Source organism: Ciconia boyciana, chromosome 7, assembly GCF_034638445.1.
Source record: "Ciconia boyciana chromosome 7, ASM3463844v1, whole genome shotgun sequence".
Lineage (NCBI taxonomy): Eukaryota > Metazoa > Chordata > Aves > Ciconiiformes > Ciconiidae > Ciconia > Ciconia boyciana.
In genome coordinates, this window is record NC_132940.1 from 6,864,551 (window position 1) to 7,107,344 (window position 242,794).

Below are 242,794 nucleotides of genomic sequence, written 5' to 3' on the forward strand. Positions count from 1 at the left end.
TTTGACTTTATGTTATAACTGACAAAGCAGAAAGCTCTACAGAACAGTTTTGCAAAATATTGGCAGTAAGGAAATACTGAGGAGCAGATCTCCCTTCCTTTTTGCCTCTTTTTCTGCTCTATTTTCTTGGCCTCTTCCCTTCTTCCTTGAGGCACATTTTCATCTCGTATGTTGTTGCTCATGTTACAAAGCTCCATGTTGCATGTCAGTTATACAGGTAGATCTTACAGAGTGAACCCAGTGACTTGGAGATAAAGGGATTTTCTTTACCTGTGCAGTAGCTGCTTTCTTTTCCTTTGGCATTGATCAAAACACGTGATTGATCATGGTAGTATGTTCGATCTCCTGTATATAGGTCAGCTGCTGGCATGTGTGGTCAGTGCTTTTGTGGTGGTTCTCTTCCTTAGTGCTGACACTGTTACCAGAGCTTTGCTGAGAGGTTCAGCCCTCTACTAAATGGCCATTTTAAGCAAATTCCATTTCTCAGTAAAATATCTCTGTGATTTCAGATGTGACTTCTGGAGTAGGACTTGTGATGACAACTGTTTCCTGATCTTGGACTGTATATGGTGATTCACTCCCCCAAATAAAGTCTGCCAACTCCAGATACAGACATACTCAGTTGTCTATACGTTGCTCTATCTACCTCCAGACATCTGATATCTGCTGATATCCCAAAGGGACCCTTGTGAGACTGAAACTAAGCAGTGGTCTTATTGGCGGAGGAAGAGGAAAAAAAGATGATCTTCTACTGGCTAGTTTCAAGATGATACAGTAGAAAATTTGAGGTTTTGTCAGTGTTTAAAAGTGGAAGGAGCTGGAGACAGAATGGAACTTCACCTTTTGATAGCTTATGTTCTGCAGATGGGTATCTTGGAAAAGGCTAATCTTATATTTTAATACTGGACTATGTTCCAGATGGAGATAATAAATTGAGTTGGAAGAGGATATGAGCTGTACTTTGTTTCTATAACTAACTTACTGGCCTGAAATGAAGGGTGGAAGGGCTGGCATGTGTATACTGCCAACCTGAGCCTCCAGCAATCTGGGGACATCTACTTCCCCGCAATGACTATTAAAGTTGTATGTGCCACGCAGGCAGGGCATGCTGAACTGCCCCTTTGTTAGATGTCTGCAGCAGATGAAGAGGTTTCCACCTCAAAAAGACAGGCTGTAGTCACAGCACCTGGAAGAGTTCAGAAAGTAAAAATGTTGGAAATGTTTTCTTTTCCCATTCCTTTTTCACTTAGGCTGCTGTTCATGAGGGCTTGATCCATGCCCGCTGTTTTCCTCTCATTCCTGGCAGCTTGAAGCTCTTCATGTTTCTGAAATATTTGGCCATCTTCTTGCATCTCAGATTTTTTTTCCTCCCTTCTTATTCCTTGAATAGTTTGTTTGCAATTTTGATAACCAAACTGTTTTATAGCTAGTATATTTTCTTTACTTAGCTTCTCACTCACAATATTCAAAAAGCAAGTAAGAATCTTGCAAGAAGTTTGGTATAGTCTGGTGACCTGTAGTCCATCCTGGACTGCAGGACTTGCATTGTCATTGTGTTTTTCTGTCCTGAGCTCATTTACACTTTCAAATGGTTTCTTGCTGTCAGCTTCCCTATTTATCTCCTCTATTTCTCCTGGTTGCTTCTGCCAGCATTCTTGCCTGCCACCTATCGTAAGTTTGGAGGTGTCATCACTTTTCCCTAAGCCATGTTTGCACTGAGCACATATATTTAAATATGGATGAGCCTGGATAGATTCCACTTTGTCTTTTGCCTGGCACTGTTATAAGCTTGTCATAAACACTTCCTAAAGGATTGCCACATTGAAATATTTAAGAAGCTGTTTAATCTAGTCACACTGATTAAAATGATTTAGTTCTTTAATGCACCTCTCTTGCTTACTTATATTTGTTATATTTACTGTGCTAGTTTGCAAATTTGCTGAGAAAAAAGACCAACAAATAATGATACTAATCTTAGCAACTTGCATGCTTTTGTCGTGAAAGGCTCATCTTTTGCCACTTTCTGCAAAGGAGGAGTTGGCAGGAAAGAAATACACAAAAGAAATATAAATATGAAATATTTATAAAATATAAAAGAAATATAGTGGTGGGGGTGTTCAATAATTGCTTAGGCAGGAAAAAAGCTATAATTGAAAAGACTTTCAAATCATTTGCTTCCAGGACTTCAAGCCTGAATTATAGTATCAGTGGCAGTTATGCCACATCTGTCATTAGGGAAAACTTTTTACTGCCCTTCAATGTCTGGCAAAATCAACAGTCATTTGAGAAATGTCAAATTATTAGTGACTTTGGTTGTGAATGCAGTAAGCTCCTGCTTTATGTGTCATTAGTTCAAAGCCAGTAAGGACGACCAGGTTTTGCCTGTTCTTTGTCTTTTATTCCCCTGGATAGCTTGCCATATCTAATTAATATTTTGTCATCCATCACTATATAGGTCCTCAATGCTGTCTTCCATATGAAATGTTTTAATCTATTTTGCTCTTTGTACCATGTGTTGTATAACAGGGTCTAGCCAGTAGACAATAGAAGCAGCTGCCTCTGGTGCTAAAATGTGTGGCAAACATGTCCTGTTCCTTGCTGCACTGCTTTGAAGCTCAGACCTCATGATAAGGCTCAAAACTCAGAAGCATGAAATAAAAATTAGTCTAGAGAGACAAAAATCTCCTATTATCACCAGAAAGTAGCAAGAACCCATGTTACCTTGTTCATTGTTCTGAGTCAAATTAATTATGTATGTGATGTTGGTGGTGAAAAAATAAATAATATAAAATAATAATAAGTTTAAAGTATTTTCATGATACATACTTGTAAAAAGACATAGCTCTAGGTTTGTGGAAGGCTTTATGAGTTTGGAGATAACCATTGAAGCTTTTTGGGCCTTGAAGAATTGGTCCAGGAGTCTCTCAAGGAAGAAGCTGCTCGGAAAAATTTTAATATTGGTTTTTCCTGACTTTTTTCAGAGGTTTATCTACTTGCTGCATATTGGCACTTCTCTTTCTGGTATAGTATGTGACGGGGCTACACAAAACATTACCTTGAATTATGGGAAGAAGAAAAGAGCTAACCTTGATCAAGGTTATTGAAAGGTACCTCTACTCATTTTTTTCCACTTTGGTTAAATTTGGCAGCTCCCTGCTCATTCAGAATGGTTCCAAAAATCTCTCCAAATGTCTTCCAAATGCCTTGTGAGATTAAGCTGGCTGCATGAAATGCAAGTCTGCAAAAGTCATATGATTTAGCAAAGCACTGAGTGACCACCCTTTAAAATTTTTTTAAGGTGTCATAAATTAGTCTTTTTTTTTTTATATTCTAACATGATGGCTATAACTATTCTAAAATTATTGCTAATTTTGCAAAATCTTGACTGACATTACTTTGACCTAATTCATTTCTAATTCTTTAAATCTGTTACAATGTTTACATGAATATTCCTCATCTACTTCACAAGTTTTAACGATACTGAGCTTGTTACCCTGGTATTTATCTCAGCACTTCCATGTAAATGACATTTTTGGAGCCAAATCCTCTATTTCAGTTGAGAACGGGAAGGCAGAATGATTGGAAACAACTTACAGAGTATTTCTGCATTGCTGGGAAGCCTCAATATGCTGTAAAGCATCTCAGAAGTGTCTGTGTGCCAGCGCTCACTCTCTGCCTCTGTCATTGCATGGGTGATGGTGCACAGACAGGCTGTACTGACCTCTTAGAATAAGATCATTTATCTTTTTATTTATGTTGCCTACTTTGTGCCTTCTCTTGTAGCACTTTACAGGTGGAGATATAGAAACTTAACTGACAGTGAATTGTCCTTTCCCTGTCTCTTATGCGGGTTTCCACAAGACGTTTGTGATTTAGCAGGAACCTGAATCCGGATATTCCACAGCAAGCTCAGTGCTTTTTTCTTTATCCTTTTTTTTGAATCTTACAGCAGAGGATAAGCCAGACTGGCATTTAGGCTGATGTTGCCTCCAGGGAGGCAACTTTGCTTAGGAGGGCACAGCACAGATGAGTGCCAGTGCACCTGCAGCTGTTTTTCCCGAGACTTACTTCCATGCATCCAACTCCCTGACTCCTGAGTCCCACGAAGATGCCAGCATGCATAGGCTGCCCTCCTTCCTGTCCCCTTTCACAGGTGAGTCCTGGGCCGTGGAGCTCCCTGGGAGCTGCTCAGCAGGCAGAGGAGCCAGAGGGAGCCTTCCCTGCCTGTTTCTTGCCTACCAGGCATTTGTGCAGCTGCTTCTGTGGCTGGCTCCAGTAGGAGTGCTCTGGCCCCACTGCAGCAGAATTTGGCGCTGAGCTGAGGGAAGTGCGGCAAACCAAATCTTAACTTAACCTGTGCAGTACTACATAGGGTGTGGGCGTGATCTAACCAATCCTGTGTGCAACTCAGCAGTCATTTCCTCATTTGGACTGAAGGAATTTTTTGTATTTTAGTTTTCCTTGGGAGAAAACTCCTTCAGAACTGAAATCTTGGAATATACTGTTTTGCAGTCAATACAAATGTGCTTATTGGTAGCCTTGGGCTTGAGAGGCACACAGACTGGAGCAGTACCTATCTATTGACTCTAATATATTATCTGACTAAAGTACTTTCCAAGAAAATAGCAGCAGCAGTTTGACTTCTAAGTAATGCTGCACTCCCATGTGTCCTGTGAACTAGGCATCTTTGTTCCTGTTGCTCAGAGAAGCAGATGCTGGAGCATGCAAAAGCAGGGAGATGGGAATTTCACCCTGCTCATTCAGTCATCAACATTTTTCCTTATGGGTCTGATAAGGAAAATGGGAAAGGAAAAAGATGGGGCTGAGATGGGTCTCTCCAGCCCCATCTCAGCCTGGTGTACATCTTCTGTGTAACTGATAAACAGAACTGGAAATTGGTGAAAATAACTGGGTTGTTACAGTAGGAAAGCCTTTCCCTTTTTAGTTGAGGTGTAAGAACTGCAGCCCTTGCTTGCCTGAAGAGCTTTTATTTGGGGAAAGCCACAGTGGCAATAAATTCCAGTCTGAGCTTTGGCCTAAAGGGGGCTAGAATACCAAATCTCCTGCAAAAGGTGGCCACACGGCCAGCTGCTCTGGTGACCCCAGACTGCTGCTGGTTGAGGGACAGAAGCCAAAAACCATCAGGAAGTTTTGTGTGTGTGTTCTTTGAGGTTCAGATAATGGTTTCCTGTGATTCCTTGGGCCTGAATTCTATTTGAAGCTATTTATTTTTTAGGAATCTGTGTAGCAATTTTTTAGGAATCTGTGTAGCAATACAGTGACCTGTATTGTTATTGTATCACAAAAGCTATCCATTGACAATGGGGCTATAACGTGGGTCCTACCATATTTACTGATAGTTGGTGGGTAGGTTAAGCATCAATGACACTTTACAGCAATCTTTAGCTTTCAAAAGGCTTGGATGTCCATGAGATTTAAGAGGGATTTAAACTTTTAATGAAGCTAGAAGGGAGTGGCAAAACCATTTAAACAAACTGGATAATAACATAAAGGTGAATTGAGCAGGGTAAGGATGTCAGGCTGTTGCACTGGATGAACTAGTGGCATTAAACCCTTTCAGTTCTTATACTGAAAAATATAACTGATCTCTTGGTTCTCTATGTTAGAAGCCGGGGTCCTGCTAGTGCTGCTACATTAATTTTCTGGAATGAATATAGGGGTCTTTTTCTGAGCATAAAGAACCTTTCTTTTGAAGCCCTTCCTTGCTTGGCAGAGAAGGGCATTTGTTTATGCTTATAAAGCTAGATTTTACCATGTGCACTACATAAGAAGTCCCACTGAAATCAGTTAAATAATATATGTCATAAGTGACCATTCAGTATGAGTAAGGATGGCAAAATCTGGTCTTTAGATAAACCACAGGAGGAGAAAAGTCTGTCTTAATACTTTATTTTTATAAATCCTGAAGAAAACACAAGACAGATTGGTACAAACATGTTGCAGAAATTGAGGTGAGCAGGATTTCTTCTAAATAGCCTGATAGCTGGGTTGCACCCTACAAGACTGATCTGGCGATGAATACAGACATAAACTAATTAGCAGAAATTTCTGTGAGAGACTAATATCCTGCTGTATTAGCCCAAAGTACTGGGAACTAAAGAAAAAAGAGACAGATGAAATGATCGAAAAGAAAGGCCTTTAAAGGAAAAGACAAAAGGAAAAAAACCATTTCTGCCTCTGAACAGATTCCAAATGGATGATTGACACAAAGGATCCTGGTATTGTCTCCCACCTTCTGTCTTATGGCTTGAACTGAGGAAATCTTAATTTTCTAGACTGGTATAAAAGCAAAAGCATCTTGAATTCCCTGGCCCAATGCCCTATTGAAGCATCAATTCATATGCTGTTTCAGAATGGGCCTGGCTAACAAGTGCTTCTGTTTGAATCCTGAGAAGCTTTCAAGGATATGCAGTGGCTGTTGCCTGGCAAACGGAGAGGAGCTGTCTGTTGATACCAATAGCTGGTGTACATCTAAAGAGCTGGACCAACTGAAAATCATACCTGCTCTACTTATATGTATGAAGAGATCAGCAGGTTGGTGTGGAAGGATGCAATACTAAGACAGAATTTGTGTAGTGTATGTAGTTATGGTTAGTAACAGCAAAAGACTGCCGAAGGGATGTGCTCACTTGTCAGGTAACAGCTAAAGCCAGAAAAATGTAACTAACTAATTTATTTCTGATTTAAATTTCTTAAAAATGAATGCTGTGATTATTGTACATCTGGATGACTTTTAAACAAAAGTACATGGGTGTAATTAAAATTATTATATTTAAAAGAACAGTTGTTCTTTTAAGAATATTCCAAGAAATCTAGAGAATGCACATGCCATACTAGGAAGAGAAACAAAGGAGAAAATGAAGAAGAAGAAGAAGAAGAAGAAGATAGGGAGGAGTTTAGTCATGGTCCTGAAGACAAACATGAAGGAAATTGTGTAATCTCCAGGGCATATGCAGCCCTCATCCAACTGGTGGTGACGAGCAATTGCAATTGTGGTAGATGATGGTGGGCACTGACCAGTGCTAATGTGGGACAAACACCTAAAACCCCAAGAAATCCCAGGCAACCTCAGGCTTTGTATTTTTTAAAGTGAGACAGCAGAGGGGACTGTGACATCCTAGTGTGTACCATGATGAGGTTACCAGTTATGGCTGTGTAAGGGACAGGATGTGGAAATGCTGAATGAACTGCTTTGCTCTGCTGGGTTTCTGTACTCTAGCAGGGGTACCCGCACTTGGGTCATGGTTTATACACGCAGAAGGGTGTATTGAGATGTAAAGATACCATTTTGTTAAAACTATAGGTGGCTAAATGTAATGAACTGCTAGTAGTGCTCTGTTCTAATGACAATGCCTTTCACGTTCAAAAGGATCTTTCTTCCAAGAATTTTTAAGTATTTCAAATTAATCAAGGGCAACCTTAAATCTGTGCAGTTTTCTGTGATGCTACTTATGCAGCCTTCCATGTCTCCCCTGTTGAAGCCATGTCTGGTTGCTCCCTGATGATTCCCTCAGATTTTATTGATCAGGCCATGGCAGAGAACAATTCTCTAGCTACTTTGCTGTATAGGCCACTTGAAAATTCAGGCTGCTCTCAGCTCCTGCAGCCACACTGACAGATGACCAGGGCAAGGAAGCTAGTAGTTCTGAATGGAAAAATGAGTTCTCTCCTTTATTCAGGGAAGTGGTGGGGAGGAGAGGGAGGAAGAGGGATAAATTTCCAATTTACTGGACTCGCAGATGTAGTCATTTCTTTGTAGTTTGTCAGCTTTTCTGAGATGTCTTTCTATAAATTCATAGGAAATAGACTGCAGCAATTTTTTGCATGATTGGTAATGGTGCATACTTCATCCACTTTTAAACTCTACAACCTTATGTCCTGAGCAGTTTTTCCATATCACTTTTCATAGGACAGATAAAAATTATCTTGAAGTCTCCTTTGTGTGTTTTATTAGCATTATTAATATATTTTGTTTCCAGCTCAGTCCCATTAAAGTCATAACTTCAAGCACATTCACTGCTGAATATCTCATCAGAGCGAGCTGTATATTTATAATCCGTTAAGAGCTTGCCAGTCATACAGTCTCATGCTTTTCCTCCTTCAGAACAATTTCATTTTTCAGTTTATCAATAGCTCTGACAGTAGAAGCAATGGGTGCTCTATTCTGGACTGTTCGTTTTTACATGATTGCTCCTTAATGTGTTATACGGTAGTTTCATCTTTCTATCTTCTCCATTCCTTTGCTTATGGCATCACTGTAAATTTATGTTCTAGAACCTCCTGTTTTGTACAAGTCTGGGAAAAACAGGAGCAATAAAAGCCCCATTCTTTCCTTTTCAGGGGGACATGCAGGCAAACTGTAGTGGTTATTAGTACAGAGGACAAAAAGAGATTTTAAATCTAAGTAGCTGGGTGAAAAGAATGGATACTTTATTATTCCATTAGGTAATTTGTGTGATAGTCACATTGCTTTATCATCCCACTCCTTTATCACTTCTATTAATAATCATGTTTATTTTCTATTAAATTGTTCCTGGAACTTAAATCCCTGGAGCCATAAATTGTGCTGAAATATGTTGAGATTGTGTACTTGTTAATGCAGTTTTGCTAAAGCCAAATTGGATAACAATGGCTGAAAGTGATGCTCAGGATTTAATTCCATTGAATACTTTATAAAAAACATAAAATAATAGATAGTAATTAAATGGTGCAAGCAACTGATTAATGCTTTGTGAAGCTGCATATGTAGTCTGCCCTATTGCTGCTGTTTTCAAACAAAGGGCTATGACAGTCACTCTATGCTTCATTGACTTGTGTGAAAAAAATAAAACTTGTTGTACAGCAAGGCCACTTGCATGGTCATTTCGCTGCTGACATCTTGATACAAACCCCTTAGGGGTCTAACAGAGATCAGTTTATCAGTACAGTAATAACCTCATTAAGTGCCAGGGAAATCATAAAGCATTAATGCTATAATGCATTCAGATTTTGGTCATTATTATGTTAGGAAAACATTATTAATACTACTTTAGGCCTGTTTATTCTTATAAGCAATTTGAGATACTAAATGGTAGGTGGGTCAGTCATGCTCTCTTTAGTCAATGAGCTTTTGGACAAAAAGACAAGGACTCTTAACTTCCACTCTCCTATTACTGCAGACTTCCTGTGGGACTAGCGGCTTAAGCCAGTGCAGCGGCACAGACGCTGCCTTACCTCACAAGTCTCTTCATACACACATTGAGCATTCCTATCTGTCCAAGACAATGTTGAGAACTTCAGCTTTAGTCCTTTAAATATAACTGTTAAAGACATGCATAGCTGAACAGTATTGTCTTGTGATTCACGCATAGCTAAATTGGACCATAGGGAAGCTGACTCATCCAGGTTTTCATAGATAAGGTCCTCATCCATTTCCATAATTGTTTTAATTCCCTCTAAAGCAGTGTGACAGGTGAGCTGAGTCTAATGCCAGGTATCTTAGCTGCAAGTGTGAGGGGCAGCTGTGTGCTTGCATCCCCTTAGGAGTTGTTATAGCTGGTATTGCTTCCTATGGCCTTAGTTAACATCTGATGCCAGCTGGCATCTAGGGAAATGGTGATCAGTATCAGATTCTTCAACTCTTCAGGAAAATAGCATATTATTTTATATGCAGCGGCTCTTTTCGCAATGTTCGTGGGTGATGGTGATTTGCTCTTAAAAGGCACTGGAATGTGTTGCTAATTCTGTGGAAGATACTTTCTGGGGATTAACAGTGTCATGTCATTTTACTAATGAAACTATAAAGCACACCAAAGGCATTTCCAACTCTCCTCCGTAGCATAACGTTAGGAGATGTCAGAACCATGGATACTGACATACTAAACTTTACCTGGACTCCTGACACCCAACCAGGCTTTGTGTTTTAAGGCACACAAATGCATATGATACTCAGAGGTTTAAAGTTAGATGCCCAGGTACCCAGAGGCTAGTCACGCCATCAAAGAAGCTTTTTAGGACAGAATGCAAATTCTGGTTTTTAATCTACTTTTGGCTTTTGGTTTGTTTGTTTCTTGTTTCTTTTCCTTTGGGTTTTTTTTTAATAAAGTGGCTTGGTGCGTAAGGAGGACAGAAGCAGACTCATCTCAGTGGTCCCCAGTGACAGGGAAAGAGACGATGAGCACAAATTGAAATGCAGGAAATTCCATATGAATGTCAGAACTTTTTTTATTATGAGTTGGTTGAACACTGGAACAGGTTACCCAGAGAGGCTTTGGTCTCTCCATCCTTTGAGATACTCAGAACCTGACTGGACACAGCCCAGGGCAACCTGCTTCAGCTGACTCTGCTCTGAGCAGGAAGTTAGAGTAGGTGATCTCCAGAGGTTCCTTCCCACCTCAACTATTCTGTGATTCCTTGGAGAACAAAAATTTGGTGCAGATTACATAATGTTGTGGAAATAAGGAAATATTAAATATAGCCATGGGAATACAGGACAGAAGATAGACTCTCAAAAGGCATAGCAAAGAGAATTTACACACTTATTACCACAGCTGATGTATATTAGCTCCCAGAGAGAATGTAGAGCTTACTGTCACCTCTGAGAGGAAGGCCAGGATGTGAACTAATACTCAAGTCAGTGCTTAATTAACCAAGGAAAAAATATCAATAGAGGTGCATCTGAATGTCACAGATAATATGGAAATACAATTTCTAATTTAATGCAGTAAGGTCTCTAGACATGCCCACCCCATATAAATGAGATCTAGGCCATTATTAAATAGAAAGGATGATAAAGCAGGGAAAGAAAGGCTAATCTAAACCAGCTTGCTGCAACTTTATCAGAGATGTACTGATAGGGATCATCTGTGTTTCTGAACAACTGTACTTTCAGTTTCATAAATAATTGTTTTAAAGGGATTAATTTGTCATTCAGACTTTTGGTTACAAGTCAGTGCTCCACTATGGTTCAAACAAATAAACAAATCTACCATCATTTTTTAACCTGAAGCTATTGGATTGGTAATACAGTGTAGCTTGCAGAGTAGGAGCATCTTTTTCAGAGCTGCAGCAAGGCTTGCCTGCCAAACCCCAGCTGGAGAGGGTACCCAGACCCTCCCTGGTATCTGCAGTATCTGAAGCAAAACAATCCCTTGCCTTTTCACTGCAGATCCTGTGCTGCTCCATTCCTGACAGTGGTGCTGGCGTGTGGATTTGGTCATATGCATTTACTCTGTGTTACTGGAACATTTGGACATAATGTACCTGGAAGTAGAGAAAGGTGTTTTCTCTGCCATGGTATTGGGAAACCCAGTGTGGCAGATAGCTGACATCAGCAAGAGTACCTGCTAACTGTTGAATCATTCAAACTGAGCTAAATCTTGATGTGTGCAATGCAGAGCTTTGTTGCCTTGAACTGAAATAACTTCAATAAATTGTGTACTGCTGTTTCTTAGTAGGTCTGTAACAGCAGGTTATTCGAAGTCAGATATGCTTCAGTGGCATGGATTTACACTGAATTTCTGGGATGCCAACACTGTAGTCTGAAAGGAAATGATTCTAAAGTAATATCCAAGATGTCATGTTTTCCTTTTCTCCTGCTGCCTAAATAATCTATCCTATTTTAGTTGTGTCCTTGTTTTCCTGCACTTGAGTTCTAAGATTTGCATAGCAGCCACAATGCTTTCTGCACAAGCATATCAAATGGGTTGTGTAGTCCATAGCAACACCATCAGTTTCAGTTCTTGCTATAAGCCTCCTGCATTCACCCAACTTCATCCTTCACTGTGACTTTTGGGGACTTTTTTGACAACAAAACAGTAAATCTTCTTTGATTTGATAAATCTCTCTGTAAGCATGTGTTCTGTTCATGAATGGTACTGGGTAGTCCTGGAAACTGTACATCCTTTCCTTATCAAACAAAGGTAGTGTGGACAGGGATGATGGATATTCTTCTCAACCTCTTGCACAGTAGTCCAGAGTCTTCCAAAAATAATGTTAATAGCAACTATAGTTTCTATAGTTCTGGTACTTTTCTAGTATCAGTGGGAACATCCAATTCTGCCATACAAGGCCTTGTTATTATTTAACACTACATAAATTAACAGTTCTCCTTAAAAGTAAATCCACTGGTGGTAGTAATTATAATGGTCTAGAGAAAATGGGTAGACCAGGAATTACCTGAAGTACTGTTTCTCAGAAGCCTACGTTAGAGAAGGATCGCACAGGATATAGTCTTTTCCCAAGCATCTGCTGCTGACCACTGGAAGGAGGATACTGTGCTATGTGGATTCTTGCCTGGCCCAGTGCAGAAGTGATGGCCTCAAATCAGCTGCCTGCTGAGGGTAACTTCTTGTTTCAAGTGATCTAAATTAATTTGAGCCAGCAGTTTAATTTTTAAAGGCTCCTTGTTCCATGACTGTAACAGAGTTCTCTGGTTGTGTTAATGACGACTATATTCAGTTAGATCAAAACAGTAAAAAGAATAGCAAAAGGAAATACCCATGGAGAGTGGAGGCAGCGTGGAAAAAATCAATATCTGTCAGCAAGAAAGCACCAATATGATAGAAAAAAATGTGATTTTTCAGACCCACTAATAAGAAATACAATAACACAGAGAAGCTTTTGCTCTCTTTTGTGAAAAGAGAGGAAATATATAGATGGCTGAATTCATTCAGTTAGGAGAATAAGTAAGCATCATTGAGAAACTCTGTCTTTCACAGCATGTAATTGATTTTTAACTAATTCTACACCTAGATAAACCAATCCTTGTGTGAAAAAAAAATCCTTGGATTTTTCCATCAGTTCTTATTTGAAGAAGGAGGTCAACACCTGTGCAACCAAATACTGTCCCAGGGAAGCATATACTGTAATATCACTCTGGACAGGTATGTTAGTCTCCACAGTGTTTTGAATAAGAAGTCTGATTGTGCACCTCCACTGAAATAATTATAATTTTGCAGTGAGCTCAGTCAGAAAAAAAATCACAAGCACATTGCACACATCCTAGGAGAAGCATGAGCAGCAATTGAAGGATGCCCGGTCCCAGATCTTGCTTTTTGTGCTGCAGTACTTCAAATTCCCTTGTCTGAAGACGTGACAAAGGTTTCTCTTGGCCACGACGGGCTCTGTGCTGTTCAGTCACTGGTCCTGTTGCCCTCAGTCTCCAGGCAGAGCACTGTGAGCAGACTTTCTGGCTCTCACGTTGTTCTCTGAACACTCACTCCTCTGATCTTAAGCAACAACACCAACCTGCCTAATAAGGTGCCCTGCTGCGTGTTCCTTTTTTGTGCTTCATGCCAGCTACTGGCCAGGAATATCGCATCACTGCACAGTAATGTTTCCATTAATATAAGTCCAATTTCCTGGTGCTCCATATCCCTTTATCTTATGCTCATATGCACAACAGTCTGTATCTGTGCTGTGCAGAAGGATGCATCCAGAATTAATTTTCTTTCTCATGTAATATGAAAGTTATTTCTGAAAGAGTAACTAGTGAAGTGATGAGAATCCTCCAGGCTTTGAAGTCTAAGCTTTGCTGGTGTGATTAGTTTAAATGACTCATTTGCCATATAGGGAAGTGGTATTGATGGGTTTGGGTTTCTTCACTCCCCTCTTCTGTTTTGAAATTTGATTATCTCCCAACAAGTGCTATTTGGAGCAGGCTCAAAGCTGCTGTTGTGTTTCCCAACAGGAGCCCTCCGATATATGTGCAAAGAGGAAATTATCTGGCATTTCTAAGCTGTTGTTTTGGTTGCCCATGCGCTACTTTACAATGAAGGTGTTTGAGAAGATGGAGGTAGGTGTATAATACAAGCTTAGTTGGAATCTTTCCTCTCCAGAAGCCTAGGGCACTTCTCAAGATACATGTTTCTGACTCATAGAGTTAGACAGATGCAAACACTTACAAGAGCAGATGCAAGTTGTCTATGCACCCAGCTGGACCTTTCTGTAACAGTTATTCAGCTCCTCAGACAGTCTCCCACAATGAGGATTTATCTTGGTGTTTGTTGCCTCAGTCTCATCTCCTCCTCATTAAAATGAGCTCTCAGCCAACATAACCGAGACACATCTGCCATTTATGCAGTCCAGACTTCCCTGTGGCTGGATATTAAGATGGACTGTATGATGAGAAAACTCACTTATGCTAAAGACTGACTTGATTTACCAACATGCAAAACAATCAATCCTAGAACTCATAATAAAAAACATTTGAGTCTCTCAAACCCTCTTGTTACTCAAATACTCTGTTTCTGCTTTCAGCCCAGGAACAAAGAGGACAGCAGGATCCAGAGACAGCTGTAAGCTGTAGAGGCATTGAGGGACCAGCATATTTCTGTCATCATTTAAAGTCTGGCTGGAGTGTTACTTTTATGTGTTTGAATCTTCCTGTGGATAGTCACCTGCATGCTGACAGCCCAACATCCATGTGGATTGGGTCCAAAAAGGCTTGCCAGAGCATCACTGTTGAAACCTCCTATAACTCTGTGTGCAGTCAGCATGGTCTGCTCTTGCTGAGCAGGGTTTAATTGCAATCATGGGATACTTTAAGTCAGGCTGGGCACTCATCCTCCCCCCTCTTCTTACAGCCCAACAACTGCAAAAGAAGGCTGTCTGACTGAGAGTCTGAAGAGGTAACAGCTGGGTCTACGGTTTGTGCTAAAAAAGAGCATAGAGTTTACATACATATATTTAGAAAACCTATGACAAAGGAGTGTTAAAATAACAAAGTTAAGTTCACAGAAATTGAGCTTTCCTATGTTTCCTTAGCTTTCCTATGCAGTTGAGCTTTCCTATGCAACCTTAATTCACCTATTTTACACACTTGAATTTTGTTAATCTGTAATTATGGGATTCCATGCTATATTTTTTTTTGCTTGGGACCTTTGCTTCATTTAAAAATTAACATAATGAAGTGTGCTCCAGAGATAAATCAATAGTCTGTAGCGAATGAGCACCAAAGCCTTTCCTGTTGGAGAAAGTGAAGAGCACATAGCCAATTATCCGCAAGGATCTGCAGAAGGAAAAATGATGGGTTTGTGATGGCTTTCTCTTGTGGCAAGTGAATAGCAGAGAAATGGATTTTATCTCCACATGCGCCAGAGAACTCTTATCTAATTCTGAGCATCCTTCTTGCATCAAACGAAACTTTTCAAGACTGTTTTCTACTTGTGAGTTTGTCTTTTTTTGTGGTACACAGCTAAGATCCCAGGGTTGTAAACTGGGTAACTGTTGAGCAATCACAGTTCCAGCTGAAGCCACTGGAATCTTAATCTTGAATATATGAAGTAGCGTATAATAGTCTGAAACCACAAATTTTAAACAGCTTATGTTAGGTACCCAAGCTTAGCTGGTACTTCTTACTCAGTTCGTGTTCCATAAAAATGGCAAAAACTATAACCTGAACATCCCAGAAAGTTTATAAAAATGAATGCATTGATGTCTGAAGCATTCATACTATTCTGATAAGCACCACAGAAAAGCCTATGAAGAAATGAATAATTCTGTTTTCAAAGCAGAATCTGAATAGCGTGCAATAAATAATGCCTGGTGAGACTGAATAATGAAGGGAAAATAAACTATTGAAAGCTACACATTAGTTGAACATTGTTCATTCTGCACACTGAATGAGGTAAGGGTCTTATGGAAAAGAGCATATGTGACAGTGTCATTTACAGTGCTATCATGGTGCCTGTGCATGAAGCACATGAATTACTGTTTCACAGGCAACCACACCATTTTATGTGCTTGATTAGCAGCCTTTATAATGTAGGCATAGCATAGTTTTTGTGTGCAATAAATAAGTTACATGGTTTTTAACTCATTTGAAGTCCCTACTTCAAGATCTGAAGGCTCTGAAGCCTTTTCAATTAAACGGTACTAGGGTTATTCTATTCTTTCATGTGGGGGAACAATATATTCTCCCTGCTTTAGTTGTCTGAAATATGTGAACTATTTTGTCTGAAACTAAGTAAGAAAATAAAGAGTCAGCCTGGTGCAGGTATCTCACTGCGCTGGTTTTGGCTGGGATAGAGTTAATTTTCTTCCTAGTAGCTGGTACAGTGCTGTGTTTTGGATTTTAGTATGAGAATAACATTGATAACACGCTGATGTTTTGGCTGTTGCTAAGTGGTGTTTACACTGGTCAAGGACTTTTCAGCTTCCCATGCTCTGCCAGGTGCAGAAGAAGTTGGGAGGGGACACAGCCAAGACAGTTGATTCAACCTGACCAAAGGGCTATTCCATACCATATGGCGTCATGCTCAACATATAAAGCTGGGGGAAGGAGAAGGAAGGGGGGACATTTGGAGTGATGGCATTTGTCTTCCCAAGTAACCGTTACGCATGATGGAGCCCTGCTTTCCTGGAGATGGCTGAACACCTGCCTGCCCATGGGAAGGAGTGAATGAATTCCTTGTTTTGCTTTGCTTGCATGCACGGCTTTTGCTTTACCTATGAAACTGTCTTTATCTCAACCCATGAGTTTTCTTACTTTTGCTCTTCCGATTCTCTCCCCCATCCCACCGGGGAGGGGAGGGTGAGCGAGCGGCTGTGTGGTACTTAATTGCCAACTGGGGCTAAACCACAACACTCACATAAGTATAAATGGATTAATACTGTAAGTGAAAAGAGAATTCCATCACGGAAAGTACTGGGCAGGGGCTAAGACATCTGCTGGTGCCTTCAATGTTTCCTGTTGTACCACTGCTATTTAGGAACATGGTGGTGGTTCATGCACCTCACAACAGTAGTGACTGGAGATGCCAGACTAGTCTTTTCCTTGGCGGAGTCACCAGTCTTGTTTATATTTATGTCCTATGCTGCTATTACTCACAGAAAGAAAAATATGTGTAATTACCCACCTTCAAGGATCCACCTTCAAGGATAGAAGGGCAGTTTGGTCAGCCTCCAGGTGATGAGGATGAATTGCGTGGTCTCCTAAGTGCTTTTTGTAAACAAATACTGGTTAACACTGTTAGGATTTCAAGGATACTCTATGTGGAAGACAGCAATGCAGTATATAGAGATCTGAGCTAGATGGAAGTGAATCATGTGAGGTGTTCAGGTTGCTCAGAAGGTTGTTGTGAGGATGGACTTATATCAAGTTTGCTGCTGCCTAGATAAATATTAGTGCTGATGACACGGGAAGGTGTCACAAGATGGTGGTCAGTCTGACTTCCCATACAGCAGAAGACAGAGAATTTGGGATTTGCTAAAAGCCATGAACAGTCTCAAGGTCACTAAGTAATAAGCTCATCTGCCCACAGCAATAATTAAAGGCTACCATTCAACTTAAATTTTACTTCTCAGCCTTTTCTAGGGGTACTCTTCAGTTTTTGTCCACCAACAAATTCCCATTCTGCTGTGTAGGACTCGGACACTGGCTTATTTCAAGATAAATTCTCTTAAGTACTGGTATCTTTTACATCTGAATCCTTGTGCACTTGGTTAAAAAAAAAACAAACCACCATGTCACACTATGTACATTGTTTACTCTTGCATTTAATCACAGGAACGCTGTCTTGCCCTTTGAGTTTCCTTTGAAGATGGATGAATTCCCAGAGATGTCTAAAGCAAATGAGGGGGCTTTAACTTAACATGAGAACAATGACAATTTAAAAATTTTATAAGGGTGCCAACCATGCTGGTTTAATTTTTGATAAGGGATGATACTACGTTTCTGCATTTTTAATAAAGAGACCGACAAAAGAGTCATTTAAGCTACCTACAGAGACAAACTTTTACAGCAGGACTGTAACCAATTCAAATATTAACGGTAAAGATACCGGGACAGTCTGTCTTAAAAGACTGTCATGAAATACTGACTAGTGTTGCTGCATAGAAGTCAAAAGATTACTTTTGATTAGCAGACATTATACAATGCTTTCAGATTCTTAAAATTGATTTAGAAATCATTTTGATATTGTGAAAAACTGACTTAATAAAATCCATGAAAATACCATCCCACACTGCAGGTAAAACCAGAGAGAACTTAACTCTGCTGGCTTTCTGTTTGTTAAGGGAAGACTTTGATTTTATATTACCAGAATTTTTTATGTTTTTCAGAAAGACAAGTAATTTCAGGTTACTAAACTCTTAAGAATATAATGTAAGAAAAGATTACTGCTGCCATTGGTACAAATTTCATTTCCAAGTGCATGGTATGTGTTATGATCAATAGATCATAACACAAGCATATAAGGCACAGTAATATTTAAATTTTTTTATTTGCACAGTCTAGCCTTACAGATTATTCTTGTGTAAGAAGAGCGATGTTTATCCATGAAACATTTATACTATGAGCAGCACTGCAAGAAACATGACTGGACACTTTTGCTCAAGGTCGGATTTGTGCACTTTGGCTATTTTGGGAGGGAGTTGAGTCGTGAATTGAGACCTATCATCATCCATGCATCAGATGTGCTAGGTGGGTTGCATGGTAAGAAGCAGGGCTCAGTTAATTGGGAATAGGGCTTTTGATAAGGCTTCAGTGCACACAGGGCCCTACTATCTGGTACACTCCCTGGTTGCAAGGCAATGCCATGGCCTATATACCAACTATTACTTCTCCGCAGTGGATCACAGAGCAGTATGACCATCTGCATCCTGCATATGTGACCACAGATGGGGAGAGAGAGGTCACAGTGCAGAGCTGTGCATGGATTTGATATGAGCCTCACTGTGGGGAGTGTGCAACAGGAGATAATTACATTGCTCTCAGCTCTGTAAGATGTAGAATAGAATAGAATAGAATAGAATAGAATAGAATAGAATAGGAGTAGAACAGAATATTTCAGTTGGAAGGGACCTACAATGATCATCTACTCCAACTGCCTACTTGTACAAGGCTGTTGGTTGCCTTTCATGGACCTGTTCAGCCCTGTCTCATTTTTCTTCCCTCTTTAAAATGGGTCCTGCATAAATTTTCCTGGCCTGGCAAATTTTTGAGAGGACGATAATGCTGTTAGACCCTAGATGAACATGAATAATAGCCTGTTTGCACAGTTGATAACTGAGCTGTAAAAACGAATCTGCTCCCAGATGAAACTTGACACGCAAAATTTAAGCTTGGGGAGCAATTCTTTGTACGTATTCTGAAAAAAAAATAAATGGCTTGGACTGCTTAATTTTTATTCATCCTTAAAATAAAAACTCTACAGGAGGGTCAGCAGAGAAAGCTTCTGTGTTTTGACATAGCACTTGAAATTAGCTTTAAACATAAAATACAGCAAATGTTTAATCTGTAATAAAGTTGAATCTGCTCATTTTGGAGAATAACAATGGCTGAGGGTCAAAGCTTTGGGTTCTGCAGTTGCCAGATGGGATCATTTCCAGAAGGGAATTTGGATGGTAATCAGTGTCCGCTGGGATCCATGCCCACCGCTCCAAGTCCGCGTGCCACAAAGGAGAGATTAGGGGCAGAATGAGAATGTGCAGGGCTGGCACGAATCAAAGGGACTCCCTGTAAAACCTATTACATCTGCTCTCTAAAAAATGCATAGAGAAACTGACAGTCAGGAAAATGCAGTTTTGATTGTGCTTTGATGGCTGGAAAGCTAAAATTGTGTGGGTGGGTGGCTAAGTGTAATTCCATGTCCATGCCAGCTTTATTTGACTGAGACAGCCAGAGTCAGGCCAGTTTTCATTGTCCTTTCAGGACTTTCAGAGCAGCAGGATAAATAAAGGAATGAAATGGGGAAATGAATTTATAGACTTTGGTTGTCAAATGATTAACAAAAGGCCCAAACCTTGGTGTTTTGTCCTATTGATTTTGTTTTGGCAAGGCAAAGATAAGATTGCAAACCTATACAAAGGGAGGTGGCCTTTACTTCCCTCTGTGCCTTTGTGAATGGCTGGGTGATTTGCTGAATTGAAGTTTCACTTTTGGACTGAAAGCAGGTGTTACTCTACACTGAATTATGAGCTACAAACACTATGCCATGTTTTTGGGACCCACGGAGTTAGCCAGTATTAAATCAAAACAGACCCCAAATGTTTGGGTGGGAATATCTGAATTTCTCCAATGTCTGCTTTGTAATGTTAAGAGAAACAATCCACTTCCCAAATCAAGTTTCAGGTGCACTACAAGGACTTGTCATGATCTTTGGGAGCCCATGTTAGTCCTTGACACCTGTGCCCTCTAGCAGGTGAGTGTGCCCATGATTTGGGTCCTAGCCCTCTAAACCAGCCAAAGAACATGAGCTGCTTTAACCTGATCTGGCCAGGGAATGTATCATTTTCCAGGGGAAAGGGAACAGCCATTCAGGGCTGTGAGGCTGGCTGCAGCCCTTCAACGCTCTACTCCAGCGCTTTGTGTTGGCCTGGTGTTGCCCTTCTGTCCTCCTGGGGATCATGGGCCTCCTTCGGAAGTACCAAGATCAGCCTTTGATGACTAGCAGACAACAAATATCTGGCAATCCTACCGAGTGGCACAGGTTATATTGAAATAGAAAAGTTATTTAAAAAAATAGTAGCTCTGAGATTAGCTTGGACATGTTTAAGCTTTCTAAAGAGTGAATGAAAGGGAGACAGGGTCTTTCTGAGGCAATAGCAGGAGTGTCATGAGTAAAAATTGAAGTGCTTTAACCAAGTGCTGTGGGAAGTGCTTGTGGAAGTTCAAACTGTATGAGTCTGACAAGATCTGTGCAGACATACAAATGCATAAGTACTGTGCTTTATCAGAGTCATAGGAGAACACAGCACTGAAGCCCAAGAGATGCAGCAAATCAAGGACCAGCTGAATTAGTAGGAATTGGTTTAGGTTGGTTTAGACTACAAGTATCTATCTGCTTGTATTCTTTCAGGCTTGATCCATCTTGATTAGAACTTAACATCTGTGGAACTGAGACACACTTTTGCTTTTGAAGGAAGAACTGGGGATGGGGAAATATTTTGAAGGGTGTAATAGTAATGGTAGGAGGAGAGCTGTTTTGTGCTTCTAGAAACTATGTCTCTAGGACACGTTATTCTGAAGTGCATCTATAACTTGATGCTTTATGTGATATGACAAAATGCCACAGGGATTGATCCATCAACTGCTGTGGTTGCAACATGGTATAATAGGCAGGAAATCTGAAAGGACATGTTTTCTGAAACTGTTTAAAAGAACTGTAGCTCTGGGAGTGCATATAAGCATGGATTCTACACATGGCGTCAGCTCTGTCCGAACATTTGTGAGAAAAGGTTTCTCAGCTTCAAAGAAACAAGTTTTTCACAACTCAGTTACATTGATAACTCTTCTCAAACGTATGGACAAATGTAAACAAAGCTGCATTTGTGTGACTCTCATGTCTCTCTAATGAAGCTGTGCATAGAGACACCCAGAAGAATTTTATCATTGACTAAGCAAAACAATGTGCAAGGTGACAAGATACTTGAACATCAGGCCTACATTTGCAAGATGATAATGGGATTCTTTTTCTCTCCTGGAAAAAAGGTCTCCCAATGTTTCCTTTTTCTTCCCCTCCCCCCATTCATATTTTGAGGGGATTTTAAAAACTAGTTTGATTTTATCCACTTTGAAAAACAAATAATTCCACTCTGACCAAGCTCAAATGTTTTGGTTATGCACAAGACTCCATTCATTCTCTTTTTATTTAGGAATTGAAAGTGATGAGATGGCAATATCTAATGGGATAGCTTTGAAAAAAATTATTAAAGACAAGCTAGTAAATCAAAAGAGAAAGCAAGAAAAAAACATTCAGAATCCAACCTTGAAAAATTTGCTTTTAATGAGCTCTCACTTTAAAAAGGAAAACAACTGTTGAGTTAATATTCCTTCATAAAGACAGCCTTGTCTAGCAGCTATAAGAATTTACAAATTAGATGACTTAGACTCTGCCTGCAGCTTAGCATGAAGGCATAGATTCAGCACTAGTTTGAAAGCAAGACGGGTTTTAAAGTGTTCTGCTGTCATACAAAATCCATACAAATATAATGAGAAACATTCCATGCAGACATCATCCTAAATTCCCATTTGGGTATTATTTTCTCATTGATGTTATAATTAATGCTAAAATAATTTGTCTGTGAGCCTTCAAGATGCTTAGAGCTTTCTAGAGGGCTCCTAGGAGCTGAGGGAATTTTGCACCTCACAGAACCAGACCTTGTCTCCACTTCTGCCATCCACGCACAACTTCAGCATCGGGGCCTAAGCAAATAAGGTGTGGGAGAAAAATGGAGTGAGTCTCTAGCTTATAGAATTTTTAAAAAGGAAAAAAAAATCCAGGCTTGGTGCTGCTACTAGGTTTCACTGTTTGTGTCTAAGCCCTTTGGGAGCCATAGAGCAAACAGCAGCCTGTGGTACTAATCTGCTGCTTTACAGCATTGGTATATGGTCACTGTGGAGTTACACGAGACACTGTCAACTTCAGTTTTGCTCCAATTCATGATTCCTTTGTTAGTAGTAATAGGATAAATAGTTTGAAGTGAAACATCTTGAAAAAATCCCACTGTACTTGTTACTAACTATGGCCTCAAGTCTGCATTTCTGTTAGCTTTCACGGTGATTAGTCACTGTACGACAGCAAAGAGCAGATCAGTCTATAGCAGTGCTCCTCTAGCATGCAAAAGATCTTGCCAGACACCTAATCCTCACTTTTTTTCTTCTCAGTCCCTTCATTCTTATGCTCATTAAAATTAATGGGAAAGGTCCCTATTGTGACTGTAGGTTTGGTTGCATTCAAAGATCTATTGTCTAGGGATACTGCTATGGCAGGGTGTTCAGCCTTGGGATGGGAATGAAGGGCAGAAGCCTTCTGTGTTAACTCCTCTCTAGCTGAATAAAAAACTTCACCAATGGACTGCAAAGCATCTCTTATCTTCCCCCTACTCCCTTGACAGAGCTGCTATAGAGAGGCATGAGTGAGACCATGAAGTGGAAGAAGATGGATTTGAAGCCATACTGGAAAAGTATTGTGAGTAACTCTCCAGGAAGCCACGTTCCCAGGGAGCTGCTCTTCCCAGCTACTTTGGGAACCTTACATGGCCAGAGTACTGCTGAATGGTGCTGGGTAATATTTCAGTTGATTTGCTAAGGAAAACCAGGAAGTGGGCTAACTTGGGTTTGCAGTTATATATATATATAAAAGTTGTAAGTCAGAATTGCTCTGAAGGCAAGAATCCATGAGTGTGAGATACGGACTGATATCTGTGCTTGTGTATATGCAGTTAGTGAATGTGTAATGCAGTGTGTTTTACATTTAGGTGGAAGCTTTGGTCACTAAATGTTGCAGTCTCATACCTGGACAACAAGTACCACTGAGATTTTGTTTGGCCAGCAGTGTGGCAGTGCTGTATCATACTGCTACTTATGCTTGAATAAAGGAGAACTGAGTGACAGTTTTAGGACACAGAAGAATTATGGCTATGGAAGTGAGAGATTCTGGCCTGTAGGAGAGACAATCCTTGGATGATAAACTGATAGGGTTTGTAGTTTGATTTAAGTCTGATTGTGTGATGTCCTCCTTTCTTTACTAGGTCATGAGCTAACTAAAAATAAGGATGTCATTAGAAGACTTTGAGTGTGCTAAGGGGGTTAAATTGACCTTTGCATGAAACAAGCAAAAGGAAAGTCCCAGTGTCTGTGAAAAGTTCCTAGAATGTGAAAGGGGAAGGTGGATCCAATAGACAAAGTAGTACAGAGCATGGATTTAAATAAGAAATATGAAGAGCAGAACAGCAAACAGCTGACTTAGGGGATTGGAGTCCTCTGGAAAGAAGTTGAAGTTGAAAGAGAATAAAATTAAGCTAAGAAAGAAAAGAGATTATAGAAGATATTGAACAAAGCATTTTAAAACAATAAAAGTTGCAAAAATAAGAGCATAGAAAAGGGAGATCAATGTATGGACACCATTTAGTCAGATATAAATAAAAATATGAATTGGAAAAAAACCCTAAAGAATTCAAGTACTAGCTTGCTTTCACACATGCAAAAGAAGATTTGTGCAAATGAAAAGTGCTATCACCTGTCATTAAAAGTGTCCTTACAAAGAGACATACAATGGCCACAATGATGTAATGGGGCTGGAGAGTAAAACGATAATGGAGACTGATGCTACAGTAACAGTGGTCAGATGTATGAATTAGGGGAAATTCCTATAGCCACATGGATAAGAGTGGAAGTATTTAAGGAAGTTAGTAGGGGAAAATTTTTAATTGAGAGCTCTTGGAAATCAGTCTAGGGAAAACTATGAAAAGAGAGGAAGTAGAAGAAACTTTTTTGTGCAGTTTAAAATGGGCAGATTTTGAAGAAATTCATCAAAAGCGAAAGACTAAAGTATCTTAACAGATAAAAACAGTAAGCAGGACATTTTAAAACAGACTATTAAACAAGGTGCAAACAAAAGTAGGTTTGGTAATCCCAAAAGTAGGAAGGAAGCTTGTGTAAAGGGTTAGTCATTTTGAGCACAGTAGGTAAAAACCAGGAGCTATGTAAGAGTCTTAGGGACAAGTCCTGATCAGAAGTGAACCTGTAGTTATACTCCACTGGGTTTGTGGCTTGTTTTGTGCCTCACTTAGGAGAAGCAGCAGACAATGAATTTTAGTTTAAAATGTAATATACAAAACTATGTATAGCTGAAAACTCACAGTAGTTTTGGCAGGAGAACTTTATTTTAAAATTTAAATAATATTGCAGGTACTGACATATAATTTGGCAGTTTAAGGGATGTGGCTGCTAGTGCATTGGTTCAACTAACTTTAATTAAAAGGTTTAATTTAAATATCTGTTTGCAAAACATATTACATTAGCATATCTAAAAGCCATGAGGGGATTGAAGGAATTAGATTTGTCTAGTTGAAAGACAAGCCTGAAAAAGTCAGCCTAACGGACAGGGGATATTTTCAAAGGTTATTATAGAAATAGAGGAGGACAGGTTTTTAAATGTCCATTCGAAAGAAAAAAAAAAGATTGTAGAAGGACATTAAGCTGTTTGGGGAAAAATGAGGCAGGGGGGTGTGTTAGTACAATTAACTTAAGAAACTTAATCTCCACAGCTTGAAGAGTTTCAGCAGATAGACTGGAGACTTTCCAGTGGATGTACACTAGTCCTGTTCTTTCTCTTCCCTGACAGTCTGTCTTTTTTTTTTTTTTTTTTTAACATTTAGCAAAGATATTGCTGACAAAAAAAATGAAGCACCTTCCATTCTTCCATACTTGAGAGAGCTCTCTTTGGCTGGGGCTGTCTCTCTGACAGTGGTCACAGGGCAAGGAAGGTCCACAGCTCGTTGACATTCTTGATTGTGAGTGGCAGTAAATAAGCCAGGGTAAGTCTGATACTGCTCTAACTTGGCACCACCATGCCCAGGTTATCAGTGTTAAACTAGATGGAATCTGTTGCCCATTTCTAAGTCAGTGGGGATGGTGTTGGTCACCTCGTCTTGCACAGCTAGTCTGTGGCCTCTTCAGCTGTGATGTGAACACTAAAATGCTCCTGTGCATCGTACATCAGGTGAAAGTGCTTGTAGCCGTATTGCTCAGGACAGACTTTTGGTCTGAACCTGTGTAGTGTTCTTCTGCAAAACAAGGGAAAGTATGTAGAGTGGACAAAAGCTGGAAACGCCAGATGAACTTGCATTAAAATAAGTCTAGTGCATTGCTTTTTACATGCTCCTGAATGACTTTTCCAATTCAAATAAAATCTGTGTTTGGGAGGGTGTGTATATGCACACCTGTGTGAGTAAACAACAAAAGAACCTGGTATACTAATACAAGCCTGCAGAAAATCCAGTGTGCAGAATACCAGTTATTCATCATGACATTGAATAGACTTCTCTGATGTATAAGCTGTAGCTATCATGAGATACCTATGAATCTAAGTGACCAACTGCTGCAAAATGTATGGAAAAAAGATCTGGGTTCTGTGTTAGGAAAAAAAAGTAATCTAGCTATAAAAATCAGTTTGTGAAATAGATCAAAGAAATGGTGTGGATGATGAAAGACACAGAGCTAGCTGATGGGAAGCTCCATCTGGATGAAATAGCATTTCACTGTTTTGATGTACCTCCTTGCTCTGTTAGTGGCAGGCTGATTTGTGCTAGTTGGTGTTGTTTAATGTGCAGCGGTATGCGACCAGAAGTGGAGGCAAATTAGCAAATTACACATCCGGCAGCTTATTGAACAGTCCCTTCCTTCACAGCACTTTGACATGATCTGAGAGCCTCCTGCTCTCATCTTCTTTGTGCCCTGGGGCTGAGGCTGCCCCATTGCTGGTTGGTCTGCCTGAACTTTTAGGATGACTTTGAATGTTTAGTTAGTAGATAGAGGTAGAACATACCAGTCACTCAGAGAGGAAAAAAGAGTTGACACAGCAGCCTGTGCCTAATTCCTAATAAAAACTATACATAACAGCCAGCAGAGAGACAGTCTGCTACAGCAGGAGCCCTCCACTAGCTTGAGAAGTGTTGAATAAAGTTGGGTCACCCTTACGCTACAGATCAACCAAAAATAAGGAACATGTAGTCCAACTCTGTGCTGGTCTTCTAAAAATCATTAGGATGGCACTGTGTTCCTAAGTTTACTTACATTACTTTGAATCTGAAATATTTCCATGTCTGGCAAGAGCACACGTTCTGTGCTATACACCTGGAGCCAGTAAGGACCAAGCGGGGACAGAGAAATGTGAAGCAGAGGTACTTCACGTAACATGTAGAGCTGGGGAACTCCTTGCTTCAGGATGTGACCCCTGCTAAAACTTTTACTTACATTATGTTTGAAAAGGAACTGATATTCATGAAATATGACATTCAGGACTATTTGAATACAAAGACACTACCATTGTCTCAGGAAGTCCTCAAGACACTAATGGCTGCAAGACAGGAAGCTATTCTGGGCAAGCATTGCTGTATGCTGGCTCTGGTTTTATGTTCACTCTCAGGCATGTGCTATCAGCTGCAGTGTGGGTCAGAATGAGCTAGAGAGACCCTTGGGCTCACCTACTATAACCACTCTTGAGATTAGGAGACAGACTGGTTTATGTGTGTCAAATCTATAAGCAAACTCAGTTGCCAACTAGCAAATGCAGTTAGTTATTACAATGTGTTTTGTATACGATGGTTACTAAATGTTGCATATTAGCTGTTGGAGACTTACTGTTTGGTCAAATATGCCTGTGCTGTTGCTTTACAGATTTCCATACAGTCTGGATAAAAGAAGCGTGAGTTCCTGTTCCAGTTTCTGACTCAAGAGGAGAGCTCCTGGAAGAGATGCACCTTGGGAGGTAAATTAACAGTCTTAATTAACTATTGGAACATAATGGATAAAACTAGATTTAATTTCTCTTACATACCAAATGGTTTCCCTTGCCCAATTTACTTCCCCTTTAGCACCTCCAGTTTCCGTCTTGCCCCTGCAATTCCTTGGAGACACTATGTCCACAAGATGGTACTAGGCTACAAGTAGCCTCTCCAATGGCTGGTCAGGGCAGGCTGTTGAAATTGCTGTTGGTCAGGTGTCATCAGAGCAATTTACTCAAAAAAAGCTTATTAATGTTGTTTTCTGTGAGAGGCATTCAGGCCAAAATACCTGTTGTTTTTTAAATAAAATAGAATTCTGGTAGGAATCGTAGCAAATCATTGCTGTGACTGATGCTCTGCACAGTCGCAACTGTTTCATACTGGATAGCTTCATTATTGCCTTTGGAGCCACTTCCAATTTAAACTAATTTAGGAAAGAGAAGATCGAGGCCAGGAATTACAGTAGCTTTATGAATCTGTGTTTTGGCACCATTAAAAAAGAGAAATTTGACCTAATGTATTATAAATACCTCATTTACTCTAAGCAATTATTGTAATCTATCACATTGATCCAGCCAACACAAACACACGTTACATTTTGCATGCTACAAAATTGTTCAGAAAGGCTTGAATAAATTGTTAATACTCTATAAGCTGCAGGTGAAATAGCTCAATGATTAGCTCTTCTCCTCTTCACAGGATTCAAGCGCATTAGTGACACTACTGACTAATGACTTGCAAAATTTTTGTTAGAGGCACAGGTGCATTTTTAAATGGCGGACCAGTTCTGAAGTCAGTCATTTCAGGGTTTGACATGGAAAAGTTTTATTACATCGGTTTATGTAAAATTAGTGCTTGATTTTTTTTTTAAATAACACTCCACATAAAATCATGTTAATCCTGTTGTGATGTTAAAGTTACTCCTGAAAAATATCTTTTCATAATAAGATTACTGAAATACTCTTAATCCTGACTGTATGAACAACGCTGCAGCGTTAATTAAAGACAGTCAACCGCTTTCTCATCAGCACTGTGCAAATGGAGCGATAAACACGGCCCCTGATAACTCGTAGTCATTTCCTTTGTAGTTACTGATCAAACCGCATATGCTTAAGCAGTAGCAAGGGCGAGCCGCTCCTGCGAAGGGAGGTTGCCACCTTTAGCACGCTTCCTACTTGTTTCACTAATTTGAACACCATTAAGTGGAGATGACCACATCAGTACGGTCATAATGAAATCCCTCAGTGGGAGATCCAAAGTAACGAGGAGAGTACACCATTTACCACTCAAGGCCATTTAAAAGAGTCCACGCGTTTAATTGACTTAATAAAATCAAGATCATGAACGAGGCTGCCATTGTGACCGGGCATATGGAGGGAGGCTCACCACCAGCGGGCCCGACCCCGTGCGCGTGGTTCAGAGCGGCGCAGGCCAGTCTATCCCAGCCAGAGCTCCAGGGTTATCGGAGCGGGGCCTGGGCCTGCCCCGCTCCCCCAGGGCCCCTTCGCTGCTGGCTGCCCGGCACCGCCGGCCCCTCTGCCAGCAGGTGCCGTCACCTCCCGCAGCCGTGGCGGGACTTCGCCCCTCGCGAAGCGGCAGCAGGTGAGCCCGGCCGCCGACGCGGCGAAGGCCACCGGCCTCCGCAGACAGGCCTGCAAGTGCGTGCCCGAGCGCGGCGTGTGCCATCTGCGGGGCTTTCGGTGGCCGCCGCTGCCCGGCCGCGCCGCAGCGCGCCCGGCCGCAGGGGCGTGCCGAGGGAGGCGTCCCGCAGGTGCCCCTCCGGCTGGGGCCCCTCCGGTACGCCGTCCCGGCGGCGGCGCTGGCGGGGCGGGGCGGGGGCCGCTCCCTCCGGGGGCAGCGGCAGGCGGCGGCCGGGGCCCGCCCAGCGGGGCGCGTCACGGCGCGGCGGCGGCGCGCGGCGGGGCGGGGGCGGCGCCGGCCGCAGTCGGCACGGGGCAGCGAGCGGCGCGCCGGCTGCGCGCACCCTGCACACGGCGCGCTGCCACGGAGGGAGCGAGCACCATGTGCCGGCCAGCGCTCGCCCGGCTGCTGCTCCTCCAGCTGCTGCTGCTGAAGCTGCACCTCGGCAAAGGTGGGTCCGGCGCGGCCCGGCGGCTCTCCCTCAGCGCCGGGGCGGCCGCGGCGTGCGGCAAGTGCGCGCCTCGCCTCGGCGCTCGCGGGGAGGGGGCGAGCGTCCTGCCTGCCCGGGCACCCGGGGGTGTGCGGCCGCGGGCACCCACTCGCCGCGGTGCCCCGCGCTAGGGCCGGGCACGCTCGGGGGTTGCGACCTGCGGGGGCCAGGCACGTTCTTTAGCGGGCGAATGCAACCCAACCGCTAGTGACAGGAGCTGCCACCTTTAATCCCTTTCTGAGGAGATTTGTGCCTCATCAAAGCAGCGCTGCACCGAGTCTGCAAAGGAGATTTGCTCCGTCCTCCCCGCCCTCAACTTCAGTTGGGTCAGTTCCCTTCTCCCGGGACGGCGCCGGTGCCCGTTATCCCCCGCGGCCCCGGGTATCTGTGCGTTTTGCCCTGGTAACGGACGCGCAGGAGGTCCCAGCGTCGGTGTGCTTTATAATTTTTCTTTGTCTTTTGCATTTCGGGTTTAACCACCTTCTATTCCCAGGCTCCTTTTCCCCCCGCCTTTAAAACAATGCGGGGAAGCACGGGAATGGTCCCTTTTATTCCCGCACAAAGCACCTTCGGGATCACCGCCGTCTTCCCGCGGAGGCGGCCCTCCGCCAGCCCGCACCGAGCCCCTCTGCCCTGGCGAGCCCAGCCCCAGCCCCCACCCTCGGCCGGCGGCTCCCGGCGCCCTGCCCGGCTTGTGCGCGGCCGGGGCCGAGCGGCGAGGCGGCCCCGGGATACCCCCGCCGCCCCGCCGTGGGAGCGCGCCCCGCTGACCCAGGCGCGGCCCCGTGTCTTGCAGGCGCCGTCAAGGAGTGCGAGGAGGACCAGTTCCAGTGCCGGAACGAGCGGTGCATCCCCGCCATCTGGAAATGCGACGAGGACGACGACTGCTCGGATAACAGCGACGAGGCGGATTGCCGTGAGTGTCCGTCCCCGGGCACGGTGGGGCGGGGAGCCGGGGTTGCGGGCCCTCCCCGCGCCGAGCCTGTGGAAGGGCGCGCTTCCCAGCTGCGCTGCGCCTCTTTTTTATGAATGAATGAATGAAGTCGCGCCGTCCCCGGCTCCCGCGCCCATTGGCTGCCGGGACCAGCAGATCCGTGACGCGGCGGCCGGGCCTGCCGCGGGCTGCGCTCCGCGCCGCGGGGTAGCGGCTCCTCGCTGCCGGCCGCGGCCGGGCTGACTCGGCCAGGGACACCCGGAGGGTGACGCGGCAGCGGGAGCCCGGCGGAAACGCTCACCCGGCAGCTCCTTGCCCTCTCCCTGCTCGCCGTGAGGTTCCGCCCTCGCCTCCAGCAACGTTTCTGCTCAGAGCGTCTGAAGGGAACGGCGCAGTTTGTGTCCTCAGGGGAGTTGGGAGAGGTGTTTAACCCCGGGGGAGTCCGTGCTCAGGGCCAGTGACAGGTGCTCATGTGAAACACTGCTTACTTTTAAGCATCCTACAAGATGTGGGGTTGGTGTGAGTTTTGTGTTTAAATATATGTTTGCAGCCATGGTGAGGAGTAGGGAGATGAACAAGTAGCACTGCTTGGCAAGTGTCAGCCACATAACGCTGACTGATTCCCTGGTAGTGTAAGGGAAGAGAGAGCAAGGAGATCTATACTTTCAATCCTGAGAAGATGGCGGTCTTGCCTTCTGTGGCGTGGCCTTGGTGCATGTGAGTGGCACCCAGTAAACTTTGGGTAGTTTATAGGGTTGCGCTGTTCTTACCTCCCTGTTATTTTGCTTACAGCTTCTGACAGCCTAGGAGAATTTGTCTCAACCATGGAGTGTAAGAAGCATCTGTAAAAGAAGTTACGGAGCCTAAGTCTTAAAGAGAAGTATTTTTAATTTGGAGTTTTAAGGTGCAAATACTGTAGCAAATACCATGTCTCTTGAATTATCTCTGTAGAATAACAGACGTTGAATGTGCATCAGGTTATAATTCACAGAATAAACTCTTGAAAGTTCATAGACCCAGGGGGTATATCAAGAAAAGAAGAGTCACTGGTTATATATTTTTCAGTATGCGACTATCCTGTTAACAGCTTCACCGATAAATCTGTGTCAGGTGATACTCAGAGTGAAGTCTAAGTAGATTAGTTTAAGGAGAGCAGGGATTCCCAAACTCTTGTTCATGGGAAATGTCTTGATGTTATAACATAAAAGGTAACATTTGTTTCTGGTGCTTTTGTATTCAGAGGACTTGATAGGCTTTATATATGCCTAAGGTTATGATCTGGGGAGTTAGCAGCATTCCTTAATTCAGATATAGAAATGGTTTATGCAGGAATTGTGTTGGCACTAGTTAGTGGCAACTTATATTTGGAATGTTTCAAATTACAAAAGACTTGGAAGTCGTGGCTGACTGAGAACTAGCTTGGACTCGTGTGTAGTCGTAACTGGGCAAGTTTTCTCAGAAGCGTATGAGTTGCCAGAGCTGCCACAGTCTCTCTCTGGAAATCTCTGAGCAGGCTGATAATAGTGTTCTTGAAGCCTTCCATTTAAAAGTCCCTCTGTGCACTGTTGTACAAAGGCTTGGTGAGCTGCAGGTGACCTATGGGCTGTGCTTTGGGAACTGCTGTTTCAGAGGCTGGGATCATGGCTGGAGTAGCATCTTGAGGAACAGATTCTGCACCCCGCACTCCTCATTGAAGAGTAGGTTTGTGGCCTGAGCTCCTTGCCTAGCACGAGTGAGTGGGTCAGTATCTGGGCTGCTTTTTTATCTTTCCCTTTTCCTTGTGATCCGCACTCTAAGCATTGTGTCAGAAAGGGGAGTGTAAAAGAAGACCCTGTTGAATATCAGCTCTGTGTGCATTGTGCTGTGTTAGAATGTTTAGATTGCATCTGATTTAGTTTTATTTCAGAGGGTTTTTACAGTTGTTGGGTTTGGGGGTGGTAAAAATATGATGGCTAGATTGTGGTAGAATGGTGACTTTTGAGATGTTAGGAAAAAGAAGTTTTGGATGTGGAGACATCAGGAAGAGTTCTTCACTCTAATCTGAACTTGGCATTTATTATTGATTGGGGCGCATACTACAGAAATTACTCATGGACTGTTAATTTAGTTCATATATATATAGACTTCGCAGTTGCTTCTCCAAGCAGTTTGAAAGACATTTAAATTGCATTTTTCACACACACTTTCTCGCTTATATTGTTCTGAACACTGTTTTCTTTTAAAAATGCATACTGCTTTTCAGCATATGTAATGTTTAGAGTTATACTCACTGGGTGAAAGAATGTTCCATGTGTTTTTGCTTCTAGATATCACCTCTCTTATCACTGCTGTAATAAACAGATATTTCCTTCAAAACTATTTTATGAACATATGCAATAGAAGAAACTGTTCTGGAAAACTCAGCATGCTGGAGTGGCGATGGAGAGGGAAAAGAATATGCAGGCAGCCTGCTGGTAATGAGTACTGATATGGACCCTGATAACCCCTGTAATTACTTGCTGATGCTTTTTTCCAGAGTTGATAACGTATTTGTAATAGCTCATTGCTGCTTGTATATATAGTCCCTTGTTGAAAAGACAGGATGGTCTTCATCTGTGTTAAGAATTGGTTTATGAAACAAGCCTGTCCTTGTGGTAGACGGTCTGTATACACTGGGAAGATTTTGTAACCAGGAGTATCTTAAATAGTTCTGGAAGGATAATTTTTCTGGCAGTGCTCTGTGTGCTTCCTACTAGAAGCCATCTTTGCCCCAGACTGATGTTGTTGGGTGTCGGTTTTTTTTGTTTTGGTTTGGTTGGTTTGTTTGTTTCTCCCCCCACCCGCCCAAGCTTTGCTGGTATAATGTTGGCTTTTTTAAAGGAGTTTTAGACTCTTAAGGAGAACATCTCAGTAATCATCCTGTATCGTCTCCTTGGAATTTGTTTTCCGTTCCGAAATTCTTTTCTGTTGCGCTTGGTAGGTCAAGTTATCTGCCATAGGATTGATGTGTGAGTTAATATGGGAAACATAGGAACTGAGGCATGAAAGAGTAATGATCTCAGCTCTTACATAAATCGGATTACTTAGTACTGGTTTGTGAGGTGTGTTAAGTTTATCCTAGGATGCTCAATAACCTTGTATATCATAGGGCTGAATTATTTCTTGGTATGTGGCAGCTGACTTTAGAGGTTTTACGTGTGGGAAATGAATGAAATGAAAGGAATACAGTTTGGTTTTCTTCTTTAAGAAAAAAAGGGAAAAAAAAAGCTGGTTAACACATTTTCTTAACTTTAACTGATGTTGCTGATGAAGGCAGAATTTATGAGCTCTCTGGCCACATGGTTCACTTGTGATAGCAGGCAGTAGAGACTAGGTGCACATTAGAGAAATGGGATTTGTTGCTCACGCTATTTGGATTATCATGCGTTGGTTGTTTTTGTAAGATACTCACTGCAATACAGACTAGACTGTGTATATCACTTTGGTTCAATTTAAATTATCTTTACAATTTTACTCCAAGAAGCATCATTAGAGTTGAAACTTCATGCTTCTTTGGTCTTTCTCATTTGAGCAAGTATCAGTTCTGCATACGGTGCATATTTCATATTGCATATTTCAATGTTATCAAGTCCTCTTAATAATGTTGATGATTTAAAACAGTCAAGGGGCCACCAGAAAAAATAGATTGCTCTCGCAGTACGAAGACGAAGTGCTGAGGATTTAGGGAAGAGCAGGAAAATAAGGGTTGCAGAAAGTGCCTCGCCTGTTGGGGAAAGGTAAAAAAAGAACCAAATAGATGTAGGTAGCAAGTAAGTATGAATATAGTTACTGCCTTACAAGAATTAAAAGGAAACAAATCCTGGTAGCAAAAGAACTGTAGCAAAGGAGGCTGCCAGGAAGAAAGGAGACAGCGCTCAGTTGTCTGTGGGCATGTGGCTTGTGAAGCATTAACAAGAGAGAAGGAGGAGATACTAATTTGTGTGCATGGTGGAAATATATAAAGCTGTATACAGATTACTTAAATATGAAGATGCCTTTTTCCTGTCATGTTTTCAGAAAGTTATAGCATTTTATGGGAAAGAAAAGAAAGAGTAGAGAAGTTCCTTAAAATGTTCCTGTGTATCTACTAAAAGGACACTAAACTCCCAAGAGAAAAGTAGTGAAGGTTACGGTGTTTAGACTGCTGGGGAAATCGAGTCTTAAGATCTGGAATTAGAAATCTTGGGTAGCTATTACAGAGTTTAAATCTATGTAAGGCTATTGACTCTGCTCTATGCAAAATTATTTGCTTGAGCTCAATCCAGTCTGCGTAGGCCTGACAAGACAAAAACCCAGTCACAATTTACAGCTTGCACTGTCATGATCTGCACTATATGTGGTCCACACAATGAGGACAGGGCTCCAGGGCAGTTTTGAACATGATTTTTTTTCTTAGATGTATTTTACTCCTTCCATGTACAAGCAAGTGATGCTTTTTCCTCTCAGGAAACTCTGGAAAGTCAAGACTGAATTTTATAACCTATTTCAGAGAATGTTTGCAGATACACGGTCATCGAGACTTATCCTTAACGGTATAGCAGCAACATTGTAAAACACCAAAGCTATTTTTATAGTGGGAAAAATGTCCATTTTCTGAGGCACAATGTTTTGGCAAAGGATCACTCCTTACTGAGATACTCAGAATGTGGGATACTGGATTTTGTTCTATGTCTCCCTCAGGATAGGTGGATGCTGCAGGGCCAGGTCAGCCTTGGGGCCTGCAAGCTGTGTGCCCAGGGTGCCGGCTGCTGTGTGACATGTCACCCAGAATGGAAAATCCTAGAGAGCTGCTTTGATGGGGGAGTGTCTGTTGGAGACTTTTTGCCCAGTTTTGCAAATTTCTTCTTGCTTGCCACTGCAGCCAGCAGAAAACAAGGAAGAACTTGCAGATTGCAGCCAGACACAATATATTTGACACAAAATAAGAGCTCTTAGTTTGATGGTTGTGTTTGATAGGATTTTATTTTTCTGCTGCAAGTAGGGTTCTTAACCCAGACCTGGGATTCGGTAAAAGAGACTGGAAGACCTCTGCTTAAAATGTTTCACTGTTGATTAAGCCTTAAATGTGGCAAAGAGTATAGTTGCAAAAAGCAAGCAGTAGCTTAACCTAAAATGAAACACAAGCTGCAGGGCCACTTCAGCTTTGTAATAAGTCCCCTGCAGGGGGACACAGCCAAATGCAGAACTACTATTTCTCTTTTAAAGCTCCATTTTCCGTCTTTGTACTGGGATCTTTTCTGTGGTGCTGCTTTCTGGTGAGTACTGTTCATAGGGGTATTTTATACTGGACAGGATTGAGGCTGCCTCAGGTATGAGATGCAGTCTGAAGCGAGTTACTCTTTCAAAGACTGTTCCTACATGTCCAGAATTCAGGGCAAAAACATGGCATCAGCAAACTTCCCCATACCTCAGCCCTTGCCGTTCTTTGGGGCCACGGTATGTGACTGTATAGCTGAGACAGGCTTCCCTTGCTATCTGGAGTAAGAAAGACTCCTATTCTCCTGCTGGCTTTGTGCACAGAGAATCTGCAAGGAGTTTGACTCTTGCTGCCTATGTGAAAGCCCAGGAGGCAGCCTGATATTCTCCTTGCCTTTCAGTTGAAATTTCACTAGAGCTGGATTTTGGGAATAAAAATATATCAAAAGCCTATTGGAGAACTAAAATCTGGCTCCTGTGAAGAGTTAAATATGGCCTGAGAGGCTTTGAAATGCAGGAGTGCCATGCTTGCAGGTTTTGGGACGTGACAAAGTGTGACAGCAGGCAGTCACAATTGCTACATACATTCTATAACTTTTTTGTCTTCCATTATCTGTTGCTCCAATTTTTCTTAATGTTCAGTGTTGAGACAGAATTCTCTGTGCTGAGTGATAGCTGCATGTTACTCTGGAGATGCTTGTGTGTCTTCAGTATGTGCACAACACCATGATGAGAGTTTTAGGTTTCCTTGACATATGCGTGGTCATATGCTCTTGATTATGTCAGTGACAGTTTAACTGAGTTGTGTGGCCAGCTTGCATGCTCATCCCAAAACTGGAAGCACTGGGAAGAGTGGTGCAGAGAGGCAGGGCTCGTTTTCTTGCCTGTGTGATTGTTGCCTGCCTGTCCTGGTCTGTACTGTGTTCACGTGTGAGCTAGGCTCAAAACCAGTTTACTGATCTCTTGTGTTCCACAGTGAATGTTGTTATTTGCTTATCTTCCTTTTTTTCATTATATTCTTGTTGTCTGTTCTGAGGAAGCTAACTTGCATATTTTTGGGGTTTGAGTTATCTTCCCTGTGCTGCCTCCTTTATGTAGAAAATCAAGCATTAAGTATGTGTGGGAAACATGCCTTTCTCCATTTCCCCATGCACATTCGCTTGAGGAGTTTTATTATCTCTAGATACAAACTGCTTTCCAGGAGGCGGTGTTTTTGTATCACTCCTGCTCACAGTCTGGGAAAGAAAGAGAGAGAGAACCGGAATAGGACCACTGAAAAGACAGAAGAGGGAACTCGGGTGCATGGGATAGCCACTGGGGGCATTATGGCTACAGAGGGAAAAGAACTTGATTTTATGGGGTGCTGCTGTGCTATAGCAAGAAAGCATGTGGGTTGCTCTAGATACAGTAACAGGAACAAGCTGCAATCTGAAAAGCTTTCCTGAGGTCAAGAAGAATGGGAAGATTGAAAACAATGATAAGTTCAAGAAGGAAATGATGAAAGTGCAGTCAAAACCGGCAGTGACTTGGTTTGTTTATCAAAGAGCTCAGAGCTCTCATTTCAGAGGATATAAAAATATTCTACGTTTTGAGCCAAGGTAGGCAAGCTTCATCCAGAACATTTTAATGTATAGAAAGATAAAACAAAAGTCAATGTAGACCAGTTCTCTTTTGTCTGCGGTGTTATAGACCTAGGATTAGCACAGATTTGAGGTGTGATTTCTTATTGGTTGATGTTAGAGTGGAAGATACTTAGGATAATTTAATATTAATCAGAAAATGTTTAGAGGTGAATTCAAATGAACAAATACATTTATGAGACTGGAGGAACCAAGTGTAATATGTTGGTGGATGCATTTATCTGACACACCTAGACTAAGAGATTGCCAGTGCTAGAAATAATGCATTTTCGTGACTCCATTGTCCACGTAAAGGGCCATTAAACACTCTGTAAGGCCTGAAAATGTCTGACAATTATTGATTCTCTTAGCTGTTTCTAATAGAGCAGACACCGAGCTTTTGTTTCTGCTAGCTTTTTTAATGGCACTAGCTTTTTTAATTCACTGTCAAATTTACCATGTCTTTGGTGTGCCTCAGAGACTGTGATGTTGTATTACAGATGCGTTTGTGGTAGATTTGATCTGGTGTGAAGTTCTCCTGGTCCTTGTATTGTTGCTTCCCTGATGGCCTTTTCCTCTCTACAACTTTCCCATTTACCTGCAGCTTTTCCCTCGTAATTCCAAAGATGTTCCCAAAGTGTGTTACTGCTCAGCTCTGCTCTTCTGTGTCATTACATGCCTTATAAAATGCCGCAAGATGTCAATTTTTCTTTCTTTGCTTTGCCCAAGAAAGTAAATCAGTAAGCTGAGTTTGAGTGATGGGGATGAAGATTTGTGTTGCTGCTTGTTTTCTTAAGCAGCGGCATGTCCTTGGTAGAAAAGCAGACTGCCTGCTCCAGTGTGCTCTGCTTCCAGTGCAGACAACTGGTTCTAGCCAAAGGGAAGCCTATGCTATTTTACGGCGTGTATGCGGGAAGTGTTGAAAATGCCGAGTGTAGTTTTTCTAATTCTCTGTTTCCTGTTAAAATTATTAATATATAGATAGCCACAAGGGAAGGGGGTAAAAGGCCCTGTGACAAAATTAATGCAGATTTTCTGCTCTCTGAAAAATTCTGGCAGAAATAAAAGAGATAACAAACTGATTAGACTTTAAAGTTATAATAATGCTGTAAGCTAGTTGAAAAATAAAACTAAACCCATCCAAACTGAAATATTTTCAGAAGCCAGATTTTAACCTAAGAGAAGCCAGAAGATTTTTAAAGCGGGGATGTGAACTCTGTCTCTGATGGTCTCTCAGGGTGAGATATACTCTGTGTCTTGCCCTAATAATGATGCCCTGATAGACTGTGGTTCTGTTCTTGGCAAGGACTGTGACCGTTTCCCCAGAGCTGAGGCTGATCCGGCAGCCCTATGCCTTGCTCCTCATGAAGAGGTGAATAAATGGTGTTACAGCTCTTCTGCAGGTAGAGGCTGTCCCTGAGTTACTCGTGGTTGTACAAGGAGTCAGCAGCAGAGCCAAGAGCAGAAATGAGGTCTCCTACCTACCAGTCCAGTGTTCAATACGCTCAACCATATTGCTTACTGCAGAGATACCTGTCAGACTAGTAGAAGTGTTTCAATTTTCTCTCCAGGTTTCCTGGCTTTTTTTCAGTCTGAGCTAAGGCCTGGCGGTCAGTTTAACCTTACAGTTAATGCCAACAGCAAGTGTTAGAAACTAGGAGAGAACAGGATTTATAGTTGGCTTAGAGTAAGCCTTAGTAGCCTTTGGGCTGCAGCCATGTAAAGTGAGCTTTATTGCCAATTTTTTTTTTAATGTTCTGTTTCTGATACATCAATATTATTTTTGTATTATTAATATTTATTAAATGCTTGAGAGCATGTGTGGCACTGTACCAGGACCAGAGCAGTCAGGGACTCAGTTTCCATGGCAGCAGGAGCACAGTCCTGTACTTGCAGAACCAGAAGGGCTCTTTTTGGCAACTGCTCTCTGTGCTGTGATTACTTTTTCTTTTTAAAGATAGATATATAATTTAAAATCTAATTCATTAGTGCTGCAGAATTTTGACCATCCTGGGTGAGAATTTTGCCTGCTGTAAGTTTCTATATCTTTTCTGGAGTTCTAGCTTGGTTTCTGTAGCTTGTGTGGGTGTGATTTCTTTTACTTGCAAAAGACTGAAAGAGGGGAAAAAGAGTGTGTTTAAAATCCATTGAAATAGATGGAAATTTCCTCTTGATTTTGGTTAAATTTGAAATGTTATGTTGTTGTAGACTTCTCTCCATTCCCAAGTAGCCTATAGCATAGTTTTATCAATTTAAAAAAATAATTGTTGAAGAAACTAGTGTGTACAACTGACAGTAAACTCTTAACTGTACTGTTTTCCTCATTTAGGTAACTGCTCTGATTCCAGGTTTTAACATTGTTTTCTATTTTAACTGGCCTTGTTTCGTACTTTTTTCATGCTTACTTCCTAGAGACGTAATATGTAGTATGATGTACATTGAGGTGACATTGTGCTTCGTTTCAAACGGTGAATTAAAATTTTCTTTTGATCCCAAGTCTTTGTTCAGCTGTGCGTTACCCGGTAGAGGTTTTCTGTCCATCTTTGCTTTCCATGTATAAAGGTAATGTGATTAATTTATTTGGTGGCTCTTCAGGCTTTTTCTGTTTTTGTTGATCTAGATGAGTAAGGTTCTAGGTATCTTTCCAGATGTGTTGCATGGGCCTCCTACAATACCAACTGCTTGGCTTGCTGATTTAGCAGTGATTGTACATCAGTAAATCTTGCTGGATTTGCTGGATCTATTCTGTCCAGATGTGATGCTACTCTGTGTGATCCAGGGAGTAGATAAGAGCATAAAAATCAGCAATAGCAGGAGTAGTGAACATACTTGCACTGGGAATAAGAATTTCGGATGTAAACTTACAACTGTTCCTGTAGACTTCTCATCCTGAATCACAATTGCATCTATGCAGCTACTTAGAAACAGAGAGAAATGCCCCAGTTTCTCTGATAACAAATGTCAGTGTTGACTGATATAGGCCAAGAAATACACCTCCTGTCTCTGTAACTGAGTGGTTCTATTCTTGTTAGTGTAGTTGTGTTACGCTGATTACACATTTGTCATCCAGTGGCTAGTTAGAAGTTTAGCTTTCTATACATCTTCACCATACAAGTGGACTAAATATTATCTTACAGATGTGAAAATTGATGCTTAGGGAAGTTATCCTTTGCCCAAGGCTGCAGAGTGATTCAGCAACTCATTGTGAACATTAGTGACTCATGAAGAATGTTCCCAATTTCTTGTTTTCTGGTCCATTATCGCATTGTTTTTTACACAGATAATCGTGTTCCTTGGATTAAATGACTGCTCAAGGGCTTAGCCTTTGCCTTTGTCATATACAGTTTGTAAAATATTCAGAAAAATCCCAGTGTTGAGATGACCCAACACTAAAATTGTGAAACGGTGAAGTGCAAGAAACATTTTAAATGGCTTGCTTCTTGTATTTAGTATCAGAGATGCAGAAAATACAGGCGTTTGAGGGGGAACATGGTATTTGTTTTGCTTTTCAAAATGGACTTCTTTCTTTTTGTACATTCTAGCATATCCTAAAGAATAATAGAGCACAGCCTGTATATGGGAAGTAATCACTGCAGTCACCTCTTCAGCTGGCCAAAAGTCCCAGTTTTGAGACTGCACACGACAGAATTTTTCATTGCTAAAGAGACTCTTTCCGTTTCATGTGGGGACACTGTCTCTTCAGACCTCCTTTACCTCCATGCCCATACCTTGCTGTTATCTGAGCACTAACTATTGAAGTAATTTATCACTAGTGCACCCTAGCCTCGGTAAATTATTTGTAACGTATCCTTGACTGGCAAGAACCAAGATGACTAGGGAAGTTTAATTTGCTATTATATATTTTATTGCTGCTTCTCTTTTCCTTCTTCCTTCCTTGTGTAAAACAATAAAGATACAATTTAGATTGCACAACTCTTAAGTTTGTGCAACAATATTAATTTCTGCTAGCTTGATAAGTAGGGCTGCATCCTTACCTTGGTGGCAATAAAAGGTAGCATTTACATTAGCTGGGTACTACTGGGTGATCCTGTTGGGCTTGTTACACAATTTAGAAGTGGTAACCTATGGGCACAATTCTTTGGTGGATGATAAATAATGAGTTTCAAAGGGAAGCTCTGGAACAATCTCTGCCAGGATCACACTGGTGTATTGAAATTGCACGCCTTACTTCAAGGAATTGCTCTTTGCTGGGTGATTTCTGTTCCCCTTTACACAAGAGCTCTTTAATACAGAATTTTGTCCTATTTTTAATAAAATAATGTGTTGTGTTTGTTTGCCCAAGGTGCCAGTGCATGTTGATCCCTGAAGTTAAATAAGGATTAAGGAGCTGCGTTGACAGGTGCTGAAAAGAATCTCATCCGTCCAGTTCTTGACTGGAGGGACTCTGATTGTGGCATGGCACTTCAAAGAGTGTGAGTGTGGAGCAGGGGAGAAATCCTGGGGCCCGCAGTATAAATCCAGGCACCCTCCTCTAGAGGGAAATTATAAATAACGTAGTTAATTTTTCTTCATGGTTGTGGATGAGCATGTGCCTGAGCAATGTGGAGCCTTTCCCAGGCTTGCACGCAGCATCTCATTGCCTTGCTAGAATCCTTTTCCTTCAAGTCCTTTCACGTGAGTTTAGCCATTAATTGTCATGACCCCGTTTTGCAGAGTGCCTGTCCTCAACAGCAAAGCGCAAAGCCTTTGTTAACACCTTCTCTCGCTCAGGCATTGAAGGAGACTCTGCAAAGCTTGGCTGAGAGCAGCAGGCATTTCTTCACATTTGGTTATGCACACAATCATGTGAATGCTGCCAGCCTTATTTTGTGCAAATACTTGTAGAAAGGATTAATAGCTCCTGCACAAATGCTGTACTTCAGCTGGCTAGAAGCTGCTAAGTTCACCCTGCCCAGATCTATTTAGTTCATTTACAGTATTTTTAAACTTCAAGACTGAAATCCAGGTTGAGGCTGCTAGGGTGACAGTGCTGGAGAGGCTGGAGCTGATGTGGAGCTTCACACCTGCCTACTGTTGGCTCCAATTCAGTTCAGGGCGGTTGTGCACCAAATTGTTGGGCATACTGTGAAGTGTATTGGCAAACAATAACTCAGAAGATGTGTGTTCACAGAACAAAAGCCATCACCTGTCACTGAGCAGTTCTGATCCTCCAGCTTTCAAGGTCAGGACTAAGATACTCAGCACCATGGGAAATGTTGCATTCCCGCAGCAAGAGTCAGATTTGTGCTGGGATTTATGGGGTCCTCGGCTTACAGGGCTGTTGCCCTGACAGCTTCATCTCTGCCCGCTCAGCACACTGCAGGAGTGTTTTGAGAAAACTTGAAACCAAAATATCCTATTAGGAGACTGTTTCCTTTCCTTCCTTCTCCATGCAAGCTGGATAGCTGTCAGTGGGTTGTCCATAATAGTAAGGGTTGAGCAGTGATCTTTGTTACTAACAGGTTCCTTTTCTGTACTGTGTTGTGCAGGCTTCATTATCATATCACAGGGTTAATTTTAGAGTGCAAAAAAGATGCTTCTCTGGCAGTGAAAACCACAGAGGGGGAGGAAGGCAGCCAAGTACAGGACCTAATTTGCCCCCTTCCCACAAGAATTTTTTTTTTTTTCTTTCTGTGGGGGAGTGCGAGTTTGAAGGTGGCAATAGAAACATGTTCAATGACTGGTTTAGGGGAGAATCTTGCTGTATCGTTTTTGAATAGGGTTTTCTCCCTGCTACTTGTTTTTACTGAAGTCTTGTAGATTAGGTTTCTTGAGGGAAAGAACAAGCCTGATGAGACCTAGAACAACAAACCAAAATTCCCTAAAGCTTTTCTTTAAAAATTATGGCCATCTTTTGTGACTGTGGTACACCTGAAAGCTGGTGTCCTATCTCCTTGAGCTGGTTGGGGGTGAATTTCCTGTAGATGAAGCTTTCTGGTGCATCAGCTTGACCTTTAACATAGGAAAAGGGCATGTGTAAATGTCATTTTTCTACAGTAATCAGTTGGGATTATCTGTTACTGTGTTGGTTTTTTTTCTCTGCTTTTATAATAGCAGAGATTTTTACAGCAGCTTGACATATAAGAATGATGCAGGTTTCACTGTCTTACACTGGATAAATTCTCGTCAGTAGATGGGAAGAAGATTCATACCTGTTAGTACTCTGTGTGTGTGTGAGAGAGAATTATATTTGTCATTGGATATGAATTGGAAGATCGAGGATCTCATTTCATTCCAAAGTGTTGGAAATCAAAATATTAAATGATTAGTATCTTGGGGAAGATATTTGCTGTGCATTCTGCTCTAACTAATTGTGGTGGTTGGTGGGGTTTCCTTATTACTTTAATCTATGGACAGCGCCATTCCCTGATGTTGAAATTTGAAGAAAGAAAACAACTTGTCTGCATGATGTATCAGCCTGATCTTGCTGCTGCAGAAGTCTCTGAGGAAATGCTGATCTGTTATTTCAGATTGCTGACTAACAAATTGGCACAGTAGCTTCATAGCACAGGCCTGACCTTCTCCCTGCTGGCGTAGCTCTGTTGAGATTGACATCTCTTAGCTGCAAAAACTGCTGCTGTGGGCCCAGAAAGGCTGAAAGGAGAGATGGGCTTGTGTGGTCTGTGAGGTTCTGCTGAGAGAAGAGCCCTGGTCGGTCTTGCTGTGCCTGCGGGGCTGTACCCACGTAGCCGTGCCGGCAGGGGCTCCTCCAGTGTACGCAGGGCCACTGTCTCCTGTCCAGGCACGAGTTTCACCTTGGGTACATTTTATCTCCTGACGTGAGCCTTGTGAAATAATGGTGAGGGGAGCAATGTTGTGAGGGAAATATGCTGGATAAAACATCACATTTTTAAGTGATGTTTCAAGGGACCTTTTGTCCTCCACAGTTATAAACAGTCACAGCTGACAATGAGGAACCTCTCCAAACTCAAAAATCAATGGTTTCAGTCCTGTTTTGTTCCCAAAAATGTTTTCTGCAGCAGTTTTCACTAGGGTATTACCCTGTTATCTTTTAGCTTCCAGAAGTGCATGGAGCATCATCGTGGACCTACAAAAAATCAACGTCCAATCCTGGTCCGTGATCCATGCTTTGTAATGGTACAGATTGAAGTGGTTTCTGCAGTACTGCAGACAGGAATAATGGTGTGCAGGAAGAACAGCAGGCTTGCTGGGGAGATACCATGTTTGATGACTACTCCTTGATGACAGCAGAGTTGTCAGTTCCCACCTAGTTATGTGGAGATTAGACTCGACGAGGCAGGCAGCAATTTCTGGGCTTGGACCATTGTTTTGTTCCAAGTGAGGATTAACTCCCTGTAATTCTGTCTTGTAAAAGAAAGTACAGATTCATTCCGTTCCTGATCTCATGCGTCCCCCAGCTACATCGTCGTGTGAGGACTTGCCATAGGGAAGCCATGAAAATTAAAACCATCCATATTTTATTGACTATTCATTCAGTCTGTATCCAGTACTGCTTTTGCTTGTGTTCTCCAGTGTCCTGCTGAAGGGAAGATCGATCATAGCCATACTTTAGTTTGTGATATCTCTAGCTAAAGAATGATCTTGCTTTCAATTTGGGAATTGTAAAATTGCCCCCTTACCTGCTGGTAGGCTGTTTGGTCTGCATTTACAGCTCTGCCCTTTTGTGGAAGGGGCCAAGCTCACTTCAACAGATGGGGTGTTATTCCTACAGCTAAAGCAGCTTTTTCGTGTACTAAACTTTGGTTCTCTCTGCTGTGTGGAGCAGAAAGACCCAGTTCTCAGTGTGGTATAGGTGTAGTGCGTAGGTCTGAACTTAACACAGGAAGGCTAAAAGAGTAGGAAATCACAAGGGTTGACATAGCATTTAAATTGTGGCAGTAAAATCCTCACAGTCGCTTTGACTTGCCAGTGCCTCTGGTGTTCTCCCTGCCCTAGACAATGAACATCATAGCAGCTAAGGTTTCTCCAGGCTTGGTCCACAGTTTGCAGCCTTATCTGTCACAGCAGGGATGGACCCGAGGGAAACGAGCAGTGTTTCTCAGTCCCACAAAGCGGTGTGCAGGCTATGCTCCTACCACTGCTTAGGTTGAGTATCCCCGGTTGAAGGTCCTTATGCTGCCTGACAGTCTTGTATCCTGGCCTGAATATGGCTTGGAAAGCCTCAATAGTATTGCTTTAATCCACTTGCTTATGAAAAAGCTTTAAGCTTATGTTCTGTTTTAGATACTGTGCAATATATTCAACTGACAAAAACCCACAACAACAAAAAACCCCCAACCCTGAACCATTTGGAGAGGCGGTTTCTTCTGCTAAGCTGCAGGCTATTAGATTGCACAGCAGAACTCTTGGTGAGTTCAAAGTCGGTTTCTTGTTGCTGTGTGAGTATTTAGTGAGTCACTGTAAACCTCTCTAATTCTATTACGTCAGTATTGTAACTTACATCCTGCTTTTTCAGTACCCATTCCTCGGCTAATGTTAATAGGATTTTCCTGTAATATATAGATACTAAAACACTTGCAGAGTATTATATTTTTATTTTGACTGCAGAAAATGGCCAGGAAGAATTGCCAAATGTGAATTGCCAATGCACTCTACATTTCTATCCCCGATGTGCACTTGTTTATAAGTGTATGAACTTGATGGAGATTTGTTTTGATGAGCTTTTGCCAGGTTAGACTTTTGTTCAAACAGCATTATGTCTGAATAAGTGAGTTAAACTGCCTTTGCATTTTCCAGCATGCTGTCTCTCCTCCAGATGAAGAGCAGGGAAGCGTGATTCAGTCCTGCCAAATCTATTGTATTACAAAGTTTTTCTAGGAAGGTGGCTATAGAGTAAAATTGTACTGCTCTTGCAAGGATCCTTGCTCATGAAGGCTTCATGCTGCCCCTCTGGGGACAACGTTCAGGGGCTGTGTTCTGGGGGAACATTCAGGTGAGAGCCAGGCCTGCTGAAGGGTGATTTGGGTGCTGTGGACAGTTATGTCTGCAGTTCTCCACTGGAAAAGTGCCTCCCTGTGCAGAGAGCTTATGGTGTAAGCTTGCCTGATTGGGCTCAGGCACTGGAAGACAAGGGAAAACTAAAGAGAAATACAAAGTCACTAGGGCTGAGAAGGAAACCCCTGTGCAAGGTCTGGTGAGCCAGCCGGAAACTCAGCCATGCCTGAACTTTGTGGTTTTAATAAATGGAGCTTGTGTGATGCCTGTTGACAAAATGTGCCCCATGTGGAGAAGAAAGGGCAGAAAGAGGATGTGATGGGAAAGGCAGGCTGAAAGCTTGACAAAACATGTCCCTGTTTCAACAGGCTCTGTGGCTGGCTCTCCCCTCCTCACCCAAAGAAACTGTGTAAACTTAACCTCAAGTGTCATCAGAGGAAGTCCTCATTTGGAAATGAAGAGCTGTTTGTGCTCAGGCCTGTTGGTTCCTTAGCCTCAGACTGCTGACAATAATTGTAATGGTGTGTTCTGTATCACGTAGACCTCACCAGTTCTTTGGGAGTGGATAACTCCCTTCCAGCATCACATGATGCTAGTTTGATCCCAGCTGTCATGCTATAAAGGTGAGTGGCTTTCCCATCTCATGACTGAGACTGATGGGGTGACAGCATGGTTACTGAAACTTGCCAAGCAGCAGGTACACAACAGGAAAGCAGGAGACCTTTGCATTGATTTATTGTTGCTATTTCCTGTGGAACTGGCTTTGCATCCAGAAAACTATCACTGTCAATGGAGAGAACTGGAAGGATGCAACTGCTTGTCAGTAAGGTGTTTCTCTGCTGCAGTAAGGAGTAATGGTAAAATAAAAATGCCTACCTTACCCGTTTGACTGTTAGTGGGGCAGATAGGCCCCAAAAGTAATATTTAGGTTATTCAGTAAATGCTCTATTTTTTAAAATGAAAAGAAGAAGTCTCATTATAGCTGTCAAGAGATGCCGGCTACTTAGCTCTATTAAAATGTGGGCTATTTATTCAGGCAGAGGCAGGGACTTGGTATAAAATACCTTTTTATTATCTGTTGGTGCCTTTCTAAGTTTGCATTGACAAGCCCCTTCAGCTCTCATTTTCCCAGTTTACCTACTGTGAGATGGGGAAATGGTTTGTCTTTATTTTTGTAAAATAGTGCAGTCAATATATGGTCAAAAGAGTGGAATAGGAGCTTGGTATTGCTATTTAGTTAAATGTGTGTGCTTGCAAACAAAATCAGCAAATTGGCATTTGGTCAAGAGAAGCAGCTTTCAAGTTTAGAGGGACGGACTTCTGAATCCAGTAAGAATATTGAATGCAACCCAGATGGCATCCTGGAGGGAAGTTTTGTGGCATCAACTAGCTTGTAGGTGACCATGCTTCTAGCCAACTGTGAGTTATTTGGCAGCTTGCCACTTGACTGTTAGTGAAAATTCAAGAGCAATGAGATGAAATAGAGTTCCTGAGAGACAAAGAGAAAGATGTCTTCACTTGAGAAAAGAGATTTGTGGATACTGTTTCTTAAATGATTTAAGCTGTCTGCTCTTGTACAGACACATATCTCAGCCTCATTTATATACATTACTTTGCCACATTTGTATAAATAAACCCATTTAAAACTTCGCAAATTTCACATGTAATTTGTTGTCGGGAAGGAATCTGCAAATAAAAGGGCCACCAATACCTGGACCAATGCCCTTGTAGCTATTAGAAGGTAAGCTTTTAATTTAACATTTCTTTCTGGAGGTGATGTTCTTATCTAGATTTTAGGACTTGGGTATTTCTCCTGCAGGTTAAGACTAAATGAAGTTGTTGCACTCTGGACGCAAAAGGAGCTGCCAAATCCCTGAAAAACTGGCTGCACTGTAGTAGATTGTAGTACCATAGTTTCACATCATCCCACTGAGAACTGAGTCTAAAGAGCAGTAAGAGTAAACACCCATTATGGGACAGCTGTGGGAATGTGACTTATCTGATATTAGAATGAACTGGGATAGGTTTTGTTGACTTGCAGAATGTGTGTCAGCTTACAGAAATATTTCTGCATGGCTTTTTTTTTTTTTGAAAGTCCATTTTAAAGGGACTTAAAATAATCTCCATGTCTCAGGTGCTAACATTTCAGATGGCTTTTGCATCTGTGCAATGGGGGATAATTAGGTTTGTAGAGCAGATGTTCTGGAAGCCTGCACTGCAGTATGCCTGGCTGTTTCTGGCTACAAAGGTTTACTCCTGGGTGCACTTGTTTTCTTTTTACGTAGGAGAGCAGCAAATTCCTAAACAGTCTTCTGTATCCAGTAAGGACTTCAAGATCTCATACCAGATTTAATCAGTAAATGCTTCAATAAGAGCTTTAGAAAGGAACAGTTTTGCTCCCAAGAATTTATTTCAGCTGCTGAGTACTGAGGTTTTACTGTGCACTGAAATGTCTTGTGGCTTTTTCAAAATGAGCAGAAGTGTTTACAAAGAAGTAATGATGGTGAGATTTTTCACTCTGTTCTCCTGAGGCATAACAATTTAAAAAAAAAAAAAAAAAGCCCCCAGGGAAAGCAGAATTATACCATTATCCCAGAATTGCATTCTGTTGTGTACTACCTTGTGCCGTACTGCATGTTGGAGGAAGAAATGGGATTTTGTAAATAGCCAGATAGGAACAAGGATATGAGTTGTGAATGTGGATGTATGCTAAGAGTGACCTAGGACAAGCTTTATAAAATACAAAATGTTCTTCATGGCACTTTTTGGTCTGGAGATGTGGTTTTGCTCAGTTTTATCACATCACACAAGGCTGCATGCTTCTCCCAGTGTAGCTGTTATGAAAAAGGCAGTGTTTTGCTTTTGAAAAGCATTAAATGTAAAAAGTTATTAAATGGAGGTAGCCTTTTTATCAAAAAGTTACTTCTGACTTTTTATTGAACAGATAATGTTATATGCAGATGTGCTTTCCCTCATCATTTTGTCAGGTATGCCTGTTTTTCATGGACAAGGGCTTAGGCAGCTGATCTTCAGCCCTTCAAAGGCCACCAATGTGCTCCCATTCCAGAGGGGACAGGTCTCTTTCAAAAATTACTTTGCTAGGTCATTCCTTCTGGCATTAGTCCAATACAGCACACACGTTTGTTTTTAGAACTTCAAAAAGATATGGTATGAGAAACAATGGTAGCTTCAAGGAAGGACCTGGAGACACAGCACTAAAAAAATAAAAGCTTTCAAAGCTTCACAGGAGTGCATGTATAGGGAAAAAATACTACCCATTCAAAGCAATACAATGGGTTTTTTTGGGGGGTATGCTTTCAACTGAGAATGAGAAATGGACACTAGTTTCTTGTTTCCATTTTACTGCTACTGAGTTGGGGTCAGTTGCGTTGCAATTCTGAGCAAACTCATCTCCAGTTTGAAATCAATGGAAGTTGCAGGGACTTCCTCGATCTAGTTCCTGTGTTTCATGGTAACTACTGAAGAAAGAAACATGGGCATGCACTCTCAGGCATTTTAAAAGTAAAGCTAAAGCATAACGTTATTTTTAGGTCTGATTTTTTAAAATGCCTGCTGAAAGAGCTTTCTCTCTCTGCTTTGCATAAGAATGAACCTGGCAATCAGATCCTTATGTAAATAAAACTTGCAGCTCACTCAATCAATATTTTGTTCTTTTCTTGGCACGTATAGAATAAAATCACAGAAGAGCTAGTTAATTGTCACAATTAATGCTGATATTGCAACAGCATTCACAATTTTAAGTCACCTGAAATCTAAGTATCTGCAAAATCCTGGTCAGACAATTTTTTTTCTTTCTCCAGAGGTCGCATTGTCATGGCGCTCTTCTGTTCTGAGGATTTTCATTTTCATATCACTTTTGGCAGAATCACATTTGAGAGCTGCATGTTTCTCCTCGTTAAATACTGCAATAATTAGGAAGACATCCTGACAACTGAGTCATCTGAGTGACTTCCCTCTCATCCTCAATGCAGGATGAGTCCTCCTCGTGCCTGATGCACAGGAAGGTTCAATTCCTTCCTCTCAATTACTTCCAGTAGTTCATGCAGGGATCTATCAGCTGCTGTGAGAGAGAGAGGAAGCAATAAATATGGCAGAGGGTTGCTATGCATATAAAATTTCTGTTGCTGGCAAAGTTCAAAGTCTGTTTCAATTTTCCCTTGATTCTTTCCAAAGAATCCCTGCAAAATGTTCTAATATCTTGTCAGGGCTGTGCTCCAAGGATGCTGGATGAACTGTCAAAAACCAAAGTGCTACAGTGCTTCCCGTATGCAATGGCAGCTGCTGCAAGGAGGAGAGGGAACAGTGCACTGTTCCCTTCTGCTAGCAACAGCAGGAAGATCTTGTAAGGGGCACTGTAATATTTTAGTACCTGCTGGGACAGTTTATTTTCTTTTTATCTCTGAGGTGGAAAAGTCTCACCAAGCTGTAAGGCACTTACAGTTTGGAAACTCAGCTACTGATCATCAGCACTGAGAGCTGAACTTTAAATCCAACGGAGCCAAAGGTGTCCGAGGCTAACACAGTGATTTTGAAGGCATTGGGAAGTTTCCAGATACAAGATCATTAATCTTCAGAGTAGACAAGACCTTGATTTAACCTCTGGGCCCTCTACAGTGTCTGTTGTTGTGTCAATGTGTTATTGGTCAGTATAAGAAGTGCAATTTAATCCTCAGTCAGAATTTGAACTTATGTGACTTTCATGTTTTGAAGTCAGCACTGCTGCTCCTGTGGGATCATCTGGTGTGGGTTTATGCAGGAGCTGTGAGGACATTTGTTTTTCCATTAACATGTGGCAAATGCTCGTGCTCTTCTCTCTCTCCCCAAGGTTTTTGGCCTGGTACTGCATTCCTATCAAGTCATTGCTCTTAGGCTCATGACTTTCCTATACTCATGGGACATCTTAAATTTAGTTTTTTCCATTTCATCATGGTGGGTACTACTTGGTGGTTTTGTTGAATGTCTGATCTGAATTTTTTTTAAATGCTTTTCATATTTTGTAGAAATGACAAAAGGAGGACTTGCCTCTTACCCTCTGGTCTAGTGGTGACTCAGCAACCTAGCAGGCTTACACACCTGCCAGGAATTCAGGTCAAGTGGCCCAGTGTGATTTGTGCTGGTAGTCCCAGGTGTAGACAACCCAGAAAAGATAAGGTGTGGCCCGAAGAAGGACAGCTGTGTTCCTGTTCTCTGCTTAATTCTTATGTTTAGGACTGTCTAGCCTTTGTGCTATCTTTGCCTTTATGTCTGCAAACAGAGTGGTGACAAAATCTTCTCTACAGACTTGTTTTGGCAGCACCAAAACCAGAGGAAAAATGTGGCTTGTTTTCTTTGCCTTTAAAATCCTCCTGCAGAAAGGGTGTGAGCATGGTGGCAGAACTTACAAAATAAACAGCTGTTGGGTGAATTCAGACTCTGACCACTTCTCTCCCAAGTAGGAATAATATTTTTTGGTCACTCCTTATGTTGACTTGAGATGAAGCAAGATTTTAAGTGCAAAATATTTCACAGGCAGTTACCAAACCAGAGCTATCCAGCTATCCCTTTTGGGTGTCTTCTCAAGTCTTCAATAGGATCCCCATATTTCCAGTCCAAGTCATGTCACTCACAGCAAGGTTGCTTTTAGGATTTCTAATGGCTTTCTCTTCCATTTGACTTTTTGTATTTTGCAATAAATTATACAAACCTTTGGCTTGGTGCCTTATCTGGTTACCACCTGATTCAGTATTTTTCTGAGATGAGTACCTGAAAAGCACAACCAATCCATGATACTAATGCCACTAATTATGGCTAATGAGTGTTTTTTAAAGCATTCTCACAAGCAAATCCAAACCCAGCCTAGCAATGTTTCAGGCTACTGCTTGTTTTTTATTGTTTTTTTATTAAGTTTTTAAATTTAACATTTAATAGTTTGGCCATAGACAATTGTCAGCTTTTCTTTAGGTCTCTGAGCACCCTGGCCCTGGCTGGAAGCATGAAGTCTTTATGTCACACATCAGCACAGAGTGAATCTTTTCCATTTCACAAAACTAAAAAAATAAATTGTCTGTTTGAGTTTCTGCTGTCATTGTGGGTTTCAAATTCAGTCCTGAATCTTCCATACTCAGTTTATAAGTCTCCCTATTTTTGCTTTATTTGTTTGGTTTGGTCACATACTCTGTTAGCTCATAGTTGTCAAGATCAGTGAGATTAGAGTTTTTCTTGATCAGGGGGCATTTATTAAAGAAAACTGCAGTTGGAGATACAGAACAAGACCTTCCGTAAGCACTCAGTTTAACAAAATCTGAGCCACATACTTTTGTCTTATGTGTCTTACCTGCATTTTCACCCTCCTAGCCCCCAGCAATCAGCCTGATTTCTGTGACCTGCTCTCAAGAGAGCAGAAAAAGCCAGGTACTCTGTGTAAAGCTATGGATACTCTGATTGGGTTGTCAGTGCATCGCTGACTGCCACCAAACAGGATGTGTGCACAGGCTGAGATTTGCTTTCCTTCAGTGAGGATGCTAATTCAGACCTCTCTCACACAGGCTGTCATTTTCTGAATCTTAATAAAGTTCCTACAATCATCTTTGAGACCTACACTTTGTTTTCAGACTTGATTGAAATTAATCAGCTAGTTTGATTAGTGGATATTAACAAGAGGTGTAACAGACAGAAAAACAGCATCATGTAATCATTGTGTCTAAGATACCAGTCTACAAACAGACTAGACTTCTACTTAACTGGAGTTCCAGCTTTGTCTCTGCCAGTACCAGGGGTAAGTTACAGATATATAACACAGACATCTAGTGGCTGAATACCATACTGCGAATAGAGGTGCCACTGGCAGATCCTGGCTCCGTGCAGATGCCATACAGGAAAGATACTTCCAGAGTATGAGACCTATCAATGCTTGCTGCTCCAGAATAATGAAAAATTGGACCTGCTTCATAGGTGCAGCTGGTTGTGCTCTGCAGAGTGGGAACTGATGCAGAAATCCCCTGTAATACCCGTGAAGCTGGCAGATTGCCAATGGGAACAGATTTACTGCGTACATTGTTGGTCTTTCTTATAGAGAAGTAGATGGGTAAGTTCAGGGCTTAAGGTCGCTGTAAGAAATGCAGTTCAGAATAGGAGGAAGGCGATCAGTTCTTGGCATGGGATATGAATTGGTTTACATGGTGCTACAGATACCCCTTTATTGTTAATCTTTCTTTAAACCACAGACATTTTTCTTGTCTGATTTGATTTCATATTGTATTTTATCTTCTTAATAGGTATTTTTAATGTGTGTTTGGATGAAATTTTGCTTATCCCTGAAGTGCAATTGTCCCATATTGGCTCAAGGGACCCTTGTCAGACTGCTCTGAGGTGATCCAGCCTTGACTTTGTTCAAGTTTGGATAGAGCAGCTTTTAGGCAGTTTCTGGCCTTAATCCTGGAACATTTGCCTTGAGGCTCAGACTTTGTGTCCGTGACGCCCCTCTGGCAGTGGAGGCTTTGCCCTGGCTATGAAATTGGTACCATTTCATTGGGACCAAGTCTCAGCCTTGTGACTGCTCCCTTGAACTACCTTATTCCACTGTAAAGATCACGTTTCTTTTCTTTTCTTTGATTCTATCGATCTGGATTTCCTCATGGCAATCTGATTTCTTAAAGCTGTTTTACCTTCTCTTCACTGTGCAAAAAAGAGTCATCATCTGATCTCCCCTATGCTCAGTTTGGTGCATGTTTGCTAGAGGCCTCAGTAATCCACCTTGACTTTGGAGACTGGCTTCCACAGCCCTGGAGGCCTTCAGAAGTGCAGCCTTTGATAATGAGGCCACAGTGGTGGCTAGGGTACGTAAGCTCTAGGTGGAGAGGGTCTCCATGTTTTATATTTTTTTGGTCCTGATAGTGTAAATTCCTGAACGCTTCTTCCTTTCATGTTGGGCTGATGGAGCTCTTAGTTTCAAAAGACTAAGCTCAAGTCCTTGGGCACAAGCCCTTGCATTTTAATCTGTTTTAGCTGTTTAGTTTGGACTGGAAAACTTGTGTGATTTCTTGTGATTTCTTGTGATTAAAGCTGCAAATGGTAATTCCCAAGGATGAGACTGACAGAAGAGTCAAGTGTATTCTTGGAGTTTTTTGTTATTGACCTGCAGATGCAGTCTGGTGTTCATGAAATATTAGAGGTTGGTATTAGGACTAAGCAAGAAGTGTTTGTTTATGTGCTTTCCCTTTTTTCTTTTTTTGTTAATTTAAGTAGATAAGGTAGTTGGAGATTACTGAAGAAAATGATAAAGGCTGTAGTGTGATCACAGTGATGAAAAATGCACTTTGGTGTGTGAATAATGGTGTCATAGGAGAGACATGCAAGGTAACCTTTCCACTAGTGGAGCTTCTTTCCAAGGAAGTACTTTGAGACTAGTACTGAAAATTCAGATTTTTGGTAAAGGAGATTTAGATTAGATGTCTAAAGGGTGGCAACAGTGAAGCTGTGGTATGAACTATTTAGGGGGTATGTCTACCATTGGAACTTTTTAAGAACGAACTTCTGTCAGGAGTGGCTCAGGGCATTTGATCCTGCCTTGGGACAAGAGTTTGAGGTGGAGGACTTTTCAAGATCCCTTCTGCCCTACTTCATGTATTTCCCTTTGCTGGGAAGGAAGGTGCGGCTGCCTAATTTTCCTGCTGCTTCCTTTTTGTGCCCAAATTCAGAGGGGTTGTATTGTTTTGCTCTTGGTTGAGCAACTGTTTATATTAAAAAAGCAGTCACAAGACTGGTCATCTCAGTGTGGGAAGGAGATGCTCTCCTAAAATAATGGGAGTTGTTATTATTTGGAGATTGCAGGTTATTCTGCGACAGCTGCCTAGTAAGCTTGCTTACTTATGGTAAGTGCAACTCTTCTTCACATGCTGCAATTGCTCTGTCTGTTTTAATGAGTTTTGCAATTTGTCAGATCCACACACAGAAAACCACACCAAATCTTAGAGATCCATAAAATACACATTGTTTTCAACTGACATTTATTGCTGCTGTATTTCAGTAAAAAAGAATAATTAAATAGTACAATAAATACAGGATATTTTTCTCTTTCCAAGCTTCAGAGATCCCAGCTGTGAGAACATAGTTCTAGAATCATAGAATGGTTTGGTTCAGAATGAACCTTTAAATATGATCTAGCCCAACCCCTCTGCAGTGGGGAGGGACATCTTTCACTAGATCAGGTTGCTCAAAGCCCTATCCAACCGGATACGCTTGAACGCTTCCAGGGATGAGGCATCCATAACTTCTCTGGGCAACCTGTTCCAGTGTTTCACCACCCTCATAGTAAATAATGTCTTCCTTATATCTAATTTAAATCTACCCTCTTTTAGTTTAAAACCATGACCCCTTGTCCGACGACTACAGGCCCTGATAGAAAGTCTCTCTCCATCTTTCTTATAAGCCCTTTTATATATTGAAAGGCCACAATAAGGTCTCCCGGGAGCCTTATCTTCTTCAGGAATCTGCAGGATGAGTCTGTGTCTCCTGCAGTAAAAGTGATTCAGGGGTATGGGGTGTTGTGACACTTGGATTCTGTGATACAGGTATGTTAGGAATACCTATTCAGCAAGGCAAAGGGGAGAAAAATGCAAGGATGGTAAAATTAAAGTGGTCTTAGAAAATAAGCATGCATGGGACCCTGATTTCACTGCTGGAGGACAAAAAGCAGTAAGAATGTAAAAGTCCAGTCTGCTCATTGAACAGAAAATCCAGTTGTATTTGAATCAGAGACAGAGACCTTGGCAATTCAAGGCTGTAGGCCCTAATTTAGTTTTGAAAAAAGACCAGATTGGTAGTGGTGTTCAGTAGCTTGGGTCTGGGGCTGTGCCTGCCTGCTGCTAGGCTCCATCTAAGGGGGCTGTTAACTCCATGCTGGGATTTTCTGGTGTCTGTCAGTGCTGAAATGTGTTCATTAAAGGAGATGGTGCTGGTGTCAGACGTCCACATGCAGGGTTGTCGCAGTCTGGTTATTCTGCAAAGATTAGTTCTTTTTATTGACTTTTTGCTGAAGATTGGCATGCATTTCCTAAAGAAAATCTGGACACCCGGCCCTAAAAATAGCCGAAGACAACTGGCTTCTGAGTAGTTTGCAGCCAGTCTGTGGCCTTACAGGAAACAAATCTGTTCATGAGCTTCTGGTGAGCCAATCCAATATGTGACTCTGTCCAGTCTTTTTCATGTTCTCTTAGCCCGAAGCTTCAAGTAGTTCACAAAATCACCCAACGTGCAACCTCTCTCATAAATTCAGGTAGGATTTAGCAGGTCAGTGTGGCATTGTACCCTTGTGCTGGATATGGCTGCTCCAGGTAAATCCCACAGTGGGATTTAGGATATGCAACCTATCAAGCAGCAGAAGCTCTGCTGGACCAGGCTGTGTTCACAAAATTGTAATGTGTCCATGTAATCAATGAGAAAAATCAACAGGACTCAGTGTGTGTACGCAAGTGGATAGGATTGATGGTTGTATAACTCACTGTCCTGTTACAGGTCTGCATACCAGCGAAAGCTAATAAGTAGCAGTATGTACAGTGAGACAGAGAGGTGTAAATCATTTCCAATGTCTGTATCTACTAGCTTTTGGAAGAAGTGAGACTCCAACTGAGTGGGAATGGCTGTGATGGCAGAACTTTCAGTGAATCGAGACAAGGTGTCTGTGCTTTGCTGCTTTTCAGAAACTGGTCTGTCCTTGGCTTCAGCTGCATTTTTATGTGACATTGGACAAATCGCTTAACCTCTCTGGGCATCGTTGCTTAAAATGGGAGCGTCAATATTCTTGCCAACCTTTGTGAGCTATCACTGGATTAATGGATAAAAATTGCTGTATAAAGTGTAAGCATCACTTACGATGTATTTTATCTTGTTTACTTGCAAAGCAGCTGGTCTACCTTGAAGTGTCACAACTGCCAAAAGTGTGAGAGGGGACCTACCATGTTTGCCTGAGTCAAGGTAGCCCCAAAACTAAGATTACCTGTAAATTCTTGAGATTGGTTTAAAAACATATTTTCAATAGGGTTTATTTAGTGTTTGAAGTTTGATGTAGTGCAGAACTTCACTTTCTCTAATGGACTCTGAGCTCCATGCTTTCAAAAATTGTTTAGGAAGATGGCAGCAGAGACACTGAAAACCATAGCCATCATGAGCAAACCTGGGTAGGCAGAGGAAGAGAAGACACATGGTTGTACTTCCAAACAACCCATCTTCTGCTTTATTTAATTCCTTGGATCTTTGTCTTTAGCCTGCTATTTTTAAGCAAGCTCTTCCTGTGCATTTTCATTATGATTATACTTACTGTAATTCTAAATATTGTAATATCTAACTACTTTTTAGCTGCCTTTACTGAGAAAAAGAGCCTTAATATGAAAAGTGGCAAATTGTCGCAAAGAAAGGAAAAGTATTTTAAAGGGAAGGTAATTCAGATTACTCCACATAGGAGGAGCAGCATACACGTGGACAGGTACTGAAGATCAGTTGATGCGCTAGCATTTCCATGTGATAAGGTGTTTCTTCCCCCCACCTCCAACATGCAAATTTAAGACAATGTTTAGATTTAGATCCTTAAGAACGGGGGCGAGGGGGGAGTCATCTTGGATTCAGTACAAAATGACATCTTTCTTTATGGACACATGTGCTTAGAATTAGCAGTCCACACTGAACCCTGTCCATCGGACTTGCTTTTGTTTCTGAGGGTGCCCCATACCCTGTTTTCCTGGCATGTAACTCTGTCTTCTTGCTTTGCCGTTGTGGAATCATTGCCCAGTCCGCCAGCTTACAGCTGTGCTGCTTCCATCCCTGAGCTGCTGTTCAGCCCTCGGACAGTTCTTGGATGTGGTAAGTTTTGCTGCCAGGTTGTTTCAAGTCTACAGAATTTGTACCGAAATGGTTGTTTGCTGTGCTGTTCAGACACATCCTCCCATATCGGACAGTCAGTATTTCAGAGTGACTGGAAAATCTTGCAGCATTTTTCTGGGGCACAGTTACACTGGAAAAGTGCATGGCCTGTGATTCTCAGCCGTTCTCAGCCAAAAGAGCCCATGGTAATAAGGAGCCAGTGGGGGAGAGTAGTGAGCATGAGTCAGGGCAACACATCTGAGAAATCTGGCTTGTACGGTACTGCTTGGCAGTTCTGCACGGGACCAGGGCACCACAGTGTTGGGCACTTTACAAACACATAGCAAAGACCTGGTTCTGAGGTTTTTAATTCTCTGCTAGATGCTGGTAGCTGAAAAGTGAGAAGAAGCACAAAGATAGTGTCTTGTACAAGTAGGGTACAATAAGGGCAGAGGAAATGTCTTTGAGTCTCGGTCCATCCCCTTGTCTCCCTGACCCTTTGCTATTTCTTCTTCAAGCCTCTTGGATGTACTGGTAGAACCATGTTTTCTTACTGCTGGAAAAACTTTGTGTGGCAAATGTGGTGTGACTCAAGCTGTGATTGGCAACGACTGTCTGAGATTGTCCGTCAAAAGCTTGTTGAGGTTTGCCTAGGACTCACAGAAGAACAACAGGGAAGGGTTGGGGCAGGAAAGAATCAGTAGCTGGCAGTGTCATGTTAGGCCAAGCACTGTCATCACAAAACCCTTGCACTAAGCTGGGAGGAAGATGTTGGGGTGTTCATTTTGATTCCTTAAGCCACAACGGCTGTCTGCTTTTGTTAGCAGGCTTCCCTGTTATCCCATAATCCCTTCAGACACTTGAATTTGTCTGCTTTTCTGCCTAGATGGTGGGGGGTGTCGGGAGGCTTCTTGTTTCAGGGACAGTTGTGGTCTTTGAATGCAACTTTTTACCCTAATGTGACAAAAAGGAGGCACAAAGCCAGAAATAGCATGCTGTGCTGTTTATTGCTTGATTTATTTGTGGCCATGTCTGTCACACAGATGCCAACATGTTTTATCTTCATTTACAATAGCCCAAAATGTTTCACCTGGACTGATATACAGTCCTAGGCCAGACAGGGAGGTTCCATAGGGAGATTTTTCTTAGCGTGTAGCTTGTTGCTGTGATTTTTTTTTTTTAACCCCTGCTTCCCTCTCTGACCTTCAGTTCTCTTGTAAAGCTGTGCATGTTTTCAGTGTGCAGTTTGGATAATTAAAAATAGCTGCTTGCGGCACTTGGCTTCTGTGCAGTCTTTTATCAATAGTGCCTCTGAGAATACCTTGTGTTTGGATGAATGGTTTTAAATAGAGTGGTGAGAACTGCATGGAAGACAAATCAAACAGGCCCCTCTCACAGCAATCTTTTTTACTTTCCAATGCCTAGAAATGATTTTTAAACTGAAAACAAAACATACCAGTATTTGAAATTTAAGGTATCCTTGTTAATCTTGTTTTCTAATTATTATTATTATTATTTCTTACTGGTGGAAGAGTTGTGCTCACAGAAATTAGTCATCAGTGGGTCATCCTTGGAGTGGTGCAGGACATGCAGGACCTGTCACAGTGAGTCTGCCACAGGGGCCCATCCTCATTATTATGTCCTGTGAAGAACCCAGTATGGTGGGCTTAAAGGGATGGTGCCAGAAGCCAGTTAGAATACCATCAGTGAAAGCTGATACCTAATCTCCTTCAGTGATTATCTTGGGCTCTGAAACGGAAGACATTCTATCCCATTAAAACTAGAATTCCCATTTAAAAAAACCCTATGAATGTACTTATGGTCAAAATAATAATCTAACTTCTTTTCTCCCTTTCCACAGAAGCCACCTCCTTCCTTTCACCCCAGATCTTGGGGATATGTGACCATGATTTCTACTGGAAATCCATATGATGTTTAAAATCTTTCACTGATTTATTTGTGGCTCTTCAGCTTCGTAGTCTGCCATGATCCATCCATTGTAAGAGCCTGCAGAGTTCCTAATTTCCTTTTTTTTTTTTCTGTGCCATTTACTTTATTAAAATACTTTCTCATGCTTTCTCTTCTTCGTCTCCTCTCTACATTAAACAGTTCAGGCTCGCTGGAGGAAATGGGAAGATATGTGATTTGCTGTTGTCTGTAGTGTACTTAGCCTGTGAACTTAAATTTTCAAAGCCTTTGTTCTGGTACATTTCATGAGCAATGCATTCTCTTAAATAAGGGTGTGTACATGTAAAAGAAAAAAGATTTCACCTTTTTGCACACAATTTTTGGAACATATTGATTCTTGTATGTTTTTTCTGAGAAAAAGTTCATGTTCAGTATCTTATTTCTTAAAAAAAAAAAAGCCAGGTGAGGCTCTTCTGAGCATGCAGAACATTGCATGAATTTTTTTTTTTCCCCTAAAAACAGGAATAGTCTCCTAATAGAAGTGGAATAAACCTATATCCCAGTAGTGGTGCATTGTAATCATGACTTGCAAATCTGCATGTGTAACCTTGTCCAGTGCAAAGCTTACTGGCTTTCTAGGTGGTAGGTTTCTTTAAGCATGTACACACACTCGAAAGTAAGGAACAGTGCTAGATGTTTGTGTGTGCCTTTGTATGACAGGTAATTAAGTTATGTGTTACTGCAGTATCGATTTTTCATCATTGACAGACTTGGTGATGTCTGAGCCATTGGTATTTTGAGTCCTGGAGTTATAGATGGGTAACATGATAGGTTTGATACTGTCCTAAGTCATCATGATAATGCTTTAATTTTACCTCCAGTCAATTTCTGATGCTGGCTTTGTTGACTTGTACTTTGGGGGAGAAAAGTAGTGTACGTGGACTGAAAAGTGTTTGTAGAGTACCTGTGAAAGCATTGCTAGGAAAGCATGAAAGGGAAAAAATAATGAAGCCATAGTGTCTTGGTGACATTTTTGCTCCATTTTTCTTCCCTGTCCTCTGTTGTGCAGTCATACTGCAGAGAAGCAAAATGAGAATTTGGTTATGGATGAACAGCTGCAGAAATAAATTCTCAGGGAGGGCAAAGTCTTCATGTGTGTGTACAAATACACGTGAGGATGTGTGTGTACAAATACACGTGAGGATGTGGACCGGGCTATCTCTGAAAGTTTGCTTCGTAGAGATAAGCTCATTGAAGTATATATGTACTCACTGATGGTAGGGCTTCCTTTTAGAAGTATCAGCTTTCCATTACTGCTTACATTCAAGAGCAGACAGTAGAGTTTCAGGATGCCTCTGTGTTGATTCTTATTCTTGTGTTAATTAGCAGATGGTGTCAGTCTGGTGTTTATGTGGTTTTCAGTGTTGGTCTTTCTGGCTTCACTGTTTATCTTGAATTTAAATGGGAATTCAATATATAGTCAAGACCTAAAACCTGCTAAGCGCTGACATAGCAGCGATGCCCAGCTCTTCTCCTGATCTGACCAGCAGCATATAAGAAGCTAAATGAATATTAATGCATTCCTGTCGACTGGCAGCTTTGGTTTACTTGTCTCTTTCATCTTCTGGAATGAAGTATGAGCTTTCTGGCTGGGTCATTAATAAAACAGCTAGTGGGTGATTTATTTCACCCAAAGTACTAGTTGGCCATTGTGTCTCCAATGTCAGCAGTGAATGGCTTTTCTGCTGTTGTCATGGTCTCCCCCTTACTAATCACAAGGATTCAGGAGAATGCGAAGGACTAGTATCGTGGGGACCTTGTTTACCACACGTCTTGCTCCTATTGTTCTCATTGTGCAATTTTCATCTGAACGTGAATCCTCTTTTCCTGGGAGACACCAAGACCTCCTAGGCCTCTCAGTAAGAATGCAGGGACCTTGTCACATCCCTCATGGTGCAGGGCAGATTAGATGCTGTAGTCAGTACAAAAGAACATATATATTTTTTTTTTCCAGACTGCTGAAGATAGATGGTGTCTGTCCTTCTTCCTGCTCTGGAGGCTGTCTTGCCAACCATCTCTGCGTGTCTGATGTCTTCATGGCTCCAAGTCTTGGCTTTGTTTGGGCTGCCATGGAAAAAAGTACTGATTACCTGTCAGTCTTAGGAAAATATATTATTTAGAGTAACAAAGTTGCTCTGTAGTTTCATTTAAGTGTAAACCAAACAATTTTGATGCAGTGAACAGAAGAACTTGATCACCTACTCTGAATGAATGTAAGATCTATTAAGGAGAGGGATCTTCCTCTAGAGAGTGTCAGAAATGGGCTAAGTTAACTGGTCTGGATTTGGACTGCTGTTCATTTAGCAGACCTTAGTTAGCAGAAGAATTTGGTTCAAAGCTAAATGGTTCAAAGCTAAATAGTTCAGCAGTGAACTACGATGTGGCAAAAAGTGTCCTGGCATATCTAGACACATAAACTTCTGAAACTGATCTAAAGACTGTAATGTATCTATGGCTTAGACCAGCAAATTTTATTAGAAAAATGAATGAGCTCCCTTCCCCTGCTGATTTTGGTATATAATAATCTTTACCACTTGTTTGCAGCCACTAAAAAGATCTGGAACAAGTCCTATTTCTAGGACATTCATTCCCTCTCCTGTGGTTTTAGTGGAAGCTGCACATGCATATGCTGGTTACTGCTGAACTAGCCAAAACAGTTGTGCAAATTCTTGCTCATGGAAAAATTCTTGCAAGCAGGTGATTACAGGTCTAAAGAGGCAAGTATATACTCTCAAAGGCTTCTGTACAATGTGCATTTCTATGTATGCAGATTAATTTTTCTGTTTTCTCCTTGTTCTTTCTCCTCTCCTGATTTTTTTTTTCAGGCACATTTTTGGCATCTGCTGTCAAAAAATTTGCCTCTTCACCAACTTTAAAAGACACTGAAAAGCTCAAATAACGATTTCAGCTGGTATAACCAATTACAGACAGCAAAATGACAAATTCAGTGAAGCTTGGACAATTGCTACATAGATGTTAATCAAGAGGGACACAGGCAGATTCCTGAATTATTAAAAATGCAATAATGTTTCTGAAGCCTTGATATGCCCTGGTGAACCATGCTTAGGGAACAGATTTTGCCTATCCTAAGTTCTCTTATCTGGTACAGCAGAGTAGGAACTGAGCAGCCTCCTCTCGTTGCCTTTCATCAGTTGGAACATCTTTTCAGCTTTGAATTTCCGAGGCTGTTTCATTGCTTGTGCTGCCATTCCCCCTCCCACCCTTCTGCTTTGTTTGCTTGACAAGAAGAAAAGGCAGAAAGTGAAGCACGCAGCCACATTTCCATAAGCTTAGACAAACTCTTTCTTTCTTTTTCTTTCTACCCCAGACAGGGTGCTTATAATTAGTCATCCCTGCTGCGGTTGGAGTGGAGTTTTAGAAGAAAGCTTTGGTGGTTTCTTACCAGCAAGAGTGAAAAATAAAACAAATGCAGTTCATCATTGATTTGGGCAATACTTGTTAGCCTCATAATCCAGGCAAATAATTTTCTTCATCCATGTTTGTTAGAAATACGGGAGCAGACACCTAGTGGTACTTTTCCCTGTCATGCTGAGTTCAGACAGTGCTGGCAGCATTTGGTGTCTTGAAGCTGAATGCAGAATTAAAAGCTTCTTAAAAAAGCAGGCTATTAAAGTGTCACTAAGAAAACTCGTTACACTGCTTAATGGTTGGGTGGGATAATCTGAGCTTCTGCTTTTAATTAAAAGTGGTCCCACGTTGCAGAATGCAGGCCTGGGTTGAGAGGGTGTTTTGTGTGTGTATTTTAAGTCCTCCTGAAACTGGCAGTATTGAGCTCTTGGGTTTTGGCCAATGAGCAGTTCTAGTGTTGAAACAGAGAAGAAAGAGAAGTGGTGAAATAAAACTTAAAGGAAATTTTACTTCCTACTAGGGAAGACTAGAGTGTAAATGGTATTGCATACTCTTCCTGGTAAGAATTTTAAAGCAACTCTTTGGTGGTAAGATGTGAAATACATGATTATTAACCTTTTAGTCTAAGTGATCAAGAGAAGTTATTTCTGTCACTGTTCTTAATACTTGCTATGTCATTATCCTGTCTTGTAAGGAGTTAAGATGTGATCTAGCTTCCTCTAACCCTGCAAAGCTTATTCTCTCATCCTTTTTTAGTAGAAAAGGAAAGAAAAAAATACACTGAAAAATATGTACGTAGACCCTGGCTATGAAAGTCATGTTGTGTTGGAGCAGCTAAAGGGACGAGTCCTTGTAAGTAATGCACAAAATTTCCCTTTGATTTCATTTAGACAGTTGAGTGTACAAAGCTTGGGTGTACAAAGCTGAGCTCCAAATACAGCTCAGATGTAGTGTGAATTCAGGACTTGTTTGCACACTGCAGCTATGACTAGTCTATTATAACGTAATCTATTTGTGCAAAAACTGGGCCCTCACTGCTATTTTTCCCATGCAGTAGATTCTTAGAACTGTTGATTCCCATTTAATAGATGGAATATGAACACCAGTTCATTAAATCTGTCTTATTTTGTCTTTTTTGGTGACCAGAGACAAGTTTGGTTATTTCCTGCTGTAAACATGAAATTGCATTTTTAAGTTCTATTTAGTTATTCTGGAAATTTATACCACTGTTGAACTGAGAAATGGTTCAGAATTGCTTGGTCATTCTGGGGGGAGGAACAAAGATATAAAAAAGGATTTGACTTTAAGCAGTAGAGATTCAAAATTTGGAAAGGTAACCAGTGCTATGCCCAGTATTACTTAGTTTTTATTGAAGTAACTGAAATTCTCTTTTAAAGTTAGTCCACTACACAACCGATTTGCCACTTAACTGAGTTTCAATTGACTCTTTTATTATTATAATGATGGGAATAATGCTCTGGCAAATGTATTTTCCAGTTGCTGGTTTTGGTAATAAAAAACAGCCTTAGATTGCAAAAGACAGAGAAACTCAGTTTCATGGAAATAGGATGCCCTTCCATTTTAAAGATAACAGGGTCTTCTTTTAACCTTGGATGGCACTCCCTAACTTGTTTCCTGTCTTTTCTTCATTACGTTGGCTCCTTGCCTTGAAGAGGAGATGGCTTTTTAATACAGCCACTAAATTCCACCAACTCGGAATCTTTCAATCCAATTACTATGGTAGATTAGTTCTTGACTCTCTCTCTCTCTCCAACTATAGCACTTGCAATGAAAAACAAACACTTGATTCACGAGTTTTTTGCTAGAATCAAAAGATTTTATTTTTTTCTTATGACTTAGCTCGCATTGTTAGTACGGCTCTCAAATGTTAATGATAACAGTTTTACATAAAGCATCAGCTAGGCACTGGCTGCTGTGCTTTGTAAGATAAAGCTTGTTGTAAAGTTGTGCTCGGAGGCAAAGCAAAGGTTCACATCCTAGAGCTGCGAACATGGCTGGAAAAGGGGTAATCCTGGCTGGTGTTTAGTGCTGTCCAAAAGAACAACCCCTTCATTTCCCCCCCCAGGAATAGTAGTATTAGTATAGTACAAGATTTTGTAGTGTATTCACTAGTTTGAGGACAAGGCATAGAATGATAAACATAACAATTGTTAACCTTAGTTATGATCTAGGGAATGTGCCATAAACTCTGAGGAAGATAATCTTCTTGTCTGGAAAGGATAACAATCCTTTGTTCTAGAAATGCCAGTTTTAAAATAGTTGAGCTCGGGCTGACATACGTCGTTGATGAGCAAAAGATACTTATTAGAAATTATCATGGGATTTGTTTTTGAATTCTAACCTCTCTGTGTATTCCACTGAGTGCCTCCAGCGCAGGGTGCAGAAGTTGGATTTGACTTCTAGTGCTTTTGTTCAGGCTCTGGGAAGGGAGGGTTTAGCCTTTACGTTGCACTGATCCTCAAGTGGCACCAGAGCCTGGCTGGCTCCTGGCATACCTTTAGGTGAGGGCTGCTCTGCTCTGTGCCATCCAGAACAGTCAATCCAATGGCCAGAAATCACTGTAGTGCTATCTGATGTCATCCTTGCACATCTGTAGTGTACTTGGTCTTCTCCTTTCCTTCCCCAGCTGATCCCCTGCTCCTGAGGGTACTCCACAGCCATTGCCATAGTACACATCAGCCCCAAAATTATTGACCTGTGCTTGGACATGACCAGTTTCGAGATGTAATACTTGTTTTCTGTGACTCATTCTAGTTTAATCTGTAAAGCTTGGCAGAGAAAACTGTCACTATGAAAAATTGTTTACTTACCTAGATACTGCTTTTAGTGCAGAACATGGTTTGGGTTTAAGTGGACAGATTATTGCCCCCAAAGTACCTTGCTTTATGCTAGCTTACAAATGGGAACTTGATTTCTAAGCCAGTTTCTGCTGCAATTTATACTGAAAAGTCTCAGAAGTAGTTGGGGCTTGATGTGCTGTGAATACATTAAAGCAAATCCTGTATTTGTGCTCTGTTCCCTGGTATAGGAATTGAGCATCTGTTTTGACTGGCAAGTATCCCTCAGCTGCATTCACACTTATAACATAACATGGGAATTTGCAGACAAAAGAGACGCATACAGACAAGATCTCTTGTACACTCAAAAATGTGCAAATGTCTTTACTGCTGATAATAGAAAGAAATGAACAAAATATGCCAAAAGAAACAGAATAAATTCCAGGTATGATAGCATTTTTAGCATAAGCAATATATCAAATGTATAGCCTGCTGATGACAAATTGAAAGTTTTGAACACCTCTTTTGTTATAGAAGTTCAGTAAGGATTAAATACTAAATGGAAGGTAAGTAATTTGAATGCAGGCAAAACAGAGCTAGGGTGGTTAGCTGGTAGTGCTACACGCAGTTAATGTAATTTAGCCAAGGATGTTGAGACACTTCATAGACACCCCTTTTAAACTTTACCTCTCCACCCCTGTGAAGTTGTGTGATTCATCATTTACAGGCAGATGATTCCCATCTGGGTACGCAGGTATCTATTGCTGTGCTTCTGCGGGTGGCCTGCTACAATGAAAGCTATCGGAGAGGACTTGGTTCAGAGTGATGGGCCGTTCTGTGCACTGAGGGCAGCCGGTAACTGCTCGATGTCTCTCAGGCCTCACACAACGGCAGTGCTGCAGAACTACTAGAGGCTTCACATTCTTCAAAGTGGAGTTTTGAAATCCTTCATGGATTCTGCAGTGGATTATACCATTAAAAAATGTAATGGGAATAAACACTCTTAATCCTTCAAACCAGTAATACGTATTTGAATCACTAAGCATCAAATAAATATTAAAAACATCTAGAAACATCTTTGGGAAAGTTGTATAAAGTTGATGTTTGTGTTGTAAATGTACTGCAGTAGTTTCAGGAAAATATTTTAAAGTAAAGAATTAATTTAAAACAAAAGAAGTTTAAAAAAAGGATTGTATTTAACAAAATAAATCCGTACTATTTTTTAACAAAGTCTAATCTAATTTAACAAGATTTTTAAAAATCTTGTTATTTTTAACAAAATAAACTTTGAATATAACAAAGTGCAAATTTGAGCGAACTCAACAATGTTATTCCAAGACCTCATGTATAATTTAATTTCCAGTCTTTACACACATTTAATGGATGTAGTATAGCCAGAGGTTTATACACTTCTAGCGTTCACTGTAAGCAGTATGCTGCTGCTGTGTTGGATCAACTAAAGCACGCTTTCTGTTAGCTCACTTGTTATAAGCAACCTGCCCAAGCAGGCCTCCCTGAGTTTCCTTTGAGGCAGATTACAGCTCTGTACTGTATTTAACTCCATGGCTGCATCACGGCTGCAGAAAAGTGTGATTTTTGTAGTCTTTCGGGCTTGTTTTTTTTTTAATGCAACAGGGCACGATTTGTTTTTATAGGAAGGCAAGTTTTATGTATACACTCAATTAATCTAGCTCATGGGAAAACCAAGCCCTTCCAAATTTTACACTGAAATGTCATCTATTAACTGTCTTGCCTTGCAAGGAAAAGATATTCCAACCATCTCACCTTTACTTCAGATTTTTTATTGTATTTATGGTGTGGATTAAATTTCCATTTAAGCTTAACTTTCTGTGTTCCACTGTTTCACTAAAATTAAAAGGTTGTATCACATACTTCAAATCCTGATCTCAAACTCTATCCATTCTCCCTTTATACATATAGATAGTCTTCTCCCTTATATGCATACACATGTATACATATACTAATTACCTAATCAGTCTTTTTTCAGAATGATTTTGAACATGTGCTTTTCCTTGTTTTGCTTTCATTTAGTTTGTGTTTTCTTCTGGATATTCATCTTTACTGTGATTTTCATTATTTTGATGTTCCTAAGAGTGGTTATAAAAGAATGGCAACAGCACACTGATCACTGAATTCTTTTTAGGAAGAACAACTGTGAAAAGAAAGATGAACAAATGAATGTTTGCTCATTAAGTGTGTTTTGCAGATTTTTCCGGGTTTTTAGGACCAGTTCAGCTCCCAGTGAAACTGGGAATTTTGATGTACCTGTTGTTTGTATTATACTACTTAATCTTGTTGCTTGATGCTTAAAATACTAAGAGGGAGCTGGTACACTAAGGCTGTCAACATTACTAATGTGGAATTTTGAACAGTTGTTAGCAGCAAAGAAAACATTGCACAATTTTCCCAGTTTTAGTTGAGACCATGAAGGGAAGTGTGTGTTAAAATAATGGGAAGCAAAGGCAAATATACGTTGGAGAGAAATCTGCTCTTTAGGTAGGATTTTATTACACACCTTGCAGTAAAGAGAAGATTGGAGGGTCTGCAAAATTTCTGAACAAGTGTCTCGCCAGGTTCTCTGTCATGCTCCGATTTCTTTACCTTAGGGCATAAGCTGTCAATGCGTCATGCAGAGAGAACGTACTCTGATTTGAAAGCATCTAAGAAAGAAAAACTTCTGTGGATGCATCACTATGCAGTTGCCTTTATAATTTATGCCTCTTTCTTGCTTCATTTCAAGCTGCCTTCAGCTCTGGTGGTGGTGAGGAGCTGAATCCCATTTTGCTCCTCCTGTCTCGTTTGAGGCTCTGCTTTCAGCATGTGGTGACGGGGTGACCCAGATTCCCAGGGGTGTCTTGTGAATGCAGTGTTGATGCACTGCTTTCAAAGTCCTTGGTTAGCAAGTCTTATCCCAGCTAGATGATGTTATTTTCTTTCCTGCTCATCAGTTTCTGACAGGTGCATCTACCACTAGTGGTATAATATAGTTAGCAGTAACTAGCAGCATGTGTGCCTGGATATTTGTGTGAATACAAAGAGAAATAACAGTTGGATGAAGGGGCAGACAGGTGTGTTTAATAAAATAGATCAGTGGGAGGGGGTGGAGAGAGAGGAAAAAAAGCCCACAGGCATAGGAAGCTTACAGTGGAGCCTGGGAAGCTATGAAGCCAGGTAAGCTGGAGAGGGTTGGAAAAGCCAAATGGAAATAAGATGAGGGGGGTGGCTTCTCCCTGGTTATGAGCAAAAGGAAGAGGGAGCGGGAACAGATGGCTCTAAATTGTATAGCCCCCTGATGCTCTGTGCCTTTCTGGGACCAACTGTGATTGACTTCATATTTGAAGGTGCAACTGAGGCTTTTACAACTGATACATAGAAAATCAGATCCTTAAAAAGCAAACCCACAATTTTGGTAATTCCTGAAAAGGAGAAGGAGCTTGCGGGTGTACATCTTTGTTGCAAGAGAGTGGGGTGTGAACAGTCATGAGCCTTTTCCGATGGGTCATTGTGTTTAAAAGACACCAGTCTGTTCATCTTAGATGGTCTTAGTTTGTCGTGCTTTTTTTTTAGCAACAATAAAAGCAGGGTAGGTTGAGGGATTGTTTTTAGCAGCTTTCTCAGGTTAGACCCTGTGTCTGGGGTTCTTCTACCAGGAATCCTTACTGCTGCCTGTAGGTTCAGGATGTTTAAAGTTGTTTTTTGTTGTTGTGTTGGTTTTTTGTTTTGTTTGTAAGAATATTTGAATCCTACAACACAGCCATGTAATGATGTTGCTCATTAACACAGCAGACTGAGTTTATAGCTTACTAGAGGAATGCCACGTGAGTGGGGCACTGCAGGGATCCCCAGTGAATCTTGAGATCCCAAAACAGTTTTTCTTTTCTGTGACGTAAATGATTGATGCTTTGAGGAAAGCCCACCCTGAACCATGAGAGGGTAAAGGTGCCTCCCAGTCTGTACCTGGCAAGCAACTAGCAGAGCTGGAAAAATAACTTGTATGAGATCTCCAGTGACTGAGATCCTGGGAGGAGAGTCCTTTCTTGGACCCCAATGCACAGTGTATCCTTTGGTCTGTCTCTTCTGTGTGCTGCTTATTTCTGTTAACTGAAAGGACAACTGTTAGCAACTAGATTGTTTCCTGGCTGTCCATCAGGCAGAAAAACTTTTGCTTAAGTTCCAGGAACAGCCTGTATGATGCATTGCTCTCTGTGGACGCTGCAAAACACGCTCCTGTTCTAAAAAGCTTTTAATATGGGAAACTACTAGAAAAAATGAATAGCTTTTAGTAAGAGTCTGGAATCCTCCTAGATTTCATACCACTTCTCAAATATTTTTGCATATTCAGAAGAATGACTTTTCAGTTTCAGGCTTCCCCTCAGCCTCCCTCAGTCTTAGACGTGTAGCTACTCATTTTACTGCATTAATTTAGCAGCTTTGTAGGTCTTGGAAGCAGTGTCTTTTGCTTTGGGATCTCATGGCCTTCTATAAGTGAGTGCTTCAAAACATGCCAGTAACAACTGAATTTGGCTTCAAAAGAATTATTAAAAGGTGCCCAATTTTTTTTTTATTTTCTTCCTTTTTTTTAATCATGCCTTCGCTGGCTAGATCTTCATACCTACATTGTATATTCTGTGCTCGTCTGAAATATATTTAATTCCATTGAGTCATTTTTGATGTGTATTGCTGAGACTGTAGTCAAGCCAAGAGGTTTTGTTTGTTGAGGGAAAAACAAGCCATGGAGTTTTAAACCCTGCTGGTTTCAATGTACTTGGCTGAAGGGCATGAAAGTCTTACTCCTGTGCAAGCAGCCATGTGTTTGCAGCTGTACAGAAATGCGGGTGCACAAGTTACGAACTCTCTGGGATAAGCTGGCATAACTCAACTGAAATGTTGCTTTAGGATGGGCAGAGTTTTTATAGTCTGTGTTGCAGACTGTATTTATAGTCTGTTTGCAGGATTGCTGGTCTCTATTAGATATTCTTTCCCTTGGCTTTCTTACTCTGTTGACCCTTCAGGGAGGGTAAACATACATCTGTCATGATAATCGGAGCCATGAGAAATACTGAGGGAATTTCATGTCCTTGTTCACCAGCTCCTGCTTCTGGAGATAGCAGCAGCTTTCTGGGTATCCCTGGGACTCAGCCTGGGGTTTGACTGTTTTGGCTGAGCCTAGTTAACTGGAATGGGATAGAGATGGTTCTGGAAGAGTAGCATGAGAGGACGTAAAGTGCAGCTTGGTGAAAAGTTAAGAGGACACCTTCGTTTCAGTTCGTGGAGTCCGGCAGATTGGATTGGTGACAGATGGAGTGAATGGAAGTTGGCTGTGTCAGGAGGCTGTTTTGGCAACCAGAAAGAAATCTGAGGAGACAGACACAGCAAGACAGGAGCTGGGGAATGGGCAGAGGGTGTTTCATGTTGGAGAGGAGGGGATGGGTAGAGCACTACGGTGTCTGCAGCTTTAATTATGCATCTTGATGTTCCACCTTCTTATGAAGTTCCTTGAGAATTAGAAAAATTGCATTTGTGGTACTGTGCGTTTGGTACAACTCTTGACCAAAATTTGAAAAAACCCTTGGAAATATCAAGTTAGCTATTAAAGGCCAAAGGGAACCTGCTTGCTGTTACATTTCTAGGGCTGAGTTACTATTTGCTGTCGGATCGCAGCCCACCCTTAGGATTTACTGGAAGGACTTTATTCCAGGAAAAGCCAGACAGGTTAAGGCAGTAGCAGTGACAGTGTGAAACTCCTGATGATTTTGGATTGCCTGGTGTAGTGTCTCTTGAGCTGTGGCCTGCAGAGAGCTGTCTGGTACTGAACTGCAAGAGCAGAGAAGGAGAAACTATCATGGCAGCTGGACAAAAAAGCTGCACAGCATTGCAAGTCTGCTGTGGGGAAAGCCAGCAGTAGTTCCTCTGTTCCAAATACCTAATGCTTTTCAACTCAATTTAAAGGATTCCTGTGGATTGTGGGAAGGGTGCTAATGACCTTTCCCTCTTCCTCTGTTTGTGGCAGGCATTTGAAATCTAACAGGAAGAAAGCCTGCAGACCAAGAAAGTCCAACTATAAAATTCTTTTCAGGTTTTGCTGAGATAAAAATTGTATTTTCCTTTTGTTGGGTTGTTTTATAAGACTAGCAGGATGTTTCTAAAATGCTGGCCTATGTTACTGCCAAAGAAACAAAAACATATGCAAGAATGTCTGTGTGCTTGTGAATACTGCTTGCAATTACATGTTCTCCTATTCTGGCGTTATGTTCTTCAATTATATGATGTGTCTTGATCTGCCCCATAAAATTCCTGTGTTCAATGGTGAATGTGTTGGACACATAAGAGGGCAGAACTAAGATTGTACAACTCTTCTGTGTGCTTGACGCTGCAACATAATTATTTTAAAAAATACATTGTCAAGATAATGCAGTGTGTACTATTTATGGCAACACAAATATTTCAAGATTATGCCTGGAGCAATGCGAGCAGGAAGAGTTATAAGAATTTACAGATTGTAGTATGCAAAGGTAGAAGATAATCATATCTGTTACGCTTGGGGGCAGTCTCATTGCTGGCATAGAGAGCTGAAAATGATAGGGACAAGATAGGGGTGGACCCTGATATCCTTGGAAATTGGCACTTGAAAGCAGTCATGTGCAAAAGGCAAAGGTTACTGCATCCTTGCCAGGAACGACAAAATGGGCAAGCTCTTTACTGGTACTGACAGATCTGGAAGATGCTGGTGGATTATGAGGAAGCCTGTGGTTAGAGGTGAGTAACAGGTACAGGTGTTTTATCTTCTGGTTCAATTCAGTTTTACACGAATTAATAATTAACATCAAGCAACTGCTTCTCTCAATGATGAGGATCTGTCATGTAACTTAATTGGTCTAAGAGAAAGCTGTAGATGGTTCATTTTTGGAGAACAGCTCATCTTTCACTAGTCTTCTCTGGTTGGACAGGAGAAGTTCTGTTTTCTCTGCTGGCATGAAAACTGCATCAAGGAGGCAGAAGGATGTGAATAGGTGTCGTCTTCTCCATCCTCCTGTGCAGGCTTGAGGCAGGGTAAAAGTTACAGCTGGGTAGAAGAAAATGCTGTTGGTTTCCATACTACCGAGTCTTTGGTATATAGTGTTGAACACTATAAAAATAAACTTGAACAAATATATGCTCTTCTAACTGTCAAAAATTGCAAAAACGTGCACTGGGTTTGATGAACAGTTGTCTAGGCGTTGTAAATATATTCCTAAGAAACTGGGTTTGACAGACAGTGGAGGACATGCAAGCTGCAGGATTTCACCATTTTTGAAATCTCGTTTTCATTTCTGGACTCCCAGTCTTCTTTTGTGTGCACATGCACAAATACCCATGAAGGCAGTGTACCCATTGTAAACTAGTTTTGAACTTTGATGCTTTAGAAGTCTAAAATTGTGCTGTTAGCATTTCAAACAATATCAGATTTGCTGTAGCATAGGGGTACCCCAAGCAACAGTAGGCCCAGAGGGATATCTGTTGACTGCTGGCTCTAGAAGAGGCAAATTTTCGAGGTAACCTGGAGTTTGCCCAGCTAAGGGGCAGGTTGTGTTTTAAAAAAATGATTGCAATAATTCTTCTGGAATAAGTATTTTGGGAGAGCTGTTTTGATAAACTTCCAAGTGCAGATTATTTCCAACTATCTTATTTTCCTTCTTCACTAATTGCCTTAGGCTCTTGCTAACAATTGCCCATCCCCTGCATATGGAAGGGCAGTTGGGAGCAGGGTGACGGACAGTGCACAGATCTAGTAGGTATTGTAGGCAGCCTGCCCAGCCGCTGTGCCCCGCAGCCTCCCCGCCATGCAGCTCTGCAGAAGGACGGGGAGGAGACACCACTGGGAAGCTCCATGGGGCACAGGCGGTGCTTTGGTATCCAATTCAGAGGATTAATACCACTTTCTGTTCCTTGGATGCTGCAGCCAGTTGGCCTAGCGTTCATATTCAGTTTGCCCACTTCTTGAGTGCACTTACTTGTGTAAATCTGCTCAAGCGTTTTAAGTCTGAAAGAGCAAACAAACAGGGAAATGAACAGACGGCTCTGCTGGCTCTGGAGGGGTCGCATGCTTCTCTTTCCTTGTTTCCATGAACGTGGCCCCTTGCAGTACATACAATGCCGTCTGTCAGCTCTCCTTTCCCAGATGAGGGCTTTGCTGTGAAGTGTAAAGCGCCGTCTGTGCACCCAGCATCTTTGCTCCTTTAGAAATGCTCGTTGGAAACTGGACACGTACTCATTCCTCTTCCTCAATGCCTGGTTCCTCTGCTGCTGCCTATTTGTGCCCTAGTGCCAGGGGCAGGATGGATTACTGAGCCCTTGGGGGTCTGCCAGGAGGAGCTGCCCCGGTGTGTGGTGGCTGCCTGTAAACACATGCACAGAGAAGCGTACACATGGGAAGAGATTGTGTGCTCTATACAAAATGGCATGTAGGGTTGTACCAAGGGAGGATGGAGGCCTTTGGCCATGCATATTCAAACACCGTGGCTTGTCCCATAACTGATAGACCTCTACTTTATTATGTAGTGTGGTGAGGATTGGACTGCTTCACGTGCTGGCCATACCACAAAGCTATTAATCAAGTCAGGCTCATATAGTCTAATAGGTGTTCTCTCACAAAAGTGCCAGTGCTGTTTTGTTGTAGGTTATGGCTTGGTTTGATACATGCATACACTTACTACTGAAGAAATCTGACGATGTTTGAGACTCTTGAGATTATTTTTCCATTCTTTATTACTTCTGTTAAATTGCAATAGTTTTGTTAATCCCTTGCTGGTCACCCAGTGAATCTTGATTGGTTTGGATGCTTTGGTCTGCCCGGTTATTGCAGGGGATCTTAGAAACACCTTTCTCTTGCAGAGATCCTGTGCTAGATTTTAGCATATACAGTATTGCACTTTGTGCATTTTGGCACAGTGCTTTCTGTATATTACCCTGCGTGCTTTGTCGATCATATCCTCTTAATCTTCATACTTTTCAGTCTTGCACTGAATGCCTAACTCCTGATTTGAGTAAGTTAGACAAAGCAAACTTTCTGACCAAATTCAGGTCAGAGTTTCAGGTTGGATTTCTCATGGGTAATTTATTTTGCCTATTTTAAATTTCTATGCAACCACCTCAGACATGACATTCCAGTCTCTAACTCTTCTATGGCAATGTCTGTACTGCTTTTAAAGGCTGCTGCAGTCCATTGTTGAGTATCTGGTGTTATAAAAGTTAAAGAACTGACTTAGTGCAGAATTGGTCCTGACAATGTATTCTCAATTGAAGGAAAACTGTAATGACTAATTCTGTCATGGAAATTCTGTGTTCTTGTTGTCAAACAAAGGAATGTCATCAGGCAAAAAGGAAAAATATCTAAGATCTGCTGCATATTTTAATAGCAATTTGTAATTAAGCCTATTTTACTCAGTTTAGTGCTATATAATGTATTTTTGGCATTTGGTGACAAGAGTCTCCCAGGAAGAAGGAGGCTCTTGTTCTTTGTTGCCAGCCAGATGTGTTAGGGACCTTCAGACAGCTGTGTAAGAGAGGGAATCAGGCAGGTTCTGGACATTTCTGTATCTAGGGTCCGTTTCCTCTGTCTGCTGGTCCTTTAAGTATCTGGTTTGGTGTGCTATCCGTTTCAACGTGTGCTTCCCTAAGCTGGCTGGTTCATTTAAAATCCAATGCTTTGTTGGGAAGCCAGTTCTCCAGGCTTTTTGCAGCAAACTGTGTTTCAAAAGCTGATGGATTTTGCTTTTTTAATTGAGCTATGATGTTAGTTTTTTTCAGTGGAAGGTTTGTACAAAAGTGGCTCTCAAACTTCTCTGCTTGTATCCCCATTTTCTGTTGCACACTCTTCTACTGCAATTGAATTTCATCCAACTTGCGATCCTACCTGGGATTCTTGCCCCTGTTTGGGGAGCTACTTGCCTGGACGCTCATGAAAGTGTATTGCTTTCTGCAGGCTCCAGCAGGAGCTGCTGCTGCTCAAATCCTGAAAGGCATTCTTTTTCTGATACTTATTCTTGCTTTAGGTGCAGAACATGGGGCCAAAATCATTCCTGGCATATCTGTGTCAAAAGCAGGGTCTTATTTGCTACACTGCTGCTGATTTCAGTGGTATTACAGAGTGTTTGGCTTTAGTTTAAAATGTCAGCCCTAATCACACACACAGATGTTCCCTGTTGATTATATCTAAGGTTTCCTACAAGAGGAGTTTATAAATAATATTTGCAATTCCTGTTCAAGTCCTGTGTGAACTCCAGTGAAGATACCACACCACTGATTCTCTTTACCTCCCCTTTCACCAAGGTAAGATGTTTTCTCTGTTGGTTTTTTTTTTTTTTAAATGCTGTCAGACTCAGCCCTCCATCCAGGGAATGTGCCCTGCTGCTTTGCATTCATCCAGGTTTCTATCCCTTGCTATTAAACAGATGTTTAAAATGTCACAGAACTCACCAGCCCACCTTTTGCACGGTTGATTTATGATTATTTGTTTGCTTCCTGGTGATGACCTGCTGCAAGACTGGAGAGGAAGGGAAGCGGGTGAATTGCATGAGACCTAAGGTCACCTCCCAGATGGAAGGTCACTAGCACTGCAAGAGGGAGTCTTACTGGTGGGAGCTGCTGGAGGACTCTGGTAGTGTGAAGGCTTGTCTGCAGTTCTTTCAGTGAAGGGGAAGACTGTCCCTTGAGGCAGACTGACCCTAAGGACAAAGGCTTGTCCTGTGAAGATTCACCATGGGTAGGACATCCAGGCAGAGGCATATGTTGTGGGACACCAGGGAACCTTGTCACAGAAGCTTTATGGGACAGGATAGGAGGAGAAAGAAGATGGAAGATTTCAGGAACTGCCAGTGTAGTGATGGTTCTGTGCTACAAGAAGTATACTTCTTAAGCCCTTGTAGCTCTCCAGGTGATAACCAGAGTGTAGAGTCCTGGGACAGAGAGATTGATAATTCATTCCAGTCTGACCCTTTATCTCTTCTTGGTTGTCATTGCTGTGTGAAGTCTGGTGACTAATTGCACTAGCAATACCTCCTGTTCCAGATCAGGGAATTCCCTTGTGCTAATACACTGCTTGACTCACAAGTCATGTTCTGTTTTTCTGTTTCAGAGTAGAATTTTGCATCCCCGTTAAATGGGTTGCAAATCCAAACTTGCGGTAAACTGAAGCTGGCTTTCTTTGGCTAAATTCTGCCATCAATCTTGAGTCTTGGATACTTGCAGTATCCTAATCCTAGACTAGGCACTGGGTTCAGTGTGCTGCAGAAGTGGTCTAGATTGCCTGTCCTGCTCATCTTTGAGATATCTGGAACTACATCATTGCTTAACTGGCCCTGAACTGTGTCTTTGGGAGATCTTCCAAGTCACTCTGTACCACTACTTTGACATTTGAGCAGATCTCTTGATCACATGTATGGATCATGGATCTTTGATCTCACTTGTGTTGAAAAGTCCATGTCATTCTGAGCTGGGAGACTTTGGACAAAAGTAAAAAGATGGCAGCATTAGGGCAGCATAATTAATTTGCATTTCATCCTGCCTCATTCAGGCTTCTTTCCATCAGGGGAAGACTGGTTCATTACCCTACTGCAATTCTCTGCATCTCTGCCCACCTCTTAGGTATTTTTTTCTGTGCTGCTCTGGAACAGTGATCAAATGTGTGATCCTCCAGTAGCATGCCAGCACTCTTGAGTCCTTTTTAGTTTTAGTTGGGGTGGGGGGGAAGCGAGATGCAGAGCTGATTCCTGGGAGCCCTTAGGAAAAAAAATATTGTGCCTTGTAAAAATGAGTGATTTTACATATTGCAATTGAGGAGTCAATTAACTGGCTAATTAAAGCAGTTTCTCATTACGTAACTGAATTCTGGTTCATCACCATTTCTACTCTGCAAGACTGCCCCAGAGAGCAGAGCCATTTCTGAGTGCTCTGTATCACAAACAGAAGAACCAATTGCTCTCTCGGTGTTCAGATGCGGCACAGAGCCACTCATGAGTCTGGGAAAGGGAGAGATGGTTGGGTGGGACTTCCCTTGATTGCTCCTGGAAATAAACAATGGGATGTCATCCAGATGGTTAAGAAAAAGGCAGTTTTCTCAGACGCATTTCTAGTGCCAAAGATAAATGAAGAAAGGAGGTGACAAATACTGGAGACCCACCTGTTAGCACAGAAAACATGAGGTTTAGGATGCCCAGGGTTGTGGGACTCAGGGTTACACTCCAGAATATGCAGAATGTCTCAAGCTCAAAGCAGTATGCTGGGTTTGGACATGCCAGTGCTCATCAAATATACTCTTAAACTGGCTGAGAGGAGAGAGAGCTTTTAAATTCTGGCAGCTTCCTCCTGTACAGAAAGGTAGACTGAAGATGGAGTTATTTTTTAATGAAGGATGAGTTAGAAAAGTGTTGATGTACTGAAATGTTGTATGGTAATGGAAGGTACATGGAAAAAATGAATTACAAGAATTTGAAATACTTTAAAATCTACCATATGTGATTTTAGTGGGCATAGTTAAAATGAAGCATGGTGTCAAGCCATGCCATTGAAGAAGAGAAGGGAGGGCCGGTTAATGATATTTGTTGCCGGTGAGCCGTGATTTGACAGTGAGGGATTGTGGCAGAGATATTTTTGAAATTAGGATAGAAGTACTTCAAAGCCCAGAAGAAATTACGTTGGCAGCTGACGTGGACTTTGAAGGCTGAATGAGACACAATTAAAAGAGCTGCATTTAACGTGTTCAGCTTCCCTCACTAGTGTGATACCCAGTGACTCTGAATGCCCTGACCATGTTGTACCTTGGAAATAGGACTCGGGTGGAGCAGAAACCATCTTCTCACTGAAGGAGGAAACTAGTTAAAATTAGTGAATGTTGTGGATTTAGTTAGAATTCAGGTATTTTAGCTGATGTCTCATTAGTGAATACAAAGTGCTTGAGAGAAAATTGTCATGTGATTTTTGTTTCTTTGGCTTTTGTTTGGGTTTTTGGGTGTGTGTGTTTTTGGTGGGGGTTGTTTTTGTTTTTTTTTATTTATTTATTTTTAGTTTGTATTAAACATTCTTTTCAGACTACAGACCTGGGCTCCTTCCTGTGTGTGAGACACCGATCAGGTGCCTTGTTCCCTGAGCCCCAGTTCCTCATTTAGAAACTAAATGCATTGTCTCTATGTCACAGAAGAGCTTTGGGGCACAGTCACTCATGTTTGCGAATCCCTCATACCTTGTTGATAACGACGTCTAATAGAAATAACTAGGCTTCTAAAACTCAATGGGCAATTGTTTCCTGCTCAAAACAGAAAGGTTACTATACTTTGAGAATGCAAAATGTACTGGATAGGGAAGAGTGAGAGCAGAATTTAAAAAAAAATAAATTAGGGCCTATTGGTAGTATTCAGCATCTCCAGAGTATGATGAAGAGAGAAAGAAGGGGGTAATGGTGGTTTTGCGCAGTAGAGTGCTTGTTTCCTGTACTTGAATTTTCAGTCAGAGTACAGAACAGATGAAAGGGAAGCAATGGAGGCAGACTGCAGTATGAAAGCTGGGGGAAGGAAGAGGAAGGTTAGGAGGAGTAGAAAAATGCCTGTGTTAACGTATGTTGTGAGGAGGGAATGAGTGGGTATAGTGCTGTGAAAGGCTACTCCGTAAGTGGGAAAGAGCATTCGATTGTTAATAACTGAGTTATATTTGATAAATATATTGCCAAGAAGAAAAAGAACAGAAGTTGGGAAATAAAATCTATGAGAACAGCATACTTGAAAAATATTCAACCAGAAGCTGGAGTGTAAAAAGCCCTAGGATGTGTTGTAGGGAGCTGCCTAGCGCTGGTGGAAATAGATCACCTGTAGAAACGCATATTTTGTGGGCTTAGTTTAGATGAGTTTTGCTGTGGGTTGACTGTGATGGGGTTTGTTTTTGTTTTATGGGTTGGGGTTTTTTTGTTTGTTTGTTTTCTCTGTGGCTGGAGTAATGTAGGAGGAGACAATCCAGGCAACTTTTTTTTTTTTTAAATACATAATATTTCACTTCTGACTGCCACTGCTTGGTATCATGACTCCAGTGGTTCTCAGTTCCCACCCTTGACCAGTGGCATCAGCCTCCATATGTTCCTGATACCACAGGTGAAATGGGCATTCCTGATTTCGTGCGGTCTGACAGATGCTGGTTTTTACAGTGGCAGTCTTTTTCTCTCTCAGTCAAGTTATTAGTGTCATTGTCGTGAAGCACGCAATATCTTTCAGCCCTTAGGGAAGAGGAGCCCAGTTTGGAACAGAAACCTGTGTATCCTGACAGCACACATTGAAGCACTGCGGAGTTAAAACGTGCTCATGTTCATTGTCCCTTGGGAAGTACTCTAATTCCCGGGCTGGCACTTCTGACATAACTCAATTATGGAATCATAAATAAACTATTGACATAGGCCAGGGAACTTCAAAGCAATCAGTACAGTCATAATAGGTTCTAGCTTGATAAATAAACCATGCTGATACAGTCTAAAGGAGTCTTAATTTTATTTTTTTTTTCCCTTCTGTCTTAGATCAAAGTTTTCTCCTTGAACTGCAGCCTGGCAACTCTCCCTAACCCCTTTCCTCCCCCCACATCCCATGCTGATCTCTTGGTACAAGCATCGTTATCCATGGGACTGGTTTCTTTGCAAGATGTACTCCATCTCCTAAATTAATTAGATCCTGATACACACTTGCATGCAAGGTAGTTCTTAGAGAATGATTCTTGGCCAGCATTTTTTTTTTTTGATTGAATTATCACACATAGCCTGGCTTCTTAGGTAATGAAGATTGCTTTTATTGGCTCATAAGAGTTATGTCCATGTTGTGTGCTCTTTTAGTTGCCTGCGTTGCAGCTTTGTACCCACATAGTGGGGTTTTGTTCCCAACAAGCCCATGATACAGTGAGGTGGTGGCTGAGATGGTGTTGCTTGTGCAGCTTGCGAGGGTTGCTGAGGCCTTTTCCCCAGACCATTTATTATGCTTAGAAGAGTTGGTTGATGCGTCTCACCTTCACTGAGCCCAAGGCTTTCTTTAAGATATCCCGTCCTCCATTACCAGGCTGAAAACATCATGGGACCATCTGAATGTCCTGTGAATTAATAGCAAGCCTTGTGATAAACTTGCTCTGGGTTCAACACCCTATTTTTGTGCTGCCCTCTTTCTTTCTGTGTTGTCTGTGTCAGTAGTGAGCTGACTGTGGGAAGGTATGGAGGGGAGCAGGTCCCTACCGTGCTGCCTCTGCCTGTGCTCTGCAGCCTTTGCAGGGAACATGTGTTTTGTAAAAATGTCCAGTCTAAAATACGGTGAGTCATATGTCTGAATTCATAGTTCCAACTTACTTTGTAAGTGCAAACCCAATCAGTGAATATATTGCTAACAGCTTTTCCCATTCATCCCCAGCAGTGGCATGGCACTGGCTCCAAGGAAAAGGTGCCTTTTGCTTCTGTGTCGCAGTGCTGAATCCAGCAGTGCTGAATCCAGCACTGCCTCTGGAATGTCGAAGGGGAGAGGGGAAAGCAGCAGGCACAAGCAGGCTCCTGCTGTGAGCATTTAAATGCTGACATGCCAGGAGCTGGGAAATTGTGTGATAGACAGTTTTCATGTGACCTGGATCTTGAGAGCTTAAGGAGCTCTGAAACTTTTTTAACAAGCCAATGCATTAGTAAGAAGCCTATACACACACGAGCCTATGTGTGTGTATGTGGGAAGGTGGCAGGTTTTTGCATGAGAAGATCTGACTTTCTGAGAAATCCCATCTGAGGCCTAGGTGTTGATGCACAAGACCACATATTACTGTGCTGCCTCCTGTCCAGAGGAGGAAGTTGCCAGAATTTTCTGAGAAGAAACCAAGCAAAAAACCTGTGGTAACTCCAAATAAACAGGGAAGGAGAAGTCACTGATATTGTTAGCTTCCTAACAGCTTGTCATGTTTTAACCCCAGCTGGCAACTAAGCCCCCCCCAGCTGCTCGCTCACTTCCCCCCCAGTGGGATGGGGGAGAGAATCAGAAGAGTAAAAGTGAGAAAACTCGTGAGTTGATATAAAGACAGTTTCATAGGTAAAGCAAAAGCCATGCACGCAAGCAAAGCAAAACAAGGAATTCATTCACTCCTTCCCCTCGGCAGGCAGGTGTTCAGCCATCTCCAGGAAAGCAGGGCTCCATCATGCATAACGGTTACTTGGGAAGACAAATGCCATCACTCTGAAGGTCCCCCCTTCCTTCTTCCCCCAGCTTTATATGCTGAGCATGATGTCATATGGTATGGAATAGCCCTTTGGTCAGCTGGGGTCAGCTGTCCCAGCTGTGTCCCCTCCCAACTTCTTGTGCACCTGGCAGAGCATGGGAAGCTGAAAAGTCCTTGATTTAGTATAAGCACTAGTTAGCAACAACTAAAACATCTCTGTATTATCAACACTGTTTCCAGCACAAATCCCCAGCATAGCCCCATACCAGCTACTATGAAGAAAATTAACTCTATCTCAGCTGAAACCAGGACACAGCTGTATTTACAATGAATCCTGTCAGCGAGGACAAATTAAATATCTAGTTTTGGATTGAAAAGAAGAGCCCAATTTACAAGGAGCTGATCTTTCCAGAGGTACCGAGAGCTCCCTGGCCTGCCACAAGAGACCCATGTCAAAATAGTACAGAGCCTGTGCCTGGGTCTTTGGCCCAAAATTGCTTGATAAATATTTTAGTGTTTTTCACATCTTGTCGCCAAAAATTCAGAGTCTAAAACTGTCTTCCAGGGAAAGAGATCTTTATGCATGCTCATGTTTGATTCAAGCACTTGTTCTTACTGTGTGTGGTGCAAAAAGGCAAGCTTTAAAATCAATTCTCTACTCCATTAGCATCCTCGAAGGATGTCTCTGGTCACATCACAGGCAGTTTGCTCTCTCTGTCTTTTATATTATTGTTTTTTGTTTTGTTTAAAACTTCATTGTCTGTGAAATAATCTGTTGCCCTCTGCAGAGATCCGTCAGGGCACTGTCTGTGTATCTGCCTCTGCCTGGGAATAACAAAAAAGTTTCACTGTTGCAGGCTGCCTGTCTGCCTCCCCCTCAGCTAAGGGAGAAGTGGCTTGCTGAATTTTTGTGGCCCATTTGGTCCTTGGCCTCTTTGCTCGCACTGCCATTAAGGATGACAATTAGTGTTAATCTGAAGGTATATGCTTCTCTATGGATCCTGGAGTAATGCCATCAGCTAGTTTCACGTGGGTCACCAAGCAGCTGTCAAGCAATAATGCTTATTGCATTTTTACTTCATATCCTTTACTTCGTGATTGATCACTGTGGCTTATATAAAACTAACAAAATTGACAAAATTTTCATTTACTGCCTTTCACAATTGATTAAATGTGGGCATGAGAGCAGAGAGTTTCTAGCCAGCAGCTTTCATACAGTCGTTCAGAATACAGAGGAAGGAGAGACAGTGAAATTAAGTGCAAATAAGGGTGTGTTTTGTTTAGATTTTGATCAGTAACCTTGGAAATTTTCCTTGTCATGTAAGGGCATGATGTTCAGTAGCATGCTTTTAATTCATGTATTTACCTTGTCTTTAATGATGCTATATTTTCCGTCTGCCCTTGCACACTCACCTGGATATGAACAACTCTCAGGATGGTATTTGACTGCCTAGGGAACAGTAAGATACAGTGTGATATTTATGCTGATCCTCGTGGGGTTTATATTTGTTTAACCAGTGAGCTGGACAATTTGGACCCAGTGCTGTTTAATTGCTCCCACATCATAAGTGAAGTTACCTTATTTGTCCTGTAATACTTCTGATAAGGAACTGGATAAGGTGAAGGCAGGATTAGCCTGGTTGATATGGGAGCTTTGCTGTGGGGCTGACAGCCTCTCTGAGCACAGCATGGCTCACTCCAGCAAATCTCTGCAGCATGTGCCTGGCCATAAGTGGGGGTATGGCCCTGACAGTGCCCGCGGAGCCTGCCGTGCTTAAAATGAAGTGCTCTGTTGGACTCGATCCACAGGGCTCATTTTGATTGTTTACAATTGAGTAAATCGGGCCTGTCCCCATGGAAGTTAATGGGATCAATCCTGGTGTGACAGCAGAGTGAAGCCTTGCATGCTTGAATCTTGCATGCTTAATACAGTCCATTTTTTCCTGTTTCGGGTCCTTTACTCATTCTCACGTGTCTTGCTTCATGAATGCATTCCTTTAAATGTGTCATGGATCAAAACTGTAAAATACCATCTGTCGGCATGGGTGAAATCTGTAATCCCTGTGCTGTTCAGGTAACCAGCAAATTGACATTCACTTATTTTGAAATGGGACATTTAGCCATCCTACTAATGTTATGGCTTTGTTGGTTGGTTGTTTTTTCCTCTTTCCAGATTATTACTTACGTAATGTATGGGCTAATAGTTGCTGTATGGTTTACATGTTAAGTTGCTTTCTAGAAGCTATGTGTAGGCAGGGAGCTCAAGATGACATAATGTAGGATTAAATAATTGTGATGTTATGTTGCGGTGCAAAAAGGGGGGTGATTGCAGTATGCGAATGATGTTATCCAGTTAAACCGTATCCAGGCAGAACAGGCAGGAGTGGTGCAGGGTGCAGATGGATGGGTCCTCCTTGACTTGTGTTCTCTGCAACTAAAATTCTTCCTGCTGTCTGTTGGATAGATTTGGGAGGGCAGAGGTTTCCTAGTGATGCCACTGTAAATTGAGACTGAATTTATCCCAGTGTCACTGAGCTCTGAGCCTAGCTCGTTGTACTGGTGTGCCTTGTGATTGTGCATAGCTTAGTTCGGTATCCCTCAGCAGTAAACTTTGCTAGTATTTCACAAATTAAAAATGTTTTGATTCCATTTTCTCCCTAGTCAGCACCAACGTTTTAGATCAACAATTTGTAGCTTTAAATCAGCATCCAGATTTTGGTTTTGTCTTTGTTTGTTTTAATTCTGCTTTGGAACTGTACCTAAACTTGCTGTGACTCAGTGTGGGGTCTTGCTGCCTTTGCTCAGAAATGCATGTTTGCTGAACTTGGCTGGAAAAGATTTTTGTCAGTGGAGAGTGGAAAGGTAGAGAGGTGCTGGAAAAATTCAGTTAACACTTCACTGCAGTATTTATAGCCCAGCTATTAGCATGTCTTACGAATGTGAAAATGAATGGAGAGTAGAAATAACACAACTTTGTAATATCCAGGATGAACCAAAAAGAAGCAAAAAACTAACATGTGGTCAGGTAAGTTACAACCTAAAATCACTTCCCTTACAGATACCCAGAAGTTCCTACTAAACGCAACAAAGAATTTTTTTTCCTCAAGGAATGCTTTTTTATTATTATTATTCATTTATTTAGCCAGAGAAACCCTTAAAGAACGGTGCTATGTTTTTGTTTCCATGAGGACTGCAAGCCTCTGTTATGAGGACTGGGAAAACTCAAGCCCAAGCCTCAATACAAATCTACAAGAAAAAAAATAGATGAGTGGAGACACAGGTGTGCCTTGTCTGTACAAGTGTCTGCAGGCTCTCCCTGTGCTCCAGGACAGTCTCCTGTCATTGTGTGCCATGAAGTAATATGTTCCCTATCAAACTAAAGCGGTCGGAGTGGCAGAGCCTTTGGGCTCATTATGCTTTGTGGACAATGCAGTGTGACAGTGAAATGGCTGATGAAATCTAATGCTGTCTTTTCAGTTAAAAGGCAGTGTGATGATTACAGCCATTCATTTCCTGAAGGCAGCTGAGTGGCAGGGATTAACGAGAGCGAGGCAACTGTACTACATCTAATGACCAAAGGTTGTACTGCAGCATGGAGCCGACTTACCTCCTGAGCAGCCAGACCAGCTCTGGCCTGAGCCCACAGGCTTTGTGGTGGCCAGCATGTTGCTGTGATCAGTTGAGGTCTGAGATAAATTTGAAGGAAAAACAGATAATGTATGCAGAAAACAATTAGGTTAACAGCACAGGATGATGTGTAAATGAATGTGTGTGGTCGGTGTAACTGTTTCTTCAGGCTGGGTGCTACCTTGTGAGCTTCTATGCATGCAAGAGTGGTGAAGTTTCCCTGAGCCTTTGATGCTTGTGTTGTTCTGCAACCCAGAGAATGCTCCTCTTGTATGGTTTGTGTCTACTCTTCCATATGCGGAAGTGTCTTCTGTCTTTTCTTGGGAACTGGGAGGGTTAATCATACACATTAGTGGCCATTAGAAGTCTGAAGACAAGCTGACAGTCTGCAGGAGGGTCTTGCACTTGGTGCTGAGGTTGTGCAGTGGGTGGGGGACATGCTTGATAAGGTGCACCTGGAGGCAAGATTGAATTTCGTTCTGCATTTGGTTGCAGACACGCACCTGTGCTGTTGGAGGCCATTGTTGGAGGGGCTAGATAAATTATATCAGTTTAAGTCATGTTCTTTCTTCAGTGCAGATTTTCCTGTGCATTGATTAATTTGCTTTAGGATGTATTGCCAAACTGCAAATGGTACCATCTATAGAAATGATCAGAACTGGACAGTGCACTGTCATTGGAGACAGGTATGTGAAGCTTTAGTTAGCTAAAGTCCTGAGTTAGAGCTTCTCAGACTTACTGTTGAGCATCCTCTGCTGAGGCCCCCATGGATGTTCCCTGGGATCTGGCTTTGTCACTGGTTCTTTGCGAGATAGTTACAGGCAGCGTCTCTTATGCTTGGAGCAATTCAATCTTTGGTGATTTTTAAGGATACTTGTGCATTCCAGTGGAGATGCATGTTAATTCCCCACCCAGCCTTACCAGGTTGTCCTCTGATGAGCCAGTGCTGACATCTCCAAACAGCTAAGCATTTACCTAGCTGCTGTAGTCACCTGGTGCTGCCATGCTGTCAGTCAAGGGGGTGCTGACTGCTGAAATAAATGCTGTCTGTCTAATTAGTATGTGTAGCAGCAGAAGACTTTAATTATATGGTTAAATACACAGAAATATAGGATTGTCAAATGGGATCAGTCTGTTGGCCCTTTGTGGCTGACATCCTGCCTCCAGCAGTAGCCAGTGCTGGATATATTAGTGCATAACATATTTGTTTTTGCCCTCAGAGTAATATGCATAGGCTGTTACAGAAAAATTTCCCTTCTTGCTTTGTTGAAGGTAGTTTGTGTCCAGAAGAGTAATTTCTCCTCTGTGAACCCTTTCACTCTGCTGTGGTTCAGGTTAACCCAGGGACTTTATATTTTATGTTTTCTAGACAAAGTATGTAAGATGAATGAGCTCTCTTATTTTTTCCCTGGCTTTGACAGGAGACTTGGTCTCTGCAGAATTTCCTGAAGTTTGTGGTTTCTCCAGATCTTTCAGTGCTTTCTTGTGCCTAGTGGAAATTCATTCGATAGGTGACCAAGTGGCAAGCTTCCAGAGTATTTATGCTCCTGTTACTCTTTCCTTTTCACCTTTTTCATGTTAATACTTCTCATGCATATCAGTCTTGCAATTTTTGTTAATAATTTTAGGTTGGTTTAAGTTGTTAGGTTTTTTCTTATTATTTTCACTTTATTTAATTAGTCATTGACTGCTGGCAGCTAATTATACAGCTCTGATCTAGACACACATAAAACAGTAAACTAAAATTGTATTTTGATTCACATGGGATGTGCTGTGTTGTCTCTCTCAGTTTGAGCAGGTGAGTATGAAAAGGATGAAGAGAGTAAAGCATTCTTCCTGGTGGCAATATCCATGCTGGGGGCGCTCCACCATGCGGATGGTGTGTGATGGGGAGAGTTGTTGTTCCTTTAGCATTGTGACTATTCTGCCTTCCTGTTGTACAGGAAGAAGGATGTGAAGCAGCTATTGCCACGTGATGTTGGAGGATCCCAGCCCATTGAATTTTGATTTTCTCCAAGTCCGTCTCCTGTGTGGAAGGCTTGCTCATTCGGCTCTATTGGTGTTAGCAATAATGGTAAACTCACTCACTGAGAGTCAAGAGGTCTCAATTTCATTCATAGAGGTCACTGAGCATGTGAATACCAGTCTGCATAACAAATTTTAATCTGTGGCCATCTGGGAGCCTCAGATGAAGGCTCTGTGGTGTCAGAATGACTCATCAGCCGAGCCCAGGCAACCTTTGGTACAGATGCAGCTGTTGTCAGCAAAGAGTATCGCTTCTGCAATAGTTTCTGATATGTCTCCAAGAGAAATCAGTGACACCCCCAAAAACTACAGTCTTATGCAAGTTTAAGTGGCACAAGGGTTTTTCCAGAATACAAATATTATCATAAAGCCCCCATGGCCCTGGCAGTTTGTGTTTCTCAAGTTACAGACCAGTAACACATTTATCTTGAAGTGGGGGGTGGGTCATACACCAATGGTTGAAATGCACATTATAAAAAGGGTCACTGAAAGTCTCTGGAAACTGTGAGATGCTGCTGCTCCTTTGGATGCTTACACACAAAATTCAGCACAATGAGGGTGCAGGAAGATTCCTGGGAAACTGGGTTCCTGCAAGATGTAAATTCCAGTCAGTGAATGCATATCGGAGTATGTCGTAATCTGGGCTAAACAAGTGTGGGTGTTATTTTATTTTTCATTGTGAATGCTGATAAAGGATTTAGAGATCCCACTGGACTGAGAGATAAGCCTAACAGGAATTTTCCTGATTACTCGTTACTCTTTTGACACTAACTAAATTGGAAGGGGGAGGGTGGAAAGACATGGCTCTAATGGTTTTTAGATTTGATTGGTTTAGATGTGGTTGCGGGGGTTCATTTCCCCTAATCTGGGAGATGTTGTTTAGGACTTGAGGTAATGGATATTCTCTATGTGTGAAATACACTGGAGGCTAATCGATTTCTGGGCAAATTAAATGTTACATTTTCACAGGTGGAAAAAATTACCCTCAGAAGTTCCTGTCCTCCCAGGTTCCCACCCACTGTACAAACCCCATACTTTGGTCCACAGCACCCTCCCTTGGGCCGCTGCATTTACTCTGGGGCAGTGTCCTGAATGGATCATCACAATGACTGTGTGTTTTGGGGTTTTGTGTTTTTTCTTTTTTTTTTTTTTTTTTTCTTTTTAAAGAAACAGCACTGGAGAAAATGTAAGAATGTAATGCCAGACTGTGCCCTTTGCTGCATGAGTTTGAGAGATCTCTGATAACAGTATTTCATGGACTGCAGGTTGTGTAAATGAAATAATCATCCAATACTGCAAAGAACATATTGATGTAATAGGTCAAGGTAAGAGGAGAGGTAGTATTTAGGAGTCATATTTTGCGGTCTGAGAATAAAGGAGTACAAGTGTTTGCTATACTGATACATGTCTGCTTCCCAGGGATAGTGACTTTTCCTAAGTGGTTCATGCTATACATATAAGTATTGTCTAGTTATCCTGGTGGATATTTGCAGAAACTTATGAATACACAGCTGCCTGTATAAGTTTGAGGTTTTATATGCAGTCTGCATACAGCTCTCCTGCATGCCCTCACTAGAAGGGAATGATGAGAATGAGAGTGTAATGAAGGTAGCCGGATACTCTATTCTTATTCACAGCACTTTGCAGCTGTAATTCACAAAAGGTATAGGAACTGTTTACCTTTCAATTTATTCTTTTCTCATAGATTGTTTAACAACGACATATATTCCCCTTCCCTTTTGTGGGGTTTGGCTTGGAGACTGTGCATCACTGCGACAGGAACAATATTGGAGTAAAATAGGTCTAGCAGAAGCACTGGTTGTGATGAACACTGTTCAAAACTTCCCTTTTTAAAACGCTGCTTTCAGTTGTCCTAGTTTAGCTATCTAGACCCAAATATACTCTGCATCTGCTTCAGACAGGTTTTGTTGATAAAGCAAAAGATGAGCTATTTATCAGAGAGACTTAAGGAAAATAGTCTCACTTATGTGTGTGTGTTTGGTCTTCACTGAAGAACTTGAGTCATTAAGGGCTTGAAATCTGTCATGGCTTTGCCTTTGTGTTGAGGATGTGCTTTTAATAGCCCCATTAAAATTCGGCTGGGCATGAACCTTTGTGCAAATCTCTGTAGATGCATGTTTAGCTTCCATCCTGGAATTGTAATCTTTCTGTCTGACTTTTTTCTTTTCTTTCCAAAACCTGAGAATAATCTTCAAGGATTTCTATTAAAAGAATACTGAAGGCATAGTCAAGCACTTAAAAATTAGGTATTGTCAGAATTGACAATAGCAGCTGGTTTTTGCGTCCTCCAATACTATTTTAATCTAACTCTTTATCTGCACATTAAATCTGAACCTGGAGACAGAGTTCTACAATTTCTGGTTCCTTGAAAGGAATTGTACTTTGCTAGAATAGAGAAAGTATGACAGATGATTTGGGGGGGGGGGAAATAGACAGTTAGTTAGAAACTTTTTGTGACATTTACTTAAACTACACTGTAAAAGGAAACATACCTCTAGCTTGTGGTAGCGCATGTTGGGAGCAAGCAAGCAGCTCATGCTTCTGGCCTGGTAATGAGATGAGCTCAGAGTCCAAAATCTTGTGAGTGTGTCCAAGTTGTAAAGAAACTTTAGCAATTCAGTAAATGTCTTTGCTTTTTTAATAATCGATGATGTTATTTAAAGCCTCAAGTAGAGAGTACATTGAACATCACATTCATATAATTTTGACTGGTAATTGTTCATGAAGGATATGTCTAAACAAGGCTATTGTGTTATTTGGCTTTTTTTTTTAAAGTACAATATCTGTTTTCTTTTTGAGAAGCACTGAGACAGCTATTCATAAGACTTTCTGCAGCACCTGCTAGAGGGTATCATTTACTACCAACAGAAGTGATTGTTTGCTGTACCTCCCATTGGAAGTATAGGGACTGTCACAAATCTTGAAGCAAAATAAGACAGAGCAGCACAGCGGATGTTGTTGCCCATTGATTCACAGGTAGTACAAACCTGATTCTGTTATTAACACTTTTTTTTTCTTGCAGTGTGATTACTCTGATTCCACTGTAACTTTTTATATCACTGTAGTTGAGAACAAAATTAGGCCCCCTGTGTTTACTGATTAAATAATAATTCCAGAATACAACTTTTTAGCTCTGTTGGTATCCCCACAGTTATCCATATTCCAATTGTTTAGGAATTCCCATGCTTTAGCATGTGTTTCTGTGCATCCCCTGTTGTTCCCATACTGTGGGACTGGACCGCACCAAGATCCACTTCAGTTGCATCTGCCCCAGGAGCTGCTGAACGCATATGTCACACGATGAGGATTTCTCATCTGCACTCATATTAAAACAGTGACTCTAGCTGTGTATGATGCATGCTTAAATGTCAAATCTGGCTGCCAGCAACAATTGGCTGTGTCTTTTTTAGTTCTAATGTCAGTAACAGGTTAATTTGTATATCCTATCTACTATTATTATTAATAATTTGTTCCACACTATATTTAATTTTCACATGGGATACTAGAAGTAATAAATCTTGCTAAGCGAGGCATTTCCACAGCAGGAGAGCTGAAGCAGTAGGATGGACTCAGACTACAGAGGCATTTTTGTAGCACTTGGATTGTCTAGAAATTCTGCTGTGTTCTGAATTAGTGAGGGAGAAATTTCCTTCAGCAAGTGACGCCTAGTCACAGAACTTGACTTTTAAGGTGGATTGTGTTTGTACTCTGTGGCATGCTTGGTCAGATGATTTGGATTTGGGTTTGGGAAAGCAGCTTAAGTGCTGACTTGAATTGTGAGTCACGGATCACATGTCTGTGGGGCTGATGTGTGTTTGAGCTGCTGGAATTGCGTGGTACGGGAAGGACTTGGGTGAACTTGAGGAGAGGAGAATGCATTTTATGCAAGTGGAAGTGAGCAACTCTGTCAGTACAGGAGTAGTCAAGGAAGTGTTACCAGGAACAGAGTGAATACAGGTTGCATAACCCAAATTTAGTATTATCAAAGATAACACTCTGGAAGGTGAGGAGGAGAGAAGGGATTGAGATTTTTGCACATCTCCATCAAGCAGGATTGTAGAGGGCTAGAGAGCTGGGATGGAGCAATAAGAAAGATGGGGACATGGGGCGAAATTGTATCACTGTGATTTGCAGGAAGGCAGAGGGATATGTTGTGGAGATCGAGGAGCTGTGTGAAAGAGCAGGAAGAAAAAAAACTTGAAAAGGAAAGGTAATCTTTTGAACACTGAATTTAATCTGAAACCAGCCTTCCAGACTTTGAGGCTCACTTCTTATGATCCTTTGGCTTTAGACTGAATATAATCAATCCTCTCTTCCTCAGAGAAACCACCATGTTTTGCGTTGTGTCATGGAAAGCTGGCCCCTGTGCCCACTGCAGAGTCCCAGCATTATTTGGGCTGTAATGCCTGATCAGTCACATCATTAGCCATGTACTTTGGAGGGTCTCCTGTCACATTATGTCTCCCTTATGCTGTCCTGCAGGTTTGTCAGCTGGTTCTTGCTTTTGCTGCTTTGCACTGCCTTTGGGGGGCTGGAAAGAAATGGAGAGTGATTTTCTTGCTTGGCTCTTGAGACAACATTATCCTGTTTTATTGTCTTGTTTGTTATATGGAGAATAAAGCAGATGATTTCCACTTTCCTTTCTTTGCCTCTCAGAGCAGAGGACAGCTGGACTTGCCTTTCTCCAGTGGCTGGGCTTTGAAATGTGCACCTTTCATGCTACTTTAAGTGACTTGATGACAACAAAACCCAGGTACTACAATGAAGGATGTGAGCATCCCTCCTCTCCTCAAAGCGGGGACTTGTGTGGCTGAATTGCAGTTCCTGTTGCTGCTTTAGGTGCCATCCAGACTTCATGAAATCATGTCATGGGAGTGTTTATAAGTAGAAATTGTCAGCTTGCTGTGAAGTTTCACTGAAAGTAGAAATAATAGGGTAAAAATGTATTATTAATACTGAGATTCCTGGATACAAATGGAAACCATTTGACAGATTTCAAGTGTGCTGTGAGTTTCAGGTAGAGGAAAAGAGCAGAAAACTGCCAGGGAGGGAAATGGGGAGAGACATACATGAATCAAGGAGACATCACAGGTTGTGGTGGTTACTGTGAGACAGAATTAAAGATGTGCTCTTTGCTTCAGGTGACAATGTGGAAGAATTGTGTTAATGCATTACAGGCTCTTGTGCCATGGGCAGTGACCCCTTCCTTCTTCCAACTGCCCCGTTCCTGCCAAGGAGGTGACAGCAAAATGCACACAGCAGGCTGACCCCACTGAAAGGGACACAGCAGACCTGCAGGCAAGTGAGATGGAAGGGCAGCACTGCAACATACACGCTGGGAGAGGAGGACGTGAGCCCACTAAAGATAACAAGTCTTCCATATAAAGAACAAATCTAGACTGCACCGTAAAGTGTTGGTTGCCTCCCCAGCACCCTCCATTTGGAATCCGTCCTTTGGTGATGCCCATGAAATATATAAATGACTAGCTATTACCAATGCTGTCTGTGTGCAGAAAGGAGGGCAGTGGTTTTAACTGGGGCGGTGAATACAGTCATTGTCCCATAGAACCAGCAGCAAGTACCCTCCACCCAAGCTGGTAAAGCCCTGCCTCATAGATGTATCTTTCTCTTTCATTGTCATGGCAACTCTTTATCCTTTTAATGTCTTTAAGACTCCACTAACAGTTCAGAGATCCCAGTGAAAGTTTATTGCTGTGTTCCTGGTAAGTGGAAGTTCATTGCTGTGTTGCTGGTATGCTAACGGCTCTTGTGAGGTCCCCTTCAGCCAGTTCACATGCTCTGCTCTTAGCTTTTGCTTTAATGTAGATCAAGGTTGTGTGGCTTTTGTTGCTGTACATTTTGACCTGATAATATCCAATATGAATGGAAGACCAACCTCTTGGATGGATGTGTTGAGTTTTCATTGTAACATTTCAATTGGCACTAGTGAATGCTGAGCACCCTTAGAAACTGAGAGCTGGATTTCTCTTTCGTTGGGGTATCATGATTGTCTTCACTAGAGCTTGTTCTTGATTTACCCTGCAGCAAGTGAGAATTGCCCCCAGCCCAGGAAAGCAAGCTGAGCGAAAACTACAGCAAGAGAAAGAAACCCTGAGAGAAAAATGCCAATTAGATATTTTGACCTTGTTGCATTAGAGATGGCATCACCCACATTAGCCACTATTCATGATCGTTCCCCAGGGGCCGAATTGCTTCTGGACAAGGAGAGAAGTCTGGGGCTTTTATTGTGGCTGCCTAGTTGAAGTTACAGAATGAAATATATACCATGTAATGCTTTTGGACAAATTCAGTGGTTCTTAGCTGCTTTTGCCTGCCATTTGTCTTCTGTAGCTGTAAGTAACTTCTGTAGCAGACAACAATTACCAGACCAAAATAAAATCCTGGGCAGCAGATGGGAGTGAGCTGCCCAAAGAGGGCAGGGGTGGAGCACAGCGTTCCCTTTGTGGAGGAGGAGGGAAGTTGGTCAGTAAATTTACAAATAAATTTGTTCTATTCATTTGCTTTAAATGTTGGCGGGTGGCTCAGTTGTCTGTGTGCATGACTGAGAGCCAGAATTTGTGTTGCAATGTTGTCCTGCTCAGTGATCCTTTTTAAAACATTCTTGAGTCCTCAGCTCTTACTCTTTGGTTCCTCGTACAGGCAAGATTTCTCCCAAATGAGAGTTGGTAACAGATCGAATTAAGACTGCTCGTGCTCTAGGGGTAGGAAGGGAGTAGGCAGAGACAAGTGGGAAAAGAGGCACTCTGAAGAAAGGCGAGAACAAGTTATTTTCTGCAAACCTTCTTAGATTAAATCAGTGCTGTATTTGAGAGGGGTAAAAGAACTTAGTGCCTAGACATGAACATAGCTGGCATCCTCTGACTCAATATACACTACAGCTTCCCTTCTTGGGAGAATTGGTCTATCTACTATGAACCTGGTTAGAATTAGGTCCAGTTTGTCACAAGATCTGTTCAGCTGCCTAACCTCGTTTTCCTGTAAAAACAAGACTTGCATACCCTCACTCTTGGTATATAGGTGTCTGGCTTCTTTTATTAATGAACTGATTTTAATGGCATTTGAATGAGGGATGGAGGTCTCAAAGCTGTAAGGAAGTAGGTCTCCTGCCTCTGTCTTTTGAGTTTCTTGGGTTTTTAGGGGGTTGGAGAAAGGGTCTTATGTACCTGTATAAGTCATCGCAGAATCTGCACAGAAGAGTCCTGTTCTGGTCTCAAAAAACACTTCATCTCTTGAACATCTTCTACACCAAATCCATTGAAGGCTGAGCTTCAAGAAGTGCAGGAAATTAATTTGCTTTCCATGACTGAAACCAAAGTTCTTGTTCCTGAGCAATGATCCATGTCCCAGTGGTGAGCAGTCAGCTTTACCCGAGACAGACACCGGCTCATTTTGCAGTAAGGAATGAAAAGATTCACCGTGGTGGTCAGTCCTTCAGCTCTGCTTTCACAAATTACAAACTGAATGAGCAAAACAGGTAGTAACATACAGGGTGGGATGCTGGGCTTCCTTCTTTGGAATTGCCTGTTTGAGCTTCCCAGACTTTGGAAAACAAACGCACGTACAATATAAATTTTAATTAAAAGTAAAACTGTAGCTGTATGGATTAGATCTGCCTTTATATTTTAGGTGTTACCCTTCCCTGCGACAAGCCTGTTTAATTTTCCTACGTTAAGCGCGCATTGTCCATCTTGGCATCCCAGCGGTGTCATGGTCTGGTCTTTTGTAAAGGTACTGATGCTGTCTTTCCTGTGTGTAGAACAAGTTGCCTTGCAGAGTGTGCCCTCATCTAATTTGTCATAAGTTCATCTCATTTTCAAAGACTATATTTTATATTCTGTTGTTTTCAAACCTGGACAAAGCACAGACACAATCTAAACTAATGTCTCATTTTTATTTATTTAAGTCCCATGCTGCTAACTTGACCCATTTTTTCCATTCTACCGACTGTTCAGATCTTGCAGATTAATTAGTCGAGGAAGGCACAGCTGATCCTGGAGCGAAATCCATACCCACACATTCTGCCTCTCTGTGATCCAACCCTCTTGGTTTTTTTTCCCCATTCTGGGTTGTAGGCTGTCAGTATTACACTGCGCTGTAATAGACCGGACTAGCCATTATCATTAGCAGTGGGTACCAGCTTAAAAACCCAGTCATCAAAGAACAAAAATGCTGGCAGCTAAATTGAGAAATCCAGCCAGGAGGAAAACAACCCAGAGCATCAGCCAGACGGCTGCTACTCCCTGTACAGAAGAGGAGGACTATGCAAGACAAGTCAGCTAAATGTTGTCTGACATTTAAAAACAACTGTTCTGTTGTATTTGAGAATGTTGTTAAGAAACCCCAGCCCAATGCAAATTGCTGTCAGCATGCCTCAAAATGACCACAAACAGGCTGCATTCCCCTTTCCTCTGTGTGTGTGTGTATATGTATAGGCAGCCAATTCTTTCATGTATTGTGTGGGGGCCATGTGCCTTATTTATTAGAGCTCTAGGATGTCTTTAAGCTTGCTTTCTCAAACCTTGGCAAATCCTGTTACACCTGAGAGCCATTGTACTTGCCATTTTTTTTCACATACTACTGAATTTAGTTTTTTCTCCCCCCCCCCCCCCCCTTTTTTTATTTGAAAATGTTATTAACTAGAGCATTAAATGCTGGCCTGCAGCAGGGCCTCTCCATATGTTTACAACAAATGTTTCCTCCATAGAGGGAGGATGTATGTGTGTGAAAGAGTATGCAGATATAATGGGGCAGCTCCCAGATCCAGCCTCCCTGGGAGGCAAAACTTGGGCACTTGAAAATGCTTATCAGTTCAAGTAATTCACATGGAAACAGATTGTACCATCTCCTGATGCACCTTTCACCCGTGGCAAGGAGAGGACTGCAAGCATGACGACTGGATTTTTTTCCCTTGTGATGCATGAAGATTGGCCTATCTCCTGGGGGAGCGCAGACCCTTATTTGGTGTGGCAGAAACTGCTTTTTCAGGCAGGTCGGACTTAAAAGCCGGTCGGACTGACTTACTCCTCTCTGCTCTTCTTTCAATCCAAGGTCTGTGCATAAAATGTTTCTTATGAAGCCATGACTTGTTCCCCCTGTGAGCAGCGGGGAGGATGTAGAGCATCTGCCCTCAGTGTTCCTGAACATCTTTCTTAGCTGCTGGCCTGTGCAGCGTGGAGGGCTGTGAGATTACATGGCTGCTGCTAGCCCTGAGCTGCAGCGTTCCCAGAAAATATCCCTTTCGTGTAGGAGGCAGGGTTAGAGACGCTGTCAGAAGTGACTCTTGTAATGCAATTCCCATGGTTATCAGTTGGAACTGGGCATCACTGCATTGTTCCCTAGCGTCAGTACTTTGTAGATTAACTGTTCAGGTAACAGCAAAGGCAGAGTTAATTGCAGCTGTTTTGAACTGGAAATAGCAAATAATATTCATCAGTCATATCCCCCTTTTTGGCTTGTAAATAATTCATAAGCTGACCCTTATTTTATACAAATATGTGGTGTCCACAGTTATGTACTTTGAAGATCCTGTTTCTATTTGGTGTACGCTCATCAGCTCCTTCACCTTCATAATTTGTTCTACTGTGGCTGTCACCCAACAGTGAAGGTTTTGTTTCTGCTTCCTGCTCAGCAATTGAAATTTAAATGGGGAGAAGCAAATAGAGTAACAAATAATATGCTTTGAGTATATATTTTCATGAGGAATAATTGTTTGAACTAAAAGCTTTCAGGATTCATTAACTACTGGGCGTTTGTGGGAATGCTATCAGAGCATTTATGAATAATGGAACATGAGTGACTATTGCACACTGAACTCTGCCCTTTTAGATTATGCAAATATTTGTGACACAATGGTGTATATTGTAACATCTCTTGAAATGGCTCCTCGCTATTGCAAGGAGAGGAGTGGAAGCAAGAAAACCTGGTTTTCCTCCTTAGTTGGTTCATACGTAGCTGTAAAAACACAGAAAACAGTTGTTAAAACTGAATGTGAAATGTTAAAATTAACTTTTTTTTTTAAATTGGGAGAACCACACTTCTGACTTTACAGACTGGTAAATTTGTGATGTCTGACTTCAAGGTGGGGGAATAAAATATGCAGCCTGTGCTATAGACCATATGTAGGACACTTCAGTTGAAATTATCTGTTTGGCAAAGTTGTAAATGATGGAAAGCCCAGACCACAATACATACGCTGCACATGATGAAACATCAAGGTTTTGTCGACATGCCTTTGAGGAAGCTACAATAGTTAATACATTAGCTGTAAGTTATGTAGGCCATTTCAAACAAGTTCAAGTAAAAATAACTCTATACTGTGAGATACCCGCTTGTGTTCACAGGTTTTTATATACGTTACAGAGAAACTGCCTTAATGTTCCAAACACATTGAAGGATGAGGCAAAATGTAACCCAAAGCTAGCAAAGCTTCAAACATGCCTTTGGCTGTATTTCTGTTTATCTGGGCACTATTGATACCTATAGGTAGTTTTATTTCATCTTTCCCCAGAAATTCTTCAATGTTACCTGGTTAGTAGTTTACAGAGGCTGTCCAGTCTTTGTTCTGGAGCCACGTGGCCTGGTTCTGCCAAAAAACCCCTGAATTCTGCTAGGATTGGTGTCTGAGGACATTTTGCAGCATACCTGGTGCATAGGCAAATATTCTGGAGGGATTCAAGTAGATTGAAGCTGAAAGAGGGGCAGTGGAGCAGTTGAGAGGTGGTATAGAGATGATGCCTTTTGCTTGTGTCCAACCCAAAGACATGCTGTTGTCATCTTTGTAAGTAGGCAGAAGTCCTGTAATACTCACCAATAGTGACTGTGAGCCTTTCCCCACTGAAATCAATGGCAAATACTCAGTGGAGGGAAAAATGGGCCAGTCCTTTGGAAACTTGTGTTCTTTTAAGGGTAATCTGGAAAGTGTAACTAAACTAACTGCATAATCTCTTGAATTACTGTGAGATGTTAACAATTAAGTATTTTATTTATATTAACAGTGTCTTCCATTTGTTTTCCCAAAATGGTCTCAGCCCCCTCTCCCTCAGCCTGTCACTCTTGCCGTGTTGCTCCCTTTTCATTGGCCTGCAAGTATCTTAAGAGATTCCATTTCACTCAGGATGCCATGGTTTTTGAGCCTGATTCGCTCAGTTGGGTTTATGGTTTATGGTCTGCTGCAGGGGCTTTCTGTCTTCTGCCCAGCCTAGCATAACACCAGCTCTGTTGCTTCTGCCTTTCTAAACATCATAGGCTTACCTTATCAAGCAGTGCTGCTCTGCTTGATAATGTTTGATGGAAAGTACCGCAGTTACAACTGTTGTGTGCGATGCCTGTGGAGATGTGTTTTCACCTATTTATTTTCTAGCTTATGTTTCCTGGGCATTTTGATGTGATAGACGGTGATTTTTGCTTGACTAGGTCAAGGCTAGCTGGTCCCCGCTTTGCGTAATCGGGGCCTGGGCTAAACAGTTGCTTAGTTTATTTTCCAGTGATTGTTTCCTGACTACTTTGATAGCTACCTTGTCACGTCTCAGTATTTAATGGTTTATGAAGCACGTGAAATTTTGTAATAACTTCAGGACTCATTTTCATAACATCAATTTGCAGTAGCTAGGTAACTATTCATTTTCATTTTATTGCTTTAATAAATGTTCTAGAAGGTTAATACCAGTAGTCTGGCAGCACTAGTGGTGCATTAGCATCTGTTTCTCATTGAAGTGCGTGTCCTTCTGTCTGTGGGGGCCTGTTCTTGCCCCAAGTCAGGGCGTGAGCAGCCTACAGAGGAGGCACATGTGGAAGTGTAAATCTTTCTTGAACATGAATTCTTATGCTTTGAAATGGGTTTGGGTACAGGTGAGAGCAGAGCTGTCATCTGTGTGATTGCCTGGGATTTGCTCTTTGCTTCATGGACAGGTAACTCCCCTTTTTCTTTTTTCCTTCATCCCTTCAAAAATCCAAATTTCATTTAACAGCTTATTGCTGCAGAACCGGCAGTGGACTCTGCAACACTGTTCTGAGATTTATTAGCTCCTAGAAATGATGTTACACTTCCAGTCTGAACTTACCTTCAACCTAAAGTCACTGGAGCACGGTAGACTTGCCTGCTAGGCTAAATGAACCTTCTAACACCCCATTTTTGTTTGCCAGGTAGGTGCTCCCAGTCAGTAGTCAAATTGCTCTTCACATCTTCTTTGATAAGCTACAAAAACTGTTATTTCTGTAAGGCTCGTAGCCCGCTAAGGAAAACAACTGGTTAATTTGACAGTATCTTGTTTCTATAAACTTACGTTGATTGTCTTAAAATTAAAGACTAATGTAAATCACTTCCTTAGATTAGCTAGAACTGATATTAGGTTGACAGGTCGATAAGCACTCATTCATTGTATTTAAATTCTGACGTAACATTAGCTTTCTTTGAGTCTCCTGGAATGACACAAGTATTCTAAGATTTAATGAAAACAAACAGTATTTTTTATTGCCTACCCTCAGCCAGTGCTCTTAAACTCCTGAGTGCAGGTTACTTGCTTTAAAAAGCCTGAGTTTAATAAGTGCTATTTAACAGCCTTATGTTACTTGTTAAAATTGAAGTATTTTGTTATCATCTGCTGTGGAATGGAAACTGTTTTGGAGCACTTTCTACATTATTACTGTCACTTTTAGCGTATTATTTTAAAATGTCTTTAGTCTTTAACTTTGCTGCCTGGAGAATTTCTTCTTGTACCATCTTGTTTGAATGTTGCTTTCAAGAGTTCCTGCCCTGTATTTATGGCTATCAATTTGCTTTTCGGTTTTCCTCTCTTCTTATAGGTTGGGGTTTTTCTTTAAAAACTCAGTCTGCATTTTTATTGACTATGGAATGAACATCAGATAAAATGTTCTAGCTTTTAAGTGTGAGGCAAAGGTTTCAGTTCATCTTTGGTTTCTAAGTAGTTTTCAAGCAAAGTGTCCTGTGTATTCTGAAGCAAGTGAATATGCATTTACTGACTTAGCTGGTACAGGGCTAAGGACCACTTTATTACCAAAAACATGCTGAGGATGGCATATATGTCCAAGGGATGCTAATAACTATTTCATTATTAATTTTCCAGTGAAGTGATTTAGTAACGGACTTTTACCACAAAGATAATTTAGCTGCTAAATTATATCTAAATTACATGTGCACTTCCACTCTGTTACACAGCCTATTAGCACTTCTGTTGAAAACAGATGAAGTCGGAACACATTTTGTAAAGGAAAGCATATTAGAGAATAGAAATTACTTTAGTTCTGCTTGTCATTGGGGGGAAAAAAACCCACCAACCTTTTGAATATTTTATGTGCTTTATTTTCATTGTCTGACTGTATGTGGCTTCCATTCCCATGTCACCTGAACTAGTAGGGCTGTGGTGGGTTCATCTTCTCTTTGTGGGAGGGTTTCTTTGTGTGATCCATGGGTTACAGATTAAGAGCTTTCAGTACATTACTGACAGAGCAACATTGCTGAATATTTGGCCACAAGCTTTTTCTCTCAAATGTTTTTAATGAAACAGAAGTTTTCTGCTGCCATCTAATAGGTTTAAATACTATTAAAAAGAAATCCCCCCCATTTCAGTTAATCAGATTTTGTTTGCTACCTGTGATAACAAAAGCTTGCTAGTTCTGACATGTTCAGAGGGAGATGAGACCTGAATGTTTAATTTTAAAAGAAAGGCAGAAAAAAAATGGTTTTTGTGCGAGAACTTCCTTTGCAGTTTATAAAACCAAGAGGGAGTAAAACAGTGCAGTAATAAATTTTTTCCTTTTATAGCTTGTCTTAAAGCAGAATGCATGAAAAATTCTTGCAAATTTATACACAGTAATGTGATTATATTTTCAAAATGGTATAGTTTTGCTTCAGACTTTATTACAAAAATTTGCTTTCTGTTTTGTTGGTTTTTTTGGGGTTTTGTTTTGTTTTTAAGACCTATAGCAAGAATACTGTTTGCCAAACACTAGGTTTTTTAACTTCTTCCCTAAAGAGCAGCTTGGTAACTCTCCAAGGATTACCATACTGCTGACTTCAGAAAAAAATAGAAAGCACAGAAAGACATTTATTTGCAACCCAGGCAGTAAGAGAAGAATGAATCCCAAGTGGTGGTGGGAACTGCTGACACTGTATTGCCTGGAAACAACATGCTGGTTGGTGCATTTTGGGTTTCGGCCGTTGTGTGACACTGAGAGCCTCTTGGGTTTGAGGGCAGAGTGAGAGCCCCTCAGCATCCCCAGTGGCAGGGGGGCACAGCCGTCTCAGCCAGGCAAGGGATGCCCAGGAGGCATCTGCAGCCAAAGTTGAAATTGCCTCTGCCTTGAATGATTAATAGCTCAACTCTCACAGGTCATAATTTTTTAAAATTACACAGAGTTGGTAGTAGTTTTATAGCAAGGGCTTCTCTGACACTTCCGATTTATATGACAAGCTTTCCTGTGTTTTTAACATTTGACAAACTGTGACCTTTTAGTCTGACCTTTTCTGTGTGGAGTTGATGTGTTTTTCAAGCATTTTATTATTTATTTATTACATATAGATTTTGGGTTAAAGGGAGTTAGATGCTGTTGGGAGAGCGCTATAAAATGTCACAGGGGAATTGCCAGCTCTGCATTCAGTAGAGAGGCTGGATAATGTTTACTGAAGATCAAATAACCGTGTATAAAATTAAAATGGTGAAGAGAAATATTCAGTAACTCCCTGCTCTGTAAATGAGGTGTAGCTGGTAGGGAAAGAAAATAGCCTAGGAATATATAAGTCTGTATTATACTGTAAATGCACAAGGGAGCTCAATTAAGGTTGTTCAGGAACTCTTGCTTGACAGTTTGCTTTGAATGTGTGATTTTTATAAACTTAATGCTCTTTTAGAACAGTAGTTTCTAAACTACTATGTGTTTTCTAAAGAAATGTGTAATATACTTGCTTCAGGGGGAACCTGCAAGCAAGAATTGAGATACATTCAGCTCACATGAGGACTGTTCTCACAAGATGCTGATCTTGCTAATAGAGAAGTCTGAGTAGTGCTGGTGGCCAGTATGTCCAAAGTCAACACTGATGTATGTAGGTGTCTGGCTGTTGGGAGAGGACCCGTTGTGTGCTCCTTGATTGTACCTGGTTCCTGCTGAGCAGAGAAATCTCAGTGCTGAATTTATTTAGGCAGGTCATTGTTCTTATGAGCCTGTGTTTTGTAGGCAGTATTGGAAGTGGGTGTGAAAGGGACTTGCTGTGTAGACCTTTGGTGGCAGCAATCAGGTGGTTAGCATAGTCCAGCCACTGCTGCTTCTACCGCTGCTCCATCTGGGGGATGTTTAAAAACCTTGTGTGGATGAAAGATGGAGGTCTGGATCATCCCTACCTGCATGAAGGCAGCAGTTTAAGGCACGCTTAATGTCGCAGCCATGGCAAGACATGGCAGGGCAGAGCCGAGAGGATCTGTACACACAGCAGTTGGCTCCAGCTCCCCGGTAGGAATGTCTCTAGACAGTGAATGAGGACTCTGGCTGGTTTGTTTCTGAGGCTCTGCAGTGACAGGTATGTTGGGCTATGTCTATGATAGTTGCAACTGTGTGGGTTGTTTTAAAGGCAACCCTGTCCTCCCTTTATGGGTTTCCTTCACCTGTTAGCTGGAAAGGTAGTGATGGGTGATACCCTTCAAATCGTTAATAACACAGAGTTCTGTTATCGTAGAATAATACATAATACCAAAAAAGTATTGCACCACCAAGTATTGTGCTGTGGTGTGTTTTGGACGCAGAATTAGTGAGTTGTCCAGATTTGACTTTCGTACTCAGTCCCTGAGGTCACATAGATCTTGGCCATGATGGGGAAGTACATACACATGTAGATACTTACATGTTTATACACATGTGATTTGAAAAAGTAGGTGGCTGCTTCCCTTAACTACAGTAGAGTTTTTCTCCTCTCGTATTCCTGCAGAGAAAAGTAATTTGCTTGACCCAGTTATGTGCAATGTAGCCTTTTCAAATGGTTTACTTCTTTAGTCTTATTTTGGTTTGTTTTTTTTTAAACTGGCATTTTTGAAACTGGGTGCCAGTTGGCTTCTGCATAGGGGAACAGAATCATCTGCTTTGTCAATATTTTCCCCGGATGTATCTTGTTCGATGTAAGTTGAAATTAATTGCCTTTTTCTTTCCTCCACAAAACCAATTACAATTCTGTCATCTATTTAGGATTAATTCTACTAAATGTATCCCTTTTTCCAGATAAATATTCCACTTAGTACACAGGTATTCTGCTTACCATAGGCTTATGCATAAGCAGAAGTTGCATCAATTTCAGTTAAATCCCTCTAGCCAATTGTTATAGAATTTTGTTTTTATGTCCTTAATTTGAGTTAAATGTGGCTTATATTGATGGATTTTAAATAATTTCCTCACTGAACATAATTAAAATACTGCAAAATCAAGATTACAAATGTCTGGTCAAGTGTTCCCCCCGCCCGAGTTTTATACTGAGATATTGATACTAGCTTCATTTAAACTTTTTAAATGTGTTAAGATAGCAAAAGGCTGAGAACCTTTGCTGAAGCTGAAGATGATGGGGATGGGGGGAGGAGGGATCAGGAATCTACTCATGCAAAGAAAGATGCTCCTACGTGGGTTTTGAATACCGGGTACTATTTGAATGCTTTGGGTATTTCGAGTGGACTGACTTTACCCATGATGGGAAGGACAGGTTGACTATGTACTTCCCCCCTGCCACTTCCCCCCAGGCTTTCTGTTTGGTTATATTTTAGGGTAAAATCTGGGGACAAATGGAGTGATAAGAAAGTAAAGCTAAACAATGGCCATTGAAACCAGACAGGGATTTCAAATGTCGCTCAAGTCTGACGATGCTTGGCTTTTCTTAATAATACGTTATTTATATGCAGGTCCCAGGATTTATCACTTCCAGAGGTATCACAGCTTGTCAGAACTGCTACTAATTATTGTCCTCTTGTACCATTGCCTGCTGTACTGTCTCGCCCCAGGACCTCTCCTGGCCCTGAGAGACACATGGAGTGTTAAGCAGGAATTTGTCCTGATTATGCAGTATTGATTCATACAAGCAGGTGAAAAGGAAAATGCTGAAGGCTTTTGCAAGGGCTCATGTCTGTCAAACTCTGTGGGGTTCTGGGATTCATTCTGTTTTCATTTTGACTGAGTTTAACTCCTTGATAGGTTACCTTTTTGTTTTGAGTTCACTAAGTACAAGATTTGGCCCTCAGCCTTGAGTACTGTCCATTCAAGTGGAATGTGGATTTTACAAGGCTGTGATGTGAACTCCCTGGTAATTGGTCTCCATTACCAATATGGAAGACTTCCCCCTCCCACCCCCCATGCTATGGAATGTCAGTCCTGGAGATTTTCCTTTTGTTTTTAGTGTGGTCAAACAAGATGCGGGTAAAGTTTGCATGAAAATAGCTATATATAAATTAGCTACCTGCTCCTGAAGTGATGAAAAGTTATTTAAATACTGCTGTGGAAAATAAAAGTATTCTCTAATCTGTGTACACATTGGAGAATACTTTTGTTTGGCTCAGGAAAGCACTCAGCATGAACTCTATCCTACCCAAATACTCCAAGAGCTGATGTTACACTGAACCATTCATGTGGCAAATTAAAAAGTCTGGTGGACGGATGATATGGTTCCAAGAACTCAATAAAACTTATTACCTACGAGACTGATCTTTCTATTCCAGTGACATATGTGCTGGTAGTTTTGCAACAGCAGGAATAATTAAGAAAAAAAATTACAATTTTAGTATTTTGAGGTTTCATTTTAATGGAGCAAAAGAACTGATTTCTGCCTCAATATATGCAGGATTAAGTGGAAATCTCCCCTCCGTTGCCTTCCCAAAAAGATGTGAGCTTCCTAATTGAAGTCATACTTTTTAAGCTAAAATGGTGATGGAGGCCTGAATATATTAAGGTAAAACCTTGAGAGGGCTGAAGTAAACAGGAGTGATTTGACTTGCATTGCCAGGGATATGAATTTATCAGTTTAATCTGCAAAACAGCCTCATTTCATTTAGATGTAATGGCAGCTGAGAAACATGCAGTGGTCTTCCCTGTGGGTTAGCTGATCTTACAAAAATTCTCTATAAGGTGGTTTAAAAACAGAGCAAGTGCTATCATGCATCTATTGTCCATGAACTCATTGGTGTTTGCTAGTGATTCTCCAGGATAGGAAACAATAAGGAAAACCTTCAAATCCTGACATCCAAAGTAAGACAGATCCCTGAATAAGAGTTATTTTGAACACTGAGGTAAGTATAAAGAGCAGCAATGTAGTAAATCACAATTACTCCTTGAGAGCGCTTGTCTGCGTCTCCTGACAACCTGTCTTCCATGTGGCCCAGAGGTACCAGTGAGAGCTGAAGAGGTGATGCTCTTTCTCTTCCATTTTGAGGGTGTATTTGGACATTCAGTCTGGAATAGGAGCACTGACTTAAGCACTAAAAACAGGCTAGGGTGTCTGCTTGGTCAGCTACTGTCTGAGCAGTAAGAAGCATCTGTAAGGTTAGTAACTAAAACCACTATATCTCTTTCTATACTTTTTCCACAAGTGAATGTCAGATAACTCCTTGAAGTTGAACTTGCAGGCTGTCTGTAGTGGAAACCTGCAGAGGCCAGCTGGCAGCCTTACAAGTATTATAAGCATCCTCCTGTTTCTGGGATAGTATTAAATCATTTTAGCTCCATCTTTTTTTAATTTGAGCGCGGCGAGGGGTAGATCATCAGTGCTCTGAACCAGAAATCTTATTGGATAGTCCTATGATTGTGTATGAGAATTGCAGTATGCTTTTAGATCCTAGAAAAAAACCCTATTTTTTGTCACATTAATATAGGTTTAAGCCCATGCTGGAGCATATGCTTCTGCACAAGTCAATTCAAAGCAATTGCAATTATTCAGTAGAGGCCTTAATATTAATAGGTAATTCAAACTCTAGGCACAATTATTTCTATTTCCATTTCCACTTGCAGCAGTGTTGTGTATACCAAGAGAAATTCTTGTTACACATTACTTCTATTTCAGCATTTTGATGCTGGTAGGACAATTATGTGTGTCCTTGATCATCTTTTTCTTCCCTCTGAGCCAAGTAACTTCAAGAAACATTTTGAGCTAATGAGGACCGTGCAGTAGTAGTGATCTACAGTTCTGGTAGCTCTCAATTACACACATAAAATCACAAAGTGGACTGTAACAAGTATTTTGGGATGTCCCTTTCGCTCTGTTCCCTTAGCTTTCCCCCTTCATTTGCTTATATTGTCTTTGTAAGGATGTATTTCCTTCATTTGACTAGCAGGGAGGGCCTTCATTGCTGGATGTGATTCTTTTTATAGTCAATTCTGCTCTTCAACAGAATTTGCAGATGGAGTAATTGACGTGCACGTGGCACCAGCTTCCTTTGTTACTGCCCTGACAGGTTGCTTTTTGGTTGACTTGACTTTGAAGTTCTGAGTTATCATTTCTAAGAAATTTGTTGTGGGTTTTTGGCATTATTTCTTGTATGTTTACGAAGCTTTCCATTCATATTCACTTCTTGTCACTGCCTTTGCACTGGCTGGTTACAAGAGAGATTTGGGGTGTTATAAATAATAGAACGAGACAGATCTATTCCCTGTTCAGTTCAGCTAAGCTCTTGGGAAGCAGAATTCTTATTAATTCTCATCTTTCTGCCGGTGACACGAGAGGGGGGATGGACATGCATGGTTAAGGGGATGGCATTGTTGTGTTTTCATCGTTTTTGTCTCGGTGTGTGTTTGTGTTGGGCAGAGATTGGCGTGAGTTTTCCAGCTCTTACACAGGATCATTGTGGAAGCAGTTCATGTCTGTTAGTTGTGAACAGATGGTAATGCATTATTTTTGGCATGGGGAAGGAAAAGGAGACCTCACGTTGCATATGAATAGACATCTCTGGGGACTGTCCTACCAAAAGGAGGATGCAAAAGTAAAAGCAGAACGAAACTTAATTGGGCTTTCATGCCCCACTGTATGGGACTGCAGTCAGTCCTGGCTTTATCTGTTGCTTCTAGAAGGCCTTTAAACTTATGGTGGATGCAAACATAGTAAGGCTGACATGCATATTTATTTTAGCTAGTCAAAAAGATACTACTTCCAATTTTTGGAGTAGTATTAGAAATGGATAGGTAGATGGGCCAGCAGGTTGGCTGAGACACATAAGGACTAGCTTAACTATAGTACCATAATTTATGTCACTTGGGTTTTTATTATTAGTGTGGTTGGGACCGTGTTGTATTTGCTGTCATGTTACTGCAGAACAAAAAGACCGCTTCTGAAGTCCACGCATGGGGAAGCATAAGGAGATGCTACTGTGCTGAGGTCAGTGTAATAACTGCTCGAAAGAACATGTCACAAACTTACCTGTATTTAGTTTTTTTAGGTGGTGTAGCAAGTGGCATCTTCAAGGAAGTACTTGAAAGCAGTAATGTGGTTCCTTATGATTATGACAGTTCCTCTGAAACATTAGTGACCGTGTGAGAGAAAGCAAAAGAAGGACTGCTTTGAAAATAGGCTGGAGAAAAGGTGAAAGTTGTCCCTTGCTGCAATATGAGAGGAGTGTGAGTTCATCAGCGGAGAGATGCACAGAGAGGGTTGATGTGCCAAAGTACTGGTCAGTTTTTCTTGTTGTTTGTACCAGTCCTTGGGGGGGAGGTAGATAGCCAAAAAGGCAGTATGCATCTATTCAAGGATAGAGAAAAGGATCCTGCAATGACTGGGACTGATGAGACTCCAGACAAGACCTGTACCTGTAAGTAGAGAGGAGCCCAGGGTGTGCGAGGTGCTATTTGGATGGGGAAAAATAGAGAAAGGTATCAGTCAAAAAATGAGGCACGGACTACAGGTGAGTAGTATAATGTGAGGGTAGTTGCTGACTGACTGATAAATTAGGTTGTGGGGAGTTTGGAGTAAAGATCAGAGTTTTGTTTTAGACATACAGACTCTAGTGAAACCCCAAACATCTGCAAGGAGCAACCGAGAAGCAATCTGATTCTTCTTCACCATAAGAAGCTTTGTGATTCCTCCATCCCCACGCACACACCTCCCTTGCTCCATTTCCCACCCTGTTCACTCACTGTTCAGCGTTCAGTCTAGCTCTCAGGCTGCATGAGACTGTAATACAGGTGCCTAATGAACTCCAAAATAAACTGCACAAAGCTCTGTGGTGAGGAGCAAACCTAGGGAGGGAAAGAACAAGACCAGGGGATTTGAAATTGGGGTTGTTGAGTATTTAGGATGAGTACTTGAAGGGTCACATCTTAAGAGGTGAGTGCAGTCAGCTGATGGAGGAAAATCTGAGGAGCTGGGGAATTTCAAGAGATGATACATCATGGGTGAGATGTGGCATTATAGGTTCATGCCATCCAATACTGGACTCTGAGTACAAGGTACTGGTATCTGCTGATATCTATGCATGCTAGTTTTGGCTGGGGCAGAATTAATTTTCTTCATAGTAGCTAGTATGGGGTTATGTTTTGGATTTGTGCTGGAAACAGTGTTGATAACACAGAGATGTTTCTGTTACTGCTGAGCAGTGCTTACACAGACCAAGGCCTTTTCTACTCCTCACCCCACCCCACCAGCGAGGCGGCTGGGGGTGTACAAGAAGCTGGGAGGGGACACATCTGGGACAGCTGACCCCAACTGACCAAAGGGATATCCCACACCATATGAACTCATGCTCAGTATATGAAGCTGGGGGAAGAAGGAAGGGGGGACATTTGGAGTGATGGCGTTTGTCTTCCCAAGTCACCGTTATGCATGATGGAGCCCTGCTTTCCTGGAGATGGCTGAACACCTGCCTGCTGAGGGGAAGGAGTGAATGAATTCCTTGTTTTGCTTTGCTTGCGTGTGCAGCCTTTGCTTTACCTATGAAACTGTCTTTATCTCAGCCCATGAGTTTTCTCACTTTTACTCTTCCAATTCTCTCCCCTATCCTGCTGGGGGGGAGTGAGTGAGCGGCTGTGTGGGGCTGAGTTGCCGGCTGGGGTTAAACCATGACACTGTGGAAGCAAAGTATGAACTAAGACAGAAAACCAAGTATTAGAAACTTTTTTTTTCTTTGTGTTTAATAAATGATTGGCATTTGAAGCCAAATGTAAGCTAAGCTCCCAACAGCATTCTCAGATTGAGGAGTTAAGGATTTGTGGGGGAAGTGGAAAGCTCTTTGTACTCTCGTGGAGACTCCAGCCTGGGCATTTAGGGCTGAGTGATTGCTCTCCAGCACAAAGCCTCAGAGATTCCGAGATGCATGTGGTGCCTGGTTCCCTGTAGTTTCTTAGTTGTCTGGCTTTTAGTTTGTTTAAATAAAACTTGACTTGCAGCATGAGAAAATTGTTTCTTGGATGCATTTTTAATGAGCTCTTTTACAGTTGGTGGGACCCAGAGATAGTTCACTGTGCTATATGATGGGTAGTTCAGTGCTGCTGATCCTTGTCAGAGATGAATATTTGACAACGCTTAGTGATTTTAAAAACCATTGAAACACTGATTATATCTTTAATTCTATTTTACAGGGGTAGGTTGGGTTTGTTTTGAGTCACTGCCACTTTGGCTTTGCACTGCACATTCCTTCACAGAGCTGATGTGATAGCAAATGTTTTCAGGTCAGATCAGACTAATTAAATGCTAAGATACAATTGTATGTGAGTGTCTGAGAAGGTCAGCTCTGAGGCTTGCCTTTAGCTTTCTCCTGAGAGAGTAATTATATCGTATCTCACTCTTCCGGCTAAAGAGTGCTGCTCTGTTACCAAGCCCGGTCAAGTTAATCATGCTGCTCTGAGCAGACATGTAAACAAGGGTTGTACTGTGTATAAAGAAGATTTGGCTCTTCTTGTGAAGACCACTTAAATATAACAGCACTTAGTACGTGCAGATGTCTGTATTAGCTTTTGACACAAGTGTGCTATTGCCTTTTAATTCTCTTGGTCTTAATGTAATGTACCAGATCATCATAAGACATCGATATGCTGAGATGGTAAAAAATGGAGGTTTTGTATTTTTATTACAGTGCGAGTAATAAAAAAAGCTATAAACCCATAACTTTTGTTTTAAGATATTTTTATAAATGACAAAAACTGTGCACTCTAAAAATAATAAAAATTACAGCAATGCAAGTTTACAGCGACGAGAGCTAGGCACATGTTTTAACTCTTTGATGGATGCACCTTGCAGTTTAGTTTGGGTCCAAGTGATTTAAAAGCTGAAATAGAGATTTGATTTTGCTAGATTTCTTTGTAGCAGGTATAACTTGATTTGATCTTAAAGATAGAGGGGTGGGGGGAGAGTTCATTTGGAACCACAGGCAAAATTGTTTTGGACCGAAAAGACTTATTTGAGATCAAAGTGGAGGGCTAGCAGCTGGGGAAGGGGCTGGGGTCGAGAGCTGCAATGTCACCCTGAAAGCTTTCAGTGATAGAGCCTATCCCAGAGCTGGGAAGCTGGGAAGGCCCCACAGGCTCTTCCGGAGGCAGGTGAGACCCACATGGGCAGCGTATCCTTTTCCCACACCAGGGACAGCTGTGTGAGATGACCTTTAAAGTTCCCTTCCAGCTGAAACCATTCTATGATTTTATAGTATTTGAGGAACTGAGAGAAGAGCTTCCTTTGGTTTCAGCATGTCTTAACTTATGAAGACTTGCTGGCAGTCAGATGTGCTGAAGACCACTGAGCTTTCTAACCAGCCATTTAAAGTACTTTTTGCACATCCAAATGGGCATATCTTTAATTACTTGCTGTTGCTTATGGCAAGCTTGTTTCTTTCCTCCCTTCTAAGTAATGCACGATCAAGAGGGAGGGACTGCATGGTGATAGTTCCCAGTGATTTTAGTGCTCTGTGAGAAATCTGGAAATCTCTGGGATGCTGCAGTGTAAACAAACACTGCCCCTCACATCTCCTCAAAGTTTGAGGGCTCTGTGCCTAATTGCTAATGTGCAAGGTGGATTTGTGCTGACATATACTGCTTTCAGAAAACATTTAAATTTTCAAAGCAGTACTACTTCCGTGCATATTTTGTTCACCTATTTTAGGTCTGCATTTGGCCTAGGTCTGAATTTTGTACAAAATTTGGCTGACACTTTACGTGTTGAATTAAATGCATGTGGTTCTATGGCTGTCACTGATGCTGCCCGGACGGAGGTATGTGTTTATAACTTGTCCCTTTTTTCTGTGATAATTGTGACAAATACCAGGTTTTTTTGGGCAGAGTTGGTTGTTTTTAAGCACAAATTCAGCTTATTTGGCCACCTAGAAATATCAGGAGATCCAAGGTGCACAAATCTCTGTCTCACAGGCTCGGGAACAGAAGCTGTGCTTTTGTCTTTCCATTAGGCAAAGAAAGAGTCAAATTCTCACCTGGTGTATGTTGACACAGACTCTGAAGTCAGTGAACCTTTCCAGTGATCTCTGGTTCATACAGTGTAACTCTGTAATAACCATAGGCAAACACAGATGGTTGTCATTACTTCCAGGGGCCACAATATTTAAGCTCATCAAAGAGTGGAATGATAAAGCTGGTTCTTGGTCTCTCGATCCTAAAGATCAACAGGAGTAATGAGTGCATCCAGACCCCTGTGACAGTGGAGAGCTGTATGGCATTGAAAAAATCTCCTGGATGCATGTGCCTATGACTTTGTGCTTGCATTAGCAGAATTGGGCGCTATTATTTGTTTCTGTAGCAAAAAAGACATTGAGGTCTTTGTTGTGAAGATCTTGGATTCTAGGAATGCAAAGCAAATGAAATAAATAAGAAAATAAAAATGATGCAAATATAAACTAACATGATGGGAATTGACCTTAAGCAGATCAAAACCCCTTTTTATTTACGTGAAAATACAGAGACCAGTCACTGAGAGCGTTTGTCATGACTGATGCCATACTTATTTCAGAAGGCGATATGACTTATTGTTATGAATGCCTCACACAAATCTCTGTTGTTGCCAAGTTTGGCTTCAGTGTCAGTAGTTTGCTGATCACAACGAAAACTCTTGCTTGGAGTGGCCTCTACCAGGTTTCTCTTTAGTGCTGTGATAGAGCTGGGGCTCTTGAAGAGATTTGAATGAAAGTACTATAGCAGGCAGCCACTCGAGAGGCTTTCTGGGAATGGGGAAACACAGAATATAGTACCCGTGATCCTTAGACTTGTTGGCAGATAGGAGCAGAGAAGAGAGATCAGGAGACTCCAGTAAACAGTCTGATAGCTAAGCATTAAAGGAAGGACAGAAAACTTCTGCTTGGTGCAAAAACACAGTGAAAGGAGGATATGGTCAAGCAAGACTTGCGGAGGCATTGGTGCCTGCATTCAACATGGATCAGAGGTGATGGCAGTGTCGGGGAGGGCAGAGGGAAGGAGACTGTGCATCGCTTGGGGTGAAATACAACATGATCTAGTGTATTCACTCTAGAGAAAACCCTCACAAGGAACCAGGAGGTTTTATATTGCCCACAGGCGGTAGTTTCAGCTGCCATCCAGAGGAAATCCTTTGGAAGTTTCCTCTCCAAAACTGGAAGAAGCAGTTTTGTGTGCCTTGCCTGCCTGTAGACCAGCTGTGGCTGTGTTGTGGCTTGCAGGGTGGTTTGTTTATCCTGTAGAGATGACTCTGTAGGAGACGTTAATGGAAAAATACTTGAAGGAATAGTTGTGCTTGGGGTTTGCAGGAATTTTTAAGCTTTTATTGGTCTGAAGTGACCAACTGTATTGCAGGGGTGACTTTCTGAAGGCAGGTGGAGAAACACAAGTCAGTTAGTAGTGGCTGCCCTGGAGTAGATGCAGTTCTGCTCTCGTCGGTGGTCTCAGCTGTGGGTGCAAGGATGTGAGGCAACATTTTGCAAAAATCCCTGCAGTACATCACTTGGCAGTTTCACGTGCTTCCTCTGAGTAGTTCTGTTCTCACTGAGCCCAGACTGACAGTTCGAGCTATTATTTTAATGCTGTGCAAATAGTCTTTGTATTTCAAAGCGAGTTTTAGATTTTAACAACAGTTCTTTCTGCAAGAGCTGATATTTCTCAGTGTTCTCACAGCATCCAAAATGTTAAGCCCCTTGGGAAACAGCAAGCCTAATGTACAGTGGTCAGTGCTAATTAAACTTCTAAATATTTCCCCTTGTGTCAGGACATTGAAAATTCTTTGCTTTTGTTTAACTTGCTTTGTGATTTCCATGCTCTGATTTCTCCCCCGCCCCGGTTGCTTAATGCATGCCATAACCAGAATACTTGTTTCTCTGTGTAGGAAACATACTATTTCTGGGGGGGAAATGCGGAACTTGTAACCAAAGTGCTTGCCTCTTCTTAATTATACTTGGTTTTTATTTTAACTATTGTTGTCTCTGCTGATAATTTCAGGTGGTCTCAACACTTTCAGCTTAAATAGTGAGTTTTTTTCAGTGTTGTTGGAGAGGGTTGATTAACACAAGAAGAAAACTAATTCTTTGTAATCCAGTGTTAGCTTTGGAGTCAGTTTGTGGTTGTGGAACTGGCAGACTGACTTACCCCTTTCTATTGCTGCTTTTTGGCATTTTGGCAAAGAATGTCTCTGACACACTGGGGACCCTGTCCTTCCTGTACAGGAGGCTGATCTTCCTGAGAAATAGACCTTTTTCTATTCTTCTCTACAGCTGCTCTCAGCCTGACTTGCTCTTAAACTTGTGGAGATTCTTTCAAAGACCCAGTCACATTATTCAGAGCGAGCGGCCTGGGGGGTAAAGTCATCCTGGGCAGCTGTGAGAGGTAGCCACCTCCGTGTGTCTCAGCTTGGGAGTGCTGCTGCTTTTCCATGCCTGGGATTCCTGTGAGGGTCTGGGGGATCTACAGATTTCCTTGTTACTCTGTAAGGATGCAAGTACTAGAGCCTGGCTGTGTTTGTGTCTCCCGTTGGAGACTTTGAGGATTCAAGGGCACAAGTGTGTCACTGGTATTGTGCATCTGTGTGTCAGTGCTGTGGGATGGTTCCTAGTGCGTGCATACCTACTCTGCAACAAATGTGAAATAAAACATTGGCTTAAGGGTCAGCAAAGGAGCCCTAAGTACCCACAGTGAATTTTAGTATTAAGACAGCTGCTGTATCTGCTAGCTGGAGCTATGTATATGATGGGTAATTTTAACGAGGATCTTTGAATGGTTTTCAAAGGCCTATTATATAGCCTCAAGCAGCCTTTACTGAAGTTGTGTTTCTTCACCCAACTTTATTTCAAACAAGAGGATTACTCCTTTTAGGGTGATGGCAGCTAGCACTCATGGGAAACTCCTGCCCTGTTGCAGTATAGGATCTTCCTCTAGGCCTTTACATTTTGTTCCTGAGAGGTCTTGTAATATAAGCTGGCACTGAAGAGAAGGGGGGAACAGTGAGTGCAGATTGCTGCTGTAAAGCCTGCCCATCCCAAGCGTGAAGGTTGGCAGAAAGGGCACTGAAAGAGGAAGCTAGAGAGTGATTGGGTATCCAGAAGTGGTGTTCATGGAGATTAGGTAGAAATAATGAAGGTCTTTTAGGATCACAGTGAAACAAGGTGAAGTTACACTGGCTAAACAGGCTGTCGCAAATCTGATGAGCGGACATGGCATCTCTGTGCTAATTTGGCCCGTCAAGCTAGGTAGAGAAATGTTCTAGCATAAAATGCAATGAAAAGAGCCTTTGTCTCAGCTTGTGAGACCGCAGTGTCTGAGCAGTTATCAATATTATTGTTCTTTATTTCTGACCTTTTAAACCTCTAGAAGGCATGACTTAATTTATAGGCTCTCTCTCCCATTTGCTTGTATCTGATGTGTAAACATGTATGTATTTGGAGTGAAAAGGAAAGGTGGAAGTGCAGGAGGAGAAACAAATGATCCTGAGTTTTGAAATTGGGAAGTTCAGCCTCATGAAGGATGTCTGACTGTCAGCAGCAAGCTCTATCGTGACCCAGCACAAACAGCAACCACGTTGGCCTTGTCATGGCTTCTTTAGTACTTTTTTGAATTAGTCCTCAAAACTCTTGAATCTATGATTGCTAAACGAAAATTTTCTGGGCCCTTTATGCATGTCACTTAATCTCCATCTGTTTCAGTTCAAAAGTATGGAAATCCATTCCAAATACACAAATGGTATGGGGGTCTACAAAATCTTTTTAGGGAAAGGGATATATTTGACTGTGGAAGCTTAACTGCTATTTTAAGTCCCTGAATAACTGCTAGAAAATTTGTCACTGCCACTTCTTTGAATTGGAAGAGAACAATCTGTATTTTCTGAGATTCAGCAAATCCAGAAGATCAGCAATCTTCCTTCTCTTTATCAGGGAAATGATGCAACATTATTCCAAACAAGATGAGCACTGCAAGCAAAGCATAATCAGGATGCCAGTGAAAGCCAGTCATTAAAATCCTTTTGCATCTCAGGATCTCCTTTATCATTGTATATTTGCACAGAGCTTATTCCTTTATGCTGAAAGACAGCAAGGAGGAAAACCCCTCTGGTCCAGGACTGAGAGTCTGCAGGCAGCACCACTCTAGTTAGTAGATGTTTCTGTCCTCATTCCTTCCCATCTCACTGTTTTGTATATGACCCTTTGACATTTGCATATGGCAGGAGTCAGAGAAAAGATGGTGAAGGATTTAGCCTGAAGGAAAATAGGCTCTGGTAAGAAAATGAGACTTTCAACCTGGGATATGTGCATACAGTCTGATAGGGGGAGACTGGCTGGCTCTAGTTATTATTCACTGTGGATATGCATGACACAGAAGTGATGGTCCCTGTCTCGTGGCAGTGACAATGTAGATGGTCCCTGAAAGACTGGGAGATCCCTGGCAAAGGAAAGAGTTTGCAGAGAAGCAAATTCTACTGTGTGAAAATGAAGCATTTGAGACAGTAAACAGCATAATTCCCATTGCAGTTGCCAGCTGTCATTTCCTAGAAAGTAGGATTTCCCCCCTCCTGCTTCCTTCAGGGGATGAGAAGATATCCTGGGTGTTAGACTTGTTCAGATAAAGACTCCGTGCCTCCGTACTGCTAGTTTCCAACTGTTTTCCTTCAGATAATTCAGAGAGCATCCCTGTTAGTGTTACTCTGTTGAGGTCCCCTCAGGCTTGCTGAAGCCTCAGGAACCATTTTCTGGGCTTTGAGTCAGTAGTGCAGTTCTCTATCTTTTGATCTTCAGCACATCCTTCCTAAATTCTATGATTTAGACTTTATTTTAACATTTTCTGCAAGAAAAACTCCATGACGTTGCACGTAGTTCACGTAGGTGCAAAATGACGCTATATATTAGAAGAAAGAATTGGGAAAAGGATTAAAACTAAGAAGAGTTGGCATGTTTGCATTACTTGATCTTTTGTCTTAAGTGCTGCCCAAACAGAAATGTCTCCAGTGGCTATGTCTCAGCAAAGAACAAAATCAGGAGATGTTTTTCTTAGTCTTTCTTTCTGATGTACGCATGCAAGTGTGTGCCCATACACATGGGATCTAGGAACCTAATAGATTTGTTGGTGATTAATAACTGTTAATTTTTATGGAGGCAGCCCCCAAGGGAACTGTCATGAAGAATTAGGACCTTGTAGTTCAGGATGTCATGCAGGCATGTGATAAGAGTAATCTTTGTCCCAGAGCTGTGACCATGCTGGGGTGAGACAGGGTACAGGGACTGAAGGACTTGGGCAAGTGAGGGCTTTGGGGGGGTGTGGAACAGAAGAGAACAGAGAATGAGAGGCTCACATTAAATCTGAGTTATCTCCTAATCCCTGTGTATTGTTGGTATTATTGGTATTACAGAGGGCTTTAAAGATAATGTAGACATTGATAATTTTGAGCCTTTTCATGTAAAGGAGACAGCCAGGGAGGTGAACCCAGTGGCCCTTATCCTTGCTTTGAATCCCCAGCTAGATTGTTCCTTCTTATAACCCATGATGACTTTTCCTTCTAAGATCAGCTCTTCCTCTTCGCTTCTAGATTCAGCAATGAGGCTGGTTTTTTGAAGACCTTATGCACTGCTGTATTGTGCTAATGCAAGGTGGTTTCTCCTCCTCCATAATATCCCTGTTAGATAATATCACCATCCATCAAAGTGGTGGTGAAAGGAAGCAGAATTGTGTTATGTTTCCATGTTTGGTGCAGAAGCCTAATTTAACTTGAACAGATTTAGCCAATGTATTTTTTTCTTTAAATTGTCTATTACTAGTCAACTTAATACCTTATACAAATAATCATTAAAGCAAAACCACAGGATAAACTCTTTGTGTAGGCAAATAATGGAAAGTATTCCAACCATTCAATGAATTAACCTGTTCAAGGAATGATTTCCAGAACCTTACAGTATATTAGGAAAGGCTTTGAAGTGAGTAATAGTTAGTGCTGCCTATTTGCAAAAATGTATCTCCCTTGCATCAGGGCTGCATGCCTGATGGGATTTCTTGACGTGGGTATGAACACTGGACTGCTATAAGGGAGCATAGCTCCACTTAGATTTGCGGAACTGCACCTGCCACAGTGGATTTGATCCATTACATCTGCACAAATGTGCTTTTCATTTTGTTTCTCACCCAAACCTTTCTTGTGAGTGGCATTCAGGGCTCCACCAGGTACCTTGTTATTGTACTAGAAGCATGTCTAGTTCTCAAAAGCATTTTTTAGTGCTGGAAGGGACCCTGGCATCTAGACTGAAGTTCACTTGTATTTGCTTGCTGTTCTGTTCTAAAGAGGCATGGATTTTGCTTGGGATTTTCCTTTCTCAACCAGCCCAAACAGCACTTTCTGGATTAGGGGAGACTCCACAGCATTAGAAGAGGAGGAATCCCTTCTTCCTGAGATAAGAGCTGTGACTTATGTTCTCTTTGCTTCTTAATGGTTTTAGGGATAAAAGAGTTGGATCCTAAAATAACAGTATCTGCCTAGAGATATTCCATAGCTCCTTTGCACTTTGAGAGTGAGTTAAATCCTTGTTCTGATGCTTGGTACCTTGTCCCAGCCTTAGATGCAGCACTGCCGTGATTGTGCAGGGAAGGTCAAACTGGAGGAGATATGTGGAAGGGGGAAGAATTCGAGCCTTTGTTTCTACTGTCTCATTTCTCACATATTTCATTTAAACATGAAAAATAGGTTCCTTTTTGCTTTAAAGGTCTTCCTACAGAGCTGTGAGTCCATGAATACGCTCAAGCACTTTCACTAATTTTTCAGTGAATCTCTCACAAACTCGAGATGGAGCATGAGACACAAGAACTAACAGGGAGAGGTGACCAGGCGGGTTATGCATGAAATACGCAGGTACCTGCCTGTATCTTAGATAGCCAGGAACTGGCATGTTAAAAGAAGCTCTCGAAGTAACACAGTTCAAGTCAGAGGCTGAAATGGCTGTTGTGATAGAGGAAAAATGCTTTGGGGAAAAAAGGAAAGAGCGTTAGGGGCAAGAAGACTACTGAAGGAGAATTATCACCCTGTGAGATGTGAGAGCAAGTCAGATTACTGGGTATGAAGTGGGCTTCTCTGGTAAACTTGCCCTGGTGTGACTTCTACCATTGCTGAGCTGTGGGCGATTTTACAAATATTCCTAGTAACAGCATATACAATACATGTGCTCATTATTTATAAGCTGGCAAAGTTCACATACTGCTTTTGTGTGAATGGTGTTGGTTGATGATTGTATTGGAAGCTTTTATGATGACTATTTTAAAGCTTGTACAGTAATAAACACAAATCCTGTAGTGCTGTATGTTTTAAAATCTCTGTTCTCAAACTGATATGATGTTAAAGGACTGAATCCTTAGCAGAAGTGAATGTAAACAGCTGTGTTGATTTCCGTAAAGCTATGCAGGCTTATGCTGACTAGGGTTGTGGCCTAAAATACTTAGGTATGTTTAGCACGGTGCATTTGTCCAAAAAGATGATGATGAGTCTCTTTCTAGCACCAAGAAAATTGTCCCACAAGCAGTGGAGCGCACTCAGTACATCATGCCAGTTCGGTCAAGGCTGAATAGCAAACGACAAGCCCCAGAACTGGGTAAATGTCTCTGTAATTTGTCTTCTGACATTGTACTGCTTGCAGCTCTGCCAAGGAAATGGAAAAAATGTAGAGAGAGCCCTGAGCAACCCGTCACAACACAATGAATCCAGCTTCCAAAACTATTGTAACTGGGATGCTGCTCTCCTCACACATGCCAGCAGCGACAACAAATTAAACAAAACGAAAGCAACCCCCCTCTTTGAAAGAACAGAAGGGGGGGGGGGGGAAATCACATGATGTCATATTTTGTGTAAGTAGCATAAACTTGGCAGTTCATGCAGCAGGATTGGGTCAGTTTGTGGAAACACCAGGCATGTCTAGATCCATGTAGCCTCCTTGCTTCAGGGCCCAGCTGTCATATGCCTCTGACCAGCAAGAAGTCAAGGAAGCACGTAAGGTGTTCCTTTTTGTCACGTTCTGCAACATGCACTTTATTACGGCAATATGTACTGCCGCAGCTTTGAAGTGGAACCCACTTAAGGAGCAAGAACTGCTAATCCAGACAGAAAATCTCTATTGACACCAGTAGGTGAGGTTCTGACTTCACAGGGGAGGTCATCTACACTATTAACTTAAGTATGAAGTGAGGGGGACTAAGCAAAAGGCAAGGTTTTCTTGAAGCGTAGGACCCTCAGAGTTTTGATACAATACAGTTGCCTGCTCCGGCTTGTGTCATGGACACGTAGGATCACTCCAGGGATCCCCTAAATCTCCAGGGTGCTTTGGAGAGACAATGTAGCTTTCTGATCCTGCCAGTGTTTAATGTCCAGGATCTTTTCCTGTTGTGCTATGTTTCCTCTCTTTTTTTTTTAGACATGTTATTAAATACAATACTTCCTATTCATATAAAGTAGATTTTTCTCCAGATAAACACATTCTTCAAACAGAACTCAATGGCAGAAATTTCCTGAGTAAAAATAAACTACATCTCTCTGTTGAAGCTGTGCTAGTGACAAAAAATAGCCTTTTTCATCTTCAAAGCATTGTGCAAACTTTAAATAATGGATTTTTTTTTTTTTAAATCAGGGCTGTGAAGTATGTATTAATGTTCCAGATGAAAGATGGGAAACCAAGAAGAGAGGTTAAGTGGTTCAGTTAAAGTTGTTGGGATCGGAGCCAGCTTAGAGTGGAGACTCTGGGCTGCCTGGACCTAGAACACGAGATTCATGCTTGTTCATTCTTCTGCTAGTCTGATATCTAGATATAATAAAATTTAGTGAAGTCAGTGGAGATTCACTAGGAATAAGTTTGTTTAGTCCTATTCATGTGCTGAGATGCTGCACCATTGAGAAAATAGTCTTAATTATTCAAGAGTCAGTAATAAAATGAAGCTTTTTACCTGTTAGAAATAAGGTAAAACACAAAGCTTCCTGTGTGCTTCACGCTACAAGCTGAGACAATCTGCACACTCACCTTGACAGACCCAGAATTTCATTGTGCTTTATTTGTATAGATTCTTGTGGTTGTATTTTGAAGTCAGCTGCTCATTGCAGTGTACAGTATCATAAAGTTCTCAGTGCACAAGCATGTGCTCTACGTGCTGTGTGGCAAGGGTGTAGGAGAGAGAGGTGAGTGTCTCCAAACTGGAGCTAATATGCATCAATAAGGCTAGATCATGGGGCGGTCTGATCTTTTCTGTGGAATGTGTTTATTTGCTTGATTTCATTGGGGAATGATTTTTACTGCTTTGATATGAGCTGCTGTGCTGTCCTTTTCTACAGTAAAGATACAATTGTGGCCTTGGTGCTACATTAATGATCAATTTATGGATTTACAAGTGCGGGCCAGTGAACATGGTACATTGTAAGTGTACAAGAACTTGTAATTGATATTAATACGTAGTAGAACATGGAAGTCTAAATATCATTCATTTCTGCTGGCAGCAGCCATCTCTGGCAATGTGTGTCCATCATGGTGTTACTCAGAATGTCCTGTGAGTTAGAGGGAGCAGTTCAATCAATGTTTTCAATTAATGTCTTAAAGTGGAGAACGTTCTTAGGAGTGGAATTAAACCTGTTTGGCTTTGCCATTGGTATTGGCTGTTCATAGGAAGGTTTTCCAGGACAATGACATCTCAAGTGATGCTAAGAAATAAAGTGTATTTGGAGTTTTCAGGCTTTAGAGAAACCTCAGCCTGTACCCTTAGGAATGGATGTGTGATACTGCAGTGTGGTGAGTTTATGATGTCCTGACCGCTGTTAGGGTGGCTCAGCATGTTGTGATGATAAGGTCTGTTTATTCCAAGCAGAGTATATAAGCAGCATTGTAACTTAACAGATTTATTTCGTGATTCATTCTTACAATTGTTACAAGGCGAATGAGAAGGAAATATAACATTAGGATAAGACCTGGGATATCTGAAGTGAGAGATTTTTAGTCCAAAATACTGTGCAGATGCCAGGTAAATATGAAAGCATTTGAACCAAATGAAAAAGATGTTGATTTGTATAAGTGACTGTTGTTTATACACAGGTCACCAAAGGAGCACATTATGGAAATAAGCAATAAATTAAGATGAACTGAAAGCAGGAGATGGGTTGAAAGGGTGAGCCTACCAGAATAATTCAAGTGCAGCCCAGTCAAAAGGTCAGATTACTGAGTGGTAGCTACTATTCCCATGAGATTAGGATGGGGGAAGGCAGACCAGATGCTTCCCAGTTCCTCATTGTTGTCAGATTTTTCTTAATAAGGAACAGGAGTCCCATCTGCAATTTCAAGTGGATGAGAGGGTGGTCAAAATGCAGCACATGGTCTGAAACCAGCTTCAGATATTACTTGTTTTCATAAAGCTCAGCCTACAGCTACAGCTGTAGGCGGTCCTTGCCCTTGGTGCTGTACCAGTGTACGTCCATTGACGGGAGCAAGGGAGGAGGAAGCACTAACCTCAGGTCTCCCTGAATTCCCCAGATTTCTAGTGAAATCTGATTTCTTTCGTGCTCAGATACGTGCTGCAGTAGGCTGAGGCTTCTGGCAGCTCTTTAAAAAGTAAGTTTTAAACATGTAATGTGTCACTTGGGTTCATTTATATTGTTAAAAATCAGGCCATTCACTGCCTTTGGTTCTGCAGACGGAATGGCCTGCTAGCATGGCTCATAAGACCCCAGCAAAATTTCTAATGGGGTGTCACAAAGACTGAATGTTCCTGCATGCTCAGTCCTGACTTTTGTGTGCAGCTGTTTGAGTTCCAAAAACTCAAAGTGGAGCACAGGTTTCCATTCTTCAGAGAATGACATTGCAGAAGTGGCTAGGAGGGTCTTCCAAGGTGTGGGGTCCACGGGGTAGCCGGGAGGTTCTCTGCATATCATATATGCATCCTTTGGTCATAAGGTTGCACTTCTTGTCCACTCAGTCTTTGAATAAGTAAGGAGTAACAGGCACTTGAGCATTATAAACAGTGAGCACGTATGTGTTTTTTGGCTCATAAGTACATCTTATCTCCTGGAAAACAAGGAACTATAATCACATAAGTAATATTTCTGAGTTTGAGGATGCTTGGAAAGGTATATTTCTGCTAGATAGGTGAGTGTAGCAGTTGAAGAGTTGCATACTTTCCGAATAACTGAGGATGGATAGTTAAGGTCATAGCAAGTATGCGTGTGTATGAGTGTGTGTATGCAGATGTGCTGTGTGCAAGCACACGCATGCTAGAAGATTGATTTCCAGCAAGCAGGTTAAAACTTTTCAGGACATAGTATGTTTTCTGCTAATGAGTTGTTTGCCTTTTAAGGTGTAGGCAGCGCTGTCACACAAAATGGTGACCAACCTCAATGCTAAAGTTTGCAACATCTTGTATCTGTTAGCAGCTGTATAATGCTATTTGGATAAGACATTGCCTGAAAAGTTTTTGGTTAAACTCAACATCTGATTTGCCATGCTGCCTTCTGCTGTGTTTTGAATTAAATCTTTCAAACTAATCAGGAATGAACTAGTTACTAATCCTCAAAGGGAGTCTTCAAGGAAAAAAAAAAAAAAAAACCTGCTTTAGGAAATGCTGTTAAACATTGTTTATGTGTCTCTCTTTTTCTTGTCCTTTCCTCTGGGCAAAAATCAATATTCCTTTGTACTGGCAAAAGAGTATAAAGCTATGGCAGGTGTTGGCTCTCCAGTACATACAGCTGGAGGAGGAAAGAGAACTGGCTATTTGGGATCGATCTTTTCTCAGAGTTTCAGATGAATGCTGTATTATTCCGTCTCCATAGGCCGTTTGGTGCTTTGGCCTCTCATAAATAGATTAGAAGCAGCTGAAATTTTTGTGTAGGTAGATTGATTTCTTGCTTGCTCCTTACAATTCATGTGGGAAGATTTCTAGAGCATCTTAATACTTTTGGATAAAGGGCTGTATGTGTTCAAATGAGAGATTCCAATGTTAGTTGTATAATGCACAAAAATTTAAATAAAAACGATGATTTTAGAGCTAACTTAGAAATATTAAGACATTACCTTATTTAGCATCTTTCTCTTCTGTGCTTGACTTTGAATTGTTGTCCTTGACATGGAATATATAATAATTCCCTAGCTAGCATGCCCTTGCTGCCCAGCCCTGTGAGAGGGCCTGGAGCAAGTGGGTGATTCCTAAAAGGTTTTAATAATGTATGAATAGCATTAAAGTAAATGCAGGTAAAGTTTTGACCTTTTGAATCTGTAAAATTACAGATGCACACATTCTGGAAGGGGGGTTGTGATTTATAGGTGCCCTGGGGCCAGGTAGGGAGCATTATCAGCGTTTGAATGTGGTGTAACGATGGTCTTGATTTACTATCTTGTCATAATATAGATTGCAAAGTGCCTACAGTGTGGGAATGGCACCTCACCCTGCTTCTGTCCAGCAGCATACAGCATTCAGCTAGGACATGAGAGCTGCTGAGTGTGGCTGTGGCTGTTGACAGAGTGGTCAGCTTGGGAACATCTGGGATGTAGCTGCCGCAGAGGAGGTTTGTCCCTGCAGGGAGCAGATTTTATAGCTGACAGGTTACGTGTGAATCCTGGCAAGGAAAGGTGGGGGAATGTGGAGAGTGGCTTGAGTCCTTTTCTTTTCCACCTCTCCCAGCTTATTTTGGAGCTGTGGCAACACGTTGCTCTGGAAGAGCAGAGGTTGTGGGCTGGTGTGTGTGTACTCATGTGCTTGTTCCACCTTGTGTTGGGATTTCTTCCTGGGGACACCTGGGGTCCAGAGAAGGAAGGAAACCATGGGGCAATGCAGCCACAGAATGGGGCTTTGGCCAAATGCTATGTACCTCGGGTGTCACTGATTTAGGACTCTGCTGTGTCCTTGCAAGGTTAGAGGGAAGTTTTCATTTTTTGTTTCTTTTTCACTTTCGTTGTTATAAAATATTTTATTGATTTATAAAAGATGATCACAAAAAAGTAGACTAATAATAAAAGGACTAAGTTACAAACTAAAGCTTCACCCTGGCAGCCTCTTTGCTACATGAATAAAAAAAGATTCTGCAGTGTGGCAAGTTGTACAGTAAAATCGCACTGAGAAACAGCAGTGAAAACAACTAATAAAAACTGACATAAACATCCAGTTTTAAGAATGAATTCAAATAAAGCAGAAAACAATACATACTTTTCAAGGTGGTGATTGGGAAGGGGATGGAAATATTGCTGCAGGCTGTACATTTTCCACAATTTTATGTTTACATAAATCAAATTTAAGTAGTCTCTTATTGCTGACTATGGAAAAATATTTCAAATTGTAATTTTGTTGTGTGTGTTTGTTCTGAATGTTTTTATTAGTTTTTAGATAATATGGAATCTCTAAGGACAGGCCTGAAGCTGAAATAATTGCAGATTTTCTATTGCTCTGCTATTTAAAAACTTGTCAACCATTCTGGTCTCGAAGCAGAAAAGCTGGTCCAGAGAAAACTGGACTGTGACTGTCAAGGGCAACAACAGGTGTCTATGGCTTTCCACTTTTCTTCTTTTTTACTGCAGCTAAAACACAGAAGACCAGATTTTGTTTTCCATTTGAGTTTATGTAAATTCAGATTAACCCATTAGGAGAGCTCTTCCAGACTATGTTTGGAAGCACAGCCTGACTTGGGGAAGCAGGAGGTTTTTGTCTTCTGACTTGGATTTTGATCAGTGAGGATTTCTTAAGAGGATATAATTTTGAACAGTGTCCTCTAAGAGTGGCCAGTAGCCATCATCAATTATGTTTTAAATATTAGTGACTGGTCTCCATTTGGCCTTGGATGACTTGTGGAGAGGACAGTGAAGGGTTTGATCTAAATCTTGAGCCTGTGTTTGAATTGAGTTAGCAAAGGACTTGGTGTTTTCACAGAAAACTGGCATGAGCCTGAAGACTTCTAAGCAACTATTTATAAATTCATCTGTCTCCAAAATAACTTTGTACCCTTGTACGTAGTGCATCTGGCTTTAGGGGAGAGTCAAATTTAGTCTTCAGGAGACTGCCAGCAAACCAGTAAATCTTTGCTATGCAGGACAGCTCACTGTTAGTCCTTAATTTGGATGTGGGCACTTCTGTGTGTTGTAGCTTTAGGCCGGTGGCTGGTCTTTGCTCACTATGCAGCAGCCTTGCAGGGGCCGTGAGAGGCCCCTGTCCTGCATATGCAAGGAGCACAACCCCTGTGGGTGCAGGACCCAGAGGTTGTGATTCTTACAGCTTGAGAGTCCTACAGTGTTTCCAGGCATTATATGCATTTACCAAGTTTACCCCTTGATAAACAGCTGTTCCCCTGTTAGCAAACCTTGACTTAGTTGCTTCCATGGAAAAAGAAAAAAAAAATCAGTGTAAGGCAGCTCCATTACATAATAAAGGTTACCTGGAGACACAGATACTCTGAAAGTCCCCTCTGTTCTTTTCTATTCCCAGGGACAATCAGCTTATTTTCATTTTAACAGCTTACTATCAGTTCTGACCCGTTTAAAATTCACCTGCCAATTGAATTGTATGACAGGACCTAGCTGACCCAGGAACAAAGTGAAACATTCATATCTTCATAATGAACTACCACGGACCAAGAGCTGAGAAGAAAAAAGAAAAAGAACGGAGCCAGCTCTATGAGAAAACTTTTTTCACAAGGCAGGGAACAGAAGCTTTCTTACTAAAATATTGTAAGTGGTTTTGCTCTGCTATCTGTTGACAGCTTCACATCCTTGAATCGTTTATTCTTTCACAAGAAAGGAAGTTTGCAAGTTGGTGTACATTCATGCATAGGCCCCTTCCCTTCTCTGATCATTATTCTGCCAACCCACTCCTCCTTTCCACCTCTCTCCCAATAAAGAGCCAAAGGCAGAGGAGGGAGGATGGGTCAATCTGTGTGTTACCTGCTTCTGTGGGACATGTGAATGACACTGTCCATCAGAAGGGAAACGCCTGCTTGCCAGTGGCTGTAGTTTCAAGGAACAGGACTGTTAAATGTACGGCCATTTGGAGAAACTTCTGCCTTCTAAGTTTTCCAGCTGCATTTGCTCCTTATTTGATGTCAGCTGGGACTTGGGGTTTTTGTTAGCTTTTTGAGGGGAGGGGTGTGTGGTTGTTTTTAGACTTCTGTCCTCATTAATAATTCATTTCATGATAAATTGCCACATGCATGTCCAGGGATACCTGTTAGGTGATCACCTGGACCGGGATCGAGCTGCTATTCACTTGGCAATGGGTTTAACTACGTATTCATTATTTTGCATATTTTTTGCCCATAACAGCCAAAGAAATGTGTGAGAAGTGAAGAGCACCAAAGCCAGTGTGCAGTTATTTTCCCCCTATGCAGATGGACCCTTCACTCTGTGTTCCTTTCCAGTTCCCTTTCCTTTCCCAGAGGCAACTAATGGAGAAATGTGCACATAAGCTGGAAACAGAGAAGTCACCCACTGATTAATCATACTGGGATTGAACTTCCCAACGCTGAGTACTGTAGGACAGAGTCATTAGAACAAAATTATTTCTAACAGTAGTAACTTGCAGTTCTTGACTTCTTTAGGCTTTCTGAGGGATTTGTTTTTCTTTATTCCCATCTTCTGCTTTTGGGAAAACAAGCAATTGGTAATGGAGAGATGAACCACATCACACAGCTTCTCTTTAACAGCTGGTCCTTGTAGCTGTCACATAGTAGGGGATCGTGAAGATCTTTTTATGCCCTTTTTGTTTTTCTTTTCAAAATTAAGATTCTAATTGATTTGGTTAAGTCTCGCCTTTATTTGTCAGTTTGCAGGAAACCCTTGGTACTTTTGTACATCAATTTCAGCTGGTACTAAAGTTAGTCACATTATTGCCGCTGGCTTACGAGCAGGGCCAGGTTAATTTATTACACCACGTCATAGCCCCGTTCGACTCCCAGCAAGTTACAAGTGTCCTTGGTTTGCACATGTGAAGGAACAGCATCTTCTTCCCATGGTGTGAAGTAGGATCTCTAGGAAAAATCCTTACCTCTCCCCTCTCAAAACAATCAGAGGGGGCTGTGGCCTTCAGGGAATGGCCGGTGAGCAGGGAAGTTACGGCTGAGCATAGTGCTCTTTCATCTTCCTGCTTAGCTTTGATTAATGTAGTTTTCAAGGCCTGACACAGAAGTGAGGGACTCCGTATTGTTTTCATGTACTGACTTGCAGAGGAAATGTGCAACAGAGGTGCCTCCTGCCTCCATCATGCCTCCATTCTGAGAATGAAGGACTTGCCACCACAGGGAGAAGAGATGATTCTTCTGTTTAGACTTCTTCCATGTCCCTGTATTGCGCACCACTGAGCGTTTAATTACTGCATTGCTGTGACTTCAGTACCAGCTGCCAGTGCACACTTGGCCACCTGGAATATGACGAGTACTCTGAAAGCAGATTTTATTTTATTCTTGCATTCAAGACTATGCTGAAACAATTATTTTTTATTTTGGTTTGAGTGCTTCGGTAACTTTATGAAGGACTCTAGCTAATTAATGAAGGGCAGCATGTTTTCTCCTCAGAACTACAGAGACTTCAGATTTTATGGTCTGAGGCTGTTGAGCAGGCAAGTGGGAAAGTGCACAGAACCTCAGACTGTAAATGCCTGTAATTCAGAGTGAAGGAGCTAAGAAAAACTCTAAGGAAACCACGGGTTGTGAATTCAGTAATATACTTCCAGTCTTTAGCAGTTGTTTCTGCATATATGATTGTTGAAGGGATGGCATAGGTAGGACTGTATTTAAGTCCTGCTGTGATTTTACTGAAGTTGGAGTTACAGTGGATGTGTATCAGGCTTAAGGAGTTTGGTGGGAATTACTGTTCATCAGGCTGCCTTTTCTCTTCTGAGTTGGTCACTGCTCAGTGCTGTTGAGCTCCCTTGCTCTTGCCTGCTTGTAGTGGCCACTCCAGCAGTAAAGCATTTCTGAATGCAGGTTGATCCGATCCCTGGAGCTGTTTGAAGCTTCTTCTCCCATAGTCTACATGGCCAGAAGGCTTCAGGGAGTCTCACTTCACGTGGCTGGCCAGGAACCGCACAGAGCACAGCAGGGCACTCAGCTGCATCTGGTTGGGAGTTACAAGCTTTCCCTTTAGACTCAGTTCTGCTGTAATGTGTAGTGTCCCATGAAACCAGGCATAAGTGGGATGATCAATGCAAGTGTGAGATGTGGCCAGACTGTATTCCTTGGACTAAAACTTACAACTTGATTCAAAATGGGAAGGGAGGGAGAAGGAGCAGACAAGTTGTTCATGAGATTGAAAGACTGAGGGAAGTTCTGAGGTTTATAACCTCAGTCAGCTGCCAGATTGATTCAAAGATGAAAAGATGATGAAAGTTATTGGCAGCTTTTGAATATCCAGCTGGTGTAGATACTGAGCCCCTTGAAAGCCCTGCACCAGGCTCTGGTAGGGCTTGTCCACTCAATGGGCAGCCTCTGACAGTGATGAATAGTTGGGAGTGATCTTTTGGGAAACTGGAGTTCTGTATCTCCAGTTTTTTTATTGTTTTTAATTATAATGTTGCCATCAAGGAATGGCTGATTGCTCAGCAAATTTGGCCTGAAACCTCCATTCATCTCTCCTAGCTCTGGTGACCACACGAGATAAGCCACAGACTGGAGTAACTGCGGGATTTGCAGTGGAAGGCTGGCACGGCACAGCTGGTTCAGCACATTGTCATTAGAACTGATGACTCTCGTACTCTGTAGTACTCCTCTTCCCCAGTTGCACTTAACATCCAGCTAATATTGGACTCATGTAGTCCACCATGTAGTTCATGTAGCCCAGTATGGCAGCTAGATCCCATGTGTGTCTTCTCTTGAGTTGTCACTGAAAAGCTAGGTTTCCATCAGATCCACCCTTCCTGTCATGATGACCACTGTGTGCTGGCACAACTGCTCTTCCTGGCTCCTCGCACAACAGCAAAGGCTCCAGAGTTTACAGAATTTGGGGAAATATAGTCTGCTTCTTTTACGGTCAGATTGAGCATCAAATGAGTTGGATTTTAATTAAAACCCAATTTTTTAGTCTCTGTGACATCTCTTTGACCCAAAACATCAGAGATTTTCTGATGACTGTGTGCCATGACCCCTTCGAGTCCTCTCTGATTAGCATACTTCAGCATCTTTGGGCTAGCCAGCACATACGTGGTAGGCTCTACAAAATATTTTTCTGAATGTTCATATATTATAAAACATGAGGGTTTTTTAATGCACAGGCATGAAGAGACTTCTCTTGATTTTTGAAATAAACTCTTCTGGGATTTAATCAATTGCTCCCAGCTGGGCAAGGAGAGGCCTAACAACAGGAGGTTATTCTATTATTAACGTTGTCTTCTGTGAAATGATCTACGTCTCAAGTGATTGTAGCTGCACAGAGTCCCACCAGGCAAATTGTCATACTCTAACAGAGGCTTCTGCCTGGTCATACAGACTATCCAACAGTAATTTAACCTGGCAGGAGAATGAGGATTTTTACTTAAAAGCTGCACTTTATTAATCTGGTAGAAAGGACTTCACCTTAGCAAAAGGAAAGGTGGAACAGACCGGTCAGACTCGCATTGCCTTGCTTTTGGCTCTCTGCAGTTGAGCTGCTTGCACTTGATACTTTAATCAGTAAATCCTCTTGTAGCCAAGCACTTGATAAAGTGTCACTGTAAGAGGAAAAATAAAGGCGTGTGAACACTTCAGCAACACCCAAGCAGCTATGTGAGCTGTGGACAGCAGGACTTCTGAGCTGGCTTTCATTTGTGTGTGGGATCTGCAAAGCTGCCAGAGGGTTTAGACCTCCTGTCAGGAATATTTCAAGAGTCTTGCTGGAGGAATATGGAGCCTAATAATAAATCTTATTTATTCCATATATCTAACATAACAAGTAACAACTTAAATGGCTGTTGATGCTCTGGTAGCAGGGTGGTTTATTTCACTTATCTTTCCATCTTTCTCATTCTTATTGCCCCTCCGTTTGTTCTTGAGGGATGTAGTTTAGCATGCTCACACCAAAACGCAGGGCTTCAGGGGGGTTTTTTTGTTTGTTTTGTTTTGGTTTTTTTGTTACAGTCTGCATGGAGATGAGACAGCAGGGTGAGGAAGGAGTTCGGCCAGAACTCTCTTGGGTCTCTCTGGTCATGAGAAGCTTCGGGTGAAGTTACCTCCTGATGGAAGCCTAAATTGAGGGCACCACCAGTCTCCTCCTGAAAATCTGGCTCTAACTGTTCTGGTTGCAAAGTGTTTGGGACTTTCCAGTGAAAAATGTTCCGACAAGATAAAAAAAAATTACTGTATGCTACTCAGCTTTAATGGGGAGTGCAGCTTTCAGATTTCCACCCCTCCCTCGTTCTCAGATTTCAGTCTCTGAGCTTGTCACGCATCTTAAAATTCTTAGTTATGTTGCTGAAGTCCTTATTGTTACACTTGCTGAAGCTATTTACTAACTTGATTTTTCAGGCCGGTAACATAAGTACCGGTTTATCAGCTTGGTTTATCAGCATTTTTGCAGAACAGTTTGTGCATCCAGAGCATTCCTGTAACACTCTGAGTGTTAAGATTGCCTCGCACGTCAGTGCTGAAGGCAAAAGAAGGTATATGTCCTTTTTTTTCTTCTTCTTCCTTTTTTTTGCAGTTGTTGGAAATAAAACAATTGAAATGCACAGCTCCAGGGTTGTTTATAACCAGGCATCTCTTGGCACCCAAAGCTGCCTGGCTTTCTTACACGTCAAGTTTTGCCCCAACATTGGGACTTATTTATAGTTGATATCCGGGACAAGAAGAAGTCAAAGAAAAAGTGATGTTTCCTAGGGAATGAGAAGCCCTTGCCTGGCACTCATCAATTACAAGGCTGAACTTTTTTATGTGTGTGTCTCCTCCTCCTTTTGCTCTGTTTTGTTGCTGCCTCCAGTAACATTTTTCCTGACTATAGTACCATTGACTCCTGTGATAGTTTAATAGTTTCTGCTGTTTACACAGTTGTCATTTAAATTGTTGTGATTTAAATTTGCATGCAGAGTTGGTAAGTGCTGGAGTTTACCGTGGTACCCCAAAGGTAATTTGTATTCTGGTTGCTGGAGTTGTCTTGGTAACACTTAGGTGACTGGAAACCATTTGCAGAGGGGAAGTTTAATTCTGATATTGCTCACCGGTCCCAATTCTGGTTGTGACAGGCTGGATGGTGTTTAGTAGTTACGAAACCTTTTAACTTTACCTTGCAGCCATAGTCATCATATAGTCTCTTACCTGTGCTACTATTTAGAGAAGAGTTTGGAGGAACGTATGAAGATGATTCCTCTGCTTGTTCCTTAATTTCTGACATGCTGAGTTTGGGGATGCTGTCCCTCCTGCTGGAGGCAGAATTCTCCCTCCTGAATCTCACTTTTTGGTTCTGATGCTACTTTTTAGTTTCTAGAGGGTACTGATTAGCTGGGGGCTACACATCATTCACTGTACTGCTGTGGTAGCCACACAGTATTGCCAGTATATGTGATATAATAGACTTAAAAGATAACTAAAAAAAAAAACAAACCAAACCTGTTGAATTAAAATTGTACAGATTAATGTTTGTAGATTGTGTAAAATTGTATAAATGTTTTTAGTGTGTGTTAATGCTGGGGACCCAGAAAATTACAGAAGTATTGCAAGTTTAGGGCTCCATACTCAAACGGGTAGGCTTTTACAAACTCCTCTTTTGAACAGCCTAAAAGATATTGCTGACTTTCTTGTTTAAAAAGTGTCTGGTGTTTCACTCTGGCTGCCCTGGATAGAAAGTATTGGTACTTTATCACCTGCGAGGACCCAGAATAGACAATGCTGGAAAAGAGAGAAAACATAATTAAACAGTCATCTTAGAGAGGTTTTTGTGGTCACTGATCTCCTATAAATCCATTCATAGCTGTTCTTATGAAAATCACAGTGACAAAAGACTTAATCAGGAGCCAAATATTGATACAAACTCCTGTGTTTCTGGCCTTGTGGTGAAAAATACCTCTTCTGTAGCATATTTAAATCTGGACTTAAATAATGCCAGTGCACTATTGCAATACATCTTGGTGAAAGAGGCTTTTAGAGCTAATCTGAATTGGAGTAGCTACAGTGACTTCAGAGCAGATAAGCCATTTCTCACACCAGCTGAGGGCATGGTGCGGGCAGGTTGGGTATTTGGAATTACAGACTGAAATCTGCAGAGCTGCTTCTGCATCATGCAAGAAATGCTTTCTCCACTTTTTGCTTTCTTTCCTATTGTGAATGAACCACAGGAGAATAAGGCCAAAATCCACTTTTGTATTGCTGGAGGAAAGCTATTAGGCTTTGATAGAAGCTTATTTTCACAGAGTTTTCTCCTTTTTATGTCTCATTAAAGATAGTTTCCACAGGTAAGACACTGGCCTCGTGAAAAAAACTGAGAAACACATAGAAGAAAAAAAAAAGTAACAATCATTGGGAGGATTATATATGTGGATGTCTTGGGCTTATGGTACTTGATCTTTCAGGACTGTTCATGGGGGACTCCTTAAGCAGTAAAAAGTTCATGGTTCCATAGAACTTTATTTTCCCTTTGTTCTTGTAAAACACCTTTGGAAATCAGTTCAAAGACACAGTAGACTTTGTTATGCTTGTCAGTCATACCTTCTAACGTATGTTTTAAAATGCTTTTTTCTTACAAAGTCAAGGGAATGGCTGATGAGCGTGACTACTTAATAATGGAGTAAAAAAAGGAAAACTCCTTCTGAAAGTAGAGAAGATCTGTCTGCAGCTGATGCTGCTGTACGAGTGACATGGGGATTGCTTTTTAAGTAAGTTAAACTACACATCCTCCAGGTTTGCTTTTGGCTGTGGATCATCTCATTACTGATCTTTTGCCACAAAGCACTAACGGATGGACTGCTGCATAGGACCCAAGGCAGGATGCTCCATCCACCTAGCCTGGTTGCATTTGGCTGGAAGGGGCTTGGTTTTCTAAATCAGGGAAAAACTCTATTCATCAACACCTTGCACAAAGGGGGAGGGTTGTTTGTGTTTAGAGGCAGCAGGCAAATTGGTTTCTCTTTGTCTTGGCCTTCCTGCGCTATTGCCTTGCAATTCCTCCATCTCCAGCGAGAGACTTGCGGTTGCTTTGTTGCCTCCTGCTCATTTCCATGGCAGCCAATCACGCCGTGGCAGGCCCAGGCCGAACGGCACTGCATGGACAAGCCACAGGGAAGGAAACGACCGAGTGTGGGAGCAGAGGAGAGCAAGAGCAAGAACAGAGCCTGTCGCTAGGACTGACTGTACGTAATTGCATAAATTCCATCAAGCGCATCCCATGGTTTCAAGCTCCTAGAAGCTGTAAATAACGCCGTCTAATTAATGGGTTGCCAGGAGCTTTAAAGGAAATCAGATTGGACCAAGGGCTGCAGAATTCGGCAGCTGTAGTGGCTGGAGTGTACGTGCAGTTTGACTAACTGCTGGTTGTTCATTTTATTTTAATTAAATGACTTGCAGAGCTGAGGGCTCCTGCCATCCTCACCTGGGTACCATTGAAATCCATGAGGTACGGAGCCAGGGAATTGGGTAGAACTGGTTGACAATGACAGCAGAGGAGGCTTTGAAGGCTGTGTGCAGGGCTGTTACTTCAAAGTAATATGAATCACAGCATTTTCTGTATTGTATTTCTTTGTGCAATCCTTGTGGTTTGGGTTTTACATTTTCTACACATCCAGTGCTGTTGGTGATGAACAAGAAGCCTTTCATTTCTGTCCTGTGTTAGCTGAGCTTTAGGGCTGGCAGGTGAGAAGCGTCAGAGGAGCAGTTGCTCTTTGCGAATCTATAAAATACTTTGGATTGATGTGTCCTGTAGCTGCACTGTATGAGTGATTCATATAGCATTTAGTAATTCATTTGGCTGCAGAAGTGAGCAAAATGAGCAGTGTAAGGGCCACAGAAGGTGTGTTTTTAATGCCTTTCCCTGTTGGCATCTCCCAGCACAACCAGACTGTGTCTCTGCCTCAGTTTCCCTCCGTGCACAGTGAGGTTAATGGTGCTACCCTGTGGCATGGGGATGTGGTGGAGAAGGAGGTGTCTGAAAGATGAGAGCTATGACAGTAGAGGTGGGAGCACACAGGTAATGTTGATCCCCGGTGTGGTCCAGCTTATTGACAATCTGCCTGCTGTTCCCCCATGACCTCAGTTCACAGCAGCTCAAGAGTACGGGGAAACGTGCCCACTAAAAATGTTGACATGGTTTCCACCATCTGCTTCTACTGTATTAACTTTCCTGACTAATTGCATGTGTGATGCTGTGCCACATGGTAGCTTTGTTCTTTACATAAAAAGACAAAGCCTTTTTGTGTTTCCTGTGGACCTTTGAACTGCACTTGCCATTGAAGGCCCTGTCAGTGTGATACAGTAGCTGTTGATGTCTTCTTGCCTTGATGATTAGAGAGCTCAGAATAAGTAAGCTTGGTCATACTTGTTAGTAGGTTAAAGGGTATTGTTGCATGCATCATAATTTCCATGTTGTGCCTATTCATTTCCCATCCCCAGGGTACTAGTATTTAATATTGCAATGCACAAAAGCATTTGACAACACACGATGATGGGTGAAGAGGTTTGTGCTTGAATGGGGGAACTGCGTGACCGATGCCTAACTCTTAACCTGACCACTTCACTTAATGTAATGCAAGAGCCCATCCGCTTGCGCTTCCTGGCAGAATATTAATAGACGTTTGTTTGGCACGGTTCCGCCGTAACAGACTTGGATCAGAGGATGAACCTGCTGTTCAGTCTGAAACGATGCTGGCTTTGGAGACGTTTTTGAAAATGCTTTTGTGTGCAATTCCTTACAATTCCCAGAGCTCTGATTCAGTGGTCTTAAAAAGCAAGATTCCTGGCAAATTAGTCACTGGGTGCAATTCATGTCTTCTTTACACAGCAGCTAACAGAGCTGTAGAAAAGATATCTTCACAGGTACATACATAGACATCTGTGGCACTGGTCTGTCTAAAGATCATTAAGAGCCAGGGTCTAAATTTTTTTTATCATCTTGGATGTTCCTGATATGTTGCTACCCAGTTAATTCAATACAGGTTCCTGTACCATAGATATTGGTATGATATAATAATGCTTTTCAGTAGTCTATATTATGGCACAGGGGTTTTCTGTGTATATTTTTTCTTCTGTGGCATAATGATTATTACTTTCCCTTTTCCATTTCTGTTTTTGGTGTCTGAAGCAGTTAAACAATTCAGCATCAAAAAGGGGAACTTTTTAAAATAATCCTATAAATAATTTTTTTACTCCAAAAAGTGCCATAATTTTGCTAAAAACAAAGCAAATGGAAGAAGAGGATAAAGCTGAAAACACTGGATTAAGTCTTTAGAAAAATCCCCGGTTCTTTCATTGCTATTGACTCTTTATTCTTCCAAGACTATGCAATGGGTGTTTTAATTGTAGCATTTTAGCCTTCCAGAAAAGTAAACCATGGCATGTGGGGTTTTTTTAACCATATAGAGCATTTCTTACATTTTTCACTCTGCAACTTATTGATTAAATTAGGAAGAGGAGAAAAAGAGCAAACAGTGATCCAATATTAAGCAACTGGACCGTGTATAGAAGTGACATTAAATGTGCTGTTGCTTCTGATAAAAAATAAATAAATGCAGCAGAACCAGGCAAAGTAACAGCTTCATTTTCCCTGCTGTTAGCTGCAAAACAGAATGCTCAGGTGTGTTACTACACATGTAATTCCCTAATGGGGAGCACAGACCCATGTCGCCTTTCCCTACTGGCCACCCACATGGATTTGTGCACAGAACCGGCAATACTTTCTCAGTCATCCCAGGTCTGTTACGCCTCTCTTGTCCCCTCTCCCTGCTTCCTACCAACAGAAGGCATCCTTTTGCCACCAAGAGGATTGAGTCTTCAAGTACGTGATTTAGGTCATTGATCCTGACTCTCGAAGAGCTTTTGCTTTTTTCCTTTTTTTTCTTTCCTTGGATTGTTGGGGATTGTGAGTTTTGCATTGAGTTCTGCTGGGTTTCCAGTGTGGTGTTAGATTTGGGTAATTTATATTACAGGTCAGAGATACCGGGGCTGTTAGCAACTAACACATTTTTGGGTATGTATAATGCTTGTTCACAGGAGCGTTGTATACGTGTGTTTTACCATGCTTACAAACACAGAGCTTGCAGGTGTAAATACCAGGTTACTGTTTTTCTACACAGCTGTAGTAACAGTATGCAGCCTGGACCCACGCCAAGTTCTGCAAAACGGGGCTTAAATGGTATATATTTCTCCTCTGGCTGTTTTAAGGCTGAGTTGTAGAGGAAGTGACTTTGCTTGCAATTTTTGGGACTCCCAGTGTGTAATCACACGGCTCTGCTTTTGGTGGCAAAGGTGACTGGTGAAATTGCTGCTGCTTCCAGGCAGATGTGTTTTATGCTCTCACAGCCCTTGTCAACCGAGTGACCTGGGCTGCAAAATGCATACGCAGTTGTGCAAGGGCAGACTCTAGCAGTGAAGTGGCAAACATACAGCCAGGGGTTGAGAATTGCCAGAAACGCCTCACACTGATTTTAACCCTAAAGACAGCGTGTATCATGTAACTGCAGTGAGAGCATGACGGGGTTCGTTGTAACTGGGTCTGTGCAGAGTTTGGGACTTGTGGATTTACCTCCTGCATGCAAACTTGATTTTTAGCAAACCTGGCATGAAATTCTACTGAAGATGCCATGTTTGGCTTTGGTGTGCATTAACCTCATAGTATGTGTACTAAATTCAGGCAATGAGAACTTAATGTTGTGTCCAAGCTGTGAAAGGCAACTTCTGCAACATGGTGTCTCCCCTATAAACTCCAGTGTTGTAGTGTTTCAATGCAACAGCATAACCCAGGCAAGAAATAGTAGCCCTTCAGGCTTTGGGGATGTTCTTTGCCATCCTCTCCGCTGGTCTTGGAGATGTGAAAAAGGAATAATCCTTAAAAACATCAAATAGAGCAGAAATCTTAACTATATAAGAAGGCCCTCCTTTTCCTGATATCCCTTCTCAATATTGCTTAGTGAAAGGATCTGCATTCACATATCCTTAGTCTCCTTCTTCCTCTCCTTTTCTGAATAACTGAAGGCAAATTCAGCCTTAAAGTACGGCTGTTCTGTTTCCCTGGTGCCTATCTGACGAGCTATAAGCATGTTTGTAGGTGGGAACCAAAATTGCTCCATGAACTTAAATTAACAACTTCTGCTTTTCTTCCTTAATATATTTGCTGGCAGAAATGGCCTTCAGTATGTTTTGTCCTCAGGAAGCCTGGCTTTTTTCATCAGGGGGTTGATTGTTTAACCTCTCTATGGAGAGGGATAGCCATTAATAATTTGGGGATATTGGGAGTTCTCAAGCTCCAGGGACTGCAGCACAGGATCAGCCTGGCTGAAGAGTTCAATGCTTGTGATCACTCCCAAGTTTCAGAGTCTGGGGAGTTTTTCACTGTTTTCATGTTTCTGTCCGGGAACATTTTCATATCTCTGAATAGCAGTATTTATAGGTGCCTCCTTGAGGCACATAACTCTGACTTAGACTAAGGGTTATAAAACCTATATTGAAAACAGACATCATAGGGTGTCATAAAAACATCTGCGCCCAATTTTGCACAGAGGCTGTTGAGGCCAATAATTATTCATGAGCTTTGGTGATGTTTCATCAGGGTAGAATATGGCCCCTAGTGTTTAATTCCCAGAAATAGACAGAATAATGTCAAGTGCCTCTTGAGGAATTTGCAGACATCCTTCGTTGTGAAATAACATACATGGAGGTGCCACCCAAGAGCCTGTGTCTTGCAACAATGTCTTGCTGCTTGTTAAAAGGAAGCGAAACAAACTCCAAAGCAGACAGACAAAGCTGGCAATTCTGTCAGCAAAAGTCAGCGTGGATGAGCTTTAGTCAAAGAAATATTTAGAAACAAACTGGTAAGTCGGAGCATACCAAATCCTTTGAAGAGGTCGTGACTACAGCAATATGGAGTTGTGGAAACATGTTCAACTTCCACAGTGGAACAATGGTTGCTCTTTTCCATAAAGAGGAAATTTTGTCTTGGGCTTAAGATACCTCACTAGCAGATGGGGCTGAAAGATGTGGGTCAGATCCTTGGCTGTGCCACAGATTTGCAGCATGACTTTTGGTATGTCATTTAATGTCTCTGTGTCCATGTACCTGTAACTGAGGACGTGCATGACTTGTGCATTTCAAGTTCTCGGATCTCTTATTTAAGAGGAGCAAGATTTCTGATAGTCCTTTTGTATAGAGCTATCTTGCATAATCTTTGCTGTAACAAAAATTACATTTTCTGAAACCTGACCTTGTCTGTATACTTGCCAGCCTCCTTGTCACTGTTGCTGCTGTATGAGGATGAGCGTCAGTGAGATTTTGTCGGTGGGCATGTTTTGACACTGAATGGCAGGTACTTTTTTGCACCTGCCAACTTGCCACGTTGCAGTGAGGTTGATTGGTAGCATCCAGAGGTGACTGCACACTAGACAGGGTTGTCAGCCTATTTCTGAGCAAAGCTGGGGGTGTATTTAAGATGCTGGTAGGAAAATCTGTCCCTTCCTCCCCCTTCCTCTGCAGAAGGACACGATTTTCCAATTTACAAGTAAAATGGCGGGGAGGTTGATAGGTTTTCTTGTGGATTTGTTGTTGGGTTTTTTTTTTAAACTCCAGAGACTTGAACACGGGGGTGATGTGGGTTCCTGGAGAATAGCAACGAGAAAATTGTGACAAAACCTGGTTTTGTACAGCTTAAAAGATCACTGATGCTTTATGAGTGGATCTTAAGGAAAAAAAAAAAAACAAACAAACAAAAAAAGAAAGCTGAAGGAAAAATGGAGGGAGTGGATGTTGGAGGGAGCCTTGCCCGAAGGAGTGTGGAGCACTTGAGCTCCAAGAAGTGATGCAGCGCTTGAACTCTCTACCCAGGCTGTTCCCAGCTGCAAAGCTCCCCAAGACAAAGCCCCAGAGCCCTGCCAAAGCCTTCGAACTCCAAAGGAGAACTTGTCTTGAATACCCAAGTAGTATATTTTACAGACCTCTAGTGCTCTCGAAGGAGCATGCCAGTCCAAGTGATCATTTTGTCCTTGAATTCTCTTCTAGGGTTCCTGCTTTTCCTACTGGTGAAACATGGTTTGTAGGGACAAACGCTGCATTCATTACACCAACTTGTATATTTGGCAAAAAATAGAGCAATTTCTGAGCGTACAGCCCCTTCTTGAAGTCTGAAATGGCAGCAGCAACCTGAGGACAGGTTGGGGAAAACCTTTGTTCAGTTTTGCCTTGATTACATGAGTAAGTTTAGCAACGAAGGCATGTATTTGTTAGTTGAAGTCACTTTAATTTCATACATGAGAGTAAAATGCTGTTTCAGCGTTCTGTGTTTTTCCATAGCTTTCCATAGCTTGCAGTTAGGTGCTGCCATTTTTCTCGCATTAAACTCAGAGTTAAACATGAAAATGCATTTAAATAATTCTAAATAGGAGGTGAGTGCACAAAGGTGGGTACCTTTGATACTAATGAAAAATCACAGGTGACATCTCTTTTTCTCCTTTTAATTTAATTGGTTTGATTGATCAGAGTGGCTAGTCTAGACTCAGCAGCTGCATGTTTTGGTTACTGTAATAGCAGCTTCAAGCAGTCCCAAACCCTCTAACTAGGCTTCTGTCAATCAGGCATTGTTTTCTGGGGCCAGTTCAGGGGGTCCTGAGGAGAAGTTTCTTTAAAATCTATTTCTGGTGGCGTGTCAAAGGGACTGTGGTCTGTGTTTGAGCACCGGCTGTTTGAGGTGATCTGATTAATCTTGCTTTATAAATGCAATTGCCTGCTGAGATGGCAGAGTCAAAAAAAGTGGCCAGATTCAGAGTGGTTAAATATTCCCTTTCCTTACTTCAAGGTGTCCTTAGTTGTCTGAAAATTAAAAGGACTTGGCAGTCCACATCCACTGGGATTTCCTGACATTTCAACTCCTGGATCTTATCTGTTGCCATTTTGTAGCTGTAAAACAACATGTTCCTAGGATTTCCCATGCTGAGGATTTGGCAGTGAGGGGCCGCCTGCAGCTGACCCTGTAACCCCAGCAGAGGTGCTGCCGGTGGGATCGGGCTCCCAACACATGGTGTTTGGCTACCTGAAGCGGGGGCAGCTGGCCATGGCCAGGGATGGAGCACTGTTTGCCTACCTGCTGTGACCAGGAAACCACACCAGGCTGGATTGTCCTACACTCCCTGTTACACTTCCTCCTTTGCAAAATTGATACCACATTAGCTGACAGCAGGAATTGAGGGTACTCGGGCTGCAGTGTTGTCAGATGTAGGTTAGGATTTTCAAATCTCCTTAAGAGAACTAAGACATCCTTTGGGTATATAACCTGGCCAAAGGATTTGGGATCCATACCACAGACTTTTTTTTTTGAGGGGCAGGGATGCTGATGAAGTGCATGGTTAGGGATCAGTCTCCTGCTCCAAGAGCTTTCTGTGTTTGGGAGTATATATCAAGTTTGCGTTGAACATAACTTCAAATTTAAAAAAAAAAACTAAAAAACAATTTGCTGTCTTGTATTGCTGGGAATCTTTGTTTGGGAGGGGCATCTGCAATGTCATGGTGGCTGTGTTTGCGATTAGGAGTTGACTGAGGTGATAAACTGAAGATGTCTGTTTGCTGTCAAGTTTTGCATAGCCCAGAATCTCTCTCAAGAGCTGAATAATGAGCCTAGCCCCTACCTTTCTCTTGGTAAGCAGAAAACCTCACTGAGCCAAGCAAATGGATCAACTGGGGTGAATTTTGCTCACTGCGAGACTGGATTAATTGAGGTCCTTAAGAGGTGCAGAGTGAGCCATAATAATGATGTATTTTGTTCTGGGAAAAGCTAGCTTGTGGCCAGTGTTACACTTCAAGCTGCCATTGGCACCTCTTGGGGCTGAGTGATGGCGACAGTCTGTGTTAAGCTCCTGAACTCGTGTGATGCTACTTTTCTTCTTCTCGTATGGAGTCTTGTCAGTGGCTCTGATAAGCTGCTGATCAAAGTTGCCATTGAAGTTTCCCAGCATGAAATGAAACCCTGTTTTATGAATTTCAATTTCTCTTTCTGGCCTACTATCTTCTTCCCATTCTCACATCCTACAGGGTTGTGCTATTTTACTGCTGCAGAAGGATCACAGCAAAACTTTCATTGTATGGCCTTTTACTTTTATTTTATTTTTTACAGCAGCTTGGGTGAAACTAGTTTCCAGAAGAAGGCTGAATACTGGCTGCAAATGAGAACAGATACGCAGTTTGACGGGAGGTCTGGTGTTGATTCAGAAGTTAAAATAGGAGCAGGATCTGAGTAAAGGAATGAGGGTAGCATAACAAATGAAACCAAAGTTTTCAATGGTTTTAGTGTTTGGGGGTTTTGGTCATTTGTTTTTTAATCCTTAATTGCCTTTTTCCCTCTGCAGTAAACCTACCTTGGGTATGAGACAGAAGCTGCACAGACCCAGCTGGCTGGCAGCACACGCCGCAGACCGGCCCAATGGCCACTTTCTGTCCTCACCTCCCTCTGCAGAGCTGTAATTTTGATTGTTCTCTATTCAGCTACCAATTTTATGAAACTTGTAGGAGTAGATTTATTTTTCACATCTTTCCCCCCTTTCAGAAGTGGTGGAAATTGGCCACAGTTACTGACAGGGGAGAACAGGGAGAGAGCACAGTCTGCGGGTTAACGCTCAAGGATGCTCTCATCAGCCTGGTTTTCTGTTTGGATACACAACCCAGAGATTGAACAAAACCCTTAATCTAAAAATCCTGTGTTTAGAGTCTGTTATTACTACATAGGGGTTCATTCTCTTAAAGGGTGGGGGGGGGTGGTGGTGAATCTTTGTATTAACTATCCTTTACAGGCAAGTTGTAATCAGAAAATGTGCTTTTGTATGTGCTTTTACACCACTGCTGCTGTTGAACAACTACAGCTTTGCTCACAGAACTGTTGATGATAAGAGGGGAAATATGTTCAGTCTGCTCTTCAGCTGTGTTGGTTTGGGAAAATTAGGAGTAGCAAAAAATGAGGCTATTGTAGTGTGGTATATTGCTTAGTACTACAGATGTGCAAAATAGGAATAAGCAAGAGGCATGAATTGGAAATTGAATTACAGATGGCCTGGTATCTTATAAAGAGTAACTGTAAAGATATTCCTGCCCCATAAAGCCTCTAGAACTGAAGCAAAAGTTAAGTGAGGTTAAATGAAGTGACTAAGGGCTTGTGGGGGCAGTGGGAGGATGTTGGGTTTTATTAGAAAGAGGAAGAAAGAATGAATCCTCAGCCTTTCAGTTAGATTCAGATACCTGTTTGGCTTTAGGGTCAGGGATTTGACCTTTCAGAGGGAGGTATTTTTGGAAGTTAGAAGTCACATTTAGATCATCTAGTCCCTGCTCCTAGCTAGTACAAGATTTGTTCCTTTCAGTATTTATTTATTTCTTTCAGTCTAATTATGCATATCCCCAGTGATTGCTTTTTTATGAATTCCCTCTATAAATGTTCATATTCTAAACCAGTCTCCCTGGGTTCTCTGCTTTTAATTTGCTGCAGGGATGAACCCTGAATCCTTACTTGCAGTTCAGGATAAGAGATGTGAGTAATGGAAAGGAAAAGGACATTTTGCAAAATGAGGGACCGTGTTGGTTTGATGCGGTTTAGTTTAAAATTCAGTGTGGTGGGCTGTTTTTCTGCTATGGCTGGAAAAAGTTGAAACCTTCATTTCCCCCCTTACCTTTCTTCCTGGGAGAAGAGAAACAGGAATGACTTTCTTTGACCAAGCCTTCCTTTGGAAAGCTGCCCAAGCTAGGGCTTATCCCCTGTGAGAGCTGAGCCCCCGTGGTCGCACAGGCACTGCCTTCCACCCTGGAGTTTCTGACATATCTGTCCAGCTGCAGATGTGAGAAAGGAAAAGCAGGTACCAGAGGCAAATCAAGCAGGAGTCAAAAGGCAGGCAGTCTCTTTGGTGTCACTCTCTGCATCCGAGCAGGGGCGAAGATGAAAGGCTCTGTGTACACTTCAGTAGCCTTCTCTTTTCTTGTTCCAGGTATCGGTTTGTCCCCCGAGGAGCAGAGGCACAGGGATGCTGTGACTACTTGCTCTTGTTTGTTTATGTTCATTTTCAAGAGACATGTAAGCGGAGCTGCCTGGGCTGCTTATGGCAAAGAAAATGGATCTCAGGGGAACAATTAATTTTGCTTGGCTATTTCTGAGCCAGGTGAAACCATAAAATGAACCTGTCTTGTCCCTATTGTCTAAAAGGGGTGTATTTATTTATTTTAGATTTTAATGCACCACTGACAATTTATGGTGTAAGCCTCAATTTTTAATAGAGAATTGATAGAAGAAAGGGGAGTAACATGGGAGATTAATAGAAAAGGTTATTGGGCTTGAAAAAGAAGAAGGAAGAGACAGAGAGCTGATATTTTAATTAACTGCTCCCTGCCTGCGTTGTGATCCCAGAGACATGACGATTGAGTGCCAGAAGGTGAATCTGGTTGGAAATAAAGTGATTCCAGTCTTGCATTAGAGGTGAGAAATGAGACAGCGCTTCAGTATTCTCGCAGTTTGAATAATCTGGGTTGCTGTTTGCAACACAAAGCAGAGTTTATGGGAATTAAGACAGTCTGCAGAGCCGTGACCCAATGTGTTGGAGAGTAATAGTAGTAAAAAATAATAACAAATAAAATATAGCATATAAATAATAAGAGCAGAAACAAACAAACAAAAAAGTAGAAGTAAATGTAATAATCATAGAAAGGTTTGAGCTCCCCCTCCCTTAATCCTGCTCCTTCAAGAGATTAGACAGCTTAGATTCAAACAAAGGACCGAATGCATTTGTATCCTGCTGATTTATCTGGCATGGCATTGTTGGGCCTTTGGGTGGGCACGCGAACAGAGATGATGCTTTTTGGTTAGGCCACCACTGATGGGCGATTGTGCCCAACTTCATTTGGCAAAGAGGAGCTGCACTTGGGGAGCACATTAACACTTTCCAAATGACGCCCCGGGACTGTCAGTAATGCTTTTCTCCCCCTTTTGTGAATCCTGGCAATCTATTAATTGTGCTGCTGAAGAGCAGTGTCAGGGGAACAAAACAATCAGTGCCACCATCTGCTGTGAGCAGGTTGGCCATGTTGAAGGGAATGCCTGTTACACTCCTTTCTGTGGCTGACCCCCTTGCTCGCGCTTGTGTCCACACGTCCCGGAAATAACGGTGATCAGAATGTTAGACTGATGGAAAAAGGGGAGGCTTATTTTGAGGTGGAAAAGTATTGTGTTGCTGTCTGGATCTCTAGAAAATGAGTCAAAGGACAGTTTTCCTATGGAAAGCAAGGCATTAGGACATTGAGAGAGCTAGTATAAAACTAAAGACATTTTAAAAATTAAGCTTCTTATGTCTCCAGTATTATACTATTCTCTGCTTTCTGGATGAAGATGCGATTGTTTCAGTTGTAGATGCCATAACCTTCCCCTAACAGCAGATACCAACGTTTCACCCAGTCAGCTTCACAGTGAGCAGGGAAGTGCTCCGGCTTTGCTTATGCATGCGTATCCCATCTGTATCTGGTCAGAGTTTCTGACCATTAAATATATCAGATTAATTAAATCGAATTTACATTAAATAAATCAGAAGTGACGCTTGATAGCCAGTTTCACAAGTTCTGGTTTTCTAACTGGAGATGTTCAGGAGAAGGTCTGTTCCCTCTGATAATGGATGTGCAACGTCTTTGGAAGATCAGACTGGATTCTTAGTATGACTGGTCTCTTGTAAAACTCTTAGTCTATATGGGGTTGGGGTTTTTTCCTATATTAGTTCATAATATCTGGTTCTGAATGACTGAAGAAAAATATTGTCCTTTTTAAAAATTTTTTCCTCCCTCCCCCCTCCCCGAATCTGGCTCATTTAGCAACATAAGGGGAGTAAACGTATGTTCTCTTTATAAAGTGCGTCCTGAGAGATTGTACAGCTGCTTAGTGATGCTTCGCAGTGTTTTCCTTCTGGATGCCTGTTCAGGGAAGCTGCATGTTTTGTGTATTAGAACATGAGTACTTGATTTCAGCCATGTAGACCTCTCCAGTACCTCACACAGTAATGTTCCTTGTTCCCTGTGTGGGCACGTGACCAATATTTAACATGGCTGCCTCCCTGACAGCAGCTCATGTAAGAAAAAAAGAAAGGGAAAAAAAAAATCAAACCCTGGAGGCTTATTTATTGTTTAATGCTTTGAAAATGTTTGCTGGAAGAAATATGGATGTAGCAATGATGTGTGCACATGGCTTCTATCGGGGAATAGCTATCGGGCTCAAACCTCACCGTGAGGGCAGCTAAGCAGTGGAACAGATTGCCCAGGGAGGTTGCGCTGTCTCCATCCTGAGGGTTTTTAAGACCAGACTGGATAAAACCCAGAGTAACCTAGTCTGACCTCAGAGCTGACCCTGCTCGAGCAGGAGGTTGGACTTGATGACCTCCTGAGGTCCTTTACTACCTGAATTTTCCTGTGATCCTGTTAGGTTGTGAGCAGCTTTGCAGAGCGAAGAAACAAATCTTCTCCCTGTCACCGCTTCCTATGTAAATTGATCGCTAACAAAGGTAGATTCCAGTTAGCCACAGAGTCTTGCAGTTCAAGGGTGATAAAACTGAGACTGAGCCATTGCTCATGACTCTCACGGCATGACTGTTCAGTCCAATTCCTAGCAGAAAAGCCACTAAAGTCACTATTGCAAAAGCAGCGAGTGACTGGTGATCACATTGACACTGAGGCCAAGGACCAAAGGGGCCAGATATCTCTAGGTTACTTTTTTTCTGCTGCAGCGGGAAGATGCTGATTTGTATTACAGGGCACTGGTGGTGCTGCGCCACCAGCACAGAGGAATAGACCAATTAATTGCTTGAGTTTGTCTTGCATCTTTTTCAAGCCCTAGATTAATGCAAGCAAAGCAAAGAGCGCAGAGTGGTTGACATTTAATGAAATGATTTTTAGTGTTTGGAGGAGTGCTTTATGATCATCTGCTATGGTGACAGATGTACTAAAAAGCCATTAATAGATTGCATAGATAAAAACATTATTGCTTCAATTATAGTACTCCAAAGGTGAGACTTGTTTGTCTTACCTGTCTGTAAGTCGTACAGCACACTTTAAGTTCCATGTAGGCAGCAGCTTTTTGCAGTAAAAGCCTTAGAAAATTATTTTGAAAAAGAACATCCCTGGTTTTTGAATGTCTGGAAAAAGACATAAAAGAGTGAATCTGTGTTAAATAATGGAGGGATAAGAGTTCTAGCGAGAAGAAACACTCATCTTTGATGCCTGTTTGACTCTGTCATGAGGAAGCAATATTGAATGTGAAATGAATCTTCTCAATACAGGGCAATCGGTGTCATCCTTAGTGGGACTGGACGCAATGGAGGTCTTCTGCACTGCTGATATTCATGCCAAGTTGTTTTTTTTTTTTTTTCTTGCAGCAAAGAAAACTTGTGCCGAGTCAGATTTCACTTGTGACAATGGCCACTGCATCCCAGCCAGGTGGAAATGTGATGGTGAAGAAGAATGTCCTGATGGGTCAGATGAATCAGAAGCAGCATGCAGTGAGTAGCACAAAAACGTGGTGTGTCTCAGCCATGTTGTCTTATCAAAGCGTAGAGAAACTAGAAGTGTTATTCCCAGCACTTGCAGGATGATCTGTCAGCTTTTGCTTCTGTTAGAGCAGAAGGTAAAGACACAAAAGATTCAGGTCACTCAAATCAGCTGGTTTCCAAACTTTGAAATGTGCCAGTTTTCCAGGCTGTGATACAGGCAGCACTATGTAGTGTGTATTTCTGTCTGTAATGGAATTGAAAACATTTCCAGCTCTGTTACAGTTTATCTGGTTGTAGAGCTCATGATCAGCAGCGGTGCACGAAGATTCACGCTCACCTGGGATCAGGCCTTTTGGAAACAGATTTGCAGCATTTTGCATGGTGGCGTATTGGGATTTATCATCACTGCAGACAGCACTTCTGTCATTACGGAGGACCTTTGCAGTGTTAGAGTATTGCTCAATTATTTTTTTATTTTTTTGCCTTCAAGAACAAATGAAGAAAAAGGTAGCAGATGAAAGATGAGCAATGTAAAATAACTAAAGCTGAGAGTAAGTATGACAGATGTTAACTGCAGGTAACACCTTTTAAAAACCCATTGATTCAGTAAGTAAAAGGACATGCTTGATTTTCATGTAGTGCATTTTATCTTGTTCTTTTGACTCTCTGAGGAGGTCCATTCATGCTCCATTATTCTAGAACTGTGAAGGGTTGTCTGATGTTGAGTTGAAGGGAATCCCAGGGATATTTTAACGAAAACACTAATATGTAGACTCCTGTTTGTGTGCTTACTTATGTCTGCAGATTTGCTCTTGGACAGACCAAGGAACTAGTACAAGCTATTCTGTTGAATTTCCAGTCATGTACTTCACAGATATATTCCCATGAGTCAGAAGCAGTGTTGGAGGAAGTATTTTATCGGATTTCACCAGAATGGGGCACACAGAGGACTTCAAAATTAACCATACTTTTATTTTTAAGCCTAGTACCAGTCCTACTTTCTCCCTAATTAAGAAAGATTAATGCGCTTCTCTTGCATAAAATGAATTGAATCGTTTTTGCAGCCATATACAGGCTACAGAAAAAATTACTTCAGTAACTACATTAACATATTTATGTACTGTATGTGTTGGTCTTTCACCCTGCATCCTCCTTAGTCAAAACCTATCTTATTAATGCTACTTCCACTACCTGATTGCCTGGAGGGGGGCTGAATAACTAAGCAGCTCCATTCCCTGCAGTCTCTGTCTGTAAATCTCTTGTCAGAGGCCGTAGCATGGACTGTGTATAGGCCATGCAGCGCTAAGATCCCTGACATTTTCTCTTAATTATCTTCCATTCCTTTTCTAGCCATTTCACCTACCATTTTCCCCCACTTATTTCATCCTCTGGGAAAATGAGCCTTAAAACTTAAGTATTGCAAAAAAGACTTGACCTGAGCCTCTGATTGTTACAGTACAGCAGTACAGGACTGCCGTCCTGAGAGGAAAGTAATTTGTTCAGGTTTGTGTGACGGGGGGGGGGGGGGGGAAGTGTTTTGTTTGTGGTGGGGTTTTTTGTTTCTTTTGTTGGGTGTTTTTGTGTTTTGTTTTGTTTTTCCTCCTGCTTGAAACCTTCTAAGAGACTGAAGTCTGCGTTTTTGTGGTGGTTCTGTTCAGAAAACATAGATGGCCCTTGAAGCATCTCCCTGCTGCTAATGGGAATTGGCCAGTGTCACCTCGACACAGGAAGAAGTTTGTTCCCGTTCTGTAGTATATGCCTAACAGATAAATCTGGAATTCCTAGTGAAAGTAGCAGTACCCGTATGGACCAATTCTTAATTTGTTTTTTTAAACACAAGGGCTTTGAAACCAGCTCAAACACTGTGGCATACAACTGTGCCATATTTTATTTGTTTATAGCTGTCTCGAGCAGATTTACCATGCTTTGCCTCAGCATAAGATATTTAGGTTTTGTTAGGAGTTTTAGCCAAAATAGATCAATTTTTGTGTGGAGGATACATGAACTTGTGTCTCGACATTCACAGGATACTTGATGCAAGCCCATGTCTGACTTGTGGCTAGCTCACAAGAGAAGCCAATGTTTCTGTCTCTACCAATTAAAAGCTTGCCTTCGAATTTTAAAAATGTCTGCAACTAAAACTTTGGAACTTGTTTTATAGGATTATTCAGATCTGAAGTTCACGCTTAATCAGATGAAGATCAAGTAGTTTTAATCTTATGACTGTTGATAGCTATAGGCTTTAATTTGCACAGTAAGGACATTCTTTCCAGATGTTTTGTATCCTTGTCAAAGTGTGTGTCATCTCAAAGGCTGATCCAGTCTGCTCTGTGAGGAAACAGAATCGACCTCGTAATGCATAAGCACAGTGCTGGTTGTGGGGTTATTTCACATATGTTTGCAGGTCTTCCTACCACCACTGGTCAAGACAGCAGTGACTATTAAACAAGGGGGACTATTAAACAAGAAGCTGAAGTGTTAGGCTTTGCTTTTAATTTGTACCCTTAACGTAAAAGGCCTAGTTCTGTGTGTGTGTGTAAATGTTATTTAAGGGCAAAGAAGAGGCTGTAATGACAGACAGAAAATGTAATGAGAGTCAAAATGTATAGTTGGACGTTCCTGTATGGTCCCTCCCTTCAGTTCCGTTTTCTTTCTTCCTGATGAAAGCAAGGCTGAACTTTCTCCCTGTGGCTGAGGAATGACTGCAGGCCCCTACGACTGTCTCATTTTCCTGTTTAGAAATGCAGCACAGCCCTTTGCAGAAGCTTGCACTGCAGAGTTTCCCTAGGGAAGGAGCAGGTTGGGAAATGGAGATTTCTAACCTCTGGCAAGATCAAACTGCTTTATAAAATCAATTGCTTTCAGACAGGCCGCATAATTGCCAGCACCTCTGCCAGGATCTAGGGTTATTCCTCGATTAATGCAACATTGGGATATTGTCCATAGTCCATTCAAGCTAGGGAGGTTAAGAGCATTGATAATGCCGACTGTTGCATTTTAGGAGTATTTCCAGCTTAGAATGTGATGAAAACAAGGAAGTTCCTCTCAGCATCTAGCCACCTGCTAAATGGCTTTTCGTCTTTTTAATGCTTTTGTGATGTGTTTTTACATACATTTTGTGCTCTCTTATTGGTAGTTAGGGATGTTGTGTCCCCATCTCTAATGCTTGGTTAAAGGTAACAGTTTACAGTCTTTTTTTCTTTAAGATAACCCCACTGCAAAACCAAAACAGTACTTTGCTTTTTCTGTTTCCCAGATCACTGAAGTTGCTCAGCTTTGTACCTAACGATATCCTCTCTAGGGATGTTACCCATCCCCAGGTGTTCAGGACAGCATGCCCTGTCTCCTGTTGGATAGGTAAGACAGCATCACAGCTGGCCTGACTTCTGTTGGACCTGTGATGTCTGGGGCCTTTTCTGCTATTCATGCAATTATTTTTTTAAACTGCATTTTCTTCAAGCTACTGAATGTGGCTGGGAGTGGTAGCTGTAAGGGTATCTTTTGGGTCCCATTGCATTCTCAACTGATGAGATCGATAGGACTTCTCCCTGTTGTGGGTTTTGGTGCTAGTTGAAGATTCATTAATTTCTAGCATGGGCTGATTTTAGAGAAGATGGTTATATCCAGGCTTTTGGTTTGAAATGGGTCATTACGAATAAGAAACTGCTTATATTTCTTCATTTTTCTTTGAGCCAGATCCTTAACCTAAACATGCTCTCACATCCATAGGTTTGTTCAAGTGAATTATTCATGTAACATGTGAATGTCACCACTAAACCTCAGTGTTCTGCCATCTGTCAGTTTTTCAGTGCTATTATCTGGCTGCTGAATTTATTTTGTCTCAGTTTATATCAAGGTTTCGAAGAAATGTGTCCCCCTTTTCTGTGAGTTGATCTGTTCAGGGGCATCTTGTGGGCTGGATCTGTTCTCCCTGAAGTCATGTCAGTCAGAAGTATTGTCAGTTTGGGGGGGAGGTGTGTTTTATTATCTTTTTTGTTTCCATGTGGAAGCAGAATGAGCCCCTAAATCAAGAGAAGCAAAACCATGTGAACTCAGAAATTAGTACTATCCACAAGGGGCAGAAGGGACCGAATTCACGATTTAAGAAGTTGTGTTGATGGAGGCTGGAGGAGGGAGGAGAGGGAGGAGGAATTTAATATTGAAGAGAAGTAAGTTATTTTGAGAAACATACTTAATAAATGAAAAGAAATGGGATGGTGGGTGAAAGGGAACAAAGAAACACCATTTAGCTGTGCTGCAGTGGTGCTCCTGGTGGGGAAGGGAAGAGTTAGTACTTGGGCATGCCAACTTCCAGCCTAGTCTTCCTTGACAAAGCCTTGTTAGATTCAGCGCTTGCCTGAACTAGGTCTGTGTTCAGGAAAGGTTGTCTGCTTGTCCGTAAAGCAAATGAACCACTTTGGCCTTGCAGGATACATGCCAAGAAAATAGCTGGTGGAGAAGCAGGTTTGTCCTCCTGTTTGACATCAGCCATTGCTGCTTCTCCATGCCTGCTGTGAGGGAGAGCCTAGAGTGGGTGCAAAACTGCTGTCGTTGGAAGGTGCTCTGAAATGATAATGGATTTCATCCTTGTCATGCCAGCTTGTTAGTATGCAAGGAGCTCCCCACAAATCATTAAAAAGGATAGCAGAGTATCTGGAAGTAGTGGGAGTGGAGTTAGTGCCTCTCTCAGCCCGACGCCTGCAACTCCCACGTACCTCACCAGCAGCTGTTTTGAGATACAGAAAATATTTTTGACCTCAGAGTAGGCTCAAACACTCAAATGCTTATGTATGTTTGCTGCAAGGTTATACAGCAGCATGCGTCTGCCAACTGCAGGGAGATCTTTCATAGCCTACATGTACTCTCCCATCAGAGAGCCCACCATGGCCAGAGCCCTAGACTTATTTTTCATTGCTCTTACTAAAAGCATCTCAGTGTGACTTGGTGATCACCCTAGAGCTGTAGTGCAGCTGCTGCTGATATACACAGGCTTTGCTTATGCATATGAAAAGATTCCTCACTATGTTCCTATCCAGTTTCTTGAAGCTGAGAGAGGAGGAAGAGGAGTCCTTTTTCTTTACTGAGCTAACAGAGACCTCCAGCAAAATGAATGTTATCCACCTAATGCTATTCCAGCACAGGTACTGAATCTTTCTGCTTTTTTCAAGAAAGAAATTTTAAATTTCCCTCTGAAGTATTTTGATTATTTAACCAATGAGTTAAACAAAAAATCTCTAGAGAAAAATAAAACCAAATGCTAACAAACAGTAACAGCACTGATGGGAACACAAATTAAAGGGATAGAGCAAGCGAAAATCTAAGCTGGCAAACTCTTGCCTTAGGATATTGTATATATAATGAGATTGAGGAATGCAGGCAGCATAAACTCACCGCTTATTTCTTCATCAGATATGCAACATTCTCCTAGTTAAGAGCAGAAATTATTATACAGAAAGGTATAGTAGGGTGTTATGAGGAAGAAAAAGAGGAGAGACCTGAATTCATATTGCATTTAATAGGGGAATGATTTAATAGGGCAGGTTTAATAAGCAGTAGTCCTGGAAATAGATTTTTAAAATGGAATATAAAATCAAACCCTGCATGTTGGTTTGAAATACAGTACCAGTTCATGCAGTCCTTTTTAGTTTGAAGTACATGCCACGAGTCATTCGGGGAGATCTATCCAAACTTGACAGTTATATTTTTAATGGGTATATTCTATGGTCCTAGGCACTTTGTGTGCTGCTGCTGTGTATGCTGATCTCTCACAGTGGTGATCAGTTCTGTCCTTATTTTCTATTAAGTTGCCCAAATGCAAAATTCTGTAATTGTTGGTAGTGCTGATGGTATCGCTCACCCCGCAATGCACAGCCCTCTCCTAGCTCCCCATTCACCCCAAAGGATATTATGTCTCTATTATTATTCTTTGATCCAGATCACCTGCATGACTGAGCGAGTTTGATGACATTACTGCGCTTTTGTGGAAAGTGACTTAATAAACTGTTCCTTGCCCTTGGAGAATTTATCCTGGAGAAGGGTGGACTGTCTCATTCAGGGCATACACTGGGCCATTGAACTTCAAGTAGCAAAAGAAAAAACTAGGCCAAATCAGCCAGGCACAGCCAGATTCCAGGTTTTAGGACCTGGGGCAGTAACAGGATTTTTTTTTTTTCCTATTCCCCCCCCCCCAACATTAAGAGCAGATCTGTTTGTATATATGTGGTAAGATGGTGGGGGATTGTAAATGAAGTGGACCATGTAAATTAAAGACCATTCTGTTGAATTAATTTGTTACAGATCATTCAGGGAATTGAATAAGGTGATGCTAAAGTCAGATGTACAGGTGTGCATTTTAACAACACTCCCACTATGCTAACTGGCTATTGCCAGCATAAAATACAGCAGCTTTGATAGTCTTGTCACTGTCCCCTGCAGTTGTCCCCTCTGCTGCTGTCCCTGGTGGGCCATTGGGAGCACTGCTGCATTACAGCAGCAGAGGACCACATTCCCAGTTTCCAACGCATCTGTAAAACAAATATAGGACAAAGTATATGATGTGGGAACACTTCTAGAGCTACAGGATTCTCCAGGTGACAAGGCACAAAAGAGGCAGTCTCACTTTCCAGATGCCCAGGCTGGTTTGTAGGGCTAATGATGAAAGCTTTGATTTGTCAAGGTGATCAAATTTGTTGAGAGAGAATAAAATGAAAACACCCTGTGATCATCTCTCCATGAAGTCATGAAATAATTGAAGATAGAAGGGACCTCTGGGGGTCATCTAGTCCAATCCCCTGCTCAAAGTGGACCCCTGTCCTCATGTTTGACCACCCTTATTAATGAAGAAAAAAAATCTCTATATCTCACCAGCGTTTCCTTTGTTGCAGGACATATCTGTCACCCCCCATCCTGTCACTATGCACCTCTGAGAACAGTCTGGCTCCATCTTCTCTAGTCCCTCCTCCCATTTTGTAGCTAAAGGCAGCAATAAAATCTTCCTTTAGCCTTCTCTTCTGATAGCTGAACAAGTGCTGTTCCCTCAACCTCTCCTTGTATGTAGTCTCTCATTTCAGATTATTTTGTCAGGTAATTGGAAATGACACAATTCTACAACCAGGATACAGTTTTTGCATTGTTCACTCACTGCTGTCACAGCTTTACCACATCCAAAATATAACTTAAAAATTACTTTATTTTTATGTCTTTAGTATGCTACTTAGCTTCCAGGTCTACTTAGCAGAGGGTTCCAGACTCTTGAAAATTCATTTCCATGGAAGTGTTTAACAGTACACTAGAGATAGACAAGACTTGTTGAGGCCTGTTAGCAGACTAGTAGTTCTCTATGGATCGTGGCTTATAGTCCAGTGCAGATTTTTAAACGTTCTTGTTATCCTAAGTGTACATAACTCTTCAAATTCTCACAAATGTACCTTTACTCCTGATTTAATCATCCTATCTCAGCCAGTGTATACTTGCTTCCCAAGTGCTTCTGGTTTCTATGTAATTTATATGCTTTGAATGCCTCCAGGTGTGTCCTTATGGAGCCAACCCCAAGTTGACCTCAATATCCCAAAGGACAGAAAACCCTAGGGACTAACCCAATAAGTTTTTGACAGGGTGAGGAACCAAATCCAGTTTTTCCTGCATACTGTTCCTTTTCTTGAAGCGTGAAATTATCCTTTTTACATCAAAGGAAATTCAGCGAACTCAAAGCTTAGCTGTTTATCCCTAGTAGAGGGATAACTTTATCTGTGGCTCCTGGGCAGTGAATTACGTCTCCTTTTTGATGATTACATGGCTTTGGTGGTCTCAGCATTTTACTTACCTAGAGATGTAAATGAATTTAGGGTATGTAATGATTGTGCTCCAATTCTACCAGTGCTAAAGAGTTTTAAGTAATACCTGTCCAAAACAAAAACTGTTTTTCCTTTAAGGGAAAGTGTTTAGAGCTTGTATCTCAGAAATGACCTTTTCAGAGGGCTGAGTCCTATAGGAAAACCAATAGAAAATACCTATTGGGTCTTTTCAGATGTTTTTATTGTTCTTTTCTTAAGCAATGTTACCTTACAAGAAAGTCACTTTTTCACGTGCATTGCAAGCTTTGACATTTGCAGTATTCCTGTACCTCAGATCGACTTTGAGCTTTTGCTAGTTGACTGCTACAAAGATTTAAATGCTGGCATTTAAATGTTTTTCCTATTGGTCTAATGTGTTCATGCAGTTCATAAACAGGAATGGTCATAAAAGGGTTTGCTGCCTTTTTATGGCTATAATTAATCTTACAGTTATTTCAATAGGGGAGAATAGCAGGAAAATGAAAGTTGAGCATGTGAAGTTCTTGTATGTGTAATTATTTAACAGGCCATAAATATTGAACTAGTAAAAACTGAAGAGGTTTTCAGAAATACTCAAGCAGCTTTTCATTGCCTAGTGCTTTTGTTTTTTCTATTCTCTTGCTGCTTGCTTTCTGAAATTCAGATTACCTGATTTTTATATTTATATTTTTCCTTGTTTATTGGGGGGGGATCATGGTTGGTTTACTTACTATGGCTGTTATGAAAAGGAAATAATTTCTGGGAATCAAAGGCAAAACATAATTTGAAAATTGAAATGTTTTGCTAACTGAATGAAGCAGTATTGCACTGCAAAAGTACAGAAAGCAAACCTTTTTTCCTTTCTTAAATGTGTGAATTATGGTGTGAGGAAAATAAATTAATATCAAATGGCATTATTTTAATATTTTTCACATTTAAATAGCTTCTGTGTTTTAGTATCATAGTGAATTGTATGTTGAAGCTGTGATTCCTAGTTCCACCACCTTTTCCTTGATAGGTATTTTTCCCTCTCTTTCTCCATTTCTACAGTTGTAGGATCATGTTTTCATTCAGGACAAACTCCCACTGAAATAATTTGCAGTTTTAATAAGGGTCTCATGATACTCCATCCTGCTTCCTTGAGGGATTAGGATCATGATTAAGACTGGTTTAATATGCAGTCTCTGCGTGCTTTGGTAGATAATTTATGTAATTTAAACCTTGCACTGGAGATCTTTAATTCTCTCAAATGTTTCCAGTCAGATTGTGCTCTGGGGTGAGGCATGGTCACTGACAGCGCTGTCTGCGTGTGTGAGGGTAGTGTGGATCTTCACCCTGTGCATTTGTGGGATGCGATGAGCTTCCATAGCTGCTGAGAGTCTTAATCAGGGCTTTGCTTTAGCAACAGCTTCTAGCTTCCTTTCTAGGGATGCTGTATTCAGTGGCTATATTCGGAGTGACAGATTTCAGCTTACCCTTTCTGTCTTGTATTTTAACATATTAAAAAATGTTAAGAATCCTTTGCATTAAAATACAGAGGACTTAGTTCAGTAGCCTTGCTGCACATGCTTACATGTTCCCATATGAATGGACTCATGCTAGTTATTGCACCACTTTTCTGGCTTATACTGCTAGGGTAGTCACCTTACCATGTCATCGGAGTTCTCTGAGTGTACTGTTGTACAAGACTCAAGTTATTGTATGAACAACTCTGAATTCTCTGTTTTGGCATAGAGGTTGCAAACATTAGTCATTTTAGCACGAACATAACCATGCTTCTCCTTTTTTTTTTTTTTGTATAGGAAGAAGCATGTCTAGCATGTGTGACCGTCAGCAATTTCATTTCTAGTCATTGTGTGTGCATTTATATGGGTAAAATTATACATATGTATTTAGAAATGCACATATAAACAGACACAAAAAAATAATGGCATGCTGTTCAAGCATTTCAGCAGGTATATTGGCCCTGTATGGAATGTGAATGAGAAATAGTGATTAACATACTGAATTCTGCTAGAATTTGTATGTTTCTGCTTCAGTTTCTGCCTCTAGACATGTTGCAAGTGTTAAACTTGGAGCTGAGTTGTGCGAACCAGCAGGGATATTTGTAATGAAGTAAAGGTGTAGGTGGTAGGGGAAAGCCTTTTCTTCTCAGCCACAGGTCTACACACCGCTATTCTTGTGCAACAGCCTGAACACATTCAATTAAAATTGCCATCTAAGCTGCCTGTTCCATCCTCTGAAAAAGAAAACAGGTGGGGGTTTCTTTGTATGTATATAAAAGATGAAATGTTCACTTGGAGATAAGAAACACAATTATTTAATAGCAGAAGAGCCTTTTCAGATTTACTTTCTTTCGCACATATAAGAGTGAGGACATATTAGAAATTAAGTCTACATTTGTCTGCTGAATACTTTTTTTGCCTTGAGTTCTTTATGTTCTGTTGGTCCCTTTGAGCAGGAATTCATTTGTTAATACCTTTAACACCTCAGAAGAGTTGTCACCTTAGCATGAAAAAGCAGTATCTTCATTTGCTGTGAGATCGGATCTTGATGAAGCAATTGCCTCTTGGTGGCCATCCAGATGTTACCAGCAATAGTGCACGATGGCTTCCTTTCAGCTGCTGTGGGTGCTGGAGATGGCGTAACATGGAGTGTGACACTGCACTCAATCTTTCCTCTACAGTATGAATTTTTAGAAAGTCCTGGATGCTGTTTGGTGTACTAGATCCTTTGATAGAACAGAGGGGAGACAGCATAATGGCAGATACAAGGTGAAATACCAATGTTGCAGCATACTTAGGCAAGCTTTTCATTTGGATTAAAAAAAGGTGCAGACTTCAGGTAGCAGGGAAAAGTGTTTTACGATTAATTCTGGCAGTTTCCTGGAGACCTGTATAATTTGTCTTTCTATAATTTTTATCACTCATCTTGGCAGGTTTCATTATGTTTGCTCATCTAGGGATCTTTTGTGGCTTTATTTTCCCTATTGATAAGAAGCACTTTTGCGACCATAATCTCTTTTACAAATGGGTATGGTCTCAATGCTACTCAACTCCTTTATCCTTTGTATAATTTTGTCCCCCTAGCGTTCTGTGGGGCTTTTTCCTCACTGTTTTGATTAGAATCTGAGTAATCTCTGCGAACAAGAGAAAGAAAATGAGCCTGGGAGGAGGGAAAATGAAAGAGCAGCTGCTGATACAGAGGCTCAGAGAGCCCCACGGGTGTGTGCTGGACTCTTAGCCACAGTTGAGAGACTTCTGAAGAGGCTGTGTTTTCATCGCTGTTTGTAACCAGCAGGCTCTCGATGGAGCCTAGCATGCGGTCTGTGAGCGTTCTTTCTTCCCAGCGCCCAGGGTACAGAATTGCTTCTTGATTAGCCAGAGAAAGAAAGGGAAGGAGCCAGCATGCACATGTGCACTTGTACATGAACCCCCCCCAGTCTCATTTATACTCTTGAGCATCTGCAGAAGTGGCACTGCCTCCACTGGACCCATCTCCCCTGAAATATTGGTACATACGTGGCTGTCCTGGGCTGGCATCAGCTGCAGAGCACCCGTTCCACTGACAAAACACAGGTTTTTGGGGAAAAGGGTGGAGACTGTTGAATTAGTAGCCTGAGATGGTAGATGACTCCAATTACGAACTCCTCCCTGTGATTGACCTCTTTGACCATGTGTTTAATGATATTCCAGCCTTTCAGAGCAGGAACTGAAAAGTTCTGCTTATCAGGTACCTGTAAGAGCAACTACTGATGTTTCACTTCTAAAAGTATTTGATTGCTGGCATGGTTGGAAACAGCACGCTAATCAAACAAGTTGCTTCAGCTGAAAATGACTGGTAGGAAATTAGGATAAAAAGCTATTGGTAAAATTTTCCGATCTTCTAGAGTTATCAGAGTACACCAAGCTTTTGTATAGTTTATGTAAAAATAAAAAAAAACCCAAACCACCCTGTAAGAATAGATTTAATTAAATTAATCTGTGAGGAAAAATTAAAGTGAGCTTTGAAAGAGGTAATTCAAATCTCTCAACCCTTCAGTTACAATGTTTTGTTTTTTTACAAAGGGAAAACATGTCTAAGTTTCTAGTAGAGCTTTTGATTATTTTAATCAATGGTTTCTTCCCACAATGTGTTCATTTATAAGAAACAGCAATGCTGTGGAAGATCACAATAGAACAATCTATGGGGTTTTTATAATTAAAGTTCCATTCTGTTTCCATAATTACCTGACTGCTTATCTGATGTGAAACTCAGAGAAACAGTTCCTGATCCATTATATTCAAGCCAGACAGCAAAATAAACTGCTTTAAACAGATTAAGGAAAAAATGTCAACTTTAAAATAACATTTTAAAATCCTTTTTGCACTTAATGACTCTACTGCAAACCCCTTCTATATTGTACTTCTATCTGATAACCACCAGGTACTTTACAAACCGTGATTAAACTCAGTGGTTATTTCAGCACCAAGAGGCGCGTGAAGGTGCTTCAGAAAAGCAGATCAGACATGGGTCCTGTAATAGCATTCACCATTTCCTTTATAATTAAGTAATTGTGTTTGCAACAGAGCATTACTGAAGCCAGTGGGGTTCTGCCCAGGCCTGTGCAGCTGCCTTCTAGCACACAGCTTACGGCCGTGAAGTTACTCACGTAGGTGCTTGCAGAGTGGGTTTTATATGAGAACAGACTCAAGTAAAGCAAGAAGACTAATGAAACAGAGGAATAGCAGAAGGAGTAAAACAAAGATTATAGTAATAAGGTCAAAGTGTCCCTCATCTGAGGCCAAGCATGGCTTGACTGTTACCTTTTTTATATAGAGGTATATAGTAGATCCATAGATACGTAATTCTATTAAGGTTATTACAGATTTGGCAAAAGTAGCCTGTGAAGGCAGATTTGAGGAAGAGAAAGAGCATGAGCAAGAAGTACGAGAGGATGCTCTGTGCAAAGGGCAGGGTAAGCAGCCGTTAAGGTAGAAGGGTGAAAGGAACGGGTGGGAGAAACAGGAGTCTGGTGCCAGTGGTGGAGCATAGCTGCTTTTGCTTTCCACATTGAGGTAGTGGTAGGAAATTAAGATATTGGTACATGTTTCTCAGGGGACTTGCATGACACTGCTTAGGCAAGTTGTTGAGGTGCAGGTCTGGCAGTCACGAAACTTGGGTTTGAGTTTTGGCTCTGCTGCTGCCTTGCGGTGGGACCCATAGGTGAGTGAAGTGGTTTGAATTGTCACCATCTGCAAAAACAGAGTGGTATAATTTTGTCAAAGCTGCTCATAGTGGTGCCAAAGATACACCACTTGACTTTTCTAAGAAGTTAAGTCAAGGAGTAAAGCCTAGACTTTCAGAAGTGCACAAGGAAATATCTGTAGGGTCTGAACTGAGACCTTTGAAAAAGATTACCAGTTTTTAAATGCACCTTTTTTGGATGCTTCAGTGTAGGCAGTTTCTTCTAAGCTGAATGCCCTAAATTAACGGCTTCTAGGAAGCAATTTCTTCTGCAGACTTTACTTCTGTAGTGTTAGTGGGAAGGGGTGCATCTGGCCATGTCCATGCTTTAATATCATGTGTACATGCATCAGTAGTTTACTGAGGGCAGTGAGATAGATGCGCAGGCTCTGACAAAAACTGAGCTTAAGCAACTTCTTCAAAACCATCCATATAAGAGTTTAAAAAAAAAAAAGTGGAAGTTTTGAATCTGTGTAGCCTTCAGGCACAGATCATCCCTTCCATATGTGCTCTTAGATTTTGCGTCTTGCTGTTCTAATGCATGCTGTAGCTGGACTTTATTGCCCTGAAATTTAAAGGTCACTATTGCTATTTCCGGCTGCTGTTGGACTGGGAACATGGATTTTTGGGTTGTCTAGAAATCAGCACATCATTGCAGAGTAGCAGTAGGACATTGTCTCAGTACCAGTCATGCTCCATTGTTTAGTGTGTTTTGAACTATTTCTTGTTACATTTCATGAGCCAGTAAATTTGGTTGTGAAGGTTTAAGGAGAAATGTTTAAGCAGTATTGTATGTCAGGATTATGGAGAAAAAGCAGAATTTTGATTGTTCTTCTTTCTTCCTTTCATTGCCAGACTGTGCTGGTGTAAACATTACACCTTGTTTTAACTGAAATGCAGAATTATCCTTTTAAACAATACTTGCAATGAAAACCAGAAAAAGCAACAGATCTAAACTGTTGGTGGCCTCAGATCACTGGTGGCCTGAATTCTGAGCACAGTTTGAGTCCTAATGTGCAAGATTTTCTGTTTATCTAATAGTGGCCATTGCATTCTGCTTATGCATACCAACTTCTATACACATGTTTGTCTAAGTTCGGCATTACAGTTTCTTTCCACAGACTAGTGAGCAAGGCGTTTCCATGTGTGTGACTCTTTTCTTTATGAGATGGGAGCCCATGATATTTTCATCATATGGTATAAAATATTTATTACTGTTTTTAAAGGTTGGCTTCAGGAGACAGTCTGTGATGTAACTGCATTTAGTAACATAAATAAAGTCCTTTTCTTTTTGCATATATTTAAGAAGCTATGAGGAGTTAGTCATGGTGATTTCTAAATACCAGGGAGACAGCCACTGTGAAAACATTTCAAAGGGAAGTAGCTTGAAGCTATAGAATGATGTTTAGAAAAGGCCCATTTAAACTAAATAAAAAAGTAATCCCTGTTATACATAATAAATTGAGGAGAGATCTCTAAAGTTGTGCAAAAGAATTTAAAAAAAAAAAAAAAAAAATGTGTGGGATTCAGGTTCCTGAGAAAAGTGTGTTCAATGATTATGCAAAATCAGGAAGTTCACAACTGTGGGATCAGTTCTTACCTTTTCATAGCCTAACAACAATTCTGCATATTCTTCTCCTTCACTTGGAAGTTTTCATTCATCTCCTGTGGTCCTGGCTTGGAAGAAGTGTTTTTTTCCAAAGAGTCTAAAGCACCTGCCACTGGAAGCTGTTGTGTAACATGTGTTCCAGAAGGAGCGAATACGTCCCTATCTGCTCATCAAATATTATGAGAATTAGGGCTGATGTTTCTGGCTTTCAAGACACATTTTCTCTCCTACCGAGCCAAAGGAAAAATTTTGATAGTTCCAACCTGCACATGTGCTGACTTACTTCCTCTGTACTGTAATTACTTAACCACTTTCCTGAACCCCAGAGATCCTTAGAGCTTAAAACTGACCAGACTGAGAGAATGGAGAGGTTTGAGAGAAGGAGAAGGAGGAACAGTAGCATGCAGTCCTTGAGTGTGATGATGCAATGCACAGTTATGGTAGCCATGGATGACACATGCCAATACATGCAATACATGGATGCCTGAATCTGTCTTTTAAAAAACATTTGCTATGCCTGGAGCTCCTGCACATCATGTAGTGTGTAGGTTTTGTCAGCTAAAACCATATTATGAACTGGACCTAGACAGCAGAGAGACTGGACAGAGCAAGTCAGGTTGTTCTGTTGATTGAAAGTCAACAAAAGCATGTTAGATCCTCTTCTTGAATATGCTCACAGAATTTGAATTTTATTTTCTGTATACCCTGGTTCACCAAGACTAGACACTATTTCAAAATAGTGCTGGAATCTGGGTGCTGAGGTGACTGTAGGGTGGTTTTATTCTTTTGTGTGGCCTCACAGTGTTACCTTTATTGAAAAGGCTGATGTAATCAATTAATACATTTGAACATTGTTATGAGCACACTTCTCCAGTCATAGTCAATCAGGATATTGGGGTTATTTCAAACAGTGAGAAATGGATATTTGATTTTGCTGATTTCACATGGCTACTCTCATTTGTTTTGTTTCGTGGGGGGGGGGTTTAACCCAACAGAATGAAGAATTCTTTAGGTATTCAGACAGCTTTCATACTTCCAGTTGCTTTTTAGGGGGAACGTAAGAGATTATTTCCTTTATATTTTGAAGGTTATACTGGTTCAGCTCAGCCTTTGTTATTAACTCCAGCCTGGGATCATCAGAAGTGTGTGGTGTTGCAGGACTAGACTGTAATTGTGACACAGATGAAAATCTCTGCCAGGCTATCCTTTTCCTCTTCTAAAAGCAGACTAGCAGACTGGCATCTGTTTTCTGTGGGGAAGATGGCACAGATGCCCATACTGCAGAGGAGCTGACTCTCAGTGGTATAGCTGACCTTTCTGCAAGGCGTAGGATGATTATAGAAGGTGCGCACATGCTTGCCAGTCATCCCATGTCCCTGATGTTAGCAGACAGGGATGGTGGCTTCTCACTACTCTTGTCTTTAGTGTGAAGTAGGGCTGGGCAGGTGCTTTGAGTCTTACAGAGAAGCTCTTGCAGTCCGCTAACCCTTTCTCCTTGAGCTCCGTGTGTCTTCTCTCCTGCAGTTGGCAGGTGGAAAAACCTACATAAAGACAACTCTGTCTCGTTGTCAGAGAAGGTTTTGGAAAGGTTAGGTGCTGTGAGGGCAACAAGCTATTTAAAGTTCTGACATCAGACTCCCTCAAGTCTTAGGTGTCTGCATAGGAAATTATAGCTGACCTGCATAGGAAATGAGGTGTACTTTCAACTTGAAAGTCATAAAAATTACTTTATCTAGACCAAGTGCGATCTCACCTACTATACAGGCAACAGAATTTTGTCTCTGAGATCTGTTCTACCTCTTTTAGTTACACTAGGATGGAAAGAACATCTTCCTGCTGAAAAAGTTAAAAAGCCATGTACCAGCCCTTAAGAACCAGTGCATTATACTGTATTTCTGTGACCTTTTCCCCCCCGCTTTGCTGTGTGGGTCAGATTCTTGTAAATAAAGATAATTCAATCAATGGCTTAGCAAATAGCTTCAGGAGCACCAGAACTAGGGAAGTTTGATTTTTCTCCCACCCCCCTGCCCGTTTGTTTATGTCCTGGGCTTGACTGACTTTTTCATGCATAAGAGGGTAAGAATTCCAGTTAAAAGTTTTCCCCTGTTTCCTCCTGCATGGATTCTTTGTCTTCCAATATAGGTTGAGCTTAGATGGCAGCCTTTTGTTCTGTCGGAGTATTCTGCCCAGTCATGTATTTTCGCTGACCCTGTAGGAACTCTTCTTGAGACCTCTTATCTTTTTGTTATTTTCTTTGATATGTTCATTGCATTTAGAATTTACGAGGGCAGAGAAATAGATTCTTAGCAGGTTTTTTAATCATTCATGTAAACTTTGTTTTCATAGGAAATCAGCATAAGAACCTATAATATTGAGAGTTGAAACAATTGCAGTCTAGGTACAGAGCGTAATTAGATAATAAAGGCATTGAATAAGGAAAGCCAGAAGTATGCATGAAAAGTTTATGGCCAGGTATATTAAGGATTGTAAAGAATTCTTTACCTGTATGAAAAGCAAATCCGTATAGTGTGATACTGGTCCGTGAGAGTGAAACAGTAAGCTGCAGTGGCAGAAAATGAGTAAATACTAAGAGTATTTCTAATTTCTGTTCAGAAAGAGGAAGAATGTACATTTTGTACGTTTAACAACATGCCTGCTACTAAACAGCAGCTATTAAAGTTTTGGTTTTTTAAAACAGAAATACTGGCAAACTCTCATCGAAAGGCACAGCCAGTGAGTTGTCTGATCTGTATTTTGCTTTTTATTTTATTTAAACTTCTATTACTGTTTTTTTTACAGATGTTGGAGCATTGGTGGAAGTTTCAGTAAGTTAGCAAAAGCTGGTATTTTCATGGTAGTTTAAAAGATTAAACAGAGCACGGTACAGAACCTGCTGAAGAAGGTCTGCATTCAAGGCTTGGGTTCCTAACTGCTGCAATACACAATTCAGCTCCAAGAGCTGTATGTGCTGATCATGCTGTTATTAGTTTTGGACAAAACCATAGAAAGGCTGATAATGGAATATAATACATCAAGATGGAAAAAAAAAAAAAGCTGTGTCAACATGTTGGGAAAACAGGAGTTGTCTCACTTTTCACTGTTTCTTGATTGAATCATGACCTTGTTAATAAGATACTGTATGTGTTAATAAGTTACTATGTGTATTTTGTGATAGGTGATTTGACTTAAGGATAAAGGTTATAAAAACGTAGTTTACAAAATAATTAGAGGCCATGTTAAACAAATTGAAGAACAGGTGACTGAGAGGTGGTAAAAGACATGGGTAGCTGCTATAAAGTGGAAAGGTTATTAGACAAGGGGTTGTGAACAATCTTGCAAGGCTCACATGACTATAGAGTTGGAAAATATGCCTTATTAGAAGGGTATTTGATTTATTGAAGAGAGGGTTGAGAGTTCTTTATCAATTTACACCTGTCTCCTCAGAGAAGAGGTTTCATCACACGGTTGTTTCTTTAGCTTAGCAAGAAACAGCATAATTTGATCCAGTGAACAAAAGCTGAAACTAGATAAGAGAACTGGAGATAAGGACTAGAATTAGAGATAAGATATAGCTCTTAACAGTAGTGGCAAATAAACAAGTGGATGCACTTGTCCAGAAATCTTTACCAACTGAAGTCTTTAAATCAAAATAGATACCTGTCTAAGATATCCTGTCATTTAAATTAGGTGTTGATGTAGAAATGACAACTTTTTGCTGTGCAAACATTTGGCTGATTTTAATGGTCCTGTAGCTTTTAAACACAGGGAGTTCTCTCAGCTGGTGCAAACAGACGTCAGTGAAGCTGCACAGTTTATAGGTAAAGACATTTGGCCCAGCTGCTGCAAGCCACAGTAAGCTCTGACATCAGGAGGTACTCCATCTGGGAATTAGTTGGGCATCCAGATCACTGGGAAGGAATTTTCAGGGCAAAAATAGCCTTGTTCAGTTAAGGGAAAATAGTTTGTTCATGGGCAGGGGAGAGCCACTGTCCTTCCTCCTCCCCAACCATGGGTCATCATTTGTAGATCTCCAAAGACAGTCACAGGTATCAAGAAACCTTTTTTCTGTTCTGTGACCCTTGGAGATCTGTCTTTCCTTAACAAAGAGAAACCAGGAGAAACCTCTGAGAGAGGGGACGTATCACGTGGATGGAAAATGGAATTGGTGAGATTTTGCACAGTGTATTAGCTTACTGCCTGATAGGCGGATTGATGGCAGAGTTTTCATGGAGTTAATTATTCTTCACTGAGCAGAAGTTGTCTAATATATATCTGTGTATACTATCTTATATATACTATCTATAGCTAATATATCTCTATATACTTCTTTTCATCTCTGATCTGCACAGAATATCCCCAGAGATAGAGACACTATAGGCGTCTTAGATACAGGACAGGTGTTTCCTGCCATTGGCAGGTTTTGGTGCTGTGACCTCCTTGAAGTAGGCTTGCTGCCTTTCAGGATTGGGCCCGCTGGGAAGCTGACAGTAACAGTTAAAGCAGGCTCTGTTGTCTGAGCAAATTCTGGCTCGTTTTCTTCTGATCAAAAGTGCTTGGTGAAAGGTGCAGCTTGGATTCTTTAAAGCATCTCATTATAGGTTATATTTAGAAGTGGGAAGAATATACTATTAATTACAAGGATGCTCGAAAGCAGAGAAGCTGTTTAATCCATGCCCTTGATGAACAGAAAAGTTACTGTACTGAAGGAAGGTTATGCAATTAACAGTATATTCATTAGGAGTTCATCAGATATCAAACTATGCTTATCTTCAGGGTAGTACTAGAATATCTGCCAATTTCCTAGTTATTGCTTAAGTGATAAGAGCGAAAGACAGGAACTGCCACAGGAAAACTTATATAGTGCTGTTTACATATCTGTTATCTGCCAGTTTACATATATATAATTTTACATCTCAGTTTACAGGCTAAATACTCTCCTGTTGCTTTGGTGGAAATGGGGTTTTCTGGGAAGAACTGGAGATGGAAGTTGGCCCCATATATTTCTTGGCTTATGTAGTTGCTAAATGGGCACAGTGTATAGCCACTTATTGTGAGGATCATTACAGGTTTTTTCATATCTTTTGTTCCCACAACACCCCTTTTACCAAGGTAGCTGGCCAGTGGGTTCATCCCAGTATCGTTCTGGATGTTTAGTACTGTCAACTCCAGTCTGTGTACTGGCCCTGTAAAACAGAGCCACCTTTGCAGAGGCATTTCTCTAATTTAAGTGATTTTTGTAATTACTTTCAGTACTTACAAAATATGATATTCTTTCTGTCTTCAAGTTCAGGCTGACGTCCGGTAACTGATTTTTATTAATTGTTGTGATATAGTCTGGTGAACTGGTTTTTAAATTGTGCTTAAAAATCTAATTTTGATTTGAGCATTAATTTGCTTCAAAAGAAGTGGAGAAGTTGAGAGCTTGAGAGCTTAAGTGTGCCAGAATGTGTACGAAATAAGCCGCCTTCTGGAATTTGTTTCTGGATTTGCTGTAATAGGAATGGAGCATTCTGGTATGCATATTACGGGGAATTCTAGAAATTAATATATGGGGAGAGAAATAGATAAATCGGTCCTGGTGCTGTGCTCAGCTGCTTGTATAAGAATTTGACAAGCAACCAAGGTGATTGTGGCTGGTAGGCTTGTACTAAGGGAGACTACTGCTAGGCAAAGAATGAATTCTTTTTAGAAACTAATTTTTAACAGTTCAGGGTCACAGCGCCACAGATTTGAAGAGAGTCTGGAAAACTCTCCGTCGTTTGTATCTGTAAACCAAAACCAGTCAAATGATGTTTGATTCAATAAAAAGTAAATGTGTCTCTTGTCTAAAAGTATCTCTACAGAAATTGTTCCAAGATGCTTTCAAACTGCTGAGTTACAAATCACACAGGGAGGTATGATTGATTTATTGTGTGCTGCAATCTGGAGTATTTTATCACTGAATCTTTAGTGAAGAAGGTTGATGTTAATAAAGCTGCAATATATTTAGACCAAAAGCCTAGAAATAAAGAAAGAAGCACTACTGTATTACTGCAGATTGGGAGAATATAGTTATTACCTGCGTTTCTGTAGAGAGTAGCTCTTTTGGCTGTCTCTGCTAAGTCAGGCCATGAGGGATAGGCTTCATAAGTCAAGGCTACAGAGTTGGGTCTGGTGTGCCCAAGGGACGCCCAGGTAATGGGAATTAGGCTGTGCTACTTAGGCACATGGCTGACGTGGCCAGGCTGATACCTGAATAGATTACAAAAGACTTGGAATAAGTCACACTTCGGTGGAGGAAGGCTAAGGCAGTCGTTCCCCAGCTGTGCACCTTTGCTCAGCGAGGCCATCGTGGGCCCTGAGAGTTGTATTCAGCAGCTAAATGCATCAATTTGTCAGCTGTGTGGCTGCGTGAGAAAGTTTGAAAGTTGTTCAAAAATCTATTTGCCCACAAGGCTTCAGAATCACTGATCTAGGGCAGCGAACAAGTTTTCCTTTCAAAAGTTGCATTTCTCAGGGTTAATTAGCTGACTTCCATTCATGCCTAGCTTGTGCCGCCTTAACCTCCTGACTCTCATTTCTTCCTTGACACTCTTCTTTCTTCGCATAGCATGTCTGTGTTTGAACTTCGCTGATTCCCAGCTACGTTGCTACCAGTCTGTGCTGGGTCAGCTGTTACCTTTCAGTGTTTTATTCTCCTAAGGCTTGCCTGAATCAGAATTGCCTTGAAAGCATCATGCATCAGTAATCATGGGGGAATACAGTGGGTCATGATAAACTTTAAAGGCTGTCTGCAGCCAGACTCAGGTTTTCACAGTAGGCATCCCTGGATATAAGCAGAAGTAGGGGATCTGTGTTGAGGAACAGAGCTCTGCTCTCAACCATGCCAAAGATTGGAGTTCAGTTTGATTTCTGGGCTATAGGAAAGGCAAATTCCTCTTTTTCTTTTTTTTTTTCCTTTTCTTTCTTTTCTTTTTGTGTTTTTTCCTGACCTCACCCATTACTGTTAATGCAAAAAGGAAGGGAGGCTGAACTGCATTACAACTGGCAATGTGTGCACAGACTGACAGGGTAATTATTGATGTAGGCAGTGGTGGGATGGGAGGTTTGACAGGACAATGCTGTACATCACTCACTCTCAAACTAGCTCTAAAAACAATAGAGTTTAAAGAAGTTATGTTCAGGATAGAGAAAAGGGCAGTATTTTAACTGACCTTCTTAAACAAAGGCATTTCTTTGTTGGATTTTTTTTAATCTTTGCTTTTGATTGAGCATGAAAAATGCCTCTCACAAAAGGGAATATTTAATGGCTTTGCTGTTAGAAAACTATCTCTAAAGAAAATTGAGCCCTGGGTTTTCCTAACAGGCCTACGTATTTGCTGAGTCAGTCAACTGTCAGTTTATTAAATTATTAAACTGTTGGAGATCAGCAGTGCACATTTGTTGCTTTAGCTACACCAAGAACAGGTTCTTCTTCAGCTGTTCTCTTTTCTTACTGTGATGTCTAAGTTTTTCCCTGTATTTATTACTGGTATCTTCTCTCCTTTCCTCTGTGCTAAGCTAAGGGCATGACCAGCTCATCGCTGAGATCAGAGCTGCTCATCAGTGAAGGGAAAATAAAATTTTAAGTGGTGCAAAATGATCTGAAGAACACTAATATGGAAACACAGGTTTTCAGTAGCCAGAATAATGTCTTGGTGTCACAATTCCTCTTGAGGACAAGTTCTGCCCTGGCTCAGAGGTGGAGCAGAGAGAGGGGAAGAAGGTTTGGTGGTTTCACAGGGAGGGACCATGTTAGGGTTTCAGCGGGGCGGGTTGAAGCATCCAGCCACTCTGAGTCTGTGCCCATTCCTCCTTCTTGGCTATGTGATAGCCTTCAATGGCATTTGTAGCACCACCCCGTTTGAAGTCTCTGACATTGAATTTTTTACTCATAAATACCAACAGAGGCTACTTTTGTGCTGATTTAAATGAGTACCTTGAACTCTTCCTGTAAGCAGGTACAAGTTAAGGTTTTATCCTGCTTGAGTTTAAAAGGGCTAGTCTGCCTTATGACTGCTGCTGATAAAAGTGCAAAACTAAATCTTCTGTATAGCTATTCTCCTCTTAAAAATCACTGTAGCAGTAATATCCTTTTGTGAGTTAATATAAGGAAGTAAATGGCACAATTGGCAAGGATATATTTTGCAAGGATATATTTTGATTGGTTTCCATATTTAATGTTGGCCTCCAGGATACTAGCTGGGATGGAGCAGTCACTGGACCCATTTTGGCAAATTCTCAACATGATCTGTGACTTGATTCTTGATCCAGTTGAAGTCAGCAGTGAATTTCTTGGGCCAGGATTTTTCCATGCATGCTTGAACATTTTTCCATTTTAAGTCCAGGGTAAATCATGGATTTGTCTCCTCCACAGAGAAGACATGCAAAGGGCCAAAGTTGGTAGAAGTAGGGGGGAAAGTTGGCAGATGGCCTTGGACTTTGGTTTGTAAAAATCCCCTTTTTGTTCCCCTAAACAATGAGGGCTGTGCTTCATAGTGACTAAGCTAGGCACTTGCCTGTCATTACAGGGCTGTATTAATTTATTCTCTGGATTAATCTGAGTAAATGTTTCTAGTGACCATATGGCTGTGGTGTCAGGAAAGATAAAAGTCTGTAGTGTTTAGAGGTGGCAGGAGGTTCATGGTATCTCATGTGGCTAAACACACTATAACAATGTTTTACTCAGATGGAGTTGGACTACACCAACCTTGTTTCTGTTGTACACCTCTTCTGCCTTGCCAGGTGGAGTCTTACCTTTCATGCTCAGCTCTGCAGCAGGATCAACACCTTCTAGCGCTGTCATGCCACAAGTAGGTGGTCGTCGTAGTTGTTTTGTATGTTACTGTTGTCCAGAATCTGTATAAAATGGTAGTAAGGATTGGAATCCCTGGGTTATGTTGGGTCTTATTCAAGTTTATTAAAGGATTCGTGCATCTCTGACCAAATCAATGCTTAGAGACATTTAACTAACATCTAAGAGACATCTAAGTACTATTGATCATAAGAAGCTGGGCTGAATGGGGTAGGTGGAGCACAAAGGCCAAGACAGTCCAAGGACTGACCTCGTTGGGGAATTGCTGACCCTCTGTGTGGAGGTGTTAAGTGTCCCCTGGGAGGGGAACTTTTTTGTAACCAGTTGCTTGAGCATAAAAGCCGCTGTAGCGAATGAGCCTTTACAATGTTCTTGAATTCTCCTGTGTGTAATAGCAGATAATGAAAAGTGGTTTGTTTGGGAGCAGAAAATCCTTATTGTATCATGTAGATCTTTCTCATACTTAAAAACCTGTTGTGATCTCTTAGAAACTGGTCTCTGTGTGCTCAGCCAGAATTGACAGTGAGGGAAGGTCACGGTGTATTGTACAGACACCACTAAAATGCTGTCATTTTACAAGTGCTAGATAGTTAAAACAAAAAAAAAAAAAAAGAATTTAGTGAGGTTCAACAACCTATGTCCTGGCTGTTGTTAAACATCTGATCTTAGTTTGTAAATTCTGAAACTTTAGAAAGTATGACCATGAGGATGGGTTTAAAAACAATTAAAATGCTTCCTGACTCCTACTGAAAGCATCTCGAGTTTCCTATAGTTTGAGGGCAAGGAGGATCGTGAAATCATCCATTTTGACCTCCTGTTTACCATGGGCCATTAACATTGACCTGGATTTAACCAAAATGAGACAAGTGACTTGAGTTAAAGGACTTAATTCTCAGCAGCAGAGCCTGTTGGGCATATCAGGTAGAGAACAGAAGTGCCATTAAAACAATATCTTGCAAGGCTATGAAATTAATTAGGTGAGACATGCTCAGGTGATTGCAGCAAGTGAGCATTTGCTATGTTTACAGAAAGACAGAATCAGCTGAAGTCCTGCGAGTCTGTCTGAGGGAAGGAAATGCTTTTCTTATCCAAGTTTGATGGTAGTTTTGATTTTTAAAATGGGTAAGACATAGCAATCGGGAATCTAAGAAAAATGATGTGCTGGAAGGCCAAGAGTACTAGTCCTTTCTGTCCAGCATGCTATCTTGAGCTGTGCCAATATTCAGTATTCTGGGAAGGGTTTAAAAACAAACCATAAGTGTGCCACGATAGCTCTGAACTTTGGTAAAGAATCCCTTCCTGACCCATGCAGGTGACTCAAGTTGAGGGACGTGAAGCTTAGTTATTTGTTACTATAAAACCTGATGCCATTTGTCTTTTCAGCCTACTGTAGAAATATCTTGCCTCTTTACGCTGTGCTCAAATACAGTTTATATTGCCTATTAAAACTATTGCCACTACCCCGAGAATAATTTTCTTCATTCAGGTTGTTTGTAGTGCCTGTGTTTGAAACATGCTTTTCCCATAAAAGCTACCTGACTTTTATTCTGACAGTAAGTCTATATTTCAGTAATTAGGATTAATCCTGGGATTTTGAATTCCTGATTATTTCATTCTGATCTCAGAGGTGATAATCACCATTGTGATAATCCGCACAAAAGCAAGGTACATGCTATCTATTTTAAATGTGCTGAACCCTTTGTATGCTAAGCTTATTTTATCCCTCCAGTTTCTAGGTAGAGAAGGAGTTGGAGACTCATCGAAGACTCCTAACCCATGCTGTTGTAAAGAAGCCTTTCTTACAAGCACACAAGAATGGACTTAATAAGGGCTGTACTATGCAGTGCAATAGAGTTAAAACTGTGTAAATCCTTTTCCATTACCCTGGGAACTTCTGAACAAAGTCAACAAATCACACCACAGAATCTAACTTTTTATCAGATGTATCAACTGTTAATGCTGTTTATGATATGATTTCTTGACCTTTTAGTATAGTTTCTTAGTAGCTTTTCCTAATCTGTCTTTTGAGTCGCTTATAGTAATTTATGTTCAAAGTTTAAAGGTAGCAGCCATAAGTTAATTATCTTTTTGTGCAGAAAGCATATGTTTTCACTATTTCTCTGCCTTTGCATGCTCCCACAAAGGTTATTTCACATAAGTGTGTTCTTACATACTCAAAAATGTAGAGTCAGGTAGCAGCAGTCCAAGTTCCCAGGTCCTGGGAATCAGTGTTGTCAGCATGCCCCAATTCCGACCTGAACACACCAGCCTGTGCTAGCAGATGTATGGGTCGGCCTCCTCGGTCAACAAAGGCATCAGTTGTGGTGATGGTTTGGTCTCATTCCAAGTCTCTGAGTGCTGTGATCTTAATTCACTTAAGCTGCTAACCATGACATTTGTTTTGACCTGGGCTGGTTTCAACTGGAAAAATAAAGTTGCCTTTATTTTCTCAGGGATCTCAAGTATATGCATAATACAGATATGGTGAGCAAACCAAATACTGCTACTGGATGCAGTTGCACCGGCTTTAGAAGTTGCAAGTTCACGTAAAGCTTGCCATCCCAGCAGGCTGATGCTCGTAGCGTGTTGCTTTACATGACAGAAGGGGAAGTTCACTGCAGAATCCTAACGTTTGTGGAAACAATTCTTTGATTAACATTCCCCATAACATGTTCTGTCTTTGTGTATTGCTAACACATAGATCCAAACGCAGGCACCCAGCGAAGCCGTCGGTTCAGGGGAGTTCCTGTGCAGGCACAGCGTGTGTGCTCTGTACACCAATGCCAAAGAAATTCCTGAGACGCATCCACCATGGATGTTGCTGTCCTCATGCAAACACTTCTCACTGTAAATGAGCCTCTTGTTTGATATTGTTTGGTTTGGGCTCGGCTTGGCACAAGGAGGAGATAAGGGGGAGATTAACTAAATATAACAAATATGATTATATAATGCTCTTTAGCAGAAAATCTGATGTATCTTGCAGGGTTAAGTGAAGTAAACTAAGGCAACAGCAACCTGTCCTGAGCTATGGAGTGAACTAGTTGGGTGAATAGGGTAGAAGCCAGTGTTCCTAGCACCCACGCTGAGGTGGGAGAAGAGGCAAGGGAAGGAGAATACCAGTGCAGACACACGTGTAGTTGTGATAGTAATTTAAGTTACAAGATGGATTTTGAAATGTTTCTTATGCACCCCAAATACTTCAATGGGAAAGCATCAGATGTAAGTCAGTAATGAGTGTTAGACTGGGATATACATTGATATATACACACACACACACACAAATATATACATACATATATGTATAAAGACTATATATGCAAACTTGTGACTGAGATGTTTTTCTGAATGGCAAATCTCCAGGAATTGGGAACTCTTGAGTTCTGAATTTCCCTAAGCAGTCTCTACCTGTCAGCTCCCTTCCTCTCTTCTGAACGGTTGCTCATTTAACAACTGTGCTTGTTTTGGCTGGAAACATACTAGTCCTATACATGGGCAGGTACGAACATTTATTTTGTTCTTGGTACATCTCTGAGATAAGACAGCCAGCTATGACAAAAGAAGATTTAAGGGCAATATTTGAGGAGGGGAGATCCTTGTTAAAAACCATTCCTTTAAAAAAAAGCCGACAACTAAACCATTGCTGCAGGAAAGAGGGAGGTAGGAATTTTAAGTTCCATAATAAAGGTAGTAGTAGAAGTTTTGCAGGAACAATTTATTGGCATGTCAGAAATGAATTAAACCATTTTAGTATAGTATTTTCTCTGTTGCAGAATGAAGTTTTGGGTTGGGATTTTTCTTCTGAAGAACCTGGGAAAAACACAGGGGGCAGTCTGGAGAGGTTGGGGAGTTATTTCAGCAGATACAGAAAAACTGTTCAGACCTGTAAGATGATGTATTTCCACAAAGGGCGTTCTTTTCAGTCTCCTGATGAAAAGTCTTGTGGGTTTCCCACCAGTAGAAGCTGCTTAATTACATTTTGTGTATGCTCTTGGAGTACCTGTTTGGTGAGAACCTGACAAATGGTCTTCTGAAAGTAAATCAATTCTGTTTTCTTGGGCTTTCTTGAATATACATGATGTCCGGAGCCTGAAAAGCACAGCAGTGGCACAAGAGGAAGCAAACAGTGGGGCGCCAGTTAGGCTCTATGGTTCTCTGAAAGACTTTGTAGCCTCCTGTAAAGAAAAAGAAGAATGTGCCATTGGCGGTAGTGAGTAAATGGAACCTTCTTGTCTTCTTTGCTCTTGTCTCCTTATAAATAAACCATTGTTGTCCATCCTTGGCATTTGCAGTTCATTGTGATAAATTGGTCTTGATGTGTCTGACATTTCAACCAAGTTGTTTAATGGTGCCTTTCTGAAAAGGCAGATCTTGCTATAACTCGTATTGGTCCAGAATATATCCAGGGTAAGAGCACTCACCGTCACGTACAGCGCTAACCCTTTCCTTTCTGGGTGGATGAAGAGGAAAGTAGGAAGTAAACATTTTGATCACGTAAGCCCAAAAGGCCTGGGTTTGTGTAAGCAGTGTGCAGAAACAGAAATGTTAATTCTGGATTGCAGTAGCTAAAAGCCTGTTTCATAGCATGGACAACAACATTGAGTCCACTTGTGCTGCTGCAGCATCTCCGGGGGGGAGGACCCAACTTGCTGAAATAATGCAGAAGTATTTTCACCAAATTTTGCTTTGAGTTTTATGCAATATTTCCTATCTGTTATCTGCCAGTGCTTACAAGTTGTTGGCTTCCATGCAACGATTGCTTGGGTGCAGAAACCACTGGAACACAGAGATTTGATGAACTGTGACCAACAGCAGCTTCTCTTGCTGCATCCCTGCAAGTTCAAGCTTTGATTTACGTTATTTAAATGTCTGTAGTTACTCTGTCAGCGAGATGATTAACACAGAGATTGCTTTCCATAAATAGGAGTCTTCTGTCCATACCTTTCCAAAGCTTTCAGCTTCCTAAAGCTATTAAGCATCTGCCCACAGCAGCCAAGCAAAAGTAATGCCCGTACTTAAACGATGACCAATAAATAACCTTTTTGCTGGTTAATGATCCTGGTGTGTTGTTATACCATTTTATAATTATATTTCACCTTCTTCAAAATCAGGTGTGTGGAAAGTGTTCTCACCTCTCTTGACCCACTTAGTTCTCAATGGAGATTTACTATGAGGATGAAAAAGCTGGTCCTACTTGGCATCAAAACAAATTTTCCTTTCCATCACCATAGCAAGAAGAACTAGAACAACTTTTTGGGATGTGGACCAATAACCTAACAAATGTCTTTATTACTTTCTTTGGTCTCCTAGTTTTCCCAGTATGCCAGTCCAATGCAAACCTTGTTCTTGAATGCACTGCACACATGCAGACAGGAGCCAAACCTTCAAAGTGCAAAAGCATGGAAATCCATTTGGAGTAATAAACCTAGCGAGGAAAGCTATTTTTATCTCATGTATTCTAAGCATGTGTTTGCTTATGGTAAAAACTTGTTTTAGAGCATGGGGCAGCCTAGAAGCAAACCTCATCACAGGGCCCAACCTTGAATTGAGTGGGGAGGAGAAGAGGGGCTGAGTAGGGTGCGAGTGCTCCGTCTCGTGCAGCCGTGTGCAGAGTAGGGGAAGCTGCGACCTCCTTGCCCCAGCAGCAGACTCCTGTCTGCCTGGCCCTCTGAGGCGGCTCCTCAGCAGCCAGGGTTTGGTCATGAAGACGTTTGGGAGCGGGCAGCTAGGTTTAGGTGCCTGTGGAGCTGCGCGCCTCAGAGCCGAGAGGCTTTGGAGGCCTTGATGGAGGAATGCAAAGCCCAGGTAGCTGCTGGAGACCCCAGTCATGCCTCTGCATGGTATTTGTGGCAAAAAGCCTTGTTTTCACCGACGCTGCTTGGCAGGTCCCTCAGAAGACAAGGCACCCCTGCTGTTGGGGTTGGAGTCCCTTCCCTGTAGCCAGGCATTGTGCCTCTCCCTTGCATCCCCGGACCTCCTGTGCTGCCTCATACGCTGTCCCTGTCACTTTCCCAGAACTTGCTGTCTTCTCAGAGTTGCCACCTGTCTCCTCAGAGGGGCCGATGGCAGTGAGGGGTGAGGCCTCCGGCACCTTCCCTCCCTGGCCGCTGCAGGCTCCTCCTGCCAGAGTGTAGTCTGTAATCCTTGTTTGGCTCTGTACAGAGGTTTAAAAAAAAAAAGTTATAGTGACTTGGCTGTACATTTTTATTTTTCCACATAGCGTTCTCCGGACTCACACCTATGTACGTGAGGGCTGGGTAAGGCTGGCAGAAGCGGTATTTTGGGGGTGTGAGCCCTCTGTGCTGAGGGGCTGTGGTGCTTCTAGGCCAAATGGACCATTTTAGCTCTGTTTTTTATTGTTTGAGGGGGCTGCTGATTGCCAATCAGCTGCCACAGAATTTGTTTTTCCTTCTGTATCCATGAATTACTTAGGCATGTTTAAGGATGGTGCACCCTGGCATACAGCTCTGGGGATGGTGTCCAGAGCAGCTTGGCCGCAGTGAGGCATGCCAGCTTCCTTGAGGGTGAGGGCGAGCACCTTGGTTTACACCATTTTCCACAGTTGGCAAGTGACCTGGTTTTCAGACGTGCTATCTGCCTTCCATGGAAGGACACGAGTGCTCAGCACCACCGAGTGTCCCTGTAGTCGTGCATTATAGACCTGCAGCTTAGAGGAACCAGGGCCAAGGGGAAAATGCAGGACATGGGTCCCGGCCTGTGGCAGGGCACTGATCTGAGCTGGCAGACATGTTGATCCCACTGCAGTGGTGTTGTGGAGCCTTTCCAAGGTCAGGTGATTTTTATTAGTGACCTACTGGTAAAATAATCAAAAAGCCTAAGTAAGGATCCCTTTTTTCCCCACTCTGTAGATCATGCAACATTCATAAATGTTATTTAGGTATGCAGTGAGCAAATTCCAACAAAAATGCTGTCTTGCCTCAGGGTTGTAAAACTTCATTACATCTGTTATTAACTGTCTGTCTGTGGCAGGACCTAATTTTTCTCAATATATTGGTTGCCCACAGCTTCTAGAAACTGCTTCTTACAGCACTGCAAGGTGCTAAGACAGAGACATCCTGGGATTAAATGGCACTGCTTTCTAAGTGGCTGATTGATGCTTTGGGGCTGTAAGATGCCCCTCTACAGCCTTCTTGTGCAGGTGGAAGGGGAGAGGTATAATTTTCATCCTCTTTTGCTCAGCACTTGGGAAGCTGATTGACTTTACCCTGCCCTGGTAAAGGTATTTATGCAATGTGAAAGTTTTAATTCAGAATTTAGGTTCCTCCCTTTTCAGTAGACCTGCAGCCAGATATATAGCATTATCATCATTAATACCAATGGAAGAACTATTTGAAAACATGTAATTTTTTAAAGAGAGAAATTGGTCTGTTTAATCAGCAAATCCTGCCAAACTGGATGGTGATTCCAGAATACTAAACAATTGTTTAAACTGTGGAATATTATGCATTCGAGCAGCCTTGTCACAATAAATGTAGATCTGTTGCTCTTTACACTAGTATGAGGAAAAAAAAGAAAAAGAATTTTGGCAATGCAAAATAGTTACAAGAGAACAAGCTTCACAGCTTACTTTGTTCCAGATAAATTTGGCAGATTTTTTTTCGTAGTTGTATTCTTGCATGTACTCGGGGTTTTGCTTTTGCAGGTCTTCCTGTGTATCTATGTCTTAAATCACAGTCGCCTTTAATTTAGGTGGTTACAGTTAAGTTTGTTTAACATGTGTGAGTTCATGCTTGTGCTTGACACTTTTTCCCCAGGTTTACTGACCATAATCTGCCTAGATAATTAAATTTAGAAATTGCTTTACAATACCAAACATATAAGTAAACTGTTATACTAAAATTAGGCAATTTGTTTTTCCTGACTTAATTTGAGGTAGTATTTTCAGAGTAGTTTGTCCAGTACTACTGCTGCTGTGTGCAGGGTGCTAGTGTTTTAACAGCAAAAGCACAGTGTATTGGGGGTTTGAGGCAGTCACAAAGAGGCAGTGCTGTTGCTGTCCTGAGCATTACTCACACTGAGTATTCCAGTCCTTCTTCCAGTCCTTCAACCAGCCCTAGGTTCTTAGTTGAAATCCCTGTTGATCTATTGAAGCAACTCTGTCAGCTCATTTTGATTAAGCTTGAAAATAAGAGAGAGGGGTGGTATTTGTTTTATTTGCATGTTCCTGTACATTTACGTTCCTGGAAGGGATTGGCTGGGTCAGGCACAGGCTGGAAGGACAGGAAGGCCCTTGCTTCTGGGGAAGCCTGTCAAGGAGACCTCATTCAAGAGGCAGCAGCATGTCACAGAGAGGAAAGTCGCAGCACTAAGCTGGGCACTTCTAGCCCATGCACAGACTGAGATGGCAAGGAGAAGGTGGGAAAGGGCCACCAGGCCCAAGAGCGTGTAAAGAGCCACGGGGGTATGCATAGTTTCTTGCAACTCGGCATCACTGGGATGGCCAGAAGCAAGAACCTGCCTGCAAGGAAATGCTAGGTAGCAGAAGTTGCATACAAATCTGACTTCTCTTCCTCTCCCTGAATTCCTTTAAGTTTAAAGTTAAGTTTTGGGCATTTTGTTGAAATAAACAGCTGCACTTCCCCCCCCCCAAAAAAAAAAAAGTATTGTGATCTCTTTTGGGGAACACATATGGGATATGTAAGCAGCCATACCTCAAAATCAGTGTTGACTTGCGATTTCATTACAATATGTCTCGGGATTGAGCCATACAAAATAAAAGTAACTTTAAAAGCCTAAACAATGTTAGCAATGCCTAGAATTATGTTTAACTTGGGGTTTTTTTTCCTTTATTTTATTCTTCCAGCCAAGCAAGTATGTCCAGCTGAGAAAATTAGCTGTGGAGACTTAAGCAACAAATGTATACCATCATCCTGGAGATGTGATGGGCAGAAGGATTGTGAAAGTGGTATTGATGAGGCTGGTTGCACTCCTGGTGAGTTAGAATAATACTTTAATATGTATGCAACTTCTTCCTTTAGGACTATAAAAATCCTAGAGTGACTATTACAAATTGCATGTAAAGGGATGACTTTCCTGCCAACAAATTCATTCACTCTACATTTGCAGTGCTAAGTAGTGAATTTTAGAAAAAGAGGGGAAAGAAGTATTCTCCAGTTGGAGCTGGCTGGAGAATATAAAGTGAACTCTATGGAGAATTAAGTATTCTTTTACCACTGTAGCAGAATATAGTTAGTCAGTTTGGAACATGATTATCAGGGTTAATACCCAGATGATGTGGTAAGGACTTAAATAACAACGTTCAAACCTTCCTCTGTGATAGCTCAGCAGCTTACCACCATGTCCTTCCTCCTACAGAGTGCCCTATAGACTGAGGCTAGCTTCTGCTGGGATATAATAGATAGGCCTGGACATTTCTTTATTAATAGCTTGTTGGTTTCACTGGACAGAGAGAGAATGATATACTATTTACTGTAACTGTTTTAAATTCAGTCCCTAAATGGCCATTGCCTTTTATTAGCCCTTTCTCTGCTGAATGAAAGAGCTCTTTAACAGTGTTTTCCCTCTGTGAAAACTCCTACACTGTGTAATCAAGCCATTTCTCAAACTGTCTTTTTGATAGACTAAACATATTTAGTTCTTTATGCTTCTTGTTGTCAAATATTTTCTTTTGAATGAATGCTTGACTCATTTTTGTGGCTCCCTTCGGTATCCCAGCTGATTTTCCAACTTTCTTTTTATACAGACCACCAGAACTTAGGGAATATCAGTCTTACCAGTCTGTGCAGAATTAAAATCACCTTTCTAATACTGTTCTTTTATAACTCTGTTTGTTGTTATTAAATTCTTTGTGTGCAAATGATCCTAGGCTGTTAAGAAGCTATCTTATGCTCTGTGTAGTTATTCACCTATCCATCAATATTTCTGGTGTTGCATGTGATACCTGCAATGTTGTTTTTACTTCCAGATTACTGGCGAAAGGGTTGAATGATTACATGCTTGCATACATTTATGTTTCTTCACTTGAAAGCCGAATTTTGGGCTCTAATACCTAGCCAGTTCATAATCCACATTATATCTTTTCATTGAAGTTGTGTAATGAAATATGTTTTATGTGAACATTTTGCGGTTCTGAGTAAAACAGGTGGATAAATTTATTTCTTTGCAGTCAGCTTTATCAAACAAAATCTTACCAAAGATTTTACTGTCTGAGCAACCTTTTCCAGTGTTTAGCCAGTCATTGTAAAAATATTTTTTCTTTGTCCTTTTTTACTTTTTCCTTTGTCACAACCTGTGCCCATTGCCTCTTCTCCTTTTGCTGTGCATTTCTGAGAAGAGTTGGCCTCCAGCTTCACTGTATCACCCCTTTAGATGTTGGAAAATTGCAATAATATCTCCCTCTAACCTTCTCCACGTTAACCAAACCCATTTCCCTCAGCCCCTCCTTGTATATCATGTACTCCAGCACCATAACCATCTTGCTGAACTTCCACTGGACCCTCTCCAGGTTGCGAATGCCTTTCCTGTACTGTCAGGGTGGCACAAAACTGGACATAGTATTTCAGATACAACCTAACAAGTACCAGCTAGAGGAGAATAACCACTTCCCTCAACCTGCTGGCCTCACTCTTGCTAACAAAACCCAGTGTGCGTTTTGTTATGTGTGAAGCTCAGTATGAAGGTTCGATGTGACTCACTAATTCAATTAACTACAGATTAAACACACAGTTTTTCAAAGCATCTCCATTCCGTATTGCACATGACTCAGAGGTCCAGGGGTAAAGGAAACAGGTTACTGTGCTTGCGCTGAGCCTGTGCGGCATAGTTCCAGTTGGGTTGCCTCACAAGGAAAAAGCATAGGTTGCTTTACAATTTCCTTACATTGCCTCCTGTTTCATGTGGAATTAAGTGCATGTGCATGGACAGTTCCTAAGTAATAAATTATTATGATGTGGTAAGTCGGTGATGTGCTTAGACCCCTAGTCCCGTGTCCTTTAAGCTAATGATGTTTTGGCAGTTTTCAAAAGTCTTTTATTTGTTTTCTGTATGAAACTCTTCTCATTCTCTCTATAGCATATGCATTTGTTTTCCTTTGAATGGGAGGCTTGAATTAGAGACAAGTTCAGAAGATAGTTGTAACTGCTATTGAAAAAAATTATTCTTTTCCCAATATGAGTTAGTGAAATTAAAACAATTTTTACACTGGTGGCTGCCTCCATTAATGCAGCCACCATTTAATGCTAATGCTGCTTACACCAGTAGGAGTTGTCTCATGGAGTCTTTTAGTTATAATAAAAATCTACTTGAAATTGCTTTGAACTTCTTTTTTTCAAGGCTCTAGGTAACCCCCAAAATGAATGTAAATATGTTCTGAATGCTACCTAATTTCAGAATAATGATGCTATTAATGGATTTAGAAATAGCTGAGTGTTTCTCTTCTGGACATTTCAGCATCTGTAGTCTTGCTTATCTTCCACATTTTTAGTGCACATGCAGGTTCTTAAAATGGAAATTTAATCCAAGGACAAATTACCATCTTCTGATGGTTGTTGGGTAACTCATGTGAAATGAATTAGTGACTTTCATCTAGTTCCTTAGGACTGAGTGTTGTCCCCACAATAGGCTGCCACCTCGGTGGGTGCACATTGGCAATCTCTGCCAAAGGGTCAGTGCTGAGTCTGAATGCAAGATGGGCTGTTCTCCTCTGCCAGAGGACCAGGCAGGAAGGCACTGACAGGCAAACTTGGAGCTTCCGGGGTGACTGCAAACATCAGAAGCTTTCAGTCCCAAGATCTGTCAACTCAGCAACTTTCAGAGGCACTGAACTCACTTTGAGAAGGAAACAGGAGACACTGCTGAATGGCTGTAGTGGGAGCATTTTCAGTGAGGTTGCTTGTCAAATTAAGGTGTTTTCCTCATGGATGAGAACAAATGTGTTAGCCTTTTAAACTCTGAGAGCTTGTGGAGGATTGATAGCTATCCTCTCTTTTATCCAAATCTGATAAACCTCACTAAGCCTATCCACTGATACTCTGTTAACATTCCTATTTCTTCTCTGTTTAGAATCCTCCTTTATCCATATTCTCTTATCTCAGCAGCACACAGTATACTGACAAAAAAAAAAAAAAGTCTGTTGCTAGGTTCAGACCTTTTCTTTCTTTTTTTTTTTTAACCTCTGCACCCATGTTTTTGTTCTCATTTTAAAAGAAGCTTCAGCACTGACTGTCACCTGCAGCCCCTTGGAGCAGAGCACCGTCATACCTAAGGCTGCACCTCTCACAGAGCTGGCCAGCTTGTCTATAAATAACACATCTTTCTGGATAAATGCTTGGAAGGGAGTTTATTTGCGCTCAGGAAAATTTCTATGGTGAGAGCCTGCATATGCAATAAACAAATGGAAGATGACTTAAAGATATTGTGAGTGAGGGCATCCAGAAGAAAAACCTTAAGCTCTTTCTAATAAATGTTAATGTTAATAAAGCTATTACTTCAAGCTAATGTGACACTTTAAACATATTTTAACTATGGATACTCCTATTTCTTGATAGGAATAACTGGCTCTTAGTATTATAATTCTTTAAAAGAACATAATATGGAGTTTGTGAACATTAATTGAGCCTGCATTTCTGCACTGGTAGTTTGTACCACCAACAGTATTGTGCTGGTATCCAGATACAGGAGTGGGGCTTGGTTGTGCAGAGGCTGTGCAAGCACCTGTCCCTATGTCAAAATGTTCACAGTCTAAGTTAAGGGAGGATCTCCTGCAGGAGAGGAAAACAATTATTATGGTAGTATAATCATCCAAAGCGTTAAGAACAGTGCAGGCGTATTATGGTTCTTCCTCCTATGTCTGCTTCTGGCCTCCAACAACTTGCTTTTCAGATACTGTTCTGGATTTGATAATTTTTCTTCTCAGAATTATGTAATTGTTTTTTGAATCAATGTGAAATTTATCCAGCGTAGTCAGCGTAGGCACTGGCATGGCCAGCTGGAGGGAGAAAGCTGCTGTTCAGAAATTTGGGGACAAAACTATAGAATATGAATAAGAGAATCTTCTGTTTGGGTTGGGTTCTCCTTTGTGTTTTGTATCAGCCATGTCCTTAGTGCATCACCTTGCACGAATGGAAACAAACTGGTGCTCTACATCCCTCTCCTTTGCTTTTGGTCACTGTTGAAGACTTGCTGTTTTGATTGGCACTCTGTGTGTTCTGAAAAAGGTTTGTCACAGCAGTGCTCAGAATATCTTTCCTTCAAGGAAGGAGAGAATTTGCAGTCTTGTATGGTGTCCTTGTGTAACCTCCTTTAGACAAAGGGGTCAGCTGCAGTTAGCAGGCTCTGGACTTACCTGAGTGCAGGTATGCTGAAAAAAAAATGCATCATCTCAAACAATGTAGAAGTCAAATATTTCCTTTGGGTTCCTCATCTCTCCCTGTACAATCTCGCCCTACAAAAAGATAGCCTTAGGAGTAAGCAAAGCAGACTGTATTCATCTGAAATAAGGGTCCTGTTTGCCATGTCTGGAGTGAGAAACAACAATTTGATAGGTGAAATCCATTAAAATAAAGACTTCCGCAGAGATGTGTAAAACAGCCTTTGCTGGCCTGTTAGGCCTGGTCTGGTACCAGTATTAGGAAAGCAGTTACTCTCATAAGCAATCCAAGCACTGACTCCATCATACTGCTTGGAAGCCATTATCAATGGATGGTAAGGCACTTTATTGTTGTTGTTCACCCATGAACAAGGAGGAAAAATGGTGCGATTTTCACCCTGTGGAAGAACTTCCCAAGGAAGCAATGGAAACTGTGAATTATTTAACCTGCCGTGGATAAAGCACCAGTGGTTAGGGATGTAGATTTGTGTCTGCACAGGCTGTAATTGCACCAGGGATTAATTGTGGGTATTAATCCTTGCATGTAGGTAGCTAAGTGCCTGTCTGCGTAAATAATTTACTTCCAGCAGGTAGGCCTTTAAGTCCACTGCTAACTTCCGGTGCACAAACAATTTTTGAAAATGCAAATATCTCCCTTTTTAAAATAAAAGAGTATATAAAAAGAAAAAAACCCTTATTTTTAAGTTAATTGGAGCAGAAGTAATTTGTGTCTTTACAATACTAAGTGTGTTGTAGTCATAGGTCAGGTTTAGTCCTCCAAAATAGATATCAACAGTTAATAATGTAAGAGCAGTCTTGAATTTGCTGGCTTGGAGGTGCTGGCATCCTCTTTCTTATTTCCCTGGTTGAGGTTTTCTGCTCCCAGTGTACCTAACCTTTGTCACAATTGATTGGACAAGCTTAAGAACACATTTACTGAGACTAAAAGGAGAAATTAAATATGAGAGACTGTAATTAAAGCATCACAACTCGGGGTCACTCTGGACTTTGCTAACTACTGCAGAACTTGTTAAATCTCTGCTAAGAGAGATATTAACCAGTGTTTTGTCAGCCGCTCAAGAATGCAGAGAGCTTTTCAACATGGCTTTAGAACAGAAGAGCTACCATCCTGTAACAGCTGAAATGGGCATTGCACCCCTGTAATGTTCACATTGCTTGTTCCTCCTGACAGGACTCTGAGACGCTCAACAGGGAAAGGCCCCATCTCTTCTTGTGTTACTGGTTCACACCTGGACCACTTCTTGCACCCAGTATGGAAATTGTGTCTTGCAGATGAGGAGTTGGAAGTGTACAATTTTCCCCTTTCCCAATAGTCAGATACAGTGAAATGATGTATTCATTGATATATTGATAGCATAATAAGCTATTTTCCCATTCCATTATTTATTCTGCTTAACTATAGTACAGAGACAGCAATCCATGGGAACTTGTGCATGTAACGGACATACTTATACTGATCTAAAAGTTGTCTAAGGGTGAGAGCCAGGAATTCCTGCAGGAGTCTCATGACAGTAACAGCCCCATTACTGAGAGCATCTTCTTTTGGACCCTGGTCTGCCAGCTTTTCATTGCTGATCATATATCTCAGAATTAGTTCTAGATTTTCAGCCCTATGATATGATACGCCAGATAAAAGTGAACAAACTGGGTAAAGTTTTTTAAATTAATGAGGGAAACAACAGTAAGCCCATTCTTGCTCAGCTGTAAGCCACATATCCTTGCTGATCACAAGGACAAGGTAGATCACAGCCTTCACAGTTCCATAGTATATATATATCACTTACAAGATCCTCAGGCAGGAACTTTTCACTTACTCTTTTCTGGTGAAGCTCCAGGCACACGTGTGACTTCATAAAAAGCAGCAGTGCCTACAAATGAGGGGTCCTTTTCTTGGAAGGTCCAAGTGCAGAAAACATTGAGAGTTAACTCTTTCCAATGCCCTGCTCAATAGCCCTCACATCACCTGAGAACCATTGGCAGAAGGCAGAATTTAAAGCAAGCTAAAGCTGGTCTGATCCCCCCAGCAGATCCACCTGGTGAGAAGCCAGCTGAAGTGGGGAAATTACAAAGCTGATTTAAAGCCACCTTCCTCCACACTGCTCCTGCACCTGCACTCACATGAAGTGACCTTTCTGTTGACCATTGAATTGTTTTATCATCTTTTATCATTGTCCTGTAGCAATAAGGAGCATCATGTCGTCTCAGCATCATTTTCTTCTTGATGCAGTAAAAGGTATCTGTTTTGCATGAGTCACACTTCCAGTGCTACCTATGGGGGGTTGACCATACTGATTCTGTTCATTCCAAACCTCCACAGAGCCTACTGAGAGCTTTTTACTTGGTGATAATGTAGCACTAATTTTATCATCCTTTGCAGCCTGATTAATACATGCTTTTGTCAAAGTTATGAATTCTGTTGTTAACTTTCATTAACAGACTAGATGCACAGTGATGTACTTGTTCCTCAGTCAGCTCAGAGGGAAATCAAACCTAAAGGATCAGATTTTGCCATATATTCTCCCTGAGAAACCCACCAGTTTTAATGGGGTTAAAGCCCATACTATTGCATTTGTTCCTGTAGAGGAAATATTTATCTACTATCACTATTCATGATTATTTCAGCATGTGATGAAGAGAGACATGGCTAGCCTGAAATTCCTGTCATTTTATAGAAGGTAGCTGTAACTTGAGTACGCTTGCCATGGTGGAGGAATCTACAATTATTTCCAAGAATGGAAAGAAAATTACTATAGATTTAACAAATGAAAGTCCTTCATAAGTAAGATAAGGTAGCACAGCAATGATATCCTCTGGGCTTTACATGATGTTTAATTACTGGACAGCTGGAGGGATTAATGCTTGTGCATTATGCCCTGGCTCTCAGAAATTAAACATGTACAGCTGCCACTTTATCACTGCTTAAAGTATTAGAGCTCCTTCGAAAGCAGTAGTAATTGCAGAAAAATCCTCATTGTTATTTAGGAAAAATCTCATCCCATAATCATATTTGTCCTGAGTTCCTTCAGAACAAAACAGCAAGAAAAATTAGATTGGTAGTTACCTTTAATTGCACTCTTACAGGAAAAATGAAGGTAGTTGCATTTTTAATATATTGGAAGCTTGTTGTAATTAAATGTAAAATACTGCATGAACTTAGGTTAGAGATGAGATAGTCATTGCATAAGTCAAGGATTAAACCCTAAAGCCGTGGCCTAAGCTGTGCCAGGGCTCTACCTGCAGAAGGTTAGAGCAAAATGGCTTTGTTTTCCCTACTGCTGTCTCTTGAGCTTAGGTTTAAAAAAGAACAGACTCGTGTAACGTTCTGCAAATGCAGTTTCCCAGTACTGAGTGGTGCCTCGCTCCCCACAGCAGGCTTTGGTGGTGGCCTCTGCACATTTGCTGTGTGCTGATCCCTCAGTTACAGATAAATTGTCTGTATCAGTATGTTCCATGAATAATTTATTCTTTAAAGCATAATAGACAAAAACACAATATGAAAACAAGACAATTTAGAATTTGGTACTTTTACAATGTTTTCCTGAAGGTACACTAGGAAAGAAAGAGTAGATGCAAAGAACACACTGCAAGCACGCTCTTTCTCATACGCGCACGCACACACACACACGTCCTACACACCCCAAATGATAATTTTTCACAGAGTTGTGGAAGAGTGGTATGAAATAACTGGTTTTATACAAAGATTTGTGGATAATTAAAACTAAAGCCTAGTACTGCTGGACTGCATGTTACCTGCATGCACACAAAAAAGCTTTGTCCTGGTGCTTTTTCTGTACTTCATCTGGAGAAGTTGTCTCTGATTCTTCTTTCGAATCTCACATGTTGTACTGTCAGAGGAGCAAAAATTGGCCTGTAGTTATGTTTATCTTCTGGGCAGTCTATCTTTCAACAGTTAGAGCTCTTGGAGTTGAAATAGACAAGAAATTGCATCTCTTATTGCCAAATATGATTGTATTTCGTGTCCCTGAAGTGCTTTCTTCATAAGAATGGAGCTATAATTCCGAGCCTATTCATCCAAAAAGCAAGAATCTGTTTAGTTTTATTAAGGAAAATCTCCTGTAGCTGCCAGTGCCAACGATCGTGTTACGATGGCAGATACGTGGGTAGGAGTTCCATCCTTCAGTGGCCGTGGGTACATATGCGTTACGCTAATTAACAAGTGCTTAACAGCTATGCTTCCTGAGCATATGATCTGAAGACTGAATCAGAATCAGTTAGCTTGAAGTCAGTACAGTCCTACGCAGGAGAGAACCATGGAATGTTTGATGCAAAACCAAAAAAAACCTGTTTTATGAGTCATGTGAACAGATAAAACAACATCGGAAAGTTATCTCAGTGGCTGAAATACACTATTTTCATACAGAGGAAGATATAATGGTTGGATTAACTTTGCTTATATTTTGCAAAGAAATTTGTTTATTTGACAAAATATAACCGGGAAGGTTTAGCTCACAATAAAATACACTTCAATACACTTCTTTTTTCCAAAAAGTTTAAAATAATTGCTCATGTTGTATAATTGATTCTTCATCTCGGCCCAAATCCAGCAAAGCGCTGCCTTCTATTTCAAAGCCGTAGAAACGGAAGGGCAAATCCTAATGCCATAGAAATCTCACTACTATTAAAGTGAGTGCAGTTAGCACACGACCCTTACACTTTTAGTGGCAGTGAGTGTCACTCAGTGCTTAAATTTTCCATTTGAGTAGAAAATCTGAGACATTTTTTCTAAAAATGATTGCCATTCTTTTGTGGAATTGTGGGTGCCTTATGTGGGTACATTGTTTACCTCAAATAATAGCTGTGCCCCCTAATATCACAGAAGTGAAAATAATTAGGGGCTAGTTGTTTCCTGAAAAGTCTGTCAATCTCTCCCCCTCCCAAAACCTCCACAGTGGTCTTGTCTTTATAGACTTGGTCAATATAGTATGTGCTTATATTCATAACCTTGAATCCGGCTACACTGAATTTTGCCAATTGTCTCATTGTATCCTCGATGCTTCTTTTTTAAGGTACTCTTCCCTTCAAATCAGTTGCCTTGCAACTGTGTTATTGCAAAAGCATCTTTTTAATTGTTATTGAACCTACATTTAAACTCACTTTGGATCGCTGTTCCTAGACAAATGTGAGACACAGTTGGGTAAACTGGGGGGGTGAGATGTGACAACTCTCAGTGTTTCCTTGTTTTGTCTGTGTTCCAGGAGAGTTAATAGTGCCATGTTCTAAATGCAATAAATATTCAAGTCTAATAGTGAAGCAAACTGCAATAAGAAGAAATATTTCCTTTTATAGAGAATTCCCATCAAGCGAAGTAAATTAGTGGAAGTGGAGATTTTATGGGGCAGTGACCTCGTTGCTTGCAACGTGAGCACTGCTTTGTCCCTCATTACTCAGCTGAGGTAAAACTTGTGAGCCCTCGGCTGCTGTAGCTACCAGATTATCATGCTGAAGCCAGGCTTTTCTCTCTGCCTTACCTGTTTGGCCCATTTGTTCAGAAATGTATCCTGAGGGCGGCCAATGTGGCTTTTCTTTGCTCCGTTTTTCACAGATAGGCCTGTGTGGCAATTCCATCAATGAAGAATTCTACCTAAGAATTAAGATTTTTTTTTTTCTTTCTCTACGTGTGCTTTTGAGGTGTGCACAGTTTTTGTGACGTGAGAGTAGCTGCACAAGCATTAGCAGTGCACATAGCTTTGTAGTGTCAGTTGCTGCTCCCTTATTCCTTATCTCCGTTCAGTAAAGATAAGTGTTGTAGGTTGTTGCAAACCTCCAGGATTCCCTTCTTAGTTATGGCAGTGTAAAAGGCTTGATTGATTCTGGTGGAACAGTTCAGTTTTCCAGCTGGTTAAACTGGTGCCATCCCTGTGCTTGGGAATGTGTGGATAAGGAGGAAGTGGCAGGCCAGTGACATAGCTGTGGACCAACAGACATGGGTTTGAATTCCTTGCCTTTCCTAGTCAGAAAAAAAACAGAGCTTGGAAATATTCTGAGAATAAAACAAATTGTGCCGTCATTTGCCAATGTGACTAAAGTTTAGCTTTTAAGATTCTGATGAAGTCTCTCTCCTGAGCTGGACATAAGAAACCAGAAAGCAGTGGAGAAAACCGGCAGGTATGAGGCAGTTTGTGTCTCTTAGCAGAGGAGCACAGAGTGGAAGTCTGCCCGACCGATGGAAGGTGAGCTCTATGGAGGAGGCTTTTCCTGGCAAAGTGTCTGTGATTTAAACTCTGCAATGGCAAAATTAACTCCTGGTCATGCAGAAAGTTCTGTGCGGGCACTCCTCATAACCACAGGGAGTCCTGCTGAATCCAAGAGGTCTGCGTATGCAGTAATGTGGTTTTTGTGTGTACTGTCACAGGATCAAGGCCCTGTCCAGTAATGCTCTGTTCTGGTTGCTGGAAGAACGTTTGTATATTCCTCAAAAATACAGAATTTTGTGTGATGATATTAGACCAGCTGTTAGTTTCATGGATATTATCAGGTGTTTCTGAGGGATTTGCCAAATTGATGTAGTTTGTAAAATTGCCATTTTAATAAGCGAGTCATGTCTGAGGGAATAGGAGTAAGCTTGTCCCGTACAGGTTCCAATTTTCAAAGTCAGAAAAGAAACCCACTAAACACATCCCAGCATATTTTTTTTTCCATTTAAATTTTGGCTTTGTAAATTATGGGGTCATAATTAATTCTATTTTCAGAAAATTAAACCACTTCGAATGAATATATGATTCTCAGGAAATATATTCTAAATCAGTAAATACATTTTTGAACCAACTATTATTTATCAGCAGGGGCTTTGGCATCTGGTTACTCCATTATAATTAGCTAATACTATGCAAATACTGCTGCAGAGAATGGAAAAATAACTCATTTGTGTTTGAGGGGAGCAGTGTGGCAAAGGCAGTGAGAACATGCAAATATTAATTTGCAAGAGTGCGTGAGGTGGCTCCTTAGCTACATTAGTGATTTGAACAATATCAGGAATTACTATTCCTTCTGCAGTCTTCGTCTATATGGGCTTTTTGGTATCAATCACCATAGCAACAACCACTGTTAGCAGTGAGACTGCAATTCAGCTGCATTATTCCCTCCATGGGAGGCCTGTCATTTTTTCAGAGCAGTGCGCTTCAAGGTCATCTTCATTTACCTCCATCTCTTTTGCTGTCCTTCCTGGAGGGCAGCTTTCCGTGGGAAACTTGTCCTTCTAGGCATGAATCTGTGCTTTAAAGACTGGCATTTGACCGAAGATCTGTATGAAATATTCAGATATTATACCAAATATATAGCGATACCAGATATTTGGTATAGATATTTGGTATAGATGTTCAGATATATTCAGACAAAGCACACCAATTGTCTGCAGACAAAACAAATAATTTAGATACAGTTAAGCCTGAAAATAAATACTAGTTAAATAAAACTAACATGATGACAGCATTGGCAACTGGCCTGGGAGTTCCAACTTAATTTAGCCTGTCTGGACTCTGTGACCTCCTTATCCACGGTCCAGCTCAAAGATTAATTTAAGTGGGCTGTGGTACCTGGGTTTGCACTTCATGTGGAATACCTGGGCAGATGGAGCTCAGGCATTCCACTCCTGCAGCCATGTGGAGCTCAGATCCTAAACCTCACAGCTTAGAAGAGTTTCTGAAGTCCACCAGCCTCTCCTGCTAGTGTTGAAGTGGTGATAAATCAACAGCAGATCTCTCCCTCCCCAATGCAAATGTTAGTATGCACAAGTCATCCTTTCCCTTCTTTAGAAGATCCATTGTCAGATTTAAGCAAACAAGAAATTTTGAGCCACCCTTTTTTAAAGTTGCTTTGGGGAGGGTGTCAGAAAAATGCAGTGTTAATAATTCATCTTATTTTCTTGTCTTCAGCATCAGTAATTGCTGTTATCCACTTTACCACAAATTTTACCAAATAATTATCTTTCTTTAAGCCATTCATGTAATTTTAGTGGAACTGACTTTTTTGGAGGAGAGAGATGAATTAAATATCTGACTGTTACTGAAAAGCTAGAAAATCTTTAATTAAAGATTAGCCGTGGCAGCACTTATAGTCCATTGTACATAATTCCCAGCTCCAATTAATGATGGATATCCTGTTTATTTCATATTTTGAATTTTATCCAGATTTGAGGATCTATGCTTTTTAGTGGTGTCCATTGTAGAAACATTGTTATGTACAAATATATTATTTTTTTTTAAATTACAGTTCTCAAAGAGTGCCCTGTATTTTTAGAGCATTCTACTTTTCTCTATAAGCACTTAAAAAGCATGTGATAGAATTACCTTAATTTTTTGGTGCAGCGCCTGAGCTAAGATTGTCCCTGCTGCACCAGACTACTCACTAAAGCCTCTGGTTAAACCCTGGCTCCAGGCAAAAGAGAACCAGCTGGTACTGAAACGCTAACTCCACAACTGCAATCTCTCTTCTTTTTTTTTTTTAACTTCCTCTATCCAAAGACTGCTTCTGCTCCGCTCTCCTCAAGAGATGTGACGAGACTGCGGCTGGAGGCTGCAAAGCAAAAACTGTGACAGTTGTGCTCTATGTGTTGATATATAGTGCAAGGCAGAAACTAATGCAGAACAACTCTGGTATATATTGTCTATAGGTCAAAGCACATGTACGCTATCATTTAGATGTGATATTTTGCTTCCTAAAACTATTAAGAACCTTAACGGATTGCAGTACTCTAGAAAACTGCTTTTTTAATTATGCTTGTTTACTGCTTTGAAGCCTGTTAGTTAAACGCTTCTTGACAAACACTTCCAAGATTTCTACTGGGATCACTTCATATTTGAAGTAGGTTTTGCACCTTAGAGTACAACATTTATTAATTTCTTTGGCACTAAGGAAAGCAAGCTAATATTTGTTTCCTTTGTTTTGCATGAATAAGCTTACAGTAGGACAGGCAGCAAAATCCGAGAATGCAAACAAATTGCTCAAGTCAAAGAAAAAATACCCCAGTGATCATTTAATTACTGTTTGCACATTTTCTGTTGAAATGCTCTGGAGGCAGTGAAATGCTGTAGTGATGGGACTACCTAGGTACCCTGGCAGATTTATGAAAGGAAGTGTGAAGTAAACTGTCCCTGGGACTTTACTTCCCCATCCTCATCTCTCCAGGTGCTATGTGAGATAATTTGTAGTGCTGCTTTTTATTAGGTTCTTCAAACCAGCACCAAACCATGCAGCAGGGACCCCAAAGAGCACGAGCGTGCTGGCTCTTGCCTAGGTACAGAGGGATTGTAAGCAGCTTTTCTTCTCTGTTGCTTGTTTGTGCCAGAGCAGGTCCCTGAGTAGCTGGAAGCTGCAGACTTTGCTTTATCCTGGCATGCCCTGTTTTAGCTGTCAGAGAAGATGACGGAAGGGTGAGAGGAATTGGGACGTTATCTGCCTTCCCGTAGCCTGCAGGAGAGCCAGCTGCACATGGAGACAGAGGTCTCTGCTGGAGGCATGTGTGACCCAGAAGGAATTGTCCCATTTGAGCTGGTCTGAAGATGGTCATTAGGTCTGTAAATGAAGAAAAGGGCATTTTTATTTCTTGAGTTCACCAGGAGGTGCTTAGAGCAGCCTTCTGTAGTGAGAGACCACGTGCTCCTATTTGGCACTGCCACTGGCTGCTAGTGCACGCACTGCAGTGGCCCCTGTAGCAGCCCATCACTCCTACTGGTTGTCCCAGCAGCGTATGGCTGCTGTAATTGCAGGCAGGAAGACCTGAGCACAAAGAGCTGCTCTTCTGCCTCCTAGGCCTTGTCCCAGTGCAGGTGATGCCCTGTCAGTGCTGGTGCCGCTGCCCCTGGCTTTAGCTGCGCGAGTGAGTTGCAGAGATCGATCCCCACCTAAGGACTGCAGTGGTGGGAAGGGGGAGTTAGCAACAGCCAGACAGCTGTGCTTATTCAGTGGAGGGAGAACTTGTTGTCTCTAGTGCTGTCATCATACTAAATTTAATTTTTAAAAAGAAATAAAATAATCATGACCATGCGATTTTTCTAGCTAGTAATTCACAAGCTTCACTGAGAAAGTCCTCATGAGAGGTTACAAAAGCTGAACTGCTTCTATTTTCTGGCTGCGATTATCAGTAATTTTATATCTGTACTGGGATTTGTAGGTGCAGAGGAGGAGCTTTTGTGCAAACTTCCATTGTCTGTATCCTACACATATGTTTATCAGTCGCTAATTTGCCAATGCAGCAGATTTCTGAAGGGAAATGCGTACAGACAGAAGGAGGGGTGGAGGTGGGACCAGGAAAACAACGAGGGAAAAAAGATAAGCTCATTACAGTTGGGGGAAAGGAAATTAACGCACATTTGGAGTGTGCAAATCATTACAACCTTGCCCAAAAATTAGGGATCAAAGGACTATGCAAAATTTTGCTCACTGATCTGTTTCTGACATTCATCAAAATAATGCCAGAAAAGCAATTTCTTCTTCTCAGCCTTGATCTGTTACAGAAACTGTACATAGCCCTAGAAATATTCCTGTTTCTCATGTCCTTTTTTAAATAGATTGGTAAGATTATAACTGTTACCTTAAATTTCCACTTGGCAGTTACATACTGTGCATCATCTGAAGAGAGTGTTAGGTTATACAGCTGTGTACTGATCAGTAGGGCTAATAGATTATTTTATTTCTAGTTATGGGATAAGGATAGAAGAGTATGCGCAATGAAGAAGAGCAGCAGAATGTGGGTGAAAAGCAGAACATTTTAATGGTCTCAGTTCTGCCATGCAAAAGAGTTTTGGGGGTTTTTTTAGATGCTTTTCCACCAGACTGCGCTCGTATTTCAGGTCCTTATGAGAGGGATTCATCTCCTAACATTAGTTGTCTGATCTCCGTTCCCTCTGTTTGGAGAGGAGAAATATTAGCCCCTCCAAGGGACAGTTCTTATCCCAAGGTAGGTGGCAGGAGTTCCCTGTTGAGGGCATATATATCCAAAATACTCTACCAAGTACAGAAGGAGCCTGAGCAACCTGCCTGGACCAGATGATACTTTACTGTCTAACACTAGGTGCTCCTTTGGTGACCCACTCTGTTGCATTTAATTACTGATGTCAAGTTGGGCACACAGCGGTGTGCAGCTGGGATTCTCTTTAACGTTTATCCCTGTTGGAGGGAGCTTGGGTCGTAGCCAGCGCCTGGTAGTATTGCACCAAGGAAGGCAGACTTCTTTTTCTTCTAATTAGGCAGATTGCTGCTCTGGTAGATGCAGTAACATCTGGAAAACCTGGGACTAAATGGGACAGAGCACAGGGCAGGAGGAGAGAAGTATATATATCGCCATGCTCTGATGTAAAACTACAGGCTGCTTAGGTTAACAGACAAAGCCCAGCAAGTTTGCAAGCTAGAATGTAAATAAGTATCCATGTACAAGTGAACATGTTCTTAATTGCTAGATAAATAGAGTTGCATTCCCAGGTATAAAACAGGCATAATATTTCTGTGTTATTAGACAAAGTAGAATACCACTGGTTTCCTGTCGTTGGCTGAAAGCTGTGATATGACAACTCCTTTACAGAGATTCTGCTGCTTTCTAGATGCACTTGCCATTGCAGCAATTGGTACCACCTGAACTGTGTGGTTTATCATAGGGGCTCTGCAGATACGACAGCAAATAGTTCCGCCTCTGAAGACAAAAAGACTCCCAAGTGCAATGTTAAAAAAAAAAAGGTTTATTGTCATTTATTCCTATATATTTATTGTACTTGTAGTTTATCAAAGCCATAACTTTCCTGTAGATGACTGAAACTGCAGAAGCAGAATTCTTTTTTAAGTAACTACCTAAAAGTACTTATGGATAATTTCTTCCAGGGTTTTAGTTCCCCCACACCTTGATGAAATAAAGTGACTGTGAACTGCACATTGTTGGAGTACCTGAAAGTTTAATTTGAGCAGGCTTCTCTGGTTCAGCTGTCCATTAGGCTTGCAGAGGAGAGTACTCCACTCGGCTTCCTATCCGAGAAACGCCTCATTTGTATGTTAATGTTGAGTTGTGATTTCCAGGGAAGGCATTCAGTGTGTTGTAAAGGGCCTTACTGGCAGATTGCAGCTAAATTGATGCTCGACTCACTAAATATTTACCCTACACATCCCACTTAATATGTCCAAAACCAGGCACACTGTGAAATCCTGAAACCTGATTCTGTGCTTGTGAAAGTCAGGAAGCTGGTAATGTCAGCGTGGAGCAAAGCAAAGCGCTGTGCGAGTCCACCAGCACGTGCCAGCACACCTCCAGCCCGCCCTGCAATCTCCCCGCTCTTTCCGTGCTGTCACCCCATGCACTGGGGCTTGCCTGGCTGCTCTTGCCTCAATACCAGGGCAGTACTGCAGCTGGCCCCCTGCTTTTCCTACCTGCAGTTCTCGCAGCCCTGCTCCCCCTTCTTCAGGGCTGCCCATGGGCCATAGAGGATGCATCCTATGGCACAGCTGGGGAGATGACCGCTGCATCTTCACCTGCTCCTTGCCATGTAGTTTACCATTGGGAAAAATGTTTTGGGTTAGGACAGCCAAGGTAATGCTTTTGTGCCCTCGCCCTCCCCCTGTCTCAGACTTTCCTAATGTGCTAAGGCTGGCACAGGGGTGAGGGGTAGCTGGATACCTCACAGCTCACCTGTTTGTTTTTATTCCCAAGCCTGTTCTCCCAATGAGTTCCAGTGCAGTAACAAGTCGTGCATCTCCACCATCTTCGTGTGCGACGGTGACAATGACTGCGGGGATGGCAGCGATGAAAGAAAATGCTCCCCTCTGACCTGCAACCCCAATGAGTTCCAGTGCAACAACAGCGTGTGCATCCCAGAGCTGTGGGTCTGCGATAACCAGCCGGACTGTGAGGATCAGTCGGACGAGTCTGTAGAGAAGTGTGGCTACGATGCCAAAGCCCTCAACACCTGTGCGGCTCATGAGTTCCAGTGCGGCAATGGTGAATGCATCCACCTGAACTGGAAGTGCGATGGGGACGAAGACTGCAAGGACAAGTCTGATGAGCAGGATTGCCGTGAGTGTCTGCAGGGGTAGGGCAGGGCTGAGGGCTCTCCTCTGTGGGGGAGAGGGGCCAGAAGGCTGCTGTGAGCTGTGTTTTAAGGCAAGTCTTTGATGTCTGTGCAGCGACTGTGTGCCTGACAAGGAGCGTTTGTGTCCCAAATGGCATGGCTGGGTGCCCAGCCCAGCAGTGTCAGGTATATTCCAGGCTCCTTTTATGTTTTTTCCTTGAGGATTCAGAGAGGAGGTGCAAGAGCTGTTGGATGGTACCATGCCTCAGAAGAGATCTGTTTCACTAGAAAGACAAGGAATAGAATATGGGAAAAATGTTCAAAGCCCTCAGGCTGCATGGTGGGGTCACAGCCTGGAGGTTAGAAGCCGCAATGCTAAAGGGAATATATGATCAGCAGAAAAAAAATAATTAATTTTCTGCCTCTGAAGTTAGAGTATACTGAACAAGGCAGTCAAGAGCACCACCTCTGAAGAATTCAGTTTGAAATGCACTTTGAGCTTGGCTTGATAAAGGCACAGAGCTAATAAATAATGGATTTCTTTTCAGCTGCCTTTATGCATTTAACATGGTGTTGTTGGTGTGCGTGGTATTTTGAATGTTTCATCTATTTTTAGCCACTAAACTGTTCAAGCTGGTCACTTACCTGAGGAAGGAGAGAGAGAGAGAGAAGAAAATAAGAGCAAAATGTTTTGCTAAAATATTCATAATCACAAGATTGAAATAAAATAAAATATTTACATAGCTGTATATATTTAGCAGCCCTGACATTGGGCCACCTCTGGGGAGGAAGGCAGCAACCAGCTGCAGAAACCAGACATTTTTCCAAAGGTACCTAAGAAAATTTACCACTTTTGCCAGCACCATCTTTTCATACCCATGATAACACTGAGTCCAGGCTGGTGAGCTCAGAGCAGCTGTGTGGGAGAGCCCTGCAAGGAGCGGGGCATCAGACTCTCTCCCAGGCAGAGGCGCAGATGTAAATTCAGTGGCTCCTTTAGCAAGAGGGGGAGGATGTAGTAAGTCCTGGACACCACTGTTTACACTGCAGGAGAGCAGGGGGATGAGCCACAGGTAACCCTGGAGCTTCTGTGCCTTTAAAAGAGCCAAGGACTCTTTTAAAAGAGAGGTGAGAGCAGAGTAGGAGAAGCCAAATACGTTTTGTTAGGAAGAGAGCAGCTTTGACTGCTGGGTACAAGGATATCGTCACTGTCAACCCCTTCTGAGTAGGGATGGATTAAGTAGGAAGTCTTTTCCTTCATCTCCAAGAAGGTGATACAGGAGCTGACAGAGCTCTTGGGCAGTAGGTACCCAGGCAGTACTTCCAGGGTCTGAAGCATCGCAGGGACAGTGGAGTCAGGAGACAAAGTTGGTTCCTGGCATGCATTTCAGTATGAAGTGACTGTAAGAAAGCCAGGCAGGAGCATGTCCAGTGGAGGTGTGCACTGCTAGCTGGGACAGCCTGTGTTGTTTGGTGCCTGTTTTCATTCTGAGACCTCCTGCAGACAGTCCTGGACTTGTATCCCCTCTGAATCAGGAGGCAGTGGCTAGGCCCACATTACAAACACAGGTGAAGAACTGGTGTCTGGCGCAGGGGACTCCCAGCAGAACTCATCTCTGTCCCACGGGTTGCATCCCCTGCAGTGACGGCAACTTGGCAGGATGGCCAAGTTTAGAAAACTCAGGAGAGGGAAAGGTGAGCTCCCTTCTATTTCCGAGTGGTGAAAGAGGGGAGCAGCTTACAGATGGCGCTTTCCAATGAAAGGTCTCTAAAATTTTGATACCTGTTGTTCAGCTTGAAAGGAATTTTAAGTCTTTTACAGGCCCCATTTACTTTGACACTGCTGGGTGAGAGGAGTGGGACTGTGCCCATGTACTTTGCTGAGGCAGAGGGAGCACTGTTCCCCAGCTTCTTTCCTTGATCTGACAGACACCAGCAATATCCAGCTGAGCTCAAAGTCCCGAGACGTGAGGCCCAAAAGGAGCACGGCTCTGACAGCATCCCTCAGCTACAGAGCAGCTTCACCAAGTAGCACCTCCAGATACGCCAAGGGCAGCCTCCCTGGGGCAGAGGATGGAGCTGGACAGCACTACAGCACAGTGCTGACAACCAGTGGAGGACGGAGGAAATGTGGCAGAAGTGACTTGAGGCAATTATATCTCTGACTAGCGGAGATTTAGCACCCGAGGTTTTTCTCCAGTAAGTCTCAGTACAGCACAATGTGCAGCTTATGTACCCAGGAGAAACGAGTATGTGAGCTGCTTCTGCTGCGTTCAGTCCTGTGGGCCAGGATACAGCGGGATTCAAAGCCCCCTGCATGTTTTAGCTACTGCAGTGCTCCTCTGTACAGAGTGCCTGGTTCTGCCCTTCACACTTGTGCAAAGTAGGAGTCACCCCAGTGCCACAGAGATGCATAAGCCTGCTGCTGTCTACACCGCGGGGAGGGGAATCTCTAAGGTAGCAGCCAGGAGAGAGGACTTGCGGCGCTGAGTGCTCGTGTAGCTGATGGGTTGCCTGGGTCAGAGTCAAAACTAATGTTGCTTCCCCATCCTAAATGCAGCTGTTGCTCAGGTGCACATGCCTGCAGTAAGAAAGTGACATTTGAGAGCTCTGGAAACTCAGCATCGCTGTTCTTCTCTTGGACCGAAGAGTTTAGGGATTGACCTTTATTATTTTTTTTCCTCTCCAGAAATTCTCTTTTTGAGATCAGTATCGCGTGGCACGCAGGGAGTTACAGGTATATGACACTGCTCCATCCCCTTAGGAACACGGATGGCACAAGTACCCCTAGGTTTGACTTGATTAAAACTGCAGATACCAGCACTACATCTTCTCTTGCAAATGGGAATCATATGGGGTTTGCGTTGTATAAAACAGAGGGATGGGAGCTAATGCTTTAAAAAAAATGTCATGAGGCCACCACCAGTCATTTGTTACAATCATTTTGCGGTGATAAACGAGTAGAGCAGAAATGAAGGGTGACAATTGGTGAACAGGTTTTGGCAGCGAGACAGCAAATAAATAGGAGGGAATGAGTCATTTCAGGAAAGCTGTGTGAGAACATTGAGTGGTTGGGTTTTTTCCCTAGCATATATATTCAAATATGTATATATATTTATAAAATTAACATTAGGTTAGATTTATTCGTCTCCAAATCTGGAATGGTTATATTTTAAAATGTCCTTTGCAACTCACATTAGGGCATCCAGGAGGGAGAATAAATAATGCTTACAAATGACAGCTAGAAAGCAGATCCCTTGAGACCTGACCTCACACTTTTGTACCTCTGTCTCCACATCTATAAAATGGGATTGATGCATTTTGCAAATGCTGGGGTTTTCTTGAGATTAAGTTCATTTTGGGGGGAAAAAGAAAAAAAAACGGAAGACAGAAGAAACACAGGCTCAGACCTGGAATCTGGAATATATCTGCTGAATTTGAGCAATACAGCATTGTGCCCAGTATTTGCAAATGGGAAGTGTGTCTGTTTGAGTGCACCTGTTAATTTAGCAGGGCTTTGGTAAATTGTTTCGTATTTGATTTGCGGAGCAGAGGAGATGGCTATAAAACTGCTGAGACTTCACTGATTTAAACTCTCCAAAACAGCACAGCAATTTTCTGAACATTGTGCAAATAAACATCACAGCTCTTCCCTCTTCTTGGGATATTGCTCTGCTTCGGAAATGGTCCTGGTGGCAACTTGCTGTCAGCTCTGCCAGTGGTGCTGAGATGGGTTTGTGTCCCGGCTTCAGGATAACAAAGTTCCTGGCCCTCTCCCCTCAAACTTATGCTTTCCAGGCCAGGTAGAAAAATAGCATTCTCTCTCCTCCTACTGCAAAATGCACCAAAAAATAGAAATGCTGTATATGCATTTTAGTATCTTTGTGATCAGTAAGAGTTGTTACTGTATCTGCTCTTTTTAGATGTCTGTTAAGAGGCTCAGGGGCCATTCCTCAAAGGTCTGAACTTCCACAGCTCTGCTGGAGTGAGAAGTGAGCCAGGAAACCAAGCCTGGTCTCCAAACTTCTGTCTCTTCTTCTTGAGGCAAAAGCTTTGTGCAGTGATGTTGTACAGTCCCACATCTATGTTTTGCAGTCCTTGTAGCAACTGAGTTAAGAGCTGTGCTGTCATTTTTCTCTCAGTCTTGTGGTGCTTATGCAACATTGTCTTTGCAGTTCCTGCAAAATTCTCTTAATTTTAATTTGTTTTAGGATTAGAAACCTTTCTATTCTTAGCATCTAGCTATAACTGCTTTTTAGAAGAGCTTTGAAGATTACAATTGAGGACAACTAGTAGGTTTTATAACAGCTGCCTTCCAAATCTGTAGCTGTCGTCATGCAGATTTACTTGATAAACTGGAGACCTGTTCCTGCTCCAGGAAAGACAAGACCCCCATTGGCTTTAATTACATGTTACACTTTTGTGGAGGGTTAATACTTATAGTCAGAAATGGAGGACCATCCTTTCTTGTCTCCACGTATAGAAGGTGCTACAGAAAAGGTGAAGTAAACTGTTTTTCATGTTGGGGGCGAAGACAAGAAATAATTGTGGCAAGGGAATTTTCTGCTAGACAGTAGGAAAAGCTTTGCAATGGCCAAGGTTTAGCTTGGAAGAGGTCAGGATTGCCTAGGGGGAAGGTGGTCTCTCCATCGTCAGGGCTTCTCCAGGCAGGTGGTTGTACATGGCAGGAACGGCTCAAGCAGAAGTGCCTCTGCCTCCCTGCAGGAGCTCTCAGTCCCACTTCCAGATCTGTGGTCTGTGATTCTCCCAGACCACAGCTTTGTTTCTTCCTCTCCTTCATTTTTCTCCATTTAGAGCAGCAGTTCCCACATGCTTAGTTTGGAGCTGCTGTCCCAGATGTCCCACTGAGGTTTCCCATTTCTGTGCCTGGGTTTATTAGCTGAAATGTGGCAACACAGCTGGTCCCATAACTGTGCTCATTGCTTGGGATTTTTTTCTCGCTTTGCAGCTTTTTACGAATATAATGCATATGGCTTTCCTCTCCAAGGAGCAGTGCTATTTCCAAACTTTCCTCATATGAATACTGTGTATTTCTAAAGGCAGGACTTCTCCCTTCCCCCACCAGCCATGCAGTGGTGGCTTTCCCTGTCCTGTCTCTTGTGCCCTTCGCCGGCTGAAGATACACTAGAGCTAAGTCCAGTGAAGCAGTCATGAATCTGGATCCTGCATCCTGTGGGATGCAATCACCGATAATGCTGAGCTTTTGTGCAACTAATACTTTATGGTATCGATGCTAGCTCACTTCATGTCTGTGGCTTTTCCTGGGTTATCTGAAAGTAGTAATTTTTGTATTAGAACCAGTTTGTCAAATTGTCAAGGAAGGTCTGCCACGTAGCTCTCACCTCCCACATAGTAACATCAGTGCTGACCTCCTCTAGCTATTCAGAGGCAGTGATTTTCTGCCACATGATACCAGGACACAATCAGCAAGATATGGAAAGGCTAGAATCAAGAGCTCTCCAGGGTGTGCTGCCTTAATAGGATTTTAAGAAAACATCTGTAAGACAGTCCCCTCAGAAGTAAGCTGCATAACATGTCCCAGGAATGAGGAGCCTGTCTTGCCAGTGAACCACAGGCTGCAGTCCTTTGCCCTGTACCCTTTGTCAGCACAAGTCTGGTCCCAGCTAGGGACGTCTCTCACTTAGTGTAACCTTGGGGAGGGAAACATGACTGTTTTTAGTATGGTCAGTGCAGCTGTCTTTTTTTTTTTTTTTTCCACTGCAACTTTCCTGTTCATCAGATCTGTTTTGAGTCTGTAATAACCTGACCTGGGCAAATGAGCTTCAGGTCTGAAACCTGGCCTGACACTATAGAGATGGTTTTGGCCTGTAACCCCAAGAAACACCAAGCTGCAGTGCAATGGAGCTCTTCTGCCTTCCAGTGGTCTTTTAGCTCATGGGCATTTAGTAACCTGAATGATCATGTCTGTGTTGCTAGCTTCATCCTTAGTGTGACCACATTGGCTTTGGCAGAGAGAGTCAATACATGTCTCTTGCCCATGCCGTTAGCTTGAACATGTTTTAAAATATATCTTAAATATAATTTTTTCTGAAGGCAGGAGAGCTGAGGAGCGGTTGCCTTTGCCTACCCAGTGCCACTCCGTGCTCCTGGCTGGAAAGCAGCCTGGCCTCTCACATAAACTGAAGACCCCAGAGGGGCTCCACTGCTTATGGTTTTGCTGCCTGCTTGCTTTCTTGTGTCTCATCCGAGAAACTTCACTGCCTGCAGTGATTCTGTTTTGACTAGATCTGCTCATATGGGCTTTGGGGCTCTTTTCCCAGGGATGTAGAGGGTGATCTGGGATGGCAGAGGGGCACAGGAGGACAGTGGCTGAGGCAGCTGTTGCCTCTGTTGCTTTGGTGGAAGCAACCGATGCTCTGTGACATTTGCTGACAGAGGGTGCAAAACTCCAGCAGTATTAGAGGTACGTGGCTAAAAGGTACCACAGAAAAGATTCAAGTCCTGTGTGGCTAATGCTTGAATGTGTTGTCTTAAAGCTCTGGTGACCTGCCAGCCGGATGAATTCCAGTGTGGCGATGGGACCTGTATCCATGGAGCAAAGCAGTGTGACAAGGTGCACGACTGTCCTGACAACAGCGACGAGGCAGGCTGCATCCAAGGTAGGTATAGACAGCTCTGCACTCCGTGCTCTGTGGTGTAAGCCTGCGAGAGCTGCGTGGCCATTGGAAAGGGAAGAGGCCTGTGCTGCTCCTCTGGGCCATGGCGGCAGGCTGCTTCCTGTAGAGAGTTTTAAGCTGTTCTGGCAGTGGGGTTGCTTGGGAGAGATGATTGTGCTGACCAGGCAGACTGCATGACTTGAAAAGTTCCTTGCATGATACTCAGGCTTAATGTTCATTTGCTTAATCCCATCCCATTTCTGCTAATGACACCCTCTTGAAGCTTTATATCAGGCTTTTTGTTGTCATGAGCCTCGTCTAACTTAGTTGCTTTCCTCTCTTGCCCGACATGACAGAGTCAGCATGTGAAAGTCCCAGCAAGTTTCAGTGTAAGAGTGGAGAGTGCATTGACGGAGGCAAAGTGTGCGATTCACATAGAGACTGCAGGGACTGGTCTGACGAGCCTCTGAAAGAATGTGGTACAGTACTTGCCTTCTACGTGTTGCTCCTGTTGTAACTGCTTCCCCTCTCCTCCATCTGGTGCTCACAGCTTTGAGTGTAACCACATGTAGCTGCTAAATGCTATTTCTCACTCTGCTCCTCTTTCCTTGCCTTTATTCTCCCATCACCCTTCATATGAATATAATTAGTAGCCTAGTCTGATCATCTGTAAGTTTGAACTGTGCCCTTCTCAGCTCAGCTTTTATTCTTGGAGGGATGTATGAACTGAGCACAGGACTAGGAACCAGGAATTCCCCCTCTCCCCAGATACTAGTGTCCTCCACAGCACAGACCAGTTTGTTTAGCCTCATTGCCTAAATTATCTTTGGATTGTAAGATGATGATAACTTCATAAAAATTTAGCATCGGGAACACGCTTTGAAGGTGAAAACACATAGAGTGGCAGCAATCACTGAGAGAGGACTTCAGCCATTTCTGGGTTTTACATGTTGTTGCTGCTTCCCTTAGAAATGACAGCAGGTTGCTCTCTGCAGCATCCTGCTAGCTCTGGGCTAGCGAGATGCACAAGTCACGAGAGCCAGGGCTGTCAGGGTCAGCAGAACAGAAAGCCCAGGCTAGAGAGCTCTACCGCTCTCCCTAGGGCAGCCCTTCTCTCACCTTTCCCACCAGGCATTGTGGGCACCAGCCCCAATCTGGAGCATTACTCAAACACATTTGCTTTTTTCCCCAGTGCAGAAATGTCTCAGATAGGCATCACCTTCCATGACATCATGGAGCACCAGTAGCATGGAGCTCTGTGCCTTCCTCTTAAATAACGCATATTCAGGAAGAACTGTCAGTCTCTCCTCTGTATCAGACAAGAAGCGTGTGTGCATGGCTAGTGAGGATGCTCTTATCTTGTGCTTTCAGTATGCCCTTGCTTTCTTCCACACTAATCCATATCTCCCTGTCTTTCTGAGTGGGTGTCGCAACTTGTCTGTCTGTGGAGGTCTCCCAGCAAAGGAGACTGGGCAGTGGCACGGCACAGCTGGGCTTGGTGCTCAACCTTACGGTGGCTGACTTGGTGCAGTCCCAGGCTGGCAGTGAAGTGTCGTTTGAGTTAGGGAGCTGAGCAGAGAATAGCCCCCAAAGGACACGTTTCCTTAAGAGTGCAGAATGATGTGGATTGCTGTGAATGTAACACCCATGCACAAGTGATCCATGCAGAAGGCAGGAGGTGCAGGACATGCTCCTCATGTTGGTATTTCTGTGTAGCTGTGCGCTAGACACTGCAGTGCCCTCTGAGATTCCCCAAAAAAAGCATGGCAGAAGACAGAACATCACTTGTCTTATTTTAGGCAGGCAGTGAATATACTGCTGAAGTTTGGGTAGTGGGCAGCAGCTGCCCAGCAGAAAGAGAACAGGCTAAGGTCTCTGCCTGGCTCTTCCTCAGCTCCTATTGAGAAGTGCAGCAAGTGAACCAGTGAACCTTGATTTACAATCTCTAAATCCATTCCACAAAGCACCTCTGAAACCATGGGAATCATCTGAGTAAGGGTTTGCTTGTTAGTTGAAACAGCCTTTGTAGTATTTTGCAGAGAGCAGTTGTGCACGTTTATGACCCAATTTGCTAGAGGCCTATGCAAGTGTAGGAATAGGAGATACCCATTAATAAACATCACTGAACAGTGACAACACACAATGTGACTCTATGGACACCTTCTTAGAGCCTGGTGAACTTACTCTATTAATAATGTATTGATATCTGTATGTGTGTGTCTTTGATAGGAAGGTGGAAGCATCCCAGAGCTGAGATGGGGTTCCTTCTGGCATGGTATTTTCCTAGTCTTACTGACTTAATTGCTTGTGGTTGTTTTCATTTTGTTCCAAGAGCCCTGGTTTAATGTCTCTTCTGTACTGCTCACCTGCAGTGTGTAAGGAGCAAGAAGTAAAAGATAAACGAAAAATTTGCCTTTAAATTGCATTATAGATTGAAGCAAGTCAGTTTTGCTTGTTCTAGTGAGCCCACTATCCCTGAAATCCCGCAGCTTCTGTTCAGCAGTCTTACTTAGGGAGAGGACTTTCTCTTCACCTTGTGTAGATTAATTACAACAACAACAAATGTTATTTCTGACAGGAAACCAGCTCTCCTTAACCTCTCATTCAGTTCTAGTTACAAGGATCCATTTAGTCTGTTTTCCATTTCATAATTTGAAAGCAGGATCAGAGAGGTGGCCTTGGATTAGACGGGGACCCAGGAGAGGATGGGGGCCGTTGCTTCATAAATTGCACACTTGGGCTGATGCAGGCTGCCAGCAGAGACTGTCATGTGGGAGGTGTTTGTGGGAGGACTGTACCTCAGTGCTAATGGAGTATCTCTGACAGACTGTACTTTGGTGTTTTCTGGAATTTTCACATAGATCATTCCTTGGAGCTAGATGGGGAAAATAGTACAGTATTTCAAAATATCTGGCCCCTGGGAGATGAGACTCCCCCAGCATGAATTATTAAAACTCAGAGAGACTGTTCAGAAAAGTCAACATGAACCAGTGCATGGGGAAGAGGGAGTCTCCTGGAGAGAGCCCTTAGGTCCCTTAGAAGTTTCTCACATGTGGCAGAACATGCTCAAAGCAGCAGCTCTCTGATGGGATGAGATGCAGAGATTCACATACGCTCTTATCCCCAGGGCTCCCTGTTCATTTAGCCGCTAGCTTTCAGTCCAAATGATCCTACAGTGTTGTTTTGGAATAATAAAGAGCAAGAAAGTGATATGGTGGTGGCTTCCTATCAGTGAAGTCACTCATATGGTCTATGGGGCCAGCTCCTGTCTACCAAAAGCTGATAGATACCGGAAAATTTCTGAGGACCTCTCTTAATTTTATTCAGTCTTACAACTAAAAGCCCTCCTTTGTCATAGATAATCTGTATATCCCTTCCAGGTATTAATGAATGTTCTATGAACAACGGTGGTTGCTCACACATATGCAAAGACTTGAAGATTGGTTATGAATGTGAATGCCCGCTCGGATACAAGCTTCTGGATAAAAAAACGTGTGGAGGTAATTTACATGCAAACAGCAGTCCCTTGTGTTTCACCATACAGAGATGTGATTATATTCACTTCAGCATTGCTCCATCACAGATGGTTTGATTTCAAGTTATTGATGGGTTTCAAACACTCCTTTCAGACATAGATGAATGTGAGAATCCAGACGCTTGTAGCCAGATCTGCATTAATTACAAGGGGGACTACAAATGCGAGTGCTACGAGGGATATGAGATGGACACCCTATCCAAGAACTGCAAAGCTGTAGGTAAGAGAGTGCCACAGGCACTTAAACTCTGCTTGCTCAACATCACAACTCCAATAAGAAAACATGCTTGCAGGGCTGAGGCGAGGGGAACAGAAACAAAAGGAAACTAGCAAAGCAAGCAAGCAAAGACATTTCATTTCGAGCAGCACAGAACTGCTGCAGTGATAGCAGATGCGTCTCTAGGCAAGAACTACTGATCATGCAGATCAGAATATTTTAAGTGTACAGAGCAAGATTACAGTCACTAGTTGGCTGTTTGAAGCCTAAACTAGAAAAGAAAGTCTGTTGACAGGTGTTATTAAAAACAGTGCAGCAAAAACATTTAGTGGTAGTAGTATTAAAAGGAAGAAAATATCCCAATTAAAGCACGGTAGGTTAGCCACCTCTCCACCCTCCCAGCCTCTTATGCAAATTACCAACATGAACACCAGCAGTTTGCTCGACCTTATTGCAAAAATGAATGTTAATGTTAGAGGGATAGAAAGTTGAATTGTGCAAGACTGAGCATTAGCCATGCTGGGGGTTTCTTTAATGGAAACAGTGGGTCTCTTGGGGAAGGGTGGGTTACCTGCAATACAAAATTGCTCCTCTAGTGTTATCCTCCACATCCATGTGGCCACTTTCTTCCCAGGTTCTATATGGTATGCACAGTGTTCTGCTGTCCTCATAAAGTCTGTTAGTCTCACACCTGCAGTGAGTTAGGACTGACCCAAATCCTGGGACACTGATCTGCTTGTTGGTTAGAAGATTCTGTTGTGTCCAAGAGTCTGTGCTGGGAGCCCTGCAGCATGATATATTCCGGAGCTAGAACTTTGTTCCAGCTCTTCCCTTTCAGTATCATGTTCCTCACTCCCTTTCTGTCCTTCGCAATGGAAAGATGCTTTCTGCTAGGATCTTCTACTGGCCACTGTTGGAGACAAACCAGTCTAACCCACTAAAGCTTGTTCTGAGTCTCCCATCCTGTCCCTATCTCAAACAGGGAGGTGCACAGAGTGAACTAAAGTTTTAGCTGTTTGACTCGCAGCTTATTTTAGTGACACTCAAGAACACACAGAATCACATGCTCTGCTACTTGCAGAGGGCAAGGATGTGCACTTCTTGGTCTGAGCCAAGAGGCATAGGGGTCTGCCTCCTACAGTAGGAAACTGCCCTCCATGGGGCCCACTGTGAATAACCGTGGAGGCAAAGGTGCTGGCTGTGGTCTTCTAAGCAAACTAACCATTGGGTTTCTATGTGTCCTGCTCTCCTGTCTTTTGGAAAATTCAGGTCAACTTTATGGTTCTTGAGAGGCTCTGGCCTGGGCTGGCCCAAGATCACAACTGCAGTAGCAGTATCACCAGTACCCAGGCTGCAGGCTCTGGCCCCACAAAAAAGGGATGTGAACTGCCTGAGCCCAAGCGCTCAGGTGGACTGCGCGAGTTCTGCGTGTATGTGACAGTCTAAAATTCCTCCCTGGCAACTAGTCCTGGCTTTGCTGGATTCAATGTGGCTTTATCATGCCTCAAGTCTGGCTGCCTCCCTTCCCTCCAGCCAGCCCAGAGGGCTGTTTCTTCCTTGTCCTGGCCATGAGTCACCAAAATCTGGCCCATGTATTTTGTATCTAAAATGTGTAATTGAAGGTGAGGACATTCCCCAGAGTTTTGCTTGTGGCTTAGCAGAATGGGCAGACCAAGAGCCAGTGTGCATCTAGTGACCACAGGGGTGCTGTGGTCCTTCCTGTCCGTGTGAGATAGCTCTGCCTCTGGAAGCCGTTTACACTTCTGGTGTGGCGTAAAGCTTCCTTACAAAGCAGACATACCAGTGACTGATAGTTCTGTTGCTGTTTGAGAAATGAAAGCTGGATCCAGCCCATGGGTCAGCTGCTAAAATGACAAATGTGCTTATTTTCTGTGGTAGGCAAGAGTCCGTACCTGATCTTCACCAATCGCCATGAGGTCCGTAAGATAGACCTGGTGAAAAGGGACTACTCTCGCATCATTCCCATGCTGAAGAATGTCGTGGCGCTGGACGTGGAGGTGTCAACAAACAGAATATATTGGTGTGATTTGTTCTACCGAAAAATCTACAGGTAAGGGGTAAGAGAGGATGTGTGTTTTGGTACCTTTCCAAAGCTGCGGTTCAATCTGTACCCTTTAAGGACAATCCGCAGAGAACAATTCAGGGTACAGTGAACCTGAGCGCTTTTCTTCCCTTACTGGATTACCTGTTGTGGCCCAGACTTTGTAAGCTTTTTTAGGAATTGATAAAGAAACCAGGGGCTTGTGCAGTTATCTAGTTTGATAAGACAGGAAGGCTTTTTGTCAATAATAGATCCTGCTGCATTTGTGCAATTACATGTAGACTCGTTTACTGAATCATAATATTGCTAAGCAATGCTGCGCGAGAGTGCTGCTGTGCTGTGTGCTTGCTGTACATGAAACCACAAAGGACTTGGCATCTGAAAGCACGAAGGAGGCAAATGGTGGGAGCAAGGCGGTAGCAACACAGATACTAGCTGCCCACTGTAGTCTCTGGTAGACTGGATTTAAATTCACAGCACTTGACCACAGTACACATTCTGTAATTCTCCTTTTCCCTCCTCCTTCAGCTGTTTTTATGGCATCCATCAGAGTATTATGTACCGGGGCTTGTGAGTGTGCCTAGTCAAAAATGCATTTAATTTATGTGCTAAAACTCCCCCATGTATATTCTGATTTGCCTAGCTATTGCATCCTATTGCAGCTTCTACAGTGATTTGTTATGGATTTTAGCTAATGATCAGGCAAAGGTTGATTTGGTTTCAGTGTGTGGGATCCAAGCCAGGGTTTCTGCAGGCTGTGGTAGCTCCCATGCCATTGGCAGGGAAATTTGCCCAGGCTGTGCTGAGTATTAAGCACTCAAGTAGCTAGGCAGGTACCCTGAGCAGGCCTGTGAGGCTCTGAAAATGGGGAGATGGTTCAGAAGAAAGCTGGCTCCTTTCACCGTGTCTGATTCTGTAGGCACAGGCAGGGGTGGTTAAGGGCTTTGTATTCATACACAGAGAATTATTCAAGATGTACTGCTCCTTCTGCAGCTCTCTGACAGTGAATGTCCTGGGGCGCCAAGGGCCACTAAACAGTGTTCATACCCTGAACATGGCTATACCAAGCCTTTTTCTTTTTCCAACCAGCAGAAGTTTTCTCTTTCTTACTTCTGCTTGCATTAGCTATGTTGTAAGTCCCACCTTTACTGCAGAGCAAGCTGTGCAATTCCTGTTTAAGATACTGCTACTATCACTAATATCAAACACTTCTAAACAAAAGGCCACCATGTCCTTCCAGCAGAGAGCAGGACTCCACCTGCAGGAGTCCTCTGGGGTAAAGCAGTCTATAGTTGAGAGGCTATCGCAAGGTGAAAACTATGGTACAGGAGGCAATTGCTGGCAAGAGATCCCATCTTTCTTAATGCTCACCTCACTTGCCTTTCCAAATCCTCTCCTACTGAGGCGATGTCCCCTTTGGGCTGTCAGAAGATCTTTTACAATATTTAGTTACTGGGAGAATTGAAATGTCACCTGTATTTCAGCCTTCCCATTCTGAAAGCCGCAGGAGCCTCTCTTGGCTTCCTCACCAGTGCAGCGAGTCACATTGAGGGTACAGCGCAGCAGCTCACCGCAGTGGTGGACAGGAAGTATTGAACACAAGTGTTTCACTGGGGAGGAATTAGCTGACCTGGAGCTGTGTAGTTAGAACATGTGATGCTTGTCAGACTAAAATAACAGAGTCTTGGGAACATTGTCAGATGCTCTGCAGGACCCTGATGATACCGTTCATTTGGTGTTGGGTCAGAGAGAAACCAAAACCATTCCTTGTAGTGAAGATGCAGTAGCATGCTGTTAATCCAGGCTGACTCTGCATTGCCATTCCAGCTGGGCCACAGACCATAAAACAGTGTCAAGAATTCCTGGTTTTAGTCATCTGTTTCCAGGTCTCTAATCTGATACTTGAGAGCTCAGCTCCCATATGACTTACCTTCTCATTCCATGACCAAAGGCAGGATGGCCAGTGAACAGGAGATGTAAACCATCTTGCAGTTTCAAATGTTTGGGGGGGACAGAAACTTTCTGCTGTTTTGTAACTTTTTTAAGATGTGCCAAGTTATTCCAAGAGCCAGACTAAGCTCTTAGAAACACTGATGTAAACTCAGAATAACTCCATTTCAGTTCACTCAGTGCAATTGATATAGGTGTAGGAGCAACAGAGCAGAATCAGCCTGTGTGCTTGTAGGAGCAACATTGAGTTATTTATGAAACATCCATGTGGAGTTTGCTGCCTTTCATCAGCGTTTTGAAAGATTTTGAGGCTGCCACTGATATTTAGTGAACCTTTTCTTTGTTTCTAACGAGATCACTTGCCAAATTAGTACAGCTCCATGAATTCCTTTGATGAATCATAATTAGTTACACAGGTCCTAATTCTGCAATACACTTAAGCACGTTTATTTGCATGCTAAATTCAACTCTGTTCAGCAGAGCACTGGAGATAATATTTCTAATGTCCATAAATCCCATGAATTGATGCTATTGAAGTTAATGTGCCTGAAGCCAAATGTTTGGCTGAATTGTGCAGTTATAGCAGGACACAGGTAGAAAAATAAAATGACAGTTCTCTATTCTGGAAATGCCTGCCATCCAGATAGGATGGCAGAAAGTAGGTAGGGACAGTGGGAATCTCGTTCATCCATTCATGCGCGTCACTAATTAGATGACGAGGCATTTGGCTACCTTAAGAGAGTCATAGGATACAGGGAAATAAGAACACGTTGTAGGAGGAAGCGGAAGTTTGCAGCGTGCAACCGTAAGGGCTTCTATGTCAGACATGCTGCCACACGTGCGCTTTCTTTCCGTGGGGTTGCAGTGGTGCTACCTGGCATTCAGCTGTCTGCAGTCCAACCCCATGCATGTGTGCAGGGCCCTCTTTGTGCTGTGTGTCAGTCCAGTGACATGTCCTGTCTTTGCAGTGCCTACATAGACAAAGCGAGTGACACAGCTGAGCAGGTGATTTTGATAGACAGCCAGCTGAACTCTCCTGAAGGACTGGCAATAGACTGGGTTCACAAGAATATCTACTGGACGGATTCCGGAAACAAGACCATCTCAGTGGCCACTGCAGATGGAAGCAGGAGGAGGACACTTTTCAACAGTGACCTCAGTGAGCCAAGAGCCATTGCTGTTGATCCCACACGGAGGTAGGTGTAAAGACCACAAACACTCCCTTTGCCAACAGAGATGGTCCAGTCTTCTTTCTGCCCCTCTTACAAACTTGTGGGTGGTTCTCATCTCACCAAGACTTCAGGTGCCGTTTAAGATAGATAGATCCATTGAACTTAAATGGGACTGCTGAGATGGCTCAACTAACTCTTTGCAAGACCACTGCTGTTAAAGAAAATACTGAAAATAATGGTCAGGTCATGTGTTTGATGGGCCTGAGCTGGTCCAGGCACATAGGTTGTACTGGGAAATGAAGTATTCTGTCTGACATGTGTTGGGCTACTTGGATAAATGAAGTCCACATACCTAGCAGATGCACCAGGAGATAGTTTGCACGGGGTTACTAAGGTGAGATGTTGCATTCTGGTGCAAATTTTGTGGCAGAGTACGCCCTGTGGGACAGTATGTGACTCCAGTAGGTGCATATCAGAATTAACTGAAGTGGCTGAGGGGCTTTGCTGTAATAAGGAGGGAACAGGGCACCTCCCACTCCAATTAGTAGATTTCTTACACTAGATAGTAGATTTCTTACACTACAGTCCAATTTACTGTTTTCTTGCATCTGTCTCTCAGATTCATGTACTGGTCTGACTGGGGAGACAAAGCTAAGATCGAGAAAGCTGGCCTGAATGGTGTGGGGCGGCAAGTGCTGGTGACTGACAACATTGAGTGGCCAAATGGAATCACACTTGGTAAGTGCCCAGGTTAGAGCTACAGCATCCACTGTGGCTGACGTAAATTTATTTTTATTGTTAAATAGGAAAACAAAATTTTAAAACCTCAAAGGCACCTGCACACAAAAATCCTGGAAATACTCTGTCACTTACTGCTCACTCACACAAGCAATTTTATTTCAGTAGCAAACATAGTCAGTAAGTCTTGCCACAGTCAGAACCTCATACTGCAGGAGCTTTGAGTTGCTTTTAGGTGTGCCTTAAGGCAAAGGGAAATTTTGGGAGAGGATGCAGAGCTGCAACAACCCTTTGGAAGTCCAGGAAGCATCAGAGAGTCCTTGGTGCTAGTGGCTCTGGACCTGACTTGTCTCAGAAGCAGTGTCAAGATACCTCATTGGACTGATTAATGCACAGTACATCAAGGAAAGAGACACAGCCTGCAGAGCCCGTTCCCCGTCAACATGCCTGCCCAGCCGCTCTGGGTGGGCGTAGCAAGATGGAACCCATCTTGGCTCATATCCTGCATCCTGCTGGCCCACAGAGGGCTGTGGTCTTTCTCGCTGAGTGGAAAGGAGGTTCCCTGCCCTCATGGGGCAGCAGGGGACACCCTCCTCTGAGTTACAGCCATATGTGTTTAACACCATGCACATGTGAGGTTCGCTGCTTGGTTTTGTATTTGAAAATTCTGGCCGTGACAAGGATGTAGGAGGAAATGCTGCTACCATTGCATAGTGTTGAAGTGCTACTACTGTGAACAAATAATGTTATCCTTTAGTAATTAAGAAATTAATTAATGACTTGTTTAATTACAGTACTTGTTTTGTGTTGGCACTCATCCACTTGCATTCTGTTTAGTGAATCTCATCCAAAATGAGTGAATTTGCTCCAGGAAGAGAAATTCAGTGCTTAGCGTTCTAAATAACATTGGATCCTTCCCTGCCACTCTTACCTGCACCCTCCCCAAAACCTGGCTGGTTGTGGTAGGAGTGTCCCCACCACCAGCATTCCCCCAGCCTGCAGCACAAGAAGAAGAAGTGATCCTGGACCCAGGATTCTTCTTCACTGAAAACGTGTGAATTGCACCGCTCCTTCAGAGAGGTGTTTCATTTGAGTCACAGTTGTTGTTCTCCAGCAAGAGGCCAAGGACTGAACAGCCTTGAGAGGGATGAAGCTTCTTGTTCAGGCACTGATGGAGTGACTCTGAGAAGCCCAAACTGCTGCTGGCCTGCTCCTCCTGGTAACAAAAGAACCTCATTGTACATAGCTGTCAGTCAGGCATTCCACACACACGCACGCACCCCCCAGAATGTTCCTCCTTTTTAATCTTTTTTATAGGATCTTATCCCAGCATATCTGGGCACTGATTCAAAATCAGAACTAGTGTTAAAAAAAAAAAAAAAGGCCCAATAATAAAGAGATTAGTCATGCTGCCAGCAGGGAAAACATGCTGGGCAAGAGAAAAAGAGTTGCAGGAGCTGTGTGTAATTTTGCTTCATTGTGTTTCACTTCTCAGATTTGCTGAATCAGCGTCTCTACTGGGTAGACTCCAAATTGCATTCACTGTCCTGCATTGATTTCAATGGCAGCAACAGAAAAGTTCTGATCTCTTCTGTTGATGATCTGAGCCATCCTTTCGGCTTAGCAGTGTTTGAGGTAAGAGTCGAAAACGGATGCAGAACAGACTGGAGACAGCAAGAGGTCTCAAAGCTCTTCTTGATTAAAAGCTCTGCCTTTTGCATAGCACAGAAAGCTCAGCGAGGGCGTTTGCTGCTATAGAAACCAATTAACCTGGTGTGGGTTCAGCAGGGAAAATTGTTTTCTAAAACCCTTATCAGGAGCAATGTGTTGTCTCATGCTTTTACCTAATGTAGTACCAGTGCATCTGTAAGGGGCAGGTGGTGCCCAGCATAACACCTCCCACAGAACTGGAAAATGGGTAATGGGTTTTCCTTTATTTGAATTGAGCCAACTGTCCATGCAAAGGCCAAAACTATTAGCAATGGAAAGGAGAAGCCACTTACTGTCATTAGCAGGTGGGACAACCACTCACTGAGTGACACTGCAACCTCTCGTCTTTTGAAAGTTGGACTGTGAGGGGAGCTGCATGGGCTCAGAGCAACCTCTCAGCCTGCAGTGGAGCACTCTGCTGCTCTCAGCAGCTTTGTTTCACACCATCTTGGCATACCTGTGTTGCATTTTCTGGTGCCAACAGAACCCTCAGGGGAGGACAGCCCCTTAAATTTTGCTGCGTTGGCTAGTTGTTTCTGTTGTCCATCCCAGCATCTGCAGAAGTATCTTCAGAAACGTTTTCACCTGTCTCAGGAGTCTCAAGGCTTCAGCTGGGAGTATCTGTGCCAGCAAGGCACTCGCAGGGCTCTCCCTGCAGTCACTGTGCACCAATACATTGCTGAGGCTGGGGACTTGGCATTAGAAAGGTGCTTGTTCATCTAGTTCTGACAGGGTCAGATAACTCTCTTTCAGGCTGAACTGCTCCAGTTATGACACACAAACCCTGCCACACACCAGAGAAACTTCTCTGTCCAAAAAAAAATATAGCTGTGATCCTACACAGACATAAGCCTGTTTTCACAAAGGCATTAGGCTTCCAACTCCTACTTGAGTACATTCCATTGAAAACCCTGTCAGTCTTGTAGATTCAGTACTCTTGTACCATTCAGTGTCACACTGTAGCCTTACTAAGAGCAGTGCAGTAATTAATTGAATAGTACAGTTCAGATCCTCAGATGTCATCAAGGAAGAACTAAGACCTGCTGAGATCTGCAGAAATTACTACATAAATGGGCATCCACGTTTCTGCCATTAGTTTACGCACAGCTACCCAGTGGCAGGGCCCCGGGCTAATGCCTTCCTTGCAGTTTGTATCTCATGCTAAGCATGTGTTCAAAACTCTGCATTCCCCATCCTATCTCAGGAGTACTCCAGGGGTATGGAAGACATAATTCAAATCCCTGCTTTGCCTGGGTGGAAGCAGAGAGACAATCCAGCTCTTCCTCCCCTGGTAGAGGATTGCCAAGTATCACTAGCCTGGGGCAGTGAAGTCTTCTCTCTTGTAGCTAAGCTCCCTTCTGTGATTATTTAAATGATTATGGGAACAAAAGCTTCAACTTTGGCACCTCACTCTAGGTAAGCGATAGCAGAGAAAAGCACGTGGTTGGCTCCCCATCAAGGTGTGTGTCACAGCCTCCTTTCTTTTCTCTTCATTTCACTTAACTAGGTTGGCTTTTGACTCAGCAAACCCCTCTTCCTTAAAATCCTTATTCCTCCCATGCAATGTGTGTGATATCTAGGCATCTAAGTTTGGGTACAGTTTTCCCCAAGATATTGCTGCTCTTTAGTTTTATCCTCATCAGCAGTGTTTTGAAGGATCTCTTGGGTTATTTAACCTCTGTACACCCTTCCTCATCTGAATGGCTGGTTAGGATAACAGACAACCCTTTTGCTTTTGATAATTTGCCCTTGTTGTCCAGCAATGTGGCTTTCCTTACTGAAACATGTGGTTTTCAGCAGGCAGAAGCATACATAGCTGACCAAGCAACCAAATACTGTTTGATAACTGCAATTCCTGTGTACCTCCTTGACCAGTTATTTTGCATCTTCAATCATAGTATGCCATGCAAAAGTTATTAATAAAAAAAGAGAAATAGAGACTCATCTTCCAGGTAGGCACTGGCCTCTTTGTAGATACCTGCTTAACCCAGGTCTTATCTTTGGAAAGGAGAAAAAAAACAGCAGACATAACAAAAGTTTCTGCTATGGCCCTCTGCTCATGATCCACCCTGTCCTTAAAAAATAAAGGTTCAGAAACAGAATGGATGCAACTCTCCTGTACTTAAACAGATTTCTGCTCCCTTGTCTCAGTCTCATAGCGACTCAGAATTACTAAGCTCTTTATAAACATGTAGGATTGCTGTGCTTTTAAACATTAGAAATGACAGTGTCCAAAAAAAAAAGAAAAAATCTGCTGATAGAAGTAGCATAAACCAAAGGTGTCCCAAGGTAGGAACACAGTGCGTTGACTTTGTGACTACAGTAGTTTAATCCAACTTGAGTTGGATTTGAGCAGGGCCAGGTCAGAAATCCTATGTATTTCCTGCAGGACAGAGTGTTCTGGACTGACCTGGAGAATGAGGCAATCTTCAGCGCAAACAGGCTGAATGGCTTGGATATCTCTGTTTTGGCAGAAAATCTCAATAATCCTCATGACATCGTGGTATTTCATGAATTAAAGCAGCCCAAAGGTAAGACATGTCCTCAGGGTATCATGGCCCTAAAGCAGGTTCATTTAGTTAGTAAATGAAATGCTTCCTGGTGGTTCTTGATGAGAGAGAAAACACAGGTAATAATGTGAAATCAATGCCTAATGTTTGAAGTTCCTGCATAATTAATTCAGCAGCAGCATTTATTGAAAAGTCTGCAATTTGTTAATAGCTGTTTAATTAGCATCCTTGATAACAGTGAGTTACTCTCGTCACTGGGATGCTTACCATTCATTATATATTTGGGCAGTTTTTATAGTAGTCTGTAAGGTTTCACTCTACTCCAAACTGTAAAGATGATTAAGCAGCCCGATTAATTGAGGTAGGGAGTGGAAAGAAGAGTCTTCTTAGAGGACCTGATACTTCTTTGCCAAGAACAAGAAATAAATAATTAGAAAAATAACTTGTCTTTTCTTGCATCCTTGAACAGCTCCAGATTCCTGTGAGCTCAGCCCCCAACCAAATGGAGGCTGTGAGTATTTGTGTCTTCCTGCACCTCAGATCTCTCCCCATTCTCCCAAGTATACCTGTGCCTGTCCTGACAATATGTGGCTGGGTCCTGACATGAAAAAATGCTACAAAGGTAAATACAATCATGTCACTCTTGCTATTCCAACAAAATCATACTTGGAGTGAACATATTTCCTGATGGTGGAACACAAACATTAGCTTTTGTATTCCACATACTTGCTGCCTTCCGAACACAGCATTATGGTGTCCTTTATTGAAAACTTGCTTATTTTTGAAAGCATAACCAGAAGAAGATACAGCAGGAAGAGGAGAAAAAAGGGATAAGGCCCAGCACTAAAAGTGTAAATGGTCAATAAATCATTAAAATTTGCCGTGTTATTGCCCTATAGGTTCTGGATTTGGAGAGGCCACAGTCATTGCTGATGATATCCTGAAGAGATGGGTGCTTTCAATGTAGTTTTCCCTAACGTGCAAGTAGTTCCTGGTACAAATTCAGTATCTTCTGAGGTACTGAAAAAAATCCTAAGCTTTTGAACTTCTTAACTACCTTCCATCCAGAGTGCTCTATTACTATTAATAACTAAAGCTTGACTTCAGGAAATCATTTCTGTAGCTTTAGGCAGAGAACTATCGATAGTCCGACTACCTGGTAATAGAACTGGAATTTGGTTTCTGCTTCTAATCAGTAAACATAACAATCCTCCCCAGATTTGTATCACCATTTGTGATTTGCTTGTGTACTTACTTTTACCAAATTTCATGTTTGCTCTTGCTTTTCAGATCTTCCAACTACTTCAACTACTGTACTGGTTTCTACAACCGCAGCATCCCGTACTGCCAGTACCACGACCACTGCAACTGTAATTGGCAGTGCCAATAACACCACTGAAGTCATCCCCAAAGTTGTATCAGAAGCTATGATTATCACCCCAAGTTTTCATTCACCTTCCACCACATCCATCTTTATAGATTCTGAGATGACCACTGGAAACAGCAATTTATCACAGCACTGTAAGAGAACGAGATTCCTCTTTTCTTTTTCTATATATACTGTATCACGAAAACTCACGCACTGGTGCGAGACCTTGCCTAACATCTGAGTTATAAACAGGTCGGATGCAGGCACATCCTGTTACATAGCGGGAGGAATCAGGTACTCTTTCTGCAGACACCTCTGCTATGATGGCTGATGTGATTCCAGTCGCTCAGGATGTTAAGGAATTAATGTCAGATTTTCATCTAACGCACATGAAACAGACCCTAGCAGTGAGGCCCTGAGAGTTCATACTTGTCCTTGCCTTGTGCCTAATACTAGTTCATCCCAGCTTCAGTGCTGTTGGTAGTGCTGCATACCGTACTACAGATGATTCTACAGGCACTTCACCTATTTCAATTGTTTAATAATTAATGTGATCCAGCACAAGTTGTGGGTGAAAAATGCCTCCTGTCCAGCTTTAGCCCTGCTGGATGTTTGGAATTACTATAGCCCAAGACAAGCTGCATCTGTTTTGTGTGGCTGTGCTGTGCATGTTAACATGGCCTGATCCATGACATACGTTTGAAGTTTTTCATTACAATATTAGAAAAGTATCCCAATGGAGAGCACTAATAGGCTATCCTAAAGTTCACCCTACACAATGAGTGCGTAATGAAACACCAGCCTACCATCTCAGTGCTAACAGGTAATCTCTCTAGATTGTGCTGCCAAGGCAAAGCAGAAAAGCTGAACTGCTTTTCAAAAAAAAAAAAATTCTAGTCCAGAGAGAAGACTTTACTCTTCAGGACTGTCATACAAGACCTCAAACAGATCTAGATTGCTTTAAAAAGAATAAAACACTTTTCTTCCCTAAACGTTTCACTGAGCAGAACAGGCATTTCCATTGCATCTGGAAAGCAAAAATAAACCATCCCTGTTTGACTAGGGTGTCTTTTGTAGTAACAGTGATGCAGTGCACTCTGTACTGCATGTGGGAAAGCAAAATCCAATTTCTAAAATTCTTGTAAGCTTTTTTGTGCAAATTTCTTTCAAATGGAATAATTAACTTTTTAATAAGCCATGGAAGCAAGGTGCTTTAATTGTCCACAATTGAAATAGTCTGGCTTATTATTAAGTAAATAACTGTGTAATAGAACAGCCTGCCAGAGGGAAGTGTTTAAAAGGATAAATTGCCTTTTAAGTTCCATGAATTAGTGTATCAAAACACAAACTACAGTTAGTTCCTCCTCTCTCAATTCCTGATATTTTAGCAAAAATAAATGTTCTGTGCTGAATCCCCTATTATAAGAGCTTAGAGCAAACATTTTTAAGTATGTAATTTGAAAGGTATATTGATTCTTTTTTTTAATTATTTTTCCCTATAATTGTTTTTTTCTCTTGTAAGTACAGTATCGAGTTTTGGGGTCACTCTTACATGCTGAGGCAGACTGCAGTGATATATGTGTTGACTAACTCCTTAGCTGTAAATAAATAAAAAAAAATAATTAAAAAGAAAAGCTGTGCAGATGGCTTTGAACTACATTCTTCTTCTGACAGCTCAATAAATCATTAATTGTGTCAGTACTAGAAAGTGTTCTACTGTGGATTTTTAAGAGCACTATTCAGCATCCCTTGATCCATGCATAGAATTTCCATTAAATGTCACATTTTTTAAAACCGGCCTCCTTTTTTGTGCTTGAAAATTAGAGGCACAAGTACAGTCACTTACTCATTTCTGGTTAGAGCTTCTCTATCTGCTAACACTGTACTGGGGACTTCCCTTAACTGGCCACACTCTCCTAGTGTGTAGTTTGCAATCCTGCAAGGGCAGTTGCACTTCATGGCCAGGCTGTTTATTGTTCCTAAGAAGAAACAGCTCAGCTTAGCCCAGATTTGTGTGTATATGCTTTTTATCTTCTCTGTGATAATTTTATTACAAAACTTTTAGCAAACTCTTTGATTACAAAAGCTTTCTGGTGGGCAGAACAACGTGGTTACTAACATAAAACATTCTTTAGATGTGGCTTTAAAACCAGCGAATGAGTTAAATGATCAGAACTACTTCTGTAATTACAGATGCAAATAATGACCAAGGCTTTGATTCAACTGTGACAGCAGCTGTCATTGGAATCGTCATTCCTGTCGGTAAGCTGATTTGGTTTAAGCTTTGAAGGAGATCATACCAAAATGCTAGTGTAAATACACTCTTCTGACTTTCAAGGTTGGGGTGGAAAAGAGTACAGGAACTGTTGAAATGGGAAAAGTAGCCTGGCTTCGAGAAGATTGTATAAGGATGGGTATCTATCTACACGGGAACATCCCAGCAGATTCATGCCTGGCTAACAGCCCTTTCTTTCCCCTTTCCTCAGTGGTCATTGGCTTGCTGTGCATGGGGGGATACCTCATCTGGAGGAACTGGAAACGGAAGAATACTAAAAGCATGAATTTTGATAATCCAGTGTATAGGAAGACAACAGAAGAGGAAGACGAAGACGAAATCCACATTGGGCGGACTGCCCAAATTGGACATGTCTACCCAGCAGTAAGTATCTAAGGAAACTGCTGACGGAGAATATTAATTTTGTTGAGAGTTTAGATACAGAATTATCTCCAGCCAATTACAGTGTTGGTTATTTAGCATATAATGACAAAAAAATCATTGAATAGGCAGAAGCCTGAACTTCTAGGCAGCTCATGCAGTTGTCTTAGAATATAGTGGTCTATATAATAAGATATTCTGTTCAAATGAAGAATAATTGTCCTAATCAATATATGTAGTAAGGCAACAAGTGTAAAGCTAGCTATCTCAAGAGCTCAATATGTGACAGCTGATTACTTACCCTCTACTGGATTCCATTATATCTGTGCTTAGACTGCTACCAAGTGTCTAAACTATCTTAAGGATAACTTGAGTTTCTCTACAAACCAGGGAGAATATTTACACTGTTATATTACACAGAAAAGAGTCAGATTCTTTGGAATGAGGAATGAGGTTCTGTAAGAAGTAAAGGAAATTTGCCTTGGCAAGATTAAAAGCAAACACTCATTTTGATAGCAAGTCCTGTGTATGCAGGAGAGAGAGAACCTGTCTGCATGGCAGTTTGCCTGTAAAGGAGCCTCCTTCAAAGAAGCAGTGCTGCTGAGATGAAGCATTGGCAGTTATAACTGCACTGTATGTTTAGAAGAAAGCATAAAGATCCAATGAGTGAAGGCAATAAACCTTCTAGGCAGGCAGGCACATAGGTAACGCCCTATATTATCTAAAGATCCTGCTAAAGATCACACTGGAAGAAGGTGTCATCCCTTAGAAGAAACTTTATCCATGTAATTCACAAGTGAATTAAACTTTCCAACGCCTCTTTAGTAACACTTTAGTGAGCGACCCCATTTGGGGAAAAGAATCAGGTCAAAAATAGGTTTCTGTCACCATTACACCAGGGACAACAATGAGATTTTTAACAGGAAATACAAGTTAGCAACAGTATCAGAATTTGGTTCTAAGGCATCAAAATTCACAAGTCACAAACTTTCTCTGCAAGTGTGTTTTTCTTCCTTCACAGCGTGTAGCGTTAAGCTTAGAAGATGATGGGTTGCCATGAGGATGAAGTTTCTGCTCCAAACAACGCACTCAACAAATTTGCTTTGGATCACAGAACCCGCTTCTTCTTTTTAATTGTTATTTATGTTGCAGAAGGGTAACCACAAAGTTATAATGAACTGCAAACATCCAAAGGATGTGAGAGTTTTGTATGTATAATCTTTTATACACATTTTAACTTGTTGCACTACCCATTTGTGATAGTGAATAAGCGACAGCTGAGCTACTAACTCAATGTACATAACCAGCCAGGCTGAAGGTTCAGTAGCTATTGCTTTATTTTAAGACTATATTTATAGATATTTTGTAAATATGTTGAATATGCTTTGTGGCTATCCATCAACATAAGTAAAACAAATTCTGTACAGGCAGTTTAGAAATATTTATTAACAAAATCTGGATTATAAGATCTGTTCTGTAAATATAGTAGAGGGGTGAGAGTATTTATTTTTTGTATGTTTGGCTTGCTGTGCATAGATTATCTGTGTATATATCTATCTAGCCTAGATAGATATATAGGCATATAAATATATACATACATATAAAAATATATACATATATTTTAAAACTCCTAGCCTACGTTTATGAAAATTAGGGATAATTGAATTTTTACAGGATGTTTGAGCAGTTTGCTTTGAAATCTAAAGACACGAAGTAAGAAAGAGCTGTACTGTAAGATAGCTGACAAATGAAGCACTCCCATAACAAACAGAGCTCCTGATTTCCAAACTGGCTCGTAAGGGTTGCTTTTACATTTTCCAGTCCATCCAGAAAGATTCATCTGCAGCGCTTTTAACTGAAGAGCTACTGCTGACAGCATTTCAGTCACGAGAAACTCCTACAGCACCCAATTTTTTTTTTGTTTTGTATTGTTGCTTTTTACAGCTTGGTACAGATTTGATTTAGCTTTTTTGTTTGTTTCTAAATGTAAATCTAAATGCTTTTCCCCACTGGGAATCTTGCACCTCTCAAATTAGCTTAGAATTAGTAGAAACAAAGATTTAGCCACATACTGCCATACACCCAAAGTGAGCACTCTCACCTGGCTCATCAGGGGAAAAAGCGCCCACAATAACAAAAGTTAATTCCTTCCCTCCTTGCCCTTTTCCCCTACTCATACCAATTAGGAGTCCAAATTTAGGAGATGCTACGGGGTAGCGTCTTAATTCACCATATGTAGAATTCTTTGAAGTGCAACAATTATCTTCCAAAGGAACAACCTGCACCATGGTAGATCCCTCATACCACAGAGCGCTAGGCCAGGAGGCTACAGGAGGTTAAAAATTTACAGCCTTAGCAATATCTTTGGCTGGGCCGTCCTGCACCTTGCAGAAAAAAGTTTTTTCTCATCTCAGTCTATAAGATTCCCAGGGAATGCTGTGGGAAGTGAATACACTTACCTATTGCTGCATGATGGACTAGTACCTCCCTGAACTGTACCAAAACCTAGAGAAATCTTCCTAGCATTCTTACGTCAGTCCAAGCTTTTGTATTCAAGTGAGTAGAAGAAACTCAGCCTGAATAGGTTTGGGTTTTTTTTTTCCTTTTTTCCTTTTGTTTTTCTTTCTTTTAGAATAAATTCCGTGTACTGTGAGCTGGAAGTTGATTCTTGACTAAGAAAAGGAAGTGTCTAAAGACCTAGTGTGCATTACAAACATAATACATACTCTCAAAATACTTCATGGCCTGCATAGTCAATACATAAATAATCAAGCATCCTTCTATTCAAATTTTAGATTTAAAGGCAGTTTTTTCACTGATTGAGATATCCAGTTATTGTTTTAAGGTATGAAGCTCTGTTTCTACAAATCCATGCACTGTGTACATGAAGAAAAAAACTGAGAAAAGGCTGTATGTGATAACACTGTAACTAACAGATGCATGTAAATATATTTGAAAGTTCTACAGTTTTGATACTTTTTTAAGAACACATACACACAAACCAACCTGTATAAACCATGTATAGAAGGCTGCAGTTTTTTTCAAACCATTGTAAATGAATTCAATGTGCAGTGTTGATTTCAACCTTTACAGATTTGTAACTACTGAGAAGTCAAACACCAAATTTGTTTTTTAAGAAATTAATTATTTTAAATAATGGTTCAGATTGTTAGGATGATATTTAACACTGTAATCATTTCTGATCTCTGTCTTGTCATATTGAAGTTCTGCTAGAGTGAGTTCTTGCTTGGTGCCTTTTGTGTTTCAGTTTTTATGTTACGGACAAAAGGACCAGGGAGGGGCAGGGGCGGGATCTGCTCTGTGTAACACTTGCTGTACTTACATCAATACGGATTACTGAAAACCAAATGAACGCATTTGTAAAACAGTGCACTGTTTCTATAGAAAGATTAAATTTTTTTATCTGGGACTACTGAACTAATTACTTTATAGTGCTTAAAATGCTGTCCTAGACCTGGGACTGTATCATATTTTGGTCTGAGTTTTCCTTAATTCTTAATTGTCCAAACCCAAAGTGGGACTTGGGAACGCTATTGCATCATTCAGCTGTTCTCTGTAGCTGCAGTAGCTGCAGTTTTGTAATAGCAACACTGAAGACAGTTCACATTCTACATGTAAATTAACAGACCTTTTTGTTCCCAGTTGTCTTTCTCTGCCACTTTGGTTTTGTCCATCTTCAAATCACTTGGAAAACTACTGGCTTCATTATTTCCTGGAGCTGAACAATTGTATCAGTGATGTAACTAAGATAAGTGAGTAAAACTTCCAGTGGTACAAGTACACTAGTCCTTACCCATTGTGAGAAAAGGTTGTCTCAAAAGAAAATGGTGCATACAACAAAACTGGTGTACTTTTTAACCCGAACTATTACATGTTAGACTATTCAATAAGTAATTGCAAACTACTCAATTTCTTCATACAGCTTTTGGTAAAGCATATCTACAGAAGCTGAAAAACTTCTTACAGCCAAATATGCACTCTGTTGCCATCCTGAAAAAAAGACAGAAATACTGCTGCTCTTGGAATCACAACAGGTAGTCTTAACTTTTTTTAAACATACAAACAATCTATGGAAATAAAGCTGTAACAAGATCCACTGTACTAGAAGTACAATGATAGCTTTAGTTGGAGACACAAGTGAGTCAGAACTAAATGTGCAGTTAGCTTGCTCTCTCCTCCCCTTCTCCTGTAAAAATGAAATCCTAGGTAAGAAACAAGGATATTGTGAACAAGGAGGGACAACTGGAGGCATTTTCTGAAATGGATGGGCAGTTTGGGTCCTATACAAACTTAGGTACGATATTTCCCTGTGCAGAGAGAAGCTTGAGCATGCAGTCAAATGCTTAAAAGACTTTCCTCCTTTTAGGTATTGCTGTGTGTCCCCTTTGGTCTCTTTTTGTGGGAAATCTACTGTGTAACTTAACATTCAAGTTATCAGCCAGGGGAATAAAGTAGCCATAAGTACCAGTATCTACTGGTATGTACCTCTTGAAAACCAAGGTAACCAAACTTTGCATCAAATTACTATTCTCTTTCCTACCCCAAGTAACTTGCAGGATATACTCAAAGAAACACTAGAAGGCACAGCTCTGAAGACAATACAACCTTTCACTGTCATGTGTTGTTATAAAGCCTTTTGAAGCAGTGTATTTATTGAAAGCAACTTTCAGTCATTTTCACTGCCAAGCAGCTAATACTTTTCGGACACAAATGGTTGTTACTAAACTAATATGGACTTATGTACTAGTAAATATTGGTGGGTTAGTTTTCTATTTAACTGAAAATAGGTTTTTCTTACTTTAAAATATTTCTCCATTTCAGTTAATTATTTTAGCAGAGTAATATGGTAGCAAATAGAAAAACTGACTCAAAAAAAAGAAAAAAAAATCTCTCCAGGTCTAAATAGAGAGGAGAGCACAAATGAAAAGAAGTGAAAGGGCCTCACACAAGAGTGTCCCAAACCTATCTGGGGCATTGAGGCATGAGATATGCTTGCTAAAACAACTATTCCCGTCCCCCCATTTTTTTTACTCTATGCTGTATTAGCAATAAAATTCTATTTTTTGTTTCCCTTTTTACACATAGTAACTGTACAGTATGAGATAATCCATCCTAATACTGTGCTGACTACTTTTATTAAGATGCTGTAGAACTACACGTCCTCATATAAATCCCTTTAGTGTTTAACATATGTAACTCAGTTACCTTTTTGCCTTCTGCAGGAGTATGTATGCATCATTTCCTCACACTGAGTTTGTTCTCCATCAAATCAGTCCTTTAACTTTGTGAAACAGTTTTAAATCTGTCTTCCTAATTTACATCCCTGCCCTTCAAGAAGGGCAGTATAGCCATGGTCTACTGCGAGCTTTTTCACTGCTTCAGTGCAGGAGTTTATAGAGTAGTGCCAAATTCAGTTGTCTCCTAAATGCACCATCTCAACATTGGAAGGATTCAAAGGGAGAAAGATAGCAACAGAGACGGTGAATTTAGATGTGGCACACATAACCCACCTTTTAGATTCCAGGCACTTGCACATTAACATGCTGGGTGCTCAGTGGCCAGCTCAAAACACTAATTGACAAAACACCCACACTCACACACCCCCTTGCTCTTACTTTGCAGGCCCTGGTGCCCTCTATTCAAACAGCTATAACAGGAGCACTGTTTGTAAGAGTTTGCACTGTCCAAGGATGCCCCGGAAACAGCACACTGGTTGATGAAGGTATCGGTACAGTCCCAGGTGACGGCTTGACAAGAGTTTTTTTCAGTCGTCGTGGATTGTCCTGATGACAAAAATAGGGGCTGCAGCTTTGCATTTCTGCAACAACTTGCAAACAATCATTCCCATGGAACGGCAGCAAGCATGTCCTAGCCAAGGCTGTCATTTCATGATGAGGTGAAATGTGGTCAATCTGGGGTGAACCAGAGGTCTCAAAGTCTGTGCCAGGGACAGGGCTATCTGAGCTCTTGCATGTAGTGAGACTGAACCCTCCTCTGCTACAATGAGCTGGAGGAAAGACAAACACTGGTCATTCTAGTCACAGGACAAAAATGGGCAGAGCCATGCATTTAAGTAAATAATCTGAAGTCCCTGTAAGAGAAAATGGGGGGTTGGCTTTCTTCGGCGCGGTGACAGAGACTGAAGGGGCTATTCTCAGCTAGATTAAATGTGCCTGGTAAATAGTTTACCAAGTGCATTGCACCTCGGATCAGTAGAAAACAAACTAGCACACCTCGTTTTACTTGTATGGCTATGAGCTCAGACTCCCCAGCCAAGATGCAAGTCTCACAGCATCAAGTTTTACACAGAGAAAGATGAACTTGTCACTTCTGATATCACAGCAGCAGACACAGTAACACAGAAGATTAGCTTCAGAAAAGATTACCTCACAACAGTGTCCCCAGAAGGGAGGCCATCTGCCTCAGGACACCAAACTTGGATTTCTCACACCAACAGTAGTAGCATCTAACAGAAAAAAACAACAAGCACTAGTTAAGGCTATGTTCTTAGCTCTTACAGGAGGTTAGTAACGCTAGCTTGTATTTGTACCTAGGCATCAACAAGCAGAATGAGAATTAACATGGTTTAAAAAATAATAATCTTTTTCAAATTATTTGCAGGATTCAAATTTCACTATATACCTCAGTGGGAAAACATTTTCTTAAGGGATTAGCTGCAGCTGCCTGCTAAATTCTCCACACTATTAAGGAAAGCATTGTAATCTCATCACTCATGATAAGGCAGCCATCTTAGCAGGGAGCTAAAAGTTACAATAGTGTAACAAGGAAGTCTCCCTGATATTTGATAGGCCCTAGCCTGGTTACATGGATGGCTTACACAGGATTACAGCAAAGAGGAGGCCAAACTGATACTTTTTTTGTTGTCTTCACATGAGTTCTTCAGTCCTTGCCTACAGGCTACAAAGTCAGGTGGAAGAGCAGAGGTTATAACTACAGTTCTTGGCCAGGTACAGCTGAGGCCAAATAGCAAAGACATTTCACATTACCCTATTCATGATTTTATCTGCTGAGTCTGCCAGTCAAGGAATTAATTAGCTCCAACTGTAGTAATTTATTTTCATGCATATATTCCCCCACTGGGACTTGGCTGAAAGAACATACATTCATTTAATTCAAGCCATTACACATAAAGGATAATGGCAAGCCTTCTGACCAAACATGCAAGAAAAATCCCTGAGTCTACGTATTTTGCTAATAAGGCACAGACCTAAGTAAGATCTAAGCAAAGAGAGCACCTTGCAATAATGCTTAGAAGATAAACAATACTTGGAAAGTAATGTTTAGGTCTAAGTTTTGATGACAGTTTTCTTACAAAGGCTAAGTTGACTTTTAGACTTCCTGTAATAATGAAAAACTGACAAGAAATTATTGGAAATATACATTAAATTATTATTAGCAATATTTGAAATGTGTGCTGTATTTAAAAGCCTGACTTCATATTACTTTGATGCTAAAGGCATCAGCGGCAATAAAAGTCGTGAAGAAGTTAATAATAAAAACTTTTTCAAACACATCAGAGGCTGGAAGGCTGCAAAAGAGCAGGTGAGGTTAACAGAATCTGTTGCTGTAGAGGAACTCATGGTGAATATGTATTTTTAATTTTGCATACAACCTTGATCTTCCCATCTTAAAAAAGGCCTAATGCAGCTAGCAAAGACACTGAGAAGGTCAACAAGGATAACCAAGGAAGATTTTACATTTTTCAAGCTTCAACTCAGAAAGACACAACTGAGAGGATGTACAATACCTATATATAAAATCATTAATGGTGCAGAGAAAGCACTAGGGCGTAATTATTTTTCTAAGTATCCATTACTAGCTACTATCAGACAGGAGATGGGGTAAATGGAGTTAGTCTGATCCAATACGACAGTCCTGATGATCAGATGAGTAATTTCTCATATTTGCTTTTCTTTTTTTAATCATTGCCTTATTTACTATAGAACATGGAAATTCTTTTAGAAAATACAGTAACTGAAGCTTAACAGACTTATTGTCCATATGAACAAAGCAGTTCATGGATGTCAAAGGCAGCTCTAGTTTCATGCAGAGCCACACCAGGCAGTTACACACCTTTCCTTCCTTTATTCCTTAATATTTACAGGAGAAGGAAATCCTTCACAGTTTACCTCTTTCAGGCAACACCTGACCAAAAGCTGTTATCTCTAGGCTGCCATTAAGGTCACAGTAGCACTTCTACACCTGTGCCTGCCTTTCTGTTCCTCTAAATTGCCTTCTGTGGTTCTTTTGGAGCAACTTTCTCCAATAAATACCTAATATCCCTTGTTTAAAAGGCAATATTCAGTGGAGTCGCTTTGATCACATAGTATTGTTAATCATACCCCTATGAGCTGAATGAGAAAGATACTCTGGCTGGGATGTTTAACTTCCGCTCTTCCTTTAAGACAGTCCTGTGAAACTGCAAAACTCATTGATGAAAGTGGCAGTCTTCAAAACAGAAGTATCATCACCCAAAAAGACACATGCAGAGTTGCTCAGGCACGAAAACTGACAGTGCTTAACAAACATATAATTTTAAAAAAAAATAATAAAATCAATGTTAATAACTTCAAAATAGATATTTTAAGAGGTTTTGTTGTTCACACAGGCCTTTTTATTATCAATATTAGAATCTCAACAGAGCAAATGGGAACAGCAAAATTTTAAGGGCAATGGACTTGAGAAAAAAAGAACATCTATTTACTAACAGGAATAAAAAAAGACAGACACAGTCTGTGTAATGTTGAAATTGCAAAACATGGCTGAGTGTACACAGCAGAGATTCTAAACAACTGTGTAAAATTATTTTCATTTCCAAAACTGACAGATAAACATGAGCTTCCAAGATCTGTATCACTGTATCATAACTACAAGCACTGTATGAACAAGAAATTTTAAATTGTTCAGCTAGCTGAATAAGTTCATTCTGAGAATAAGTTTGTTCTCTCAACTGTATGAGATGCCTAGACAGACTGTCATTTATGAGCACTGGTCTTTTTGCAGGAAAGGACAAATTTCAAATCCTTTTGCCCTTTTGGGGTAAAGTAGATGGGAGCTCCATCCCCGTGTGGTGAGGCATGAACTCTCCGAACTACATCTCCCTTTGTTTCTTCCTTTTTCAAAAAAAAAAAAAAATTTGGTGATTTAAGGACTACCCGTTAAGATCTATCAATATGGACTCTGATCACGACTACCTACTTTGTCTCTTGCAGACTGAGACAAAAACATAGTGCTTTGGCACACAATCCCAAATGGCAGTTAAGGTTGTTCCTTTGCCTTAGCTATCACTCTTTACCCAGGAGATAACGACAAATGAACAAAGATGTCTTAAGCATTACAACTTACATGGACAACCATCAAATACAGAATATTTTGGTTTTTTTCTTCAGTCATGTTACAAGTTTACAGAAGCTCATATAACTTCAATATATAAGACACCAAAACAATTAAATTGGAGAAGGTATGATATTCAAAGTATAATCACTGGCCTAGATTCAGACTCTAAGTAATACAAATATACGTGCGTAGGGATGCACTCCAAGCCTGATTTATATGCAGCCTAAGGTAAGACATGGGCCCATCTGTGGACCTAGATAAATTAATTGAGAAGCTGTGACAGAAGCATCTAGTGATGATGCTGCATCAGAGTTATGACCTATCTTAATATTAACCATTATTTTTCCAAGTACAAAGCATTGCATAGTAAGTAAATGCAGCCTATACACACACTAATAAGCATTCAAGATTTGTTAGGAATGGGCAAAACTTAGCACGACCAACCCCATAAGAACAAATTCTCTTAAACTCCTCACCCCAGCCTCAAACAAACAAACAAATCCAGCCTGGATGGACTTCAGCATTAGATGCTCAGTAAGTTATCATTCAAAACAACTAGCTGACAATTTCTGGTTTCCCATTGTGCCTTCAAAGCAGAAAGAAAATGGTTTCATTTGGGATCCACTGCATGGGTGGGAAGACTATCTTGAATTATCTGAAGGGGAAAAACAACTGGCAAGAAAGATAAGGTGACAAAACCAAGACTGCAGAGCTGACACATGGAAAGGCAAAAAATACATACCCAAAATAATCATGCACAAAACGATGTAAGCTGTAATTTCATCAAAGATTTTACTAAGTCTTGAGCACAAGAACTGTGCTTCCAAAATCACTATCATTCAGTTCACTTTCCCTGCACAGTGACTATACAGACTGGTTCTGCATTGATTGCGCTTTAGATTGTGCCTGCACAGCAAACTACTACGGATAATATGAACAACTACCTGCAAATCTCTAGTATCTTACCTGATAATACACTGTCACCTCAGAGTGGGCGTTACATTTGTTGAGAGTTTTCACCTGACAAAGCAGATGCGTATTTGGAAAATCCACCACCTGAAAATGTAGCAATGTGGTAGCAATGGAGTTTCCCTCGGTCTGTTGAAGAAGATTCTGGATATCTCTTGCTCTTTTGGGCTACAGAGAAGCTCTGACCCCCAAGTAGAAATTTTGCTGATTGACACTGATTTTATGCAACGTCAGTTTTGTCTATTTACCCCTACCTCTGCAGCAGCAGGCCTCACGTATCTCCTCTTCTCTACCAAAATTTTAAAAAAGAAAGGAAATAAACAAAAACTGTCCAAATTATAATCAAAGGATAAATAAAGTTTGCTTCCAGAGAGGATGAGAGGGACTGATACGGAAGGAGCGTGAAATGTGAGTGATCTGAGACCAATGGCAATTAGAAAGAAGCAAAGGGCAGCTGGGTGGGAACTGTGAGAGTGGAATCACCCCAGCTGACATTTATTCAGATGATTTGATAATCTTCTATACCAGGAATTTTAACCTCCAAGTACATACACACAGGTGCTGCTGACAGAAGAAACACAAGCAACTATAAGAAAAAAATGCACAGGATAACTTTTTATATGTGAATTCATGTCAGCCTTTGGCACCTGATCATTAGTACTACTACTGAGTACAAAGCAAAAATATTTGGCAGTTTGAAAACTGTACTCACATATAATTATTGTGCTGGCATTCACTATATTCAACAAGAGTATGCAAAGAACTGCATGGTAATTTCTGATAAAAAGACCAGCATCTCCTCACGCCACTACTTTACGCTACTATGACAACACAGGAAGAACAAAGATGATTGCTTTCTTTTCTGCCACTACCCTAAAATTAAGCCTTTCCCCACTGACACTCATTTGGCTAACACCTCTGATTTGATGAACATATTGAAGTAAGTCTTTTTTAGTTCCTCTTCAATCATCTCAAAGACTGCTGGAGTAAAACTGAAGTCAGACAAATGGTCAGTGATGAGCTGGCTGTAAAGAAAATGCTATTTCCTTTGTAGAAGAGTCACATTATAAATTTCACATCAGACCTTGGTATTTTTAAACATTTTCATTTGATTTTCTTTCTTACTCCATGCAAAACACATTGCCTTAGTCAAAGACTAATTGCTCTGTATTTAGCCTTCTTTACTCCACACTCATTCTTTTTATAATTCATGTCATAAAATCTCTACCCTAAACCGTAAGTCTTCACCTCACTAACCCGAGTTTTGAGGTACTCGGCAAAAAATGCACATGGTTCTTTATTATATGCAAAACCTTTCTCCCTCTGTAGTCTTTAAAACCATGCAAAACTATGAATTGATGAGTTGCAATGTAAATCTAAGCATTTCAGGCTTCTGACTAATAATGTTCAACAGATGATTTGTTGAGCTCTATTAAGGACAATGTGCTGTTAGTACTTACAGGTAGCTTCAGATTTAATCCTTTCACTCTAATGGCCAAACCATGCTCTCCAGCCACCAGTTTGTTCTCCAGTTTAGCAATATCCGCTCCATATGCTGGTTCTGACAGATTCAGAGAGAGGATGTTTACAAGCGTCTAGAAGCACCACACTACATGAATAAAAAAGGACACTATAGTGGGAATCAACATAGAAAAGACACATTCAAGTCAGTAGTTCTAAGAACAAGAAGTTGTTTAGGCTAAGACCTTGAAATACCTAGTTAGGTATTACTTTTTTCACTCAGAGGATACACAAGGATGTCTTGTAGTTTTTTTGGCACAAGACTTAGAAATTTTGTATGCCAGAGGAAAAGAAAAAAAAAAAGGTATCAGTGTATGATTACCGGCAGCATTCTTGAGAGTATACAAGGACAACACCTACCTTGAATAAAGAATTAATTTTCAAGGACTACATTAACTTTCAGTAAAATGTGTTTGCTGTATATTAGCAATGCTAAAAAAATGTGTTAGAGGTAGCTGCAAAGAAGACATTTGGAAGATTCGTAACTTTATCTAAAATGGAAGTGGCCGTGATAAAGTCAAAATAGGTATAAATGCATTTTAGCACTTTAAGGAATCTTTCATGATGGTTAAAAATTGCAAAATGCCCCAGAGTATTAAAATCAAGCATTTTTATTAAAAATTCAAAACCTGTATTGTTAAGGCCTGGTGAAATACAGTCTTTTAAAGATATTTCAAATAAATTACTCTCTCTTTCATGAAGCTCTTTAGTGATCTTACAATAGAACTACTATCCAATTTTTTACAACAGACAGTCTTGATCAAAGGTTAGCGGGCATGCTACATGGGGGGGGATGTAATATATTCATAGAGTTACAAGCAGAAGACTATGTAATGCACACACACTTTACTGCTGCTCTGTATCAGTTTCTTCCACAGCCACACACTAGAGATCTCTCAGTTTGTTGAATGTGCTGCCCATGGTTGATGGCCCATTCCAGCAGAGGCTTTGATGATAGCTTTTTGTTCTAGCAGATTATTCGGATTACCATAAGGGTTATAAATTACTTTCATATTGAGCCAGCTGCACTAACACCTACTAAACATCTCCTTTCTCCTGCAAAAATATCCCATATCCTACCTCCTCAAAAGATAACTACTGAGATTACTACTGAGAGAAAATTAAATGAAAGAAAGGAAGTCTTTATTTTAACCTGCACTGGACATTTTAATTGGTATTACTTTATCAAAGACTTGATTTTCTGTCTTGGTCCGCAAGGCAGATTACAGAGAGATATTCTTACCTCTCTGCAGACCTGTGAAGAAATTAGGTGGAAATGTACATAAACTGGGGGGGGAGGGGAGAAAGGGAAAGGAAAAGGACAAGGAAAAGGAAAAGAAAAAAAAGGAAAAGGAGGAAAAGAAAAAAGAACTGCAGAAACACTATCAGCTTCAATTCCAGTATGCAAACACTTTTCCTCTAGACTGTTGTGTTTTTTCACCAACTTGCGTACTTTGAACTACATTTAAAGCTAAAGAGAACTTGGAATGGTAGTCAATTTGCATTAAGAACAGAAAAAGGCACCCTTCTGGTGAAAAAAGATTTAATGTTTATTCAGTTTGTAAATTGCTCAAGACTGGCATGTCTTTATCTGTTCCGTTATCTTTATAGATGCGAGTATTACCCCTCTATGTCAAAAGCAATAAAAAGGCCTCTAAAACAATAACAAAAAATCCTCTGACAGTATATAAATGCTACATCAAAAAGCTTCTCAATAAGAACTAAAGTGTCATCCTACAGAATATCATTATACTAATAATGGTAATATAGTTTTATTTTGTATTGTGTCTCTGTGATTCCAGGTAGTATTTTCTGAGTATACAGAGAAAACATGAAGGTTTGAGGAGACGGAAGGGTCACAAGGTTTTGGGTTGGGGTTTCCGACTTTTTTGGTTTGGTTTTGTTTACCTACCACCAGTCTTGCAAGCCCCAAACTGGTTCCTTCCTCCCAGATGCTTTCACTCCCGAGATGCCCTCATATTTTCTTAGTTAGATCTCTACTAGAAATCAGGGGCGGGTTATTAAAAAAACAAAGAGGAAATAGATTGAGTTGTTAGGAAGGCTTTCAGTTCTTGGAGCAGCTTCATGTTGAGAAGTTAGAGATCAATGAAACAATAAGAATGCCAGTACTCAGTCACTGTCTTCTACTGACACTTCATTTTGAGACAGATAATACAATTCAGTCCCCTAAGGAAAGACACTAGAGTAGGAATCTCTTCGAGCTCTTGCACAGTGAACAAAGCATGAAAAAAATCTACATGAATCTAAATGGCCTATCAGGCTAGCACAGCCAAGACATTCAAGTTTCTATACCCCAAATAAAACAAAGATATAACCATATGCAGACACCTCTGATATACTAGACTGCGTGACAAAGTACCCAGTTGGAGCTGGGTTTACTTGGGACAGGTAAAGTTAGGGGAAAAAAAATAAAAGAAAAAAAAATGCAAGAAAAAAAAGAACTTCAGCTTCAGCAGAAATAATGCAGTTTTAATGGACCATGGAATATCAGGTACCCACTAAGAAGATTACCTTTTCTCCAGCACTGAAATAACAAAGCCATAGAACACAAATGGTGATAAACCAAATTCAACTTTACAAAATCAATTTATGTGAGAATAAAAGAACAAAAGACATGACCTTTTCTTTACTATTAAATAAACCAAATCCATTCTACTGAAGTCTTCTTTTTTAACATAAGTTATCACCTGACCTTTCTTATTCCACGGCAGGATGCAAAGTGATTGGGCAAGCATTTAAGCTCTTTTGTTCTTCCTAAATCAGAGTTTTGTGTCACCATAGAGGAGAAAATGTGCACACCTTTCCTCACTTCAACACAGGAGCTTCTGTAGGTACCATCAGAGATCTGTAAGCTCTCATTCAAAGTCAGGTCAATGACCACACAGGCTAGCAAGCCACAAAGGCTGGTGCTGAAACAGGAGTGGATATTTGGGCTAGGGGCCCAGTGGGATATGACTGGCCATCCAAACCAGCCCTGTATTGCCTCAGGATCCTACAACACACAAGTATCAGTTCACAGTCTGTACAATGAAGATCATTAAAAAGTAAGATATGTTTATGGGATATTATATCTATTATGTCAACATTGAGATATTATACCTAATACTGATACCATTTTGTATGCTATCTCAAAGAATCAGAAGCACAAAATGAAATTATCCTGAAATTATCCTTTTCTGGGGTATTACCATGAGATGAGGTCTTGATCATTTATTGGATTCTCTACACAAAAGGTTTTATAAACAGCATGAAATCAAAATATAATGTAAATTAATGATAATTACATAATTAACATAATGATAGTCTAAACATAATTTTACCTGTATTTTTTCTCTTGTGGGGGCAGTGCCCAAGTAATGTTCAACAGATGGATGTTGCTGACTGGGATAACTGCAAAATGGGTTTATTCATTGAAAAGAGAAATGTGTTATTATTTCCAATCCTTTTGATCCCAAGAGCCATCTGTGGGCAAGATATTTTATTTGATGTAGAAAAAAACATATGCATATGCACTTGTGTATGTGGAAATATATAAAAATATATACATTAATTCATTCAGCTGCCATCCACCACTCTGTTAAACCGTTGTCAATAAAGTACTGCTTATGCACTGTCCCCATGGTTTAACAGGATAGACTTACAGTCACAGTAATCCTGACCGACTAGAAATCAAGAATAATTTTCTGAGAGAGTCAAATCACTTTATTATGAGATCTACAGGCAGAGAAATAATTCCCTCACTTCTGAAATTGGATTAGTTTATTACAGTCAGTATCATCATTTTCATCTTGGTTTGGGTTTCCATCCTCCTATTTTATTTTTTATCACTGAAAAATTGCCAGTGACATGAAACAGAACCAATCTGATGGCTCCTAGGGGCAGGAGAACAGTTACGCACAACAAAATAGACTCTTGGAAAAGATGACCAAGAACTCTTTGAGATCAGGGAAAGTGGACAGGAGAACAGCAGGACTGAGAATTGTATCTCCTAGCTAAAAATAATAGTGCTCAAAACCCAGAATCTGAAATTATATGCCCCCATGCAATATGCAAGGGCCAGTCTTTTGCCAAAAAAATGTAGAGAAGGTGGAGGGAATACATACTGGTATACTTACAGATGAAGGATAAAGAGCATTAGTGAGCAAAGGTGCACAAGAGGGCCTATGACACTGCTAATTTCAGGGCCCAGCTATCTATTGCTTCTAATAACTCTGAGACCCCTGAACAAAAGTCACAGGGTACTGTGAAAGGGTATGTTTACTGGTAAACCAGTCTTTTTCTGGATAAAGGAGAAAAAGGTTGCCACGGCAACCCTAAATGACTTCAGCACATCACCTGCACATCAAGTCTATCTGCAAGGGCTGTCTTGAAAGTTGAGGGCTTGCCTGCTTTTTGCTAGGGATCCCTGAAAATTATACAAAGGTTTTACAAATAAGGATTGCACAGGAAATGGATGGTACTTTTGCATCCACCAGATCAAAGACTGCTCGAAGATACAATTATCTGTGTAAAAGGAAAGCAATGTATTTTTCTTGACATAAGTTTTCAAATGCCTGTAGAGATTGGAAAATCTGATGCCTGCAGGGCACAAGGAAGGCCTGGCAGTTTTCTGTGAGAAGACAGGACATGCCAGAGGTCTCTATCTTTTTGCTAATGAAGTCTTATGTTTGGATCTCCTGACCTACTAGACTAGTTTCCTTCTTTATAGAATAAGGGAAAAGCAAAGAACTAAATATTGGAATCAAAGATGTTGAAAGAACATGAGTTGTTTAGAGGAAATGACAAGCATGAGAAAAAATGAAATGCAAAAACAATTTAAAAGTATGCAGAAACACAGGTTAAAAAGTCAGAAAGAAATAAAATTCAATTCAGCTTCTTGTCAAAGCATAACAGAGAATATGAGGTCCGCTCAGAGCAGCATAAGCATCTCTACAGGTAAAATTTTAAAGTTTCTGTTATAGAACTGCCCCAGGTCTCTCACCTCTGTAAAGTTTGTGAAATTCTGGTCTGTCAACAGGCTCTGTCAGATGATCAAAACTTGGATTTGGTAAACCACTTCAAATAAAAGAAAAAAAAAATTAGCACAATGTTTATTGAAGACAAAGCAAGGCCACATGGAAGTAAGCAACAGCTGCTTAGTAGCCAAGGTCTGAAGTATCATCTTGAGCAGCTCGACACAAGTAAGATGTTGTTTCAAGTGACATGGACCAGAACCTGGACATTCCAATTAGAGAGGTGAAATGTTCAACACTCCTTTGATTACTTCCACAGACATACAGCCCTTTTGTAGACATAACCTGCCCCTATAGGAAGGTCATGGGCCTAAGGTTAAATAAATACCTTTGCTCCCTGCCACTTGGGGAACCTTCAAACAGTTTGTCAGATTGGTTTAAACAAAATCTGCTTCCACAAAAATACATTAATAGAATACAGCACTTGGCTAATTTCTAAATGAATAGCTTGAAACATGCAGTGACTTAAGATACCTCTTTCTTATGTAACACCAACATTTTGGGGGAACTACTTAGAGGACAATTCACAAAGGCTAACTTCAGTCAAGATGTGCCAGATTCTTTCTGCATCTCAGAAGAAACTACTGGAGACAGTCTTCCCCATGTTAGCCCTTGTAAATATCTCTTTAAAATTTTGAAGTGAGAATTAACACACATCTATTTTTGAATAAGAGCAACTAATATTTTGCATAAGTCGAAGCCACAGTTCTACCATGAAAAAACTCTAATTTAAATAAGTAATATTTATTTTCTTAAATTATTTGTGGAAATAAAACTATAATGAGGTGGATTAATCTGTACCGCATCCCTGTTACTCTTCAAGGCTCGCTGTTCTAATTACACCGGACTACACACCAACTTCTAGCATTGCCAAACCAAATAGGTTAGAACCAAACAGATTCATATGGAGGCTGACTTTTCAAATGAGAAAGTAAATTACACGATAAACTTGCATTTGCCACAAAAACAATCTATAGAAAAAGCAGAGAATCAAAATCAATCAAAAAGCTTCATTAAAGTTCACAAAAAGATTCACATGAGAGAGAGCTGATTTTGTCTGAGGACAGGGGGATGAACATGGCAACTAGGACAGTCCCTTCCAGTCCTGTTTTCTATTAATTTCCATTAATCTTTCTCCTTTTCAGACACTCATTTACACATCTGAGTTTATGCCAGGCGTAGGATTTTTTTCTTCTAATACGGATGCCAATACACCACATTTTTGTTTACTTAGTCATCTGCAGCAAGTATTGTCTTGTAAGCAAGGATATGCGTTTGCAAAGAATGTCTTTCAGTCAATAGCTGGCAACAGCAGCATAGCACAGCAGGGAAAATCTTACCTCAGAGAATAATAAGGTCATTTTACTTGGCACCAAAACAGTAGATGTTACTTCCTACAGAGCTACATTTTTAACCAAGTGGATAAAACTTATCCATATCGCCATTTCAAGATACGAAATGGGATGTCTTTTCTAAAGAGCATTATTACAATGCATAGCTTAGTACTAACATAGAAACCCACAGGCAGTTTGTCTCTAATGGCCACAACAGACTGCTGACTCAGCTATATTTTGATACTAATTACCTTTCACACAATGCAGAGGCATAGAAATTAACATTCTTCAAAACTAGAACAGAATTCTCTTCCCAGCAACTAAAGAATTAACACAGGTATAACAGGGATCTATGTGCAAAGTCAAGATCCACACCACAGAACACATTAAATGCTATCAAATACATTTTAAAGAAACATTCTATGATTATTAACTTCCAAAGATTATGTTGTCTTAATTTAGTCAGTGAAAGTAGTTTCTTTGATAAGGGAATCAATAAGAATTAAAGCCTCTGTAGATACAAGGAAAAGCAATTGCATAAAATTCTTCATGTTTAGAACATAGTTTCACAACTTACAGACATGAAAAATATCAGAAAAGAACCTGACTTATTTGGAATCTGTGAAAAAAAATCTGTCACCCAATTTTCAAAGTGTTCAACGTTTCTAGTGAAGAGAAAAAAAAGGCAGAAATACAACTATTTCAGTGGCATACGCAGGTTTTCAGAAAAATACAAACAATTCATAAATCTTGCCACCTTAAAACTAAGTTAAATTAGGGATCCAAAGTAGGTTGATTTATTAGAGCTTTCTGCCAGCTTTTACTGACACAAGAAAAAAACCAAACAAATAGAAATATTCAGAGCATGTTTATCTGATTTATCCCGTTTTGCCTAGTCCCATAGATAAACTGCTCCCCATAGGTCAGAAGTGAAAATCATGTAAATTTTGCTCTTCTTAAAACAACAAAAAAACCCCAAAAAACCTTACAAACCAGTATCAGTAACAAGATTTGATGTGCACATTGTAATATTACAGTCCTTCTATCATATCTAAAATAATAATGCTAAAAATGTGTATTTATAGAGGTACTTTCTTCACAGACAGAATAATAACTTTGTACATGATTTTAAGCAGAATGAAAAGAACTACAATCCACACATTTCTGTCTTTCACAAATACAACCTTAAGCAAATGCATTCAAGCCTAGCATGCCTTTTGATTACAAAGGTGTCAAGATAACCCAAACAGCACTGTGGTAGCAATATACTATCTATTGTAATGCCACCAAACATGACATTCATTTTAAGAAGAAAAAAAAACTAATACACACACAGCAAAAAACATTTTTATCTCCCCCATAATATGCATTCATTCTAAAATATGTTAGAATTAGCATACAGAACTCAAAGACAGTTTAGACCTCCCAGATTAATTTAAATGCAGGTTCTCAGGGTAACTCATATTCCAGTTTGCCCTTCCTTCCAACACAGTAATTTAAACAACAATGCATTAAGCACTGATATTCCTGAAAAAGCTTATAAAACAACTTAGACAATTACAGTAGAGTCATTTCCTCACCAAAAAACCCTCTGAAGTAAAACTAGACAGTACTTCAGAGGAACATACAAAGTTTATACTTGGTATTACCTTTAGATTGGACAACCAAGTTCATATAATAAGCAGGGTAATAGTTCTGCCAAAAATCCTTCAATCTGGTATAAATATGAACGTTACTTTTTTTAGGCTCATGTTTTAATTTCTTTGCACTACCTGTAAGGGTTAAGAAAGCAATTGGTTAGCTATTTCTGTATCAGTAGGACTCCTACTGAAGGGCCAACTTTTAGATACTTTATAGAATGGAAATTCATAAAGAATGCAGAATGCAACTGTAAATATTCAAGCCCAAAGATACAAAAAATAATGAATCCTTTTTCACATTTATACAGCTACTACCAAGGGTCTGCCCAAACCCAGGAAACTATGGCCAAGAAATCAGTAATTTTTAACCACCTATTTTAATTATAAACAGCCCTTTGTGATTCCAGAAGAACACTCTTTTCTTGAATGAATACATTTTGGATACTATCTATAGCCAATTACATTGTGAGAGGACTGGAGAAAAACTCAAAGATTTTACCAGAAAGGTGCCATAAGTGACAGAATGGTAGACAGGTAGGTTTATTGTGATGGGAAAGATATGGGGACCTTTGATTCAATAGCCCAAGCTACTAAGCCCAGCAGGACA

At 41.5% G+C, this 242,794-nt stretch overlaps 1 protein-coding gene across 2 annotated transcripts; it reads left to right on the forward strand.

The window, feature by feature from the left end:
- Positions 1–29,179: 29,179 nt before the first annotated feature.
- Positions 29,180–225,650, forward strand: LRP8 (LDL receptor related protein 8). 2 transcript variants are annotated; one of them, XM_072868119.1, is made up of 19 exons: positions 29,180–29,323; positions 30,159–30,278; positions 147,790–147,912; positions 180,204–180,332; positions 197,398–197,760; positions 204,274–204,396; positions 204,750–204,872; positions 207,774–207,893; positions 208,023–208,148; positions 210,045–210,216; positions 213,126–213,353; positions 213,949–214,067; positions 215,563–215,702; positions 218,167–218,308; positions 218,757–218,909; positions 219,578–219,808; positions 221,850–221,918; positions 222,143–222,315; positions 223,334–225,650. In XM_072868119.1, exons 1-19 carry the CDS (start codon positions 29,254–29,256, stop codon positions 223,370–223,372), a joined length of 2,763 nt encoding a protein of 920 aa, XP_072724220.1. In that variant the 5' UTR covers positions 29,180–29,253; the 3' UTR covers positions 223,373–225,650. The 2 variants fall into 2 exon arrangements, with proteins under 2 accessions (XP_072724220.1, XP_072724221.1); XM_072868120.1 differs by lacking the exon at positions 204,750–204,872.
- Positions 225,651–242,794: the final 17,144 nt, after the last annotated feature.

Excerpts from the sequence above, each read along its gene's own strand:
- LRP8 (XM_072868119.1), top strand. The coding sequence starts at position 29,254 with ATGTGCCGGCCAGCGCTCGCCCGGCTGCTGCTCCTCCAGCTGCTGCTG. Across the intron at positions 214,068-215,562 it reads GCCAAATGGAATCACACTTG|ATTTGCTGAATCAGCGTCTC; the intron begins GTAAGTGCCCAG and ends TTCACTTCTCAG. Across the intron at positions 221,919-222,142 it reads TGGAATCGTCATTCCTGTCG|TGGTCATTGGCTTGCTGTGC; the intron begins GTAAGCTGATTT and ends CCCTTTCCTCAG.